We start from the raw sequence: 265244 nt of genomic DNA, 5'->3' as shown, positions 1-265244 counted from the left end.
CCTGCCTTGATCTCTGCCAAATTCTGTCTGACCGTCACCCAACTTAGACGTGTCCTTAGTTTAGTGTCTCACCCGCGCAGAGGTGGGACCTTTGGACATGACCAATTGTTGCAGTTCTTTTGGGTCAACAAATAGAACTTGTCTTTTATTGGCTGAAGAATAGAAAAGGTTTCACGATCAAAGTTTCCTGATGTAACTGCAGGTTGCGAGCAGAGCTTCACGTAAACAGGTGATGCAAGGAACAAATGAGTAAATCTACTGTAACATCTTGCAAATACACATTTCTGGCTCTCTGCCACAGTCATAACCAGTCTACAGAGCGATAAGTACTTCATAAACACTGCTTCATTTTAGGTGACTCTCCAAAACTTTACAGTTTCAACCACACCTCCGAATTTAGTTTGAATCCTTTTGTTTTTATACAGATGCTGATCCAGTGACTGATCTGTTCACTTGTATATTCTCATTTCACACACATACGTATTTTTGATGTATGTCTAATATTTTGCTGTGGAATTGAATATCAGTTTGTCTTTTTCGGTCTGTAGTATGAATGTTCAGTGTTGCACTCCACATGCAGGAAAACAGCCAGTTTCATTTCATTTAAACACTCTGTATGGAAGTTTTTTCCTAACAAAATTAAAATGAAAATTCAAATGCCTAAAAAGATCAAATAATAAATCAAACTCTCAAAATGGCTTCTCAAACGAGAAATCAAATGATCAAACCAACATCACAAAAGGCAAATCAAACGCTCAAATGATAAATTAAACGCTCAAATGATAAATCAAACGCTCAAATTATAAATCAAACGCAAACGGCAAATCGAACGCTCAAATGGAAACCGAAAACGCCCATACAAATGAGGAGTGCCAGTCGGTCTTTGTCAGTCACGTGCGTTTATTATGTGTGACGTCACCGAGGCGCCATTTTGAAGGCATCGTTGCATCGAGCCGTGAACTGAAGGTATACAGAGCCGTAAAGTAAAGACCGTTTAAATCATCATACTGGAGAAACAGAAGCAAACCAAGTAGATATGGGACCGAGATCATCTCAGCAGAAGTTTTAGGAACCCTAACTTATATAATTTGTCATTAACAATTAACACTGATCCATATTAACGTTACCTGACCGCAAAAAGTTGAGTGCTGCCGGTGTTCAACCTAGTTGGAAATATGACGTGCTCTTGTTTACGGTATAAAAACGTATATTATTTACTTACAAATACACTTATATGTTCTGTTTTTGTCTACCATTGATTTGCACATTCCCTTATACCATTAATACCATTAAACTTTACCCTGTTTGTTCAACATTTTCCGCACTTCTTTTGGCTGATAACAAGTACCGATAAGGAGTCAATCAAAAACACATTTATGAAAATGTCATTATACATACTTTATTATAAATACAACACTGTGTTAAAAATCAGCTTAAAAATGCATAACAGAAGATGTGACAAGCATGATGAACATCAACATACTGCTAAGTGGACACAGTGCAAGTACACTGTAAAATCTAATTAGTTGGGCTTACTTAAAAAAAGCATGCAAACCGATTGCCTTAAAAAAACTAAGTAAAGTGAAATAAGAATAGTATGTTGTAGTGACAAATGCTTAGTTAGTATAGTTTACTTACACGGGAGCTCTAGTAACTTAAAAAGAACTGTAGGGGGTACTTGATCATTTACTTTACGCTTACACTTGACTTAGTATAGCTACTCACTGACTCCCAGAGTGCATTGCGGCATGAATAAATTATGCAATTGGTTTGTTTTACTGTTGTTGTTTTTATTTGCTAATTTTATTTACTGACTTGTGTCAGCAGTAACACAACAAAAAGAGAAAATAAAATGATATAATGGTTATTGTCACAATTAATAAAAATAAATAAAACTGAATTGTTACCATCGTTGTGATTCACGTGCTGAATGTTGAAGTTTGTGACTTGAGCACATCATCACAAATATTAAAGTACTGTCTCAACCCAGTGAAGTTTCTCAAGGTGTTTATGAAGAACAATAAAATTGTAAAAGATCATTAATAAATATAAAAAAATACATTAGCTAAAGAATTGGAAAGATTTAGCTAATTGAAATAACAGAACTTGAAGGTTACCTTATAAAAGCAATCTCCTTCTTACTTTTCTTCCCTTGAAATCAAAAATTATGACTTCATGTTGCATTGCTGCATCAATAGGAAAAAAATTATAACAAGAAAAGCAAAGTTCCAAGTGCCCAACCAAACAGAACATTAATCACTATAATGGTAAGTAAAAAAATAAATAAATAATAATAATAAAAAAAATAAATAAAATAAGACACACCAACAACATTTTACGAAAATCAACATCAATTTATGAAGTCAGTTTATGTGATGTTCTCTCAAATATATAGTTGTACTGAAACAACATTCAAGATGACTTTGGGAAATGAGTGAATGTAACTAGTGAAAAATAACTGCAGATTAACAATTGCCACCTCAAAAAAAAATTGCTTTTCTTCTTCTTCTGTTGTTATTTTGCAAATTAGCAACATATTAGTGCACTGCTGCCTCTCACTGGTTAATTAATGTCATTGGTTTCTTTGTGGCTACTTGAATATTTTAAGTAAGCGTCACTCAAAGTAGTAAGTAAACTGTTTTACTCGCCTGAAAGTAGCTGTAACTTAATAAAACCTAGTAAGTATAGCAACTAAGTAAAGATAACTAATTATATCTAAGTAAGGTAAACTATTGGATTTTACAGTGTACTACAAAGAACGTTGAATAATAATAAAATGAAAATAAATAATAATATTAATAATAATGTGATGATGATGATTTGATGCTTCTGCCAAACATTTCTGATGACCCTTTCTACATGGATTCTTAAAAGTGCTAGATGATCTATCAAATACTTAATAGTGCTTGTAGGTAAAACACATTCTGGCACACACTTTTACACTGAATGGTTCTCAAATCTCAAAGCAGTCAATCATCGCTATACTGTGCTATACCACAAACTAATGAGGGATAATTTTGTGCCTGTAACAGTTGTATAAAACGGTGTTTGTGCAGGCAGATCCAATCTGAGGTGCATGAAGTTAACAGAAGTATTTAAAATGAAGTGAGAATTTCCCTTATGTCTGACACGTTTTCTTCTGTGTACACACAAGTTACATTCAGTTTGTGGCATCGAGTGGCGTCGGCCATCTCCTCCAGCCTTCAGTGTGTAGTTGACCATCTCCTCCAGCCTGGTGGGTCATCATCTCAGCTGGCTGCAATGTGTTTTTTTTTTTTTTTTTTCTTACAGTTTAGTCATACCAACCTATATGAAATACAGAAATTCATACAAAATAAAAACATTAAAAATGTATTTTAGTTAGGTGTTCAGTTAAGTATTTAGTTAAGAATTTTAGTAGTGAAATAAAATAAATCTCTACACCCATGCATGAAACGATTGCGTGAGTTCGCATGGTACGTGACGCGTTTCTGCTCCCTGGCTGTCTGGTTAGTGGTGCCCTGGCACCGCTAACTGGTTCATCGGTTTAAAAACCTGCTATTCATTCTTAAGGTATTGTTTTCATTATAATGTACTGACTCAAATTAGTTATCAATAATAATTATTTTACCACTAAGCTGACAGGCTCTTGCATATGAACAGGCCGCATCTGTGGTGGAGGGACGATGCCGGCGCAACCATCAAATATATTTAAAATGAATCCGGCACCATGTTCCTGACTGCATCACTGTCTTTACTGGGTGCTTTTAGGGAATATTTGCATTTATCTACACTTGTCATTACACCGTATACCTGCACTACACCACTGAATAGCATTGATATCCCAAAACAACATGTGGATATAACAAAGGTACTAAAAAAAGAGAAAATAAGCACAAACTAAAAAATCGCTTACTTACCTTTATGAAAATGTCGAGGGCAAATATGATGATTTTGCGTATCACCACTGCTACGCAGGCCATACGACGCTTCTTGGTTATTTCCGTTGCATGTTGTCTACTGTTTCTTTCAAGTGGGAGACCTAAAATGTCTTTCCTCGCGGTTAACCTTTTCTGTCGTGTAATTTACCATCGCTGACTTTAACACAACAAAAATGTACCATTTTGAAGCAAATCAAAAGGATGATTCTGCAACTACAGAACACCTCCGCATTGATACCTTACAAATGGCGGCGATACCCAAAATGCAATTCGATTCTCGTGAGCGTGACGTCACCTGACAAAGACAAACAAACAACTGAACATCTGTGACGGCAGAATTTGTAGTTGTAGAGAATACATGTGTAATAGTAAAATTGAAGTCCCAGACAAAAGTTGCAAACTTGTCGATTTTTTTCTCTCCCACAAACACAACACAACAGTTACACCTTCTCAAATCCTTCACTGCAGGTACACAAATCCTATTCTACGAAGCACACTTCAAGAAACTCATACGCTTGCATGTTTTGCTACTACTGCTGCAGTGAATATGGTGCAAAACTAGGGCTGGGTATCGTTAGAATATTATCAATTCCGATTGTGATTCCGATTCTGCTTATCGATTTCGATTCTTTTCAATTCCCAATTTCGATTCCAATGTGAATAGAAGATGATATCAAGCATACTTGTTCTGTTTCTTTTTTGTCTTAACAATGAATAATATATAATAAAATTTAGTTGCAGCTGAACACCATGAACAAAATGGAAGTTGTGGTTCTCTTAGGATTCTGAAGAAAACAAAACTGCCCCCTTTCGTCATCTACTGGCATAACAACGTAATGGAATGTGAAATTAACTTTCAAAAGGTTCAAATCACACTGGTCTGATCGTTCGCTGCAGGGAAGAAAGGCTGAGGAGTCAAACAGATGAATCACTGTGATTTAGGACAGAATCACGTTGGTATTTGAATCGTGTTTGTTATGGATATAAAATAATGCCATAAAGATTTGCATGTGAAGAGTACGCGTTGTGTAAGTGTAAGACTGTAAGCGTAAATTAAGAAGCTTTGTAAAAGTGTAAATCGCGTTTCAAGCAGAAGAAAAAATATTTGCAGCATTTTACCGTTACCGTAAGCAGTGTTGGGCAAGTTACTCTGAAAAAGTAATTACATTACTGATTACTGATTACTCCTTTTAAAATTAATCAAATTACTGTTCTGATTACTTTATAGTAATTAGTTACATTACTAGTTTACTTTTTTTTATGTACATCCACGAAATTTACGTGAAATAGTAAGTTTGTGTGTTGCCTAACATCCCAGCATAAACGCTCCCGATAAAATATTTGTTATTAAAGCCTCAACATTCACAAACCGCTGTTATTTTTACTAAAAGCAATAGGCTGCTGCGTGTGTGGTTGCAGAATGCACGGCATTTCGAGCGGTGAGTGGATTCTCTGATTGTCCACTGCATTCCAGAAATCAGCATTGTTTAACGCTGCAAACACGTTATAAATAGAAACTCTGCCAATGCTTACACGTGTTAATCATTTTTGTTTTACAGTAGTTGTTCTTGTTGCTTTTGTGCAATACATGAATAGCAATTCATTTTGTTTTAGATATTTTATGTTTAGATATTTCTATTGTGCGGGAGTCCCACAAATCATTTTATTCTATCGCATCCCGCACATCGCATCTCTTCCCGCCCGCAGCCCCGAACCTGCACTCGCCCATCAAGTCTTGTCCCGCGCCGCGCGCCGACGCAACAGAGAGCAGCACTGGACAAGACCTGATGGGCGGGTGCGGGTGCGGGTGCGGGCGCGGGCAGAGACTCATGTGAAGACAATGGAAGTTGGTGCGTTGCTCTCCGCACCCGGTACATTCTCAAGAAGTTTGAATGTGCCGTGCTGCCCTTTCAGGTGTTTTAAAATGGATATAGAGTTTTTCACGGTTGAAAAGGTTCCTCTCTGACAACGCACAATAATGTTCTTTCCTTTGACAGAAATAAACTCAAAACAATGACTGTATTTCCAGCTACAAAACGCGTACTTTCCTCTCCCCATGCTGACTTTGTTTTCATTGGTAGTATCCGCCTCACAGGCGCTCACCAGTCGAAGTAGGTCTCAGGCAGAGGACGTCGCGTGTGCCGCCAACACCCTTTTTACAATCCAGATGATAAAACAGATTCTGTCGGCAATGATGTAACGCAGCAGTAACGCATGCTTGTAACTATATTCTAATTACTCATTTGGAAATTATAACGCGTTAAATTACTCCGTTACTAAAAAAAGAATCAAATTACAGTAACGCGTTACAAAGTAATGCGTTACTGCCCAACACTGCTCGTAAGTGTAATTCATGTATTGTGAAACTGCAGCATCATGCTTTCGCAAAATAAATTCCATTTCTCCGCGCTTACACTTTTGGCACGTTCTTTTCGCTAAAATACGGTCAAAAGCACTGCAAGCCTGTGAACAGTGATTTGCACACGGAAGCAACAGTTTAAAGATCTGCAAAACAGATTGACTGTGTAGGACCAATCTGTATGTGTAAAAAAACAACTGTTGCAAATGTCGAAATGACTTGTTGTGTATGTAGGACACAAAGTTGCCGAAATAATCCGATACGTACAGCTCCGTCTTTCTTTTATCTGCGCTTACACTTTTGGCACAATTCTCTCACTCACTGAGGCTGCGTTCGAAACCGCATACTCAATCAGTAGGTACTTAATTTCAGTAAGTACTTACTTAACGAGCGCTAAAAGAGTACGTACTTTACAGCCAAATCTCCTTGAGTATGAATGTAATTCGGACGTCATCTGCCATGTTTACGTTATCATGTGATCTACGAGCTCTTTTTTTTTTTTATTTTTTTTTTATTGATTGATGCCATAACACTACAGAACAAGTACAAAACCACAACAGTCTCAAAAATGGTAAAGGACAAATACAAAACAAATAATACCAAATAAAAATTAGAATAAAATAAATAAATAATTACAAAAAAACAAGGTTAAACATTGAAAGCAATTTTTGACTTTTGATTGACTTTTTTGTTTTTTATGCCCATCAAGGACAAAGCCTAAGAATTATAGTCAACCAAAAAAAACTGACAGTACTGGGCTCTTACCCAAAAATTTACATTTGTGAATAAAAAACTTGCCAAGTATAATAAAAAGATTAACAATATATTGAATACGAGAGTTAGAATTAAAATAACAGAAAATAATATCAAATGTGTTTATACATATTCTAACATTTGTTTTTTTTGAGAGATAGGTACTTAACTCATTCCAAAAAAAATTAACACAAACACATTCACAAAAAAGATGTTCAGTGGTTTCTTCTAAATCACAGAAAGTACATTTTCAATATTTTGCATATACTTATTAAGTACACTATTACAGGGATAGCATCTATGTAATATTTTAAATGTGACTTCTTTTACTTTGTTTGTTAATAAATATTTGTGTGAAAGAGACCAAACGACATTCCAATTAACACTGTATAATGCCATCCATTTAAAAGAAGACACTGGAATAGATTTTCTATTGATATGATTTCAAACAAAGCAGTTATTGAATTTGTCCTCAACAACCAAAATCCCTTCTACTGAGACAGAATTGTTATATATGGGAACAGGATTAAAGGTCTGCTCTCCTTTCAATAGTATTTTTATACCACTAGGAATGGCATTAAATACAATATTATATTCTTTTAACTAAGCCCCAAAATCAAATTTCCCTGAAAATTCCGGAAAAGAATATAGCTGACCATTGTCATCCATCAACTGATTAACAAAGTATATGTTATTTAAATACCATCTCTCAAAAAAGAATGATTTATTTCTGTAAACAATACTCTGATTATTCCAAATAAAACAATGGTGAGGTGAAAAATTATGTTTGTAAACCAGTAACCACGCTAATAGAGCCTGTTGGTGAAATTTTGCCAATTTAATGGGTAATTTACCAAGTGAGAAGGGGCACTGTAACAAAAATTCAATACCTCCAATTTTTTAAAAAAAATAAAATTAGGAAATGTGTTCCATATAGAATCAGTTTTTTTAACAAATCTTTTCAACCAATTTACTTTTAACGCATGGTTAAAGAGGGTGAAGTCAACAACTTCAAGACCTCCATCACTAATCTTATTTCTTATAACCTCCTTTTTAATTTTGTGTGATTTGTTTTTCCATATAAAATTATATAATAACTTATCCAACGAGGTACATGATGACTTAGGACAATCCAATACAGAGAAGAGATAAGACACTCTTGATAGACCCTCTGCCTTTGACAACAAAACTCGACCAGCAAGAGACAAGTCTCTTGCTAGCCAAGAACTGAACTTCTTTCTAATCAAGTCTTTAACAGGATTGAAATTAAGTTCTGTAAGACCCATATTTGAATTTAAAGATATTTTTACACCCAAATAATTAATTACATCTTTAAGCTGTATCCCACAAATTGCTGTTATATCTACATTTTTTAAAGACAATATCTCACATTTTGAAATATTAAGAGATAGGCCAGATATCTCTGAAAAATCTGTAATGATCTCTAATGCTTTAGGGACTTCTGATTGATCTTTTAAAAACAGTGTGGTGTCATCTGCGTATTGGGAGATTTTTATTTCTTTATCATGGATTCTATTACTTTCAAACACATTGTTTCGGTTTACCATTAAATATAAAATTTGAGTAACTAACAGAAAGAGAAAGGGGGAAACGGGGCAGCCCTGTCTTATTCCTCTGTGGACTGAAAAAGTTTAACACAACTATTTCCTCCTACATACAATGTTTTTACTGCATTGATAAAATAATTATTAAAGTCAAAGTACTGCAAAACACTAAAAATGAAGTTGTGGCTAACAGTATCAAAAGCTTTTTGGAAGTCTAAAAACACAGTCAGAGCAGGATCTGAAACTAAATCACGATAATCAATCAAATCAAGAACTAACCTTAAATTATTTGAAATGTGGCGACCCTTTAGAAACCCAGACTGGCACTCATCAATTAAGTCATCCAGACCATATTTAGGCCGTTCTGCAAGAACAGATGCAAAAATTTTATAGTCGCTGTTTAATAATGTGATTGGGCGCCAATTATCGACCAAAACATTATCTTTTTGGGATTTTGGAACTAAAGTAATAACACCCTCTCACACTGACGGTGGAAGACATCCGTTGATAAATGATTCTTCATAAACTGCCAATAAAAATTTAGATAAGTGGTCACAAAAGGCTTTATATAGTTCTGAAGTCAACCCGTCACTCCCTGGTGATTTATTTTTTAAACTATTTATGGCCTTTTTAACTTCTTCCAACGATATTTTTTTTTGAACAAATCAAATTAAAATCATTACTAACCCTTCTGAAAAGGGTCAATAACATTGGAGTCCATTTTATATAACTTACTAAAAAAAATTGTAATATGGGATGAGATAAGATTTTTATCCTCACAGACAACACCCTCAATTTTCATTTTTCTAATCGCACTGACCTCCATCCTACTTTTTTCAATATTAAAGAAATATTTACTATTTTTTTCTCCCATTTCTAACCATTGTTTTCTTGATCTAATAAAAGCTCCCTTGGCTTTTTCTTCATATATTTTGTTAAGTTTGTTTTGGAGTTCATTCAGAGAGATCTGATCTTCAAAAGTGAGAGTGCCCTTCTCTACTAAATTATTAATTTCAGTTGAAATTTCAAGTAAATCTGCCTTCCTTTTAATAGCTTATCTTTTACCATAGGTTCTAACTTGTAATGAGGACTCGTGGGAAGCGTATAAAATCCAAGTGCGAGCTTTAATAACCAGATCGTAGTCAACAGGCAGGGTCAATATCCAACAAACAGTGTGATGAAGACAAAACAATAGCGTAATCCACAAAACAGGCACAGTCCAATAACCAGAGAGAGCAGTCCGAAAAGTAACAAATAAACAAGACAAGGAACGATGGCAAAGCTAGACAGAACTATGGCGTGAAACAAAAAGCAAACTATGATAATAAAACAAAACCGTGGCAATGACAAAACAGAGCAAAGAAAACAGAGAAAAACACTTGGTAGAGTCCGCAAGAGCGAAACAATACTTTGCAGTTGTCTGTTTGGAAATGGCCTCCCTTTATGGCCACCAAACAGGAAGCAACCAACGAAGCAGCAGAGGGAGCAGCAACAGTCAGTGGGTGAGGGCTCCCTCTGCTGGCGTGGCGTTACAGAATCCCCCCCCCCGCCCCTAGAAGCGACCCCTGGCGCTCAAACAACAACAGTCCAGGAGGGTGGGGGAACAGAGGCAAAACAGGAGGTGGGACGGGCCAGGTCCATGTAGAGGAGGTGGGCCTGGATCGTGGAGCAGTGGCAGACAGTGAAGCACTGGAGGACCTGGGCCGTGGAGCAATGGCAGAGTAGGAAGCCATGGTGGGGCAGGCAGAGCAGGCAGAACAGGGAGCCATTGCAGGACAGGCAGAGCAGGTAGAGTAGACAGGAGCAGAGATATCCACAGTGGAACTAGTGACATCCCTAGCAGAGCGGTGTGTTCACGGATGATTTCCTTGGCCGTAGCATGACAGGCAGAGAGTTCATTATTGGCCTTCTTGATCGTGACATGGTGGTCAGAGAGTCCATGATAGGCCTTCGTGGCTGTGACATGACAGGCAGAGAGTTCATGATTGGCCTTCTGGGTGGTATGATGGGTAGAGTGTTTATGGGAGGACGCCGCCCCCATGGGAGGATCTACAGCATATGCTGACACCTCTGGAGGCATAGGCGCAGATTCTTGGGCAGACGTGGCAGTGAGTTCATAAATGGACGCCACCTCCTCAGGAGAATCTACAGCGTGAGCTGACACCTCAGGAGGTATGGGCACAAACTTGTGGACAGATGAAGCCTCAGGAGCAGATTTGTTGTCAAATGAGGCCTCTGGGGCAGATTCGTGGGCAGACGAGGCCTCTGAACCAGATTCGTGGACAGACGAGGCTTCTGGAGCAGACTTGTGGTCAGATGAGGCCTCTGGGGCAGACTTGCAGTTAGGCAAGGCCTCTGGAGCAGACTCGTGGACAGACGAAGCCTCTGGAGCAGATTCGTGGACAGATGAGGCCTCTAGAGCACAGTGTGCAGCCCACACACTGAAAATGGCGACGGCCATTACAGGCAGCACAGTAGATAGTGGGTGTCTGTTGACCTCAAGGGTGTGGATGCTATGGACTTGTGGCTTGGGAGCGTGGGCTCTGCGTGGCTTGGGAGCGCGGGCTCTGGGGGTTCAGCTGATACGTGATGAGGCTCTTGGTGGTCAGCTGAGACGTGAGGTGGCTTAGGAAGGTCAGAGGGGACCTGGTGAGGTTCTGGTAGGACAGCCGTTTCTTGACTTGATTCATGGAGGCATGCCGTGGCTTGACTTGACTCAGGGAGGCCTGCCGTGACTTGACTTGACTCGTGAAGAACAGCGGTGACTTAACCTGGCTCGTGCAGTCCAGCTGTGACTTGACTTAGCTCAGGGGGATCAGCTCTGGCTTGACTTGGCTCATGAAGGTCAGCTGTGGCTTGACTTGGCTCGGGAATAACCGCAGCGACTTGACTTGGCTCATGAAGATCTGCTGTAACTTGGCTTGGCTCATGAAGATCAACTGTGGTTTGGCTTGGCTTGTGAAGATCGGCAGTGACTTTGCTTGACTCAGGAACAACAGCTGTAACGTGACTTGATTCAGGAACAACAGCTGTGACACGACTTGATTCATGGGGAACAGCTGTATCTTAGCTTGACTCATGGAGAACAACAGCTGTGTCTTGGCTTGGCTCGTCGAGAACAGCTGTATCTTGACTGGACTCGGAAACTTGACTTGACTCAGGAAACAGCTGCAACTTGACTTGGAAACTTGACTTAACTCAGGGAACGCAGCTGCAACTTGACTTGACTTTGAAGCGGTGGACTGTGGACTGGCTCTGGGATGGCGGCCATCTTGTGAGCTGGTTGTAGGAGGGCAGCCATGACAGGTGCAGACTCTGGACAGGCAGGCATGGCGTGAGCAGGCCCTGGAGCGGCAGGCACGGCGTGAGTGAACTGTGACTTGGTAGATGTGACGTGAGCAGACTTTGGCTTGGTGGACGTGACGAGTGCAGGCTTTGACTTGGCAGACATGGCTTGAGCAGGCTTGGCGCGAACAGGTTGTGGTATTACTGCAGGATTGCGGGGTCCCTCATCCGCAATCCCAACAGTAAAAGGTGAGCCAGTTAAACAGAGTGCAAAGTCTATGTATTTTTCAAGTGTCCAGTGAATTTTACCTCCAGGTAGGCAGGACTGAATTGGATCGTCTAATCCGTAGCGGAAAACGTCTTTAAGCGCCAAAATGTCTTTACACCTCGATAATGCAATTTTAAGACTAATAACTTTATGGTCAGTTAGAGCAGCAGGCAGTATAGACGTATCTAGAATGAACTGCTCCAAGTCTGAAGAAATCAGCCAAAGGTCAATGCAGGATTGTAATGAGAAATTTTTGTTGTTCCAAGTAAACTGCTTAGTTGAAAGGTTTTTAACCCTCCAAATATCAATTAAGTCAAGACTGTAACTTAAACGTAAGAGGTCACTAGAATCACTGTTCACTCTAGGAGGAAATCTATCCATGGAACCATTCATAATCAAATTAAAATCACCACCAACAATTAGTTTAGCATCAGGGTTGCTCCTCATGGTAGAGTTGACACAGTTTTCAATTTCACCTAATAACAAAGTATTCGCATCTTTTGAACAGTACCCATACACATTAACAATAATGAATTTACAATCATTCACATCAATCAGTAATATTATCCATTGACCTTTAGAATCCCCTTTGCTCCACACACATTTTCCACGGAAAGTATGAGCCAAAATTGCCACTCCACCTGAGTGACTAGAACAGTGAGCCAGCCACATCTCACCTCCCCACTGGTTTTTCCAAAAATTAAAATCCTCAGGGCATGAATGAGTCTCTTGAATGAAAATTAAGTCACTTTTTAATCCTTTGCAAAAAAGAAAAAAAGCTTTTCTTTTTACCAAGTTCCTCAAACCTCTGGCATTAATAGAACACAACTTTAAAACCATCAAAATGGCAAATTTGAACATATAAAAAAGTACTACTAAGAAGAAAAAAAAAAAAAAAGCTTTTCTCCTTCTAAATTTGAAAATATAGGCAAATAGCCATATAGTCATTGTAAACTAAATAGCAAATAAAGAAGTGCTCATCATTTTTGACTTTGCTTCAAAGTCAGCAGGAATCAAGTAGTATCCATTTTTTCTGGAACGATTTCTCTGCCGTCAGCGTATGCTTTAGAGCCAATGAAGTAAGCCTTTTTCCCTTCGTTGCGTGCTTTTTGTACGTAAGGCCAAAGTAGTGCACGGGATGCCTTTTCTTCTTTTGTCAGGTCTTCTCCAAAGCGTAGTTTGCATTCTTTGAGGTAGTCGCTGTTTTTTGCACTTTTCCAGATAACGTCTCTCACCCAGCGCAGTGCAAAAAGGATTATAATAGCCCCGCTCGACCCGCCATAGGCCTGCCCAATCTGCGAGCTACATCCACTGCCTCACTCATCTTTGCCGTGAGCTCAGGTGCCACTCCCTTGCATATCTCCGTCACCTTGACTTTGACATTTTCATTTTCCACTTCTGGAGCTCCGTATAGTCGTAGACACCACCTCCGTTTGTAGCGCTCTGCCCCAATGGCTCTGTTTTCCAACTGAGATATAGCTTTTGTTTGTTCAGTACCTTTGGCTGTCAGTTCGACTTTGGATTTCTGCAAATCCGCAATTTCTGCGTTGACAAAAAGGAGAGATGATTTCAGCTCTTCACTGGTGTTAAATTTGCTTTAATCATTTGTTCAAGGGAGTCATCCCCGAACATCAAGTTCTTGCGAAGAACCTCTTGTCGTGTTAGATACTGCAGGGTACGAGTGGTCCGAAAGTTTCTGAGGACCTTTCTTTTGCTTTGCACTTGTAACATTCATTTTGGCGTTGTAGCAGTCTCGGCTCTACTGATTCAAATTGTTTTTTTTTTTTTTTTTAAAGCTTTTAAGTCGAAGTTCAGTTAAAGAGTTCAATCATTCCAGCGGATAAGCACTTAAACAAAATAGATAATCCGTCTAGCCACGCATTTTGAAGGAGTAATGGCCAAAGCCTATACAGAGAAATTTACAATACGTCCATTGTCGGCGCCATCTTGTCGCCACCCCTCTACGAGCTCATAACAAGCGCAACAATTTAAAAGCTACGAGCGGCAGGTTTGATCTATCCGTAAATATTTTAGTGTTGATAATTTGCTAATTTTGTGGTCTTGTTAAAAAAACAATTTTACATTTTATTGTGATTGTAGTATAACCAGTTTTTTTTTTTTTTACTTTAAAATATATTGTTAATAACCTGATCCAATTTTATAAGAAAACTTATAAGATGAAATTTTTCTCTTTAATATGTAGTTAATTTCTTCATTTTATGTGTAAAATTGGCTGAAGTGGTTTAAATCTCCGTTGTTTTCTTTTCTTTTTTTCTTGTTGAATTCAACTGTCGTTTCATCCACCAGGCTTCTAAAAAAAAGCACTGTGGTGAATTATTCAGATATTTAACCTTGTCATTATGTTGTTGTTGTTTTTGTCTGTGTATATAATCACATACCATGATTAATGCATGATGTTTGTTTTCTGTTTTTTTTTTTTTTTGTCATTACAGTTGTCCATTGTTAGGTACAACCATATTTTCCAGATCTTATATGTAATTATACGTAGTAATAATAATAATAATAATAATAATAATGAAAAGAGTGACAGGTGCACTAACACCTCATAGCATCAGTAACTCAACAGCCCTACCTACCAAGTACAGTTAAAATACACCTCCACGTTTGCATTGTCTGCACACAGGAGACATCAGGCAGCTGCTGGAACATCTCGCATTTGGAGACTGTTGATTTTACATTTGAAAAATGTAAGTATTGCTACTTAAAAATTAAGATAACACCATAATGAACTGTATTGCTAGCCCACCCCAACATTTACACACAATAATAAAGATACATGCTAACTAATAATTAATTATATAACTTTTTTTTGACACAGCTATGCATGAATATACACTCGACAAATGCACCTGATTTGAATCCATCAATTTTCAGTTGCATTAGTTAATGCATTAGTTAACAAAATATGTATGTTGTTACAAAATATGTAAAATAAATATTTTATTTATTGACAACAATAGGAAACATGAATAAAAGAGTAAAAGAAGAAATAAAAGCATCATAATAAATACATAAATATACAAGTCAACAACAGATGAAACAGAGCTTTATTCAAACTTATTGATCTAACAATCATGTATTTACAGTTGGTGAACCCCACATCCTATTGCCATCTCAATGCAGCTGTGCCAATTCTGCTGCTGTGCTGTGCTTCACAATCTCACTCTTCTCAATGGGGATGTCGTTGAGCCAGAGGATGAGAAAGACCATGAAGACGCACCACTGAACCCCACAACCTTGAGACGAGCAGGAGAACATGTGCGGCACAATCTGGCCATCACCGTGTCTGCTCGACTACCTGTGAAACATTTAAACAGAGTACAACATTTTACAATTCATGTTGTCAGCACTCCATTTCTTGCCAAATTTAATTTCATGTTTACACTTACATGCTAATTTTTGTTGTAGCTCTATTACTTTTGTAGTGGGCTAAACCGCTGAACTGGTAAGCAGAAGGTTGCTGGTTCGCAACTACCTGAGCAAGGCTTTTTTCTCCAGGGGATTGGGGGTCCCTGTAATAAGAGCACTGTAAGTCACTTTGGATAAAAGTTTCATGACTTTATTTGTTGATGCTTTTGGAACGTCTGAAAGTCGGCCTCCATTGACTGATACTGTATAAACAGAAACCGGCAGAACAAAATCACATCCTCAATGTCTTTTAGTCTTTTTCTAGATGCTCTCGCTGGCTCTGAGCTCACTGAGGATGAAGAGGCCACAGCAACATCTGGCCCAGATGAGCCAGTAAGGGCAGGTGGAGTGATGGACGATCTCATCCATGGCACCAGACCATTTCCAGGATGCTGCTGTGGATGTCTGCAGACATTTCAGATCATATAAAGAAGCACAAATATAATACAAAAGCATTCATTTTAACTTGACTGATATGTGACAATGCTCAACAATAGTATCAGAGTGCTATACTTTTTATAAAACCTTTTTACTATAACTATAAAGCTACATAAATCTGAATTTGACAATTTTCCAGACCATGTCTCTGTTTATTGTATTTAACACTTAATTGTACACTTTGACATTTTTGAAGATTTAAAAATATTTTGTAAAATCCCCTTAAATTACAACATGTTAAAGTGAAAAATAAATAAATAAAAACTATATACAGTCGGTACGGAAAGTATTCAGACCCCCTTAAATTTTTCACTCTTTGTTATATTGCAGCCATTTGCTAAAATTATTTAAGTTCGTTTTTTTTTTCCTCATTAACGTACACACAGCACCCCATACTGACAGAAAAACACAGAATTGTTGACATTTTTGCAGATTTATTAAAAAAGAAAAACTGAAATATCACATGGTCCTAAGTATTCAGACCCTTTGTTCAGTATTTAGTAGAAGCACCTTTTGATCTAATACAGCCATGAGTCTTTTCGGGAAAGATGCAACAAGTTTTTCACACCTGGATTTGGGAATCGTCTGCCATTCCTCCTTGCAGATCCTCTCCAGTTCTGTCAGGTTGGATGGTGAACGTTGGTGGACGCCATTTTTAGGTCTCTCCAGAGATGCTCAATTGGGTTTAAGTCAGGGCTCTGGCTCTGGCTCTGGAGTTGTTGTGAAGCCACTCCTTCGTTATTTTAGCTGTGTGCTTAGGGTCATTGTCTTGTTGGAAGGTAAACCTTCGGCCCAGTCTGAGGTCCTGAGCGCTCTGGAGAAGGTTTTCGTCCAGGATATCCCTGTACTTGGCCGCCTTCATCTTTCCCTCGATTGCAACCAGTCGTCCTGTCCCTGCAGCTGAAAAACACCCCCACAGCATGATGCTGCCACCACCATGCTTCACTGTCGGGACTGTACTGGACAGGTGATGAGCAGTGCCTGGTTTTCTCCACACATACCGCTTAGAATTAAGGCCAAAAAGATCTATCTTGGTCTCATCAGACCAGAGAATCTTATTTCTCACCATCTTGGAGTCCTTTGAGGTGTTTTTTAGCAAACTCCATGCGGGCTTTCATGTGTCTTGCACTGAGGAGAGGCTTCCGTCGGGCCCCGACTGGTGGAGGGCTGCAGTGATGGTTGACTTTCTACAACTTTCTCCCATCTCCCGACTGCATCTCTGGAGCTCAGCCACAGTGATCTTCGGGTTCTTCTTTACCTCTCTCACCAAGGCTCTTCTGCCCCAATAGCTCAGTTTGGCCGGACGGCCAGCTCTAGGAAGGGTTCTGGTCGTCCCGAACGTCTTCCATTTAAGGATTATGGAGGCCACTGTGCTCTTAGGAACCTTAAGTGCAGCAGAAATTTTTTGTAACCTTGGCCAGATCTGTGCCTTGCCACAAATCTGTCTCTGAGCTCTTCAGGCAGTTCCTTTGACCTCATGATTCTCATTTGCTCTGACATGCACTGTGAGCTGTAAGGTCTTATATAGACAGGTGTGTGGCTTTCCTAATCAAGTCCAATCAGTATAATCAAACACAGCTGGACTCAAATGAAGGTGTAGAACCATCTCAAGGATGATCAGAAGAAATGGACAGCACCTGAGTTAAATATATTAGTGTCACAGCAAAGGGTCTGAATACTTTGGACCATGTGATATTTCAGTTTTTCTTTTTTAATAAATCTGCAAAAATGTCAACAATTCTGTGTTTTTCTGTCAGTATGGGGTGCTGTGTGTACATTAATGAGGAAAAAAATGAACTTAAATGATTTTAGCAAATGGCTGCAATATAACAAAGAGTGAAAAATTTAAGGGGGTCTGAATACTTTCCGTACCCACTGTACATTCTCTATATTGAACCAAATTTTAGTTAAAAAATTGAGTCATCCCTGATCAGTAGACAGGTGAAAGTATGGATGTTATTATAAATTATAAATTATAAATGATGCTGCTAGTGCAGATACTAGGCCATCTTTAACACTAGAACCGCCAGGGGTCGCTGTACACCTAAAACCTCCAACGGGTAAATTTTACCCAAGCACATGACTACTGTTTTGATATGCCTAAAGAACATTTTATTTCACTGTATTATGCCACTGTTAGTGAAGTGTCTAGAGTCATAAAAAATGATGTATAGTCGTCAACTATGTTTTTCTCCTGTTGTTTTATGTTCAAGGCTGTTTATGCAGCTACAGTCACTTTTCATAACAGTCAATATAAGCTAAACAAGCCTGCACTGACAAAGACAATTAAAAGGAAGTAACAACATATTTGGGTGGTGTAATATTATAATTCAATGTCATTAATCAATATAATAAGATAACTTATGTTATTTAAATAACTGAAATAGCCTATAGACAATAATGTGCGATAATGATTCAACACACTGCATGTTGCCATGATAAATTCAAGCAGTGCTTCACCTAATTAGTTATTAATTTAAATATATTTAATTTAAATTATATAATTTATTATTTAAATAAGAGAACGACACCAAATAAACTTTGGGTAATCAAAAAAAAATGTTTTATTCATTAAACCATAGATCAGAGTTTTTTTGTTTTTTTTGTTTTTTTCAGGAAACGGCAGACACAGTAGCGAACAATAAACAATAGAAATGGCAAAACAAAAATGACATAATTATTTTAAGTTAAAGAAAAATATGAGTAATGTTAGGCTAAAACATCTAAATATGAGATCACAGTCAGATGAGCGTTCAGATGCTGACTCACACTAATGGCATTTAGTGCTTGTAACCTCTTCAGCATCCATAAATCGCCTTCTTTTACTAATTTTGACTTTATTTATGAATCTCAACTGCTAATTCAGTGAGTAAAAGGCGCTGCCTAGCAATGTAGTTACAATTAAAACATAAGTAGCAAGATAATGACAACGCGAAAATATAGGCATAATATAAATGGCACGTTTTTTAATCTTTTTTTATCTGAATAATTTTTTAGGGGATTGTAAATTACACCATTTTAGTAAAAGTCAGTGACTGGGAGACTTGAATGTTTTATTCAAAGTCTGTTATATAGGCTACATTTAAAATATACCCTGTGGCAGTTTTAGTGTTAAGTATCATCAAAATTACAATATTACAGTAAACTATCATATATTGCCTTTTGAGGAGAAAAGGACACAGTGTGTTTTTATTTTATTTTATTTTATTTTTAATGTATGTGTACATTAAAAGTACTATACCACCGGCAGCGAGAACTAAATGGCGTGTGATGTGTTTATTGAACCAATCAGATAAGAGTCCGCGAGAGTCTCATTTGATTGGCTACAAAAAGGTGGTGGCCCCGCCCTCCCCCTCACACTTACAAAACTCAGTGAGTGAGAGAATTGTGCCAAAAGTGTAAGCGCAGATAAAAGAAAGACGGAGCTGTACGTATCGGATTATTTCGGCAACTTTGTGTCCTACATACACAACAAGTCATTTAGACATTTGCAACAGTTGGTTTTTTACACATATCTGTTTTGCACTTCTTTAAACTGTTGTTTTCGTGTGCAAGTCACCGTTCACAGGCTTGCAGTGCTTTTGACCGTATTTTGGCGAAAACAATGTGCCAGAAGTGTAAGCGCGGAGAAATGGAAGTCAGAAGAATGCAGATCGTATTTATTTTGCGAAAACATGAAGCTGCAGTTTCACAATACATGAATTACACTTACGAGTAACAGTAAAATGCTGCAAATCATTTTTTCTTATGCTTGAAACGCGATTTACACTTTTACAAAGCGTCTCTTGCGCATGCAAATTTAATTTACGCTTACAGTTTTATGTACACTCGCACAACGCGTACTCTTCACATGCAAATCTTTATGGCATTATTTTATCTCCATAGTTTGTGATCTTTAACGATGTGTTAAATTAAAATGCTTTGTCATATTGATGGTGACATCTACTGCAACATGTTTAGCTTTTCACAAATATCATACTTTGCTTTTTCAACTTCTGATCGCAAGTGTAGCTATTCTTTGGAGGGCTATATGCTTAGATTAGCGAGCAAGGTCCTGGCAGATCGCTAGGTCAGGTCCTCACAAATGAAAAAAAAACGCATATAGTAATTGATAGGCGGAATCGAAATTTTAATTTCACAAGCAGTATCCGATTCCTGACCTGAAGTATCCAGTTCTGGAATCTGAATCAATTTTTGATACCCAGCCCTATGCAAAACACATTCATACACTTGCATTAAAAATGTGAAGTCACGGGTGAATTTTGTACATCCGCAAATCAGTATGTGAATTCTTGTAATGAGTTTTGCACACTTGTAGAATGTTTTCTTACATATATATTTTTTTTTCTTGGATGCTTTTTCTAGCACAAACAGAAGTGCATTATGACAACGGTGTGAATCTGCTGCTACGAGTCTCAAATGCTGTTTTTCAGTTGCAAATGGCAAGTTACGCGCACTCTCTTGTGAGTCCTCTGCACAATCAGACTTTCTTGCAGCCTAGAATTAAATTGCTGGTTTCGTCTGGCCAGAGGAAAACGACACACTATTTCCCTGTTTAATACTGTAAAGCTGCTTTGACACAATCTGCACTGTAAAAAGCGCGATATAAATAATAGTGACTTGACTTGACATGACTTGGCTCTTCTGTTTGATCTAAAAGAATGCATTATAAGGAATGGCGCTTAAATTATTTTTGATGAATTATCAACTAATTATGCACCTTCCTCGTAGCTGCGTTCAGATAGTACACAGTCGTCAACATTTGAAGTGGATCAAAAAAGTTCATCAAGTTGTCCTAAGGGCGGGTATTGTTTTGGTTTTAGGACAACTAAAACCAGGTTTTGATCCACTTCAAATGTTGACTACTGTATATTGTTTTATTAATCTCAAGGCACCTACAGCACAAAGCCTGACAGCCGGGGCAAATTCTGTAAACACAATTTCAGAATCAGAATCAGAATTAGCTTTATTCACCAGGTGTGCACAAACACACGAGAAACTCGTGGTTTTTGCTTCTGGTCCATACATGCATACATGCATACATACATCTGAAATGAGAACAGAAAACACTTAAATAAAAACTTAAAATAAATAATAATTTGTATGAATCTGGAACAGAAGATTTATGTACACGCTCCCTTTTCGCGTTCCGCTGCGTTCTCAAAACTCTGGCAATTTGATAATACCTAGAATATCAAAATCAACTGCAGGCGGCAGATCATTTTCATATTTAGTGCCCAAACTCTGGAACAATCTACCTAACACTAACACTAACACTGTTTGGGACGCAGACACACTCTGTCAGTTTAAATCTAGATTAAAGACCCGTCTCTTTAACCTGGCTTACACATAACATACTAACACATTTCTATATGTCAAATCCGTTAAAGGATTGTTAGGCTTCTCATAACATACTTTCCATAATACCCGATGTACTTGTTGCATTGTAAGAAGAATGGCAGCTACGCTACTATTAGTCTGTTTCGTTCGTATTCCGAGGTCACCGTAGCCACCAGATCCAGTCTGTATGCAGATCAGATGGTGGATCAGCACCTAGAGACGACCTCTACAGCCCCGAATGTCAACTAGAAGAGCCCCAGAGACGGATCCCCAGTGAAGACCTCGTCACATAGACGGCCATCGGCACAAGACTACGGGAACCAGATGGGTCCTCTGCACAATCTGACTTTCTTGCAGCCTAGAATTAAATTGCTGGTTTCGTCTGGCCAGAGGAGAACGACACACTATTTCCCTGTTTAACATTGTAAAACATTTTTACGGTGCTCCTGGTACATACATACATGCATACATACATACATATCTGACATGAGAACAGAAAACATTTAAATAAAAACTTCAAATAAATAATAATTTGTATGAATCTGGAACAGAAGATTTACGTACAGATTTGTGCATTATTTACTCTATGTACAGCTGTGTAAATAAAAGATGTGCATGTGTATTTACATAATAATACTAGAGAAAGAGGCAATAATTAAAGATGGAATGAATTGCAGAACACAGGTAACGATTCATGTTTTAGCTGTTTAGGCTGGAGATCTTATGGGGAAAAACTGTTTTTAATGCCTAGATGTTCTAGTGCTCAGGGATCTGTAGCGTCTGCCTGAGGGGAGAAGTGCAAACAGGTTGTGTCCGGGGTGAGAAGGGTCTAGGATGATGTTTCCTGCCCGTTTCTTCACTCTGGAGTTGTACAGGTCCTGAAGGTTGGGCAGGTGCACACCAGTGATCCTTTCTGCTGTCCTAACAGTCCGTTGCAGTCTTCTTATATCCGATTTGCTGGCTGCCCCAAACCAGACAGTTATAGAAGAGCACAGAACTGACTCAATGACAGCGGAGTAAAACTGTGTCATCAGTGCCTGTGGTAGATTGAACTTTTTCAGCTGATGAAGGAAGTACAACCTCTGCTGGGCTTTTTTCACAATGGAGTCAGTGTGAATGTCCCACTCCAGGTCCTGGGAGATGTGAGTTCCTAGGAACTTGAATGAATCCACTGCAGCCACAGTGCTGTTCATGATGGTGAGAGGGGTGAGCGCAGGGGGGTTTCTCCTGAAGTCCACCGTCATCTCTACAGTTTTGAGCGTGTTGAGCTCCAGGTTGTTGTGACAGCTGCTCAACCTCCTGTCTGTAAGCAGATTCGTCGCCATCCTGGATGAGACAGGTGACCGTAGTGTCATCTGCAAACTTCAGAGGTTTGACAGAGGGGTCTTAAGAGGTGCAGTCATTTGTGTAGAGGGAGAAGAGCAGTGGGGAGAGAACGCAGCCCTGGGGAGCTCCGGTGCTGATGGTGCGGGTGCCGGATGTGAGTTTTCCCAGCCCCACTAGCTGCTGCCTGTCTGTCAGGAAGCTGGTGATCCACTGACAGATGGAGGTGGGTACAGAGAGCTGTGACCGTTTATTCTGAAGGATATCTGGAATGATGGTGTTGAAAGCAGAGCTGAAGTCCACAAACAAGATCCTTGCATAGGTCCCTGGTTTGTAGTAATAGTGCAATCCCATATTGACTGCATCATCCACAGACCTGTTTGCTCGGTAAGCAAACTGCAGAGGGTCTAGCAAGGGTCCAGTAATGTCCTTCAAGTAGGCCAACGCCAGTCTCTCAAATGACTTCATGACTATAGATGTTAAAGCAACAGGTCTGTAGTCATTAAGTCCTGTGATTTTTGGTTTCTTGGGTACAGGGATGATGGTGGAACATTTGAAGCAGGAAGGGACTATTTAAACAAACATTGTAAACATTGTAAACAATATTTTTTTGCAGGTTCATTCCAAGAATCAACTCTGGTGGCACCAAAAGCCATTGAGATTCACAGATCAATTCTGGAAAGAGGGTGCAAAGAAAAAGCATCAGCCTGAATCATGGTGTTGCTTGTCAGAGAGCTTGTCAACTTTGCCAAAATTACTAAAATTTAACACAACAACACAAACTCATTTTTAATGCATTTTATTTCGGTAAAGCCTGTTTTGCCATGTTACAGATACAAAGTCCCCAGGTGACTTTGGTGATGCCCTTTTTTAGCTAGTGCATGACATGCTAGAGATGAAGATTTGTCATTTGTATTTTTAAAAAGAAAATGTTTAACAATTAAAAAGAATATTTTGAAGACAAATGCTAATGAGTTATTGTGATTTTTATGGAGTTGGGGTTGTAAAAAAAAATATGGTAGACAGTATTGTACCACAATTGGATTGTTTTATAAAAAATAAAAATAACCTAGGAACAGTCCTAATACTGACAATGCAGTAATACTACATTAAATTAAAATACAGTAAATACATCCAGCTACTGTAAAACTTACAGCGATCTCTTTACAGTGTAGTTTAGATGCCTGTCAGTTAGGACCCAAACGAACAATAAAACAATAATATAACAGCTGACAGCAGCAAATAAAAGTACTTTTTTTCTGAAATCACTCACTGTTATACTGTACATTATACTGTATACTGTACTTGTTAATCATTTAAATATATTAACAGATAGATTTAATCATCTTGTATATGACACTCTCCTAGTAAGTTATATTATTAACGGATGAATCAATCTTTTAAAAAGCCTCTTTGTGAGCTGAAGCAGGGATGGGCAAACTTGATGTTTAGCTTTAACCCTAATCAAACACACCTCAACTAGTTTAAACTTTAAGATTACTAGAAGGCTACAGGTAGGGGAGTTTTATCAGGGTTGGAGCTAAACTCGTTTAATATTTAAACTATAAACAAATGAACTGTATAATGGCGAGGTGATTTTAGAAAAATAAAGAAAATGCAACTTTATTGGTTGCAACTCGTTTTTTTTTTCTTCCCAGCTGATAGGCACCCAAACTAGCTTTTCTGATTGGCCAGACTTCTCTGATCTCTGAAGAGTGTCCGCTGTTGCCTCTACAGATGCACAAATCACTTTTGCTCCATATTTCAAATGTTTCAAATATTTCAAATATGTGGTGCAAAAGGGAGAGTGCGCGAAACTTGCCATTTGCAATTGAAAAACAGCGTTTGAGACTCGTAGCAGCAGATTCACACCGTTGTCATAATGCACTTGTGTTTGTGCTAGAAAAAGCATCCAAAAAAAATATACATATATGTAAGAAAACATTCTACAAGTGTACAGATCTCATTACAAGAATTCACATACTGATTTGCGGATGTACAAAATTCATCCATGACTTCAAGTGCATGAATGTGTTTTGCACCATATTCACTGCAGCAGTAGTAGCAAAACATGCAAGCGTATGAGTGTCTTGAAGTGTGCTTCGTAGAATAGGATTTGTGTACCTGCAGTGAAGGATTTGAGAAGGTGTAACTGTTGTGTTGTGTTTGTGGGAGAGAAAAAAAAATCTATAAGTTTGCAACTTTGGTCTGGAACTTCAATTTTACTATTACACATGTATTCTCTACAACTACGAATTCTGCCGTCACAGATGTTCAGTTGTTTTACACCAAAAATACCTTCATATCCCCAGTTCCGCCATTTGCATGGGCATTTTCGGTTTCCATTTGAGCATTTGATTTATCATTAGAGCACTGAATTATCGACTAAATTATGACAGGTTTATACTGGGTTGATCATGAAAATTGAATATCAAATACAAATGATTTTTAATTCGATTTTTGATACAGTTAATGCTTCCCCCGAATGAGGAAATAAAATTGCATTTGAGCATTTGATTTCTCATTTGAGCGGTTGTTTTGAGAGTCTGATTTAGTATTTGATCTTTTTAGGCATGTGAATTTTCATTTTGTTAGGAAAAACCTTCCATAACTCTGTGTTTGTTGATTTTATTTTATTAAAAGTTTGTTTCATCCAAAGTGTCTTTTTGAAACAATTTAAGCCTAGGCACAGAAATGTGTACATTTTCATTTATGTGATTGTAGTAAATTTCTCATTCAGGGTTTCCTTCCTCAGTGTCCAACATCCCCAGGTGAATGCACTAATTTTGTACTTACTATACTAAAACTGATTCTTTAGTACTTCTTAAGATAAACTTAAGAACATCTGAGTGTAGTCAAATGTGCTTTTTTGCTAGTTAACACTTGAATGTACAAGTGTATGAAAGATGGGTTCAAAGTGGTAACTAAATACATTTTTAAATACAAAGAGCGTATGTTAAAAGCACAATTTAGTTCATATTAATGGTGTCCCAAAATAGCACATTTGAGTACACTTACATTATTTATTTATTTGTTTTATTTTATTTTTTTTGTATATTAGGTACAAAATTTGTGAAAATAAAGCACTTTAAGTACATTACGGAAGTGCACTTTTTTCTTCACACGGGTGACTGTTGTAGAACATGCATTTAGATTTATGGATTTAACCAGCACTTTTATCCAAAACAATGCATTCATTGAGAAAGCTGAGCATCGTGAGCTCCTGGAGGCACATGAATTTGTTTCACAAGACATTTCATTAGAAGAGACACTTTAAAATCAGCATTCAGCTGGTCACAGTAAACCAGTGCTAATGTTCTGACACACAGTATTAGCTGTTATTATCAGTATTGCTCTGTTCACTTCGATATGTCTGCGGTGTGCTAATGCAAAAGTTCCCAGAGTATAAATCAAGCATCAGACGCTAGTGTGGATAATTATTTTAAACTCAAAGACAATTACAAAATTTAGCTCTGAAAACTAGAAGTGCCACATAAGCAAAAGAAAAGAATGCCTGACTGTACGCATGATTTAAGGAGTCTTATTGCTTTTATGCAACGCATGAAACTACAGATGAATCACACCAATTGTTGACCAGAAGATATAACTGTGTAAGTCATATCTGACTCCTGAACTCCATTAACGTGGCCTCAGTGAGACTCAAAACGCACTACAGCAACAAAATACTGGAAATTGGGGGGTCGGGGCTAGTTGTGCCGCTTTTGCTGCTGTGAATATTTCTCACAGTGCAGGTTTATGAAAAGTTACTTTCTGGACTATGTAAGTCAAATTTCATTTCATTTGAAGAGATCTGAAGTTGGGTCAGTTTTACCCTCTTTAAAATCTGCAGGGCAGAGTTGAGTATTAATAACAGCACGCATTTTCATGAAGTGACCATTTGAGAAGCTGTCAAACACAAGAAACGGATAAAGATGTTTCCATATTTTAATTTGAAGTGTAAATCGCTTCCGAACTGAACTCAGAGAGAGTGCATGCGAGACCGTCTCGTGTCCGCTCCGGTTGGTGTCATGGCATCGTGTGGCCGCTAGGTGTCGCGCAAAGGCCACGAACGCGCCTCGCTGTTGTGCGGCTTTATTTTCCACTGCGAATCCAGCAGGAACAAACTGTACCGCATACGAATCGCAAAATCAATAATGATATGTGCGCACCGCTCATCCCCTCATATGAACGCGCGCGCGCGTGAGCGGATCAGCGCAGATTTCCAGCAAAGTGGCCCTTTCGGTCGCGTCTGTGTTTTGTCCAAACGTTTTTTCATACTGAACGCTCATTATTGGCTCGTCACACGTTGACGTATCCCGGTCGCAGCATTGCGGGCTTAGCGAAGAAAACGCTGAGATTATAAAACTATACATCTAGCCAGACGTCGTCTCGCGCTGGGTTTTCTAGCCCGAGTTACAAAACACTAAAAAACCGCTTCGTGCTCCAACGGGGGGAAAGGAAAACTGCAGCAGGAATAAAGCGACGAGAGCGCGAGGAAACCGGAGAGGAGGGGCGCGCGCGTTTCCTCTCCGCCGCAAGAATCCATTGAGAGAGCGAGAGGGAGAGAGAGAGAGAAAGAGAGGGAGAAGAAAGGAAAAGCAGCAGCAGCAGCTCCACGCCACTCCTTTGTTTTAGGAAATCGCTTGAATCGCTCGAAGGACTGGAATGATGCATCGCGTTTCTCTCGCGTTTTTCCGCGACGCCTGTTTTTGAAGGCGAACTTGACGATTTTGCGTTTAATTTCGTGGAAGAGCCTTCGAGACCCGAACCCTTCGGACGCATAAAGCGTTTCCTTCGCGTTCGCCCTCCATGCGTTTCGACTCGTGTTTTCCACCGTTTTCCTTCGCACGCCACAGGATCTGCTGATCCGCCGAAGCGTTCCAAAAGCGCGTTGGTTTTTCTGCTCGCGGTTCGAGTCTGTTGTTCGCGTCCAGGCCCGAGAAATTCATTCGCCGCTCTTCAAAGGCCTTTAATGCGGCACACGCGCGTCACTCTGTAACGGGTTTCAACGCGTCAGATGAGCGTCGGTTCTGATCCGTAAAGCGCCGCTGATCCTCTGCCAGAACATCTCGCCTTCGTTGTTCGCTCTTCATACGCCACATCTGCGGCCCACTTCAATGTTAATGTCGACCGACGTCGCATCTGTAATGCTGCCCGTGAGCCGCGGGATCCTGGAGCGCGACAGGGACCTGGACTCGGGTTCGGCGGCGGTTCGGGGCATGAAGCGCGGGGACCCGGAGCCGGAGGGCGCCGCGGCGGCGGGGGATTCGGTCGGGGCTGAGTGCAAACGAGCGCGGATGGACGGAACCGGAGACATCGGACAGGTAAGCGTTAAAATCCCCATTCTGTGTGAAGCGCAACGTCGTGCGTTGTGATGAAAGGCAGACGCGCTTGTGTTTATGCGAGAATAGATGCTGTGTGGTTCTCAGATGTGAAAGCGAGGCAGCCGCAGGCCCGTTACACGACATGAAAACAAGCAGTGATGATCGGGGCACCAAAGGTGAAATTTCACCAATCGGTCACTGAAGGCGCAGGCCGCGTTCCGCACTGAGGGGCTGCTGTGATCCTCTGCGGTGAAGCTCCTGAATCACGGGGCTGATTCTCCAGTGCTGCTCTCATCCGAGGCCTGCAGTCATGTCCTCTCCATCCTGCGGTACTTTTCCATCCTCCACCATGAGCACTTCTGCTCCGTTCTTCACACTCTACGTGTGTAGGCAGACGTGATCTCATCTCTCATTTCAGCATTTCATCCACCTCTCTTCCCCTCTCCCTTTCTCTTTCCGTCGGTTGGTTTTGTTTCTCCGGTAAGTGATCTAAAGTGCTGCATGGACCCTAATGGCTCATTTTCGCAGGCTAATGGCTCACGGTTTCTCTAAACTGCACCATGACGGCTTAAGACCGAGCAGATGTGTGTGAGTGTGTGTGAGTGTGTGTGTGTGTGTGCGTGGACGCTCGCTGGTGTAGCCCAAAAAAGGTATTGATCCTGCTCCGAGTCTGGAAATACGCCTGCAGCAGAGACAGAACTGGAGTGGGGGCTGCAGGAATCAAACCGTTTGGTAACAAGAGACGCACATTTATGAACAGCAGGAGATGCAGGAAGTTAAAGGAATGAGTGTGTGTAAACACATTTACAGTGTCTGAAATGTGAAAAAGTGAAGCAGAACCAGTCAGGAAAATCCTGGGAGAATTGTGATTTCCAGTTTCACAACTGGTTAAAAAGTGCAGGAACACACTGAGTTTCCTTCTGACCCACCGTTCGCTCCACTAGCGTCAGCCGTAGTAAAATCACATCGGTTCACCGCGCCCCCTCTCACACACATGCGCGCCATCAGAAGAGGATTTGCTGTATCGCTGACAGTAAAGAGGCTTTTTGTTGTGCTAAAGAGATCTACACTTGTTTCAGAGTGGCATTAGTCTCTGATCTCCCATTTATCCTGACGCGGGGTGGGGGGGGCTAATACACAAACACACACACACACACACACACACAACACTCTGATTGGAGATTTGCAGATAAGTCTTTGCGTTTCTACATCATGGCCAGAGCCGCGTTTATTGAATATGCTCGGATTGTGTTGTGATGCCGTCGGGTCACTCATGATCCGCTCTGCTGTTTCATCACGGCTGTAACGTGCCCTACTTACCCCACGTCTCCAGTAATTACCCTTATGGGATTGCACACATGTGTTACCATGGCAACTTTGAACTTTGACCCCACCAGCAGAGCAGTAAAATCGGGGTGTGGTGGTGATGGTTATTGCGATAGACAATAGAACAAGCACACGCGGCTTAGATGGTTTGTCTGTGCTCATGGAGTCGAGAGAGTTTGCCTCTGATTAAAGTCCACATGAAATCAGATTTGATGTTATTTACTTTGTTAGCGCACATTGCTAGTCTTGAAGTGAACAGTTAATGTGTGCAAGTTAATCTGTTCTTTAATCAAAATCTGAAAATTAGCTTCCGCTCTGGAATGGCGTTCTTCGTCTGATGGCGTCAGTTTGACGGATTGGGTGTCAGGGATTGGGAGACAGAACGGAGGAGTGCCAAAATAAACCCCGCCCTCTATAGACGTTTTCATCGGACGCACACGCCTGGCCCAAAATTAACTTCTGGTCTGTGCTTGTTTATTGGTCTGGCTAGTTACCGAGGAAGCCGCTTCAAAAGCACCTCCTGCTGGCAGAGAATGAATTCGCATTTTCAGCGATGGATCACCGCTGTGTAAAGAGGGGCTTGGCAGCTTGGCAAGACATAGGTTTAACTTACTAGCTCATGTAACTTACTTGGTATTAGAAATAATCTACTCTAAAGGAACTCTGTTGTTATTGATTCTAAGTCAACTGGAAGTTAAGATTGGGCCACAAAAGCACGCATGCGCAGTAATGTTTATGTTGCTGTTGAAATGGTCTATTCAATGTTCTGGATCACGCAGACTTTAAACCATCTACCAAGTGCAGGAATCGTGGTTTAGTGTCTGTTACATCTGTCAGTCGACGTTATTGGTGTAAAACTGGTCTTTATTTTGGTTTAATGCGGTCAGTGACAAAGTTTACGCAAGTATACAAGCACAACATTAATGTTTGAAATGCTATGTATGAAGCGTGCGGTTTCCGTCAGATGTCCGTTGTTAAACTGGATGTTATTAATCGATTATCTAGATATAAAAATGCTGAAATGGGCCGTAGAAGACATTCACCCCCTAGATTTAGTGTTGAAAATGTTTTTCCACGTATGTGTGTTGAGTTTGTTCCCTTCAGAGCGTTTTTACTGACCTTCTAAAAGAGCTTTATTTTTTTTGAGTGTTGAGCAATGTGTTTTTCATTTTCTTAGCCTTTATTTTTATTTTTTTTCAGTACCTCACTGAGTGAGTGTCTCTCTCTCTCTCTCTCTCTCTCTCTCTCTCTCTCTCTCTCTCTCTCTCTCACACACGACTGATGTCAGGACGCCAGACCTCCATCTTAAATGCGTTCAGCAGTAACACACACACACACACACAGAGGAAGTATAAAGCTACAGTCAGACTCATGGCACTGACAGACACACACGAAGTAACCGAGAGATCTGAAACACTCGTCCTCTCGTTCGCAAATCATCTCGTCTTTCTTCTTCACCTCCGTCCTTCACTGAGCTCCTCCTCCTCCTCCACCACCATCTGTTCACTTTCTTGTCCCTCTCTTGCCTGATCACTCCATTCTGCTGTTCTCCTTTAACAGGAAGTTACAGGTCGGTGAGTTTGAGGGAATCATAGTTTCTACTCTCTCAGAAGATCTGCGAGTTCTTCCAGTGAGACGCTGCTCAGTAAAGAGTGTGTGTGTGTGTGTGTGTGTGTGTGTGTGTGTGTTGGCAGTGAGCTGCTCCTCAGTCCTTAAGGAAATGAGGCACATGACGGGGTGGTGGAGGGGTTCTCTATGACTCATTGTCTCTCTCAGCTCTAGTCGTCTGTTTCACACACATGGACTCCAGATGTTTCTGTCTTTATTCTCTGGACGGCCTTTAGCGCCGATCTGAGCCGATCCTCAAATATCAGCAGAAAAAAACACACCAAGACTTTCAGTCTGAAAGCAGATTCTGGGCTGAATCTCAAGAAAGCTGTCAAGAACACATCCAGCTCGTATTTCAGCCCAAAACCAAGAGACAGAAGCTATATTTTGAACAATCTAAATCTTTTCAAGCCTCTTTAGGACCATGAAGGTTTTTTCCGTTCTGTTTCTCATTTCCATTTGTGCGACGCGAAGAGTTGGATAAAGCATCTGCTAGATTAATAATTGTGAGTAAAAAACTACAGATTGTAACTTCTGGGCTTTGTATTTATTACTGTAATGTACAGTGCGGGGATTGTTTTTTGTGGGGGGGTTTGCGTGGGTTTGAGCAATGAGAGTCACCGTTAAGAATGATGCAGAAATAAGCTCTGAAGTGTTACAGTAATGAGCATTTTGGGTGAAAGTGTGTTCATAAATGACGCAACTTCAGAAACCACCATGCTTCTATAAATAGGCTTGCACACTGTGATTTGTTTCTTCTTTTGGTCGTTGCCGTGCGGTTCGGCCGTGTTTTCATGAGATTGTCTGTGCAAACATCAGCACTGCAGACGATTCCAGCGCGCTTCTGTCGGTCGGGTGCGTGCTGGAGCGGCGCAGTGCGCACTGCTAAGTGTTCCCTCAGGGGACCGTAGGAGGGACATTAGTTCCAGCTGGGAGCTGCGCGGAGCTCAAAGAGGGTGTTTATCACGAGAAGATGAAAAGAGACGCAGCGGCAGAGCAGAAATAACCCGTGATTCTCTGCAAAACTCCATTTACTGTCCTCCTGGCATCAGCGCTGAGAGTGAAACGGTCTCCTCTCGTCCCCGTCCCGTTGATTTCCCGTCAGCCTCGTATCAGCGCGTACGACGTGTTGCGTAAGCGTCCCGATCGGCTCGTCTCATCTGCTATAAATATTAACTACGGCAGATCTTTTGGACTCTAATAAGTAACCGTTAAAGTCCTGTAGTAAAACCTCCGTCGTGATGATCCTCTTGTTTTAATGTGTAAACAATAGACGGGCTTGAACCCTGCCGGAGCAGCGAGGCGCGTGTGGGCCGGCGCTAATCTGATTATACAGCACTATAGACCAATTAAACGTGGAGCCCAATTAGAGGCGGCGTGACGCTGCGCTGCAGATCTCACAGATACGAACGCTGAGAGACGCAGCTCGCACTCATCCTTCTGCGAGGGCCGTCCCATAATGCACTGCTCTAAGAGAAAATGAAACTAGAAATAGTGAATGAGGCAAGAGGACTGTTGAAATATAGGTTTTCAGCATTAAATACTTTGTTTAAATGAAATACTTTCAATTAAAAATCATATTTGCATGGTTTGACACCGTATTGTAGGTGTAAATGATTGTGTAATTTTTTTAATGGACTGTATGGACAACCTATAGTTCTACCGGAAGTGTTTTTTGTAAAAAGGTTTCATCAGCTGAACAATCAGTATGTTGTTAAACCACGCTGTACTTGAGTCCCTCGCAGGCTCGTTTTCATTCCTGTCAGAGATTGAATGCCTTCTACCCTGACTAACATCTATTGGAATCAGTTATTAGTGGAGTCTGATCTTTCCCGTGAGCTGCGTTCTCTGTTTGGCGCTCAGAATCGTTTTCAGCCGTGGCTGCGACGTCTATAGACGTCCTCTGAGGTTAATTAGCGTCCGGGTTATCAGACCGCGTGCGTTCGTTCTCTCAGGTGGAGCTGGTTTAAGCTCCTTCAGCGCCGAGCGCTCCTCGTCTCGTATCTCGGTCCGGTAATTGATGTCACTTTGAGGGGCTTTTGCCCGCAGGTTTAATTAAAGTCTTCATTATTCACAGATCTGGTGCTTAAGTGTTCTCAATTGCGCAGTTGATAACGAATCCAAATGTAAGAGTGAATCTTCATATTGGTGTCACGCGGATGACCGAATGACCGTCCGTCTCTCTGACGCTTGTTACGGGAGGTCAACAGTCAGTCAGTCGCTCTGAAATACAGAATCAGCTGCGTGGCCTCTGATTCACTAGCTGTAAGATTATCAATCACAAATAATGAAAACGTCTTATGCAAGTGTTGTGTATTATGTAATATATTTTTGCACTTTCAGCTTAACTGGGCTTGGATGAACGCTGGTTAGGAAATCCCTTAACGGTGACACTGGTTTTCACTGATACGCTTTCATGTCGCACATTCGTTTTGTAACTCTCTGGCATGGGTAAAATCAAGATTTGCTATTAAATATAATTATTATTAACTATCTCTTTTGCACTCAGAACACACGAGGAGCTTTTTAAAATCACAACTATTTAAAACAAGTGGAAACGCACTGAACTCTGTTAATAGTCTGAGTGTTTTAGATTAGCATTGTAGATTACAGCAGCAGCTGTGTGTGTGTGTGTGCGTGTGTGCGTGTGTGCGTGTGTTTGGATTGTTCAGTTGGTGTAGTTAATCTCACTTTTTATCTTCTTTCTCTCTGTAATCCCTCCATCCGTCTCTTTATCCATTTATCACCAGCCGTTGGACTGTGAGCTTCACATCTGCTCTGTTTTCAGAGGTTTTGAGCACAGCTGAATGTCTTTTAATACCATTATTATTATTATTATTATTATTATTATTATTATTATTATTGTGATATCATATCAGAAACATAATATAGTTTCTTGCCATGCTTAAAAATAAACTTGTGGCCTTTTGAACATCATAGGATTTGAAGATTAAACTGAAGCGATGATGATTTTTAGTACTAAGCGCATGAAATTCCATTTGCTGTGGTTTACGTGTTTTAACTTGTTATATGGAATTGGAATTCTAGTTTAGCTGACTAATCGGTTAACTAACTGAAAACCATTTATTAACCATTTAAGAACACTGTTTTTTTTTTTAACAGGCAGAGAATAGAATTTAGAAAGCATTTTTGAAAATTAAGAAATGGGTTTGTTTGTCTTAAGAAAAAGTGTAGAGAGGGAGGGAGGGAATGAGTGAGTGATATGGGAGGAGAGAGAGAGGGAGAGAGGGAGGAGACACACAGACAGACAGACAGAGAGGAGGGGAATGAGAGAGGGAGATTTTGAATGTGTCAGACTCTGACAGAGATCGTGAGCGCTGACGTCTGAAAGCAGGAAACACTGTCGCTGCCGCCGTCGTGTTGAATAGGATGATGGGAGTCTTTTACCCTCCTGTGCGGCCGGTGAGTTTTTAATCATTCATGTTGCTGCATTTCCTGCCTAGAAACATCGAGCGTGATTCACTCGTGCACGTGTGTGTGTGTGTGTGTGTGTGTGTGTGCGTGCACACGGATGTGTTTATGTAAGTAAAATGCATTATGCTAAATGCATAAATGTTCTATTAGAAATGCAGCTGCAGATGACTCCCTTAGTGTGTGTGTGTGTGTGAGATGGAGGTGAGGAAAGTCTCATGTGTTTCTCCAGCTGTCTGTCTTGACTGAAGGGGCCAGGTGCTCGTGAGCAGTTGTTCCTTCATCTGTCTGTCTGTCTCGACGTGTCTCCACATCTGTCTCGCACGCATGCGGCTTCAGTATTAACGCGCAGCGATACAAATCGGTCTTTTATTAGTTAAAAGCTGTCTGTCGTATACCCTGGAATCCGTCTCTCTCCGTCCCTCCCCCTCTCCTGCCGTTTCCCGAGGGCTCGAGCAGCTGTTATCTCTGTGTTTTCCTTTAAAAGCAGGAATGGGATGGAGGGGGGTGGAGAATGGAAATTGATTTTTAAAGGTGACGCTCAGGGAGATTCGCGGGAGAAGAGCCAGAGTCGACGGACGTGGACGGTAAAGCTCTGCGCTTCTGACTCTGATGAAGGAGAGCTGAAGTATGTTGAAGTATGCTGAACCCCACCCAGCGTTTGCCCCGAAGGGAGGGAGAGACGCTTACCTGTCATCTCATGATCTCACACGCTCGCTTTGGAAAACGAGAACAGCTGCCTTTGTTATGCATAGAAATATAGGTCTATATTCCCCCTAAAACTCTTTTTGTTGATGTTCCAATATTGTTTTGGACATCTGATACACACACACACACACACACACGTCTAAATGAGGACAGACGCATGTTGTTTTTTTATATAAAGCTCACACAAACCCTAAAAGATCTTGCAAAAATGTGCTTGCTTGTTATGTTTGTTTGCATTCCTCGTGGTTCCCAAAAAGATTCTGACAGACTTTTGAGGACAATGTTGTTCCCTAACTGTAGCTCAATAATAAACAAATGTGTTGATAGTAGGGATGAACCAATACTGAAATTACCGATACCAACAGTTGATTATTCAGAACAACGTCTGCCGATGCCATTAGTTTCATTTTATTAAGGAAAAAAGTATCCCAACTAGGGTTGGGTATCAAAAATTGGTTCTGATTCCAGAATCAGATACTTAAGGTCAGGAATCGGATACATCTTGTGAAATTAAAATTTCAATTCTGCCTATATGTGTGCGGTTCTTTTTTTTTTTTTTTTTTCATCTGTGAGGTCCCGACCTAGCGATCTATGGTAGAGATCAAAATAGAGTAAATTGTCCTTTTGAAAGTTAATTTGACATTCCAAATAATGTTAAAGATTTATCGATTACGTTATGTCAGTAGATGGTGAAAGGGGGCTGTTAATTTGATCATTCGTTCAAAAACACTGATTCATCCAGTAAAGAACCAAGTAAATCTTGAGTAAATTACTGAATCATTCTCTTATAACTTACATGTGATTTTTGTTTAGTTTTTTTTTTCTTCAGAATCATAAGAGAACCACAACTTCCATTTAAAAAAAAAAAAAAAAAAAACAACAACCCAGTTCATCCAGAATCAGCTCTATTTTGCAAACAGCTCTTAAGTGAATCTTGTTTTTATGTAGCCTGTTGATTTTTGTTCATGGTGTTCAGCTGCAGCTAAATGTTTAGCCAAAAAAGAAACGCAATAAATATGCTTGATATCATCTTCTATTCACATTGGAATCGAAATTGATAAAATTCTAACGATACCCAACCCTAATCCCAACCTGTGCTGTAATTTATATGGGAACCCTTTCATTTGGTTTGGTAAAATTATCAATAGAGCCAGTCTTTATTTTTTTTCAGATATAATAACACTCTAATATATAAAAAACTGAGATGTTTGTATATAACTCAACTGCACATTAGGTCACTTTCATTCCAACATAAATATTTAATTAACGGTAAATAAGCTCCTCTTGGTGTTTTTATAGCTAACTTACAAACCGTGAACACTGGAAAACTTTCCTGAGGTAAATGTAAAGTATTGTATTGATTACAAGCCGTCTTTCCGCGGTCGAGTTGAAACGAATCAAGTGATAATATTAGATGTGATGCATATTAGGGATGCACAATATTATCAGACCAACATCGGAATCTTAAAAACTTAAAATAACATGTTAAGGTTACTCCTGCATTTTTCTGAGAGAGAGAAAAAAGGCGGTGATTGATCTATAATATATAATAACAAAACTTCAATGTACTGTCATTATAAAATAACTGCATTATTGTTTAAGTCTAGCTGAAATGAAAAACAGTTTGCTTATAATTTCCACACACGAGAGACTTCTGTATCAAATCGGTATCGGCACTGGCTATGAGCCAAATGAGTTGGAAAAATATGGGATATCAGCAAAAATCCAATATCATGCATCCCTAATACATTTCAGTGAGCTGTACTGTATCTTCGAGCACACCTTCTGATGTTCATTCACGTTTAGGACACGGGCCAGTCTGCTGCTTGAACGGAAGCACTACAGCGATCTGTCACGGCACATTTAAAAGCGTCGAAACGGCATTTATTCATTCATTTTTGTGATGAAATGAACATGAATTAAACGCTTTCTTATCAGAAGTTTTAGAGCAATTATTGGATAAGGGGGCACTTCAGTGAGATTCAGAAGATACAAAACATCTCAAATTTCATTTAAAATATCTTCAGTTGTTTCCCGAGGATGAATGAAAGTCTCGGGGGTTTGGAACAACGTGAGGGCGAGTAATTGACTAATTGAGTGTTCTTTTCTGGGTGAAATATCTCTTTAAACAATCTGCTGATGTCCAGTAGTGCCTTTATTGATCTGTATTGATTATTGGTCAATACGTCAGTGAATCCCTAGTAGATGCGTTGCAAACTCAGCTGTCAGCACAACATACTATCAGTTACTACAAGTAGTCATTTATATTAAAAGTCTCACACTTAAAATAGACGTCTGATGTACAACAGACATCATGATTGTACAAACACACATAAAATGTGACGTAACCGTCCATAAATCAGATTTCTTGAATCAGTCTCTGCGTGCAGGACACCAGAAGGTCACTGACCTAGCAAAGATGATTCAGGCCTGTTCCCATTCCTGCCGTTACCGTACATGCGTTTATGCACGTCGCAGACGTGTGCCATACAGCTTTAGCAATTCATGCCGAGGAGACGCAGCACGATATAAAAGTGCAGTAAGACCGCGAGCTGGAACAGAGACGTCGGTCATGAAGCTTGTTTGCTTTTCTTGGGCTGGTCTGTCGGTGTGAGAGTTCAGAGGTGACGCGGCCCTCGAGAGCTCATGTTCTACAACTGGACGAACTCGGGTTCTGCTCGTCTGTGGGTGAAGAGGAGCGTCTGCTGACCGGATGGAGACTAATGAGTTTGTGTGTGTTGTGCAAAGGAGCAGTCCTCTATCCAAACTAGATCAACTAGTTTCCGTAGGTCGCACATGTGCTGAGGGTGGAGTGTGCGAGAGACAAACATTCACGCTCGCACGTGCATGTGTGTTTATCTCAAACGCAAGCGTTCGCAGGCCTTTTTCTGGGCCGTTTTGGACCCACAAACCTTTGGACCCACACTGGGCGCTGCTGAAATCTGATTGGTCAGGGAAGAACGCACAGGCACGCCCTCTGAAGAGAAAGAGAAGCCTGAGCTCAGGTTACAGCCGACCAATCGGCGAGCGGCTGTGGGCGGGTCTAATGCGGTGAAGAGCGTTTGAGCTGCTTCGTGTATCAGGATCCGTGAGAGCTTCAGTTTCTCTCGTCTGAGAGCTGAGAATAAATGCAGGACGGTTTCATCACTGCTTCACGTGCATTTGAGCAATGACAGACGTTTAAAGTCTTTTTAAAGCAGGTCAGTTCACTCTGGATGGCCGGCCATCTTGGTACCGTCTTGGTTTTCTAGTCCTGCAAGGCTAGTGTTATGTACTGTTATTGTATCTATTAATATTTAGAGTGAGCTTTTTACATTTTCAGTTTTTAATTTTAGTTTAAGTTTTTGTATTTTGTATGCTTTTGTCATTTTTATTAGTTTTTGGGATTTACCTTTGTTTTGAGTTCTAGTCATTTACTTTCAGTTACTTGCCAGCATTCTAGTTTATATTCAGTATTTATATTTTAACTTCAGCTTTATTTCAATTAATGAAAACCATTTTGAACAGTTCTAGGTTTATAGTTTTATTTAACAATAACGCTGGCGGGTCTGAAGGGGTAAAAATCTCAAACCGTTGGTCAGGATTACATTTCTGCAATACGATCCAACAAAAGTGGTGTCGTAAAAATGCCGCTTTAGCTCGAATCGGTCTAAAAACAATATTTAAACAGCACTTAGTAAAGCCAAGTATGTTTTAATAAAGACTAAAGCTAGACTACAGCTACTGAGAGCTGATTCCTCGGTCGTCTTTTCTAATGCGCGACGAACACGCGTCGTTCTGAGCGTCTGGTGTTCTGATGACTCTTACGTCGTCTCTCGTCAGGAGCGATTGTGGCAGCTAACGATCAGAACGGCTGTGATCCGTTACAGTAGACGGCCGACCCGTGGCACAGCTGCCATCTATAAGAGCGGCACGTTAGACAGATGCCAGCTGACCCGTAACTAAAGCTGCCAGCGTTTAGAAGGCCTCGCTCGGCTGAACGCACGCGCTCACGGCGACGACGACGGCCTTGAGAAAGACTCTCCTCTCTCTGACTGACGGGTCGTCGTGATACAGATTAATAAAGACCTGAAGGGAATCGTTTTAGAAATAGATGAGCTGCAGAGAAGCTCTTCGATTCTTGTCCGCTGTATGAGAATCAATGCACAACCCCCTTTAATGCTGCTTATTTACAAACAACAACAACATCTGAAACTCAAATGACCTACAATATTAGTGTGTGCATGCAGTGCTTCAGGGCTGATGTTTGAAAAGCAAACAATATTTGGGGAAATAGAATTGACGGGTATTGAGAGGCCATACATGAGTGCTCATGCTGCTGAATTCTGAAATGTAGCTCATTAATGTTTCTGATGGTTGACGGGAAGATCTCAGAGCTATAAATACCGGGACGTGTCTCTCACTGCCTGTCTGTCTCTCCCGCTCGCTCGTGTCTCTCTCTCTCTCCGTTCTCATCCTGCTGCCATGTAGGGAAATGATGCTGGAGGAGGAATGCACACTTGACAGAACAGTGTTTTCCCCTCGCTCGCACTCTCTCTCTCTCTCTCTCTCATGGAAACGCGTTTCTTCGGTCTGTTTGTTTCTCTCTGCAGTGACGTGACGTGTGTTTCTCAGACAGATCATCAGTTCCCAGAGTTTCATCATTGGCTGAATCTCATAAAAACACATTTCACCGCAAAATAAAAACATTTTGTGTTGAGAAACTCTAAGCACATCCTGATCCTTGATTCTGGTACTGTTCTTGTACCCAATTATTGCGCTATTAAAAAAAAAACTCCCTTTCATTACTGTAATGCAAGAATAACAGTAGTATGATATATTGTCTCAATATTAAATGTTATTTTTTTGTATAATACTGTGAGTGCGTAATGGACAAAAAATGGCCATTTTCTTTTTCTCCTTGTGAAATGTAATTTCCACACGTGTTTTTGTGGGATTCACTCAAATGCTGCACGGGAATCGTTGGCCGCAGCAACACCGTTTACGTGAAGGTGGTATGTAACCGTCATCAGGATCATGTTTTGCAGCCGATGTGGGAGTTTTGATCAGAAACTCTTCGCTAGCTTCATCTGCGCGTCACGTGCTGCGTTAGCGTGTGTGTCGGAGGCCGTACGCTAAATTATGCATGAGGGCCTCATTAATATTGAACGGCTGCCTGAATCCGCTTGTCACCAGAAAGAGAGAAATGTAATATCTCTGGCTTTCAGTGGCGTCATCTGTGAGGGGAACGCATTACCGGCGTGCGTCTCTCTCACTTTCCGTTCCGGTTGACTTCGCTTTTACCCTGTTCTCCGCTCTCATGGCCGTCGCTCTTTTAAGTGAGCTGTTTTTCTTTTTTTTTTCGCCGTCTCATTCGCTCGGTGGATCTCGGCCAAACGGTCGATTAACCCTCGTCTGTCTGTCTGTTTCTGATCTCCAGGGTTCACAGGACGCGATGGGAGCTCCGGAGGGCGTCGTGGCTCCGTTCTCCTCCTTCCCTCCCCCTCCGCCTCCTCCCCCTCAGAACGGCCTGGCGCTGGAGTTCGGGGGCGGCAGCATTTACCCCGCAGGGGGGCAAACGGAGGCCCCGGCAGGAGTCAGCAGCACCCCCTCCTCTAACCCCAGCACTCAAGTAAGTGCTAATGCTTCTCGAGCAGATGGTGACGTCTGATCGCTCGCACCATTTGGGCAGCTGGAACAACAAACGTGTCGAACGACTTCCTGTCGCTGGGTCTTTGGTCTTGGTGGTCCCACGTGAATCATCTCAAACGACTGCGATTTGTATGATTATGGGGTTGTAAGGCCTGTCTCTCTCTCTCTGTGTGTCTGTCTCTCAGCTGTCAGACGGCTCTCCTCAGGCAGAAGGTCAGTGTGTTTCTGCCGGCGGTTCGGGCAGTGACGACTCCTCCGAGGCCAAAGGAACCCCGAAACGGCTCCACGTGTCCAACATCCCCTTCCGCTTCAGAGACCCAGACCTGCGGCAGATGTTCGGGGTACTACAGGCTTTTATAGGCTTCAGGGTTTATTCATCAGATGATTTTAGAAACGACACGATGACAAACCGTGACGTGTTTAAGGGCCAATTCTGCCCCCTGGTGACCGAGATCGTAACGACACCTTAAAGTGATTGTTGTAAACGCAGCTCTTCTGTAATGATCGGTTTGTAGGCATTATGCAAACAGCAGTGTGTTTGTTTATGTTGAGCATTCTCTCTGTCTGTGTGTGTGTGTGTGTGTGTCTTTGTCTTTTTAGCAATTTGGAAAGATTCTGGATGTGGAGATCATTTTCAATGAGAGGGGCTCAAAGGTAAGAAACCGTTTTGAAATCATACATTTGAGTTTAATCTGATTAGTTGTTGTTGTTACACTACAGTAACAGTTCACCCCCCAAAATCCGATCATTTAATTACTGTGATTCAGTATGACAGCAGATGTTTAGCAGAATGCTTTGACCATCCCATACAATGATGTCAGATGGTGATTTGTACCACTCACCTCTCAAATGACTTAAAAGCACAGTGAACAGGGATTGTAAAACAATCAATAAACCGTAAAAGCCTGGCATAAGTCGTCCATATGGCTTGTGTGTAGTCACATGCAAACGCTTTCTGCTAAACATCTCCTTTCTTGGAGCATTTTTGGGTGAATCGTTTCTTTAAGATGAATGCGTTTCGGAGGTCACACGCTTCATGTCTGTTCCTCTCTGTCGTGGCGCAGGGTTTTGGTTTTGTGACGTTTGAGTCCAGTGCAGACGCAGAGAAAGCGCGAGAGCGTCTCCACGGGACCATCGTGGAGGGACGAAAGATCGAGGTGAGTCTGACTTTCTCTCTCTTTCTCCTTCTGATGTTCCCATTTCACACCTTAACTGACCAAATGTGTCCTGGAACTGCTTAAGACGCTCAGCTGTGTGTGTGCGTGTTGCATTATGGGAAATGTGTGTGAGCTTAGCAATGCATGGTTGCATCTCTACTGCAGTCCACTTTAGATTCTGTGAGTTTTTCTCCGTTTCTCGGCTGTTTTTTGGATTGGTTGTTGTCTGGCTGAGTGTCGGTTATTAACAGCATGCGGTTGTTTTCCCTTTTTTGAGTTCATCGATCTGTTTTGTACTGAGCATGCTCACACTTAGCCGATCACATGCGTGCGTTTGATGCCGTTTCTGTTTCTCCTGGTTTGAATGGCTTTTTTGTTCATGAAACATTTGCTTGGATTCTTTCGATACACGAGGACTGACGATTCTGAATGCTATTCACAACTTTGGTGTTGTATCTTTATTATGGCATTCGTGTGCATACTGTGAGAAAACGGCTCACTTTCAGATGCTTGTGTACTTGCTGTTTTTAGTGCATTTGTAGATTGTTCTGTGAATCTGGGAGATGAGAAGAAGCCTGTTGCTTGCCGTGTGTGTGTGTGCGTGTGTGTGCGGTCGAGTGCTGCATGGAGCCACGTGTGTTTCCCCTCGTGAGGCCCAGCGTGTTGCAGTGCTGGTTTCTGGGTGTTTTAATAGTTCTTGATCTCCTCCAGGCCTCCTGCATGACCTCTGAGACGCTGCCTGTGTTTGTCTCTCGTAGACGGGGGGGGAAATCGTTTTCATTTTTTTAATCCTTTTTTTGTTTTTTGTCACTTCAGGCTATAATTGAAGTTATTTTTATTTCTAAATTTATCGGGAAGTTTGATTTAGGACTAAAAGTTTAGATCAGGGGTGTCAAACTCATTGTAGGTCAAAGGCTAAATTGCACGAAACACTGAGTCATATGGGCCGAATGTTTTCTGCTTTTAATGACCGTCGTCCAGCGCTGCGTAGTCGTTACTAAAGCTACGTTCTATCTCGCTGCTGTTTCTACTAGTATGATTATAAAAGAATACAATAATTCACATCCATCTTTGACATGGTAAGTGGCTGTTTATTATGGGGATAACATACAGTCAGCTGGCCATTATCATTAAAGCCACTTCAGTGCGACGCAAGACTCTTGATCGCGCTGTAATCTACCGTAATGACTGACTGACTGTACATTATCACCTACTTCATAACCAGTACTGTGGTGAAATAAAAGGGATTTATTCCATTCAGACTCAGAAGCTGTGTTTAAAAACAACCAGCGCTGGGTAAAATATGGACAGACCCAGCAGTTGGGTTAAATATTTAATCCAGCCTTCTGGGTAGTAACCCAGGCTTTGGGTTTGTCCATATTTTCCCAAGCACCGGGTTGTATTTAACCCAGCGTTTTTTAGTGTATTGATGGGGAGTAGAGCGGTGACAGGAAGTGGATCGGGAAAGGTCCATGAGGCGGGACTCGAACTCGGGACATCCGAAGCGCAGTGGCGCTGTATGTCGGCGCGCTGCCCATAATGCCATCAGCGCTTGGTGTATTCGCTCTTTAACTGTAACATTTTTCATTTGTCATCAGACTTAATTGCTGCACACAATTACTCGTGCGACACGACACAAACAAGCGTCTGTAAGTTCTGCTTAATTTAGCACAAAAAGGGGAAAAATTCACCCATATAACCAGTGCTGTATCTGAAGGCGTTTGGCACCCCTGGTGTAGATGCATGATGCCTGCACCGTTGCTCTGTAGCTCCCCCTGGTGTCCGTGGCTGTTTGTGCATGGGAGCGCAGCGGCGAGAGCTTCATTTGGGTTTGCATGAGTCTGAGCGTTTCAGACCGTCAGATTCATTGGAAAGCAGGAAACGGGTTTAATCTGGGCAGAGGCGGCAGCAGCACTTTATAACCGAATCAGTTTAATTTGGATTCATTTGTTTGCTTTATTAAATGTCATTGTTTTCACTGTCAGATTCCTTTGATTTGAATAATTTGAACAGAAGTTGAATTATTTGCCATGATATAATTATGTTGTATGTAATGACACCCTAATGTTTGTTTGTGTTTTCTGGAGAGCAGATCTGTGGAGAGAGCGATGCGCAATCATCAACCTCTTCACTCATCTCTCTCTGTCTCTCTCTCTCTCTCTCTCTCTCTCTCTCTCTCTCTCTCTCTCTCTGGCCAGTCTGTCTGTCCAGCTCTGCACTCACTGTTTCCTGTCCGTTGCATCACTTCCTGTCCCTGTGTCTATTTTCGATGCCTCTGATGTCACTGTCTAGGCCCCTCCCCTGAGTGATGTCATTAGCTCGGCATGTTAGTCTCACTAACTGCTCTCTTAGACGTACGTCCATGTCAACTTGCTTCTATTTTGGCCCGTAGCTCCAGCTTTGACTCAGTCGCAGACTCGCTCTGTGCTGCATTTCCACACCCATGAATTCTACGTGTGTGTGTGTGTGTGTGTGTGTGTGCGCGTGTGTTTGTTGAGTTCCTCTAATCATTCGTCCCTTTCTCCTCCTCCTCTGTGACACAGACGAATGCGGCTGCAGGCTCTTTAGCACTCCTACAGACAGATTTGATCACCTGAAGATTTGTCTTGTCGATGTTTTCGTTGTTGTGTGAATGTCTGCCTCAGAATTTCCCCTACTCTGACTTTGAGTTTTTCACTGGACGTTGCTTTGTTTTCCTTTCCTCTGCTCCTCCTCCTCCTCCTCCTCCTGCGCTCCTCTCCTCTCTGGTGTTCACTCATTCTTTGCATTGTTTTGTTGGTTTCTCTTTGGTTTGTTTTTCTCCTCTTGTTCATTTTCTCCTTTTTCCCTTTCTGTTCCCTTGACGATTTCTGTGTGTTGTTGTTGTTGTTGTTGTTGTTGTCAGTCTCCACGGTAACTGCTCGCGTGTCGTCACGCCGTTTCCTGGCTCATGGTAAGTTTGTGTATGTACGGCTTCATCCCTGATCAATCCCACCAACTCAAACCCCTGAGATCTAAACTCCAGCCCTCCCCAGCTTTACAAACTGTGGTCTTTCGCTCTTTTGCACTGATTAGCTTGTTATTTTCGGAGGGAACAGAGATGCGTTAAAGCCCTCGCCGAGACGACGGCAGCCCTCGTCCTCGTTACGAAGTTTGGCCGAACGCATCCTGCTAGCGGCGTCTGTTCGCGGCTAGCGTAATCGCATCTCCTCCCTGAGGTCTGTTCTGATATACTGTTCATCAGAGGCATGGGGGAATAAGAGCTTTATGAAATCATCATGTCTATTATAGTCGCTAAGGACCACAGATACTGACAGAAATGATATTCCCTCCCCAGCGCTCGCCATTGCTCCTCCTTTTCTCCATCGCTCTCGTGATCATTAACACTTTCCCACGCACTCACATGGCTGATGAGACTGTCACACTAAACCCCTCCATTTCTCTCCTCCACATCATCCATCCATCCGTTCATCTCTCCTGTGGTTCTGATGAGCTCTCGTTAGGGCTGGGCGTTACGACCAGAGTCTCGCGTCACGCTAGTATGCTCATTTCTTTTCATAATAGGGGTTATTTTATCCTGAAAATTCAATGAGATAATGGTGTGTGTTTTAATAAGCATGTGTCAGTGCTTTTTTTGGGGGGAACTTCTGGGACTTGACAGACAAACCAAAAGATCAGATGGGTCATCTGATGGTTGACGCAAAGCCGCTGCACCAGCTGTGCTTAAACACTAAGTTACAACTTGCACACTACTGAATATTTTTCAGTCGCACCATTAAACGGCTAAAACGGACCTTTCCGTAACATCTGGCAAGTAATAATGATTGGAATGAAGCGGCAGATTGATTTGCATTAGTAAGCTCATGTTTAACCTGACAAACTTCAATCCTTAGACCGCAGGTCTTCAAGTCTCCTCGTGGTGATCGACTGTCCTGCAAATTTTATTTGAAACCTGCTTCAGCTCAACTGGCCTGTGATTTTTCAAGTGATCCTGAAGACCTTCATTAGCTGGCTCAGGTGTGTTTGATTTGGGTTGTAAATGAACTCGGCAGGACAGCGGGTGCATGTCAAATCCAGTTTGTATAGTGCTTTTCTTAAGCAGTTGAGATTTTCTATATAAAATAAATATATATATATATATATATATATATATATATATCACTTTACATTGGGGCAGTATCATTTTTTGTTGTTGCTCTTTCTTAATGTCATTTACATCTATTGTTATTTAAAGAAGTCCACTTCCAGAACAAAAATTTACAGATAATGTAGTGTCCCTTGTCATCCAAGATGTTCATGTCTTTTTTTCTTCAGCTGTAAAGAAATTGTTTTTTGAGGAAAACATTTCAGCATTTTTCTCCATATAATGGACTGATATGGTGCCCCGAGTTTGAACTTCCAAAATGCAGTTTAAATGCGGCTTCAAACAATCACAAATGCGGTTGTAAACGATCCCAGCCGAGGAAGAAGGGTCTTGTCTACCGAAACCATCGGTTATTTTCATTCAAAATAATACAATTTCTATACTTTTTATGCTTTTATGTCAAACGCTCGTCTTGTCTCACTGTTTTTGTTGTGGTTCATGTCAGTTAGTGTTTGTCGAAAAACTCCCATCTCATGTTCTCCCTCAACTTCAAAATCGTCCTATATCACTGTTTTACCTTTTTTGTTAAGGGTGTTTGATCTTCTTTGTAAACACTGTGTCTGTTCTTCTGCAGTGATGTAGGATGATTTTGAAATGATTTTTGAAGTTGAGGGAGAAAATGCGATGGGAGTTTTTCCACATACCCTAACTGTCTTGAGCCAGAGTTCAGGGAGAGTAAGACAAAACGAACGTTTTAGATTGAAAAGTATATAAATTGTATGATTTTTACAAAAATAACCAATCGTTTCACTAGATAAGAGCCTTCTTCCTCGGCTGGGATCATTTACAACCACACTTAAACTGCATTTTGGAAGTTCAAAACCATATCAGTCCATTATATGGAGAAAAATCCTGAAATGTTTTCCTCAAAAAACATAATTTCTTTACGACTGAAGAAGGAAAGGTATGAACATCTTGGATGACAAGGGGGTGAGTACATTATCTGTAAATTGTTGTTCTGGAAGTGGACTTCTCCTTCAATGTTGTTCATTTAATGATTACTGACAGTAACGGCGACTGTTCGTTACAGAGAGCCTACAACCCTAGCTACATCATAGCTATGTACACCCAATTAAGTACATAGTTACAAACAAATAAGTACTTACTAAAATTTCGGTACAGTTTAAGAACCTACGACCAGCTGGTGCAGCCTGACCACGAACACCTTCAGGATCAACTGGAGCGTCAGCTACGATCCAAACGTCGGCGTCTGATCTCACTAATGCTCTGAAATCTGAATGGGATCAAATCCTGCATCCATGCTCAAGATCTAGTGGAAGATCTTCCCAAAAGAGTGAAGCTGTTCTAGCAGCAGGAGAACATCAGCGAGGTCAGACACCGAGTGACGTGGTCCAGTTCATCTCGGAGGGTTCGGGTCTGGGCTTTGTGTAAGTCCACGCAGTCCTCTAGAATGTCGTTGTGTGGTCTCACTGGTTGTCATCCTAGAAATTCATTAGCAGGAGCTCATATAGTGTTTATTGATGCTGTTTGGAAAGCAAAGAGAACCCAAAGTTACACCACGGCAGTACACGCTCTATTGGCACGCTCCACGCGGTCATAGCGCCCGGTCCTAACACGCATCTTCCATTTCATTTGTGATTGTTTTAATCACTCCATCATCATCATCGTCATCATCATGCTTCCACCAGTTCAGGCCCAGATATCTGCTGATTATTGCACAGCCTATGAGCCAAAAACGCCCCTAAATATACACACACACACACATCGAAATTGTTCCTCAGACGATATTTCTGCCCTTATATTCATGTGAGGATGAGCGACTCAAGCTTGTTTTGGTCTTTGGTTTTGGACTGTGTGTGTGCGAGTGCGTGTGTGACGGTGTTTGCATATTGGTCTTCAGCGTGTGAGAGAACCGTGTTGATGCCTGCCGGTGTTTTCCGTCTTCATGATTTCATTTATTGTGACATGTAGCATATGCATCTCTCTCTCTCTCTCTCTCCTTTCTCTCTCACCCATAAACTCCGTCACTCCTCACAAGGTCTGACAACAACCAATCACAGGCTTCCTTTCATTTGACGCACTTTGGTGTACTTGTTCATGACAAACTGGATGGCTTTTTGAGTTTGACGTTTCTGATTGGGTGGATTGTTCTCTCTCTCTCTCTCTCTTGTTCTGTCTGTCTGTCTCCCTCTTTTCTTCTCCCGTTTTTGTGGTTTCATTGAATGTCGACTGGCTCTTTTTTCTTTCCTGCATCCCTCTGTTTCTGAACATCCCCCCCTTCTCTCTCGGTATGATGTGTTTTTTTCACGAGGGGGCGGGATTAGGCTGCAGAGTATTTGGATTGGTCCATAGGCTGCATCTGATGCTTGCTGATTGGCTGATATGCTCATTTCTGGTTAATGAACTGTAATTGGCTGAATGTGATTTTGCTAAGAGCTGTGCACAGTGTATTGATTTCGTCATGTGTGATCTCTTTGTTTCTCTCTATTTATCTCTCTCCTCCATTTTAGCAATGGAATGCCCTGTTTTTCATTTGCTTTTACGCATTGATTTCTGGGTTTTTGTGTTGAATGTTTGACAATCAGTGGGAGTTTTATGATGCATGAAGCAATATAAGGGAATATCAATGAGTCCACAATTTCTGCTGTAGCTGTAAATATACTTCAAAGAATTGATTATCGAATGTGTCTAGACGACAGCTTAAAAGTCTTTGAGATTTGGGTGATTTGTGAATTTCGCTACATGTTAATAACGTAATTCTCAGTGATCTTCACATATTTGCAGAATGACGTTTGGATAAGATCAGCTCTAGATTGAATGCGCCAGCGCTTCGTTTTCTTCGTGTCTGATCGGATGCTCCTTCTGTCTCTGATGAACAGGTCAACAACGCCACAGCTCGAGTGATGACCAATAAGAAGTTGGTTAGCCCGTACGCTAACGGAGAAGGTCTCAGCACGCTGCCCTACGGTAAAACCACCTTTTTGTGGTTGTTTCTTCAGTTGCTGGCGACAAGGCCAGGCAGGTCATTGAGGCTTTTCTTTTCTCTCTGTTTGTTTTCAGCTGGGTGGAAACTGAGTCCTATGATGGGCGCCATGTACGGACCGGAGCTCTATGCAGGTGAGACGCTTCTCACATTCCTGTTGAAGAGCATCATTGCTCCGTCTTGATGAACGTTTTGAGATGCGCGCAGCGTAAACAACACTCTAAAGGGCCGTCCGCATCAAGAACGAGGACTGTAATGATGGCTGCAATAACAGTCTGTTTATTCGAAGCTGGCGCGCTGCAGTTTCAAAGGAACTAAAGTGGGTGTAGATGATCCGCTGCTGCTTTTTTGTGTTTCGTGTAAACGGCAAAGGAACAACATGCGGCAGTGAGAATTCACTTTTGTTTCACTTTAAGATTAAACTTTTTTTTTTTTTCAGTCAGTATCGGTTTGTTTTTGCCGTTCTTGTTGAAATGCTGCTTTAACCAGCAGATGTCCTCATTACGCTACGTTTCGAACACATCTGAACAGTGAATCTATGTAATCTATCTAATCTAACAGTGAGTCAGCGTAGTGGAATAAAAACAAAATATTACGTTTTTTGGGGGGGGGGTTTTACTGCAAAGCAGGCTAAACAATGTTTTCAAAACTTGCTCTGGACACCTGAGGTCATTTGATGTTCCACTGTTTGTTGTATTAAATGCGTGAGCCCTTTAAATTCTAATGAATTCCTCTTAACTGTCAGTGTTTTATTGTTCATCAACTGGTAGAAATCATTATGAAAGTGATCCCAACAATATAATTCTACAATTGTTATACAAATAATAATTCTACAAATCCTTATGGTTGTCTGTAATTCTTTTATTTTTTACAGATTTCACTGCAAAAACAGGCTTATCCTACTTGGTACTTTTGTCTTGTTTCTAGTCAAAATTAAGAAGCATTTACTAGATGCAAAAAGATGCAAGATTTTTTTTTACCCCTGGAAACAAGACTAATTGTCTTGACATTTTGCTTATCTAGTAAATGCCCCTGGATTTAGGAATTTGCAGATATATTTACTAGATACAAGACAAAAATAGTCAGATGAGCCTTTTTGCAGTGTTGTAATTATTAGTACATATATGAATCACGAATGATCTGGTCGCTTCCTGTAGTTCCAGGGTTTCCATATCCCACTGCCGCCGCCGCAGCTGCCGCCTCCACAGCTGCGACCTTCAGAGGGGCTCATCACCTGCGGGGTCGCGGGCGGCCCGTCTACGGAGCCGTGCGCGCCGCCGTTCCGCAGCCCGCCATTCCGGCCTACCCAGGGTAACGCGCCTGCGCTCGCATACATTCGTACGCATGTGCACACAGACGCAGCAGATTTGATTTTCTCTAGTTTTCTGCATGCTGCATGACCGTGTGCTGCTTCTGCTCACAAAATGAGACCAGCTGATGTAAATATGCAATCAGAGTCACTCAAATGACACAAAAAAATGCCATTTCCCCCGAACACGTGACCCGTTTAACGGGAAATGTGGTGTAAATCTGTTATGATGTAATGGTTCAGATGCATTTCGATTCTGAAGGGGCTCAAAGTGGCATTTTTTTTTTTTTTTTTCTTTTTTTTTTTTTTCTGTTTTATGACCAAGTGCACTGCATGTGTGTGAATTAATGTTTTCACTTTCTCTTTTTCGTGGTCTTCATCTGTCCTGCCATCTTCTTTTGTTTTGTTTTTCCCTTCGATCGCCACATGGTGGCACCCTGTCCTTTTTATTTTTTTAAATCTTGTGTTCCTTGCTCTTCCATCTTTCTTTCTTTTCTTTTTGCTGTCATTTTGTTTTTCTGTCTCTCAGTGTGGTGTACCAGGATGGGTTTTATGGAGCTACAGAACTGTATGTAAGTATGACACTTCCTGTCTCTCGGTTTCACTTCCTCTCTCTTTCCTTCTCTCTTTCCGAGTGCTTTACCGTGTGAAAACTGTAGCCACGCAGAGCCGTTTCGTTCTGATAAGACACGCTTTAAAATCACTGCACAGACGTGAATCATGTTCATTGTGTTAGTTTGATACAACTGAATCAGAATCAGATGAATCACTTGATTTGTTTATCACCTCGTGCAGATTCAGACGGCTCTGTGTGCGCAAGTGTGTGTGTGTCTCAGTGTACGTGTGTTTGGACGTGTGTGTGCGTGCGTGTGTGTCCAGGTTGACGATAGCTTTTTCTGTTTTCTCTGTAGAATAGTGTTTCAGGACACTCTGGTTAGTAGCAGAATGCCTCAGGTAGGCTCACAGACGGATAGTGTGCATCTCTCCTTCTGATTAATACATTTGTTTGATATTGATCGTGTGAGATTGCTGTCTCTGTTTCCCTACTAACTCACAGTAATCTGACAGGAGTGAGGGCTGGAAGGGGGAGAAAGAAATTCTGCTTGAATTCTGCACATTTCCTCTCTAAACGATTCAGAGCGCATGAAAAATTTGGCAGCAGCATCAAACGTCACAGCGGCGACTCCTACTAGGGAAAATACCAAAAAACAGCGGTCGTAGGGCTGGGCGGTACGGCCACAAACCCGTCTCACTGTACCCGTGATTTTTAGCTGTGTATGTCGTGATTTACTTCTATTTTACTTCAAGGGAATTCGATATAAAACGGTTTATGTGATCACGTGGCAGGTGCTTCATCTCATTTTTCAGATTATTCAGACTCAAAACGTTTGATTTGATGAGCCACCGGCGATAGCAAACACCTGTGACATCCGTTTAATCGCGTATGACAGTTTGTTTGCGTTGCTCATGAAACGCTGAAACGTTTTTTAAATACTTTTTATCCTCCTTGACTTGCTCGTTCAGTTTATTAAAACTGCATTGAGCAAAAACACACCAGCACAGCGTAACAACGGTACGTCTCGATCTCGAGCGCCGTGCCGCCCAGCCCTCAGCGGTAGATTATTTACACTTCTGAGAATGTAAATAATTGTCTGGCGCTGTTTTTCAGCCGAATGACTTCCTGCAGGTCTTTTGTTGTGCATCACTGATATTTGAGACGATAGTTTTAAGGACTCTGGATGTTTTGGGTTTTGTCAGACTGGATCTGATTCTGTCCCCTTCCCAGAGTCCCTGTCTCTCTCTATACGGCATGTTAACTCGATCTGTGTTGGCATGCAATCACACTTAATTCCCTCGTAGATCTCTCTCTCTCTCTGTTATTCTCTCTCTCTTCTCTGCTTACCTTGACTTTCCATCAGTGATTCACTCTACTCCGCTTACCTTCATTTTCAAGTCACCTGCTTCTCTTCCTGTCACCTCAGCCCATCTCTCTCTCTCTCTCTCTCTCTCTCTCTCTCTCTCTGTCTTGCCTCCCTCCGCGGCTGCGCTCTTGCAGGAGTGCGAGGGATCGTGGGAGAGTTTCCTGATTGGCCGTAGGGTAGAATGCTGAGGAGAGAATGGCGGAAATGGCTTGTTATTGTATTGAGTTTGGGGTGCATGCTGTCTGTGTGGTTGTGTGGATGTTCTCCTAATCTCACTATCTGTCTGTCTGTCTGAATACGGCACCAGTAATCGATTGGATCACCCCTGGTTGTGTGTAGCTGTGCGTTCGGGGGTGACGATGACACTGACGCTAATGCACTCACGATCCCCATTTCTGCTTGTGTCTCCCTCTTTGACAAACAAACCACCGATTCTTAATCACTAGAGAAACGACTCCCATTCTACCATGACTGTGCATTGTTTGCCACTGAGGAAGATTCACAGTGCGTAACAGACCTACGTACGGTTCTCCGAATGCGGTTTATGTTTGACTGAACATCAGTGGCAGATTGCTTGTTAATGGACTTTAGGTTTGCTTTCTTGAACGTTTTCATGTCCTTTTTTCCCTGCTAACTCACCACTTCACCTGCCTCTTCGTTCCGGTGCTCTTTTTAAATGCATCTGTTTTTTTGTCTTTGTAGAGCGGCTATACCGCGTACCGCTACACCCAGCCGGCGGCCGTAGCGAGTCCGACAGCGGCGGCGGCGGCGGCGGCCGCCGCCTACAGTGACAGGTTAGTGATTCTGGCCAGAACCGAAGACGTAAACGTGTCTTGGACGCTGTCAGGGACTGTAATGATGTTTTTATTAAAGGGATCGTTCCCCAAAATAAAAATTCCATCATTTGCTCTCCCTCATGTCATTCCAAACCCGAATGACTTTTGGTACTCTTCAAAACACAAATGAAGATATTTTTAATCAAAGCTGAGAGATTTCTGTCCCTCCACTGGAAGCGTTCACCCAAAACTTAAAAAGCTTAAAAACTTTCATAAAAAATGTCAAATAAATCCATGTGAATCCAGTGGTTAAGTCCAAATTTTATGAACCAATGCAAATGCTTTGTGTGACCAAAAAAGTATTTTTTGACAAATATCTTTACTTCTGCAAACATTTGTGACGGAGCCTTAACATGGGAGTCAAAATGGATTACTTTTCATGTCTTTCTGAATATTGTAAATTCACATGGAGGGGCAGAAATCTATCAAGTTTCATTAAAAAAATCTTCTTTTGTTTACCAAAGATAAGTGAACGAGGTGACGTGAGGGTGAGTAATTGATAACTTTTAATTTTTGGGTCAACTGTCCTTTTAGAGAACTAAATGATTGAAATGGATTACAGCAAATACAGGGAAAAAAAAAAACGAGAGTATTTTTTATGTCATCAGTTCTGAGCTATTTACAGACAATATTTTTATTAGCTCTCACATGTGTGCCTAATGTCAAAGTTGGTGTTTCTTGTCTGGTCACATTTTTATAAATTAAATGAATCATATTATTTTTTTACTATGTGACCCTGGACCACAAAACCAGTCATAAGGGCAATTTTAAATAGGCTTTCCATTGATGTATGGTTTGTTAGAATAGGACAATATTTGGCCGAGACACAAATATTTGAAAATCTGGAATCTGAGGATGCAAAAAAAATCAAAATATTGAGAAAATCATCGAACCCTAACCCTAACTGAAGCAATGCATATTACTTATTAAAAATTACGGTTTGATATATGTACGGTAGGAAATTGACCAAATATATTCACGGAGCATGATCTTTAAATTGATGATGTTGACCCAACGATTTTTGACTATTTCTACAAATATAACCGTGCTACTTTCAACTGGTGTTGTGGTCCGGGGTCACATATAAATAGTACATTTTGACAGAGTTGCGTAGTTTGCGTCACTGGATGTCACTGTTGTTTAACATTTCTGTAGTAAAATAGCTGTCAAATACTAAAATGTTGCGTCTCTCACCGTTTAAACTGAAACATTCACATCGCCTTTGATTTGATTGGCGTCTCACTTGTTTAGACATTGACGAGTGCCTACAAGTGTAACTTTTAAAACATCAGAATGGCGCATTGAGAAAATATCAGACGCTGGGGAGGGGACAGATGGCCATTTCTTCTCATTCATGTGCATCTCTGTTTGTGCAGCTACGGCCGCGTGTACGCAGCAGATCCGTACGCGGCTGCGCTAGCGGCTCCCGCGGCGGCGGCGGCGGCGTATGGAGTCGGCGCGATGGTAAGCCCCGCCTCTGTCCGTCCGTCACGCTCTCTGATCCTCGAACGCTTTCTAACGAAACGTCTCTCTCGCAGGCCACTCTGTACAGAGGAGGATACAGCCGGTTTTCGCCATATTAAACACCTTTAACACACTTCCAGATCTTCTGTCTCTCTGATACTTCACCAACAGCTGCTGACCTCGGAGGGAAAAATCGAATCACACTTTTGGACAAAAAAAGAAAAAAAAAAAAAAAAAAAAAAAAAAAGAAGCGAAACGCGTCTGTTACGAACGAACTTTGAGTAAGGAATGCAACTATAAATCAGTACATCGAAGAAGGTGGAATTTTTTTTTTGTTTTTGTTTTTTAAAAGGAAACCTGACAACGTTGAACACTAAATGGTAACAGATCTCTGACTGAAACCGCTTGACTGAGAAGCGCAAATCATTTCTTCCTTTGGCTCGTCTCTCTGCACATATGCATGCAGTAACGGCTCTAGAGCGCCTCTAGTGGCCATCGAACTACATGTGCACAGAGTGTCAGGACTGCAGTGAACAAATTGACGTCACCCTTCACTGTTTCACACTACAATAATTATCGATATTCTTTAAGAAATATAGACGTTCATCCGGACCGCTCTTGTCTCCGTTTTAAGGATCATCTTGAAATTCGTGGATCCCATCAGCTCTGTAGGGGAGGACGATGCTATAATCCCAAATACAGCAACGTGACGAGAGACTACCGTCGCGGTCTCCCTTTCTCCGGAAAGATCACGGATGAAAGGCGACTCCGACAGCTGTTACAGATCACTGAAGTGTGACGCACACCAACGGGACGACGTGTCATAATAATCCGTCTTGCTGAAAGCTTTGTGTTCTTTAATCAGTACCTCCGTTCAGACCATTTTCAAGAGGCGTACCTTTAAAATTAAATAGTCATTATATGCAAGTAAACTAGAATAGACACAAAATTTTACCAAACATTATTATTATTATTATTATTATTATTATTATTATTGTTATTATTAATTATTATTATTATTATCGTCATTAGTTTCTCATGGTTGTGTGTGTTGGCTTTGATGAAGGGCAGGACATCATCCGAACCCACGTTAATACACAGAAAGACGCCAAACGCCGGCATAATGACTATAGCAAGTATTTAAATTATGCTAAGAAAATATTTACAACTTTTTTCCTTCAGATTTCGGGATCGAAGAGCCCTTCTCGCGGAATATCGACAAGCTCTTTTATTAGCGTAGTTTTGTAAAATATGCAACTTTCAGCCCAAATTTCAGAAAAGTGGATCAAAAAAAGTTTGTCGATTTTTAAAGGAGAAATGCATAGTATTTTTTTTTTTTTTTTTTTTTTTTTTTGTCTTTCTTGCAGAGTGTGTCCTCTTTCCCTTCAGTATATTGGTATTTTGCTTTTTTTGAATTTTGGTTCCAAAGAAAAGTCAAGCACATTCTTGATTTGTGTGTAAACGTATTTGTAATTCTGATGTTTGGTTTATTTTTATTCTTTTTTTTTTTTTTTTTTTTGTATCAATAGGTTTTTTTGATATTGTTTGAAGTGGCTCGTTAATTATTTCAAAATGGCTGGACGTGGATTTGCAGCGTCCTCGTACTGCAATCCAAGACGGCAGCCTGGTCACGTGACCGGATTCTTTATCTGTGAAAACACACATGCATTTCATGTTGTTTTTTTTTTTTTGTTTTTTTTTGTTTTGTTTTGTTTTGTTTTGCAGGACATCATGCGTTTCAGTAGATTCTAGGTGTAACTGTATCCTGGTGCAGGACTGAAAACATTTTGCCATTTTAGAGTTTCAGGAGTAATTTCGCCTCGGCTTTTTTGTGTGGATGAGGGGTGTGTTTCATTGACACTAAGAGTGCTGGCCTAATGAAAAACTGACCACAGTCTGAACACTAAACCAGACAGCTTTACTTTTTGTTTTGGGTTTTTTTTTTATTTTGTTTATGTCTAAATGGTACTTGCAGTCTATGCATACACTTTCCACAGTATTATAAGAGATTGAAATATCTCGGTTCCTAAATTCTGAATTTCTGGCTTTTAAAGATGCTCTTGGAAAGGATACGGCAGATTTGCTCGTTTCTCTCTTTCTGTCCTCCGTTCGTTTCTCCCGTAGCGGCCGCGCCGCCGGTGCCGTCGCCGGTAAATGGGAGCTCTTTGCTACGAGGAGACGGATTTCTCGCGTGACGCTCGTCTTCTGATGATGGAGTGAGAAGGTTGAAATCCCTCCATTCGTGCAGTAAAGGATTCAAGATGGCGTCTCTTTTATTCTCCGTTCTCGCACCTTATGAATATGAAACCTGTTCCACATACTCTCCTTTGGTTTACAGTGTAACCGTGTTTTTGAGTTGAACTCTTTCTCTCTACATATTCTGATTCCATTTGTGATGTAATTTGTATCTGAATGTCCATATAAACTGTTTTTTTAAAACAATTACTTGATGGGTCTTTGATTTCAGTCGATCGTGCATTAAAATTTAGGTGAATATTGTTACTTCTTTTTTTTTTTTTTAGCTAGTTTGTGGTCCTTACTTTGGATTTTCTATGAATGAAAGTGGCAGCAGTGACCTCTTTATGTCAAACCGTTAATAACGGCACATTTCTCACGGTTAAATCGTAGCATTTCTACATTAATGCGAACTAAGCTAATGGTTTATTACCTTCAATATGTTAACATCCTCCAGCCGTCGACTGTCCTCTTTTCCGCCGTGTGAGAGACACAAGACTGTCTTCTCCAGTCTCCTTAATTGTGGAAAGAAGAATCGTTAACCGGAATGTTCCAATAATTAGCATTTTTACCTTATTTTTAACATATTTTGATCTAATATTCAGTTGTATTTATTCCTTTCGCCAGTAATGAACTCCAACATCGTTACGCTCGTGTTATTTAGTCGAGTGTTCTTTCAAAATCAATGTTTCTACGTAAAACTTTCTCACCTCAGAAAGCCGCGCCGACCCTTGAGCGCGCGCAGCGCACAGCCTGTTTCCGCGCATGCGCAAAACCCGGGGGTCGCGCCCTGCGTTCAAGACGTGCGTAGAGTTCAAAGAATTAGTCAATAAGATTCGCAGTGATGGTGTTTTACCAATACGTGACGTGTAGTGAGAAAATGTGTATATTCTTATATATAGGCTGAAATTTTAGAAAACGTTGATGCAGGAGCTCCAGCAGGTAATGTTAAATTATGTAAATTAAAGAGAGACACTGCAGGCAAAAACAGTCAAGTTTGAGATTTGGGGTTTCTTAGTTTTTCATAAATTGTTTTTTCAGACCAGGGGAAAGAAAACATCAAAAAGACACTGTTAAGTGTTTTTTGTTTGTTTGTTTGTTTGTTTGTTTTTATAGCACTTCATTTATTTGTGTCAATAGATTTTAATTACAGTACACAATTACAAGAAAGGCTGTTTTGTCAAAATGAGTTTTTTTTTCTCCTACACTGACCCATAAATCTCCACTTCAGCAGCACTTACACACACCAAACGTCACATTTTTATTCCTGTCTATATCCTGAAGGTTTTTACAGAAGAATTTGTTCATATAATTTGCGATTATATACATTTTATTCCCCCAAAATGGTTAAAATATGTTGTTTTCTGTCTGTTCTAAGTATTTTTGAATTATGGAGTGACAAAAATGAGATGCCCAAAATTGCCTAAAATCTTTTTGACTGAATATGGCAAAAAAAAAAAAAATAATAATAATAATAATAAAAAAACAAACAAGAATCTTGAAACTGACTTCATCCAGTGTTTCGATTTTTGTGCTAGAAATATATGCAAATGTTTTATTAAAAAATGCCTCATTTGCATATTTAAACCTAATATTTTAGAAAACTTGTAATACAAAAAATGTTTGCAATTATCAATGTAATCAACCAGCTGGGTACGTAAGGTGATAACTATTAGTTGTTATTGTTGGGGTTTTGTTTGTTTGTTTTTTTCCCCTTATTCACCTGCAGTGTCTCACCTGAAAAACAGCTGTGCTGGTAACTTTTTATATAAAACCATTTAAATTTTTTTTTTTTGGGGAATAATTACCCTGATATTCATATTCCTCAGATTGTATTTTATTAGCACCTGATATGACCAGTGAATGTTTATGAAAAGCCTTCATTTTTGGACATTCCTAAGAGGGTAAACTTTAGGTGAAATCATTTTATAATGGACCCGATTAAAGTTTTTTTAAAGAGAAAATTCCCGTCACACAGATTTATGGGAAAATAAATGTTTATTTTCATGTTCTACTGCCAAATCAATGGTTTTTAATTAAACATGAATTGATTGACACAAACACAATCATATTTACAGTTCAAAAAAATAACGTTGATTTGTCCACAGTTCTCTATTTTGCTACAACATTACGAAAGAAAGACTGAGTGATGTTGTTGTTGATTCCTCCTGCTGAGAGCTCCAGAAGAGCCAGACCTGTGATCTGTCCTTTTTCCTCCGTTTATTTATCACATCCCATCTTCTTTGTGTGTTGGGCTGAGAGCATCTGCTGCTGGATCGGTCTTGGTGTGAATGGACCATTCTGTGAACTAGTGACATTGAATAATTCTGGCTGATCAATGATCTCAGGTTGAGAGCAGGAGGACAGTTGGCCGGACGAGGTGGCTACACGATCCCGTATTTTGCCAGATCGCTAAGCTCCATGTCGCCGAAGGCTTCCCATGGGCAGATCACGGTGATGTCTGTTGAGAAACCACACGAAGGACGCCGTCAGGTTTACTGCTGCATAAATATTCTGAACAGACCAGTAGCTGAAACACTCGTCGCCTGTCATTTACCTGTGCCAAGACCCTCCATTCCGGGGATTTCGTCTCCGAAGCCCTTCTGTCCGGGTTTGGGAGCCTTGCTCTTGAAGGTGCGAGTGGTCCTCTGCTTGAACTTTGGTGGTCCTCTCTTCTCAGCAGGTGCAGGGGCGTCCATTTCTGCCACTTACTAAAACATAAACAGAATGTAGGTTTCCTTAAAAACAGATTCAACTGAATCTGTTACGCTTTCACTGCATTAAATCTTAAATCGTCCCCTCATCTGATCTCGTTCTCACTCTTTACTCGTGTCCTCAACATGTTAGCTGTTAATCCGCTCATTTGGGGATTTTGTTCATCCTAATCTGCTGGTTACACATTGCGTACATTTATTTACCAACATCTGTTTGTCTTGTGATATATACGGACAGCGTAATAATAAGCTCTTTACGTAATCTCGCTAATCTCGTCGAGGAGATGCCCAGTGCTCTAAATCACATTTAGCCTAGCCTACTTGTGCAATCTGGTAGAAACGTGTCAGAGCTTCTGTTTTTAATTGGCCTTGTCTAAATTGGTTTTCACTGTCGAATATTTACTGTACAGCTCAGCTTCATCCAAAGAAATGCAAGTCAGTCAGATTCTCAGTCTGAGGCTGTAATTGCTGCATCTCATCTGTTGAGAGTCTGTTTATTCAGTGTTTCACTGAATGTCATTTTGACCTGTTTATTTCCTCTCCATCACTAAATCTGCTCTTTATCAGTCCACTGAAAGTCTGTCTGTGCTGTTTGCTCTGTGGTTTTCTCTCTGCTCAGAGTTTCCTGCTCTCAGTATATCACGTGTTGTGTATAAACTAATAACACTGAAATACCGTAGTACGTTACCCGACCGTGTGTGTAATGAGAGTTATCTCTCGTGTGTTTCTAGTTTCTCATCGAGGCGAATCTCTTACCGTGTGCTTGAGTTTCTGGTTCTTCTGCCGGTTCTCTTCGCTTCTGTTCTTCGCTGCTTCTCGCTTTCAGCTCGTGTCCAGTGCGTCTGCCGGCCGCTTTTATAGCGCTCATCTAATCTCCTGCTCCTCAAACGCCTCCTCCCCCAGAAACACACAGAAGGATCAGGAGACACCTGGAGTATTTTAAGCTCCTCGGGCTCTGTGTGTCGGTGAGGACACGTGTGTGTGGAAACACTCATAGTTTAGTAACACATCTACTTTATTTGTGTCATTATGATGCACCACATGTGAACACGTGCTGTGCTGAAATGTGCCGAAGGCATGTTTGAATAGGTCGTACAGGCTGTATTTTCATGGTCATTTAGGTTAATGAGTTGATTAACGCATCTTTTTAATTTTTATATGAAATTTTTTCCAAAAAACCACAAGACCAATCAAACAAACAGTAAATACATTTATTCTAATTCTAAAAATAAATCAGAATTATGTTCTGTTTGCGTTTTGTGTCTGTCCAACCTATCCTATGTTCATTGCTTATTGTCAACGAAGCCAATTCCATGAGATGTTTCTGATCTCAGATCAGTGTTTTCAGTCTTTTCTCTGACCCGTGTCCACCGAGAGCGATGACCATTCACCGTTCGCATCTGTTTTTAGATTTGAGCACCTTAAAAAACCCAGCAGCTGATATTCTGAGAAACACACACCTGATCGCCCTGATCCCACACTTACGGTTATAGCTGAACTTTACTAATTAAAGAATAAGCAGCTCTAATCCGCAATCCCGACTGGCTGTCCTGGCAGTCGTTTAGGTGATTGTATAATTAGCTGTCTTCTCATTAACATACAGGAATGTTCTCATGTGTGTTTGTTTATGTGGTGCTGTCTTGTTTTAGCATTGACACGTATTCAAACACATGTGTTTCTGTCTCTCGTGGTCTTCGAATGGATTCACATTCAGATCAGGGGTGTTAAAGCTAATGAAAGTGTGTCTTATGCTGCTGTCACAAGCAGTCGGAAATGTACATCCCAGTTCTGAAGTTGGATTTTGTGAATTTGTTGAGTCAAATGCTTTGATGTCAGAAACATTCAGGATCATGGAGGACGGCAGGTTTGTTCTGGCTTATTTCTTTGGGAAATCTTATTCAGGCGAATTGAAGATACTTAGTCTATATTTAATCATATTTTGATTCAAATGTAGTGTCCCATTTATTGACCAACCATGTAACCTATCCAGAATCTGAAGTTTCAGTCAAATAAATGCTATTTTTGCTGTGTACAATAAAAACAATATGCATCATTTATATATATGTAAATATATTTGAAATAACAACAGCAATGTATAAGTTCCAAGAAAAACAAATCTTCACAACAGTTCTTGTTTGTCCAACCTGGAAACTTGGTTATCAAAAGTAGTTTCCCAATAGTAAACATGATCCGAGAGGCCGTTTGTGTCCAGTTTCTGACATGTTTACAATAATTCTGATAATAATTCTTCATCTTCTGATCTTTGTGGCAACAATGTTCAGCAGGAACGTCTTCATTTTTCCCTTGGCTCCAGAAACTGAAGATGATGCTGTAACCTCTGACCTTTCCTCAGAGCTAATGTTGCATAACTCTATGAGAACAGTTCTTCTAAACTCTGAGCTGAGCATTAGCTCTATTTTAAATCCTGAGTCTTTGAATCTTGCAGTGAGAAGAGACTCGTAATCTATCCTGATGTGAACCGCTTTGACTAGAGCACCGTGTGTTGTAACGCATCAGTTTGACCAAATGAGCGCGTACGCGACCAGCGGCTTCCTGAGGTGATGGCAGAAGTTATACGAACATATAACTAGTTTGACTTAAGCTTGTTAATGAGTGTTAGATGACAGAATATCTGTAGAAACATCACATCTGAGCAGACGGTGAGTCAAACGTCCTTCTGCTGATAGACTGAACAAAACACACGCTGCCTCTTACAGCTCATAGCCTGCTTTATGGATTTATATCTGTTTTGGTTGGTGTAATAGTTTTTTGTGCACATTTTATTCCACAACAAATCGATGAACAGCATTTAAAAGTCACCACATTACTGATGCTCAAACGACAACACTCCCTGATCTCACCTACTACAAATTACTATATGCTGTACTAAATGCTGTCTTCATTTGAATGTCATTTAGAAATCATATCAGAAATGATTTCACCCAAAAAACTGTGGGTCTGTGGTCAGTGCTGGATTTATGATTTAGTGGATTTGGAGATTTGGATTTGTCCTTCTCTCACACCGTCATCACTGCGATTCACCTGTAAGCGTCTCTTCATGTCCTCAGAGCACAAACTACACATGCACGTGTCTCTGGAGTGTTTTATGATAATCCACTTCATAAATATATTTCTTTATATGACAAATGAAGCAGATATCTTCTGATGTCCAACTTTCTTTTATGAGTCTCATTGTAAATCTGGTATTTCGGCAATAATGTGTTAATGATTGTAAAATGAGTTTCACTCCACAACAAAACCAACATGTCTGTGTCGAGTGACACGTAACCTTACAGCGTTTGTCCGGAGCGTGAGCCGCACACCTGCCCGATTCACACACGTCCACCAATCAATGGTGAGCAGCGGACGGACCCTCGACGTACAAGAACGCAACCCGTGGGCTTCTGCTGTCTCTCTTCTCACCGCTTGTTCAGTAGAGTCAGCATGATGTTTCTCCTTGTGTTTTCTTTATTGACTGTGTGTGTGACCGCAGACGATAAAGGTAAGGTGTCCTACGACTTTAAACATCATTAGATGTCAGTATTAGTCTCAGTGTTGGGGTAACGCATTGCAAGTAACACGAGTTGTGTAATCAGCTTACTTCTTTCAGCTAACTAGTAGCGCATTACTTTTACAACTAAATATATGAGTTACTTTTTCAAACAAGTGAATTTATTTTCCCACGTATTGACTGACGTGTCTCCTGTCCCGTGTTGAGACAAATCGGGAGTAAGTGCAGAGACAGAGACTCTACCTTCAGTCATTGGATTATTCTTTTCACTTTTGGTGTAAAAGAGCCTTTACAGCTGCCAAAACTGTAACTTTGAGGGGTTTTTTTGTTTTGTTTTGTTTTTAAGTCCAGCCCAGGTGATAAAAAGTAATGCATTACTTTCCAGTAAGTAACTAACACAGTTAGTTACTTTTAAAGTGTGACACAATATTGTAAAGCATTACTTTTGAAAGTAACTTTCCAACTCTGAGCAGAAATACTACGCTTTACAAAAACCTCTCATGAACTAATGAATGATGCCGTAGGAAGTAATGATGAGCATCTTTACTCAAAGATATTTGTTTTGTTTTGTTTTGTTTGTTATCTTTATCCTGGATATCTTGATTATCATGTCAAGTCAAGTCACTGTTATTTCTATAGAGTTTGTGTCAAAGCAGCTTTACAGGGTTAAACAGGAAAATAGTGTGTCAATAATGCAAGCAAATCCAGTTCTTCTGTAAAGCAGCTCTAATATCTGTGCAATCAACTCAACAATATTGCCAGAAATTAAGTGTCCCCAACTAAGCAAGCTGTTAAGTAAACGATTGTATCAGCAGAAACTTCAAACACCGTTTGTGGTTTGTGAAGTTTCTCCTCCATCACTGCAGTAGCTGTAAACACCTCCGTCACCGTAACCGTCTCCGTTCGTTATGATGTTGATGTTTGTTTGTTTTTTTCAACTTCAGGCGCTCAGAGTGCTCCTACAAAAACGCGAGGCTCCCAGGGCGCATGAACAGCACGCAAAACGCTCAGTGTCAATAGAAAACAATTAAATAGGTGCCTCTTTGATTTCTGAATTTGAATTATAGAATTGTGGTCATGTGTAAGCCAGGTTAAAGAGATGGGTCTTTAATTTAGGGTTAGTGCAGTGTTGACAGAAGCGGGTTAATATGGTCGTACTTCCTGGTTCTAGTAAGAACTCTTGCTGCTGCATTTTGGACCAGCTGGAGTTTGTTCACATTAATGCCCCTGACTCCATATTAGATCTTCTGCCTAGTTCACGTTTGGATTTATACATCACTGCCAGACTAATGTATTTGTGTTGATCTTCAGAGAGCGGCTCCTTCATCAGACTGAATGATGTTCCTGCGGCCGAAGCCTTCATCGATTCAGTAGATGTTGCTGTAATCGGCTTCTTTGAGGTGTGTGTGTGTGTAAAGTTCAGGTATAACCTACATTATGAAGACAAAATGTCCCCACAAAGATGGCAATATCCAAAATCCTTGTCCTTGTGGGGACATTTTTCCCAAAAAGTAAGCCTGTGGTTTTGTGTGAGGGGTAGATGTGGGATTAGGGGATAGAAAATACAGTTTGTACGTTCGAAAAACCATCACACCTATGGAATGAACCCATAATGACAGGAATACCAGTGTGTGCGTGTGTGATCAGCTGCTGTAAAAAATATGTCTGGAAAGTGAGGAGGTGAAATTCCCCGATGAGCGTCCACTGGTGTCAGGAAACAGAATGCCGTGTCCTCTGGCCCAACTCGGCATGCGGAGGAGGAACGGGACAGGAAGTGTGGGGCGTCTCTGGGATTGTGGGATTGGCACCTTCAGCGCTCCATAAACAGACGTGGGCGCAGCCGGCAGAATATGAGCCGCAGTTACAGAACGATCCTGTGTATGAACAGCGTTCATGTCTGTGATGAAGGTCTGTTGTCTTTCCATCAGAGTGAAGCTGCTCGCGGATATAAAGAGTTTCTGGCCGCTGCTAAACAGATCGACAAACTTCCTGTTGCTCTGTGCAGTGAGAAGGAAGTTTGGGCCAAATACGACATCGCCTCTGACACCATCTCCGTCTTCAGGAAGGTAAAACACCTGCCACCTCATCTGACATACGAGTCTGAGATACATGTGGTGAATGTAACCCACCATCATAATATGACGGATGAATGACAACCGTGTGTGTGTGTGTGTGTGTTTTTGTCACATATCAGGACACAAATTCGTTTAATGACATGGGTATGACATAGGTATTACAAGGAGAGGGTGACATTTTTTGTCAAAAGGCTTATAAATCATACAGAATCATACAAGAGTTTTGTTGAGAAAGAAAAATGTGCAGAGTTTCCCGTGAGGGCTAGGTTTAGGTGTAGGGCGATAGAAAATAGGGTTTGTCCAGTATGAAAACCATTACGCCACAGTTCACAAAAACAAACCTGTGTGTGTGTGTGTGTTACAGGCTGATCTTCATCAGGAACACCTGAAGCTCTCAGAGGCCAGGAAAATCGAGACCGATGGACTCACACGCTTCTTGACCATCAATAACATTCAATACGTCACAGAATATAATCAAGCGGTACCGAACATACAAACATACAAACAAACACACTCATCTCTTCTAGCAGCTTCCAGTCTGATTATATATAATTCTATTATATAACTAAAATAATGTGCTATAACTAGTACAATGAGATTAGGGCTAGGAAAGGTATATCTTCACAGAGTAACAAAAAAAACTATAAATGCATCCTTTCATGATTTGTGTTGCCTCATGTTCCACTCTGATCTGCCTTTGTAGTGTAAAAAAGCAAATCAAATGATTCTAACGACACGCTCTTTAGGATAATTAATAATCATGGTGAATACGTCGTCAAAATTCCGAGTCGCTCAGCCTTTTTTCAGATAACAGGTATCGACTTATACTCTAGAAGTGCACAAGAAATGTGTTGTTTTTCACAGGTAGAACAAAGACGTGTTTAGTTTCCACAGAATGCTTTCAAACATGATTTCGTGTCATTTGGTCAGTATAAAACAGTAGAAAAGTCTATGAAAAGTCCCCACAATTCACAGAAACCTAACATGAGTGTGTGTGTGTGTGTGTGTGTGTGTGTCAGAGCGCAGTGGGTCTGTTCCAGTCTGCGGTGAAGACGCATTTGCTGCTGATAACCAAAAGGGGGAGCTCAGATTCGGACCCGCTGCAGCAGCTCTTCAGAGATCTCGCGCCAAAATATGCTGGCAAGGTAGTAAACATGAGTCCATTTCACCTCGTTTAACTGACGAGAAAGTGTTAATTAAGAGGATGACGGGGTGAAGTCTTACTGTTTCATTCTTTAACAGGATTAAGAGCTTTTGGCCTGATTACACAAGCGCTGCGTCCCACTGACCCTAATATACCCACACGTATGCCAGATCCTTCCAGAACCCTTCCAGAAATATTCCAGACTGTATGAGGCTGCTAAAGGTCTCATTTACAGTGACTGACTCTTCGCATACAGTACATTTGAAAACAATTATCAGATGACGTAATTGCAGTTTACAGTCAGATTAATGTTTTCTGGCGCAAAAACAGCATTGCACATAAATTTACTCAAAATAGATAAAACTGCTATAAACTAAAAATATAACTAGTTAAACTGGAAAGCAACAACAACAGAAATCCACATAGAATCCGTAATGGTTGTAATGGTTATAATGGGAATTGTATTGGTTTGAATGGAAACTGCAATGTCCCTGTGGGTGTCTACTGGTAATTTGTTGCCTTCTGTTCTAATCCTAGTGCAAAATGACCCAAAACACACTACGGCACAGGGTTGCCAGGTCTTGTGTGACAAAACCAGCCAATCAGAAACATATGCCACTCCCATACCTATAATACATATTTTACAACCACAATTTCAACTATAAAACCGCCAGTATTAATCATAAACAGTCTGTTTTCATAAAGGAGCTCAGAGGCCTCTCCCTAAAAAACAAACAAAACAAAACATAATCTAGCACAGTTTTGTCCACGCTAGAACGTATAATATATTTGAAAAGTTCAGATGCAAAAGCAGCTAAAAGCCATCTCGGTCAAAAATGAGATAATGATAGTGAGTGAATGCTCCTGACACATATTATACGTCCATCAAATACTTTTACTTCAAAATCACTAAATTCCAGCCTCGGCCCAATCAGAAGTACTAGTACTTACACAGAAACCTGTACAAAGTAGCCAGAAAGAAATGCTCATTTTAAAGAAATACGTCAGATGGATTTACAGGCTTTTGCATCTGAATTCTTCATTTTACTACACGCATTTCAGTCCATTTCTGTTATATGTCAAACCTTTAAACTGTGGAGAAAATATCAACTAACAGCAAACCGTTTACAAGTGCTCTAATTCTGCAGCAAAACCGCAAACTTGGCAACACTGCTACTGAAACCCATTAGGTAATAGCTTTAACGGTTTACAGTTGATTGTCTGTAGTGTTCGTAAAGTGGAAACCATTAGAACTTCTGTGATGCTTTCTGTTGTTTGTTTGTCAGCAGGGATTGTGACGAACAGCATTGTTTAACTAAACATTTTGCTACAAAAAAAAGACAAAATGATAGAAAACGACTCTTTTTTTAATTTAAAACATTTACATAAGATGTCTAAACAAAACCACAACCGCATATAATCATAGCTGTTTTTTAGAGCAGATTCTTAAATGTATTTTGTGAAATGCAGATGTTGTTTGTGCTGGTAAACGGGAAAGAGAAGTCGAACGCCCGCGTGCTGGAATACTTCGGCCTGAAGTCCAGTGACCTGCCGCGGATCAGCATTTACGACAGCGACTCGGACAAGAAGTGGCTCATGCCGGCGGGTAAAATCACTACCGAGCGCGTGCAGAACTTCTGTGACTCTTTCCTGGATGGAGAACTGCAGGTGAGGAACGCTGGATCCGCTCACATGTGATCAACATCGACATACCGACAGTCTGAGTTTATGTTCTTTATATTCTTTCCAACAGAAGCAGAAAGAGGATGAAACACCTGAAGACAAGACTGAACTATAACACCACCCTTTTCCTCAGTAAAAATACTGAACAAAATACAGTGGGTCCTGTTTTTGAGTTCATCATGTAGAGTGTGTGTGTGTGAGTGTGTTTGTTTTAGAGAATTTCAGAGACTGAAACTCCCGTTTCCGCTCAGTTAACGAAACCCGCTCATTATCCACATTTGGGCCGGCTCAAGAATCCCGACGGCTTTCAGCACATTTAGAGCCTCTTTATTCTCAATCATGGAGTTTACGGGCTCTCGGTGCGGCGCGTACATACTATATATGTCACGGCCAGACTCAGTGTGTGTCAAATGTAAATCTGGATCTTATTGTGTTCACCTCGCTTTCCCTACAGCTCTCCACGCTCTGTCCTTCACTGCCGTCTGTGGTTTCAGGTCATTCAGGTACATGGAACAGAAATTACAATACTATTTAAAACAAGCATCTAGTTTTCTTAGGATTTGAGTCATATTGTCAACCACAGTTCTAGAGTCACTAATTGACAACAGCGCACACACACACACACACACAGGTTTGATTTGGGACTTTCCATAGACTTCTATTGTTTTTATACTGTACAAACCATATTTTCTATCGCCCTACGCCAACCCTACACCTAACCCTACCCGTCAAAGGAAACTTTCTGCATTTTTACTTTCTCAAAAGAACTCATTCTGTATAATTTATAAGACTTTTGAATTATGGGGACACTCAGAATGTCCTCATAATGCACCTTTCTCCTTGTAATACCTATGTCATACCCATGTTATTATACAAATTTGTGTCCTAATATGTCACAAACACACACACACACACACACACACACACACACACTTGTGTGGGGACATTCCATAGGTGTAATGGTTTTTATACTGTACAAAGTGTATTTTCTATCGCCCTACACCTAAACCTAGCGACTGTAGTGAGATTCACAGAATAATGTGGACGATGTGTCCTCAGAGTGAGGTTATGAGACAGAGACACACGATGAGGGACAGCAGCTTCTGTTCACACCTGATGATGAGTATTAGTTCTGCTCATATACTGCACTGCTAACACTCGACTTAAAGCCTTTATTTATAATGCATTATAAATGTATTCATAATGCATATTGTAATGCATTGCCTTTTCAAAAATAATTATAACCAAGGTTTAAATGCATTAGAATATTTGAAGGTTTGTCATGTCTTTTAATAAATTCTTTTTTCTAATGGTGTAACAATGAAATGTATTACAGTGTATTATAACTGTGGTGAGAATTATTCATGAGATCACATAAGGTGCATTACAAAGCAACAAACCACATTTATAATGCATTAGGCCGTAAGTGAAGTGTTGCATGAATACAGGACTCATATTGAACAGAAGTCCATCAGCAGTCTGTTCAGAAACCACTGAAGAGTCAGCCGTGTGAGAGACACTGTCATACACACTTATTCCTTACTATTTTCAGTGTTCACAGCATCACAAAACCCAGAGGAAAGTGCTGCCGTTTGTGCCTGGTAGTGCCAATAAAACTAGCTAATAAGTTACAAAGGTACTGAGATGGAAAATCCTACATCATAACCTGCACAGATATGGAGGAGAACAGATTACTGCTGCACTGACCGTTCTTAAACTATTACCCACAATCCTCCATGTGTGCTTACCGCTGTGCAGAACTATAATAATTCAACATCATTTAACGGACTGTTGTGAGTCAATACTGTTAAATTCATCATGTTATGAGGCTGAAGGTCAGAGTGAAATCAAACACTGTTGCATCACGTGATTTTTTCCATTGAAATTCTGTATTTGATGACGCCAGTGCACGAGTAAACATCATGAAATACTGACGAACAGTATCTGATCTCTGATCTGACTTTTATGACGTCAACATAATGAGGTTGAACAGAAAGTTCAGAGATAAACTGCGTTTTTCTGTGCATTTTAGAAAAAAAAAATTAATTTCAATATACAACATATTTCAATTTTTCAGTCCAACAAATGTAGAAGTGATGAATGAGAACATGAACATGTATTATGATTAAAAACTTTTATTAAAAAAAAAAAAAATGTTATACTAATTTTGCATCACACCCTAAACAGAGTAAAATCTATTGTGGATAATATTATAAATGCTTTGGCAATACCTGCTTATGGCAGTCATGCCAGTGAAGCCCATTTGAGCTGTATTGTATTGATAATCGGGGGGAATCAGCTTCGGTTCACAGACTCTGGAGAGCTGAGACTCATTCTGCTAGAAACATTACAAGCTAAAAACAGACAAACACTCACTGTAATTATCGGAAGTTTGCAGACATACGGCTCAGAAATATCCAAACTATCTATACGGCCGCTTTTATATAATACGCACATACACACACACACACTGTGGTCCGATGGGTTTGTTTGTGGTGTCTGCTGTGATGGCGGATACCAGAGCTGAGGCCACATCAGACCGCTGCACTACATGAACTCTGGCTCTCTCTCTCTCTCTACATCTGTCTGTCTCTTTCTCATTGTCTCTCTCTCTCTGAAAGCTGTTCGTGTGCATCTCTGGCATGTTGCTAAAGATACGGGAGTCACACTAAACATCTAAATGCAGCAGGAGCTCAACAGCATCAGATCTCCTTCATCAGTTTGTTACAGACACGTTCTCTTCACTTGCTTTTGGATGAACTTGTTCTGCAGCTTTTGCGCTGGGGAAACTTGGGAAAGAGCTGCAAACATAACATCATCCACACAACACTGAAAATTATAAGGTGGATGGACAGTATTGAACACAACACAGCGCTGCCGTATTTCTCTGAAGAACTTTCCACGGAGACACGTCCGCTAAACTAACCCAACGGACTAAACAAAACCTAGACATGGAAATTACACAGCAGACCGGCCAACACTCATTTCTCTGTGTACGACGCACAAACACACACACAGAGGTTAAGACAGGACAGGTCACATCTCTGTGTGTTTATCATTTCTATGTCTGTGAGAAAACGTTCCTTCACAGAAATAAATACCGAGTGTTACTTATCATCAGCAGATGAATCTGATTGGTCAAACAGGAGTCCTGATACACACTGGGACGGTTTGTGTCGCTCCGCTCATGTGTGTTTGTTCCAGACGGACAGCTTGCCGCGTATTAAAGGATTTTAAGTGCACTCCGCTTCCCGCCGGGCGGTTATTAGCTTCCACATCCTGCATTTAAAATCCTTTAATGCACAACATGCCGCTGATTATTAGGTTGTCACCTTACTTGAGTCATTCAGGAACAATACAAGTGAGTCATTGAATCACTCATTTAACCTATGGTTCGAAAACGTAATTCAGAAACAATGTGAGTGACTGATTCTTTTATTACTTTCTCAAAGAGATAGTTCACCCAAAAATGAAGATTCTGTCATTATTTACTCACCCACAATGTCGTTCCAAACCTACATGAGTTTTTCTTTTCTGTTCAGCATAAAAGAAGTCCCGCTAACAGGACTTCCATAGTATGGAATAAAATACTGTGAAAGTCAGTGGCTACCGTCAGCTGTTTCGTTGCTCACATTCATCAGTATATTTTCTTTCGTGTTTAACAGAAGACAAAAATCATACAGGTCTGGAATGACATAAGGATAAGTAAATGACGAACTGAATTTTTGAGTGGACTGCCCATTAAAAAAACGTTACATCACTGAGGAACGAAACAATAAGTGAATTATTTTGTCAATCTTTCAATTATTCTAAAACGCTGATTCACTGAGGAATAGAAATGTTGCTTTTTGGGGTTCTTCTGTGGCTTCATTTGTAACTGTTTTCATTGGCAGAGCAAAAACAACAAACAATATTGTGTCTAAACTGCATTTTTGTATTACGCTCCCTGGGCGTAAAACTAGATAAATTTGTGTCTGTTGGTGAATTTTAAATGCATCATAAAGCGAGTGTTATTGGAAGCTTGTGATTGTTTTTGTTGAGAGGATGTTTAAATATTGTTGTAATGTGTGTTACTGTACGGCTGCTACCTTGGCCAGGTCTCTCTTGTAGAAGAGATTTTGAGTCTCACTGAGACTTCCTGGTTAAATAAAGGTAAAATAAAATGAACAAATAAAAAAAATTAACTTCTTGAAGCAAAATCGTTCCTCCATCCTTGATAAGCAACATAACAAATCATTAATTGCTTTAATGGCGAGGCTTATCGTTCTGTTTGTTTTCAGGTCTTTTCTTCTTCATTGACAGACGGGGCAGGACGGTGGCAGAGGGGACGTGACGCAGGTGCGACTCAAACCTGGATTCCTGTGATGGTATTCTGTTTGGGATTTCATGCATTTGCACAAACTTTAAGGTATAATTGCCTATAAATGTACACCTGGCCTTTGACTGGGCCTGAGTAAAAATGGGATCTAGTTAGTGGTTTAGGGACAGATTTATTGTGAAATGTCCCCAGATGTCAGCTAAATACGGCTCCATTTGGCCCTCGCTCAAAAAGAAATGTGTCTCATAAATAACGTAAGTATGCGCTTTTGAAGTGTTCGTTTAGAGTTTAGGTTAGCCAATAAAATCAGCTTAAATATAAACAAAACAAGTCTATGGTACACAAACGTATATATATATATATCGGCCCCTGACTGAAGTGGAGCATTATGGGGGACTCCTGTAAACCCTAATGACACGTTTCATGTGTTGTGACCCACATTATCTTTACTCAGCTGATGCATATTTTTAGGCAGAACGGAAGCAAGTCTGTTTTAGGGCAGATGCTGGATGAACCCTGCTGGACCGATGTCCCGTTACATAACAGACGCGCACGGATCTGCTTGTTTTAACGTTTCCCGTGAGATTTTCCTCATACGGTAGTTTCCTGATTCCCAGAGCGCCCATCGGGCCCGGTCCAGGGACATTTGGACCTTGGAACGATCGTCGCTTAGAGTTTGAATGAAAAATATATGTTTTACATTTAGAAGCATCGCCTACATTTCCCACAGATATGGCGAGTGTTTCATTACATTCAGCCAGCGACGGGTCACTCTGTGACGGGCCGTTCCTGGCGTGTTTGTTAGTGGTTTTGGCCCCGTTTCCCACGTTTCGGTGCGTGTGTCCGTATGCCAGCCTGTGGTCGCTGGAACACGCGTGTGTGTGTGTTGTTTTTGGAGTGCAGAAAGGGGCAAGCCCGTTACTCGATTCTCAAACCAATCGCAACGTCCAGCAGCGGTGTGTGTGGGTGACAGTGAGAGTATAAACATACACCGCCGAGGGACGGATGACAGACACGAGAGACCAACATCACCATCGACCGAAGAACAAACCAAGACCTGAAGAGCCATGAAGACTCTGAGCCTCCTGAGCGTCTGCGCTCTGCTGTCTGTCTGCGCATCTATGGGAGGTGAGACACGTTCATTCTGACCTCAGTGTGACTGAGGTGTGCGTTTGAGCTCTTATCAGTGTGCTGTGTGTGTGTCTAGTGTACACGGAGCCGGACGTCGCCGACGAACCTGCGGCCGAGGTGGTTGTTCCTCCCACCGGAGCTCCGTCTGATACCGACTCTTCCTCAGCATCCTCATCTGCCTCAGACTCCGATTCTGCTTCCTCCGAGTCCGACTCCGCATCCGACTCCGCGTCGGATTCTGCCTCAGATTCTGCCTCAGATTCTTCCTCTTCCTCATCTGAGTCAAACTCCGTCAGCGCTGAAGGTGAGAGGCAGCCCGTCTCTTGTGTGTCAGTGCTTTTCACCCACAGACTGATAGTTTGTGATCCTATTAGCTGAACTGAAAGAGTGTTTATGTGTTTTCAGGCACTCCTGCTCCTCACGTGCTGCTGAAGAGAGACGTGGCCGCTTCACTGCTGCGACGCCGGAGAGCCGGAGCTCCTGCAGCTCAACTGACTCCTGTACAGCTGGAGAGGTGAATCACACACACACACACACACACACACGTCAGTTGATGATTGATAACTGACTGCTGCAGAAAGGTGTGTGTTGTGATTCTCATGCTGGTTTTTCTCTTTCTGTTCTTCAGTTTGCGAGAGGTGTGTGAAGTGAACGTGGCCTGCGACGAGATGGCTGACACCGCCGGGATCGTAGCGGCTTATACGGCGTATTACGGACCGATCCCATACTAATGCACGCAAACACACTTTACATTGACATCTGGTGTCTTCATACTGATATACTGACACCCTCAGACAAACTTTACAGTATTTTTTGTTTTTTTGATTTTCAAGACATTTAGTGTGTTTTAATGCCAGAATACTTAATGTAGGTGATTTCAGGTTTTCTTGTCCTTTTACTGGGAGAAATCAGTGAAAAATCCTGATGGTTCATGTTTATACGCCAGTGAATGAGACACTAATAGTGCAATGAGACTCAGATTCCTCAATGTTAGTGAAATGTGTTTAACTCCTCTATATTATGCCTGTGTATAGATATGAAGCATATATTTTAGGTTTAATTAGACACGTTAAATCGATTGTTGAAGTAGTCGATGATTCTTTTCGTTAGTTTTGTGAATCAAAGGTGCTATTTCACACTGACTGAAGGCAGAATTGTTTTTCTGTCGTGTTCTGTATATAAAACACATGAGAAGTTCATTGACACGTTACCTGAAGCTGTTGACATTTTTGTCAGTGTGTTATTTTATTGTGCACATAATACTTGTATAGAGCGTATACTGTAATAAAAATACAAAAGATATGTCATATCGAGAGTGTCTGATTATTTCTTGTGTTCTGATCGGTTTTAAAGGTCAGAAGGTTTGTTCAAACAGCACAGATCAGACGCACGACTCATTCATTACTCACGCGATATTTGACATTCAGATCTGATATCGCTCGATCGATCTCACTTCCTTCGCGTGGGCGCGCGTTCATGGTTCAGTCTGACGTGAGCGCGCACGGCATTCACACACTTCACCTCACAGATGGAGTTTCTCATCGGCAGCCCGTTTTCGTCTCCGGTCGGTCAGCGGATCCGTAAGTGTTTTCCACTAATCACAGTGCGCGTGGTCTGATTGTGCTGCGGTCGCTTTAAAGTAACTTTACAAGGCGCGTCGGAGAAACTCTGAGCGGAGTCTAAGATCTCAGTAGACAGGAGTGAAAGTGATTCTGTGCATTAATCACGAGGTATGAGTGTGATGATGTCCGTATGCTGGTGTTTAATTAGTGTCAGATGAGGCTGTAGTTTGAGGTGTAGGTGAGCACGTCTGTAAACTGGCGTTCGTCATGTCACATAACCAGCGCTCATTTACTGTCACGAACGACCAAAGTTCACTCTGCTCCGGAACTGTGCCAGAAAGCTTGAACAAAACTGTTGAACAAAACAGTCAAACTTCCTCTTTTCACTTTCTCACTGTATGTTTTTACCTTTTCTTTTGCACAAAAATGTAACAAATGCAACTCGAAAAGAATGTGGTCAAAAGCAGCTGACAGTCACATGAAAGAGAGAGAGTGTGTGTGCGCGCGCGTGCGGTCTCAGCTGGGTGAAGCTCGTGTTTGCTTTAATCACGTGGTTTGGATCAACAGACGTAGACGATCTGTGGATTTTGTTAATAAAATGTTGTGCATTGTGACATTATTTTCAGTTTTATTTTTTCAAACCTCATTTTCTGCCTCTCTCGCTCTAATTGTACTGTTTATGTGCTTTGTTTTCCTTATTTTGCAATATACATGTTTTTTGTATTTATGAAGATATTTATTTTCCCCCCTAAGGATAGGTAGATGTACTAAATGTAATTTTTAAATATGCGTATTGCTTTTGATTTTGACATGCTCATATAATTCGTCTTTCCACTTTATTTTGCAACACAGATGTAAGTTATTTTCTGTGAATGTGCGAGACATCCGATTCATTTTTTGCTATTGGAAAAAAACTTGAAGAATAACAGTAAACGCTAAAACAATTTGTGCTACAGACAGGTGTGCTCTTGATTACTATAATAAATGTAAAAAGTATGGTATGAAATACCAGTTTGCAGTATTGAGCAGCTGTGCAGAAAAAATAACTTTACATTACAGTTAGAAATGACCGCCGCTCTTACGTCAGAAAATAAGGTGGATCTGTGTCGTTACTGAAGGTCACGTTTCTCCCGGCATCGCTGAGCTGAAAACACCTTTGACTTTCATTCCTCTGTGAAACGACAGACAGACGGTTTCTCTAATCCATCCCTAAAAACACGACAGCGGTGTGACGTCTCATTGTTCTGTGATGTGTGGAATCATTTCTGCATTTTTCTGGTGATTTTGTTTTTCATGTGAACGAATCGTTTTAATGTTGTTTTGGTTGGTGTTCTGTTGTGTGTCAGAGAACGCCACCAGCGCTGCTCTTCAGGCGGAGGACTGGAGCCTGAATCTGGAGATCTGCGACATCATCAACGAGACGGATGACGGGTGCTGCGTCCCTCACACCTCCGCACTTCCTCCAGATACTCCAGTTCCTGCTTCGTTCTCTCTGACTGAATGCTTGTGTTGTTTTCCAGACCCAAAGATGCGACGAAAGCTTTAAAGAAGAGGATTGTGGGCAACAAGAACTTCAGGGAGGTGATGCTGGCTCTGACCGTGAGTGTCCGCGACATCACTTCCTCCGCAGGAGCGCGTGCGCATCACGCTGCGTTCCGACGGCCGTTGTTGTGTGTTTCAGGTTCTTGAGACGTGCGTGAAGAACTGCGGCCATCGTTTCCACGTGTACGTCTGTTCCAGGGAGTTTGTGGAGGGCGTCCTTGTCAGAGCGATTCTGCCCAAAAACAACCCTCCCATGATCCTCCACGACAGAGTGCTGAGCCTCATTCAGGTGAAGTGTCCCCCCCGCTGCGGTGGTTGACGCGGCGGCGGCGGCGGCCTGACGTTTGGCTCTGTGTTGCAGGCGTGGGCCGATGCCTTCCGGAACACTCCGTCTCTGTCTGGAGTGGTGAGCGTCTATGAGGATCTGAGGCGGAGAGGCCTGGAGTTTCCCATGACGGATCTGGACTCTCTCTCGCCCATCCACACGCCCAACAGGGTAAAGCTCACAGAACACACAGTGTTAGTTAGTGACGGTGATCCGCTAGTTCAGAGGTGCTGAGCGCTCACACGAGCCAGAACGTAAACACTGCTGTGAATCTCTGCTCTTTTGATTTGTGTCTAACATCAGGGAAAAATTTGGCTTGTCAGATCTGGAAAAGTCATGGAAATTAATAAAATCCTAATAAAAAAAAAAAAAAGCCCAGGATGTTCATTGTCCAGAATTTACGCCATGTGGACAAAAATATTGGGACTCCTGACCGTTAAACCAACAAGGACTATTCCAAATACATACACATTAATACAGAGTTGATCCCCCCCTTCCCATAACGGCTTCCGCTCTTATGAGAGGGCTTTACACAAGATTCCGGAGTGTTTCCGTGGGAATTTTTGCCCATTCATTCAGCAGAGCATTTGTGAGGTCAGACACTGATGCTGGATCAGAAGGACTGGTTCTCAATCTCCGTTCCAGTTCATCCCAAAGGTGCTGAATGGGCTTGAGGTGACGACTCTGTTCTTCCACACCAAACTCATCCAACCGTGAAAAAAGGACCTTCCATTGCAGGTTTCCCTTCAGTGGATGTAAGGAGTCTCGCCCAAACCCTGTGAAAAGGCCCCAGAACAGAATCCCTCCTCCAGCAAACTCTGTGGTCGGCACAGTGCGGTCAGGCGGGTAATGTTCTCCAGGACTGAATCATCAGACCGTGTGTTTGGTTGCTCCACAGAACAGGTTTCAATAATACCATTTATAGTTGACCATGGAATATGTAGCAGGGACGAAACTTATTGCAAAGGTTGCATCCTATCACGCTTGAGTTCACTGAGCTCTTCAGAATTACCTGTTTTTTGTTTGTTTGTTTTTTCACAAATGTTCGTAACTGCAGACTGCGTGGCTGGTTGATTTAATACACTTGCGGCAATGCTTGTCCCAATATCTTTGTCCATATAGTGTAAAGTTTTCTAGCACATGTGTTCTAGTGCCGTGCTCTAAAATATTTCATCTGCTAGAAATTGCTCTTGTTTAGAGTAAAACCTACATGTGAGCGGTCCTGATATATGATCGTTCTTTTGAGTTTTTAATGTCTCAGCTTGTCTGTTTTCAGTGACTCATTTGAACTGATTCACAAACCGTTCCGAATCTGAATGATTTTTAAAAAGTGCCGATACAGTGATCAAAAACAACACTTCAAATGTGTGACAGTCATATCTGCAGACGCATCACCTCAGCTAAACAAGACCTTAAAATGGACTCTTTCCCACTATAATTTTCCTTCTCCGCTGGAATTTAATGGATGTTCATACTGCAGTTTTCCACACGATGAAAGTGGAAGGAGACCTGTGCCATCAGTGTTCAAATAGCACCACGAAAGGATCATAACAGAATTGGAAGTTTTTCACTTTCACAATGTGAGAAGAGCAGTGGGAACATTCTGATGAACGTCTTCTGTGTTCTAGTGAAGATATCCTGATGTCAGATGGGTTGGAATGACGTCAGACCGAGCAAATGATGTCAGAAGGCTCATTTTTGTGTGAATTTAACATGTTTTCTCTTCACGCTCTCTCAGAGTATTCCTGAAAACGGAGTGTCCTCCTCATCCGTGTCTCCGTCTCACACTAACTCGTCACCGGCGACTCCACAATCCAGCGGGCAGCTGAACCCTGTGTCACCTGAGGAGGTACGACAGTGATTTATTAAAAACCAGAGAGTTGATAGTCATCACTGGAATGTAGACAGTGCAATTCTTATAAAATGAACAGTAAAAATACAGAAAAATGTCTAAACTGAGTAAACTAAATGAAAGTTTTAACAGTTAACTTACTGGCTATGAATGTATTTACAGAGTTTACAGGCCCCATGAGGTTTTAAGATAAGCTGTCAAACATTTTGAACACATTACAGTCATTTCCATCCCAACGATCTCTATTATTTTTTTATTCCATAACATAAATTTATTAGGCTGCTTAAACAGAATATTGGTAACACAAATCTGTTCTCATGAAATAGCGGTCACAGCGAATATAGAAATTCTCAATTCATGTGGAGGACGGCGACAGCCAGTAAAACTGAAACCTAAACATTAGACCTGAAATTATAACACGCTATTACTCTTACATCACCATTTACTGTCAGCAATGAGAAATGCATCCCGTCTAACCAGAAACAGGAATGAAAAATGAAGCAGGAATATCAGTATCTGAGGCAGTGAAAAGGCAAATCACGCCCTGATGCTCAGTGCTGTCAGGGGTTAAAGGTCAGAGGTTTGGGGTGTCTGTCAGTATTAGTATGTGTGTTCTGACTGCTTTCCTCCAGAAACAGAAGCTGACATCTGAACTGGATCTGGTCAAAGGAAATTTGACCGTCATGACGGAAATGCTGAATAACGTCAAACCTGGAGAAACGTCAGCGTCAGACGCAGAGCTGCTGCAGGTGTGTGTGTGTGTGTGTGTGTTATGGAGCTAGTGTTTTACCAAGGTCATACATGTGTCATCAAGTCACGTGTGTGTGTGTGCACTTGTTTTTTCTACATTTTTGCTACACAAGGATAGTAAAACCTGAAATTTTCCGGCCTGCGGCCCCCACAATGTTAAAAAATGATTAAAAATAGTAAATGATGTTTATCTGAAAGTGTAACGATGCAGACATGTTTTCTGTGAGGGGTAGGTTTAGGGTTAGGGGATAGACAATATCGTTTTGTCAGTATAAAAACTATAGAAATCTATGGAAAGTCCCCACAATTCCCAAAAACAAGCGTGTGTGTGTGTGTGTGTGTGTGTGTGTGTGTGTGTGTGTGAGCAGCAGCTGTATTCAGTGTGTAAGCAGATGCAGCAGAGGGTTGTGGAGTTGATTCCCAATCTATCAGAGGACGAGATGATCGGGGAACTCCTGGTGATCAATGATGATCTCAACAACGCGTTCATCCGCTATGAGAGGTGCGGTGAGCTCCAGCGTGTCGTCGGGGTCGCTGCGCGCAGCTCTACAGTAACACGCCTCTTCTCTGTCTCTGGTTAAAGGTTCGACAGGTTGAACGTGCCGAGATCAAACACAGAGGAGCAGCAGGAGTCGCAGGTACGCCTTCATGTGTTCTCTCTGACTCTTAATGAGCAGCACGCTTCCAGCGAATCGGCCAATCAGAACACGTGTGATGTCGTACAGACTGCATCGGTGCCGCCCACATGTTCAGCAGCGCTGCTTCCCGAAGTATTTTTTTTTCATTTATTTTCCTGCAGGGATTGTTAAAAATGTCTTTGTTAAAAAGTTATAAGCCTTGAAACAAAGCAAGCAGGTATGCGGTGAATCACAACATTACAAACTTTGATTGGAAGCAAAAAATATTTGAAAATATTTGAAAAACAGATAAAAGACTGTTCAATTCAATTCAGTTCAAATTTATTTGTATAGCGCTTTTCACGATACATATCGTTGCAAAGCAGCTTTACACCAAATTGACATTTTTACAATATATGTAGTAGCTTGATGTACATATGGCAGAGATGTGTGGTAAAGATCAATTAACGATGTAATCAAACAGACAAAGAACACTATAAATTAGTAGCAGAATTCGGTAGTGCTGTATGTTTTCAGGGTTGGCATCATCTGAAGTCCTCTGAGGGGTTGGCATCATCTCTTCTTAAGTGTTCTGGATCCACACTGGAGCTTGTGAATTCCTCATTACCACGGGATGTCAATTCCATGACAGAAACAGAGAACAAATAGGAACATAATTAGCGTAGCTGCTGTTCAAACTAAGAAATGGAAGATTTGTTAAACCAGAGCTAAAAGATTAATAATGAACATTTGATCAGATATAACTGCAGGAAAAGTTTATGAGATGCATTATTTGAATGCTTGGCTAAAAAGATGTGTCTTTAATCTAGATTTAAACAGAGAGAGTGTGTCTGAACCCCGAACGTTATCAGGAAGGCTGTTCCAGAGTTTGGGAGCCAAATGTGAAAAAGCTCCACCTCCTTTAGTGGACTTTGCTATCCTAGGAACTACCAACAGTCCAGAGTTTTGTGACCTTAGGGAGCGTGATGGATTGTAGTGTGGTAGAAGACTAGTTAGGTACACAGGAGCTAAACCGTTAAGTGCCTTATAGGTAAGAAGTGCTATTTTATAGCTGATGTGGAACCTAATAGGTAGCCAGTGCAGAGACTTTAAAATTGGGGTAATATGATCATATTTTCTTGACCTGGTAAGGACTCTAGCAGCTGCATTTTGGACTATCTGTAGCTTGTTTAGTGAAGATGCAGGACAAACACCTGTAGTGCATTACAATAGTCCAGTCTAGAGGTCATGAATGCGTGAACTAGCTTTTCTGCGTCAGAAACAGGTCACATGTTTCGCAGCTTGGCAATGTTTCTAAGATGGAAGAATGCTGTTTTTGTAACATGAGAAATATGATTTTCAAAAGACAAGTTGCTGTCTAATATAACACCCAGACTATGACTGTAGTGGAAGTAACAGTACATCCGTCTAATTGTAGATTGTAAGTCAAAAGATTCTGTGTATTGTTTTGTGTATTGACTGTGAACTCAAACATTTTGAATGACATACTATAATCCAGTGCTTTAAGTGGCCCAAAAGAGGTGCCGGTACTCTATTTTTTTTCCGCCTCCCCTGAGGTAACAACAACTATATTGAATGGGTTTTATATACAACAGTCAACAGACAACCTTATACAAAATAATAAATCATTTTATTAGTTTGTGGATTTGCTTGAGCTAGAAAGAGCTACTGAACATAAATAAAATGTGCACAAGGTTATTGAAAAAATACCCTTAGAAAGAGCTACTAGAAAGAGCTACTGAACATAAATAAAATGTGCAAAAAGGTATTGAAATTTTTTTTTTAACAAAATGTACATAAAATAAATTATAAACTAATTTGTATTTTGCTCTCTCTTGAGTCACTGCTGCTATCAGCAGCAGCACTTGTAAAGTGTTTTTTTTACACAAAATGTATATAAAATAAATTATAAAATAATTTGTATTTTGCTCTCTCTCTTGAGTCCCTGCTGGTATCAGCAGCAGCACTTGTAAAGTGTACCTGCAGAGCTTGGTAGTTCTCCCATACTGCTTTCACTGTTCTCTCACTTGAAGCAACCCAACGCACTGATAAAACACGGCCTATCACAAGGAGACGTTGTCCAACATTGTGAGCACTCTCGGTTAACTCCCTTTGGTTTTTTGGTGATGCATGGTAGAGGGAGTAAAGCTGATCTAAAAATATTTTAAAGTGGTTGATTCCTCCTACCTCCTTCAAAACATCACAAACTGCCAGTTCCAGTCTGTGATTGGAACAATGCCAGACAAACAGGTAAGGGAATTTGGAACAAAGCTGCGCAGCAACTCCTGCTTTCCTCCCAAGCATCACTGAGGCTCCATCACAAGCAAATGCCAACAAATGTTCCTGTAGGTAGTGAGGGTCAAAGCCATTATTATGAAGACATCCTAACAGTGCTTCAGTGATGTCCTTTGCTGTGGTCCCCTGCAGCTCAATCAGTTCAAAAATATTGTGTCTGGATTTTCACTGGAAATAGCTGACCGCAGGCACACGACAAGCACAGACTTTCCACTTATTGTAGTGGATTCATCAATGAGCACACACAATTTTCTTTCATTCATCACTATGTCATTGACTACCTTCTTTTTCATTTCAGCTGCAATGTGATCCAGTATATTTGCACATGAGTTATTAGAGTGCAAAACTCTGCCCATCTTGACACCATTTAAGACTTGCAACTGGACATCTATTGGCATGTCTGTAAAGGGACGCCCATGCTTGCCAATCTTATAAGCTGTTCTAAACACATTGCAAGTTGAAGCGTAGTCAGCCTTTCTCATATCTTCAATGTGTTTTTGCATTGTATTTTGTGTTGCCTTCTCTTTTATTTCAACTGCTTTCTTGTGATAAATTGAGTCTCTGTGCTCTTTTATTTTCTTTCGTAGTGAGTTTTGCTGTGCAGCCTTGTCCCTTCCAAAAGACGAGATTAAGCACCCACTCCACTCCTGCGACACTCTCTGCCCTTGCTGCATGTCCACGCGAGCACAAACTTGACTACACACACTACAACCCAACTTTTGATTTCTGCTGATCAGCCACTTGTAATTTGTGGAGAAATACCGGACTTGTGCTTGGGACCAACATTCTGGCCACTCATGCTCGCTAACGCGGCTGTTGTCATCGGTAGAAATGGTGTCATTCTGGTCCTCGTCGCCAAAAGTGCCGTCGTCCGCGGCTGCGGCACTAGTGCAGCTTTCATTAGCTTGCGTCTGACCTGCAGCGATATCATTCTGGCTTGGTGGGGTGTCAGCCAGCGAGTCCTCTGATTCTGACCTTGTTCTTTTACTACTCAGAGTCTGAAGCCAGGAGAGCATATTAAGTGTTCATTGTTTTTGTATTTTAACCGAGCAGCTGTTTGCGCGTTTTACACACCCTCTCCGGACCACGTTGAGTTGTTGACATGACAACGGCAAAAGCGACGCATGCGCTTTTCACTTGTAAAACACATTGGTGTATGGGCAATGTAGTCTCTGCTCTCGGTGGGACGAATTAGGAAGCGTGCTTGTGAAGGGCGCTCTGAAAAGCGGCAGCGCAGCCAAACGATTATAACAGATGTGCAAATGAGAGTACCGGTACGCTAAAAGCACGTTCTGGGCGCATGGAGAGGTGGCGGTACTCTCAAGAGCTATATTTAGAAGTGGCGGTACTGAGTACCGGCGCGTACCGGCCCACTTAAAGCACTGCTATAATCTAATTAAAGACAATGAAGGAATATAAAATTATTTATACTTCTTTTCTATTTATGAAAACAATATATTTTAAGGTCATTGCTAAATATTCATTTGACATTATTTTAAAAATAAGTTGAAATAATGAGCACTGGCTTCAACAAAAGCATAAACTATCGATTAACAACTTTGTAGCCCACAGCAGGCCTGTCTGTAACGCTTTACAAGTTATCATTAAAAATGAATTTCCCTGTGGTGGAAATAAATGTGTTTAATACTGTTGCACTCCATATACATGTACAGCGTGATTTGGACCAATGAGATTTCGCTGTGGGTGGAGCTACTCGGCACACGCGGTGTAAATATCTTGCTGATGCAGTTTTACAATAACATCTGTAAAGACTGTTTTAGAATTGTTCGATTACGTATCTCTGTTTCTGCATGTATCTACACACTCATAGACATTTCTAATGATTTTACTGCATTTCTGTGACCAGACTGAGACAGGAAATCTTATTGACCTCAGCCCCGAGTCTCCATCACCCAATCAGAACACTCTGCCAGCTGTCAATCAACACGAGCCCCGCCCTGCATCCGACCACACAAGCAGCTCAGGTGAGAGAGATCTAGTTCTGCAGTTTGATTCAGTGTAAGAGAGAATTGACTTGGATGTGAACACTGTTGTGTGTGTGTGTCTCAGCACCTGAAGATGAAGAGTTTGACATGTTTGCTCAGACGAGGTGCAGCTCTCTGGCTGAACAGAGGAAGAGGTTTGTGTTTGATGATAATCTAAGCAGATTGTCTTCTCCTAGAGCTCCGGTGAAGTGAGATGCTGATGCTGTGTGTGTGTGTGTGTGTGTGTGTGTGTGTGTGTGTGTGCGTGCGCACAGTGTGCGGTACGAGGATCCTGGGGCAGTGGAGGGTCTGGCTGAAGCTCTGGACACGCGTCTGCAGGTCACGGCAGGGGTCAGTACACACGTGTGCCTCTCATCACACCGTTCACGCGTGTTTGTTACTGTGTTTGACGTGCTGGAGTCTGTTTGTGTGTGTGAAGGGCGCTGAGAGCGACTGGGTCCGTCAGTCTCAGTGGATTTACAGTGAGGATCTGGTGGGTTTCAGCGACGCCATTGGAGTCGCCGCTACACGCCGATTTACTCAGCTCGAATGAGAGAAAAACTGCTGCAAATATCAGAAAAAAAAACAAAATTACAGAACATCTTATGTAAATGTAGAACCTTCTTCACGTGTGATTTAGAATCAAGCTGTGTGTTTATTTGCAGCTGGTGTGGAATGAGGTTTGTGGGGTTGATTTAAAGAAATAGTGCACCCAGAATAACAATGTGCTGTAAATGTGCTCACTCTCAGGCCATTTAAGATCAGGATGAGTTTGTTTGTTCATCAGATTTGTAGAAATGTGTCATTCCATCAGCGTCTCACCAACGGATCCTCTGCAGTGAATGGGTGCCGTCAGAATGAGAGACAAACAGCTGATAAAAACATCACAGTAATCCACAGGTAATCCGCAGCACTCCACTTTTCACAAAAGCTGAAACAAATCCATCATTTTTAACTAAAATCAGAGTCCATAATCCGTAATAACGCTTCCTCCAGTGAAAAAGTGGTCTGGTTTGAATCAGAAGAGAAATCTGCACAGATCAAACACCGTTTACAAGCCAAAACAGCTTTAAATTTGGCTGGATTTTGATGTGAGAGACAACAGGAGATGGACTTTTTCACTGGAGGAAGCGTTATAATGGATTAAAAACTGACGGCACCCATTCACTGCAGAGGATCCATTGGTGAGACAGTGACGGAATGACACATTTCTACAAATCTGATGAACAAACTCATCCTAATCTTAAATGGCCTGAGAGTGAGCACATTTCCAACAAATGTCTATTGTTGAATGAACTGTCTTCAGGTGCTGGTTGAACACTGATGGTCGGATGTTATCCATCAGATGTCGGTCAGATCAGGATGATTTGCATGTGCTGATGAACGAATGGACACTATTTAAATTTGCAGTCAGCTCTAAAATCATGAGTGGATCACAGATGATCAACATGTGACAAATGCAGGAGATCTTGTGTTATTTCGTGTTTGTAAGGATCATCTGTGGTGTTTGTGTCGTGTTAGGCTCCGGCTCCACGCAGCTCAGCCATGGATGAAATCGAGAGGTGGTTGTCTGCAGAGATGGTAAAGAGAGTTTCATTCACCGCATTAACACACTTCACACTGGGTTCAGTTCATGAGAGAGAAACATGAGCAGCAGCGCCATCTGCTGTCACATACTGCCACACTGTACTCACTATTCCTGCAGTGTTTACTGTGCACAGTGCAGTAGATACTGCGTCCTGTAATGCGGTGCAGTGATGAATGAGCCAGTACTGACGTCGCTGTGATTTCTCTCTCTCAACTCATAATTTGCCATAAAAAAAAACTACAAAAAAGGCAAAATAATAATATGATGATAAACAGATCTCGTTCGCATGCAACACATTGAATCGATGCCGTCACATACTGCATACTGTCACATACTGCTGTCTCCAGTAAACTATATTATTCTAGTATTCATTAATGAACACAGCCTGTGTGTATTTCTGTATGCTGCTGGTGTTTCTGATCACATGTTGATGTTTTTCAGCCTGATGTTGATGACAGTGAGGGTGTGACCAGTGAAGGTGGGCGTCTGCTGATGGTTATTACTCATCATATCTGATTCACTCAGTCATTCATTCATCGCTTTTCTGCTCTTTCTTCTGGCTGTCAGAGTTTGATAAGTTTTTAGCAGGAAGAGCTAAAGCTGCAGATCATCTTCCCTCGATGAAGAGCAGCTCGTCCGCCGGCGTCGGCCCCGCGAGCCCTCGACAGGCGGAACAGGAGCAGAACCTCGAGCAGATCTTCAGGCTCTGACATCCACCTCACATCCTCATGAGGAAGAATCCCACAGTAATTCCTCATCTTCATTCCACTTTAGGTTTGTTTCTAACACTGAATTTGGCCCTTCATGTGCGCACAACATTTGACAGCTCATGAGAAAACAACCAATACGCCGTTTGCTGCCTGTAAGTTCATTTGTATTAACGTGTCTTTACTGAGTGTAAAAAGCATTAATTTATGTTGTAAATTAACCACGAAGTTAAGAAGGACTGTCATACCTCTGACTGAATGTCAACATATTAGACACTATAATGTTCATGTTTATCTCTGATTGTCTCTTATCGTGTTGTAGATGTGTTTGATGGATGTGTAGCAGTAATTCATGTGATTTTCTCACAACTCATAAAACGTGAAGAACAGCTCATCTGTAATGCAGTTTTTTGTCTCTGAAATTTGTCTCATCGTTTGCTCAGATTTTAGAGCCGTTCACACCAAGAACGATGACTATAATGTTTGGTTTGTTATTAACGTGCTGCAGTTTTGTCATCTGTCCCTTTAAATGATGGCGCTCGTTGAAGTCGTCTGGATCCTGATTGGCTGTCAGTGGTTTATTGCTCTTCAGCTAGAAAACAAAAACATTTTGAAAGTAATTCCAGCGATATTGTTCCTCTGTGTCGTATCGTTATAGTTGTGTTGTGGACTGTTAGAAGGATTATTAAAATTATAATTATTGTTATCCGTCATCGCTGCAAATGGAACTTTATACTATTACTGGAAATGATTCTTGTGTAGCCAGGTCTTATAATATGGCTGTAAATAAAAAACAATTTAAACAAAGAAAATTAGTGGATAAATAAATCAATTCTTACACTATTATACAGTAATCATGAGAAAGTGCATTAGTCTAAACACGGCAGAATCGTGACTTACATCTGACAGGAAACAATGCAACAATCAGTAACAATGATTCCTTCAACAGGTTTTATTACAAAAATATAGTATTAGTAATACAAAGGCATATATACAAAATGGTTACAAAATGATTTTGACTGTATGGACAATTCAACATTTGAATAATTCTGAACTGATTAATGATAAACATACCTGTTTATTATTAATGAAATGATTGAATAACACATTTATTGTCTACAAAATGTGACGTCATTTTCAAAGTGCTAATAACGAGTGACGACATTAAACCGGTTTAAAAAGCGTAGACCATCCCGACGGCCAGAACCACAAACACGCCGAGCAGCGTCCGCAGGAACCGCGGCATCAGGGACGAGGAGCTCTGGAGCGTTTCAACCGCTTCATCATCTGAGGAGGAACATCAAACACTGAAAACACTGCAGACCTCAGAGAGAATTCATGACTGTGTGTGTGTGTGTGTTTTTACCTGCTGCTGCTGCTGCTGCTGTTGTTGAGTCCTGTGTGTGTTGTGTGTGTCTCTGCCTCATTTCATTGTCTGTTTCTGACGAGCAGCTCAGCGACTCCTGCAGCTCATTAAACACCTGAAAAACACAAAGCGATCAGCGGCGCTCTTCAGTCGCTCGTTAATGAGCGTAAGGAGCCGTCGCGTTCGCTCACCTGGATGTTGAGCTCGAAGGCGGTGACGGCCTCCCGCAGAACGCCGTGCCGCTGCTCCTCCGTCAGCTCGACGCTGTTCATGCGGCTCCTGTACAGCTGCTTGAAGAGGTTTGGGCTGCTGACGCCCGGAAACGAGAAGAACGACAAGCCCTCTCCGTTCTTCAGCCCTAAAGACTTCTGCGTGATGCGGCCCAACACCTGACCGCCCGACAGGTCGCCCAGATAGCGCGTGTACGCGTGAGCCACCAGATACTCCGGGTGATCTCGACCCACCTGAGACACGACAGCAGAGCTTCAGAGCAGAGTCACGGTACACTCAGACGGCAGACGCGCGAACGACTACAACATCCTCATCGTCAAGAGATTCACACTCCACTGATATCACTAACGGCCTTTAGAGGAATAGTTTACACACAAAAAATGAAAATGAGCTGTAAATGTGCTCATTCTCAGGCCGTGCAAGAGAGAAATGTGCCATTCCATCACTGTCTCACCAACGGATCCTCTGCAGTGAATGGGTGCCGTCAGAATGAGCGTCCAAACAGCTGATAAAAACATCACAATTATCCACAGCACTCCAGTCCATCAGTTCACATCTTCAGAAGACAAAAGTGTGTCAGCTGTTTGGACGCTCATTCTGACGGCACCCATTCACTGCAAAGGATCCACTGGTGAGACACTGATGGAATGACACATTTCTACAAATCTGATGAAGAAACAAACTCATCCTGATCTTAGGGTTATTTTCATTTTTTAAGTGAACAGCTTCTTCAAGGGAAGCCAGTGGTTGATGGCTGATGGCATGTTAAAACGAACAATCATGAGTCTCAGTCAGTTTTTGTTCGTGTTCACCTCTCTCAGTCTCTGTGCGTATCTCAGCGTAGCGTCCGGCACCGTCAGCTTCTCCCTCCAGCTCTGGCCGTAGAAATACTCCAGGTCTTTCCCGATGGACTCCAGTCGGGCCAGTTCCTGTGGGAAGTAAATGGGCGCCACGGCTTCGTGGGAGGCGTTTGTGTCCAGCGCGTCCTCCAGCGCCTCGTATATCTTATACAGCGAACACAAGAGCAGCTGAAACACAGAACAGAAGAAACCAGGTCAGATTCGACAGGGAATCAATGTGAGGATTACAAGTGACCGAACGAGCTGAACAGTTAACGGTTAGGCTGGTTAACCGCTAGTTGTTGGTGTGTTGTGATCGGTCAGTCCAGTGATTTACCTGATACTGCCGGAGGGACACGCGTCCTCTCTGGTAGCTCAGCATCAGCTCCGTGTTTTCCGCTCGGACGTGACTGTCTTTAGTCGCGGCTTTGATCTGCTCTGAGAGTTCACTGCCGGAAAACACACTCGTGTTCGGTCAACATGAAACACCATCAGAATAAAGTCTACAGACGGACAGATAGATATATCACCTGTCCATGATTGCTGTCTGTTTCTTCTCAATTGTCTCCATTTCTCCGATGAACAGATGATGTGAATGTGACCGCAGGTTCCGGTTCGGTCACTCTGTTGCTCCTGATTGTGAGCGGCTGAAGATCTCAGTGGTCTGAACTCACAGTGCCGCTCTCGGCTCCTTTATATTCGCTCCTGTGTCTGGGAGAGAGAGAACAGGAAGTCAACAGTTCAGCAGAACTCAAACAAAGACACAGAGGGAGGAGCAGCAGCTAAACATGACGAGACACATTCAGAGGAGCAGGAGGAGAGATGAGGAAACCATGACTGAGGGAGAATTCAGTCACATGATGACCTGAGCTACAGATGTTCACATCAAAGTGCAAATATGTGATTTTCTGCTTTTTACTGATCAAGAATAGCATGAAACGATGTGGGCTTTTCTGCAATGTCTGATCACGATCAGCTCTAAAACATTCCGAGTCAGAGTGAAAGAACATTCTGACAGATCGAGTCTTAAATGTGTCCTGAAAATCGTCTTGCATAAGGGCTGAAGGTTATAAAGCGCGTGATTTACGGGCTGTGATTCGCTGAGCGGCGATAAGGAGCGCGAATCCGAGCGTGACTCAGCCGAGTGTTGAAACCGTGAGTCAGCGGGAACGCGCTAAACATGAGCGAGCACAACACGCGCTAAACATGACTCGACACAATCCAGAACTCTGACCCTGATCAGATCTGATTCGGTGCAGCCTCAGCGTGCAAATACACACGAATAAGCGGATACATACAAACGACCAGATTCCGTTTGTGCGTTTGATCAAGTCACGTGTTTGTAAATCAGTGATTTATCAGAAATCAGTTCGGCGCTGCCGACGCTTTCAGTCAGGGTTGTTTCAGCGGGAATCTTTTCGGCAAAGTAAATCGGTTTGTCACTGAAACCCCATCAGAGGAATCCACAGTACTGTCACATACACGTGTTTTAATGCAGATGTTTAACATTAGTTCAGGAGCGTATTCTTTGTCAGCTAGTTTACCTTTGTGGTCTTTTCAGGATAATGTTCCACGATGGGCCTCGTTCGTGAAACACGAGCTTATAAATCATCCGCAAAATCTTATTCTATCGAACTAACTGTTGCAATTAAGACAAGAAAGAGTTCTTGAACCCATTTCACAGCTCGTCGAGGAGCGGCGCTCATTCCGCCTGTCCGCTGGAGGCGCTCGAGTGCGAGCTGACGTCGCACGCGCGAACAGTCGCGCGAGAAACTGACCGCGCAGAGCAGAGCCAAGATGGCGACAGGAGACGCTTGATATTTGATGAAGGTAAAAGGCGCAAAATGTGTTTGAATGAATGAAGTTAGGTTTTATCGCGGTTGTATGCGTCTTTAATGGTTTGTTTCTCAGTTGAACGCGCTTCAGATTATCTGAAATATACTGTGAATCGCTAATAGTGTTATAAGTTTTGCCGGTTAGCGTGTTAGCATGGATGATAATAACAACAACACAAACACACGTTCACACTCAGTACACAGTAAAACACGCGCACGTTCATACAGATTTATGTTCCCGCTAAAACTCACCAACATGTACATTTAAATACACAAGCACCAGGAACACAATGTGTTTGTATTTACAGTCAGTTGTAAGAAGTTCATGAACCCTTTAAACCGCCCTGTCAATCATCGCTCACTGTCCTCAATAAAAAGAAGTGAAACGTGCAGTCCTTCGTGTGATATTAGTTTAGTCAGATTGTGTTTCTATAATTGTGACTTAAATGAAGTTCAAACCATAGTTTATGAATAATTATTGCAGAAGTCTATGTTCAAAGGGTTCACAAACTTATTCTTGTCACTGTATAACCTGTGTGTGTGTGTGTGTGTGTGTGTGTGTGTACTTGTTTTTTTGCTACATTGTGGGGACCAAATGTCCCCACAAGGATAGTAAAACCTGAAATTTTTGACGGTCCCCACAATATTAAAAAATGATTAAAAATAGTAAATGATGTTTATCTGAAAGTGTAACGATGCAGACATGTTTTCTGTGAGGGCTAGGGTTGGGTGAGGGGATAGACAATATCGTTTGGTCAGTATAAAATCTATAGAAGTCTATGGAAAGTCCCCACAATTCACAAAAACAAACGTGTGTGTGCTTTTGGTTTGTATATCCTGGTGGGGACTTAAACCTGAATACACACATACTAATGGGGACTGGTGTCACGATGGGGACCTAAATTGTGGTCCCCATGGGTACAAAAGCTTATAAATCATACAGAATGAGTTTTTTTGAGAAAGTAAAAATGCAGAAAGTTTTCTGTAAGGGTTAGGTTTAGGGGTAGGGTTAGGGTAAGGGGATAGAAAATACAGTGTGGACAGTATACAAACCATTGCGCCTATGGAGAGTCCCCACAAAGATAATAAACCAGACGTGTGTGTGTGTGTGTAGATGGAGGGTGAGGTGAGTCTGGTCGCCGGCCGCAGTCAGAGAGAAAAGAGAAGATCCTACAAAGATCTCCTGAGAGAAGAAGAGATCATCGACGCAGAGGTGCGCAAGACCTCTAAGAAATGGCTCAAGGTACTTCATCATCATCTTCATCATCATCTTCATCACAGAGATCAGCGCGTGTGTTGTGTAGAAACTGAACTCTGCTCTCCACAGGACACTGATGGCTTTTACACCGGCGGTGAGTTTCAGAAGAAGAAGCACTACGAGGATCACTTCTACAGAGGTGCGTGACTACGCTGATTCTGTACAGTGACTGCCTGCATTTCAGTCCTAGATGCTCTTGTTTTCCATTCATTTTCTCTTGAAAGATTCTGGAAACGTCCTCATAAAAGAGTTCTGAGACCAAACCAGTGCGGGAGGAATTATTAGATTGTTCTATTTGATTCCGACGCGTGTTTGGAAATTAAACAGATAAGACTGCGTTCAACATCTTGTATGAGGGAATGAGCGACTTTTCCTGTGAAGCTTCGTAGATGATGTAGTCACACCAGAGTAGCTAATGTAGTTCTGAGAATGTGGTATATACATTTTTCTAAATGAAGTATCAAAAGCGTCTGTCGTCACCTCAAGGAATCGTGGTGCATCTGTCTTGATCTCTCTCTATAGTGAGCAGTGAGGAGACCTAAAAACTGTGTGAGTGACTGAGTGTTTGTGTTGAGTTGTTCATGTCTGTCTCATGCAGATCATCACAGCAGCTCCGGATCTCATCACAAGAAGAAGAAGCGTCCGTCAGAGAGCCAGCGCTCGCTCCTGACGCTCCCGGACGCCTCGGCCTCCCCTCAGACGGGCGTGACGGCGATGGGTCTCCTGCAGGCCATCACCTCTCCCACCGCGGAGGCGCCGTATCCCGCCCCGTCCCCCTCAAAGGAGCGCAGGAAGGACTCGAGAGACGCCTCCTCCTCCTCCAGGAAGCAGCCGCAGGTGGTGCGCGAGGGGCTGCCGGTGGTGGGCGAGGAGGTGGAGCTGGAAGGTGAGGAGATGCTCACAACATCTGTTCGTAATTGATCTTCTCATGTTGTTCTTCCGGAACCCAAAAGCATTCATTAGAGGTAAAGCTCAACCTCTTACTGTTAATTGAATTGGTAATATTTGTGGAACGACCGTTAACAAAGTTTATGGAGCCGTTCAATCATCTAAGTGTGAAACTGTATGTAGTTTTGTGATTTTGGAGTGAGTGTGTTTCACTGCGGTAAATGTATTATTTTGGTAAATACAGTGGATTGCTGTACAGGTGCATTTGTTGCTGCTGTAAAGCCTGTTTGACAGAATTTTGTGCCGTTCACCAAACTCTCCCAGAACAGACATTAGAGAAGAAACAGAAGCCGTTCATCTTATTAGAAGTCGGTGTACCATCAGAACGATTCTCAAACTGATATTTCAAGATAAAATCTTTAATGGGGTTGCGCAGCTGATTCGTTCTAAACAGCACAGAGCGTCCTAAAATTAAAGAAGCATTGCTTCCTATGAGTGTACACAACGGTTTTGTCCCTAACTACTTATAACAGCTGTATTATTTAACAGAAAACACTAACTTGCAAACTCATCAAGAGCAAGTGCAAAAACCTCAGTTAAACATTTGTTTGACAGTTTCTTTCCAATTGTCAAACTTGATTTGATATGGATTCATTTGGATTTGTATCAGGTACAGTACATGTCAGTTTTCCTTAAAGAAGAAAAATCTCAACTAATGTTGTAAACTACACAAGGAACCCTGTCATTTGGTACTTCAGAGTAATATTAAAGTTTGAAGTTAACATCAGAGTCCAAACTATTAAATTCATCTGCTGTTTATTTTTATATATAATATTCAACACACTGATAAAAGCGGTTTGACTGACGTCTTTCCGTGGTTGCAGCACTGAGTGATTACATTAAACATGGTTCCGTTATATGTTCAGTATGTTTTTTTATTGTTTCATAGCTCAGTTTGAGGCGGTTTTGTTTATCAGCTTAAAAGATCTACATGAACTACAAGATCAGTCTTGGGATTTAAGATTAATATTATTAAAGCTGATTAAATGTGAAAATTGGATCGTGTGAGCCCGGCCCTGTTTGTTTGACAGCTAGTGGAGTTCAGCTGATTCTCCAGTAACGTTAACATACAGTAATAGATGAGGAAAACTAACCGTACCAGGTATGATCCGTCCCAGCGGCAGATCGGCGTTTCTCGTTCAGGTTGTGAACGCTGTAGACTACTAAAACGCTTTGTGTGTTTATGTTGACTACTGTTATTGCTGTTAACATTGTTGTCTTTAATAGTGTCTCCCCACATCACAGTGATTTTACAGATGATTTTACTCTGCTGATGGTGTCGTGTGATGCTCGTCAGGTCATTACGGCGGAGGCCACGACGTGGCCGACAGCAGCGGCTCGTCCTCCGCCGACGACAGCGAATGTGGGAAACTCATGATCCACGAATCCTCGTCACACGGCAGCAAGAAGAAGAAGAAGAGCAAGAAGAGCAAGAAAAAGAAGGAGCGCGAGCGCTCGCGTGAGAAGAAACACAGCAGTAAATCAGCCAAGAGAACGACGGCAGGTACGAACGCAGCTTTTCTCTGCGTCTGAGCGTTCGTGTGCTGCTGTTATGTGACCTCTGACCTGTCTGTCCTCAGCCAATGGCAGCACAGAATGGAGCGGTTACACTACAGGCCATCACAGCCGCGAGGAGAAGAGGAGGAAGAGAGAGGACGGAAGCAAACGCAAGAGCAAAGACAAGGTGAGAAGAACCACTGAGACACACGACTGAAACGCCGGGGCTGTCGCTCACTGTCTGTCTGTGTGTGTGTGTGTGTGTGTGTGTGTGTCTGCAGAAAAAGAAGGTCCTGACGGCCTATCAGATCTTTTATAAGGAGTACAGAAGCAGCATTCTGGAGGAAGAGCCCGGCCTCGGTGCGTTCATCTTCATCATCTTCATCCATCAGCCTGTCATGTAGATGTTTGATTAGAGTTTGTTTTCCTTGAATCATTCAAGGATCTCCTTAAGCATCTCTGTCAAAACTGAATATCTGAATCAGACTTTAGTTTGCTGTTTACAGTGTTTTACAGTATTTACACAATTTGACAATATTTTATGTCTGTGTGTTTATTTGGCCTCAGATTTTGGAGATTTGAGCAAAAGATTGGCGGATGCCTGGAAGCAGCTGCCGGAGGGAGACAAAGAGGTGCTGATTGTCATCATTACCCATCATGCACGCGTGTGAGGTGTGTGTGTGCTGTCACTGCTGACGGATTGATGGTTTTCAGGTGTGGCGAGAGAGATCCGAGTACCTGCAGCGGAAACAGATGAAGTCTGAGAACGCCAAACACGTGAAGCACGTCAAACAGCAGCACGCGTCCCGAGCGCTCAAGGACGGCGGCAGGGTCAAAGGTCAGCAGCAGCTCACAGACGGTCACATGATTCAGTTCACCGGTGTCACTGACGTGTTTGGTGTTGATGTTCAGGGCATCATTCGGGCGCAGCTGTCGCTCCTGCAGGAGGCGCCGTTGCGCTGAAGAGACAGGAAGCGGCGGTCGCTCCCGCACAGAACGGATCGGCACCGCGTCCGGCACACGCAGCCGCGTTCTCCCCCGCTCAGAGACCCGGACGTGGATCCCATCGACGCGGCCGCACACCTGCAGCTGCTGGGAGAATCTCTGAGTCTGATCGGACGCAGACTGCAGGAGACTGAGGTGCACAACACACACACACACACACATAAACACACACTCAAAACTCAAACATATACAACACAGACACACACACACACACATATATATATATATACGTAGCACACAGACAAAATACAGCTATTGCGGTTAAATGTTATTTTATGTTAATTAGAGCTGTCAGTCAATTCAAATTTTTAATCTAACTGATTACATGATGTGTCAATTAATTGATCGAATTAATCGCAAATTTCATTTGGCTGTGAAAATAGCCCTAAAAGAATATTTAAAGCTATTTTTGTGTTAAATGAGAAAGTATTAATTAGACATTACAAACAGTAGCTTTAGAAAGATTTTTTTTTACTTTATTCAACATAAAAATTAACAATTAAACAAACGTTTAGGCTACAATGGCCTAACATGAACTATGGACAAAAAGAAAGTCATTCAGGTTTGAGCAAATGATTTTGGGTGATGTATCCCGTTAAAGCTCCCTCCCCCCTTTTTTCATGAAATAATACTCTGAATAAGAAACTAGAACTGCCAGCAGGGGGCTGCAAATGTCTTTATTCATGCATTCGATGAACAGTTCTGCTGTGGCTTTATAGGTAATATTTTTGTTGGCACATCAGAGCAAAAACAGACAATACTGTGTTTAAAATATAACCCTATATTAACTTCTTATTTACTGAACTGTTGTATAAAATCACATTTGCGCTCATTATATTCGGAACAAACAGCACGTGTGTGATATTGCTCTCCCTGCTCATGTGATATCGTTTATCATATGATATGAACATGAGATAAAAACTTTTTTTTTTGTAGTATTTTTGCCCTATATCTTGAATTGTAGGGCATAACTGCATTTGTGGAGTTGTTGCCCTGCATCATATTTATCAACAGTCAACTGTATGAGATGTAAGATGATGTACAGGTCTGGGGTCAGCGCTTTAACTGCGTGAAAATATTTTAATCTTGTTATGTTTTCATAACTAATTAAGTTACATTAAACTGGCAGCCCTAATATTAATATTATGTTATTATATGGTAATGCTAATTTAACTTAATTTACTTCGGTTTATTGTAATTTAAAAAAATAAAAATAAAAAATACATCACTGTGGTCAATCACAATTGTACTGTTCTTAACCTTCAAACAGTCAAACCCTCAAGCTTTTATTAAGATTGCTGGTGAAATGCTGTGAACTTTAATCCAGCGAGAGGATGGTGAATTATGTGAATGTGTAAATATACTGTTTCCAAATGCACATTAAACTCAGTGCACATGCAGAGATGAAGTTCGCTGTGAACCGAGACGCTCTGAGAATTGTTCTCGATGTGAAACTTTTATGATGAGCAATTATAAAAGCATCCAGACCTGAACGTACTGCACTGTGGCACAGTGCTGGGAAAGAGGCCAATGTTTCATTTCAGAATGTGTTTCTGTAAACACCTGTGTGTTTCAGGGGATGGTGACGGTGTCGGGCTCTCTGTCGGTTCTGCTGGACTCGGTGTTGTGCGCTCTGGGTCCGCTGGCCTGTCTCACCACTCAGGTCCCAGAACTCAACGGCTGCCCACATCACGTGCTGGTACTGACCCTTCATTTAACGCTTAAACATCAATATCATCAATAATGTGAACGTGAGAAATGATGTGACCTCTGTGTGTCTGTTTGCGATCAGTCAAACACTCTGGATAACATCGCCTACGTGATGCCGGGTTTGTGAAGGACTCGGCCGTCCCGACGGCGCCGCGAGCCGCTCCTGCGTCGTCTCCGCCGGCTCCGATCAAACCATCCACAAAAGACTTTAAGACTTGCGCAGATTTGCACTGGATGAACTCACACACACACACTTCGACTTTTAACCTGCTTCTTAAACCTGCGCTCCATTTTTATCTGATCTGATGTTGATTTTGTATTTCTGTTGTTTTTCCTCTCAATAAAATCCATTTTAGTATGTTCTTTTAACTCTGGAGTGGGCTGTTTTTGATTTTGATTTGCTTTGTTTGTGTTTGGAATATTTTCCGTTTGACAATATAAAGTCTGCGTTCTCAGCGTTACGGCAGACGTTAGCGTGAATGTCTTCTGTAGTCCTTGTCCTGATGCAGAGAATCTCACCAAACAAGTCAATTTAAAGTTAAGCCTAACTCCACCTGAATGAAAACACATCCGGTTTAGTGTCACAGATGTTCAAAAGAGAAACAGTATTTTAATTTGAAGCATCAAAGCCGCAGGTCTCTTCAGACTGATCAAATGAGAGCTTGAGGTTTGACAGTCTGTTCTCATTAGATTGGGTGTTTCTGCACCCAAAAACTAGATAAAACTGCACTCTTGTGATGTCTAGATGTGAATGAAGAAGTTCAGCTTTTTAGAAACCGCAAGGCCTCCCATCCTGCCGAAAACCCTTCCGGTCAGCCCGGCCTCTACGCAGGTTTTGAGCACTTTTCAGCTGGTCAGGGTGGGAGACCAGTTAGATGAACATTAACAGTTGAACACCAACAAACCAGTTTAGGCTGGGTTCAGATTCCTGACTTCCAGCACATCCCGTGTGAACCACTCCAGCAGATATTGCCAGTCGAGCGGCTGATGTCTCCTGTCAGCTCAAGTAGAAACCGAAGCGGTTGGTTTGGTTGGTCTGGGTGCGGCTGCATCTCTGTGATTCACACACATGGAGCGCGATCCTTCCTCCACCCACTGCTGCAGGTGAGAAGACGAGGGGTGTGGCGCGTCTCTGACAGACATGAGAGGAGACGCACGGAGACACTTCACACTGAGATCAGGAGAGACGGACGGACACACACATGGATTTCTCTAATCAGGGTAAGGCTGTAAAATCACCACGTTCATACTCATAATCTTCATGTTCTCCTGCAGCAGAGCAAAGGCTCGTAATTGAATTGAAATGTCAAATTTTATTAAATTAGTCATGTTATTAAACAGCATGTTCATGACAGTGAGCAGAAACAATGCTCGTTATTTAGTCTGCTGAAGTTCTCATTTCTGTTAGTGATGTGTGAGTGAGGTCTGCTGAATGTGGTGGAACTGGACTGACGGGTGTTTCATACATAGGAATGTTTGAGGACAAAGAGTCAACATAAGATATTGATCACATGAAACTGAGTTTCAGAGTCTGAAACTATTTTAAAAGTCTAAAAACGTGGAAAGTATGTTTTTCCTTTTTCAACAAATGTTCAGTAGATGAGGTGCTAAAACTTCAGGAATGCACCACTGTAGTTCCAGATGTTCTGTCTCATGTTTCTCAGTGTCCGATTGTTTCTTAAAGTGCGTTACGCTCTCTAAAAAATGTCAAATTTCTGTTGTCTGTCACATCACTACTGAAGCTCTGACACTCTTGTGACATCAAAGTCAATCAGCGCTGGCAGGACGTCACTCTTTCAGCAGCTTCAGTGTTGTTAGTTGCACGACGTCTACGCCACAAGCGAGGTAGCCAGGATTCATAGCAAATACGGCAGCGTGCAGCTCACGCGTGTGATGGGATCCTGGGTGGGACGAATGAGAATGCAAACAGATCGACTTTAAGTGTTTCCAGTGTCTGATTATCGTTCCGTCTGTGTTTCAGTCTCTGCGGAGCGGGGAGCGGGTTCTCGCGGTTCCCTCTCTGAGCTGTGTCTGGTTTTGGTGGGCAGCATCGGCTGTGGAAAGACCATGACGGCGGACACCCTGCTGGGTCAGACTTCCGCTCCGGGACCTTCGGCCTCTTCCCGTGTGAGTCAGATACGGCGGGGACTGTCGGAGGGCCGGCGGCTGAGCGTCGTGGAAACCCCTCGCTGGTACTGGCGGGGCAAGGAGGTGGAGGTCGACATCCAGGAGGAGACCCGGCGGTTCCTCAGCTCCAGCGTTTCCGGGCCCTTCGTCTTTCTCATCCTCGTTCCCATCGGGGAGTTCACGGAGATGGAGGGGCGCATCCCGGATCAGCTGGAGCGCATGTTTGGGCCGTCGGTGCTGGGTCACACGCTGGTGCTGCTCACCTGTGGAGAATACCTGATGGGCCGCAGTCTGGACGAGTACCTCAGGAAGGAGGTGGGGCTGCAGGAGGTGGTGAGGAGGTGTCACGGCCGCTGCCACGTGATCAGTAACCGCAAACCTGAAGACAAACAGCAGGTCGTCGCTCTACTAGAGAAGGTGAGCCACGTACAGCGACTGAAATCTATTCCAGTCCTGCTCCTAGAGGAACTCCTTCCAGCAGGGTTTAGTTCTAGCCATAAATAAGCACATCCGAACCAGCTAACCAAAGTCTTCAGGATCACTGGAAACTTACAGGTAGGTTTGTTGAAGCCAAAGTGGCCCTCGGGGAGCAAAACTGGACACCCCGCTCTGTGTGTCTCAGAAGCATCATAAGTTTAGATCTTAGAAACCACTGACACCAATGGGGTTTGCAACTTGTACAACAGTGCTTTTGGGAAGTGCAGCTCCCGCCTGTTCTGATTCGGCGTTCGGGTCTGATCTTCACGACCGACTGACCACACCATCCTTTCACCAGAGCTCAGACCAGATCCATTTGCTCAGGCCATATAATCATACCGAAACCATCAAATCAGGTTGCGGACAGAATACATGTTTATCACGTTACCACAACCAGTTCGTTCTGGTTTGACAGTGTAAATATGTTTTCTTTTGGGCCGAATGAAGTCTAGTTTTGCATCAGTGTCTCACAAACCTCTCAGTGTGCTCCAGTCCACAGACACGACAGCACGGAGCGGATCATACGCACAAGCTGCCACAGAATAAACGTATTTGCAGCACTCAAGACAAGATTCTCCAGGTCTGAATCAAGACCTGGGCCCGTATTCTTAAAGTGTTCTTCTAATTTAGCTTAAAAATTCTACTAGAAGTCTTAACTTAAGAGTGATTCAGGACCTAAGAGCCTGTTTCTCTTTTGATCTAAGAGCAACTCTGAGTGAGAAAAAGACACTGGTTGGTCGTCCAAGAAGGAAATAAAAGAGCACTTTTGAGTGTAAGCTTTCACTTTGCAATTATAGGCATACGCACACACATTATATATATGTATACTCTTGTATGAAGCCCGTTGATCAGGCGTGTCTCAGTCGTACTCTTGTATATATGTACTCTTTTTTTTTTTTTTTACAATGCTGTTGAAGTCGTATTTAATGTATTTGATAGGAAATGAACAGCGACACAATAAGGTAATTGTTTGTGTGATCGCTTTGCTTACAGAAATTTGTGACAGAACGAAATCATCACTGCTGCATAGTTGCTTTTTTCCTGCTGCCAAATATGTTCATGTAGTTAATGTGGTGATTACGTTCGTTTCTGCGCTATGTCAGACATGTCACTAATAAGATCCTTGCACAATCTAATGTGTAGCGTCTTGTTAACTCACTGTGTAAGACGTTTCTTCTCCCACTTCAGGTTTTTTCAAAGAAACTCTTAAGCCTCTTAAAAATCCTCGTCTGTACTCCTAACAACTTTGAACCTTAAGTCTTATGTCTTTTAACAGTTAAGATGCTTTCTGAATTACTTTTTTCTTTACTAGGATCTTTAAATGTAAGAGGAAACATTCCTAAGAATTTTCTTGGAATGTTATCAGCAGGAGCAACTTTTCATGAATACGGGCCCAGATCCAAATAATCCATGACAAACCATGAAAAGTCGCTCTCAGACTCTGACTGCACAAAAACGCACGGCCTGTGCTGCATCTTGGTGTTTTCTCATGAGACACCACGAGTGACGTATTGAACAGATTTATATCAAGACATTTACGTGTTTGGTGCTGAAATAACTTTTGATCTTACGATTGCAGTGGATGGGATAATTACGCTTGACAAAGTACAGTTTCGCAGAAATGTATGATTTTGAGAAATGTTTTCCCTTGTCTCAGGTGGAGCAGATGATACAGAGGAACGGAGGATTTCAGCTGCTCAGGGACGAGGAGACGCACAGGAGAGACGTCAGAGAGGAGCAGAAAACAGAGATGAAGCTCAGCGCAACCAGAGACACGATGTGGAACGGAGGCATCGGAGGAAAACAAACACAAATCAACACGTTTGACAAACGCACAGAAGAAACAGGAAGCGATGAAACGATTGAGACACGCCTGATCAACGGGCTTCAGTCACGGCAGCACGAGGGCGAGGAAACGCACGGCCGACACGCGCCGCCGGAGAAAAGCCTGAGCTTCAAACTCAACAAAGGTGCTGAAATAAACCAGACGACTGAACAAACACATGAAAGTCATTCGACTAATCCAGAAGTGTCCAATCCTGTTCCTGGAGGGCTTCCTTCCAGCAGAGTTTAAACACACCTGAACCAGCTCATCAAGATCTTTAGGATCACTGGAACCTTCCGGTAGTCTGAGCCACGTTCTGCAGGAAGGTGGCCCTCGAGGAGCAGGACTGGACATGCCCGATCTAATCAAACTAATCGTGCAAATACTAATGCTGAGAAGAGGAGAGAACGCCATGATTCTTATTTATGAGGTGTTATATTTGTTTGTAACTCTAGAGGGAGCTCTTCTCAGTCAGATGATGGAGGTGCCAGAGGTCCAGTACAACCAGAGCTTCATCAACACCAGTAGGTTTATGTAATATTCATATAGGTGCAGCAGAGGAAAATGGTGCACCTGATCATTTTAGGAATCATTCATGTCACTGAAAGGAGACGTTCACTTCCAAAACAAGGATTCACAGATAATGTAGTCACCCCCTTGTCATCCAAGATGTTCATGTCTTTCTTTCTTCAGTTGTAAAGAAAAGATGTTTTTTGAGGGAAACATTTCAGCATTTTTTTCCATATAATGGACGTCTATGGTGCCCCGAGTTAGAACTTCCAAAATGCAGTTTAAATGCGGCTTCAGAAGCTCTAAACGATCCCAGCCGAGGAAGAAGGGTCTTATCTAGCGAAACAGTTTTTCGACATACCCTAACTGTCTTGAGCCAGAATACACAGAGTTCAGGGAGACAAAGACAAGACGAGCATTTGAGATTGAAAAGTATATAAATAGTATTTTTTTAGTGAAAATAACCGATCGTTTCGCTAGATAAGACCCAGCTGGGATCGTTTGAAGCCGCATTTAAACTGCATTTTGGAAGTTCAAAATCGGGGCACCATATCAGTCCATTATATGGAGAAAAATGCTGAAATGTTTCCCTCAAAAAAACAATTTCTTAATGACTGAAGAAAGAAGGACATGAACATCTTGGATGACAAGGGGGTGAGTACATTAAATGTGAATCTTTGTTTTGGAAGTGGACTTCTCCTTGAAGGATGTCATGCACACCAGTACACAATAATCCAGGGGTGTCCAAACCTGTTGAGTTTACCAAGGTCTTCAGGTTTACTAGAACGCTCGAGGCAAGTGTGTTTGAACTGGCTGGAGCTAGAATCCACAGGACGATGGCCCTGCGGAGCAGGATTGGACACCCTCACATTAATATGTTTGTGAAAACTGCTGAGTGTGTGGTAAACACTGATACATATGCTTGTTTCTCATTCTAGTCCATCACAGTATTAAAAAGGTTTCGGATGACAGTAAACCCGTCTCTCCTTTATCATCACATTCCTCATCTTCCTCCTCCAATCTTCTGGACGACTCTTCTCTGCCCGAGCTGAGGTTGGTTCTGCTGGGTCGCCGTGGTTCTGGGAAGAGCGCGGCCGGGAACGTCATTCTGGGTTGTGAGATGTTTGACGTACACAGAGATGATGTCTCGGCGGCCTCTCAGCGGTGTGTGAAGGCCAAAGCGCTCCTGGACGACACGCGGGTCAGTATCACACAGTTCTCCAACTTTACTTCTGAATCTGAGCGGCTGTGTGTTTTTTAAGGACGTACGTGACCAAACCTCTTTTCCGTCTCCTTCAGGTGTCAGTGGTTGATACGCCGGACTGGTTTCAGTCGGAGAGATCTCCTGAGGAGGTGAAAGGTCAGATCTCCTCGTGTCTGGCCCTGTTGGCCCCGGGCCCTCACGCGTTCCTGCTCTGTATCCCCGTCGACCGACCCGCTCGTTCCGAGCTACCGGCCCTGAGCGCGCTGGAGGGCGCCTTCGGACCCGACGCCGTTCGCCGGCACACGATTGTCCTCTTCACGCGCTCGGACCTGCTGCCGGAAGGAGCGGGCGGCGTGGAGCAGGTGGAGGCGTACATCGCCTCCCGACGGCCGGAGATGCTGGAGCTGGTGCAGAAATGCGGCGATCGCTACCACGTCTTGCGGCGCGGGAACACGGACGGACGGCAGAGCGGCGGCGTGAAGGAGCTGCTGGAGAAGGTGCAGCAGACGGTGAAGGAGAGCGGAGGAGATTTCTACAGCTGCTCGCCCTTCCGGCAGAACCAGGAGGAGATCGCGACCGTCAGGAGAGACAGACAGCGCGACAGAGACAGACAGAACCCGTCTCACTCTCTGGACGCTCTGAAGGAGGAGGAGGAGGAAGTGACGTCCACGGTGAAGGGCGACCGTCTGGACTCGGCTGCGCCGGCTCCGTCGCCGCTCCGCTCCGCGTGGGAGACGACGAGCTCGTGTGCGGGACGGGTGCCGAAGCTGCTGGCGGTGGGAGCTCTGGCGGGAGCGGCGCTGGGCGTGTTCCTCGCAGGAGCCGTAGGAGGCGCTGTAGGAGCGGTGCTGGGCTCTGCCGTCACTGAGGTCGGGAGACGGAGATACAATAAACAGAAAACAGAGTAATAGACCGTGTGATCTGCTCTGGAGAATCACTGTGAACTGTACAGTAATTCCCTCGGCTGTTGTTTGTGGCACGGTGTCAGTCTGAAAAACTCAAAGTTATATGTGCCAGACAGTTCGTTCACATTTTGGGTCTCGAGTTTAAATGTTTCCAGATCGCTCTGAATCCGGCTGATTCTTCACCAACAGTTTCATGAACGCAAGAACAAATCATTGAGTCTGTTAACTGTATTTTCAATTGTGTAACCACACATTAATGTGCACCAAAAAAAAAATCTATTTTCTGTTCATGAAAGGAATAAAGGGCCACAGTTTGTAATTTATCACTAAACATGTTCCAGACTGATTGGGCAATATTTATATGTTCATAAAACCGTTCATGTAAACACTCCATATAGAGATTAAAATCTATGATAAAACAGTGTCCTGTGGATCAGCGATTAGCGGCGCTGTTTCCTCACCGCAAGAAGGTCCCGGGTTCGAGTCCCGGCTGTAACCTTTGTGTGTCTGTCTGACTTTGCCCCACAATCCAAAGATTACATTAAACTGACTGTAGCTCTGAATGAGTGTGAGAGTCTGTGATGGACTGACCATTCTCATCCTGAAGATCAGCACCACAGAGATCTTAAAATCGCTTATCTTTATGCAAAACACCAGAAAAACAAGACAACTACTGTGTTTAATACATAAAAATAGCTGCATATGCAAAATGTTTTCAAGGCGTACTGCGGTGACAAATCAACAGATGAAGCTGAAATATAGTTTGTAGTAAGTTAGCGGGGGTCTAAAAGACACTTAAGTAGTCTTAAGTAATATATCAATACGACCGCATTGAGTTAGGATGGACGACGACTCCGTTGTCTTCTCTAGAGCTGCTTTACAGCTGATTTGCACTGGCAATAAACTGAATTGAATCAACATTAGTATTAGGAGATCCAGAACTTGCTCACTCTCAGTGATCCTCTAAGATCGTAAGTGTGTGAAGCTTTCAATAAAAAATATTGAAATTTTGAAATGAAAAAACATTGAAATTTCAAAACATCACATGTTGGTAATGTTATCGTGATGAAATGCTACATAAAAAAAAAACGTTTGGTTGCATTTTTTATTTCACAGTGCGTGTACTTCCTAGAAATGTCCTCGCAGTTACGTGTGATAAGATCAGAGGTACGTCGAGTATCCAAAAACTGTACTCAAGTAAAAGTACAAGCAATTCAAGTATAACTAAAAGTAATAATCTTAATATTTACTCAAGTAGCGAGTTACTAGTTACTTTAGATCATACATATTATCAGTATCAGAAATAAACTTTTTTTATTAAAAGGTCAATTTTTAAAACGAACAGAAGCTGCATCCGACATGGCATTCATGTTTATTTACACAGACTGTTTCATGCTGCTCATGTACACATATTTACACAAAAATTGCTTAAATAGCTCATAAAAACAGCAATTCATTAGATGGTGAAGCAGCAATGTCATATATCAATATCATATCAAAATTATTTATTTTTTGCGATTATTGCTCTTGGGATGAACCGTTTATGAATTCCCATATGAAAATCTGATATATGGCAATATATGTAAAACACATATATAATATATATGTCCATTACAAAGATATTACAAAAATGGCCGCTTTCATATTTTCCCAAATACATACATATATGGAACATATATGTCTTTATAATACATGTTCATATATTGGCAACAATGTATATGTCCATTAAATATATGTTAAATATAAGTTACAAAAATGTAATGGCAAAATATAAATGGCAAAAACACAATAAGGGTAATGTTTCAAAAACTTTTAATTAACTGATCATTGCAGCTACAAAACAATAATATTAACACGTTTATTTTAAAGTTATTTAAAATGTATTTAAAAGGATAGTTCCCCAAAAATGAAAATGATGTAATTATTTACCTACCATCATGTTGGTCCAAACCTGAATGAGCTTCTTTCTTCTGCTGACAAACGATGATGTTCTGAAGAATGTTTGTAACCAGTTTTGGGGCTCCACTCACTTCCTTAGTATTTTCCTACCATGGAAGTAAGTGGACAGCAATTGTTTACAAACATTCTTCACAATACCTTTTTTTTGTGTTTTCTTCAGCAGAAGAAAGAAGCTCATTCAGGTTTGGATCAACTTGATGGCGAATTTTTGGCTGAAGTAACAGTAAACGATCAAGTGGCAACTACTTTAATTCTGAACTTTTTATTTGTTTATTTTTGCTGATGCAGTTCGGAGCTCTGCCATTTTGCAGTTCAAGGCTGTACCAATTTGGCCAGAAGTGGTTCGGGGATGTTTCATCATCACAGCGTTTTTAAAAAGGAAAATGCAGAAAAGCACATTCATCCTAAAAAGGGCAAGACGATGAAGAGAAATAAGAAAATGAATTCACTACTATTTTCCATCTTTTTAGGACACAAATAATACAATTTCATGATTTTTTTTTAAACATGACTTTTATTAAAAGCGACCTCCAGGTCAGCACTGCATAGAAATTCAGATCTGTGAGAAACCTTTAGGTTTGTTTAGGCACGCACTGCGTAACGTTGTCGTCATAAAGTAATATTATCTTATAAAACATATCGCAACTGAGGTCAAACACTTACTGTCGGTGTTTCCTTGATAAAACCAGCTGTCCTGTCGAGTGGGAAAAAGTGTCTTTGAGAAAAGTTTAGCGGCATACAGCACATTAATATCGTTATAAAACGATATGATATTACAAAACACATTTTGTGCGTAAGCTGAAACACTTTATTTCGTTGTTTCCCGTCCTCATATGCTCCGCATCGCGAGGGAAGAAAATGGCGTCTGTGAAAAATATTTCAAATGGGTGAGGCGCGCGCACCAGCAAATGTCCCGGATGTGACTAATAAGGATATTAGGCCGTATTTACACCGGTCAGAGGGCGCCGTTTACACTAGCGAGTGTCAATCCTCTCAAATTCAACACCCCATGTTTAAATCTTTACTCTAAAAGTCCTTAACGCCAGGATTTTAACACTGCGATTTTGCTAATGATCCATTCATAGACTCTTAAGTATTTGCCCATTAAAATCCAAACAGCGACCTTTTTTTTTTTCTTTTTTGGCCGGGCCGTGTACTTAAAAAAAAATGTTATTCAAGACATGGTCAGTGTACCTTCAAGAAGTATTAAAAAATAAATAAATAACAATGAGCTGTGTATTGACAATAAAAATATAGGCTTTTTTAACTGCTTTCATATGATCAAATAGTTTCATCACTCTGTAAAAAAAGTCATCCACATGTATGTACATGTTCTTTATCATATATGGCTCACTCAAACAGTGTTATTTCAAATATGTACATATATGTTCACATATATTAACTATCGTTTTATACATATGTTAATATATGGCCGTATATCACATTTCTATATGGGTTGCTTTTTCATGGATTAGGCAATCAAGACACTGGTTATTTCAGTATAATAATAATTTAAAAAAAAATACGGTTAATAAGTTACATCAAAAAGAAGTGGTCCATGACTTATGTGAGTTATGGACTTTCGCAAAAACTCCCGTTACAATCACTGAAGCTGCTGTTTACACCACAGATACAAGACCGCAAATCAGCCTCTTTTCTGCAGTTTGTTTGTTTATGCTGATTCACAAAATGAATCACTGACGGTTACGAATCAGAGCGACTCGAACTGGATTTCGCATTCAGAAACGGTTATAATGCTCGACGCCTTTAATTCATTTCACCTCATCGTGACGTAACGGATCTAGGACGTTCGCAGGCAAACAGTAAAATTTGAGCAGAACTTCAACAGAATCGACTCAAAAGAGTGAATCATTCGCGAATGGAGCGTCGCAGAGCCTGATGAACAAACTAAACCACCGACACGTGTCCGGAGCACTGCACAGAGGAGGCCCAGCAGGAAGGCAGTTTCAACCCCGTGACCCTCAGGTTTTTGAGCCAACTGGATTTTAAACGCAGCTTCCAAAAAATAAAAAATAGCCGAACAATATTTTTTATATTTGCTATAGTCACATCGGCTTGATCAGAAGGTTCAGCACATCACCAGCTGATAGGGATGGGCGGATCGATCCTGAAATATCGATACTTTCGATACTGACGTTGTATCGAAAGGATCGATCCTCACATAAAAATATCGATTCTAAGTGCATTTTTAACCATTAATTTTATTTATTTAACAAGAAGTTTGGTGCATAAAATAAGCCTCTAAGAGGAACAACAGACTATTAAAGAAGTATTGTGTAGGATAGAACTATTTCTCCTGCTCATCGGAACACACGCAAATGCTGAAAGTCAGAACCAACCAATCACAGATAGTGTTCGCTGCTGACGCTTCATTCAACATTGATAATAATCGGAAATTATGTTTCTTCCTCTTGTTCTCATGGCATTGAAATAATAAAGCATTATTTAAAAAAAAAAAGTTTCTTGAGTAGCAAAGTATATTAGAATGATTTCTGAAGGATCATGTGAAACCGAAGACTGGAGTAATGATGTTGAAAATTCAGCTTTGGTCACAGATGCTTTTTAAATTACATTTTTCAAAGTATATTAAAACAGAAAATAGTTATTTTAATTGTTAATTTTCCCAATCTTGCTGTTTTTACTGTTAGTTTGTGTAAGTAAATTTATTTAAACTGCTTGTTAAAAGTTCAGATTGGTTATTATATCCTGTAATCGCTGTCTGTAAGAAACAACTTGTGCTAAAGTTTGACCTGGCAGCTTTTTACACACACACACGCGCACACACACACACACACACACACAAACAGTTTTGCTACAGTAACCACAGTATTTGTAGTAAAACTGCAGTAACAAAAAATTTACCATGGTTAACACTCTCTCTTTTGGCTTGCTTCCTTTTACCATGGTTAACACTACAGGAACATTATTTCAAGCATAATATTTGTAGCAAAAACCATGGTAATAATAATTAATAATACTACTAATAATAATACTACTACTAATTATTATTATTATTATACATTTTAGTACTTATGTAACACCATGGTTGTTTTTCATCAAGTACCCTCCAAGGTACACCTTTGTACCTTATCTACCCTTAATATGTGTGTACTTGTATGGTACTAGTATGCTCCCTGGCTTTTAGGGGTAAAGAAAGGTGCACCTTTGAGGTTACTGCCCAGTAAAGAGCTAAAATACAAAATTTTAGTACATTTTATTTCTGACAGTGTTATCAAAAAAAAAAAAAGGGAAAAAAAAAACACTTATGAAATGTTTAAAACACATGACTTTCAAATATAATGTTAAGTAAGTATAATTACTGATTTTATTCTTTTAATAATCTAAAAGATCAGTTTAGTTTAGAGGTATCGGTATCGGTATTGATATCGACGATACTTGGCTTGAAAATATCGGTATCGGATCGAAAATAAAATATGAGGTATCGCCCATCCCTACCAGCTGATACAGTCAAATGTCAAATGTGTCACCGGCACTGAAAACACTGCACATTATTATAACCAATCACACACGATTCTGTTCAGTTTAGGAATGAATTGGCCAATCGAACGCTGAATCGCCGGTGATTCGTTCACTGCAGTCGCTGATTGGATTCTGGACAATTCTCTCATCAGAAACAACAAATTCAAGATGTGCACGTGAATGTAAGTCAGATATTCATTTTATAATGGAAACAGCTACAGTGATGAGATGGCAGTTATAACGAGAGCGATTAAACGAAAGTCACTCATAATGTTCTTCGCTCTGTCTTTCTGTACCATGAAAGGGTTTTATTAAATTCACCTTAAATACAAAGACAGTTTTAAAATAGTCTGACATGGCCCATATCTGGTACAAGTAAAAAAATGCATTTTATTGGTAGTCCAAGTGTATTAGTTAATACACTTGGAATAAACGATAAGTTTTTTTAACATGTATTGCATTAAAATCAAATGGCGGGAGGAAAGTCTGACACCATAGTAAAGTAAAAGTACTGTTTTTTAGATAGAAATGCCCTTACGAAAATTAACCATGTTTTTATTATCGTAAAAGTGTAAAGGTTTTTGTTTGTTGTTGATTACCATTTGTATAACCACCGTTTTATAAACACCGGTTAAACTATTCAGCAAAACCACAGGTAATTTGTGTTGGTTTAACCTTTAAACATGGTTTAACCATAGTTACCATTTTATCATTATTATTATTATTATTATCATTAGTATTATTATATACGCACACACACACACACACATGTACTTACACAAAAAAAATTACTCGAGTAAATGTAAAGGAGAAAATGTACTAAGTAATCACCTCTGGTTAGGGTTAGGGAAGCAGGTTTTTTACAGTACATGTACTTACAGTGTACCTACCTAAGAAAGTTCTGGGAATATAAGGTAACTACATGGGGAACAGGACTGTAAAATAAAGTGCTACCAAACTTTATATTTGAGCTTGAATATTCTCTCAAATTCATGAGGTGCATCCTGGACCTGGATTTCAGTGTTATTGATGTTTGCACATCTCAGTGTTTATAAATTCATTTTTTAATGAAATTCGTAAGCACGATGATTTGCATTTATCTCCAAAACTAACGTGCAGCACTGAGTTACACATTCAGTCTAAGTGTCCAAACTTCACTAAGACACTGGTGTAAATTTACACAAAAACTCACTGTTTGGGTAATCCTGAGTACTGTATGTGTGTGACCTTGGCCAGAGGAAGTGCTCAGTGTCATCAGGGATGTCGTAACCGCGGCAACCACTGCTGGCATGATGAAACCGTGCAGGTGGCCGAGCGCAGTGCCAGCGCAGAGGGTGTGGTACCCATAATGCCCTGCTCCGGGGGCATCAGGGGGGTTTATCTCGGTGTCTCACACCAGCCATTGCCCCCCCAGAGGCCTCGGTATCAGAGCGCAGAGAGACGGGAAACGCGCGCTGCACAGCCCTCGCGTATCCCTGAACTACGTGAGCGCGTCCCGAGGCCCACGCGGGCGTTTGCGGCGTGTCATTCGAGCCTGAATTACAGCGTTACGCAAGTTTCCCTTCCTGCCATGCGGTTTGCAGGAGTGTGTGTGTGTGTGACAGATGGGCTGAAATGGAGAGGATGATTTTCACTTTTTCTTTCTTCCCACCTTTTCATAACTGCGCGGCCACCAGTGGTCCGTGTCAGGAAGTCGGTTGGCTGGCGATGAGACAGCACCAACTGTAGGAGCTTCCTGGACACCTGATACGACGAGAGACACGAGAAGCAGTCAAACCCACAGTTGACCTCTGACCCCTGACCCCCCGCACACACACACACACACACACACACTCCTGCTGCCACAGCTGCAGTGGGAAAAACAGCTCGGCCAGCACGGCTGAACAGCGTCACAGCTTTTCCATCCCGCTCGCATTCTCACGGTTCTGTCATGGATAAACTGCATCCGGCTACAGGACGGGCCTTTTTTTAAACAGAATTATTTTCCTGTCCCGGCACTCTATGATGAAAAATCTTGGAAAATCCTCATCACACAAGGGCCGGAGGACGTCCCATCTGTTCCGGACGACTGGCCGAGGGACACAATAAGTGCAGAAGACACGTCTACCCTGGAGAACGACACGACCCGCTGACCCTGAAAACAGTTTTACAGCATCAGCTGGGTTAGTGAGCATGTCGCTGGTTGAAGCATCTTCCTTTACCCCCCAATAATGGACTGCACTAGTAAAAAGACATTGACGATAACATAGCATGTTTTTCATGACATGCCTAATAATAAAAAAATTAACATTCACCTTTGACAACCAGTCTACTTCATACGATTTCAATGCTTTTTATGTGGAGAATGAAACCAGGCTGGTGTTTGTGTACGATAAAGTATGGCAGTCGCCAAAGGCTGGCATTTCCTGCCGGACCCTTGTTCTTCGTTGCCGTACCGTAGACGATCACATCCTGGAACACGAATTTCAACTGAGACGACCGATCGGTCTGAATCTGTACAAAGTTCTTTGTGTTTGCATTGATGAAGAACAGCAGAGCAGCTAAAGCACTCATTCAGCCAGTTCTTTAAAACTTCAAAACTACACTTCCCATCATTCTCTGTGGATCACACTTAACGCTTTACGCACTTAACACTCATCCTTTGTTCTTCATTATGTTACACTAGTGCTAAAAGCTTCCTGAGTTTATTAGGAAGTGAAAATGAAAGAGAAAATCTGAAAACTATCATGTTTAATTTATTTAAACCAAAATCACTTTAATGCAAGCCACATAATTACAGCTTCCAAACACCTTTGCATCCACCTTCACATCATCCAAACATTTGCTAGTTCAGACGGAGCTAAGGAAGATCATCTTGAACAGACTGTGATCAGAGCTTGACGCGAGCTGCCCTCAGAACATCATCTCGTCCTGATTCTCCTGAAGACGCTGCAGGTCTTCAGAAGACAGAGGACACTGAAGCAGCACGTCCTGAGCCGTTGTCCATTTGCCTCCATTTAGCAGGAAAAAATCTGAGACCGCTCTCTCTCAAAAGACCAACACATCACTCAATAATCCAGTCAGAATGCTTCAGACAGTCGCAGATGTGAAGTTTGAGGTACTTACGATCACACGAGGAACCCACACGCTCTATTTATTCCCTGCCCGAGCCGCACGTACAGCTCCTTGAAATATCAGCGAGAGGAAATTGAATGGAGAAGTGGCGGACACGAAGGATCACGTGACACGGCTAACTCAACACACGCAACGTGGATCAGGAACACAAGCCAGAGATTTAACCTGATCCAAAAATGTACTAAAATCACACGAGGTCTTCATATGCCTCGAGGGCTGAAAATCCGTCCCGCGTCTCCAGCGTGTCCGTTTGAGGGCGGTTAGTGCCGGTCACCGCTGGTAGCCGCTCGCTGTGACCGTCAGTATCTGTTCCTGAACCTTCTCTGTGATCCCGCTGCCGGCGTGTTTCGTCTCGACGCCGCAGGTCCGCGGCCCCGTGCTCTCCTCGCTGTCCGTGTCGCCGTAACAGCTGGAGCCCGACGACGCCGTCAGCACCGCCACGGAGTCCGTGGAGTCTCTGTTTTTACGGGACGCGGAGCTTCCGTTTCCCAGAGCTTCGCTGCCATCCGTCTTCCTGTCCTCTTCTCGTTCCTCCGACGCGCCTTTACACGCCTGATCGCTCGTCTGGTCGTTCAGCAGCTGGACGAGGAAGTTGATGTACTTCATGGCAAGGCGCAGGATCTCGTTCTTGCTGAGCTTCTTGTCGGGCGGGTGGGTCGGGATGAGTTTGCGGAGCTCAGAGAAAGCGCCGTTTACGTTCTGCTGCCGCCAGCGTTCGCGGCTGTTAGTGAAGACGCGCCGAGCCAACTTCTGAGGAGGACCTGGAGGAAAACCACACGTACAGAGATACAGCTGAGCATCATCATGCCAAATTCATCTGATTTCATGAAAATGCTGAACCATAGGTTCAGAAGAGTGAAAACTCGTTTTAAACAACATGCGTCTTCTGACAATCAGTTTTCACGAAACATCCACGCATTCAGTGACGTACCTTCATTTAGGTCCAGTTCGAAGTGCGCGGACGGGCGTCTCTTCATACGAGCGTTACCGAAGATGCCGAAGCTTCCAGATGGTCCGAGGAACGAGCTGAGAGAAAGAGAGAAAACACTGCAACATTAAGAGACTAAAAGAAATCTATAAAAGCAATCCTGAGTGTTTGATGACCGTCTGTCACTGATTGGACAAACGTGACGGTCGCCGCTCTGTCCTCATTACAGCCACGCAGCTCAGACAGATCTGACTTCATTCTGTCCGCGGCGCTTTGAGACGAAACTGAGAGTAGAGGAGATGAAAGACCATTTGTTAACCATTGCCAGTGTGAAAGTGCCGAAAAAACACTGCTCAAAAAAAGTTGCCCCGTGTATCATCACCCCAACGCTGCACAGCAACACCCTCACAACCACCCTGAGAACATCAGCATCAGATGACGAGTCATTTCTCCCAACAAACACACAAATGAAGTGGCTCTTTCTTGATCACCTATGAAGGAATATAACAGCGGTAATAAGTGTGGATTTGAGCTGCCTCACCTGCCGATGAAGGGGTGCGTCTGCAGGAAGGGCGGAGGCAGGAGGGCCGCGGCGGGTCCGGCGCCAGACAGCGAGGAAAGTTGCGCCAGTCGCAGCTCCGCGGGGCCGTGCGGGAGGTGCGGCGCGGGGTGCAGGGCGGTCAGCGGGGCCGCCAACATGGAGAGGGGAGGCAGGGGAGGTTTGCTGTGAGCCAGGCTGATGACGGGGATGTTGGGCGGGAGGGACGTCGAGGGGGGCGAGGACACGCGCTCGCCGCCTGAGTCCGTGGACGTGACCGGGGGGCTCTGTCGAGGTGTCGTCGCCGGATCCATCTCTGCTCCGGTGACCTCTGGTTTGGCTGCGCCGGGCGTCGCGTCCGTACGGCTGTCTGCGTCCCGAGACGCATTATTGTCGGGGGAACTCACGCGAGCAGGACTGACGTGCTGGAGGACAGATGGAGACGGTGAGGAGGGTGAGACGGGCGGCTCGTTCTTCTCCATCATGACCTGAGACTGATGAGTTCTCCTGATGTTCTCAGCTTTTTCTCATCGCACCTCATGGGGAGCTCTGCAGATTTAGTCGCTTCTGTTTGGTCCTGAGAGAAGAAAACAGTTTTGATTTGAGTTTGATTTTACACAGACAGGAGCTTCTGAAATGTAATTATGATCATAAACAGCTCAAAGATTAAACTGGTGTGATCGTTTCAAACAAAAATAGGCCGGAACGAACATTTTTCTGGAAAGTTCAGTTTGACAAGCCCTTTTGAACTCTTAAAACAAAGTCCCAAAAACCCGGAGGAATTGGTTTCAGGAGTTCAGGCTCGCCAATCAAGAAAAGAACACTCCAGCTTGTAAACACCTTTGAACTACCATTGGTCTGTAGCCAGGATGTAACATGTAGGTGTGCTGTGGAGATGCCGTCACTCTGCCGTGAGTATACGGGGGCCTTAAGATTTGTGTTCACACTGCAGGTGAATCCGGTGTCACTCCACTTCTGAGCATTTCGTCTAGTTCAATTCACACTTTTCAGTGACCAACACAACAGCGTTTTTACTGTTAAAAGACTCACTGAATCAGTGTGAACAGAAGAATGTAGTGGCCATGACAGCTCATCTGAGAAGCAAGAAATAACTCAAACAGGTCCCAACTAAACAAACGTTATTATGGGATCAGGACTGGATGATGATTGTCTTTCTGCATTTGCTACTAATGTCGGCCAAAACAACTAACGTTAGTATTTGCCTTTCTGACTTCATCAGGAACAGCTGTTATCAGTGTTCGCTTGCATTAGTTGTTACTTGTACTATGCGCATATCATCCGTCAGTCGTCCTGCTGTCTAACGATCAGTTCTGACATCAGTCTCTGACTGATCAATGAGTCGATGGCTATGACAGACATGATCAATGAACCTCCTCATACAGACACAAAGAGCGACTCAACACACGCTTCTGCAAATGCTTTCCTTCACGTTTCCCTCTTTTATACGACGACTGTTATTCCTCATATTTGGTTCCTCTTTCTGTCCAATTTCACAAACTTTATTTTTCATAACGACCAGTCCGATCCTTAACAAAACACACACCTGATATTCTAGAAGCTCCACGTGTTTTCAGATGGTCACTCACAGGAAACGTCACATTTTATGGGTCACAATCGTTCCTCCGACGTGTCTCTCTCTGTCCAAGTCTTTGTTTCTGTCTTTTAATGTCCACGTCAGTTTACAAGAACTTTCTCGTTCTGTAATGAGTTTGTTCTCATTTCATATGCATGATGTGTCAGTAGTGCTGAATACACGCATGAAGTTATTCAGTGTCAGCACTGCTTCTGAATCAAATCACCGGCGGTTAGACGAACGGAAAGCGTCTGTCGCGGTGACGCGTACGAGATCTCGTTGGTCACTCACCGTGTTTGTGGTCACTTTCTCTGTCGTCTTCATTCACGCCGTCTGTGACGCGATCGCACCCTCGCTCTCCTCCACGCGTCTCCTCGCGCTTCCTTCCCGTTCCTGAGTGCTGTTCTCCACGAGTTTCTCCAGCGCTCAGCGAAGATCAGAGACTCAAAGCGATGACCTCACTGCAGGAATGACGGACCACTGGAACATGCGCTGAAGTAGAAGAGATGCACGTGTGCCCATGCGCCCGTCTCTCTCTCTCCATCAGCCCCCCCATCACCAGCAGACATGGTGCTGTAGTTGGACACCAGTTGAGCTGAACTAGTATTGGACGAGAGAGAGAGAGAGAGAGAGAGAGAGTTTTCCGCTCTCTGCTGGACAGGAGGATGTACTTGTACAATATGTTGATGCTGATAAGAGTAAAAAAAAGTGCCTGCAGTCCTGAGATAAGAGCCCCCCCCACCCGTCTCTCTCTCTCTCTCACTGTCTCTCTCTCTCTCTGGTCAGCCTCTGACACTGAAGGTTCTTGGATCTCGACCAAAAGGAAGCAAAACTTACATCACAATTGAATAACATTGTAAAAGTTCTCTCTCACAGTCAAACTGAAGCAAGCAATCGAAAGTGAAGTGGCATTTATTCTGTTCTGCTGGAGTTTGAGTGGAAAAATTCAGACAGAAACAATGATGTTCAAACTCTTCATCATCACATCTTTATCTCAGACCTCACTGCGCAGCTCCACGGACACTGCGTCTCATTCACTAACCAGCAAAAACATGTTGTGTTTCCATGTTTTATGGGGACATTCCATAGGCGTAATGGTTTTTATACTGCACAAACCCTATTTTCTATCGCCCTACACCTAAACCTAGCCCTCACAGGAGACTGTGCACACTTTTACTTTCTCAAAAAAACTCATTCTGCACGATTTATAAGCCTGTTTCCTCATGGGGACCTCACAAATGTCCCCACTAGGTCAAAATTTACTGGTATTACTGTCCTTGTGGGGACGTTATAACGTGATAAATACCAGGTGCACACACACACACACTCACGCATATCTGAGCATTCAAACTACTGACATTTTCACACAGAAATCATGATTCATCAGCAAGTTAACACTAAAATTTATTTTAAATTTACTGTAAAAACAAGAACCAATTGAAACCACGTGTATGCAGAGATCACATACAGTGTTCTTGCAAGTCACCTTTAAAAAAAATAAAATAAAAAAATAAGTAAGTGACATGACAACACAACTCAGCTGTCAGCGGGGGCTCAAAGCATGATGATGAAAAGCATATTCTGATTTACCTGAAGATCTTATTAAAACATGAACAAAACCACGCAAGAGCTTCAGTACAGCCTCGCTGACGCTCTGAAGGTGAAGAAAGGTGAGGATGTACAGAAAGACTGTTTATGGACATCGTTTGGGCGACTTTATGCAAATAACTTGGCATTTAGAATAATCTGGATTCATTATCATTAGAACACAAGTAAGAACAAATGTACACGTTCACGCACCTGTTGTTTCGTTACGCTCTGGCAGAGATTTTGTGGTTTTACTGGGCACATAAACACTCAAAACTGCATGAAATTATTAATGAATGAGACTCAGTGTGTTTTATAAAATAATGAAAACTATTTAAATTGCATTTAAAGAACCACTTTAGAATCACGCAAAGAATCAGTGTCCAGGGTCACAGATACGGTCTCACCTCATCAGTGTGTGTGTGAGACCTGGTATTTATCACGTTATGGGGACTAAATGTCCCCACAAGGACAGTAATACTAGTAAATTCTGGCCTTGTGGGGACATTTTTTAGGTCCCCATGAGGAAACAGGCTTATAAATCATGCAGAATTTTTTTGAGAAAGTAAAAGTGTGCACAGTCTCCTGTGAGGGCTAGGTTTAGGTGTAGGGCGATAGAAAATACGGTTTGTACAGTATAAAAACCATTACGCCTATGGAATGTCCCCATAAAACACGGAAACACAACGTGTGTGTGTGTGTGTAGCAGCTGTGTTACGGTCGGTCGACTGCAGTTTGCCGTCACGTCTGTGGAGATTTGCCTCAGTGTTAAATTAAGACGATGAGTTTTAACCACACTGAGAAATGCTTCTCTCCATTTCCAAAAATACATACGAGCATCTTCAGCGTTCAGTCAGACACACGACAGAGCTTCAAGAGTCAGTTTGGCTGTTTATTAGTATTTATATGCATTCTCAATGTCTTATGCTGCATGATCATATTTTAAGTCTTCTAATCCACACCATACATAAACTTAACAACTACGTTACTATTTATTGAGTTTATTGAGGCAAAGTCATTGTTATTAGTTAACAGTGAGATCTGTTCCCCAAACTAAAGTGTGACTGATCGTTTGTATCATATCACAGAAATCGACTCTAATGAACAAAAGTGCGTGAGCTGGAGGTCTGTGTTATTCCAGCACACATCCAGTCCTGTCAGTGGTGTAATAGAAGCAGTTTTACCCTGTATGGATCCGGCTGAATCAGCCCGATCAGTAACTCAGAACTTTGGCCTACTAGTGCTTCATCCAGCAGACTTATTTTAAGACATTCACTGTGAATGTGAAAATAAACCACCGTGACAACTAGCCCCAGTCCACATGTAAACAACAGACAGATCATAAACAATTTCACATCATCACAAAAACATGAAGATTGAGCAGATAAATGTCGGTAAATCAGCCGTCGTGATGAGCCGTCTCATCGGGTCAGAGACTCGTTTGGCTCTTTGTGTGAAAGTCAAACTGATGGTAATAATAGCAGCGAGTGTTTCCTCACGAGGGAAGAAATCGCAGCAATTGTTTGAATCAGAAGTCGCCCGTATTGTCCGACTGTCTAAACACACGCAACAACAAAGCAGCAATAAATGACTCTGTGTGTGTGTGTGTGTGTGTGTGTGTGTGTGTGTTTTTATGTTTTGTGGATAATCACTTTTCATCTGTGTAAATGATCTGACTAGCAGACGGAGGGTTATGAAGAGGACAAGAGAGAGAATTACATCAAACACACACACACACTTCATGTGCAATATGCAAACATCTCTTGCAAACTCACACTTATGTTTGAGACACATTTCCTCCATTCACGTAAACACTATTGTGTGTCAGCGATACAGATCAGTGAGGCTTAATTGTTTAGAGCAATAAGTGTGTGTGTGTGTCAGCAGTGCTCAGATGTGGCAGTCAGTTCCTCTAAAGTAGTGCTGTTACAGAGTCACTCATTACTTGTACTAGAGCTGCTCGTGATGAAAGCTTCAGCACTAAAGTCTGAAACACTACAGATATTACAACACTAGTGGTCACACACTTCTGACACTGTAAATGGTTACAAAGAAAATCTGGCACACTAACACACTTTCACAACAAACTCATAAAGGAATCGAACTTCTGCAGACAAACTTTCACCAACGAGCACTGCCGCATCCAGATTGTCAGGGCAAGAATCTGTGCCAAAGTGTATTCCAGCACTGAGCGCTAAAGCGACTGTGTGTTTGTGCTCCAGTGAATGATTCCTCAGTGCGGCAACAGACCAGTTACACTAGCAACACCCTAGAAACCACTCAGAACACCTCAGTCACCCCACTGCGACACCCAAACACTGAGACTGGCACAAACACAACTCTCACGTTTGCTTCAGAAAAAACAAAGACATCTAGTTGAACGCAGGGGTGTGCGATGTTGACAAAAATAATATCTGTATATTTTCTGGGATTTTATCGGTAACAATAATTAGACTATATTTTGCTGAGTGCGTTATTGTGCTGGGATCTTAAGGACTACCGTGGACAGCTGACCAGCTGCGCTGTCAAGTTAGCAACACTGGAAGCCTGGAACTGATATGTTTTGCGTTTTGCGATTTTTCCTCATACCAGAAAAATCAACAAAAAAAAAAATCAACAAATAGGACGTGGCTTTCTGCCATTTGAGTTTCCTTTCCGTCACAAAACTGAACTGGAACTCAGCAAATATAGGCTACGTTACGCGTCGCACACTTTTTCCCCCCTTGTCTATCAGCTAACTAAATTAAATATATTTCTAGTATTTATTCCTTGTATGTATATATGCACTGCAGATTTTGTAGCCTATATATGACATTAATTTGATATAATATGTAGTATTTTCACATGTAGGTGGAAAAACATTGTCATTTGTACTACTGTCTGTTTAAAATAAATGAAAAGAAACCTAGCATGGTAGATTTTTTTTTTTTCTGTTGTACCGAAATCACATCGAACCGTGACCCTCGAACCGAGGTACGTACCGAACCGTGACATCTGTGTACCGTTACACCCCTACTCATCAGACTAATGTGAAGAGAATCACTACAACGAATCACGTGAAACTGAACACATGAATCTGACTTTATGTCACAGTTTGTGAACTAACCGGTCACACAACATGCAGTTTGATAAGATGCAGAAACCATTGCGCTGCTCACACCTGTGTGTGATTAAATATATCCGTCACGCGCGGCCGCTCTCATGTGAAACGCAGAGAGAATCAGACGCGACTGAACGCCCGATCCGCCACAGATTCACCAGAGCATCTGAACACAATCATCACAGATCGCTCAGCGCCCAATGAACACGAACGACGCTCACAGATAGAGCGCGTCGAGTACCCAGGATGCACCTGGAGCAGCAGAGGGAGGATGTCAGGGACAGCTGTTTCCTGTCCACACTTCCTGTTGGAGCGCTGGAGGGCGGGAGGCTTGATGTCGAGCGCTTCGGCGAGAGCGTCGGCCATTTTCCAAACAGGATATATGCGCCGCGGTCGCAGGTGTGAGCGCGCGAACGCTCATTATTCATAACTCATTTCTTAATGCGCTGCGAAGGGGCCGCCGGGCTTCCGATTGACAGGGCGGGGCCGACGGGACGGGGTCAAACTCACTTCGGCATCGCTCAGAAGGACAGCAGGAGTCCAGAACTACAGCATGCACTGATAAACACATTACACTGAATGATTTACAGCGCTCAAAATCACGAGCAATCAGACTGTTCTCGATCGCCCGAGATGATCGATTCACTGAACTATGAAACATACTGCAAATGTCAAAGATAAAAATTTATTTCTCAGGTCATAAAGAGCATTTATTGCAACTGAACAGTAAATATGACTTTCTAAAATCATGCTTATAAACATAAAGGTTTGTTTCTGACAAAAGAGTCAGTATAAATCAAAGACGACTGATATTTATACACGAGTGGACATTAGAGATTCAGTATTTGACTGAATGTTTGCTCAAGCTGTACACTCGCATTTTATTATTTGTGATCTTGACGGACACAGTCGCGACCCGTCAGGAAGAACACACTCCTGTTCCTCTATAAACTCATCTCTAAACTGACGGGTGACATGATGGAGACGAAACGTCCTGCTGGAGTTTAAGGGGAGACCTGCACCTCCACACGTCTCCAGTTACTCAATTTCAGCAACAGCAGACGGGTGATGATGTGAGAACAGTCTCTCTCACGCACAAACACACTGAATCTGCTGACACAGGAATAAAGTTTTATATCTGTAGATCATCACTCTTTTCCTGCTTTTCATTGTCTCGTGTGTTTGTCCTTCAGGTTTCAGGCCTCGTCCAGCAGAGGACGCCGGTGAGCCGGAAACATCACAACAAACTCAATCGCAGCAGTTCTGCTTCTAACCTACTCGTAACAAACAACAAACAAGACACACGATCATCAGATTCTGATCCACACGCATAATAAACCAACAGAGACAAAATTAACAAACGAGTAACAACTGAGTCGCTGTTGAACCAGCACACACCAGAACCTGCAGTGAACAAAATAAAGCAACCGATGAAGCAAATGAACGAAAAGTTTCACTTCCATTAAATTTATAGTCAAGTATTGTCACATTTACACACGTCACAGTCACAAACCCTGAATCTGAACCAGAAACTGAAGCCTGTTCACTGACGTACAGCTGATCTGAGATCTGCACTCACATAACACACACCAATTCGACCATTAGAGAGGAAACATTCACTTTAACCTGCGTATATATGACCGATATAATATATATATATATATAAAAATCTGCTGACTCAGATCAACACAGACTCAATTATCAGATCATACAGCACGTGTGTAATAATGCTTAAGGAATCACTGACGACAGAGGACTATAAATACAATTTAATATTTCATTCCAGCACAGAAAACCTCTGAACACAAACACAGCCAGTGGAAACACAAATCAGAGAGATGACTGTGACCAAAGAAAATACACAAAATAATAAATATATTCAGCAATAAATATGTTAACAAAACAAGAAATGTGTCAATTAAATAATTGAGTAGTCATATACAGCACTGACCGAACAGCTTTCATTCGTCCGTTCACAATAACAAACCCTGAGAATGATTCGGTTGTTAGACTTTCACGAATCTCTGTCTGTTCAGAGACATGTTCATCTCAGCAGACACCAGAGATTCAGATCCGAGCGCTTCAGCAGACGTGAGGAGCTTATGAATGTCCTACCAGCTGCTGCACTTCAGCTTCAGGACGTCGCCGCATTTCAGACACTTGGAGTTTGTGTTTGCTTCCTTCTTCGGGATGTTCCAGCACTGCTGACAGCGCACGCGATATTTCTTATACCTGCAAAAACCAAGAGGACACGATAACTACGTCAGGCCTTAGTAGAAGAATACATACACTATTTATAAAAGTAAATAAAGTGCTTTCTATAAACTTTTAACTAATAAACATGAACAACGTTGGAAAGTTCAGTCACATCAGACACTGGTTTTCACAAGCTATTTTACTTCTGTAATGTGAAACAAACATTGTTAAAAAAAAAAATTATATTCAGGATGAACTGACGGGACGGTGAAAGTGACTCTAAAATGATTCTGATTAATAAAAAACCTGAGACTGTGGCGGAGCGAGTCACTGCATTCTGATCAAGGAATGTGAACACAAACATTTATTACTTCAGAAACACATTCGCATTAAGAGCAGGGACACGCCGGCGCACCTGATCCCACAGGCGTTACAGAGGGGCGTCCCGTCTTCAGCGTCTCTCCAGAGAGGAGTCTTCCTCGTGCGGCAGGACGCGCAGATCTTACTTCCTGAGGAACAGACACGATATCAGAACGACGACTGCTTTCACTATAATCACTGTGCTGAGAGACAAAACACACGCCCAGTGTGACTCTACAAACTCTAAGACGACAACCTGAAGAAGCACTTACAACTAAATAAAACTTGATCTGGTGAAAAGAATAAAGGCAATGTGATGAACTGAAGTCAATGTAGACTAAAACATTAAAGGGAAAGTTCACTCAAAAATGAAAGCAGTCATCATTTACTCATCCTCAAGCTGTTCCAAACCTGTAAGAGTTTGATTCTTCTGCTGACCATTTTGAATAATGTGTAAAACAGTCGTCAGTGGCAAACGGTTGATGGTACCCAATGACTGTATAGGGAAAACAAAACAAAACGCTTATTACTACCGAAGTCAATGGCTACCGTCAGCAGTTCGGTCACCAGCATTATTCAAAATATCTTCTTTTATGTTCAGCAGAAATAAGAATCTCACACAGGTCTTCAGGGTGAGTGACTGATCACAGAATTTTTCTTTATGGGTGGACTATATCTATTTATTGTCAACCTCTGACTTACGAATGCAAGCTTGTTTAGATATTATGTCATGAATTACAGAAGACTACATTGCAATGCTGTTTACTTAATCAAATTGTGTAATCATTGCTGCAGGGACATGATAAATCCAGTGTGTCGCCTACTGTATCTATAAACGAAGGCTTGACATGAAATGAAATTGAGATCAAAGTGCATCAGAAATGTAAAATAGGGGATTTTTGCTTGTCAAAATCAGTCTTATTTCCTTGGGAATCACAAACGCTGCGCTTAAACTCAACTTTAACAATTAGTGCTGGAGGATGCTAGTGGGGTGCTACTGATGAGTGAGTTGACCAGCACTAACTAGTGTGTGTGTGTGTGATGAGCGCCCTCTGGCGCTTGTGTCCGGTACTGACGGGACGGAGCGCAGGAGTCGCTCTCCTCTTCTGAGCTGCTGGTCCTCTGAGGCCGACACCTGCTGCTCCTGCTTCTCCTCAAGCGCCGGATCTCCTCGCTGAGCAGAGGAGAAGACAACATCAATTCCATTTTACAGAAATACACCATACTCATTCCCTCTGAGGTTCTGGAAACGAGCAGCTCCACCTGTAGTTGGAGGTGATGATCAGTCTGCTCCGATCCGCGTCCAGCTCCGGGTACATGCTGAACGTCACGCCCTGCACGTCGGGGTCCTGCGGGTCAGGGCTGCGGGCGGGACGAGGCTGCTTCCTCTGCGCCCGTCTGCCGGCGTCCCACGTCCCCGTTTGGACGTCCTGCCGATCCTGGAGCTCCTTATTCACGCTCTCTACGAGATTATTGTTGAGGTCGGCCGGTTGTGAGGAACACCGTGTGTTTTCAGAGGCGTTTAAAGGGAGCCACACGCTGTCAGCGTCTCGCTCAGACACCAGACGGGAAGTGAAGTCAAGAGGACTGACGGGCGGACAGTCACTTCCTGTGGACGGGACAACAGGCTCGTCCTGATCAGAAGGGCCCAGGTCTCTGGACTCGTCGTGCAGCACAGACGTGTTTTCAGTTTTCTCGCTGGCGCCGACGTGATCCGCTGTGTGCGTCTTTATGAGCTCAGCGAGATCATCGGGTTCTTTGATTTCCTCCACATCTGTGAGCTCGTTTGTGGGCTCAGAGTTGTAGATGAAGGAGAAACATGCGTCAGATGGGACGCTGCCACAGGAAACGGCGGGACGCTCGGGCTCAAACCGAGGTCTGGACATCACCGCGGTCTCTGTGACGTCTGAGGAGTCCACATCGACCTGAGCTCCGTCCTCGCAGCCGGACCGCAGCAGCCGCTCGCACTGCTGGTTGATCAGACGCATCACTTCCCACGCGCTGCTGCCGCGCTCAGACTCGCGCATCACAGAGAAAGAACCGGTGAACTGTGAGTCTTTACGGCCGGAGAGAACGAGTGACCCGACGTCTTGACTCTCAGCACGTGACGGTCCAGAACTCAAGCGCTCGTCGGCCGCTGGTGGAGCGAGTTTCGTGGCCTCCTGAAGCAGGAGGAGGATGGTGGACTGGGTCACCTGCTGGTGCTGCACATCTTCTGCAAGCTCACGTGGAGAAGAGCTCATGTTCCCTCATCGGTTTACTGAAAAAGAGAGGAACGTAAACTGAGATACTCCGAAGCCACTCAAATATGGAATAAATTTAAACACCCAGAGTGTTCACACTACAACACCCAGACGTTTGGGTTTGTTTCTAGCAGAAGTCTCTTCTGCTCAACAAGGCTGCATTTATTTGATCAAACATAAGGTAAAAACAGTGAAATATTATTACAATTTAAAATGGCCGTTTTTTGTGTGAATATCCGTTAAAACGTAATTAATTGCTGTGATCAAAGCTGAATTTTCAGCATCATTACTCTTCAGTGTCACACGATCCTTCAGAAATCATTCTAATATGCTGCTCAAAAAATGTCTGATTATTAGCCATGTCGAAAACAGTTGTACTGCCCAATATTTCTGCAGAAACCATCATACATTTTGTTTTTTAGGATTCACAGATAAATAGAAAGTTCAAAAGAACAGCATTTATTTGTAACATTACAAAGTTTGAACTGTCACTTTTTATTAATTTAACTCACCCTTGATTTAAAAAAGAAAAAGCTAAACAAATAATTATTGACCCCAATCTTTTGCACAAGTAGCACAAATACTACAAAGTAGTACAGAGTGATATTTGAGAGTTACACATCTGTTCACTGCAGTATAGAGCGTTGTATAGCGTAGATCTCATCATCATAAAAGGCCAAACACACAATGACATAGAGAGGACAGACAGAATTATTGATAATGTCGTTTGGATATGACAAAGAAAACATATCTTGCAAAGATTCACTGTAGTGGCAATCTTAAATAACGTACATCTGAACTGACGGAAACAAAATAAACTTGATGAGAAATTCGCTTGGCAGTAAGTCGAAGTTTAGTTCTGCTCTAGAATATTTCAGACGCCGCTCATAATCGCTCTTGTATGTCAGAACTCACAATGTAACAGATCGACGAATTTCCTCTCAGCAGCCGCTACAAAGTAACAGTAAATCTCCCGCGCGCGGCAAGCGCATCACAGCATCCACACACGCTTCGGTTGCTGCAGCGTTTTGACCGGAGGATGATGAGTTTGTGTTTGTGTGATTATAAACACGTGTCAATAAACTCACCGCATGAGACGGAGCCGCTGAGACACTGGAGCAGACGAGCGATGAACGGAATCCTTCACATGTAGTAGCGACGGTCACGTGACGTGATGAGCAGGTGTTCTGGATCTCACCTGTGCTACGGAGGCTCACCAGTGATTTTCACTAAAGAAAACTGAACGAGTGAGGTGGATCTTGGGTTCATTTACTGTAATGAATTAATGATGACCTACAAACACATTCATTACGACACGTGACTGTTTATTTCATACATCAGAATCAAGCAAGACATTTTAATACTGTACAAACCTTCCAACAGATTTGCGACTTCTACATATTTACGAATAATTTGTGCGCACCATGACAAAGACAGGAGAAATGTGCGTTTGACAGGTTTGTGTGTTTATTACGAATGAAGCTACTGACCGCCACTTACTGAAAAACACATGAATGTGCAGAGAACCTACATCTGCTGGATCAGGCGCTGACGGAGGCTCTCAGATGCATGAACTGAGCCATCAAACAGCAGAGCAGATGTGTAGCGTTACTCTTTCCGTCAGTAACTGCTGTTTTCACACAGAAAGAGTCTGAACACGTAAACATTTCTAAAAGCCAGAAATGATTTGTAAAGCGGAATGTTTCTTTTTGGTGAATCTCACGAAACGAGTCGAGATCACGTCCAGCTCATACTTCATCACAAAAACAACTAAGAAACAAGAAACTTGCATGAAGAAAATGAAGCCTGCTTACGCATCACAGTAGTATGTGTTGCTCATTCTGTCATTTTTACTTTCATCAGTGAGATTTTGTACTACAGTAATGTTCTCCCGCAGTGCAGTAAGTCTCCGAGGATAATGGGAACTTTATCAAAACTATGAACGTCATAAAACATCCACATTACAGTCACAGGAAACAAGGAGCAAACGTGTCTAATTGTCATAAAAACCTTGAAGGTCCTAAAAGAGGCTTCATTTTATTCATGTAGAAGAAAGGAAACAGAGAAAAAACAGATCTTGTATTTTGACGTTTGACGTACATTTACGCTATCGCTAATGTTGTGATTATATGAAGGATAATGCAGCACCACGCCGGCGTCCTTCAGACCAAATTCATCTGGAGCTCAAGAGTTCAGCGCCACTCAGCTCACCGGAGCCGTTCGAAGAGCCCGTTAAAGCTGCGAGCGCTCACCCAAGAGCCTCGTCTAGCGTCGGTATCCCACGGTGCTTTGCGATCCGCAACGCCGGCTCTCGCGTGAACCCTCCGTTCGCTCTCCCGCCGCTCAGTGAGGTTTGGGCACGTGACCGTCCACGTAGAAGTTCCGCGTGACCTTGGGCAGCGTCAGCTCGATGCCGTCCAGCTCCGGCGTCAGGATGATCTGGCAACCCAGACGCGAGTTCTCCTGCAGCATCGGCGCCATGTCCAGCATGTCGTCCTCCCTGCAGAGACACACGACGCTCGTGAAACGACTCGCGGCGAACACCGCCCTGAGCTGAGCTGAGCTGAGCTCTCCTTACCTTTCTTCAGGTTCAGGAAGTTTATCGTAGTATTCGCTGCTGACGTACACGTGACAGGTGGAGCAGGCTAGAGACGCTTCGCAGGCGCCTGAAGAACAGAAACACGAGCTGATGAAGACGAACCTCAAACACACGGAGATGAGGAGACGCTTGAACTCACCCTCCAGATCAATGCCATGCTTGTGCGCCAGGTAAAGAACGTTGTCGCCCACTCTCGCCTTGACTGGAATCCTCTGTCCGGAGCGGTCGACGTACACCACGTTAACCCTAGAGCACAGCAGCAGATCAACCCATCAGATTCAGCGGCGCTCGTCAGCAGGCCATCTGTCTAGCTTCGCTTTTCATTTTAAAATATCATGTCCATCTACACACATTCGTCCTCCTTTTAAGGCCACATTTTATACTTTATCTAATAACTGTATATAACAAATCAATAAATAGAATAAAAAATAGGCTAAGCTTAAGATGACACTTTCTTTTTTAGCTCCAAAATTGTTCCAGAGTCACAACAGAACATTTGTGTCTCTGATCAACACAGCAGTGTTTCGTTCTCAAACAATTTAGCAAGCGATTCAGTGACTGATTCACAAATGAATTAGCTGAATGAATGAATCACTCATTAAGAATATTTAGTTTCATAACGGAAGGGTAGTTCCATAATTGACATAGAATTGTTTCCAACGTTTTATTTCTCCATTTTCAATATATTTTGTATTTTAAACATTAATCCTACAATATTATGACATGCATAAACAGTCTGTGTAAATCCATGCCACTTCTGCAGTGCAAAGGTCATTTTGTCTGATTTCATTTGATTGGTGTCAGCCCTGTTGTGTTTCATTATTCTAACTGCATTTATGAATAAATTTAAATGCTTCATTAAAGGGGACACATACATTTAACACAGGTTAGAAAAGTTGCCGTTATAAAGGTCAAAAATGACCCTGTAAATCGATTTAAATGTCACTTCTTGCTAGAAGAGTTTCTGTCACAGTTTCTAGGTTTGAGGTTATTTTTTTATCCTGGTTTCATGTTGTAATGTTGTAAATTGTCCTCATTGTTGGTGTTCGGTGAACCGGTCACCAAAGTTCGATCTGACCCGAAAACTTACACTTGCTCGTCCTCCTCCGGTGAGGTGCTGTCTTCACTCTGACACACACCTGACAGACACAAACACGGGATCACAGTTACGCAAACTCTTAATGCCTGTTACCAAACTACTAATTATCCGTCAGTGTGTGCGCGCCCGCGCGCGCGTGTGTGTGTGTGTATGTGTGGAGGACGAACCGATGCTGGTCCGCAGGCATCTGTTAGGAGCTGAAAACCCGTCGACAGCGCGTCCGACCGCGGCTCCCGTGCACACGTTCAGCCGGTACAGCGGACAGATGCTGCAGTCCGGCGAAACTCGGACGAACCGCTGAGAGAAACTCACAGCCGCCCGGACCGCCGCGGACGCCGCCATGACACTGTTTTGATCACGTGACCCGCGCTGGCCACTAGCAGCCAAGACGTGATGACGACACTAAAGAAGCCTCACAGATTCGTTATTTGTTGTATTGTTAAATCGCAATGGTTATTGTTCTTTTCCGATGGTTTTTATTTTATTTTTATTTTTTACTTATTATTTTTCAATGTTATTTGAATGTTAGAGTTAATAAATACACAAATAAACATTTTAATGTATCGTTGTTTTAATGTATCAGTGTTGTCATTGTAAACATTTTAATGTATCAAAAAGGACAATGAATCCTATACAATTGTAGCCACACTGTTTCGAGATTTCCTGATATTCACGAAACATAAAGGACAGTGATACATTAAAGGAGAAGTTCACTTCCAGAACAACAATTCACAGTTAATGTAGTCACCCCCTTGTCATCCAGGATGTTCATGTCTTTCTGTCTTCAGTCGTAAAGAAATTATGGTTTTTGAGGAAAACATTTCAGGATTTTTCTTCATGTAATGGACTTCAATTGTGCCCCCGATTTTGAACTTCCAAAATGTAGCTTAAATGCAGCTTTGAAGGATCTAAACGATCCCAGATGAGGAAGAAGGGTCTTATCTAGCGAAACGATCCGTCATTTTTTTAGAAAAATTAATTTTTTTGTACTTTTTAAGCACAAAAGCTTGTGTGGCACAGGCTCTGGGATGCGCGTTCTTGAATGTTTCGTTCATTTTTAATCGGATCTTTAATGTGACTCGGGAAGAACGAGTCGTCTCGGGGAGTGATTCGTTCAGTCGCGCATGCGCAACATCCTGTTAGGTTCTGTACTGGAATTAGTTCACCTGTTTCGAGTCTTTGGGTTTTTGAGTTGTTCGTTCATCTTATGGGGCGTCACGTGATGAACGAACGACTCAAACCCGAAAACTTGTCAGATAAGAGGTGAGGTGAGCTAATCATAGACTAAAGACCCAGGTAAACAATGAATGAATCTTTTCTGTTTCTTGTTTGTAGTGTGATCAACGTTTGTGTAAGCAGTAGATGTGTTAGAAAAAAGATTTTTTCATTTTGCTGAACGACACTCAAAGGTCTGAGTCTGTAAAATGATACGAACTTCCCATCACTACTACGAATCACGTCTAAGTTCATCGTCTGTGTTCTGAGTGTGGTGAAAAACTCCATCTTGTTTTCTCCTACAACTTCAGAATCGTCCGACATCGTTGTACCTTTTTGTTTGTAAACAGCGTTTGACTTTCTTTATTTTTGAGTGTTTGCTTTGTAAACACTGGGTCTGTAGTTCCGTGACCTTTCGACGTGACTCAGTAGTACGTAGTGTCATGAACGCGCATCCCAGAGCCTGTGCTACACCAGCTTTTGTGCTTAGAAAGTATACAAATTTTTATTTTCCAGAAAAAATGACCAATTGTTTCTCTAGATAAGACCCTTCTTCCTCGGCTGGGATCGTTTAGAGCCTTTGAAGCCGCATTTAAACTACATTTTGGAAGAACCATATCAGTCCATCATATGGAGAAAAATGCTGAAATGTTTCCCTCAAAAAACACAATTTCTTTACGACTGAAGACAGAAAGACATGAACATCTTGGATGACAAGGGGGTGACTACATTAACTCTACATTGTTGTTCTGGAAGTGGACTTCTCCTTGAAGATACATTATGAGTCAATGATACATTTATTTTGCACAGACGAGCCAGAAACTACAGATAATTTAAAACAGAAGTAATAGAAATTATTGCTTAATATTTTATTGTCCTGGTTATATTAGCTGAAAAAAAAGTATTTAGACTAATATTTTATTATTGTACTGATCATGTATTATTTAATATGCATAAAATAAGATCCGGTCAATCTCTTAATAATTTTGAAAGTAAATGGAGAAGTATAAATGCGTTTTTAAAGAAATTAGTTCTCACTCTTTGTACTTTTCTCCCTTAGCAATACACCAATCTATTCTTTTGCAAATGCACTATAACTCATGAGGTTTATTTCAAATGGCTTATGACGTTGTTTCTCATTTCTAAGGCCTTGGATAAAAGCGTCTGCTAACGAATAAATCTAAAATGAATCGATGTTTTTCTTTCTCAGTAACACGCCATACGGGTGTTGATGGATCTAGTGTCAGTATCCTCCGCCAGGGGGCGACAAACACCGAACAGCCTGAGCGCAGATATTCATCCGCAGCGATATGAACTCATGCAAAAATGGAGAAGAGTGAAACAGGAGGCTTCGACAGGGTTTAGTGTTGTTGTACTGTTACTGCATCTTATGATCAGTCGCTGTTGCTCGAAGAAAGGATCTGCTGATGAATAAATGTAAATGTGGATGATTAACACATGAACAAAACCACACTCTCCATGTTGAGCAAATGTTGTTCTGTGACATCCAAACTCATCCAACACCTGAAACAAACACGAGACGCCATCACAGGTACTCCCTGAAGTCATGCTAATACTTTCATTAAAGTGCCCCTATTATGCGTTTTCAAATATGATCTTTCATGTAGTGTGTCATGTAGCTGTATGTGAACATAAACTATCTGCAAAGTTGTGAAGCCGACAGTGCACGATACATAAAGTTATTGTCTATCAAAAAAAAGAGTCGACTCACATTTGCCTAAACGAGTCGTCAGGATTTCGAATCTTTTTCTGTTACGGTCACACGTCACGAAGTAACACATTTGCATAATGTCCGCCCACGTTCTACGTCGCGAACAACTTGTCCGCCCACACATTTCCATGGGGTTTAGGTCACATGGAAATTTACACGTACATTATACGGAAGACGCTGTATCATACGCTGTGAGTAAAACTGTTTTATATTCACTTCCAAAAGATGATGAATCTACAAATATTGTATTTTCTAGCGATCGTTCAAAATACGTAGTTGTGTACGTTATGTTGTGTAATAACCCTGCACATGTCATGCTAACAGGCTAAATCACGCTTCTGTAGTTCTGTTGTTCAGCTGTGGACCCACTGTAGTCTGACAATTTGTGATTGCTGCAGCTTGACTGTCTCATTAGTTGGAGTAATGATAAAGGATGGCGCACGAAGCGGCTTTCACACCGAATGCGGAAAGCGCTGTGCTATGAAACCCATTCGTTCCAATTGCTTCCGCCCTGCGTGGACGGCTTGTTTCGGCCTCGACTAAAGCGCACGCGCAGCCGAGCAAAGTTCAAATGAGTTGTTCAAATGAACTTTTGTCGCTGTGCTCCGAAGGGCTGCACTGAACTCAGCGGCAGCGCAGCGCTTTCCGCGTTCGGTGTGAAAGCCGCCTTAATACATTATACATTGCTGAAGTTTACACCATAGAGGTGTGCCCGGTTCGGTTATAAAAGCAAATTGTGAGCACTTTCCAGACCGTGCTAACTTGTGGATCAGCCGCTTCAGCCGTTTCATCATCAGACTCTGGCTGGAATCGATGCCATCTTTTCTATGTATTGACAAGTCTCCAGGGCCGTCAGTCAGTTATGGCAATGGGCGTTTCGTTCTCCGACACGCCGTACGCGGTAGACCAATCATAAAGGACTGCGCCATCTGACCAATCACAGCAGTGAGGGCTCACGGAAAGGAGGGGTTTAGAGAGACTGATTCTTCGAACTGCTTCGCACGAGTCGTTTAGGAATCATTTAGAAATGGGGTAAAATTAAATCTATTTTTGGAGAAAACTAAAGTGTTTTTTGACCTTGCATACATGTAAACCTGTTTTGGGAGTCTATTAAAACAATATTAGCAACCCTTAAAATGGCATAATAGGGGCACTTTAAGACAACTTAGAATTCCCATGATGAGCTGGGTGTGAGTTTTGGTTGGGGTTGTTTTGTGAAAGAAAGAAAGAGTTTTGTCTTACATGTGGACACGTGTAATAGTTAAGCGTTCTGACTAACTTGAACGGAACGGAGTTCAAGAAATCAACAGATGTGGCGACACAGCTCAACGCTACAATGCGTCGCTGTTATCCTACAGTTCTGTTAGCACAGATTCAGTCGAGGGGCTCTTGTTCTCGTCCGAGGATGCCGCGTGAGATAATGGACGTGTGGCGTGAGAACAGCACGAGTCTCGTGTTGAATATGTGAGAGTTGGCAGCTGTGCGATATCACTTTCAGCTTTTCTAAGCACACATTCGCGTAATAAATAAACACTGAACTTTACACATTCGGCTGACCTTGTGGCTTGGTTCCACAGAATGGCCGCGGCTCGCACCCGTGACGCCTGATGGAGTCGATTTAAAGCAAATGTGTAAAACCAAGTGTAATTTCAGGCGTCTGTCACTGCAAACATTCACAGACATCACAGTGAATTCTGACAGAAAACAGCAGCGATTCGACTCGTTCGGGTTACGCAGAAAAATCCCAAAGACATTCCAGACCTGTCCGGACAGATCCTCCTCCAGCTGATCCGCTACTGTGGGAAAACCACTATATAAACCATCACAAGACACTAAACTAATTCATTAACTGGTGTTAGTAAAAGTGTGTGTGTGTGAGAGAGAGACAGAAAGAGTTCCTGTGGTTCCTGTGGGAATGATTCATTCAGGATAGTCAGTCTGCGCTGATTTGTTGGCATTGTTGAGGTTCTGGCGTTCGGTGTAGACGTACGACCGTTTGTGAGGTGCTGTTGCGTTTATCGGACTGAAGCTGTCACAGGACTGCTGACCTTTGACCCCTGATAGTAACTCCTACCAAAAAAAGTCAAACACCATGAAACTAGAGAACAAAAAAACACAAGAGCAGTAATGAGACCGTGTGTGTGTGTGTGTGTGTGTGTGTGTGTGTGACCCTACAGCCATTAATTCATGTCTATTAATGTCTTTGGTCATGTTCATAGTAAATAGGTGTCTCGTATAATGTTTCATATTAAACTGTGTTTAATATATTACTGAACATATTAATATGAGGTGTTGTTGTGTAGGATGTGATGTTGATATTGACACACACACAGCAGGACACTGAAACACAAACACAGACGGGTCGGCCTGTCAGGCGTCTGTGAGCTGCGTTAGCGTGACGGTCTGAAACTCAAGCTCTGGAGGTTCGTCTGCAGGGGCCCCTGAGAGGCTCCTGAGGGCCGCGGTGCCGCTGGAACGCATTGATGAATGACACGAGGCTGATGAAAGACATTTATGAGCTTTAAATGAAAACAATCCTCTGTTTTTCACTAAAAACAACTTGAAAAGACTTTTATTTCCTATCACGTGCACAGTTGGGACAAACGCCACATCATTTGATATTTCACATTTACAGGATCTTCATGGAGAAGCGTCTGAACACAAAGTTAAACCGACATTAAGGTCTGAAGCAGCTTCACGCGTTTGACCTGCTCGGTTTATCCCTTGATATTCCTGTGATATTCCCCTCCAGAACAGAGACGTGTCAGTCTGAGGGGTGTTTCTGTCATTTCTTTCCTAAAAGGTGGCCAGAAAGAAAGGCATAGCTGATGATCATATGAAGGCAGATCTTCACTGATGTCTCGTGTTAAACTCGCTCCACACGCTGCTCTCCCGCCTGTACTTCTGCTGCCAGTAATAGGCTCAAGGTTTAACTGGTTAGCGTGGGTTAGTTCATCTCTTCACACAATAGCAATAAATGATTTATAATTTATTGATTCTCCCTAATTCTTCTTTTTCGTCTTTTAATTTTCCCCTTAAAATAGCCTACTCCTTTTACATTCAGAAATTCCTCTGGGTTTGTGCACATTCATTTCAGTTTTAAGAAGTGTTTTCAGTCCTGCATCAACTACTGACGAACACACTCATTTTTACTCGGGTTGTCATTCAGTTATTTAACCACGTATTACTATGTCTCGGGAAGGATTTTGACATTCAAACACATTAAAAATGCACAAATTCACATACACATCATGCAGGGACTCCTAAACTGTTGTTGAACCTCTTTCACATAATGTAGTTACTCAAAGTCTCTCTGAGATTTTTAGATAATAAATGAATAATTAAGTAACATATTTGCATATTAATGGCTCTCTGACATTGGCTTATGGTCATGACATGCAAACAAATAAAATATGTGATATTTTTAGTAAGAGTTTTATTTTGGTTGTTGTTATTTTACAATGATTTAGTTTAATTTTAATTTTATATTTTTGTGATTTATTACATTATTAGCTTTTCTTTAAACTCACAAACCCCCTGCAGTTCCTTCACAAACCCCAGTTTGGGAAACCTCTACGTCATGTAATGTTTAATGCACTTCAAATCTTCATACTTCCACAACAACATCAACAATGCTTCAGACACACGTAACCTCTTCAAAACATTCAGTTCGCTCCTCTGCCCTCCCACACCACCTCCCACCACTTCTATAACAGCCGATGATTTCGCCACATTCTTTGCCGACAAAACGAACTATCAGCAGCCGGTTCTCAGATCCACACGTACAGGAACTAATACCGACAACATCCACCGCAAACACCCCACTCTTCTCCTTCTGTCCCCTTTCTGAGGCAGAAGAATCCAAACTTCTCCTCCCCAATCTATACTCCAATCTACCAATCTACACTCCCTCCAGAACTCTGAGATCCACCAGTGAGCGACGCTTCGTTGTACCATCACAAAGAGGCACAAAATCACTTTCCAGAACATTCTCTTACACCGTTCCTGGCTGCTGGAATGATCTTCCCACGCTATCCGGAATGCCGACTCCCTGACAACTTTCCAGCGACTGCTGAAAACTCATCTCTTTCGATACTATTTGAAAAAACACTTTTTGTTCTACTCTTTACCTGTTTTTCCCTTTTTAGCTTGTACTTATCTGAACAATGCCTGTTACATGGTATTACGAGCACTTCCTAAGTCGTTTTGCCTCTTTGGGATGAATCGCTTGATGTATTCCCTCGCTTTGGATAAAAGCGCCTGCTAAATGAATAAATGTAAATGTAAATGTCATGGTGTTAATAACATGAATTAAATATATTTTCTTGCATTTTTATATCAATGGTACACTATTACCCTATTTAAATTAATGTGATAAACAAGTTACAAGTCAAAAGTAATCTAAAAATAATTAAACATTAGTCAGATTATATGACCTAAAATGTGCAGTGTAATGTATTGTGTTATGGATTAAAAACTAAAATTTTTGTTATGTAATTTGGAATCAGTAACAGACCACAGTTTACAAGAAATCTACCCAGCAATGTGTGTGCGTGTGTGTGTGTGTGTGTGTGTGTGTGTGTGTGTGTGTGTGTGTGTGTGTGTGTGTGTGTGTGCACCATATCAGCAACACGCTGCTTGATTGCTTGCAGGGGCGTCATTGCTTGATGCCAACAGAGACAACAACAGGGTCTGTCATCAGCGTCACAGACTGATGAACAACCACAGCACACGCACACACACACACACATGCACACACACCACAATAACGCTGCATTATGGAAGGGAAATCACTCACTCTGTTTGATTTTGTTCCAGGAAGGTACAGAAATGTGTCAGGGTAAATGAGGTCAAAATCTGATGCCATTTCACTCTCACATTGTATGGACCGGAGATAGACGTGTTTCTGTGACTCTGTTAGTGAGCAGCGAGTCTCTCAGAGTTCTGTTGTTTTATTATCAGGTTAATTATGTTTTCTGTGTCTTTAAACAAATGCTCACAAAACCAGTGCCATATTTAAACGGAAACACGATTCAGCCGATTTATAAGATTAGGCTCACTAGTCGTGTTCAACAGATTTCACTATATTACTAGACTCCTCAGACCATAAATGTGAGAATAACACTCATTATCCTAATTCTGTCACTTTATCCTTTTACATTTTTCTGTCAGACTGAAACTAAATACATGTGTAAAAAGGCTCATGAATTCATAAAATAATAAGTTGGTTGTTTGTGAACAAACAATTGTTAGACTCATTAGTTCACACTATAAATCTCTATCATTTGTTCTAGTGTTTTGTTTGATCTGGTTTACTTCTGAAAATATGACTGCTCATCTACAAAGGTTTGGGTGTTTTTTTAGTTGTAAATCACTTTAGATGGAAGCATCTGCTAAATGAGTAAACGTGAAAGACGTGAGTGTTTCCTTTCAGCTGAACCCTAAATCAATGTAGCGTTCCTTCATACAGACGCCATCATTAGTGGGACAAAGACTTCATTCTGCTGTGCTGGAGGTTTTCCAGCTCTTCGCGGACCTGCAGCTCCCGGCGGCTTTAAAACGCTTCAGGAATAGAGATTAAACCGGAGGAATTCTGGAGTGAGTATCGCAGCATAATGCGTTTACCAGCTCTCAAACCATCATCTGAAAGTGCATGTGTGTGACATACGTGAGCTCAGGATCAGTCACATCAGAGCGTGTGATATGTGTTTATTCAAATAGCTCAGTAAATGAGTGTGCGTGTGTGTGTGTGTGAAGGAAACGGTTGCTGTATGTGTGTGTTATCAGAGCATCCGTGAGGATCCGTTCAACGGCCCGTGTGTGGTGAGAGCGACGGCTGATATCAGCGTCTGACACACTCACCGCCTGTCACTATAGCACAAGAAATATAGGGAAGGCTTCCTGTTAAAACACACACACACACACACGGCCTGATCATAACAATACAACATACACGTGTAGCAAAAAATAGTTAATAGTTCATTTATTTTTTAAGTGATTTTGAGTGTTTCGTTACATAAAATACCATGTAAATGTAATCTTTATTTATTTGGACATTATTAAATAAAGTTTATTGATTTAATTATATTTTCTTGTCTTTTTTCCTTGGGTCTTTCTGCAACTATAGGCACTTTTATAAAGTAAACTGCTTTCGAACACACTTCCACGCTCACACTAGTGTGTGTCATTTGTCCAGCGGGATTAGGAACATATTCTTCATCTTACATGATGTATTGTGTTTGAACATTCTATAAATTTGGAATAAACTCTTTTGATCATACTAACTGACTGCTCATCTCTGTGATCACGCTTATGGACCCCACGCGTTAACGTTCAAGATTCAGTATGACAATATAAAGAGTAGAAAAAGAGATTTCCTCCGCTCACTTACGGGACAGTCGGTCCTGCACACGCGTGTGTGATTGCAGACGCCGATGTCACGCTGCGTTCACACATTCATGGTGCTTTATGAGTGTGATTCACACGCACATAATTACAGGCTGAATGTCTGTCTGATTACGTGTGTGTCTGATTGTCAAACTCACGCTTGTTTGTCTGCGGATCACAAAACAGCCCAAAGAGAGAAAGAATGGGTGCAGGGATTTTCTGTTAAGAGTAAACATTCATATAAATTGAAGTGTCATCATGGGGCAGCTGTGGCCTAATGGTTAGAGAGTCAGACTCGTAACACAAAGGGTTTGAGTCTCGGTAACGGCAGGATTGGTTGGTGGGGGAGTGACTGACCAGCGCTCTCTTCCACCCTCAGTACCACGAGTGAGGAGCCCGTGAGTAAAACAACGAACCCCCAACTGTGTGTGTGTGTGTGTGTGTGTGTGTGCGCGCGCACTTGGATGGGTTAAATGCGGAGCACAAATTCCGAGTATGGGATATTACCATATTGGCCACACACCACATCATTTGAGGTGAAACATTAAGCTGACTTTTATCTTAAAATGTTGGAAATGTGTATGTCACTGTTCCGCTGATTGGTGGTGGTTTTTTACAGTACGTTCTGCTTAGAGAACAAGTGAATCAGCACCTGCCACTATTACCGTGACTCGTGGAAAGTGAGCGATCTTTCTGAGAACGGCAGGCCAGCGCAGTTACAGAAAAACCCACAAAGCCTGACATTCAGCCCGACTCGACCCGCGGCGAAGCTCCGTCATCTCGTCTCGTCTCCGAAAGCACCGAGATGATAATCATGAAAACATCCACACACAACGGCAGTTTGTCTTCACGATGCAGTTCATGATGTTTTTAGCTGCTGTACTTATATATTGCTGTTATTTATTTTATACAGGACACCATGCATGTGATCTTTGCTTTACTGTTACAATCAGACCTGTTAATAAAACACTTTGACATGAGTGTAAATGAACTGATTCAAACTGACTGACAGTCCTAATTTTATTTAATTATTTTAAAACGACTACATTTACGTGAAAATGAGTAACACTGTAAAAACACTATGAAAACCTATGAATATATCATCAGCAATGTGTGTGTGAGTGTGTGTCTATGTGTGTGTGTGTGTGTGTGTGTATGTGTGCTTGTTTTGCTTGTGTTCAGCGGACGACAGTCAGCCAGTGGGTTTGTTTAGTCTCATAAAGCTTTAAAGAGACTAAGCAGACAGAAAGAGGAGAGATGTTCAGATACTGCAGTCACAGTCAGACAGATAAGCGGAGGCGCGTGTGAGTGTGACGCGTCTCTCTGCTCGTGTGTCTTTTATGTTTTCAGGTCTCTTACTGGTTTTGTACACAGACACAGGAGCAGAAACACTTTGTTTTGGTTTGGGTTTTCAGACGCTCCCTGAGCCCCAACACCGTACATTAATCACACGTCTGTCTGTCAGACACACCCAGCTGTGACCCACCAGCATCACTGCCATTCAGAGCTCCTCTCCCGTGGCCTCATGGGATAGCACAGCATCCGCTGGACGAGCACTGCAGAACGGGTGGAAGCAGTGAGTCATCCGGTACTTTTTGGCTACTAATTTTCAAATACTATGAATTCAGACATACTATTCCTTTGTCGTACTGTTTTTCATATGCCGATGAGGCTCGGGCCCTTTTTAGCGTTTTGCTCGTTGTCTTCTGTTGGATCGTGCGAATTTATGTTTGAACCGTTCATTCTAAAATCTTCCAGTTATGACAGGCTCTTTACAGTGCTCATGATAACTTTCGTTAACTCTACAACAGCAACAGCAATAACGGAAGTTCAAAGACAGAACCCTAAAAATGCAGGAATGGAGCGCGCGCAGTGCCGATGAGCTGCGGGGTTGGAGTTTAGACACACAAATGAAACTCTGAACTAAAGCAGGTCAAAATTCACACACCAAACCAGCGGATGATCTCATGCACAGATGATGTGTTCACACAGGATGGGTTAAATACAGCAGTGAACCCCGTGAAGCCTTGGTTTACAGTGAATGTAGAGCAGATGAAGGACACTGATGTGGAACTAAAACCCCCTTGGCTGTTCTAAATTGACTGTAAACCACAGCTATACAGCGCTTACTGTTTATATAAAATGGCTCAATGCAGATATTACAGGCAAAATATATGTATTGATATGTTACTTTTTTCAAGCTAAATCATCAAATGCATCTTCTGCTAGTCACTCACAGTGACAGCAATAAAACCTTACTGTGATCTGATGGAGCTCACATCAAAACGGAGACTGAAAGCCTGTTTCCACCACTGAATAAAAAAATAAAGTAATCGTGACATTTTTTCTCACAGTTCTGATCGTTTTTCTCAGAACTGCAAGATATAATTCACAATTGTAAGAAAACAGACTCTTTTTTCCCTCAGAATTAGACTTTATAATTTGCAGTTGCAAGTTTATGCCACGCAATACTGAGGAAAAAGTCCGAATTGCGAGATGTAAAGTCACAATAACCCTGTTTTATTTTATACACAAGAGGAGTTTGCTCTCAGAATTTAAGCTGAATGAAGCAGACCTGACGCACATACTGCAGTCAGTTTGGTTTAAACTTCATCATCTCACCGAAGAAGACTAGAGACGAGACAGATGATGAGATTAACACGCTGAGTCTCCATCGTTAACCGACTTAACTAACCAATCACTCGCATAAACCAGCACGCTGTTCTTCAGAAATGAGCTGGGTTCTTGAGAACAGACTGAGGAACCCGAGCAACACGGGTCGACTGAGAACTTAGGGCTGAAATCCTGCTCTACGTTTGTTCTTCTTGAATATCAGATTTCACTCTGAAATACAAGCGATGAGACAAGCGCACACATGTCATGTTGACTTTAACCAGCATCCATGAGTAACAGAGAGAGACGTTTCGTATGTGTTTTTATCTCCTGCAGCTCGTCCGTGTGTTCGTGAGTGAATGTATTCGCTGGAGTCTGGACTATGTTTAGCTGACGGTACTACAGATTTCTTTTTACATCATCTGAATGCGTAAGACGCTCTGACTCTGAAACAAGCAGGTCAACATACAACGTGGCAACGACTGCAGAAAGACAGGAAACAAGCTCGTCGCTCTCACCGCAATATTAATAAAGCCCTGCGACCGCAGCAGAGCCGCGACATGAGCGACAAACAGCCTCTTCTGACACCTGCCAATCTCATCGCATTTCTCTCACGAAAAATACACAAGACCCTTTGTTTTGCTGCTGTTTTCCTTTTGCGCTGGTGCTGCAGCGATGTCATATTTCAACAATATATTCATAATGGACCGCCATTAAAAAATAGCAAAATACTGCAAAACTCATGTTGAGGATCACGTGTAGGACTACGGCGTGTGCCCGTACAGAACATTTTCAGAGAGAAATAAAAGGAATGCAAAACCGAAAAACCGCAATTCGCAAGTGCGTATTGAACCGTGGATGTCGTACCTTTTACTTACTTCTATAAGTGAAATTATATATCATTATGTAATATTTACTTAATTGCTCTTATGAACGTTAAATTCGATGGTACGTAGATTGTACAGAGCGGTAGCAGTAAAGTTTACTTGTGTTAAAATGTGTCAGTGGAAATTGTTACAAAGGTTTTTTTTTTAAGCAAATCCAACAAGTTATTTTTTTTTTCAGTGTATTTTAATTTATTTTTTTTCACATCCAAAACTTTATTTTAAGTTCAAAATTGTAATATATTTAGGCTGTTGTGCTACTATTTATTTTTATTTTTTTAATGAAGTTGTAAAGCTCTTTTGAAACAATCTGTATGGTACAAAGCACAATATTAACAAAGCTGATGTCTGGACTGGAATGTTGATGCATGCAAATAGTAATGCAGAGAAGGACGTTGCGGCCCATTTTGTTCTCATTTCAGAGAGACTAGGAAGGATAAATGTGACCTCAAAGGTCAAGCTGGACGACCCGTCTGACCTCTGACCTCTTTATCAGACGGCAGAACAGCATCTAACGGACGGTTACACAGACGACTGCCAGACAGAGCTCGTTCAAGTCGAATATTCATGCTAAAAACTACGCCAATAAACAAACGCGCTCTCGCGTTTCATTCCCAGATAAAGCGGAGAACCAGTTTTACTGCAGATGCTCTGCAGGATCTGCCCAGAGTTAAGCCGGATCAGATTTTCTGTGTCAACTGTTTGATCTGTAACGTCTGTCAGCTGAACCGATGCTCAGTGTTTGTTTTACTCCAGCGTTTCTCGTGTCGGCAGCGTCTGACGCGTCACGGGAGCTTCCAGCGGCGCACACTCACGCGGTTCAAAGTCAGTCAGTAGGTGCGCAGGTGTGTGAACAGGAAGCTCAGACATGCGGTCGGGCAGGTCGGTGGGCAGTAACAGTAACTCTGATACCTGAGGCAGAACATGAGAAGACAAGTCTGAGCTCGAATCTGATCCAACGACAGATTTAAGCTCATCTCGTTTGATTGAACCTGCATTCGGTTCAGTCACACGCGCTGACGTCACCAAAACCGCAGAGAGCCTCGCCGCGCTCTGGAACGGTATTCGCACTGCTGGATGTTTACAGATCATCCACTGTGCTGTGTGAACTAATTACCAGTGAACAATAATGTGACTTCTATGGAAAGAGCCATACTGCAATCATATTATGGCCCACTAAAACCAACAAACATGCAAGTGTTAAAACCTCAACCACTGCAGGTCTGGAGGAGAGAGAGCTAGTGAGTGAGCGAGTGAGTGAGCGAGAGAGAGTTTAAAAAAAGAGAGAGAGAGCGAGTGGGCGAGCGAGCGAGTTCTCTGTAAGCGCGTCTCCATTCGTGTGCAGCTCCTCTGTAGTTTCATGTTGAGTCGTGTTTGTTTCTTCCACTGAAGTTTTCATGCCACAGCAGAAGATCACTGACACACAAAACTAGAAACGGTAAGAGATTTCTAACCCTTCTGAAACATAATTACTCATGTTAAATTGTTATGAATAATGAGGCGCTCTACAGGCTCAGATTCTATAGAGGAGATCAATGTGTGTGTGTGTGTGTTTGCTTCTGTCTTTACTCATTCCAGTTTGAGCTGAATGTTTTATTTTATTGTTTAATTAAACCAGGACGATACAGATGCTCTATATATGCTTCTAGCTAAGTGTAATTCTAACGTGTGTCTCTGGTTAAGATTTAACCAAGAACCAAAGACCAGTTTAGAACGCAGTAAATTAAACACACACAGAAAATAACCATGAGCCCAATTTAGTAGTATTTGTCTGATTTTAGCGACGCTTTATGAAGTTTCTTAAGCATGTGAAAATGTGAACGAATCAAAGGTCAATAAGGCTTCACTTAACACGACTTATTAGTTAACATAAACTTACAATGAAAATACTTCTAAAGCATTTATTAATCTTAGTTAATGCTATTTTCAACTAACATTAACAAAGGTTAATAAATACTGTAATAAATGTATTGCTCATTGTTAGTTAGGGTTAATGTTAATGTTAACGGCTAAGACATTATTATGCATATTTCAATGAATTGATTATGTCTAAATTAATGCATTTTCTAAGCATCATTGTACAAATGCAAATCTACAGAATTTGCTAGAGCGCTTTCATTTACTGGAAGAAGGTCTGATCGGCTGAGCTCCAAACAGACATCAATCTTCCACATACACGCTCCTCTAATGTAACACGATACAGTTAAATGTTAACATGTGTCTGAATAGAGCCCCAGAATTCCTTGGTTCGACATCATTGACGTGTGTCTGAAAGTGAAAAAGTATGAAAAACTAAAGATTTCTGCTCATGAAATGAATCAGACTGACTGAATTTCACTAAATGTGATCAAATTCAAAGAGCAGCGGTTGACGAATGTAAAGTGACTCAGACGACAAGGGACAGTTCACCCAAAAATGAAAATTTGCTGCTAATTTACTCACTCTCAGGCCATCCAAGTTTGTTTCTTCAGCAGAACAGTAAAGAAGAATATTATCCGACACTTTGAGAGTCAAAAAAGCACATCAGGGAACACAGAATGAACAGCCGTGGCTCACGGCGACGTATCGAGGTCTTATGAAGCCGAGCGATTGATCTGTGCAACGAACTGAACGTTATTTACAACGTTACTGCCTGTAATCCATACGCTCGGTTCGCTTCACAAGACCTCAATATGTCGTCAGGAGCCACGGCTGTTCATTCTGTGTTGCCTGATATGCTTTTTTTGACTCTCAGAGTGTCTTATTTATTATTCTACTCAGTAAAAAAGTCATGGCCTGAGAGTGAGTAAATTACCAGCAAATTTTCATTTTTGAGTCACGAACCCTTTGACATAGGTGGCATGAAAAACAGTGGCTGCTAGTCAAAGTGAAAGTTCAGATGTCCGCACAGCAGCAGGAGAAAGTGAAGTTTGGTTGGTTCGCTGACCTGATGATGCTCTTGTGTTCTCAGGACTGAAGCGATGGGCCCAAACGAAGCCGTTCTGCCACCCAGTGTCCGCTCAACCTTCAATGGCACGATCAGCCCGTACAAAGCAACTCTCGTTCCGCTTTTTGACGCCCGTGTTCTCGCCGCTGAGGAAGACTGAGAGCAAAAAGACATTTTTTCTGGTGAACCAGGGTGGCGCTTCACTGCGGTCTGGCCGTGACCACCAGCGCAGGGATGGCCAACGCGTCCTCGGTCGCCCTCACGAGCGCCTACGAGGACTACCACTGCAACGAAATCCTTCAGCTGCACTATAACTACACTGGCAAACTGGAGCAGGACCGATACAAAGACAGACTGAAACCGGAAGCCGTCGTCTTCCTCTTCATCTGCCTCCTGATCGTCGTGGAGAACTCCATCGTCCTCATGACCATCTGGAGGAACAAGAAGTTCCACATGCCCATGTACTACCTGCTGGGCAACCTGACGCTCTCGGACCTGCTGGCCGGTTTCACCTACATGCTGAACATCGCGCTGTCGGGCCCGTACACGCTGAAGCTGACGCCGCTGCTGTGGTTTCTGAGGGAAGGCGGCGTGTTCATCACGCTGGCGGCGTCCGTCATCAGCCTGCTGGCCATCGCCATCGAGCGCTACTTCACCATGCTCAACACCAAGCCGTACCACCGCGCCAAACGCAACCGCATGTTCGCTCTGATCGCGGCCAGCTGGGCGCTGTCGCTGTTGCTGGGCGCCCTGCCCGTTATGGGATGGAACTGTGTGCATGACCTGCCCAACTGCTCCACCGTGCTGCCGCTCTACGCCAAGAGCTACATCTTCTTCTGCGTGTTCGTGTTCATGGCCGTCCTGCTGGCCATCGTCCTGCTGTACGGACGCATCTTTCACTTCGTCAAGTCCAACACGCAGAACCCGGTGTGCGTGCAGCGCAAACCCTACGGCCTTCGCTCGCGGAAGTACATGGCGCTGCTGAAGACGGTCACCATCGTGCTGGGGGTGTTCATCCTGTGCTGGATGCCGCTGTTCGTGCTCCTGCTGATGGACTTCATGTGTCCCGTGAAGGAGTGTCCCATCCTCTTCAAGGCCGATTACTTCCTGGGCGTGGCCATGATCAATTCTTTCATCAACCCCGTCATTTACACGCTGACGAGCAGAGACATGCGCCGGGGCTTCCTGAAGCTGCTCTGCTGCCCCTGCCTGATGACCAAGGACGGGCGCATCAAGAAGATCGGCATTCGCATCAGCCTCACGAAGACGGACGCGACCCGGCACGGACTGGAGACGACCATCTCGTCGGGCAACGGCACCACCTTACCCGTCAAATCCATCTATCCCAAACTCAAGCTGTCCGTCGTCGCGTAAGCCCTCTCCTGACCGTACGCGTTCGGCGCGTGACCCCGAACGCATTTAAGACTCTTTCGCGCGGACCGAAAGAGAAACGTGAAATTTCAAATGTGACAGTCGCTTTATGGCAAAGTTCGCTACACGGACCTGAATACTTGCTGTCCTGGGCAGAAAGACTTTTTCAGCATTTTAACGTTCAGTCCTTTACATATGAACTGAGTTAAACACTCAGAATGACAGAGACTCAGATATCGGTTCATCAGTCGCTATCGGTTTGAGATCTGAATGCATGCAAAGGCTTCAAACAAACATGTCGTACGCTGCACCGAACAGCAGACGGCCTGTTACAGCGACCTTGAGCTCGGAAAAGGCGCTTAACAAATAAAACTGTTATTGTTATTATATATGACAATATACTCCTGTCATTTCTGCTACTGCTAAATGCACACCAAACCTCCACAGATAAAAGAAGCAACATGAAGAACATCGCTGTAGATATTCCACTCCTGTGCTCTTATCGAATGTTAAACTGTGAGCATCTCTTCACACAGAAGCATATTTAAGGTGTCTGTAGTAAATGCTTGACATGCATTTTTACAAGCTTTTGTAAAAACTGATTGATATTAAATTATTTTCTTACATGATATTAAATATTTTTGAAGATAACTGAGACACAGTGCAGTCTGTCATTCTGTCCCGACATTGAGTCACACGATTGAGGGCGACAGCGAAACTGATTTGGTGAGAGTTTAGGGATAGAAAACAGCATCAGTTCACTTCAACGATAATAAAACATAAACGTGTGTGTGTAGGGATGAATATGGAACCTCCATTCCATAAAGGTTTCTTTATACTGAAAAAAAGTTCTTTTGCTGCCGTCAGTGTGAGAGGGCTGTTAAAACCACGTTCTTCGTGAACTTAACGGGTTTAAATCATTCTAGAGGTATTCACACTGAAGATGCTTTAGGGTCACGCCGTCATTTCGTGCGTAGCGTGTCCGGCGTGCTGGCAGTGCCGAGATGTGACCGCGCTGGATTGACGCCGCTGGCGGTGCTGCATGTAGGCAGGCTGCGGTTCACATCTGTGGGAGTTTGCAGAGGGGCTGCTCTACTTGCACACTAACATGGAAACACTGTTCAGCTCAGCTTTCCCCTGTTTACCGTAAACACACACTGCCATCACGTGCACACACACACACACACACACCACATGCTTCAGAGAGCCGTATACACCAAACCACAAGCCCTGGGTGCTGCTCACTAAGCCATTGCCATGAAACAGACGTGTGTATCACACACACACACACACACACACACACACACACTGTCTCACTTCTGCCACCATTTGCCAGAATTGAAGCTTTAGACCATTATTAATAGAAGTGAAACTATGATTATCAGGGCGATTGGTTAAATGTGACTCAGAGGTTTTTTAAGTTTAAAGTTGTCAAGATTACTGGAGATACTGCGAACGTCCTGTTTCCACCGTTGCCCATTTTAATGTCTGGTTTAGGTTCAAGGCTTCACTCATTATTCTGATCAAAATAGGCTCATAAATGTCTATGTCCACTGGGGGAATAATAGATAGACTGGTTGAAAATTAAAGATAGATAAACAATAGACATTTACTGTAGTAAACTGCAGTAACAGCAGTTCTAAAAAACGAAACAGCACGTGCCAGTCAATTTCTGCCAAGAGTCACAGCATGAAAACCCGCTGCACTAACAGAAGATGTGTAAGAGTGTGGGAATTAGCAACTACTGACAAATCACTCCGTTTACAAATAACCGGTATATACACAAAAGAACAGTCTGACAGTTTGATGACAAACGGATTTTCTTACCGCGGTGTTTTATTGACGTGTAGCGACACCTGCTGCCCGCGCTCTGAACTGCTGCATCACACACACATACACACATATACACACACACACATACACATACACACACATATACACACACACACACACACACACACATACACATACACACACACACACACACACACACACACACACACACACACACACACACACACATACACACACACACACACACACACACACATACACACATACACACATACACACACACACACACACACACACACACATATACACACACACATACACACACACACACATACACATATACACACACACACACACACACACACACACACACACACATATACACACACACATACACACACACACACACATATACACACACACATACACACACACACACACACACACATATACACACACACACACACACACACACACACACACACATATACACACACACACACACACACACACACGAATTCTGCCTTGCTGCTTAATGTCCTGAAACAGTTAAATATGTTTTTAAATCACAATGCATTTAAATGAAATCTTCGCCTACTGATATATTTGTACCGGGTTTTCTCCCAACGCATAAACGAATATAGGGTACGTTGTTCAAACACAAAAGCAATATACATCCAACAACCTAACCTAGCTGGAGATTTGACTAACTAAATCACGTTTACCCCTCTCATCATTTATTTATTTATTTATTTATTTTATTTCATTTTTTCTAGAAAAGCTGACCTTTTTACTTATCGAAGATAAGTTCTGTTGCGTACCATTTCCAAATTATAGCAGAACGAAGTGAAGAGAGGTGAATGCGGATATTAGTGCACCTGAAATACGTGCACAGGTCGTGCAAGAGTAAAATCTAGAATAAATGCATTTGATTTGTGAACCAAATTCAAAAGTGACGTTTTAATCTCTAATGGTAATGCATGGAAAAGCTCCTAATAGCGCTAATATGTGGGGGGCGTGGCGGGACAGCCAGTCAATCTACTCCACAGCCAATCACGGCCTCCTCCTTGATCGGGCCCGGGGCTTCGGCCCCGCCTAGCCCAATGGTTAATGCGGCCCTGACCGTCAGCCCTGAGTCTGCCCCATGATGATGATGATGATGATGATGTTTAAAAATCAGACACTGACACTGACAGACTCTGTCTGTGTTTCAGTTTCTTCTAAAATATACATAACATTCTTCATCCCTATAATTAGAGTTAATACACTGGTCTTCTTCAAGAGGTGAAAGAAGCAAGAAGACTCGATCCTGCGCAGACGAGCGCTAATTATGATCGATCCATCGATCCACTGGCGTCTGAGCGGTGTTTGCGCGTGCACGGGGGTTCGGGAGCGCGCGTGTCTCTGCTGTGCTTAGTCACGCTGAGTTTCTGCTTTCTGTGAGTATGAAACACACACACACACACACACAGATAAGTAGATAAGTACACACACACACACACACACACACACACACACCGTGAGCCGCTGCGATGATCTGTAAGTGTTTTCATAAGCGACTTTGTTTACTGTGTTTGTACTGTGATTGAAACCGTTTTATTTCAGGTCACTTTTACAGCTTCTGGTTTATTGAGTTGCTGAAGGACAGTGATGGTGTTTATGATGATGATGATGATGATGATGATGATGATGATGGCGATGATGGCGTGTTTCGTTATAAATGAGGATCAGATCGTTGTGAATTTAGGTCATACTGAGAGATATTATCAGTGTATCGCAGCCTGCTGTAAATGCATCTTGAGCAGGAATAATAACAGTAATAACACACTTTTACACTACAGTCGTCTTCGCATACTCCGCATGTTTACAAGTGCTGAGGTTTGTGACCGTGTGGAAACGACAGTGTATTTGATTAATAATTGAAACACAAGGGGGGTTTGGAACGGAACGGTTTAAACATCGACTGCAGCTTCAGTCAGAGTTCATTTCGGCGCTCTACATTCGCTCCTCGCGCCGCGGCGCCGCTCTGTGTGCGACCGCCTTTGATCTGCCGGAGGCCGGATAGAGTTTAAACTCCAGCCCGGGGATTTCAGGCCTCTCAGACCTCAAACATGTAAATATTCCAGACTTATACTTGCACTTTGTGATTTTAGTATTATTTTGTATACTGAAAATATGTAAGAGGGATTATAAACAACACATGAATTTAGAGCCTTTATTAAACCGTTATTTAACCTTTATTAAACCGATCGTGACATTTCCGATTAAATGTATTGATTTTGGGTTAGAAATGTCACACTAAACAATTTCACGCGCTAAATAATCGTAAACTTTAGTTTAAGTCTGTCCTGATCTCTGAACGTTCTCTGCAGTTCTGTAAAGTTTGTCATTTATGCAGCTGCTGTTTACCTGCACACACACACACACACACACACACACACACACACACACACACACACACACACACACACACACACACAGGACACTGACTGATCTTCAGTGAATCTAGTGAGTCTGTTCTAATTGGTCAAACAGTAAAAAGGTCATTGTTAATATATGAACATTAACTTTTGATCAGGAGCAAAAACCCTTCCAGTATCTGTAGTTGTTCATGTCAAAGGCCGTGAGTCCGATAAAACCGCAGGTTATGTGACGCCCTCATTCACACTTTAATCTTTTATTCTGTTTATTTTAGTAGGGGACTAGTGTGTGCCGTGCTGGTCTGAGCGCACGGGATCGGTCTCGGTCTCGGCAATCAGTGAGCCGAATCAGTCGTTTGTTGTTTTGTTCGCAGGACATTGAGATGAGTTTGTTTTGCTGCTGTAGTTGTGATTACGATTGCTGTGTTTCATTTCATTTGGTTAAAATGTCTCTGTGTTTTTTTTCTCAGGACTCAGACTTAAACTGCTGAGACGAGACCGAAGGACGCGCGTGGTTCCTGCCGTACCGCCGTCTGACCGGCCTCTCGTGGGTCTCTATCTGACACTGAAAGATACTTCACAAACAAGAGACGTCCAACCTTCGGGTTCAGATGCTGGTTTGAGACTGGTGTATCTTCCCAGTGAAGCCAACCCTGCTGAGAAAGACAGTGTCGCTTCACATGTTAAATGCTCTAGAAGTTTCTCCTCCCCTTGAGGAAGAGACACAAATATGTGAAGACAGACCGGTTGGATTTTTCTCAGCTGACGGGAGTGTTTGTCTCTGCGCTCTTCCTGGTTCGTGAATAAACTGGTGATGGTGAAGCGTCTTAGCGGATTCCCCTGTCGACTGAAACCCATCGCGTACGAAATGGAGAAGGCTGACGCGCGTGGAGGGCTGTGATCGGCAAACGGGCGACCATGAGTTCTGGGCGCGTCGCTTTATAACAGCACGTCTGAGCCGAAAGAGCCGCAGGTGGAAGAGCGTCCCGTCACACAGCGCCAAACTCAGCCGTCTCCCTCGGACGGCGTTCTCCCGCGCTGGCGAGCGAGGATGCGTGCGCCGAGCCGCGGCCGGTGAGCATGTACGCGGCGTCCGGTATGACGGAATGTAAGGCCGAGGTCACGCCGTCGGCGCGGAACGGCCACCGCGTGTTCAGCTACACGCTGGAGAGCCACACGGCGGCCGCCTTCACCATCATGAACGAGCTGCGTCTGGAGCGACAGCTGTGCGACGTCACGCTGAGGGTCAAATACAACGAGCTGGAGGCCGTGGACTTCGTGGCTCACAAGGTGGTGTTGGCGTCGTCCTCGCCCGTGTTTCGCGCCATGTTCACCAACGGCCTGAAGGAGTGCGGGATGGAGGTGGTGCCCATCGAGGGGATCCACCCCAAGGTAGGAGGGTCTCGGGGTCAGAGTTCAGGAGGTGTCAGCGACGGCTCTTTCTGATGCTGTGTCTGTTTGTTCTCAGGTCATGGGGCGGCTCATCGAGTTCGCGTACACCGCCAGCATCTCCGTGGGCGAGAAGTGCGTGATTCACGTGATGAACGGGGCCGTCATGTACCAGATCGACAGCGTGGTCAAGGCCTGCTGCGACTTCCTCGTGCAGCAGCTCGACCCGAGCAACGCCATCGGCATCGCCAACTTCGCCGAGCAGATCGGCTGCACGGAGCTTCATCAGAAGGCCAGAGAATACATCTACATGAACTTCAGTCAGGTCAGTCACACGCGTCTTCCTGTTCGCCGGACGGCTGTCGATCGCCCGCACCAAAACCCAGAGCTACTGCACGATTCATCGAAATAAAACTGAAATTTGACTTAGTGTGACTATCGTAAATAAATAATACACGTGCTGCGTGTTTCAGAGTCAAGCGCGTCGCTGTGCGCGTCTGCACGGCAGCGGCTGACGATCGGGTGTTTTCAGCAAATGATCAACACGCTTTAATATGAGCGAAAGGTGCACTAACCAAACTAAAAACAGCTTTACTGACTCTCTGCAGTCTTCCACCAAAATAAACGTTGATAGTTTAACATTTGAAAATGAAGAAATTAAGACAGTCTTAAAGGATTACTCCACTTCCAAAATAAACATTTCCTGATCATTTATTCACCCCCATTGTCATCCAAGATGTTCATGTCTTTCTTTCTTCAACTGCAAAGAAATTACGTTTTTCGAGGAAAACATTCCAGGATTTTTCTCCATATAGTGAACATCAATGGTGCTCAACAAATTGAAGGTTAAAAATGCAGCTTCAAAGCGCTCTACACGATCCCAGCTGAGGAAAAAGGGATTTATCATTAAAAAAAAAAAATAATAGTGCACTCCTGTTCAAGACAGTTAGGGTATGTCGAAAAACTCCCATCTTATTTTCTCAGTCCAACTTCAAAATCATCCTACATCGACATACCGTAACTGTCTTGAACAGGAGTGCACAGAGTACGCATGCGCATCGACGAGCATTTGAGGTTAAGAAGTGTACGAATACAATTCTTTTTTTTAAATAAAATGACAGATCGTTTCGCTAGAGAAGACCCTTTTTCCTCGGCTTGAAACTGCATTTTTAACCTTCAGTACCTTCAAGCACCACTGACGTTCACTATATGGAGAAAAATCCTGGAACGTTTGTCCAAAAAACGCGATTTCTTTGCGCTGAAGAAAGAACAACATGAACATCTTGGATGATGTACATTATCAGGAAATTTTTATTCTGGAAGTGCAGCAATCCTTTAATTTAAAACAAAACTATTGTTGTCATTACATCATTGTTCTTGAATACCTGATTTGACCCATTCACTGTGAAATATTACAATAGTAATCATTTTAATAATTTCTTATGTAGTCATTATTTTATATCCGTATTAATACATATGGCATTTTTTGCTCGATTGTGCAGCACGGCAAACCCGTTTTGTTTTGTTTAAATGGCAGAAATGAGTAAATCAGTGCTGTGTCCGATTCTCCAGTAGATCAACATGATCCTCAGGTCAATAGGACGCCGACCGTTATTAGTCTCATCGCTTCCACAGGAAACAGATCCCGCCAATCTTTAATGGGGTCACATACGTTTAGTCATCGTATTCATCGTATCCTGACGTTTGTTGTGTGCACCGTCATTAAGTGTTTTGATGCCGAATCTGTCTGTCTCTCAGGTGGCCACGCAGGAGGAGTTCTTCAACCTGTCTCACTGCCAGCTGGTGACGCTGATCAGCCGCGACGAGCTGAACGTGCGCTGCGAGTCCGAGGTGTTTCACGCGTGCGTGGCGTGGGTTCAGTACGACCGCGAGAACCGCCGGCCCTACGTCCAGGCGCTGCTGCAGGCCGTCCGCTGCCACTCGCTCACGCCGCATTTCCTGCAGCGGCAGCTCGAGCACTTCGAGTGGGACGCCCAGAGCAAAGACTACCTGTCCCAGATCTTCCAGGACCTCACGCTGCACAAGCCCACCAAAGTCATTCCCTGCCGGACGCCCAAAGTGCCGCAGCTCATCTACACGGCCGGCGGCTATTTCCGCCAGTCGCTCAGCTACCTGGAGGCGTTCAACCCCTGCACGGGCGCGTGGCTGCGGCTGGCCGATCTGCAGGTGCCCCGCAGCGGGCTGGCGGCCTGCGTCATCAGCGGCCTGCTGTACGCGGTGGGCGGCAGGAACAACGCTCCGGACGGAAACATGGACTCCAACATGCTGGACTGTTACAACCCCATGAACAACTGCTGGCTGCCCTGCGCGCCCATGAGCGTCCCGCGCAACCGCATCGGCGTGGGCGTCATCGACTGCATGATCTACGCGGTGGGCGGCTCGCACGGCTGCGTCCATCACAACAGCGTGGAGAGGTGAGGCGAAGCCCATTTCACACGCATCATCGTTGATGTTTGATGATGTGTTTTATAACCGGCGTCACTTTGCAGCAGGTAGATCGCAGCTGATTATCATCCCCAACGATTATCTAGACTGCAGTGAACGCTACTTTTCCGTGCCACTGTTTTATAATGAGCTGAAAATATTCAGAGCTCATAATAACAAAAAGAATCTCTAACACTGTGTTTTGCTCCATTGCTTTGGAAAAGCATCTGCCCAATCAAACTAAAATCGAAACTAGCATGGATTTGTGTGCTTATCGAATCAAAAGACTGATTTAATGAAATATATAGTCTGATGTTCTGCATGTTTAAGCATAGCTCTGATTATTTACACACGTACGGCTCGCGATCCGGCGATTAATGTGCATTTGGGAAAAATTCAGAAAGCATGTACTCTTCGTTTGAAACCAATCAGGCGGCACGCACACGTGCTGATGATAACGTGCACGCGAACCCAATTCGCTCGTTTAGTCTGACGTCACGCGCCACCGCTTCCGTGTCCGAACGCTCTGTCGGACGCCAGGAGGAAACAACGAACAGTGCTAATATGGGCTTGTTGAGTGACGACGTAATGCGTCCATTGAGCGCACCAAGGATTATAATTCTTTGTTTAGTATTATATCGCATCGTGAGTGTATAATTAGTATCATTTGTTGTTTTTTCATTTCATCTGACAGAGCGTTAGGACCTGGAAGTCACGGTAGAGGTGACGCTTGACGTCAGACTTAAGAAGCGAATACACTCACAATGTGATATAATACGACCAAGAAAAGAGAGCCAGACAAGGAAAATATACATAAAAAATATTTGTGTTTGGAATGCTGTGAGCACAGAGACTGTAGTGTACACCCATAACGTTCAGCCTAAATGTTTCATACGAATAAACAGTGCTCATAAACGGCTGGACTCGGAAACAGCGTTCGCTGGGACGCATTGCGTCATCGCTTAACAAGAGAATCGCAGTAAGCGCAGCACATTTTGGGCTTAAATGATCAGACGCATCATTTTCACCTGATTTTCATGTCATGATGTTCTTTTCATGCCAGACACTGGAAAACACCTAAAAGCTTTTGCGAGCGTACAGCACTGATCTCTGTGACGTTTATGGAGATTAGTGATGAATAACAGATGACAAAAAATATTCTGAGCAGGAAGTGGAAAGCGCTATTAATAACACATAAACACTGAACTTTGGAGTGAGTCACTGGAGTTATGACGACTCGTCCGTCCGTCGGTCGGGTGAGTTTCAGGTAAATCAGTGACGGCTCTGTTGTGGCGGTGCGTGATGATGCGGTTGTGATGTGTGTTCAGGTATGATCCGGAGAGGGACTGCTGGCAGCTGGTGGCGCCCATGCTGACGCGGCGTATCGGGGTGGGCGTGGCCGTGATCAACCGGCTGCTGTACGCGGTGGGCGGCTTCGACGGGACGCACCGGCTGAGCTCCGCCGAATGCTACAACCCCGAGAGAGACGAGTGGAGGAGCATAGCGTCCATGAACACGGTCCGCAGCGGCGCAGGTCAGGTCGCACGCCACACCGTAAAGAAATAATTCATGTAAAAATCTCAATCCTTTACTTTCCTCACGTCGCTCCAAACCGGTGTGACGTTCATTCTTCCTTGAGAGCAGCGAATAAGAGCATGAACACTTCAGTCTGATCTGTTCCTCGGAGCTCTCCAGGTGTTGCTGCTGTTTCTGAAGAACATTCTTGGTTTTTCTGACACTAGGTTAAACATTAATGATCAGATGTAGATCATTAATCACATCTGTTTGTTCTATGATGTTCCAACAGCAGGAAGTAGCAGGATCAAAGGTGTCTGTTCTTTGATTTGTTGATGTGTCACGCTGTAAAGCTGAGCATCATGTGATGTGTGTTCAGGCGTGTGCGCTCTGGGGAACTACATCTACGTGATGGGCGGATACGACGGCACCAACCAGCTGAACAGCGTGGAGCGATACGACGTGGAAACGGACAGCTGGAGTTTCATCGCGTCCATGAGGCACCGACGCAGCGCGCTGGGAGTGACGACGCACCACGGACGCATTTACGTGCTGGGTACGACCTCGCATTTCACAGTCGGAACGGACCCCGTTTATGGAATGGCTGTAATCAGGGTTATGATATGATACATTTATGATACAATCAGGGTTATGATACAACACCTTTTAGAATGCGTAATGCAGTAAAACACATGACAGACCTTCACACATTATACTGAATTTTAGTTGTGGTTACAGTTATTTATTTATTTATTTATTTTTACCTTTATTTATATACCGCCTTTAACAATACAGAATTGTGACAAGGCGGCTGTACAGTATTCAATAGGAAATAGTACATCAACAATGCAAAGGGCAACAGTAAACACTCAATTTTCGGGTAAAGGTAGTTAATCAAATACAACAAAATAAAATACAATATTGTGTGAAGATAAAGTGTAGATAAAGTGTCCCTGATTCTGAAAAGATTTAATGCATTACAACGTGTATTAAGAATTTTTTTTTTGTGATCAACATTTTATTGTCTTTAGATTAACAGAAGAACATCCATTCGAACAAACAAACAAACAGGGAAAAGGGGAGCAACAGACATATCAGTAATTTTACAACCTGAAAGAAAAAAAACCTTTATATGGTCATTCCTTTATATAGTCTAAAATGTTGGACGAAAAACATTGCCATGCATCAATGGTACTAGGTTTAGCCTTGTTAATTCGTGCTGTTGTACATTCACAAGTCACTATTTTAAGGAGGCTATGAATCCAAAATGTTTTTGCACACATGTGCGGAGTAAACCAGTTTTGTGTGATTGCATTCTTTGCAGCTGTAAAACCAGCAAACAACATTTTGTTCTTTAGTGTACTTATACAGTACAGAGTTAGAATCGTCATTGAGAAGACATAGACCAGGATTAGACACATAATCAACTATTTTTTTTGATGCAATATACATTAAGGTTTTAATTCAGGTGCTACTGAAATGCTCATGACTGAACCAGTGATGATTATTAAAGCAAAGTATTCAGAGACATCGCTTGGTTTGTTTGTCTGTCTGTCTGTAGGCGGGTATGATGGGACCACGTTCCTGGACAGCGTGGAGTGTTATGACCCGGAAACGGACACGTGGACCGAGGTCACCAACATGACGTCGGGCCGCAGCGGCGTCGGAGTGGCGGTGACCATGGAGCCGTGCCAAAAAGGCATAAGCCCGTGTCAGAAACGCTAGAAACACGCCTCCGTCTGTCTGTCTGTCTGTCTGTCTGTCTGTCTGTGCTCATTACAGATCTGTGCGTCTCTCTCTCACAGCTGGTGTCATTAGCGCACAATAAATCTGTTGTCCTGATGATCGTCAGTCTCAGTGCACGTGAGGACAGGAGCGCTCTGAATCTCCTGCCTCCTTTTGTTTGTATTTTTGTCTCGTGGGGTCGAGCCGAGTGAAGGTTAACAATCGAGCAGCAGAACTTCTGTCAGCCGCGTCCACACGGGATGTCCGGAAAAAGCCGACGGTCGCGTGGACGTCTACCTCCCTCCTGAGCCCAATAAAGTGCCATGACCCGCCGCGTCAGTACGTCTGCCGGACTCGATCCGCAGCCCGATCGCTCGCCGCACGGACCGAGACGGCCGAAGCCCGAACGAACAGACGCGTCCTCTCCAAACCACTGTTCGGTGTAGTTTGGCTCCGATTAAGCTGTTCTGATGATTTTGTATTTTTACGCGAGATGTCGATCAAACTGATGGAGCTGATTTTGTTTGAAAAGAACTAAAGATCCGCCTCTGAGCTTCTGGAGATGTACAGACGTACAAGATCATTTTTACTAACGAAATGAGATGTGAAGCCTTTCCAGATTTATCTAACCGTATTCCAGCCTACAAAGGCATTTGATGCCAACTCTGTTTTTGCTCAAATGAAAGATGATTTTCACAGGCTGATGAAATGATGTATTTGTAAAACCAATTTAAGCTGCTTTTCCAGGGATTTTGTACATTGGTATTGCATGAAGTCTGTTTTTTCTTTTATTTATTTGAAAAATTGTCCCTTTGCTCCTGTTGATTGTCAGTGGACTCGGGCTGGTTTTTACAAATTAAGCTTTTGTTTGAAAAGGGATGCGTTTTTCCTTTTAATCATTCGAAATTAAGCATAAAGGGTTATTTAAAGTCTGCTTTGTAAATTTTACAGCAACGAATACATTGTACAAACGTTGTATATTAAAGGAATATGTTTCTTGCAGTAGTTTGTGTTGATTTGTGAGGAGATTCGCGCGGTGGCGCCAAAACACAGCAAAAACAGATGTAAAAACATAATATTAGCACTAATAATAGATGAGTCAATCTTAGGTTACAAACAACACCCAGCGATTCAACCTCAAGAGTTTGAGTAGAGGAAAGCGAGTCTGTGATGTGTCCGATGAAGAACTAATAAGGAGGATAAAATGTTCACATAAGTGATATTTCACTATATTAGAGATGTGGCGCTCAGAACAGTTTATACTGTGTGTGTGTGTATACTAGTTTTTGCTACATTGTGGGGACCAAATGTCCCCACAAGGATAGTAAAACCTGAAATTTTTGACGGCCCCCACAATGTTAAAAAATGATTAAAAATAGTAAATGGTGTTTATCTGAAAGTGTAACGATGCAGACATGTTTTCTGTGAGGGCTAGGTTTAGGGTTAGGGTTGGGTTAGGGGACAGACAATATCGTTTGGTCAGTATAAAATCTATAGAAGTCTATGGAAAGTCCCCACAACTCACAAAAACAAACGCGTGTGTGTTTGAATTGTTTATTTAATCTGACGGCTGTTCGCGCGCGCACTAAACATTTCACAACGGAATGTCAATCCGGCGAAAAGTGACAGTGAAATATGGATCTGATGCAGGGCTGTTTAATTGCCTTCAGATGAAGTTTATAGTGATTGTTACCGTTGACGGCTCGTCTCATCTCTGACTCACTCAGTTCTCATGAACAAACTTGTTCTGGGAGGCGCTTGAACGGCCGCCCTCAAACTGTTGCTGTCCGAAGGGTTTGAGTCGCCGGACAGAGTCTGATTTCAGCTCCGAACCGGTGCAGATGCGAACGCGCTCGTGAATGTGCCGAGAAACGGACGCGCAGGTGAGTTAAACTTGACCTCAATTCAGTCGAACTCGATTCGGCGGCTTTCCTTGCACAGTTACGACTTGGTTTTATATCGATTTCACATACAAGTCTGTAAATTACCAGCAGTACTGGAATATGAACACATGTATCCACGGTTTTATGATGGTGAACGTCGTTATTGTCAGTCTCACATTGAGATGGTGAAGTCAACACTGAGAAACAACCACTAATGCGCCTGTTTTCATTCTGATAGTTACAGTGTTGCAGAAACTCATGAAAGTGTCACATGGTCCTGAGTTCAGTAATAACGCAGATGAATAAAACCAGTGTCATACAAATAATGTTCATTACACATGGCTGATCAGGTTCATAATGTCAACATTAGGCAAAGCATTAGAAGTACTCTGCTTTTTGACAGTTTCCTAATATTTTAGACTGAATCGGTCCTTCTCCTCTGGCAGGTGCGAAGATGATTCCTGTGAACGAGTTCCGGAACATTACGTCCGAGCAGAACCCGCAGTTCCGGGTCCTGAAGCCCTGGTGGGACGTCCTGTCTGAGTATCTGGGCATCGCTATGCTGATGATCGGAGTGTTTGGCTGCACGCTTCAGGTGGGACATCGGACCGATCCAGACACGGGAGCTTTATGGGTCATCGTGATATAACGGCACTTACATCAGATTGACCGAGACCTCAGATATGAGTCAATACAAAACCTTGTGTACGGAGACTGTTAATCAGTGACTGAAAAATGATTCACGTCAAAATGAAAATTGTGTCATCATTTACTCAGCTTTATGTCATTTTCTGTACGATTTTCTTCCTCTCCTTAAATACAAGAGGAAACGTTTTGAAAAACCGCTGAGCTGCGTTTTACCATTCAATGAAAGTAGACAGTGATTTTTACTGCCACACTCCACAACAAACACCATCAAAGTATCATAAAGGCATAAAAACCGCCGTCCATATGACTCACACGCTCTGTGCGAGGAACGGGTTGAAATTATTTAGGTTTTCATATAAATTCTTTCCCTTTACTGCAGCTTTCAGTCTTCACTAACACCGCGTGCAGACGTAAATGACATGAGGGGGAGAACTGTCATTTTTGTCTGAACCATTCTTTGAAAAGGACATATTTTGTGTGTTGCTGTTGTGGACAGTCATTGCGTTCGCCAGTGTGTTTTTGGCACTGATTCACATATCAGAAAACATCTCCTTCCACTATCAGTCCTGCCTGGTGCAGATGCACATACATGTACATGTAAAACATATACATGTAAAAACTGCAGTGGGGTTGTGCTGGCGAATCAATCTTTAGTCAAATTTTCAAAGGACAGAAAAATTCCCTAACCCTAATCCAAATCCACTCGGCTCAGCGCTCTGCGGCGGCACGTGAACGGGCATGAGCTTCCGATCAGGAATGTGTGCAATAAAGAGACGTGATGAGGCAAGAGCCATAGAGCTGATTAGATAGCGCGTCTCTGCGGCGTGTTTGCCATCAGGCTCCCGTTGCGATCTGCCTCCGATCTCCCTTTCATTTGCCGCCGGCTACGACCCGTCGCCACCGCCAGAAACACGCGGTTGTTTGTAGTGTAAATGTTCATTAGAGGATTGTGATGTTTCATGTGTCATCATCATCACTGATGCTTAGACAATCTCCATCTCTCCTCAGCTGACTCAGGACAAGATATCCTGCCTGCCAAACCGATTCACGGATCTCTCCGGCGGAGACAGAGACTGCAGTCACCTGCGGCAGAACAGGGACAACGAGAGTCTGTGGGAGTTCGCCATCACCAAACATCTCGGTCCAAACATCGTGGAGGTGTTCGGCAGGAAGAACGGCCTCGACATCCACCAGTACGAGTTTGTCAACCACTTCTGCTACGAACGGGCCGTGCACTGGTACGGCAAGTACTTCCCCTACCTGGTGGTCATCCACAGCATGATCTTCATGGTGGCCAGCAGCTTCTGGTTCAAGTTCCCGGGGACGTCGTCCAAGATCGAGCTGTTCGTCATCATACTGGGGAAATGCTTCGACTCTCCCTGGACCACGAGAGCCATCAGCGAAGTGTACGAAGAAAGACGAGAGGAGAGAATGGTCATCTGGAGAAAGAATACGATGACCAAATCGGCCGCGGACCGCGCAGACGCCGACGCCGACGCCGCGTCTCCGGTCCGATCTTCCATAAAGTCCGGCTCGGACCAGAAATCGGCAGAACCGCAGCCGTCGCTCTTGGATAAAAAAGAGGGCGAGCAGGCCAAGGCCCTGTTCGAGAAAGTCAAGAAGTTTCGGACACACGTCGAGGAGGCGGATCTGCTCTACTTCATGTACGTGCTGCAGACGGTGCTGAAAGTCTTCAAGTTCGCTCTCATCACCGTCTACAGCATCGTGCTGGTCCCAAACATTCAGATCGTGGTGATGTGCTCGGTGCCTCCGGATCTGACGGGCTTCAGCGCGTTCTGCTGCAACTACAATAAAGCGCATCTGTTCTCCAAACTGGCGTATTGTTACATATGCTTCGTCGGGGTGTACGGACTGCTGTGCATCTATTCGCTGTACTGGCTGTTTCATCGACCGCTCAAAGAGTACTCCTTTGAGGCGGTTCGCTTGGAGACGGGAATAAACGACATCCCGGATGTCAAGAACGATTTCGCGTTTCTCCTGCACCTCAGCGACCAGTACGACGCCCTGTACTCCAAGCGCTTCGCCGTCTTCCTGTCCGAGGTGAGCGAGGGCCGCTTACGGCAGCTGAACCTCAACCACGAGTGGACGAGCGATAAGCTTCGGGCTCGCCTGGCGCGCAACGCCAGCGAGAGGCTGGAGCTCCACCTGTTCATGCTGCCGGGGCTGCCGGACACCGTCTTCGAGATTTCCGAGGTCGAATCGCTGAAACTGGAACTGATAAGTAACGTCACGGTCCCCGGAACCGTAACGCAGCTCACGGCCTTACAGGAGATCGTGCTGATCCACAGTCCGGCCAAGCTGCAGCTGGCGGCCCTCAATCATCTGCGCGAGAACCTGAAAGTCCTGCGTCTGGCCTTCGAGAGCCCGGACCAGGTGCCGCTGTGGATGTACACCCTGCAGAGCCTGGAGGAGCTTCACCTGAGCGGCCCTCTGAGCGGCGAGCTCTCCCGCGCCACGTCCCTGGACACTTTACGCGAGCTGAAGAACCTGCGCGTGCTGACGTTGCGCAGCAGGCTGACCAAGATCCCGCCCGGCGTGGTGGACGTTTCCGGTCAGCTCCTGCGGCTTTGCGTCCACAACGAGGGGACCAGGCTTCAGGTGTTCAGCAGCCTGAAGAAGCTGGTCAACCTGGCCGCGCTGGAGCTGACGGGCTGCGGCCTCGAGCGGATCCCCAGCGCCGTCTTCAGCCTCTCCCACCTGCAGGAGCTGGACCTTCGAGAGAACCGGCTCACCACCGTCGAAGAAATCTTGAGTCTGCAGCACTGTCGCCGTCTGACCACCCTCAAACTCTGGCACAACGGCATCTCCTACATCCCCGAGCACATCAGCAAACTCCGCGCCCTGGAGACGCTGGACGGCAGCTGGAACAAGATCCGCAGGCTTCCGCCTCGCCTCTGTTACTGCACCAAACTCCGACACCTGGACCTCTCGCACAACCAGCTGGCGTCTCTGCCCTCGGAGATCGGCATCCTTCAGTGTCTGCAGTTCCTCTCGGTGGCCTTCAATTCGCTGGAGAGTCTCCCTGAGGAGCTGTTCTCCTGTAAGAGGCTGAAGGTCCTGGCGCTGGGGAATAACAGCATTTCCACGCTGTCCCCGCGGGTCGGGAATCTGGCTCAGCTGGTTCGGCTGGAGCTGAAGGGAAACCGGCTGGAGTCTCTGCCCGCCGAGATCGCCGACTGTCCCTCGCTCAAACTGGCCGCTCTGATCGTGGAGGACAGTCTGACGGACCTTCTGCCTCCGGACGTCAAAGACAGAATGAAGCACAGATAATCACAGCACTCTCACGGTCTTATTTTTAATAGAGTATGCTTTGGACAAATCGTAGCTGATTTACTGAATGAGATCGATAATATCAGCGCAATAACGTAGACTGATTACAGGAATTATAATTGTCAGTTACACAAGCACAATCCACACACGAGGTGGGTCCCGTGACGCCTGTTGCGTTTATGGTGTGAACTTTCACCCGACAGACTTGATAGACCAGATCACCGTCTGAGACGGGGTGGCCGGTCCGGTTCCTGGACAGACACCTTCAGTTCCAACAACTGTCAAGTGTTCCTGAAGATTTTAATTAGGTGCTTCAGGTGTGTGCAGAAAGACAGATCTCCAGGATTGAGCACCACAGAATTGATTATGATGTTCACGTGCAGACGCAATATGTTAACACGCAGCAGTCGGATTCTCCGGGTAAATCGCATTTTCTTCATAGGGGATTCATTTTTCACAGTAACTTAGCCCCGGTAAAGACAGCTCTACTGTGATTGATGGTTTATGCTTTGGTTAAAGCCATCAGCACTTCATATTTTGTCAGTAATTGTGTTTAACAGGGGAATTCCTGATCTACAAATGATTCTGCAAAGAAATCTTCACCAATCGGTGAATCATGTGAAGCAATAGAGCCTTTTAACTCCACCCACTCCCACGAAGCACTGCGAATGACGTAATAGTGTCTCTACGCCCTTCGTACATATATACGCTTATTTTGCAATAAACAAAATACGTTGCTTATACATGTGTGATAATATCTTGAAATCAGTAGTTGTGTAATAGTGTTTAAATTGTCATTCACAGTGGTTCATGGGATTGTAGTTCTTTCCCTCATTAAAGTCATTAAATACACAGTTTTGATCCTTTTTTGTACTCATTAGTTTCAAATCAAGGTTTGTCATGTTGTGATTCACCTCGTAGCTGGTTGGTTTAGTTGACGACTAGACTCTTTGATGAAGACTTTTTAAAAATCCCTGTGGGAAAAACTGATGGGAGCAGCACTTCCAAACCCGAAGCCGCTGTAAAGTGAGCCGGCACTAACACACGCCGAACTGAAACTGACGTGAGAACAGATGAGCTGAGGCCGTGTCTCTTTAACAACTGTTTCTGTAGTATTTTTTTCTCAGTAGCATTTAGACTCAGATGTTTATCTGCTCAAGTAAATTCACTCAGATGTTTAATCAGTAACACTTGAGTAAATCTGATTAGAAATGAATGCAGCTTTTCTCCACAACGACAGCAGACAGAACTCTCAAAGAAACGCAGTGCTTTACAATGAAGCTTCTGTGTGTTGTTTCATGACGATGGGTGCGGCTGAGCAAGTGGAAATTTCCACAGGTGTGTGTGTGTGTGTGTGTGGAGCTTTACCTTTATACCTGTTAACATTCCTTTTCATCTGTTGAAGCACACAATTAGAAAACTTTGCTCGTGGATGTTCAGTTCGACCAACCACCTGAGCTGTGAATGTCATGTGACCACTGACTCTTGAGCTGCAGGAAATGATGTCATGACAACACCGATTGGCTGACGGCAACAACACACACACACACACACACACACAGTCCCAAAGCCTTCACTAGTGATGATCCTGAGCTGTGACGTCACATTCACATCTACCAGAATGTAATGAAGTAGTTGTGTCTGAATGTTATAAGCAAAGATAATACTTGTTAGAATATTCATACCACTTTTAGATATTTTAAATCATTTTAAATTAAATGTCTACCAGCAGAAGCTAACTTGACTAACTAGCGACTCCCTCTGCTGGCAGATCAGCCGAATCACTGTGTGGGCTTTGATGGATAACCGCTCTGACCTTCACCTGCCTGATGTTCTTTGCATGTTCTTGGTGAAACAGAGAGAATTAGCAGAAGTCTCTATAGGTAACTCACGTGTTTTCGAAACTCACAGGCAGCGTTAGATCTGCATCTGTGAACTAAACCGTGGATTGTTTTGACTTCATTCAATGATTATATTTAGCAAAATTCATGAAGTCAGTAAAATAATTTCACCACTGAAAGGCTGCATTACTTTTCTTAGTAGCAAGACTGTGGATGTCTTGACATTTCTGCTGAAGATGGTTGGAAATGGGCATACGGTATGATGCAAATGAGAAATTAAATGAAGAAGACAGAGTTGAGTAGCACTGATATATTCCCACATTTGTGCTGGTCTGTCAGTATGTTTACAGATGAATTTGTTCCATGGATGCGTAGACACTAGTTTTTATTATACAGTATTACTTCGCAAGTTTCTCCAGTAACAAGAAATCATTCTTTTTTCAATAATACTTCAAAATAAATAAATGACACAAAAAAATCAGGCCTCCACAACACACCTTCAACACGGGACTGACTAGAACCGAGTGTTTGTGAAACTAGATTGAGAGTAGATTAAGAGTCTGCTCCATTTAAACTTCAGTCTGAGGATGATTCACTCGCTGAACTGAACGTGGACTTTGTCCAGCGATCTCAAACTCTGTTATACTAGTTGGCACGATTTAACGTGTAACAGGCGTTTGATTGATCCTGTATCGGTGCAGAGGAGTCCGAATTCAGGAAGCAACTGATGGCATTACAGACAAACTGGCCCAAAACCCTCGACTGCATGCGGCAGATACACGAACGCCCTGCTGCAGGACGAAAGAGGGATCCTGAGAGTTTGGCCTGAATGCAGTGAGCGAACAAAACCACCATTGTGTCTGCGTCCTCTCTGAGTTGTAAAACCCCTTTAGAAAAGCAGAGTTTCTGTTCAAAGCGAAGCTCTGTGACAGCACAATGTTTGCCTTGTACAGTCGCACACATTCCTGTCGGGTAATCGAGCCGTTCAGGGTCACCTTGAGCTCATACGGACACTGGCGCATCTCCCGGAAGAACGTGGTCTATTCAGTGTCAAATTTGACTGTATGTTTGTAGTTAGTGGTAATGTTTGTTTGTTCGTTCACAAATGCTGTGTAAATGCAAGTAGTTTGTTCTTAAACTGTTCAGAGGAGTCACATCAGAAATAAAATCTGAAAGAAAAGATGCCTGCCTAATGTTTTATTTGTTTTGATATTACATGTGTTTATTTTTGCCTTTCTTAGGACAGTATTCAGACAGGTGATGGGGGGGGGCTGTGAAAGGAAAGGTCTGTGAGCCGGGACTCAAACTCGGGACGTCCAAAGCGAACAGCAAGGCTACTGGTGCCCACATATGGCTCTGTTCGTTCGTGATTTTGATTAGGGAATTATCTGCTGGAAAATACGATCTTCAACACGGTTAATTCAGACAAACTGATTTTTCAGTTTATTAAACACCTTAATAAATAACATCTGAAATACCACAGTAAACATAAACGTTAATATACAATTATTTTTCAATAAATAAGTCAAATAAATTCATAAAAGGTTATTTACAGACGATAATCCGCAAATGTACACACAAAGCGAGAATTCATCAGTGCATGGATGGCAAGAAATCATTTCACAAGAATAAAAATGTTAACAGTTCAAGTTTCTGCACAGAAATGTTTTGTAAAATACCAAAGAAAGACTTATTTACACGTGTGCCTGGCAAACCCGCACGTGACCGAAGGAGAGCCGCTCTCTCGGACCCGGCGCGGGGATTTGCTCTGTGCAAAACCGGCGCTACATATTCCAGCTAATATTATTATGAGTTCAACTAGCAACTATCGAAACATACATCTCAACATCCAACATATTAACATAAATACAACCCGCTGACGAGCACCGAGGGCTCCCAAGCGCGCGAATCGAACCGTACAGTTCTTCAATTCGAACCGGTGGCCATCAGCCGCTCTAAAAGCTCCACCATCTCCAGAGCGCACGCGTCCCGGGCCGCGTCCAGCGCGCTGGCCCCTCGGCCGTCCTGGTGCCCCAGGTTCGAGAGGGGGGCCAGGTACTCCACCACGTCCCAGTGGCCCTCGCGGATGGCGATGTGGATGGGCAGGGCCCCGCTGTGGTCGGGGACGTTGACGGAGGCGCCGTAGTCCACCAGAACTCGCAACGTGTCCAGGAACCCGGTGCGGGCCGCGTCGTGCGCGGGGGTCACGCCGCAGCGGTCCTGGACGTTGGGGTCAGCGCCGTGCTCCAGCAACACACGCGCCACGCTGGTGCAGCCCATCATCATCACCTACAGCACAGCAGACACACACGCAACACACTCGTGAAGCCTCGGGTCTGTAAACCGGGCGAATGCCAGATCGAGTAACATGCAGACAGCGAGTGACAGCGACGGTCGTGATGACATCATCGCGGCCGGAAGGGAAAGCGAAACAAACAGCGCATTTACGTGTTGAAACAGAGCCTCTCACCTGCAGCGCGGTTTTCCCGAACTCGTTGAGCGTGTCCGGCTCGACCCGGTGATCCTGCAGGATCCGCCGAACCGCCTCCACGTTCCCCTGCGCCGCCGCCGCGCTGAGACTCTTCCCGCAGCCGAACCCGTCCAGAACCATCATCTGAAACAGCCGGACGGACGTGAACCGATCACCGAAGATCCGATCTGAGAAAACAATTGAGCGAGGCGCAACATGAACGCGAAGCCCTCTGACGAGCCGCTTCAACGGACAGCAGCGGGAACGCGCGCGAAGAGCATTTAAAGCGCTTAACTTACCGCTTTCTCTCTCCGCCGCGGTCCGTGGGTGAGCGACCGTTGGCTGTTTTGCTGCTTACCGTCACAGCCGTCACAACAATCACCAATATACGCGCTGAGCCGAGCGCCTTTGCGCCTTTACATCGCGCGCTTGACAGACAACAGCGCTGCATGACGAACACACGTCCACCAATCAGCGCTCACACACGCCAACGCGCCTGCCATAATTGGACAAAAGGGAGGAGCGCTGATAGGCGTTGCTACAGTATCGCCGTGGCAACTGCGCCAGCGACCAATGAGAACGCAGAGCGCAGAAGGCGGGCGATTTGAGAAGGTTTATTTGTAAACTGTTGCGTTCATTCACTGCCTGAGAGAGCGAGTGTAGAAAAGAGCGGGCACACGCACTCATGTGTCATCAGCAATAACACACATTTTCACTCATTTCAGGACAAACGTATTCGATTTATTGCAATATTGAACAGAACATATTCCACGATTTGGTGCAAAAAGCACATGGTGATTGAAATGCTGAGTGTGTTTACATTCAACGTCAACAATTTATACAATATCATCTTTTCTAATAAAATTCTGGCAGGATCAAATCGATTAATAACACAGACACAGAAACATTTCATAAACTCCTTCCAAAACACTGCTGTGCGGTTCTCAGTCTCATTAGCTGTTTGTCCTCAGCTGGTAATCTGAAAAAACACAAGCACATATAAATACATGGAAATTAATGCCAATTATCCTCTTGACATCCTCTGATCTGCTACACTTTTTTATAAAAACCTGCTCTGTAAGAGGACAGACATTGACTGTTCTAAGTTTTTTTTTTTGCAGGAAAGGAAAAAAAATATTGCACCAAAGCAACAGTGAGAGAGACACGAGCAGCCCTTTCTTCCTTGTGTATATATTTTTATTTTTATTCATTACATTTTTTTGTGATCTCAGGTGATTGGCCATATGCAAGTTTTACATTTAGTAGAAAGCCTAACAAAAAATAAATCCTAAAAAAGCCTGCCCCGTTTAAATGACGCAAGCCGAGCGCTCACCTCCGCTCTGTGTGATGTAGCGGACCCACGGCAGCGCCTGATAGCCGCTCTTCTCAATGATCTTCATGTACCGTACCTTCCGAACACAAACAAACTTTAGATTTGCTGAGACATGAGTTGCAGGGCGGATCATACATTTATCGCTTTCGATCTTAAACAGAACGTCAACGCTGTGACACGAGAGCAAGAGAAGCGATAGCGAATGCGAATGCGAACACAGGCAAACGCACATGCAAAGTCTCACTCGCACCTGTATGCCCGACACTGTGAAATACGGGATCTCAAACTTGACGGTGATCGGAGGCTTTCCCTCCATCTCGTCAGTCTCCACACTCGGCAGGCCGAAGTGAGCGCGCATCAGAAACTCCTTTCCACCCTGCCGACGGACACAACGACACGAGACTCAAAGACCAAACTCAGAACATCAATGACAAAGGTCTTCATAAAACACAACATCTAGGGCAGATGCTTTCTCCAAGCACTGCTGGGCATCTGTCTCTTACTGGGAAGGATTTAATGCTCCACACCACCAGGTTCTTCTCAGGAACGTATTTAGCGTGACCCGTGCTGGTTTTGAACTTGGGAGAGTCGGCGTCACTCGGCACAGGCACGCGGATCTCCACGTTATTGGCTACAGACTGTTTTTTAAACTGTCCTTTGGCCTGAAATACAGCGAGAGAGGAAATCAGTCTATACCTACCGAACAATGCTGAAAATACGGCTCTAGCTCTGTAGGGTTAGACTTCAAACGGTCCTTAGTGTCTTAGTCTTGCCGACAAACCTTCACCATGATCTCCACCCGACTGTGAGAGAACTTCTCGATAACCGACTCGATCCAAATGAGCGGCTTCACCTGCAGACCACAGACGGTGAACAGAGACGCTTTAACACAATATATACACACACATCAGCTGCGTCAGATGTTCTCCAGAAGTTGCATTGTTTATTTTTGGAACAAGATCTAAAACAACAATTATTGTCAGGACTAAATTTGCTTTTTGTTCATACACCATATAGCAGGGGTGTCAAACTCAGCTCCTGGAGGGCCGCAGTCCTGCGGAGTTTAGATGCAACCCTAATTAAACACACCTGATCCAACTAATCAAGTTCTTCAGGCTTGACTGAAAATTGCATAGTATGTGCGTTGGAACAAAACTCTGCAGGGCTGCGGCTCCAGGAACTGAGTTTGACACCCCTGCCATATAGTAACAGACAACAGCACTGAGCGACTCAAATATAAGCCTCATAAGATTGGTCTGTAACGTCACTGAGACGGCACAAACTCTCACTTCATGTCAAACAGAAAAAAACAGGTCAACTGTGTGACTGCAGAGGAACATAAAACAGGTATTTGAGAGACAGAAGCTCAAAAAAAAAAAGAAAGAAACCCTAAGAGGTTGAAAGCAGCAACAATGTCCCAAAATGCTGCACAATATAAAAATTAATTTTCACTGTGGTCACAGGCATTACTCTTGAGTAACTAGAAAATAAAAAGCCAGTTAGTCGAGACACAGGCTGTTAGCCGCGGACGGGCCGGCGCTTACGTGTGTGTTGATACGGTACGACATGAGCTCAGACTCTCCATCAGGCGGGATGAAGGAGATGGTTCTGTCGCTCTCGAAACGTGACAGACGAACACACTGATGAAACTTCACGTCCTCCATGGCCACAGTCTTCCCTTTGTCTCCTGCGCGCACACACACACACACACACACATTAGCAGGACTGACAGTCATCCTGCACAACCCTCATCTGTTCATCAAGTCAAGTCAAGTCAAGTCACCTTTATTTATATACCGCCTTTAACAATACAGAATTGTGACAAGGCGGCTGTACAGTATTAAATAGGAAACAGTACATCAACAATGCCAAAGGCAACATTAAACACTCACATTATAGGTAAAGGTAGTTAATCAAAAACAATAAAATAAAATGCAATAGTGTCCCCAACTAAGCAAGCCAGAGGCGACAGCGGCAAGGAACCAAAACTCCATCGGTGACAAATGGAGAAAAAAACCTTGGGAGAAACCAGGCTCAGTCGGGGGGCCAGTTCTCCTCTGGCCAAAGGGGTTTCACACAAACAGCTTTAATACGGTCGGGTTCTTACGGCCGGTGAGGGCGAACAGCACACGGTCGTTGAGACCCAACCTGAGCTCTGGCATCCCTGAGAGCATCGTCTTGAGTTTGATGCAGCCCACGATGTCGCTGCTCATCACGCTGCCGTTAGCGTTCACCTGCGAACACACACACACATCATCAATCACACACACACACACACACACACACAGGAGCCACAAAACAGCTGCTGAAAGAGACGCTGCCCCGCACCAGCACGTTAATGGACTCGATCACGTCGATGAAAACCTCGTTCTTCTTGTATTTGATGCCCTCTGATCTCCAGGACACGGCGTTGGTGACGGTGGTGGGCACTTTGGTTTTGGCCACCTCCAGTTTGTTCCCCTGCTGCGTGATGTACCTGAGAGAGAGAAACACACGTGAGGAGACGAGCTTCTCTACGACGATCGCGTGAAACGAACGAGTCTTACTCCTGAAGGATCTTGCTGTCCGTCGTCTGCGGGAAACCGAAGTCCATGAGCTCGTCCAGCAGCTCGTACACGACCACAAAGTTATCCTGAATGCTCTCCTCCTCCAGCTCCTTGAAATACTCCGTGAACACCTGAACGCACACGGGACGGGAGAAGACCGTTTGTTTCTTAGCACGACATTCAACACGTTCAGTTAAACTATAACCCTCGCCGGAAGAATTAACCACGGCCGGTTAACGAGCAACCGCGAGTCATCTCGGTCTCACCTCCACCAGCTTGTACAGGAAGGCGTAGACCAAAGACGCATTGGAGTTCTTGTTGGTGGTGGCCACCACTGATGTCATCGGCAGGTTAAGCGCAACAACGCGTGTTTACCGAACGAGTCGGCTCTCTTGATGATCATTGACACAATTCCACATGATCTAATTTGCACCGGTTACTCACAATAATCTTTTACAATCAGATCGTGAAGTGCGTGATGCAAAGGATACAGTACAGATTGCTGTGCTTGATCCACAGGAAGTGGACGTTGCCATGTGACATCACGGGGCAGAGAAGCCCCTCCTCTTCCTGCTGCATTAGCAGGGTGAAGAAGTGGTCGATCTCCGACATGTCAACGTCGCCTTTGTAGTTGCGACATATCAGCACCTGACGGGAAGACGTGCACATTTGAGTCAAAGTACGACTGACAGATTTCATTTGGTACATGAGCTGATAATAAGATAATCATAAATAAGCGTTGACTCTTTTAATAGGGTCATCTGTAATAATACTCCTTCCTGTCCGGAGAGGAAATGACATCTGCTCGTGTAAAAAAAAAGAAACTCCTCATTCTCTGTTTCTAAAGCAGTTCCAGTAGAAAAGAAATGAAACACTACCACATGACATTCAATAACTGATCACTGTTTCTCCATTAAACGCTGCTTTTGTTATAGTGGTGTGAAGCAGACAGCTGTAGAAATTATGAAACATGATTATATGCCATTATTATTAATATTATATGTGAATAAAGGTGATTACAAACAGCGGCTCGCGGGTGTTTCACGCTTAATTAAATCAGGTGAATTTAATCTACTGACATCCCCCATAAAGTCGCCCATTAAGAGTCAAAACTACCTTCCCCTTCAGATCCAGCACGAACACGGCTGACGCAGACATACTCCAACGCGTATAAATCACCCGGATCCGTGTTAAACAAGGTCAAACCAGTTTAAAGTAGGTTTAGTAACATTCCTGTATTTAGCGGAGAGTGATGAACTCGCCAGTTCCTTTTCCTGCACCGTGCGCGATGACGTCACGCAGCGCCAGGTAAACGATTGCCAGAGATCACGTGACTGCGGAGGAGCCCGCCGGTAGAGGGCGACATCGAACCACATTCAGCAGAGAGCGACGTTCTCAACGAGGAGCTCTGAAAGACTTGTACCGGAACCGGGACAGTTTAAATAAGCGGACAAATGCTGTTTTTATGTACAAGAAATGTATTATTGTTGTTGTTCGTGACTTACCGTTATTGCCCTCTCTAACCATATTATTTATAATTATTCATAAGGGCCTGCAAAACGACACTGATCACCCCTTACAATATAATCCTGTTTGTTACGCTGTGAGAAAATTGAACACGGTCATTTATGTGAGTCTGTAGAGGGATTTGTTTTTTTTTTAATAAATGAGGTTTTGAGCTGGCTCGCAGTGTGTGTGTGTGTGTGTGTGTGTGTGTGTGTGTGTGTGTGCTTCTACACAACATCGCGTTTCTGAGAGACTTCAGCTGCCTTTGGGAATCTGATCTGCTCTCATGGGATTCAGTAACAGCTCATGAATTGTCTTCTTTGTTTCGTGTCCAACAGCAACTCATCATGAACAGAAACATTCATCACTGATCATCTCACACCTTCAGATCATCAGCAGCTTCTGAATCTCCACGACCATAGTTTTAATTCGATGACCAGTCCAGTTTTATATGTATTATCTGATTAAAACACTGTATTTCATACAAAACTGGTCAAGAATGGCATATTAAACAACACTGGATCACAGTAAGAAAAAAGCATTTCAATAACGTAACACAGTTTAGTTTTGTTGCATTTGTGTTACTTCACTCAGGCAAAGAGCTGCATTAAAATCTCAAACCCAGTCACTCTATACACGAATCATAAGATCGTATTAAGCAGAAATTACAGAACATAAAAATTCTAAGTCTGAATGGAATTACGTCTCAGTTTATCATCGTCATGACAACACACAAGACACGCCCTCCTGCTGCATCACTGTCGTGGTGTGACATTAAAGCTCCGCCCACCGCGTTGGATCTGACCAATGAGATCATCAGAGTGAGAATATTCTAAAACTCTGAGCTGCTGATTGGGCGGCGTCATTATTCACCTGTGCGCTGAGATCCTCAACAGAACATAAACGATGACTGAGTGCTGCACGATTCAACATGGATGTGAATCGATTAGTCAGTTGGCAGATCATTTTAATAAGCAGACGAGGTGTTGTGCTAGTTCTTAATTACTGGACAGACCGTGATGGTTGATTAGAATCTGATTTTCTAATCTAAACTCACACCTAACCCTAACCCTAACCGCATGAGGAATCAGGGGAGTCAGAAAACACACACACACACACAAATGTTGTGTTTCCGTGTTTTATGGGGACATTCCATAGGCGTAATGGTTTTTATACTGTATAAAGCGTATTTTCCATCGCCCTACACCTAAACCTAGACAGGTCACACACATACACAAGGGGGGGAAGTTATTTTTATTTATGGCTCTATAAATAAAACCCATAAATACGTTTGGTTCTATAGATAATCATGGTTCTATAAATAAAAGGCTGTAAGTGAAGGGCACTCCTAATTTAGATGAAGAGCATCACAGATGGACGTCTGTTTCTGTGGGATAATCATCGCTGTCGTCTCTTTCTCCTCGTGTCCGGTTGAACAACATGCCAGACATTACTGCAGATCCGAACATGACATCCTCATGATGACCTCATATTATCCATCATCACCTGGATTCGACCCAGAGCTCGTCTGATTCGTGAAAAAAGCGTCTGAAGACGATGGAACAGATGATTAAATACTGTAAAATGGGAGTAAAGTTCAGTCACGTGATGTCGATGAGCTCATGAAATATGCAAAGATGAGTGAATGTGAACAAACGTGATTAATAATGAACGAACGGAGGCTGTAGACCGGATCTAGAAACTAATCATCAGCGGGATGTTCCTGATAGACACGCTGAACTCCAGCAGTAGGTTTGCGGGGCCCTAAGCGAGATCTTGAAAATGGGCCCCAATAGTGTAAAAAAAAGTCACAGAAATTTGACTAGTGAAGATGAAGCACATGGAATGCTTTTTCCAATATTTAAGTGTGAATGTGTATTAATTGTAACACATTCAACAAACATATGTAATATATATATATATATATATTTAAGCAAATAAAATTGAAAAATAGGAGTCCAAATGAGATTAACTAAACAGAATAAACAAAATAAACATAGGCCTTAATATTCATAAATGCAGGCTATTCTGCTTGTTTTCAAGGATTGCTTGGTGATCACATGAAAAAAATAAAAACTTGACTGAATTACATTGGATCTGGGTCTTTATTATTTAACATAACATCTGTCTGTGATCATAGGCATCATTGCATGTAAAAAAGTAAAAAAAAAAAACAAAAAAAAAACTGCAGTAATAAATATTATGTATATAGCAGTCAAAAAAAAAATCCTTTTTTCCAGCCCCAGAAAGATATTGTTTGGATTCCATTTCTAACTTCACTTTAATCTCATGTCAAATACTTTAAAAACAGCATTAATTTCGAGAGACTATTCTGAGAGGCAATATTAAGTGATTTCCAAAATCTAAATTGTAACAACAAAATCTGAACTGTAACAAGAAAAGTTTTCAAAAAATGATAAAGAACATTGAGTTTGTTGTGGCTGTGTGTAGGGCTGCACAATTTGGCCAAAATGATGTTTTTATCAATATGACTAATTCTGATTATTCTTATTACTAAATAAAAACATTAAACAAAACAATAATTATCGTTAATGATTATCAATATATTTTACAGAAAATTGCAGCATGACCTGGTAACATACAGAAGGTCTAATTATAAATGTTTAGAAAGGTATAAGAATTTATTATAAAATTAATTTAATGATTATTTAAATAAATTACTTAAATAATTATTAATTTAAAATCTCTGACCAAAAAAAAATCTTAACTTTTTGTCAGAAAATCTTGTGCATTTCTTGTGCAAAACCTTGTGCAGAGAGGGGACAAAACTCCTACACTGGAGAAAAAACTTTACAGAGAAGTATTATTGTTGCTATTTTTCCCCAAAATAAAGGCGTTAATTAATATATGTAATACACGCAATAGAATGTTTGATTCATACAGGAAATCCCTAACCTGGACAAAGGTGTACGCTTTCACGTAGTTGAATAAAACTCAGACAGAGACATTTTAACTCTCAAAACACGGAGACATATCTGTACGATGACGACTAAATGGATTATCTGTGTTCTTCGAGCCATATCGGGCATTTTTTTATGAATATGCATTGCAATGCTAATCAACAGTCTTTATCACTTTATAGAATATTTTATAAATAACGATTTTGCCTCATTCTGTGATGGGAAACCACGTCAGATCAAAAAAGGAAGTTATTTCAAAAACTCGACTGATGTTATTAAATGAATTTGGAGCAAAATCAAGTCATTAAAACGTTCTCAATAGACGACAGGTTTGTAAACAGACTTAAATCCAACGCACAGACCGATTTTTTTTATATACGTTCCACACTGAACAGCACTACCCTGGTGAAAAAAACAGCACATGCTGGTAGGCATGTTTTGATCCTGGTTTATGCTGGTTTTTGCTGGTTAAGGACCAGCATCCCAGCATCAAAACATGCCTACCAGCATATGCTGGCTTTTTCACCAGGGTGGTGCGCGTTCCCTTAGTCATGGACACACCGATCGGTGGATGACATTAAAGTACCGCAAGAGCGAGTTGAAAGCACGCAGAGCTGTCTGCGCTCTATAGTTCTTGTGGAAGGTTTAAAAACGGAACGCACCTAAAAATCCAAACGACAACCTCGAGGCCGCGGGGCCCCAAACGAGCGCCCGTATCACCTGATGGACGGATCAAAGTGAATCTCAGACAAACACTTGGATCGAAAACAGAACAGCAGCATCAAGAAATCAACTCAAACACACACCGATTTCTTGTTTCAAAATGTGCATTTATTTAAAAACAACGTTCAAGACAGTTGAGCTGCTTCTTTGGGTGCGATTTGTTTCTCTAAACCTGTAGAACATTCAGATCGCTGGACCATCGGTCCTGAGAAAGAGAAACGGGTTCACAAGAGTAAAAGTGACCTCAAGTGACCCATCAACAGTAACAGAACGAGAATCCGTTCAAGACTTCACTCATCACCACAAACAGCCTTACTTCACATTTGCGTTTCATCCTTCATAAACGTATAAAAGTCCCTGAATGTCGCGCAGGTCGTTCCCTCTGTAGTGCACTTAGATTTCTGGATGGCGTTTCAGTATCGCATGTGATAAATAATATGTTTAAAAGAAAAAAGCAGGAAACTCAACAAAAACACACATATACACAATAAATAGGAGTGTTCTTCGTACAAAGTCTTGGGTTTAGACGGTGCGACAAAGGCGAGTGCGTACAGAGACCAACCTGCAGATGTTTGAGGAGCGTTTGTGATCCTTCATTTGTCTGGTAACAGCGAAAACGCTCCGACCCTTCAGAAAACCTGCCGCATGAGCCTCGTCATAAGCAAAGCGAGCGGAGCGACGACAGAACGTAAGCGCGCGACTCTTCTAAAGGACAGCTGAGGTCAGAGGTCACCTGAATCTCAGCGCACACGCGCGACCCTGAGCACCGGGAATATTCACGCGTTCGAACGTTGCGACACGTCACAGGCACGATCAGGTTTAAGGCCCAGAATTTAATCTACAGGCGTGAACTTCACACGCGGCGGTAACGGAACGAATCCGCTCAGTAACTATAACGAACGATAACGAATCGCTCGCTATTACTAAAGTAGCGCCGTGCATTCTTAAATACAAGCACTTCGTTCAAACAAAGTCAAACAGATTGTTCAAGTGTGTCTGAAGGAGAAATATAAATAAAGTCTGTGACAGTCCACACAGATAGTGCAAAAAGAGAGACACCTGTCTGCCCTCCACACAATCATAAATATCTACAAGGATCATTGCAAATATTATAACATGGTAATACCTTCAGTAGGAGGACCTTAAAAGCTCACAAATCACAAATGAAAACAGCGGCGTGTTTGCAGCAGAGCCACGGGATCGACAGACTCCTGAAGAGTCTCCGCTTGACATCTTGACTGTCAGAGTATGTGTGTGTGTGTGTGTGTGTGTGTGTCTTCATTCCTTATATGATACAGGCATTTTAAAAATCAGGCTTGATCCTGGGGTCGTTTTCGTAGATGAGGACGAGATTCCTTCAGCTCGCTGTTAAAGTTTCAGAGCAGCATTAAAGTGACCTTGAGCTTCTGGAGGAGTGTCTGGAGGAGCGTCAAGCGGCGTCTTCTTCCATACTGATCATCTGACACTGAAACACACACACACACACACATTAAACACACTTCTGTCTGAGGTCGTTCATGGCTCAATCTAAACACACCGGCCCTCATGAGCGTTTTAAACAACTCTGTGATTCTTCTGTTCTAGTCAAATCGATCAGTGACTGTGTATCACAACGCTGTTCATGTTTCTGCCTCATCAGGACGAATCACGTGTGATTCCTGAATTTCTGAATATGTGAGTAAATTAAACAGCGTGTGTGTGTGTGTGTGTGTGTGACTGAGAACTGGTGAACGTCAGTCTGACGCGTCTGTCGTCGTACCGATGGATGCGAGTATCCTTCCAGACTGGGGCTCCTGAAGATGTGAACCGTGTCGTCTGTTTTCTTCTGGTACACTGGGTTGGTGAAGTGGATGGTGTTGGTGTTCTTCAGCCGCCAGTGTCTCCACAGCAACACGCCGCCAACGGCCAGCAGACACACGGCGACTGAGAGACAGACAGACAGACAGACAGACAGACAGACAGACGGGTCATTCGCGCTGGCGATCAGTCAGTGAGCGACTCGTGTGTATCGTGAGCATGACGCTTTACTGACCGATTGGAAGGATGATGTACAGGACCGTGGGATGCTGGGAAGGGCTGGAAACCGGCTCATGTTCTTCGTTAATTCCTGTAAAGAGGCAGACGGACAGTGAGCGCGTGATCAGAATCGACTAACCCACATCAGACAGGAAGAGGAACTGACCCCTCCGAGAGCCCGCCTGTGCGGCGTCCGTCTCCCGCTGCCGATGGTCGGCCGTCTGAGCGGAGCGTCCGGTCGCGGTTCTGCCCGGCACCTGCGGCGACGCCGTGGAGTTCACACCTGCGTGCAAAATGGCGGTCGGTGAGCGTCGTGACGAAACCTTCTGGAGAGAATACAGATCGGGTCTGAACGCACCTGACACACACGTCCTCATGTCCGCGCCCAGGGTCATGTGATCAGGACACGCGCACGTGTATTTGGGAGAACGCGTGTTAATCCGCGGCGCCGGCAGACACAGAAACTCACAGCCGCCGTTTTGTTGAGCCGCTTCTCTGCACCAGTCCCGTCCTGCCGGAACAACATCAGACCAACACACAGATCACTGACCGAGACACACACGTGAACAGCAATACTGGCATCAGACACTCGCTAAACACGGCGGGCTCGTGTCACGTTCTCACCGGACGGCTGTTTCAGACTGTGATACAGCACGATGTCTTCAGGAGACTGCAGGCGTTCGGCCACGGCGGCGACGTCTCGCCCCGTCACGCGGTTGGCGCTCCAGATGGCGTTATTGGACACGTCGGTCCAGAAGACTTTCTCCTGTGGACAGACAGACAGACACACGTAAGCGCCCGACCGACCCGCCACACGGCCTCACGTCACACGGCCGACGGCACGAACCTCGAACACGGCCAGCGCCAGCGGGTGCGGCAGCTTCTGCTCGTCACGGATCAGCGTGTGTCGCCCGTCTCCGTTCACGCCGATGCTGGACAGCGTGTGCAGCTTTGAGTCGACCCAGTACAGACGGCCGCTCGACGCATCTGAACACAAAACGTCACACGTCAGCACGCGCCTCACGCGGCGGTCTGCGGTTCATGGCGCCGTCTGCGCGACTCACCGAACGTGATGCCGTTGGGCCAGGCGATGTCGTCCGTCACGAGGGCCGTCCGGTCGGCCCCGTTCAGTCCGCTCTTCTCGATCCGTGCCGGCTCGCCCCAGTCTGTCCAGAACATGAAACTGTGGGGCGTGAAACAACACACCAATGATCAGTACAAACGGTTTCACCCGCGCTTCGTCCCGCCGGCCGATCCGCAAACACTCACTTGCTCTGCGGGTCGACGACGATCGCCCGCGGATTCTGCAACCCCTCGGCGACGAGCGTCTTGCGCTTGCTGCCGTCCGCGGTCGCCACGGAGACGGTTCGCAGCTCGCCGTCCGTCCAGTAGATGTTTCCGTGGATCCAGTCCACGGCCAGGCCCTCGGGGCGGGAGATCTGGCTGTCAATCACGGTGCTGTGGTGGGTGGAGTCGGCGGCCGCGGCGCTGCGGAACACAAACGCGCGAGAGACGTCGGGTCAGATTCAGCATTACGTCAGTAAACAGAGCAGAAATACAGATTCAAATGAAGGAAATCACTGAGACGGCCATCAGTGAAACAGTTCATCTGAGCAACATCAGTAATCAGGGTTGGGGAAAGTTACTCAGGTCCTTTCTTCTAAATTTAAATGTAATGCATAATTTTACCAGTATCTAATTACAACTCGCGTTTCCCCCAGAGCCGTCAGTGATCAGTGAGTCACCGTCACCGTCTCTCACCTGTAGATCTTCTTCAGGCTCACGTCAGACCAGAAGATCCTCTCGTTGCGAACGTCCACGTCTAACGCCACCACGTTCTTCTGCCGGCGGATCAGCGCCGTGTACGTGCGGCTGCCCAGCGCCATCTTCCTCACCTCGTGACGCGTGCTGAAGAGGAGGAACGCGTCGGATCCTGGAGGACGACAGATGCTTTGATCATCTCGTTCTCACAGCTGTTACCCATAATTTGTTCCTGTTCAATCACGTACCTGTTACCGCTTTGCAGTCTTTGGTCATTTGATCCAGCTCAAATCCATCTTTACAGTCACATCTGAAGCTGCCCGGCAGGTTTATGCAGATCTGAGTGCATCTGTCTGCGTCCGCGCACTCATCCACGTCTAGAAACACACGCACACACGTGATGAAACCAAACACACCGACGGACCATCGTGCACTGCGCTCATCGGGACGGGGGCTCACCTTCACATTGCGTGCGGTTGATCAGGTGAAATCCGTCCGGACACACACACTCGTATCCCATCTTCAGGTCGCTGCACGTGTGGGAGCAGCCGCCGTTGTTAGCGAGGCACTCGTTAGTATCTGCAGGAAACACACACGTCACATGATCCTCTCTACTGTCACATGATCATCTTAGACTTCTGTTTTTTTAACAGAAGTTCAGCAGCCAATCACATCAGTCAGGACGGAGGAGTCACGCACTGCGACGCAGCATCAGCTGACCAATGCTGGTAACCAAACGCTTTCACATAGTATTTTAAGTCACTGGCTACCGTCAGCTGTTTGGTTACCAGCATTCTTCAGAATATCTTATTTTGCCTTCAGCAGAAGAAACTCTCACTTGGAACGACATGAGTGAACGATGAGATGCGTTACAGGAACAGCGAGAGTGGAACTCACTGCATTCTTTGAGAGGCTCATCTGACCCGTCGCGGCAGTCCCTCCGGCCGTCACACACGCCGTCTGCGCCGACGCACTCGCCGCTGCCACACTTAAACCTGCGCGGCCCATCGCACGCGTTCTCTGCAGACAGACAGACAGACAGACAGACAGACAGACGGTTACAGACAGACAGACGGTTACAGACAGACAGCAGCTTTGACACATTCACGCGTGACGGGCGCACGTGCGACTCTCACCGGTGACGCAGTCCATCTCGTCGCTGCGGTCCGGGCAGTCGGGATTCCCGTCGCACTGGTGCATTCCCGGGACGCAGCTGCCGTCTTTACACGTGAACTCATCCGGACGGCAGGTGGGCGCAGCTGCGACAGACACAGAAGGTAAGCGTACGATCTCTCGGACACACCGCGCTTTACTCAACGTCAAACACGCGTGCACTCACTGCAGTTGTCCTCGTCTGACCGGTCGCCGCAGTCGGCGCCTCCGTCGCACCTCCAGCTGCCGTGGACGCACTCGCCGCTGCCGCACAGGAACTCGTGATCGCGGCAGACCGACGGCGGCTTCTGACCCGTCCCGGCCGGGCAATTCTGCGGCCACTCGTCAGAGCCGTCCGCGCAGTCGGCGTCGCCGTCGCAGGCCCAGTTCTGCGGCACGCACACCGAGTTGTTGCACTGGAAAGAGCCGGGGCCGCAGGTGGGCGGGGGACAGGACGCCTCGTCGCTGCCGTCGTCGCAGTCGGGATCCTCGTCGCACGCGAACGACAGCGACACGCACTGACCGCTGCGGCAGCGGAACTCCTCGTCCGTGCAGTTCTTCAGAGCTAAAACAACACAAGCACAAAAGGGGCGTTAACACGGCTCAACGTGTGACGTGTCATCTAGTAGGCGCCACCTAGAGATCGTTATATTTACCGCAGCCCTGCTCGTCTGCGCCGTTTTCGCAGTCAGACTTCCCGTCGCAGCGCCACCTGGAGGACACGCACTGATTCAGACGCCCGCCGCAGCTGAACTGACTCGGCAAACACTTCTTCTGGCCTGTGGCGGAGTTTGAGCGTTAGCATACTGAGACCTTAATGAGCTAACGATCGCTCATCAGTCATCGTGCGGCAGCAACATTAATGAATGTAAACAAATCATTTTTAGCAGGCGTAACTGACTGCAGCGCTTCGCCGGCGTCAGTAATCAGGAGCGTGTTGAACTCACTGCAGGACTGGGGCAGCTCATCGCTTCCATCGCCGCAGTCGTCCGCCTCGTCACAAACCCAGCGACCGGTGATGCATTTCCCGTTTGCACACCTGAACTGCTCCTGACTGCAGACGGCTGCACCTGACAAACACACACACACACACACACACACATGAGACTCTACACACTCATCTCCGCCGTAACATAAACACATCTGATGTTTGACGTATTCTGGCTTATCTGTGCTGAAAACTCAAGCGTTAACTTGTGCAATTAGTAAAATAAAACATCGGACAAAACCATAAAGGTGAATGTTTAACCTGTGTCAGCAGAGAGAGACAGAGAGGGAGAGGGAGCTGATCTTTGCACAAAGCATTTGTTGATTATAAACATTCAGTCTCTTTGACGGATGACGGGTGTGTAATCTTTTAAGACAATGGCAGAGGCGGAGTTAATAATCACACCACTAGTTGCTCACTGGTCTCTATGGAAACATTTGCATAATCAAGATACAGTAGAGATGAAGGAGGTGGAGCTTGATGGAAATGATCCAGAATGATGTTTGGAGGAGAAACTGATTGTTTTTACTCTGCAGTATTTATGAATCACAACGACAGTGAAATAATATAGTTGTGCTCAGTATAAACCACATTAACTAGCACATCTGAACTAACTCAACTGGTTTCCTCCATGAACCAGAAAATTCCCCAAATAGTCACAGGATGTGACACAAGCCCATTGTGTGTGTGTGTGTGTGTGTGAGAGAGAGAGAGAGTTTCACTCCCTGAAACAGCGAATCTCTCTCTCTCCTGTTCTAGTAAATGTGTGTGTTTTCTGCAGCAGTGAGTGACTCTCCAAACACTCAGAGAAGGAGAAGCAGATGTTCTAGTGTTTCTACAGCAAAACATCATCGCATCAGTGAATATTCAGACACACGAATATAAACAGAATCACGAAGCTGCTTTGATTTTTTCCTCAATCTCGGCGCTTGTGTGTTTTACTGACGTTTAACAAACTCTTGAGAACAACAGTGACTGATGTGGAGTGACTGTGTTGGGCGTGTCTGGATCCGGTGTGCGTGTGACAGCCGACGATCTGTCAAGAACTGGACGAACCACTTCCTGCGAAACTTCCTGTGGCGTTCCTGAAACCAGCGTTTCTACAACAAAAACTCCATGAGCCTGATCCATTGGATGGTCACTGTCGAGTGCGTTTATGACCTGCATCGGGACAATCTCCGATCACTGCGATTGATTCTAGACCGACTGTCATCCTGCCGAAACCAACCAATCAGCGACAGCAGCGCGCATGTGCTTCGGCGGCGGCCAATCAGGAAACGCGTTTATTCGGCGAGAGGAATTACGGTAATGAGACACGCGCGATACAGCAATAAAACACCGACACCGGATCCAATAAACATGTATATACACCGCAGAACAGACCCTGAGATAAAAAAAAAAAACCCAAACGGCGTCAGATGTTTAATTACAGAACAAAAACAGGAAGAGTTTGAACAACATCGGAAAAGAAAGAAAAACAAAGATCGGAAGAAATCGTTCAGTTGTGAAACAGGGCCGATCACACCTACGGAAGCAGATCTTCAGACCTCCAAACGGACACTTACGGCTTCCGTGGACAAAGTGAAGCAGAAGAACCGAGCAGATGAAGCCGAGCCGAATCTCCATCACCTGCGCCGCGGATTCTGGCCAATCACAGATAACGTTACCGACACGCGCCGTTCCGTTTCACCGTTTCCTTGAATAGTTGAATATTAACAGAGGTCAGTGGATCACTATGATGCTTGTCCGGACCGGTACCACACTCCCGTGAACAGTGACTGGGCAGTTCTTCCCTCCCGTGGGCAAATCCCATCCATTTGAATGAAGCCCGCGGGGGGCGGGGCTATACCAGTGGTGTGATATTTGAAATGAGGGACGTCAGCGCTGTGGGCGGAGCCTCGCTGTCCGCTCTCTTATCGTCGTCGTGTCAGTTTACACACAAGGCGCTTCCTCACGTTGATAAGAGAATGAATGAGACGCAGAAGTGTCTGAGCATCTGTCTATGAAAAGCGGGTGCTGTGTGTTACACACGTGTTGAAAATGCACATGCATGTCAAGCACACACCGTGCTGCTCCTTCATCGGGGTTTTAAAGCTCAGATATCTAACGTGGAGAGTTGGCTAATTTCGTTTACACGAGGCCGGGGCAGATGTAAGTGCCCGTATATAAATCCAGGAGAACAAATGGCACCTGAAACCCCGAGTCTGCCCCACACTGCCCTTACTGTGACACCAGCTCACAGATACCCAGAATGCCCCTGTTCAAAACAAGAGAAAAATCTGAAGGTCGCGCTTTAAAATGACAAACTGAAAACAAAAATACTTCCCAGAAATGAGGATCACACATGAAGGATCTCGAGCTGAATCATACTGCGTAGAATATAAAGCCTCAGGTCATCTGCTGTTTATAATATCAGCAATAAAACATGAAATCCTAGAATATAAAACCGAAACAGTGTCACAGATCTAAACACACCGTGCAGCTCGAGCGGACGGAACAGGATTTGCATCGTATTTGTAGATGCAGGGAAATGATGTTTCCGAGGGCCTCCATTAACAGATGAAGTTACTCGCTGAATTTCAGGAGCTCAGACCGAAGGCCACAAGCGGGACACGTGCATTATTTTGCATATTTGAAATCACTGTTCAGCACAGAGGAAAACGAGCTTGCAAATTTGATATCCTAAAAGTTAAAAGCAATGCACCTTATCCTGAACAGAAACGCAATGTTCAATACGGTTAAACTACAGAGGAATCCGAGAGTCTGATGAGGGTCAGACAGACACAGGTGTGAGAGAGAGAGAGACGGACCATGACAGACACTCGGAACTATGAGTGGAATGTTGAAATGTGTGTTGGATGACATCAGGAATGAGCAAACCTCGCCTCAGAAGATCTTCCCTCACAAAGAGCGTTTGTGAATCGGACTCGCCCGACGACTCTGTTAATGATTACAGCGGAAACGACAAACTTCTCTAGTTCAGCAGGAACTCGTGAGGGACACTTCAGCTTGACCTCAGTCTACACCTGGGGTGGCAAACTCCAACCCTAATAAAAGTCACCTGCCTGTAGCTTCCTAGCTTCCCTTAAGACCGTGTTCAGGTGTGTTTGATCAGGGCTGAAGCAAAACTCTTCAGGACCGACGTTCGCCACCCCTGATTTACACAAGCGAGACTCATGAAGAATGTGACTGTGTTTGCAGAAGAAGATCCTGAATACAAACCCCCTTCAGAATATGCCAAATGATCATAATTTTAACAAAATAAAAGGGATCGTGAAAACATGGTGTTATTTTTTATTTAGCACTGTCCTGAATAAGCTGTTTCACGAAACAGGTGTTTACATACACTCCACAAAACAAATTCATTTCTAAAAATGATCTGTTCAGAAGTTGACACACCCTTCGACTGTAATACCGTGCGTCGTTACCCGGACTGTACGATTTTGAGATCTCTTCATACTGAGGACAACTGAGTGACTCAATTAATACAAAAGATGAAAACTTTTACTGGATACTCAAGAAGGAAGAACAATGCATTGAGAAACTAATGCGCAGAACTCTAAGCTCTTCCAGTATTACATCATGCCGAGTCAAAAACACAGAATCGGTTTATGGTGAAATCACACTCAGTGTGTATGAAAATGAGCCAGTGCGTTTGACGTTGAGAGATACACACAGACTCATCATCAGTGTTGGGGAAAGTTACTTTTTAAATGCAGTAATGCATTACAATTTGCGTTACTCCCTGAAAAAGTAACTAATTACGTTGCTTAGTTACTTTTTATGGAAAGTAATGCATTACTTTACTTTTGTGTTACTTTTTAAATCTGGGCAGGGCTTGCTTCGTTTTGAAATGAATTCACCTCAGGCTGAAAGAAAAGTACATTTATGCAGGAGGTCAGTCTTTAGCTATAAAAAAATGAAGCACAAATGTTAGTTTATCTAAAGTCATTTTTGCTTATTAGTATGGTTCAACTGCATCATCAAAGGTCAGCAGCAAAGACACTGGTTAATAAAATGGGATTAAACGCATAAAGGATATTTGTTTTATTTAACATATTTAATTATTGCATGGTGGCATTATATTCTGAGTTTGCATTTCACTGTTTGTATTCATTTAGAGGGATACTGAATCTGTTTTTTTGTGAGTGAGATGAATTAATGCATGTTCACATTTAGTCTAAAATACAGTAACATCATGTTTACTCTCAATTTCCCGACAGGAGACTTGTCAATCAATAAAGGGGGAAAAAGCAACTCAGATATTTTCTTAGAAATTCAAAAGTAATGCATTACTTTACAAGTTACTTGAACAAAGTAATATTATTACGTAACTCACATTACTTGTAATACATTACCCCCAACACTGGTCATCATCATCATCATCATCATCATCATCTCTTCAGAGTGGTAGTGCCATGAGCTGCAGCAGTGATAGTAACTTAATTGGGCTATAATTAGAGGATTGAGGATTTCCTCAAGTGTTTTATCTTCAGTGTTTTTGTGAGAGCAACATGATTATCACACTCACTGTTTGTTTCAGATGTAATCAGACTCCTAACCTTCTCACTTTTCCTCGAAATCCGCAGAAAACTGTTCATGGACATTAATGCCATCTAGTGGTTATTATGCCATATTACACACAAAAGCACCATTGCCTGGTGCTTACTCTCAAAAGTGTTGTGTGTGTTTGCTTTAGAAATTCCTCCAAGGTCAAAATTTTGTTCTAAACGGTAACATTCTAGAGGATTCTGTGCTGTGTGTGTCTGCTCCAGCATGACAGATACCCACTTAGATTTTTTTTTTTGACTTTTTAGATGATAGAACAGTGGAGACAGTTGGGTGGAGAGCAGGGGAACAAGATCAGCAAAGGACCCTGGGTCGGGATTCGAACCCAGGTCGCCCAGAGGCCCAGTAGCACTATATGACAGTACTGACAGAAGTCATTGATTGAGTCTGGCTGGCATTGTGTTATTCTAAGATATATTATGCTATTTTACTCAATATGGTATTACTTTACTTAAACATATGATGTATGGTCATAAAAGTAATCACAGACTGATCAATATGCTGATTATTACAATACTGGATGACTCAATACAGTCCTAGGTGTCACCTGTTGGGCAGCACCGGTGATTTCACTGGACTGTACCAGTGGACTTAAGTCAACCAATGAACCTTGGGTGATATCCAACATATGACAGGTACACGTAAACAAGTTTGATTTATGTCTCATGTGACCACCTCCAACCAACAGGAGGCGGCGGAATAAAAATGGCTGATCTGATTGCACCAAGTGGACAGGCGTAACCAATAAAAAAAAAAACGGACCTACCGAATTTGGTTAGCGTAGGACAGGTATAAGAATGGATGCCCGGACATCAGATGCGGTTCTCGGCTTTGTTGCTTTGTTCAATAAATTCTTACTTTGACATCTGGAGCTCTGCTTCTCGAGCTTCATTGACTTCACTGAGAAATTCGGCAATTGCTCCGCGACACTGGCTCCCACAAAATCAAAATCCCACCTTCGGGATCAGGTGGAAAGATCCAGACGAGATCCAGACGTTTCATACTGAATGTCAGAAAAAACAACAGAACCCTACAAACACACACAGGAGGTTGTGATGTTTATTGGGTTTCATCTAGTGAGTGAAAATCTACACGCACAAACATACATTCACTACAGTAAGTGCACATGCCATTAAAGAGCCGCTAGAAAGTTCAGGAATAATAGGATTCATCTACAGTAACGGAGCAGATCGGCCATCAAAACACCAGAAACAGAGTTAAAATATGATGATGAGCAGCAGCTGAAGGTCTTTATCACGGGCTTCGGCTCTGGCCCTTCAGATCCACTGTAGTTACAACTTTGGTCAAACTCACCTGACTTCAAGTGTCTAGTAGTAATCCTCAAGACCTTGATTAGATTGTTCAGGTGTGTTTGATTAGTTAAGGTTAGCTGAATTCTGCGAGAATGTGCATCTCGAGGGCCAGAGCAGACAAAACCTGCTTTAACATGAATAAACAGAAACGCATCAAACACCACCTCATCTACACAAACGGGCCGTTCACACAGACAGAGATTCGGTCTCTCCACCGACCGTTCACTAACGTTCACCAGCTGCCGGTCGGGATCTGTGTCGCGTCGCCAACGGTCGCCGTCCGTACACGCAGAAATCGTTCCGCAGTTACAAATCAACGGACGTCAGCCATTTTCAACCAGAGCTGGCGATTTCCAGCGATTCGAGCGACAGAGTTCAGGACATTTCAGCGCTACGCAAACGATTTGGTGACGACCGACGAGAGCAGACCAGCGCAGGTTACTGCGAGAAAGCTTTGTTTCCGTGCGTTTGCAACGTCCTTCCTAACGTTCAGTCAGTAAGCAGCTTCCCGCGCATCTGTCGGTTAAATCAGTGCACGCGCAACTCTTCAATAACCTGTAAGAGCACGAGCACGAGCCGCGTCCTCCTGCACAGATCGGGTGAGTTCACATTTACATGATGTTCCAGAGCGCTTCTGTCTGCAAAAAAAACCTCCAAACCGTTTTACTCAAGTGCACGCAAGCGTGAACGTCAGGTCAGTGTGTGAACGGCCTTTAAACTGGTCTTACATCGCACACACACACACACACACACCGCTTGTAGAGCAAAACAACGATCATATGAGCATATAATAACAGGCTGCTTCTAATCTATTACATCTACTGTACATGCTAATGTTCTGCTAAATGACACACTAGTGCAATTAACTGACAGGTTACTGGGTTTATACTAGATCATTTGACAGACGATCACAAATGTGCCCTTCTAAAACAGCAACGTCTAATAATCAGTGTCACAGAAACATGACGACGTCTAAACAGCATCTCGTCCACGTCTGAAGACTCAGCATCACAACAGCCACAACATCTCAGTACAGACAGAGACTCCTTCTTTCTTCACAAGCTAATGATGAATGTGTGAACGCACGATTATTCTGGGTGCGGATCATGGGATGATCGGTTCTTCTACTGTATGGTGTGTTTGTATCTTTAACGCTTTGACGTGGATCTTCATCCCTGCTCTTCCTCACTGGCGCTGTTGGATCGATCCTGAACAAACACGAGAGTCACACACACACACACGTGTGACTTAAACAACACACGGATCATTATTGTAGTTTGATGTGACTCAGTGTTTTGTCTGTGTGTGTGTGTGTGTGTGTGTGTGTGTGTGTGTGTTCATCACCTCCTCCTGCTCCTCGTCTGTGTCGTCATCACTAACGACAGGTTTCGCTCTCGTTCTCGCGGTTCTCCTGCGTCCTCTGCCGCGCTCTGCGCTTCTGTCCTTACGGCTCAGTTTGATCTTCACCTTCACGGATCGAGCTGCGCACACACACACACACACACACACACACAGATGGGTCAATAGTTCCTCTCTACAGGTGGCATCCAGCTCACGGTTAGTTCACACATTTTCATTATGCATATGCATTTTTATATTTATTTGACTGACTTTCTGAATCAGAGCCTTCATCCTCTTCATCTTCCTCACTCTCCTCTCCATCACTCTCTTCCTCTCTCTCGATCTTCTGACGCAGGCTGGTGAACACCGACTGCAGCACGATAGAGTCTTCGTAGATCTGACACACACACACACACACACACACACACACACAGACGAGAGAGTAAATGCATCTGTAGATGTGTGTGTTTTCAGTGTAAGTTTGCTGAGGATCGTCTGCAGCATTGTGTGTGTGTGTGTGTCTCACCAGTGATCCCTCCAGGTTGAAGGTTTGAGCATTCTGACACAGCAGCATCACGTCTCGCTCCAGATCGTTGAGGCTGCGGTAGCGATGGCTCCGAATGCGCTCCTGCTCACACACAAACAACACCTGAATAAAACCTGAGCTCACACACGGCCGACTGTGTTCAAGGATCAGTGGCGTTGCATGGACACGCTCACCTTGATCTTCCTGAAGTCCACCGGTTTGCGGATCAGCTCGTAGTATTCGGGCAGTTCCTTGCGTGACGGCAGCTGGATAAACACCTCGCTCAGCTGACGGCCGTTACTGCAACATTCAGAACATCACGAGACGAACGGACATCAGTCACGGACGTTTAAGGAGGAATAATTCACACTCTCCAGCTAACCTACGACCCGCCCTTCTTCACTGAAGGACCAGAGCCTCCAGACACAACCAGACACTGAGAAAACATCTGCTCTAACAGACCTGCAGCATCACAACCACGTTCACGAGAAACATCTGAAGACGCAAGAACCCGTCCCAGAGATCCAGAGCCATCAGCACGTCCTGCTTTTTACCTGTACTTTTCTCAACTGCTATTGGAAACGACTTTGACACTCACTTCTCCTTATATTTGATAACGGCGTCCACAATCTTCTTCATCTTCTTGGTGAGCGACGGAGGGTTCGGCGAAAGCTTCTCGGATGGTGGACGGCCTCGTTTTTTCTGTCTTTTGCTGTCGTCGTCTCTCTCTCTTCCTCCACGAGCGCCCGAAGTGGACGGGATGGCGTCCGGATCCCGATCGCGCCTCCTCTTCCGAGCCGTTTTCTTGTGTCGCACCTCCTCCTCGATCTCCTCCAGGGTCCCGTCCTCGATGGCCTGACAAAAGAGGGATCGATCAGAAACGTCCGGCAGAGGACGAGAAGCTCGCGCGTGAGAAAGCGAAGCGTACGTCTGACCTTCAGCCACTGTTTCTCTGTGAGCGAGTCGCTGTAGTCCACCTCTTTCCTCTGACGGGAGCCACGGCCGAACATCTTCTCCTCTTCTTCCTCACAGGTGAGTCTTTCCACCTCGGCGTCGTCTTTCATGATCCACGTGGGCAGCTCGTCCTCCTCCATGAGACGAGGCTTTCGCTTCGGATTGCGGGCTTCCTCGCGGCGTCTGTCCAAGTCCATACGCTACGCAGAAACAAAGAGACAACGGAAGTTCATTCGGATTCGATCTGGATGTAATGATCAGCAAACACAAGCGAGAGAACGTGAAATGCGACCATGAACTGGTCAAACTCGTCTTCGCTCCTGGCGATCATCTGGTTGACGGTCTCGTCGTCCGGCACCTCGTCTTCTTCCTGAGACAGAAACGGACGCAGACAAAAACAGCAAGCAATCAGAAGAGCTTTAGAACAACAGAAAAGAGAGAAAACATTCATGACCACACAGAAACTAAGGTTTTGGTGCTTCACAGCTACCGGGGTATTACAGGGTATACCTGTAGACGTGCTAATCGGCACGTTCTGAAAAAACAACAATCTCACGGAATATTCTCGTTCGCGTAAATGTGGTCGAGACCGGATGAAGCTCTTGACCTCGTCCTGCTCCTCGTGCTCCAGAATGGCCTGCAGAAACGCTCGGCGCTCGTGACTCGACGACTTCTGGTCGAACATGCCGGCCTGGATCACCTTCTGGTCCACGTTCAGCTTGTATTTAGCGGCCGCCAGGATCTTCTCCTCTACGCTGTTGACGGTACAGAGCCGCAGAACCCGCACCTCGTTCTGCTGTCCGATGCGGTGAGCTCGATCCTGCGCCTGGAGGTCCTGCAGACAGAGAACATCAGAAGACTCAGAACGGCATCGAACGGCTCAAATGACACGCGTCGTCCAAGACGACGACGACCAGGTACCTGATGAGGGTTCCAGTCGCTGTCGAATATGATGACCGTATCGGCGCTCTGTAGATTGAGGCCCAGGCCGCCCGCCCTGGTGCTCAGCAGGAATATGAAGTACTGAGAGGCCGGATCATTGAAGGTCTTCAGCAGCATCCCACGATCCTCCGCTTTAGTCGTTCCTAAAACACAAAAACACACGCTCAGGCACGTACAGCTGCTCTGAGGTCTGAGGAAAATGTAACTGCTGCTAGCCATGATGTCTTCCCATGTCTTTAACATATTCTTGAGTCAATGGAGTCCGGGCACACGTCTCATGATATCCTGGTGTCAGGACGTCTGGAGCTCTAAACATTCCTTTTGCGTGGATTTCTTCACCAGATGAAAGTAGTGTGTGATCACTTTGTGAAGCAGCCTCAACCTCTCCTCAGCAACACACACGAATGATCTGAGGAATCACTGAGACGCTGCAGGTCGAGTTACCCTCGGGTTTGCCCAGATCATCGTGAGCAGCAATACTAACGATCACGCTCGATTTCGCAAACACCACCAACTAAAGAAAAAGAGAAAGACGAGCTCACCGTCCAGACGCAGGTATTTAAAGTTGCGGTAAGCGAAATAATCCTCCATTATGGTCATCAGAGACGTCATTTGGCAGAAGAGCAGCACTTTGTGATTGGTCGCCCGTAATTTGGGCAAAATACGATCCAGCACCTCAAACTTCCCCGAGGCTCGGTATAAGTCAGGCCTGCAGATCAGACGTGAAATGAAGGTTTAGCGCTGGTGACGTCTAACGGACGTGTGTCACAGATGATTCTACAGCATTTCTACTGCTCACCCCTGAACGATCCCGCCCGAGAAACCCAGATGCTCGGAAAACGACTCCTGCAAAAGCAGCACATCACGTTCAGCGGCACGATAAATCAAACACGTTCACCAGATGATCGACACCAGGACAGACACGCTAACACACCTCGATCTGCTGGAACATGTAGGGGTGATTACAGATCTTCCTCAGCTGCATGATGGTGTTCATCAGAGTCTTAGTGCCGCCTTTACCCTGAAACACACACACACACACACACACACACACGTCTGGTTTATTATCTTTGTGGGGACTCTCCATAGGTGCAATGGTTTGTATACTGTCCACACTGTATTTTCTATCCCCTTACCCTAACCCTACCCCTAACCCTAACCCTTACAGAAAACCTTCTGCATTTTTACTTTCTCAAAAAAACTCATTCTGTATGATTTATAAGCTTTTGTACCCACAATGTCAAAAATTTCAGGTTTTACTATCCTTTTGGGGACATTTGGTCTCCACAATGTAGCAAAAACAAGTACACACACACACACACACACACACACACACACACCTTTACCTTGAAACACACAATCTGCATCTAGACATTTGTCCAAAATGATGTCATGATCTTCAGCACAGAATCACAACACATACTCTTCCTCACCTTCTTGTCCTTCTCGGATCCGTCGGTCAGCAGCACTCCTTTGGCCTGCATGTGTCGGTACAGGACCCTCTGAAGGGCTGACATGTCACACTTTATCACGTATTCCACCTGCACGTGGACATAAAACCGCACAAATGCTTCGTCTGTCTGAGGCAGTGCATTCCACAAAAATTCACGAAAAGAAGAGTTAGATCTACGGCTTTCTAAGGCTGCACAAATATTAAAATCATTTAAAAATCATAATACATCTCAGTGCTCTTCCAAATTCACAAAGGCAGCGGTTCATATGCATGGGTTTAAAAGCAGGGTAGGTAACACGGTTCAAAAACATTTTTGTTATAAAGGTTGAAAGTGTCTTTACATCCCGATGGCAATCGATGAGTTAATTGGTCTAGATGTATTTATATCATCAGTGGACCATAAAACGTTCGACCAATCAGATTATTCGGTCCCAACATTATGACAGGGTGTCCTGCCTGCCTGGCAACATATATATTTATATATATACACTACCGTTCAAAAGTTTGGGGTCAGTACATTTTTATTGTTTCTTTTTTTTTTTTTTTTTAAGAAATTAATACTTTTATTCACCAAGGATGTATTAAGTTAATAATTAAAAGTTTATTAAAAGTTAATAATAAATAATTTACATTGTTATAAAATATTTATATTTTGAATAAACACTGTACTTTTTAAACTTGTTATTCATGAAAGAATCCTGAAAAAAAAAATCACAGGTTCCAAAAAATATTTGGCAGCACAACTGTTGATGTTATCCAACACTGATCATTCTAATAATAAATCCACATATTAGAATGATTTCTGAAGGATCATGTGACACTTAAGACTGGAGTAACAGCTGATAAAAATTCAGCTTTTCATCACAGGAATAAATTCTATTTTAAAGTATGTTAAAATAAAAAACATTATTTAATATTGTAAAAACATTTTGCAATATTACTGTTTTTTTTCTATATTTTTAATCAAATAAATGCAGGCTTGATGAGCATAAGAGACTTCTTTAAAGACTATTACAAGTCTTACTGACCCCAAACTTTTGAACGGTAGTGTATATATATATTTGCATATCACAGAGCGCTCTGTTCGCACGGACGTTCCATTACGCTTTTGAAGGAGGCGTGGCTTTGCCGCGTGATTGTGCAGGGAAGGTGGGGTCTTGCTTTCAAAGCTAGCTTGCTATTGCTCAGCTTTCCAAAATGGCCTAACGTTACCCTCACCTTAAATGTGTGCTTTATTTCTATGCATGTGTAGGTTACGTGCATCTCAGTGCGGCTCCGTTCCCAGTAAATGCTGTTCCACGCAAACAGTTATCATTTACGTGGGTGGACCGTCTCAAACTCCACATTTATTTTGCTTATAACATTATCTAAATCATTTATAAACCTACGTGACCACAGGATTCATCATTCTCTTTCTAAATATGCTAACTGTTCTTTGCGATTTCCCTGACTTTGCATGTTTTGATGTCTACAAGTTTTTATTCAAGAAATTGTTCACTTCTATCATAAAGAAGTGGCCAAATATTAAAGGAACACTCCACTTTTTTTGAAAATGGGTTCATTTTCCAACTCCCCAGTTGAGTTTTACCGTTTTCGAATCCATTCATCCAATCTCCGGGTCTGGCGGTAGCAGTTTTAGTTTTAGCTTAGCATAGATCATTGAGCCCGATTAGACTGTTAGATTAGTCTCCCTGTGCAAGCAGGTGGTCAGGTTGGTTATGTTGACGGAAGTTAGCTTATTTTCAGGCATTGCGTAATATCACTGCGCCTGCTGCGCCCATGGTACGGCAGCAAAGTTCCTTGATTATTACGCCGGAACGAGAGTATAGTTCCTAGCCGCTTCGGCCTAGAAAATCGCAACTTTTCATTTTCTGTCGGTCTCAGTACATGATGTAACTACAGAACAGTCAAGTTTTAAATAAGAAAAATATCGAAACTCTTTGGTCATTTTTGAGCGAGATGCTAACGGTCTAATTGCCTCAGTGCATATATATGTCATTCAAGTCATTTTAAAATGTTCACTTAGGCCTATTTTTATTACCACAAAAAATGATCCAATTACTAAATTATTCATCAGAATAATCAACCAATTCCTTGATTACCAAAATAATCATTAGTGCCCGCCCTAGACACGAACACTGACTGAAGTCAAACTCACCTTCTCAGGCAGCTGCGCCTCCACTTCCTTCTTCAGCCTGCGCAACAGGAAGGGGCGGAGCACCTTATGCAGGCGGCGGATGATCAGGATGGTCTCCTCCTCATTCAGATCCACCTGAGAGAGACATCAGCGCTGCGTCATCAAAGCTAGTCACGCCTGCTACTACTCGTCATTTTCCCATCATGTCTTGACACGAACAATGGAATATTTAAGGCTGAAGATGGAATCACACTTGTTCATTCTATCACAATGACGTGAACATAGTGGTACATTTAAATTCATTTCACTGGTTTGCTTTGAATGGTTACTTCAAGTTTCATGTCGTGAAGTGTAGCACTAGCAACACCACGATCATGGGTTTCGATTACAAGGAAATGCATGAATTGATAAAAATGTATAATCTGAATGCAGTGTAAGTTGTTTTGATTATGACCGTCTGCCAAATGTGTGCATGTAAATGAAATGATAACTACATCGTTGTTGTTGAAGTTTCAATAATGCCTCTACTTACATGCGAATAGCAATGCCCACCCTTAAAACAATAAAAAAAAATTTTTCTGATGAGTGATAAAAACTGGAAATCACAGATGCAAACAATGTTGTTTTTGTTTGATAGGCTTTAGTTGTTTAACCGGCAAGGCTTTAAAGCAGATGCAAACAATGTTGTTTTGTGATCGGCAATAAGTGCGGTGTCCCGTGAGTGCAACCCTGACGCTGAGTTAAATTTCAGTGCGAACGTATGTGGCGTTGTACAGTATGTTGAGACGGAGGCCGAATGTGCGCTGTGGTGCGCTACTGTGACATTTCTTCAAAAGCAGATCGTGGAGACAATTTAATCGGAGGCTACTTAACTTATGTTCACATTTCTTTCATTCATGTGTTGAGCGCCACCTTGAGGAGCCTTGAAGTAGTGACGCTGGGAGCAAGCAAATCTATTCAGAGCACCTTATTTTATTCCTAAAAAAATATCATTTGGCGCCAGCGTATTGATTCCCGTATCGCATGGAGAAGGACAACGATATATTGCATTATCGATATTTTGTCCCACCCTAATAAAAACACTGAGCTCCTGAGCAATGGCTGCCTATGGCTTTTCTCTGATCATTTTCTTGATAGAAAAAAGTTACAGTGATTAAAATGTTTGGGTTAGGGCATTTGAGCATGTCCGATTCATGCTTTCATAGAAAACACACTACCACAAGCAGCATTAACGTTCGTGTCCATAATCAGTCAAGGCCGAACCCGAGACGGGTGACGGTGTTTTCGGTACGAATTAAACGGTAACACCCTGAGCGTTAAACGGACCTTCTCTCCGGTCATGGCGAAAGGCGCGTTGAACCACTGCTCAAACGTGCTGCAGCTCTTGAAGATGGTGGGCAGCAGGAAGTTGAGCAGCGCCCAGAGCTCCGGCAGCTTGTTCTGCAGCGGCGTCCCGGTCAGCAGCACGCGCCGCGGCGCCAGGTAATGCGTGTTCAGCACCTGCGTCAGCTTACAGTGATGGTTCTTCATGCGATGGCCTTCGTCCACGATCATGTACTTCCAGCGAATCTGTATCAGGTGACATGATCTCATCAGCGGGTCTGATCAAGGTCAAAGGTCGCATGAACCGGAACGCACACACACACACACGTTGTACCCACAAAGGTTTAAAATTGACTTGCATTACTATTCTTTTGGGGACATTTGGTCCCCCTAAACACTAGGTACACACACACGTCGCTCACGGCTGCTGGGAATCACAGAGTGAAACACTGCACAGATGCACACGCACCGAACACACGTTACCTTGGCCAGCACGTGCTTGTCTTTGATGATGTACTCGTACGTCGTGAGCAGCACGTTGAACTTTCCGCTCCGCAGCTGCGGGACGAAGGCTCTTCTAGCGGCAGGAGATCCCTGAACACACACGATCACATGATCAGACGGGCCACGGGAGAAAACGGGTGCCTGGGTTTACGGGAGGGTACGAGATCAGGCACGATATAAACTAATGACACTACTTCAGTCTTCGGTGGAGCTGCTTTACATCATTAACACTTTTTTTTTTAATGTTTATTTCTGTGAAGCCGCTTTAAAACAATCTGTTGACATGATAAGATGGATCATCACCCGCTTGCGCTGATTCACATTCACTCCATTACAGTGCATCAGATCATCCGTCTCCGTGCGTCACTCACCTTGTACGAGACTTTGACGACAGACGGCGCCCATTTGTCAAACTCGTAGACCCAGTTAGACAGAGTCCTGTCAGAGAAACACAGCGTTCATCAAAACAGACACTCTGTGTGAACACGTACAAGTACGAAAGCTGATGTAAAAGCAGGCCGAGCGACTGACGAGAGCGGCACGATGATGAGGTAGGGTCCGTTCAGACGCTTGTACTCCATGAGGTACGTGATGAGCGCGATGGTTTGGATGGTTTTGCCCAAACCCATCTCATCCGCCAGGATCCCGTTCAGATTATTGTTATAGAGAGACACCAGCCACTCCAGACCCTTGATCTGCAGAGAAACGGTCAAAACATCAACACGTTGCTGTTGCGTTTTGTTTCGTCTGTCTGAAGTCTCTTCAATGGGCTTGTTTTATATCATTTCGGTCAGTTTTCCGTTTGCGATCGCTAGAGCTCTCTTTCTTTTCGACTCTTTCTTTGTTGTGTTTTGTGCGTACCGATCGCCCGTTCTCAGACACGGGCGACTTAAAAATCACTTGGCCGCTAATGTTGAAAGTGTTGATGTTAAATATCTGGTAAGAGTCCAGAATGACCTGGTATTGCTTGAGTTGGCCGTTGACTAGCAAAGACGACTGCTTGTCCACCCGCTCAGTAACCGCATGAGCCACGGCGTAATACGACTGTAATCCACGAGCAAACACAGCGCTACCGTACTCATCGTCCACGTCCTGTTTAGCATGCCTGCAAAACACACACACACACACACACACACACAGGTTCAGACTGCAGCACTGAGAGTGAATCAGGAGCCTGCAGACGCTGGCGATCGCTGCAGCTGCGACAGATGGGTGTCAGACGTGAGAGTTCGTCCTACTCTATAATGTGACGGGCGTCCACTTCAGACACGTCCTCACTGTCCGGGTCGGGAATCTTCTTCTTATCTTCTGCGGGAGTTTGTGAAGGCAGCAGCTGAGGAGGTTCCTCTTCCTCTTCCTGTCAGGAAACAGTCATAGAAGGTCTTTAATAAATCTCATACTGTCAGTTTAATCTCATACTGTCAGAAAGCAGATGAAGGAACCTCGTCCTCCTCGGACCCAGAATCCTCGCTGTCCGACCGCGGGGCGACCTCGTAACTGAAGAGAGACATGAGAGTCGTCAGCGGAGGAGATCGAATCGTCACGTCGGACAGCAGAAGCACAAGTGATCGATTGTCATCTTACCCAGGGTTCATCTCCAGCCACGTGTCCAGCTGTCCAGCTTTAGGAGCGTCCACTCCGGTCAGAATCTTCCCACTGTCCACGTGGATCACCTTGACTGGAAGATCACTCATCTGACTCGTCTCATCCAGGGGCTGTAAGTATCATCATCAACATCATCATTATCATCAAAGCTTCCTTTAGATCGGTGATGCACAGACTTTTCAGACATTCACTACTTTCCAAAAACAGAAGAAAGAAAGTTTTACGGGTTTGAACGACATGAGGGCAAAAATGGTGACAGATTGGTTATGTTTGAGAAATATGTGGGACTGATGGAGAAGAACTGTAACAGGACTGTGTCCAGATGTCCTGAATGTTATCAGCCTGATTGAATAATCAGAGTTGATTGTCAGTTTGAGCGCACTGCATTGTGGGATACAGTGTTGAGAGTGAGCTCATCTATATATTGTGACGCTTTACATCCTGAGCCCACTAACCCACCTCTCCATCGGGCCCCAGAGCCCCCGTCTGGCCCTCCGCGTTCTCCAGCTTCTTCTTCTTCCTCTTCTTCTTCTTCTTCTCCTTCAGGGCCTGCACAGCTTTATGAGCACGGACGAGTTCCGTCAGATTGGCCACGTACTCGTCGGTCTGCTGGAGCAGATACGCCAGACGCTTGTCCTTCTTCTGGTCGATGAGCTTCCGGTACCCCTCCTCATCCTCAGCCTGCAGGACAAACACACAATACACACGAGCTACACCTGACCTCAAGTTAGTGCGTGTGACCCTGGGGAACAAATGTCCCCACAAGGACAGTAATACCAGTCAATTTTGACCTTGTGGGGACATTTGTGAGGTCCCCATGAGGAAACAGGCTTATAAATCGTGCAGAATGAGTTTTTTTTAGAAAGTAAAAGTGTGCACAGTCTCCTGTGAGGGCTAGGTTTAGGTGTAGGGCGATAGAAAATACGGTTTATACAGTATAAAAACCATTACGCCTATGGAATGTCCCCATAAAACACGGAAACACAACGTGTGTGTGGACGCACCATCAGACGTCTCATTCGCTCCTTCTCGATGCGCTCGTTCTCTTTCTTCTGCTCGCGTTCTGTGTTGGCGTGGTACGTGGCCACGGCTTTGGTCAGTTTCTGGATCTTTGCTGTGATGGACCGATGGTATTCCTTGAAGTCTTTGGCGTGTTGTAGGATGCTGTTGAGATATTCCTGCACCAGAGCAATGAATCATGGGAATTAACGCAGTGAGCGACTAAAGTCTGAGAATACTTGTGGACATGTTTATTTTAAATTCTACTGTAATTTAATACCAAATCTTTCATTACTACTCATATAATCAGCATCACAATATAAGCGAACTGAAAAGGAAGATGGATGTGAGAATCGGCAGCACTGCAGCGTCACCAACTAAACCTGATCATTATGTTCTCCAGCAGCACCTCAGATGATCCGCAGAACATCTTGAGCTTCACCGGAAGAACAACTGGTTCAGTGATCACTGATCGGCTGATTGTTCACTTAGAAATAGAGCTCAATCTGAAATATTTGTGTTTCTTTTACATCATAACTTATTCTACAAAATCATAAAACGCTCTGTTTATCTAAGTTTTGATTAGATGTTAAATCGCAGATTTCCAGTGCGGTCTCAGACATTTAAAGACGCTTGCCTGGTGTTTCTGCCTGCGTTTGCGTTCCTGTTCGATCTTCTGCTGTTTCTCCAGTTTCTCTGTGATTCGAGCCTCACGTAACGACTGTCTCTTGTTGCGCTTGTAGGCCTTTGCGTCCAGTGAGGTTTCCAAGGCCGTGTCACGTCTCATGCAAACCACCACCTCCTGACGCAGCTGCGAAAGCAAACACACGAACCGTCAGAGCGCTTTAGCGGAGGATGTTCAACAGTTGCGCTGATGCAGTGGAACAGGTCAGTAGATCACAACGTTTGAGCCAATGTGCCGTCAGTCCAGGTCCATCACCTGTCTCTGGAAGTTGAGCAGCCTGAGCGCTTTGAGCTCAATAGTGGCTTTGGTGCGCAGATCTCCAGCCAGAGACCCTGGAAGATTCTCCAGCTCCTGAATACGGTGAGCGATACGAGCTTCGAGCCTGCAGAGACATAAAACATCAGACAAAGCCCTGGAACCACTCGGCCGTACAACGGAGCTACAAACGAGCCGATTTGTGCCTGAAAAACTTTGTCTGTTGGATCATTTTTTAAAGCCATTTAACAGCTGAGCTTCAGGCTCAAATGACCAGGGCTGATTCTTGAACTATTACCGACAATCCTGAATACGTGCAGTCAGCCTTTCCAGTTAAACAGTACATATTTCAATTCTACCACAGTGATGTGGAATCCACGCACCTGTATTCAGAACAGAGATTGGAGCAAATCACTTCAGTGCAGATTGAACCGCAGCCTCTAAAGGTCCCATTTCATTTGGTTTGGAGGAGGCTGATCTAAGCGGTCGTTTGTTTTCTCGGGACCGTCAGACTGCCTGCGGGTCTGTGGCGGCTCACCTGTACTCTCTCTCCTGCAGTATCTCGACCGGGTCTAGACCACAGGGCTTCTGAACGGGCGTGATGCGGTTCTGCTTCTGGTGTAGCGGCACCATGGTGGTGGGCTGAGACGGGTGGGCCAGGTGTCCCGGAGATTGGGTTTGCGGCGGCATGACCGGAGAGGCGGCCGGCGGCACGGACGGAGGCGCGGGAGAGGGACGTCCGGTGGGCTGCGGCGGCATCAGCTTCTGAGGAGCGTTCGAGGGGGTCGCCGCATTGACCATGGGACCTGTCATACGGACAAACATCATCACAGGCTGCTTTTCTGTTCGGAAGAGCGTTACCAGACGTAGTTCAGCCGTCACACGCTCTCACCTTCAGGCCACGGTTTAGGGGGCCCGTTGTGGTTCTGGCCCTGAACACCAGCCGGGACTCCAGAAGGTCCAGGAGGAGGCATGTTGGGTCCCACCATTCCTGCGGAGCAACCGGCACAAACTAACCCTTTACTAAAGTCACCACAGACGAGTGGAGCGCAGCTGAATGTTCAACGCGTCTCCACTCCTTCAGGGCTGAGCATCATTCAGAAGAGAACCGAGAACCTCGGCCTGAATTAGGATTGTTAATTGAGGGACCAGTCGTGTTAAAATTCTTTGAACTGCACGTCAGTCAGCTCATCTTCCAGTCATTTTAGTTCAATGTCCCGTGGGTCCAATTTAATTTAATACAAGTGAAATCAAATAACTAAACTCTGAATGTAGCCCAACCCCGCACTTCGTAGCCAGCGAAGCATTGCTTTAGTACATTTCGTTAGAACGGTACATACCTTGTCATCGGTCCGTCGTGATGGATTATCTACTATCACGAGAACTACGAACAGCTCAGAAACATGCGTGGTCGATTAAGTGTGTCAGATCTTTGCTCACCATGTCCTCGGCTGAAGCCGGCGCCCCCTCCACCGCCGGGCGGCAGGCTGGTCAGGGACGGTCCTTGCGGCATGCCTGGCATGGGCCGCTTGCCCTGCACTGCCATCTGCAGGTGGTCCGGGAGAGGCTGCCCGCGCGCCAGCATCTTATACGCCATGATCTGCGCCCGCAGCTGGTGCAGCTGACTCTGGTTGAAGGGCGTCGGGGTGGCGGAGGAGCCCGAGGCGCTGCTGCCGGAGCCCGAGGCGGCGCTTTGGTTTCCCGGACGGTTCTGCTGCGTGAGGGTTTGGCCGTCCGCACCCTCCAACGAGGCAGAACTGGAGCCGGAGGTGGACAGGAGGGCACCGGACGGAGGCCCGCTGGCGGACACGGGACTGGACACGTGCTCTGAAGCGCCCAGCGGAGACGGGTATCCTGCGGGAGGAGACAGAAACGACGCAGGTCAGTCAAACGGTAAAACATCGCCCCGTTACGTGACGTAACAGAGCAGCGCTTCTCAGCCGCCGTGTCTCACATCACAGAGTAAAGCAACGCTGAATACACAAAATAAAATGGCAGCAGACCTCTTTACTTACTGACATCGGTCAGACACTACTAGTTAAACGGCTCTTTGGCTGCTGCTGGTGAAGGGCGTGAAGTGCTTTACCTTGCGAGTGCTGGTCCATCGGGCTCCCTGGACGGGTCATCCCGCTGTGACCGGCCCTCATCGGAACCACCTTCATCTGACTGAAGCGAGCGTCTTCTGAAAGGTTGTCCTCCACAGGCTTTAGGACAAACAGAGACATTACCCTCGGCAGAACAGAAACACGACCTCTGCTATTTTGGCATTTAGATTGATTTAGATCCCTACCTTGTGCATCTGGTGCAGACTCTCCTGGCTGTATCCCGCAGACGCTTGCTGCGGAAAGGAGTGTCCTGTGGAAGTGGCCGGTCCGGGACTGGGGCCCATCATGCTGTGTGAGGATCCGGGGGACAATCCGGACCCCAGCACGGCCCCGGGAGACGGGCCCGGCCCGGGCGAAGGCCCCGGACAGGGCGTCCCTCCTAACGGGGGCTCTGGGGTGGACATGCCGCCGACTCACCCTGCGTTTGAAGTTTCAGAAAAGGATGTTTGTTCACATTAAAATGTGACTCATGCATTATTAAAATGTGTATCATAATGTCTGCCCTCTCTCAAGTACACTTTGAAATTACTTCTTTTCTTAAGAGACTTTATTTTTTTCTCTTATGTGGCTTCCGAAACAATGCTGCTGTTTTGAATCTAAATTGCTCCCTGTGGGACGAATGACGCTTCATAACATGATCTGCCTGAAGAAGCGGAAAAAAAAATCACACCTTGATAGAAGTTCCTGCATCTTTGACCATATAATTTACTTTTTTTTTTTTCCAAATCTTTTTATAGAGAATGAACATTTTCTAGCCCATGTAATATTTGAGAGTTGAGGTCTATTTTACACATTTCCTTTTTTTTAAAAAACATTGTTTTAGTTCATGACTATTCCAGGCCTGAGAACCACCATTTCTAAACTGTATTGTCCAGGTCTTCTGTGATACATGATGATACTAATGATGATGAGGCAGGAGGAATAAGGCTTTATTAGGGTCAGATGATTCTGCAGGATCAACTCATTCCTGCCTCTGCAAACATCAAACAGCGGCTCGTCGTGGGAAAAGAAGCCAAGCCTGAACATCTGACAGGAAAATAAAATGTCGTCCAGCTCGAGCCGCTGCAATGGTCCTCCGCCGAACATCTGCACATCCGCCGCCGCCGCGACACCGACCATCATCCGCCGCCTTTGAACTCGCATCAAATCCTGAGTCACATCGATACGGTGCGATAGAAATCATGACGTATGAAGCGGCCAGACAGACCGATGCGCTCGTGTTCACGCCACTACAGAGATCGATACGATAATAATTCCGCGCGTATTTGATTAGACTTACCCTCAGTATAATAAATGAGGCGGACGCGCTCGAGCTGATGACGGAGCCCACGGTGCGTTTAATTACCGAGCAGCGCCGCCCGACATCCGCTCCGTTCATTCGGTCGATGCTCATGTACGGAGCGCCGCTGCGGACACGGAGATCCAAACGCTCGAGAGACAGGCAGAGAGAACGCGAAGGAGGTTGCAAAAAAAAAAAAATTATTTCAAGCAAATGTTGTCTTTTGATGTGCTTCTTTAATTACGTAGGCTGGAGTTGTAACAACTTACGTTTATTCCGATCAGAATAAACACTTCATCTGCCTACCCACAAAATAGATCTCCAGAACCCAACAAATATAATTAATATTTTCCATTCTGTAGTTTGACAGATACACTGACACTTTGTTTCCCGTGGATGATTTCAATGCACTTCTATGTGTATCAGTATTTCTGTGACCTAATGCTCTTAATCATGTTCACAATAGAGGCAGATTGACATCGTCCATCAGTTCGATGCTGAGCCGAGTCTGACAGGCCGGGAGACAAACTAAAAGCGCTGGGTTTGGGTTGTTTTTAGCCCAGCTGATTCTGGGTAAATATAAGACAGAACACATGTTGCGCTAACCCTTACCCAGCTGTCCGTCTCATTTTATAACAGGGTTTCAGGCGGATGGTGACAATTAAACATGAATGAGCCGGGAAAACTATACTCGCTTTACTCGTTGTGGTTTTGATATTTGCTTTCAGCGTTTTCTTTATATGCAGCAAAACAGAAAATCATTTGCTAGTACAAATGACTTTTCATGCCGATAAAACACATCAAAACTGAACCAGAGAGAGCAACACACGACTGAGAACGGCCTGAGCTCAGAATCCGAATCCGGCTCTCCCATCCTCAGAGGATGAATGGCACAAACACTGAACTAAAGAACTGAAACTCACAATAAGACAAGTGACGCACTTAATGATACTGAAGCACAAAATGTACTGCAGTGAACATCATAAATCTTGTTTTGTAAAGACTTTCTTTTGCAAAAAATCTCGTGAAGCTGCCAGAATGTAGTATTTTGAAGGTCAACTTTGTGTCATGAATGATAAAGTGTTTTTGATGAATGAACGTCTGTCATGTTAGGGTAGAATGAGATGATTTTGAGACAGTTCAGTTTAGGACAGACATGAACTGATGTGTGACAGAGTTTAAAAGAAGTGAACTCGGTCACTATCAAAAATGAATCAAAAGGACCGACAATCAGATGTTACATTTTTGTGACAGCATCTAAACACAAGCATATAATGGAATACATCTCTGTCATGCGGCTCTGAATCACATCCAATCGTCAGCACACGCACTACAGCTCAAACTAAAGCCCGTGGAGGATGTTTTCAGCTCACAGTGACATTCTGGGGAGAGCGGCGTGTTTCGACCAGTGTGCGTGTGCGTGTTCGTCCTCCGCTGCTGCAGGTGGCGCTGCTGTTTTCTCGTGCTCGTGAGAAGCAGGAGCGAGTTCCGGTGAATATCAAATTTCTGCTTGTTCTCCTGCTCACCGATGAATTTCGTTGATAATTTGCACAAATGGACGAGTAGGATGGATCTGGTGAGTGTTCGGTGGTTGTAATAGTTCACCCTGCTCGATTAACGGCAGTGAAGGCGCTTTAAGAGCTGCTGAATGCGCTGTTTGTGTCGCGTTTGCTTGAATGAATTTAATCAGACGAAGGAGCGTGTCGTTTGTTCGCACTCTTGTTTGTTTGTGGCATATTTTGTGCTGTCGGTCCCGGTTGACGCGGCCGCGGTGTGTGTGATGTTATTCACTCTGTTTTAGGACTTCGGGAACAAACTGCCCCAGGCTCTGTCGTCAAACACTAAACTGCCCCAGTCTCTCTCCTCTAGCGCGAAATTTCTGCCCTCAGGCCCGTTTGAGCACTACGGGCACCCGGTGGGAGTCAAAGTCAAAGAGGAAGACGAGAGTGTGGAGGATTTCTTTCATTTCGGTGAGTGTCGACGCGCGCGCACACACACACACACACACACACACACACACACACACACACACACACACACACACACACACACACACACACACACACTATCACACTCATTCTGCATCTCATGTTTTTTCAAAAACTAGTTTTTCAATTGTCTTGTGGTAATGACACAGTCGTTGTTTTTCTGCTTGCAGACACTTGAACCTGAGTGTGTGTTAACATACTTTTTTTTTCAGAAATGCAAAAAAATGGCATTCTTTCAGTTGTGTGTTTTTTATGAAAGTAAGGATGTTTTATCGATATAGTCAAAGGTATAGTTCAGCTGTCATTTCACTGTTCTGTTCCACAGAGGAAAGTCAGTAAATCTGTTTGGATGAATGTCCCTTTAATCCAGTGGTTCCCGACACTGCATGTTTTCCATGTCTCTGCACATTTTGCATGTCTCCCTTTTTGAACACACCTGATTGAAATCATCATCAGCTCATTAGTTCAGAAACAGAATTAGCTTTATTCGCCAAGTGAGCGTAAACACAAGGAATTTGTTGTGGTTTTTTAAGGTGCTCCTGCTACATACATGCATACATACATATCCGACATGAGAACAGAGAAAACATTTAAATAAAAACTTCAAATAAATAATAATGTGTATGAATCTAGAACATAAGATTTATGTACAGATTTGTGCATTATTTACTCTATAAAGAGGCAATAATTAAAGATGGAATGAATTGTAGAACACAGGTAACGATTCATGTTTTAGCTGTTTAGGCTGGAGATCTTATGGGGAAAAACTGTTTTTATGCCTAGATGTTCTAGTGCTCAGGGATCTGTAGCGTCTGCCTGAGGGGAGAAGTGCAAACAGGTTGTGTCCGGGGTGAGAAGGGTCTAGGATGATGTTTCCTGCCCGTTTCTTCACTCTGGAGTTGTACAGGTCCTGAAGGTTGGGCAGGTGCACACCAGTGATCCTTTCTGCTGTCCTAACAGTCCGTTGCAGTTCAGTTCATGGATCTCTCTTCTAATGCGTTCATCTCAATCAGATGTGTTAAATAAGGGAGACATGCAAAATGTGCAGAGCAGTGGACCCCCGGGACCAGGATTGAGAACCACTGAACTAAAGAAGATCATTTTGTCGTCACCAATGATGTGGCAGTGAATGTGATGTTTTGACTTTGAAATGTATTCTATGTAGGGGTGTAAGGATACATGTATTCGTAGCGAGGCATCACGGTACGGGCGTCTCGGTTCAGTGCATGAGGCCTTACAACGAATACAGGCAATTCACCCTCACTCCAGAAGGGGGCGCCCGCAGTAACGAAACGCTGTTTTATAACCGCCGGCAGAAGAACAGCTAATGCCAGGAGTTGCGCACTTAAAACAAAGACCACTAGACAGTGACCATGTGCTGATTCTGAACACGTCTCTCGCTGACAAAGGAGTATAACGTTACTTTAAAGGCTTTCAACTGTTTGCGAAATGGAGCTTTGTGCTCTTGTGTCCTACCTCTCTCATTCGGCACAAATCCAAATATTCCATAACATTTCCATATTCATGACGCATCCAAATGCTAAACTGTTATTTATGTAAATGACAGACTTTGTACTTCAGTCGCATTCTATCAGTTAACTAAATTAAATATATTTCAAGTATTTATTCCTTGTATGTATGTATATATATGTACTGCAAATTTTACAGCCTATATATGACATTAATCATAATTGATCATAATATTTAGTATTTTCCCACGTAGGTGGAAAAACATTGTAATTTGTACTACTGTCTGTTTAAAATAAATGAAAAGAAACCTAGCATAGTAGATTTTTTTTTTTTTTTTTTTTTTTTCCTGTTGTACCAAAATTGTATCGAACCGTGAACCCGAGGTACGTACCGAACCGTGACGTCTGTGTACCGTTACACCCCTGTTACATGATACTTGCATGTCTGAAAGTGGAGCGGACTGTGGCTAATTCTGTGTCGTTCTCTCCTGACCAGCTCAGCATCTGCAGCAGCAGACCGGAGAGTGTCTCACGGCTTGTTGCGGCGGACCGAACCCTAAAAGCCTGTCTCTCACGGATCCGGCCAAGACCAACAGTCGTCCCTCGGCGGACCGGCCGTACCACTGCCAGGAGTGCGGCAAGTACTTCCGAATCAACGACATCAAGAGGCATCAGCGGATACACAGCGGCGAGCGGCCCTTCCCGTGCTTCCAGTGCGGTAAAAACTTCCCCACGTCCGGGGACCTGAAGAGGCACGAGAGGATCCACACGGGCGAGCGGCCCTACCACTGCCTGCAGTGCGGCAAGAACTTCTCCGATTCGGGCCACCTCAAGCAGCACGAGAGGATGCACACGGGCGAGAGGCCGTACCAGTGTCCGCAGTGCGCCAAGCGCTTCTACCGCTCGGGCGACCTCAAACGCCACCTGAGGATCCACAGCGGCGAGCGGCCGTACAAATGCCTGCAGTGCGGCAAAACCTTCTCCGACTCCGGACACTTGAGGGGCCACCAGCGCATTCACACGGGGGAGCGGCCCCACCGCTGCACGCTGTGCGAGAAAAGCTTCTTCAGATCGGGCGACCTCAAGAGGCATCACAGAACACACACGGGCGAGCGGCCCTACCAGTGCTTCCAGTGCGGCAAGAGCTTTTCCGAGTCGGGACACCTGAAGGAGCACCGGAGGATCCACACCGGAGAGAAGCCGTACCACTGCAACCAGTGCGACAAGAGCTTCTCCAGGCTGGAGCGTCTCAAGGGTCACCAGAGCATCCACACGGGCGAGAGGCCCTTCCACTGCACGCAGTGCGGCAAGAACTTCTTCCGCTCGGGAGAACTGAAGCGGCATCAGAGGATCCACAACGGGGACCGAGCGTGAGCCGGCGTCCGCCGACGATCGGCCGCGGACGTGCTCTCGTCCTCCTCGTTCGCCCTTCGCCGAAGAGCGCGTGACGGCCTTCCCGCACGAGCGGAAGACGCCGCTCTGCTGACCCTGCGATACTGTAGAGCGCAGCTGATCGCTGACTTCCCCTCTTCATTCCCCTTAGAAATCAGCATACGCTGCGTGTCGTTATAAATGTGTGCAGCCAGTCACGTTCGTCGTCGTAGACCGTTATGAAGCGCTACCTCTGCACGCCTCCAAAGCTCCAGCTGTCGCTCCGATTTCACCGACCGACTGACGTTCGTCACGCCGTCTGTATGTTGTTGAGAAATATATGGTCAAGTGACTCATTGGAACTGTATATTGTACAGGAGGATATTATTATGGTGTATGCTCACATTCCCTGTATTTAATGAATCCCTCTCAAACTGTGTCTGTTTGTTTTTTTGTTTTTAATATAAACTGAACTGTTTTACCGTCAACAGGAGACGACGCCACTGAAGCGTTTCTGAATCGTCTCTCGTTTCGATGCGAGCGCTTGGTTTGTCTCTGGCTGTGTGTTTTACTAGCTGCTGTAAATCACGTACGTGAAACACCGAATAACACAGTTACCGTTTAACTGTACACTTTAATATTAACTGTTATGAAAGAAGTTACAAAGTATAGACGTGCTCCATTTCAACAGCTGTTTGTGGTCAGTTTTTGAGCACCAGGTGATTAATGTAGTAAACTGAGCTCATAAATCATATTAGATTTAACTTTTAGCTCTTTACATTCATTATTATTATTATTATTATTGTTTTGAACTGTTCTCTATTTTTTACTTTCTCTATATATACGTGTGTGTATTTAACCATCTGTAGTTTGTGTGTTCCGTTTGGGAGGCTTTAATGCCATCAGAAAGGCTGTTTACAGTAGTAAGAGCTGCGTGTGGAGGATTGAATTCTAATTGTTTGGGTTCTTCATGTGCATGAATGTTTTCCTTATATGTGTGTGTGTCATCATCCTTAATAAACACTTCACCTGTAATTACAGCCGCGCACATGAACACTCCGTTTCTTGGTCTTCTGTAACACTACAGACTGCCTCATGACATCATCAATAAACAATGTGATGTGAGACGAATCGACTGATTAACGATTGTTTCGCGGAGTGAGTTCTGCGCCTCACACGACATATTTTTATAAGTGACCGTTTTTCTTGTTTGCACGTAAGCTTTTTAAATATATTGCGTATGTTTTAATATATGCTGAAGTAAACACTGCGAACCACTTCCGCTCTTGTGGAAACAACGGTCGCTTTACGACATCCGCGTTGGATTTACGGCGCCGATCCGTCGGAAGTCTGGTAACCGGGGAGACGCCTGGAGGCACTGCGGCCGGCGCGAGACGGTGAGCTGCATTTCCTTCCAAATTTCTCATTAAAGGCGTTCGATTTTCAGTTGAGTTCGTCACAGATGATTACCTCGCGTCTGATCATGTGTCCACGAAACCGTAAACGGCGACTGGCGGGCAGCGCGCGGAACACGGCTGATGTGCGAACAAAAACAAACTGGTGTAAACAGCGGCGTGTGACAGAATCTGTGGATCCGAGTCTCATGTGAGCGTCATTAGCTTTAATTTGACTGATTGGCGGCCGGTCGCGTCTGTTTGCCGTCATTCGAATGGCCTCGCTGATGTGTTTGAGTCGGCTGTCGAGCACATTCGCACTGATCAGCGGTCAGTCATCTGTGCTGCTTGTCCCGCAGGTGCTGATGGCGGACAGCTGGGACGTTCAGGTGTTGTGACGCTTCTGTAAACGCGACGACTGCTTGCACTCACAGGTGAGGGTTTACGCGTCTTGTCGTTTCTGTTGGTAACTCGTAGAAGCGCGGTGCAGTGGGGAGGTGTCTCGAACCCTCGAGTGATGTGCAAGTTCATCAGTGTTTCTGTTTGTGTTCAGTGCCACGCGGAGCGTCCTCTCAAGGCTTCTGTGTTTGTGTTTTCTCCAGAGCGATTCCATGGAGGTCCGTAAGCCGGTCCTGGAGCTGAAGGACGTTCCTCCTCCCCCCCTCCACGGCGCCGGCGCCGGCGCGCGCCCGTCTCTCGGGCCGCCGCGGACGCAGCCGGGCGGCCTCAGCGTAAGCGTGTGTTCCCGCTGCGAAGCCAGCATCCACCTGCAGCAGAGCTCTAGCGACGGCACGGGTGGAGGCTTTCCTCTGTTTCTCTCTCAGACCGACACCCGCACCGCTCCTCACCCCCCGTCTCTGGCTCAGAGCGGTCCCGGAGCGACGCTGCGGACCCCCGCGAGCTTCGGGACGCCCTCCGCTGCGGCGGGGCACTGCCACGCGCCCTGCTGCGCCAGTCTGAGGCAGCTGCACGTCTGCTCTCTGTGTAAACTGGCCCCGTCGGGCGTCTGTCACTGCCGCGGAGCGCAGCAGCACCCTTTCTCTCACGGTGGCCCGTCCTCACCCTCTCACCTCTGCTCTAACTCGCTGCACCTCGCCGTCGGGCACGCGCCGCCCTGCGCGAAGGGCGCTCGCTGTTTGCAGGACTGCTGGCGACAGGTTGGTGGATCGCACCGCCGCTCGTGCCCTCTTGTGTTTTTGGGAGCACGTCCTTCGTTCCACAGTACAATACAGCCTCGGCCGAAATGTGGTAAATGCTCTTTAAGGCTCTGTGTGGACCCTGCGGTGAAATCTGACGTCAGTCTCTTCTGCTTTCAGAGTTTACAGGTCGACTCGGAGAAGGTTTGGCCCAACATTCCCCCGCCCGTCCCAGTCCCCGTCCCCGTGGCCGTGTGCAACGGCTGCGGCGTGACGGGCGCGTCGTCCGACGGTCTGCTGGGTGTCCGCCTCGGCAAAACCGCACAGAAATACGGTCCGTACGCACGTTTTGACTTTTGTGAGCCGTGCCTGTGGTGCGTTTTCTGGAGGTGTCTGTGTCTGTGTCCGCAGGTCCTCCGGAGAGCGAAGCGCCGCCTCCCATCGGGGTGTTCTGGGACATCGAGAACTGCGCGGTTCCCAGCGGCCGCTCGGCGGCGACGGTGGTGCAGAGACTCCGAGAGCGCTTCTTTCAGGGCCACCGCGAGGCCGAGTTCATCTGCGTGTGCGACATCAACAAAGAGAACAAAGCCGTCATTCAGGAGCTCAACAACTGCCAGGTGCGTGTGCGATCGCGTGTTGCGTCTGTCTCTTCGGGGGAGCGTGTTTATTCATGGCTTGATTTGTTCCCGCTCAGGTGACCGTCGCCCACATTAACGCCACCGCCAAAAACGCAGCGGATGACAAACTGCGTCAGAGCCTCCGGCGATTTGCGGAGACGCACGCCGCGCCCGCCACGGTCATCGTCGTTTCGTGTAGGTGTCTGCAAGCGTCAAACTCTGGCTTCAGAATAAATGATGAGTCAGATCTTCTGCTGATCTTTCTGGATGACAGTGCTTGATGTAATAGAGGAAAAAAAATCAGCATGACTTTGTTTGGCAAAACTGAACATTTCATGAAAACTGAAACTGCGGAAGGGGGCTGTGATGTACTGCTTTCACGTGTGACTAGCTGTAGAAGTAGCCCATCTTTATAATAAACGTTAGAGACAACATTACGACCCGTCATGTGAAAAACCAAGTTGAACCCATTGTAACGGCAACTTTCCGTCTGTTCTTCACGCAGCGGATGTCAACTTCGCCAGCGAGCTGAGCGACCTGCGCCATCGTCACGGTTTCCAGGTGATTCTGGTCCACAAGAGCCAGGCCTCGTCTGCTCTGCTGCAGCACGCGCACCTGCGCGTCCCTTTCGAGGAGTTCGTCTCGGACCTTCCGCCCGGGATGGTCGTCAGATCGCAGGTCAGCCGCCACACCTCACTCCCTCAATATCCTACATGTGAACGCTGATTTGATGAACGCAGAAACCGGCTGTCTGGCTTTTCTGTTGGGCAACAGAGCGGCGTTTTCAGACACCGCTGCTGTTGTAATCGTGTGATCGTAAAGCCGTTGACTGTGTGACTTCACGCTCTGAGATTTTAATAGAGAGTTAGAGGCCCGTCATTTAAAGCTGTCGGTGGCGGGCTAGAAGCTGAACTCCAGCACCATCTCAGATCTCCCAGAGTGCTGTTTGTGTGTCTGCTCCTCAGCCCAGTTTCAGCCTTCTGTTTGTGCACCACCTCCCCACGCACCGTGACGCTAAAGCTGTGGCCAACCGGCTGCAGCGCCTCTCCAATAACTGTGGAGGGAAGGTGCTGGGCGTGTCGGGGGGCTGTGCCGTGCTCCGGTTTGCCAGCGCCGAAGCGGCCGAGCGCGCCCGCAAGCGCATGGAGAACGAAGATGTCCTGGGTCACCGCATCGTGGTGTCCTTCTCTCCCGACGGCCCGGAGGAGGAAGAGGAGCGCGGGCCTCCTGCCGCCGCTGCCGCCGCCTCCTCATCCTCCTCTTCGGTCTTCCTGCCGGTGGAGAAGCCGCGCTCGCCCCGTCGCCTGCGGCGGGCGTCTCGCTCATGCCAGGGGGGAAGCCTCGCCCCCGAGCGCCCGTATAGCCCCAGGAGAGCAGGCCACGCCTCCTCGTGCAGCCCTGTGATGAAACCCCTCCCCCAGGTCAGCTGTGTACCCGCCTCTGCCCGCCTCCTCCCCGTCATCCTCCAATCGCACGCTTCCTCTTGTCATGCCATTCTCATTGTGCTGCCGCTTGTCCCTGCTTGCGCTGCTCGACCCCTGCCGCCGTCCCGCTGCCGTCTGTGGCGTGTGCCTGCTGAGATCTTCCTCTGTCTTCGTCTGTCCTCCCTGCCACATTCCTGTCTTTCGCCTCATTGGGAATCAGCCGTGTGCTTGCATGTGTTGAAGTTACAGCTGTGTGTGTGTGTGTGTGTGTGTGTGTGTGTTTGCAGGCTGTGAGTGCTGCGACCCGTCCAGCGACTGCCTCACCTCAGAGTCCCACTGTCCTGCCTGCAGCAGGCAAATCAGCAGAGCTGTCGCAGCGCAGCCGCAGGTAACACACACACACACACACACACACACACACACACACACACACACTCACTCACACACTCACACTCACTCACACTCACTCTAAACCAAGCTCACAATGTGACAAGCCAAAACGTTTGATTGCTTTATATAAACAACTCTCAACATCGCTCTGTATAAACAAATGGGAGTCAAACGAAATGATCAAATCATGTTCCAAGTATATTTTCTTAAAGTTGTTTTCCATTATTTTACGTAGCCATAGTCTTAGGTTTTAATTAATTATTTTTTTTTTAATTTATTACTGTTATTATGCGAGTTCTGAGACTGTGAAGGGTTTGTTTGCTGACTCTGTGTGTGTGTGTGTGTGTGTGTGTGTGTGTGTGTGTGTGTGAAGGCGAGACTCTCCTGGGCAGCCGTTTCAGGTCAGCACTCCTTCAGCGTTCAGTAAACTAAGTTTGCATCAGAGCTTCAGTCCCATGATGCTCTCTCAGAGCTCATGGTCATCACGGTAAGTAAATCACATGATTTTTTTTTTTTTATAAGGCTTTGTGAAGCTCACTTGCGTTCTCGTCACGTGTTAGTCTGTCTCTGTTCTCTTCAGGAGCGCGTCCCCCTGCCTATCGAACCGCTCATCTCCTCTGAGCGCCCCGTCCCCCAGCAGCTGCGCGGACGGCCCGGCCGAGCCCTTCTCTGACGGAGTGGACGTTCAGGTCACTAATCTGGACTACAGGATGTCACGCAAGGACCTGCAGCAAATACTGCGAGATGCTTTTGCTAAACACGGCAGAGTGAGTTGCATTTCACAGAAATTCAAAACCTGAGCGTGTAGAAGGAGAGCTTCATTATGGTGTGTGTGTGCGTGTGCGCGCGCAGGTGAAGAGCGTTGATCTGAGTCCTCACACTGACTATCAGCTGAAGGCGCGGGTGCACATGAGTTCACTTCAGCAGGCCATCGGCGCCGTCAGTCTGCTGCACCGCTATAAAATCGGCAGCAAGAGGATCCACGTGTCGCTCGTCACCGGAGCCGGTAACAAATCTCTCACCAGCCTCAGGTATCGCACTCGCTCCGCTTCTCCTTCCTGTTTTCCTGTGCTTTGTCTCTTCCTGTCGTAGATGTGATTGTATTTGTTTCTCAGCTCTGAGATCGTCAGCATCCTGCAGGACGCTCCAGCCAACTGCCTACCTCTCTACAAGTTCACCGAGACCTACGAGAGGAAGTAAGTGTCGAGCACAGACGGACACGTGCGCCACGTGCTTGACTCGAGTCCTGATTGTTGTGTCTGTTCTGCAGGTTCGGTCATAAGCTGGTGGTCAGCGATCTGTACCGCCTGCCGGAGGTGGTGTGTGTGCGCGAGCAGGGCGGCGGGCGGCTCGTGTGTCTGCTGTCCAGCACTCGGGCCCGGCAGAGCCCGCTAGGATCCGCGCACTCTCACGACAGCTCCAACACCGCCAGTCCAGTTCTGTTTGAGGAGCTGGAGTACCACGAGCCCGTCTGCAAACGACATTGCACTCAACAGGATTTCAGGTGAATCTGGACGCTCATAGGTGACAATTGACTCTTGAGTTGGGAGGGGGCAAGAAAAAAAAAAGTAAGATACGGATAAGTATCAGAACAATGCCTTATCGTATTGCAACACACCAAAGCAGTTAATACAGCGCAATCTATATATATATAACTGCCCCCTCTGTAACCCCCCCCCTCTGTTGCCCATGTGGACGCTCATATCTGTGCAGACATCGTAATTCAAGTAAAAGCTGTTTTTGGGCTGGAGAGGAAGTTTTGCGCTTATGATGTTTCTCTTCTGGTTTCAGTGAATCTGATTTTGATCCGGATTCCTACATGATCCCATTTGTGCTGGTGTCTCTGAAAGTTTTGGCTGCTCATGTCCACAGTTTACTGCAGAGTCACGAGGGAACGGTGCCGCTGCTCAGGTCAAACACACACACACAGTTATTTCATTGGTCAAGTCAATTTTATTTCTACAATACTTTATACAATAGCAATTGTGTCAAAGCAGCTTTACAGTGTTAAACAGGAAAACAGTGTTTTAGTAATGCAAACTAAATTCTGTTCTGCTGAGAGGAGCAAAAAAGAGTACAGTAGTAAATGGACAGTTTTTCAGTTAAAGTCAGTTCTTTGTTGATTCAGTCAAGTTTAATAACTAGGTAATATTCATTAATTACGGAACGGTTCAGTTCATCTGTAAAGCAGCTCAATGATGTCATTGTCATTTCAGCTCACCACAGTGCTCTTCTAATTATGTCTGTACAATCAAGTAGGGCTGTGACAGTGGCAGATTTTTTCCACCGTGGTGGTAATGGACCAATTACCGTCGGTGACGCGGTGTTGATGTATAATTTTGAAACATGGCAAACGTGCGTGTTCATTTCAGCCTACAAAACACTAAAATAAATATCAAAGACATTACACATTTATATAAGAGAGTAGCCAGTATAAGAACGGTAAATATTAAACAAACATTTGTTGCATAAATTCGTAACAACCTCACCCAACACTTGTCCGACGGCTCATCAAAATGACCGGCCCGAGTCTTTTCTCTCTCTGTCCCATTACACTGTTGCATCCATTAAAATAGCTCAGTTTTGCTTTTAATAGGAACGTGATTATATTTCTTTTCATTTCTTTATAAAGTTAATTTAGAAATGTGTTTGGAGCATTTTGTTTGTTAAATTAAGATTTTTGCCCTAACGAAATTAGGATTGTAACGTAACGACCAAGTGGCCAGAGGCAACAGTGAGTTGATCACAGCCTATGTTTGATCAATTTTGCCTTCTCAAATCATCTCGACTTGCCTAAAAAAAAAAACCTTCAAGCATATCAGAATGTTATTTTAAACGTTTAACTTAGATAAATGCACGCTATTATGCGCATACAGTCTTTTGTTGGAGAGGGGAAGCTAAATGCGCTTTGCAGGACATGGAGGCGTCAGCGCAATCACCTTCAAAAAAATTTAGATGGGCCGTAATCTTTGCTCATAAACGTACGCGTGATATATCATCCGGAACTGTAAAGGGTGTAATATTATTTGCGTGCGCTCACAATGGTAACAAAATGTTGTGCTTTTATAAAAATAAAGAAAACAAACCAGATGCGCTTTCTGATATCTCCGTGTTGAACAAGAGCGCTGCACAAGAATGAAACGAAACTCAGCGAATACTTTCCTTACAGATAAGTATATCTATAGAAGCATTAAATTATCACTATACTACTTTAAAAGTAAAAAATTCAAATCGAAAACAAAAACTCTTTCATTATAAAATCCGTAGAGATGCATTTCTCTCTAAAGGCGCGTCCAACAAGCAGATGGCGAGTCGAGATCGTCATCTTAGCGACACTGGCTCAGAAAACGCTAGTTTATTAATAATTCATTCAGGTATGTCCTTATTTCCCTCCGACAGTAATTACTTTTGCTGGAGTTTTGCAAGCTTTAGCCTATTGTGTGCGTGTGAACGTGGATCTCTTCCTGCAGCTGCAAAGGCACTTGCGCTCGCTGCTGTTGCCGGCTGGGACACTAAACACTGCCACGGCAGAATAATTGTTTTAGAAACACTGTATTTTATTCTTGTTATAGATTGTGTGACATCACATGCAGTACCACCGGTGGCAGCCGTCGAATGCAGTGGCGTGGTTGTCATTGCAACCGTCACAGCCCTACAATCAAGTTCATTTGGTCTGTTCATCCCTCTTACACATGTGACCGTTTTCTTTCTGTACACAGTTTCCCAGAATGCTATGCAGCAGAATTCAGTCCTTTAACCGTTGCAGAGGAAGGGAAGCTGGAGGGAAGCGTCCCGTTAGAGCACCTCATCACCTGCATCCCTGGAGTAACTGTCGTTACGGCCCAGAATGGCTTCAAGGTCATCAAGTGGATTCACAACAAACCCCCACTGCCCAACGCAGGTGTGTGTGAGTTTGTGTGTTTTCTCTCACCATCATGACTGCATAAGTGAAAAATCCCATTTTTGTTTGTCAGATCCGTGGCTGCAGCGCAGTAAGAGTCCGGTTGGGAACCCACAGCTGATCCAGTTCAGCCGGGAGATGGTGGATCTGATGAAGAACCAGCCGTCCTGTTTGATGCCCATCACAAAGTTCATTCCAGCGTATCACCACCATTTTGCCAAGCAGTGCCGTGTGTCAGACTACGGATACTCCAAACTGCTGGAGCTGCTGGAGGCTGTTCCTCACGTGCTGCAGGTCTGAAAGCCCCTGTGAACACAAGCATGCGTTTTCATTCAGTTGCCAGTTTTAACATCTGTTTGACATGCTCTGTGATTCTTTGGTCAGTTTAATATGGCTGTGTGTGTGTGTGTGCGCTTGTGTGCGTGCAGATCCTGGGTTTAGGCTCCAAACGCTTGTTGACACTGACTCATCGTGCTCAGATCAAACGCTTCACTCAAGACCTGCTGAAGCTGCTGAAGTTTCAGGCCAGTAAACAGGTGGTGATCAGGGATTTCACGCAGGCGTATCACTGGTGAGGTTCTCAGAACAGCCATCTCTCTGTGCTCCTGGACCATGAGGCATAGCTACTTCATCCTGATTGTGTGTGTGTGTGTGTGTGTGTGTGTGTGTGTGTGTGTGTGTGTGTGTCAGGTGTTTCTCCAGGAACTGGCAGGTGGTGGATTACGGGATGTGTGATCTGATGGACCTGTTGGCTGAGATTCCGGACACGACGATCACAGTCTCTCAGCAGGACGAAGACACGCTTATTTCTGTTCCCAAGAGAGGTGATGCGCTGCTGAAATAGTGTGAATGCCTGACCGCGACACCGTGGCTTAACCAGGCGCGACACAGCATGACATGAGCAGTTCGTCTGTTCACCCGAACGTGAAAAAGTGGCCTTGCGCAACAATCACAGACACTTTTTCTTTGTTTGTATGCTGTGTCACAATTACAACATGTTGTATCATAAAACTCAGGCTGGAATACGCTACACGACATCGAATGTCTACGGACGAATAGCGTGTGGCACAGACTTTCACAACGAACTCGTGTAGAAACGTGTGCCTCGTTGCTAAGAGACATGAGAAAATGAAAATGATGTGATCTAGAATCGACTCAAAATCAGTCAGTCAATCTGATATTGTTCCACAGAATGAAATCAGAATGTGTCCATCATGCTCTTCATGATTTTCTCGGTCAAATCCGCCTGCCCAAAATCTGCAAGCTGACTTTCCCCAGCTGGTGTCAGACTGCAGATTGGGGGAAAAATCTGTGCAAAAGTCATTGGGTGCGTTCCAGCCTCTGAGCTGTGTGATGCTTCACCAGAGGACCTCTCTTTATGGTTTTCCGTGTGTGTCCCGAGGGAATCATTCTACAGTAACTAATTCTAAACTTCTGTGATGTGTTTCTTCATCTGTCTTTGAGCAGTAATTTGGTCCAATGAGATTTCGGTGTGGGCGGGGCTAGCCGACAAGCACCACAAAAATAACCAATCATCTGAGAAAACTAGAAGTAGAGCACGTCGCGGTCGCGACCGGTCAGGCCACGGTGTAACTGTGACGCGTGGGAACCGCACTTGCTGAACGCATCTGTCTCCCCTCAGAGCGGACGGCGGAGGAAGTGGAACGCACGCGGCAGTTTGGCAAGGAGGTCGTAGATCTTCTGAGACACCAGCCTCACTTCCGGATGCCCTTCAGCAAATTCATCCCCACGTATCACCACCACTTCGGACGCCAGTGCAAACTCTCCTACTACGGCTTCACCAAGCTCATGGAGCTTTTTGAGGCCATTCCGGACGTTCTTCTGGTCGGTACACGTGCGCAGATGTAAAGGTGCTAGAGCGTTCGGCGGGAGTCTCTGAGACGTTGTGTTTCTTTCTCTCAGGTGCTGGAGTGCGGAGAGGAGCGTGTGCTGGCGCTGACGGAGGTGGAGCGTGTCAAAGCTTTAGCGGCTCAGCTGGTGAAGTTGCTCCGAGCACAGAGAGACTCAGGACTTCCTGTCAGTCAACTGCTGAGCGAATACAACAAGACGTTTGGCTACAGCCTCCGTCTGCAGGACTACGACGCCGCCACGCTGCCCGCCCTGCTCAACAAACTCTGCCACGTCGTGAAGGTGACCGTCACTTCCTCTCAGAAGGTTTTATGGGATGCGGCAGCACTGTCCAAGGCTCCTTGGATGACATTTGCCACGTTTCTCTCTCTCTCTCTCTCTCTCTAGGTGACAGACGCTTCCGAAGGGAAGGAGGTACAGCTGATTAACAGGAAGTCGCTGCGTGCCTTGACGTCTCAGCTGCTGGCGCTGATGATGTCCCTTCCTGAGGATCGTGATCATCTCGGAGTGGAAGAGCTGAGGAAGCAGTACGAGCTCACCTACGCCGCGCCGCTCAACCCGTGCGAGTACGGCTTCATCTCTCTGACCGAGCTGCTGAAGAGTCTGCCTTACCTGTTGCAGGTACGAGCTACAAACGCGTCCGGCGCTCCGGTCTGTCCCGACGCTGACGTGCGTGTCTCTCTTCCTCTGCAGCTCTCTGAAGACGAGCGGGACGACGGTGGCGCAGAGGAGCGCGTGAGGCTGACCAGACTCTACCGGTTTGCCCGCGGTGTCCGAGCGCTGCTGCACACGTATCATTATAACCAGATCTTCCTGTCCGAGTTCTGCGGCGCCTTCAGCAAATACACCGGCCTAGAGTTTCAGCCGCAGACGTACGGCTATAAGACGCTGGAGGAGCTGCTGGCCGCCATTCCGCAGGTGCCGCTAACACGCACGCTAGCTTCGGTTCGGTGCGGGGCACTCGCACGAATGCCTCGGGATGAATGCGTTCTGTTTTCTGTATTTTGAACAGGTGGTCTGGATTAAAGGTCACGGTCACAAAAAGATCATCGTCCTGAAGAACGATATGAGAGGTAGCGGAATACTTGATTTTAATGTTGTTGTTGTTGTTGTTGTTGTTGTTGTTGTTGTTGTGTGTGTGTGTGTGTGTGTGTGTGTGTGTGTGTGTGTGTGTGTTTTTTTTTGGTGGTTTTTTTTTTTTTTGTTGCCCTCGTGTCTCTGTAGCTCCGGGGCGTCAGACTCGCTTGGTGCCGAACCTGCAGGATCTGAGCTTGACGCCCCTGATGTCACTCGTATGTCTGAATCACGAGTTTAGGTTTTCCAGAGCTGACGACATTAAAGGGTCATGAAACCCCCCTGTTTCAGCACTGGTTAGTTTTGAAAAATGCTGCAAAAGTGGGCGTGGTGCGCTGCGGAGCGGGGGGGAAAGAGGGGAGAGAGTGAACTTCAGGTTCAGACTGGGCAGTTTAGTTTTGCTCCCATCGAGTTAACAACACAAATAAATGCACAGGCATTTGCACTCTGCATCGAAAACATATATATGAACGTGCTGTTGCACCTCTATTAACTTTTCAGGCTTATTTTGCGCCGTTTATAATCCTTTTTGATGAGTTGCGTCAAGGAGCTGTAAAAACCCCGATTACACTCACTAACGTTATGTGAATGAATCGCGTTTGTGCCGAACTCTTAAGAAGCATTCTCTCTCGATCCGTTTCTCTGTTAATATACACGGTCTCACTATCTGAAGCGTCTGTCATAGCAAATCAACACAGGCTGTCGTGAATAATTAGGCGAAGCGTCTTCTCATAGGATAAGAACACGCAGCCTCATGAATAATTATGAGACACCGACGCGTCATCAATGTACCATAGTCCATTGCCACGTCACAAACTGTGACGTCAGCACAATGTAAATTTTAAACCCGGAAGATGAAAATAGCGCAAAAAAGCTCAAAATTAACCAGTTTTGTCATTTAACAGACAAATGAACAGACGCTAACGTTGTCATCTATGATGGGCAACACAAACACCTCTGCTCAAATCTCAGAAAAAGTAGTCCAGGGTTTCATGAACCTTCAAGTGTGTAGGATTCTGGTGGTTTCACATAAATTTTTTTTTTTTTTTTTTTTTTTTTTTTTTTTTTTTTTCCTAAATAGGCCTTTCTGTGAACCCTAGTGCATGAAACGGGAACCACTGCATTTTAATTACAAAGATGCAACATGTAACGAGCAGTTTTTGGTGTAAATTGTTATATGACTTGACAATTTTGAGGAAAAACCAAATGGTCTGACTTTAGCATTGTGAAATTATGCTAAATGAAACATCTGTAACAAATCAAAAGAAGCAGATGGGCTGAATGAACATGCAATTTTATTCTCTGACAGCAGTGGCGCTTATGGAACCGCGGCGATAAAGCCTTTTCATTGGTTACCACTGTAAACAAAGCAGCGTGGCACTTACAAGCACAGCTTTAATATGTATTATACAGAGGTAAGATGAGAAGAAAATACCATCTAAACTTTTTTTCTGAAGGCGGTCACTTCCCCTTCCAGAAACATTCAAGTAAACTCCCAGTTCAGTATTGAGGATTTTCATCTAATATTGGTAAACAGCATTTTCTCTTCTTTGCGTTGCGACCTCTGTTGGCTATGAGACATTATCTTCATTATTCATTTGGTTTTATTTAGCCATTATTCTGCCGTTTTGATCCCCGCATACCTTTACCCGTCTAGTGTAGGTTCGTCATCGGAAGAGACGGGGTGGGTTATGCACGCGTATTAAGATTGACGTATGAGCAGCGACTGAGCACCGTTTCACGAAATGGGAAACGCAGACAGACCATGCTAGAAGCAGCTAATGCTAAAAAGGTCACATAATTCAGTGGAAAATTAAGAGAAATAAATGAACGTGTACAGATATCAGCGTTTCCTCCAATATGCACTTTTTTTTTTTTCGACTGTAAGCCCTCATGGCAGCTGTTCAGTGAAGCTCCGTGAACACAAACTGCAGCAAACGTGACTGAATATTAATGCCTGTTGTTCTATTCCAAAATATCATTACCAATTCATTATTTAGCCCTCCTGACATAAATGAAGAAACGGCAAACGTTTTATCATAAACTGTGGTCAAATATCGAGGCTGGAGTCTTAAATCTAATGATACACAGTCTGTCCAGATCAAGTAAGAGTGTGATGTTTTAAAGTGCTGTGAAACAACCATCTTAAGCTAAACCATATTTATTTGAACTAAATTTTTTTAAAAGGTTTATTTTTTGGGTGTTTTGCCTTTATTTAGATAGGACAGTGTAATGACAGGAAGCGAAGTGGCAGGATTAGGAAAGGTGCACAAGGCGGGACTCCAGCTCAACGGCGCTGTATGTCGTCACGCGGCTAACGGCGCCGACGTTGCAGGTGACGTTAACGAGGGATCCCCTTTCAATTCTGAGCCAAATCCAGTGATTGTTAGAAGTGTATGTTCTCTAGTCTGACTGCAGTGGAAACCACGAATACATTAGATTTGCAGTGAACGCATTACTAGAGATGTTTGTGTTGAAAATCAGGCACTCTGTGTGTGTGTGTGTGTGTGTGTGTGTGTGTGTGTGTGTGTGTGTGTGTGTGTGTCTCCAGCTCGTGGCAGTCCTGCGCTCTCAGACAGTCCTGCGGTCGCTGCAGACGAGCCCCGATCCGCCGACAGCCCCGCCAGCGGTAAAGACCCAAGACCCCGCCGAACGCGTGCCGTGAGTCTGCTCGTCCGCCGTCGGCGTGAGTTAACGAGTCTGTGTCTGTCCCGCAGGTGAGATGGAGCTGCTGTGTCTGGGTTCCGGTTCTCCGGTGGATCTGCTGTGCGCTCCGGTCCCGTCGTGCCTCCCGTCTCCTCAGCTGCGGCCCGACCCGGTACGGCTGCAGCCCAGGGATCTGATCCGCTTCGAGCCGCATCCGCACGGCCCGTCCGAACGAGAGCCGGTTCTCGATCGGCAGCCTCGGTCGGCCAACGGTCGCCTCGCGCCTTTGGCTTCTGGGAACGCGCCGGAGCCCTCGAGCGAGAAAACTTGTGTCGCAGACAGTCCCAGCCGGCGAACGGCACGCAACAAAGTTAAACTAGCAGCTAATTTCTCCTTCGCATCCACCCTGTCAGTCTAAAGCTGTGCACGTCACGTGACCTCTGATACCATGAGGAATGTCTGAAGCGTGTCGGTTGGCGGCTGCAGAGGCTAGCGGACGTTCTGTGTGGTGAATTTCGTGGCCGTGTTCTGTTTGTCTGGAATGCAGCAGATCTCGTGTTCTTCGTTCGTGTCTCTCTCACTATGAGGAGAAGACCGACCTACCGCTCCTCCATGTGCGGTGTGTGTTACTTTGTTTGTTTGTTTGTTTGTTTGTTTGTTTTCTTTACTACAGCTGCTAGTTAACATTGGTTAGGTTAAGGCCTGAAGCGTGCAGACCGCAGCTGATTGGTGGAGGTCGCTCTGAGCTACTGTGAACAGGAACTGAATCGTGACGCTCTCGTCCAAACCTGTATTGCGGTGAATCTTTCCTCCTCTTGCGTCCGCTGAGACGTGCTGTCGCGCCTTTGTTTGAGACGTTATTTGTGTTGTTTGAAGCACATGGGCTCCGTCTGAAAAAATGGGAGAATGAGTTTGCCAGAAGGCGGAATTCACTTTGTTTTCCGTAGCGCTCGCCGGCGCTTTTGGGTTAAGTCCGTTTCGGAGCCGGAGCGTGATATCGAAGGGCCTTCCTCCTTTTTAACCGATCGAGGAGTCAAAACCGGCCGTCTCGAATCACTTAAGTTCATATTGTGAAATGAAGTCTGTGTTTATTGAAACTCTTACAGGAGTGTTTAGTTTAAAATCGTCTCAGCTGCTTATCGGAGGATGTTCACACTCGTCTGTCTCCAGATGAATTATGGGAGTCTGCGTGATCGAGTTCAGCGGGCCAAAGAGAAACACCCTGATCTTCCGCGGGCCGAGGCAGTTTGTCGTTTTACGGATGGTATTTTGGTCCGGAAGTTGCTTTGAAAGTTCTATGCACATGGTGCATAAACCCTTGTTTGAAAGCGGTCGTTTATGAGTCGCCGCAGCCTTTTACTGCCTTTCTTTTATGCGTTTTGGCAAAATCGTGCTAATTAGATGATGTTAATCGGTGTAGCTGTTCCTCTGGAAATGCCAAGGTTGTTTACTTGAACCTTGAGTTGGGGAGTTCGGTTGCGGTTCGCTCTCCCCGATGGCTTTTACAATGGCTTGTATCAGCCCTGGCGCTACGAGAGCGCGAGACGCCGGCGTGGGACTCCGCTTCCGCTAACGGCTTTGGGTCACGGTAAGGTTGATTTGTGTACACGTGTCTTTTGTTTTGTGTATGTTTCAGCTCGCGGCGTCAGGAAGAGCTCGGACGTTAGCGGTCTGTGACAGTCCGGCGTCCGAACGCTCTTGTGCGGCTGTCAAACGCGTCGGTTTGTTTCTTTTAAGGGTTTCTCTCTTTGGCCCTCTCTTTGGTCTCTGTTGACATAGTTTTTGGAAGCCTTCAGAATGGTACCAGCTAAAACTCTGAGCTGAAGTACGTGAGTCTGTGTGATTTTATGCATGTTTGCATAACGTTTGCCTCATGCTGTTGATGGATATATTTGATTTATGCAGAGCGTCTATTGCCCAGCAGAAATGTGTTGACGTATGTTTGTGTCTCATCTTCGTCAGTTCGTCTAGTGCACTTTTAGCGTGTGTTTGCTCTCTCACTTCTATCAGACGACCACAGTGAACCCAGAAGTCTCTCCGATTGTGACGTCAGCTGAACTCATGTGAAATAACGTGGACGTTCAGCCTCAAGACGCTGGAGGTCTTGTATGATTTTAGTCTCCACCAGAAAGTCCTGTTAGGAGTTTTTTTTTTATTTCTATGTAATGACCAAATTTCTGTCATGTATAATAAATATCACAAGCATCATTTGGTGTCCTGCTTTTAGTTGTGTTCCTCTTGTTGAGCTTCGATTGCCTTTTTGGTGGTTTTCTCAATGTTAATAGTCCACTACGAGCTGTTTGGGAACACACTTGAACGGATAATTTAGGGAAGAACTTTTGTCTCAAACATTTGACACACTTTAGTCTTTACCTGCATCATCTGCAACGCAGAACTTGATTCGGATTATATTGAACTAGATGTTCACGAAGGCGAAGTGTGATTCGTGTAACGGTGAGGGCGTACATGCTAACATATACACAACATTCTCAAACGCTAGACGTACTGTTGAATGTCCCTGAAATCTCTGACCTGTTTGAGTTTGTGCTCGTTTCATGGTCCGTTAAAACCCTCTGATAAAGATCTTATTTTGGACGAGAGTCTTCTGTAAAACACACAAGATATTTTGAGAAATGTCACAGTATTTTGTCGATACAGTTGGAAAGTCAGTAGGCAGCAAAACTCCTGCCAACATCTTCACAAGATCTTTTGTGTTTTGTGTAAGAAAATAAATCGTGCAGATTTGGAACGACACAAGGAAGAAAGGTACTACGGTTTAACAGTGCGATAACGGTCGTTTCAGGAACGACATTTCTTCTGAATGCGTTTTTATACAATTGGGGTTAACGTCAGTAACAAAGTGGGGAAAAAAGATAATTAGTTTAAATAATAATAAGCCTTTATTTAGTTCCAGAGCCCTGTTAAGAACTAATTACTAGAAAGTGTAAAAAAAAAAAAAAAAAAAAAAAAAAAAAAAACAGTGCTCAGATGCCTTATAAAATATACATAATGAATCCAATTTTTGTAATATTATTCCACTCCAGAGTCTGTAAAGACACCCTTCGTTCCAGTAAGGAGAAGAAAACAATGGTCAGTTCTTATACGGGTCCCGTACTATATTCGCACTTCTTATGAAATCATTTTACTGCAGTGTTTTTGAGATGTGACATTACTACACTTCAGAGCGTTACAAAGACCTCATTTCTGTTAAGCAGAAGACGTGAATGGCCAGACGACATTTCAGATCATATGTACACTTCATATGGAACCATTTTACTGTGGGATTTTAAAGAAATATGCCATTATTTCACTTCAGAGGCTTATTGAGAGGTGCAATCTAGTATGTAAAAAATTAAATAAATAAAATAAAAAATCAACTCCTGTCTACTGTGGAGTAGCATGCATCCAAATTCAAGAAAACACTCAAGAAGTCACTATATTTCTCCAGTCTTGTGGCCTATAGACATGTTATTTAAAATAAGTAGAAAAAAAAATTATGGCCATTTATGTCTTCTACGGAAATGAGGTCTTTACAGCCCTCTAAAGTATAATATTGTCATGTCATGTTATCTGAAATGCTGCAGTAAAATGTACAGTATAGGATACCCACCACAACAATTGACCCTTGTTTTTATAATTATTAGTAATTTTCTTTTTTTTTATCTTTTTTTCCTGCTTATTTTGTAGTTGGTGTTAAACCTCACTGTATAAAAATGCATTCAAGAGTCACTGTTTTTTTAGGTCAGTATAAACAAATGGAAAAGCAATCCAGGATTAGAGGTATATTTATAGATTTTGGAGCATTTCTAGAGTGTTTTGTATGTACTCCGTTTTCTACAAACCCTGCTGAATCTAAATGATCTGAAATGTGATTTTAAAGAAAATATAGAAACACAACCATCAAAGACACCCAGAAGTAATACAGATAATAAAGCAGAAGAACAAAAAAATCTCCAAAAAATGTCATATTATATCATCTCTTAATTCAGGGCTACCAAATGGATTGCGGCGGGGTTTTGTTGTGTTTTTGGCACTTACGTTACGGTAGGACAGTAAAGTCAAGGTAGTTCATATTAACTAATGCAGTTAACTATTGTCAACAAATGGAACCTTATTGTGAAGTGTTTTCAAAGAAAGTTGTGTGTTAAAATAAAACAGACGTTTTATCCGTTCGGTGCATTCATAGGTTTTGGGTGAAGAACTGATGACATTCAGTGTGTAAAAAAGCAAAGATACAGAAAAAAGCAAACACTTTCACAGCACAACAAAGCTTAAATATCAGAACAGCAGCTTTCAAAACAGGAGCGACAAGACTGCAGGAAGAAACTTTATTAGCAGAATATTCACAAGCTGATGAACTGCTTCATTCAGTTTATGTCTAATGATTTCTGATTATCGGGCCTGTTTAAATACCACCACATTTCAAAAGGCAAAGAAATGCTAAAACTCCAAACATAGATTTCATGTTTATACGTATTTATCACTGACACGGTTGTGTTGATCCACTTCTGTGTTCATGAACATGTTCCTGTTTGAAGAAGCAGAGTAACAAAACCCTAAACGTCAGAATCACTTTAATGTTTGGTGAGTCGTCCATGAAATGGGATGAATTCAGTCGTCATAAGTGAGTGATTGTTGTTTTTAACAGGGGTTCCTAATGTCTAAGATGAAGTGTTTGCAAACTGTCAGATGAGCATCTAATACACACCGCTTATGAACTCTGATCAGTGTTATTTAACGTTTCTTAACTAAGTTTCTGTTTGACGGTGATTCTGTTGTGCTTGTGAGCGATTCTTCGTGACTCGAATCGTTATGGTGAAGAATGAACAAATGCTTCTCTTTGAGCTGAGTTTTGTGTTTCGTGCTCCTCGTGCTCCTCCGCTCCTCCCGACGGAGTCGTCGACATGCTGCAGAATCACAGAGGGGCTGAACGTCTTTCTAATGCTCCGGTCAACAAACTTATATTCATCAAATCGCTTCACGTCGTTTGGGGAATCTCAGCGATCTTCACATGATGACGCACTGAGTGGCTCCGCAGCAGTCCTTAATGAGGGCCGCGCCGCTCCTGCTGATGGAGGGTTTGTTGGCTGGAGGTTCAGCCGTTCTGGGCTTCGGAGCTCCTGCGGCGAGAAACAGAGCCGATCGGCAAGTGTCACACGACCTGGCGTTTCGTAACACAAAATCGTTTCAGCTTTAAGCCGTTTGCCGCTGACCTCTCCAACAACAACAACAAAAAAAGGTCTAATCGGTGTCAGGAAACCAATCGTATGATGTGCCGCTATGTGAACGTGCCAGTACGAACGACAAAATGAGGCTGTAGAGTTATATTGGTGATTGCGTGACGTTTTTCTGTTCTGAGCTCAAACGTGTTTTGTTTCAACACTGTTTACCGCGTGCGCTTCATGCTCGTCACCTAGCAACAGCCTAACGTGACGCTGCGAGCGCCAGATGCCGGCGTGAGTCGAGTGACAGAAACGTCACGGATCGTGAATGTGAGAGACTCTTACTCTGTATAACGCTGAGCTTCTGTCGGAGGAACTCGGCCATCTCTTTATCTTCCTCCTGCTCCCTGTTAGACAGAGACCAACCTCAGAGCAGAGAAATCTTTCAGAGAGTCAAATGTCCCCAATAAAACACGTGACTTGTGGTCTCTCACCTCAGACGCTCGACCTCGGCGTCATCCACCAGGAAATCTCTCTTCTGCACCAGCTGATGAATCTCCTGGATTAATTTCTCTTCTCTCTGACGATGTTTCTTAGTCTTCTCTGCGTCTGTGTGAAAGATGAAAAGACACACATGAATGCAGTCTGGGACACGGCAGCGTCATATAAACGTCACTTCGGCCGCTCGCCGTTCACTCGCCTCTCATTTGCTGGGATTCCACTGAACTACTTCGATTCAAAGGAATATGTGCCTAATTACTGAATGGAAACATTTGTTGAATTTGTCTTGACTATTAAACCTGTGTGTGTGTGTGTGTGTGCACCTGGTATTTATCACATTATGGGACCAAATGTCCCCACAAGGACAGTAATACCAGTCAATTTTGACCTTGTGGGGACATTTGTGAGGTCCCCATGAGGAAACAGGCTTATAAATCATGCAGAATTTTTTTGAGAAAGTAAAAGTGTGCACAGTCTCCTGTGAGGGCTAGGTTTAGGTGTAGGGCGATAGAAAATACGGTTTGTACAGTATAAAAACCATTACGCCTATGGAATGTCCCCAAAAAACATGGAAACAACATGTGTGTGTGTGTGTGTGTCAGTCACCTGGCACTGCCACTATCTTCCTCAGCTCCTGCTTCAGCTTCATTATGTCTTTGCAGAGCTGAATATCATCCATCCTGAGAAGAACATAAAAGAAAACCAGTCTCGGCTCAGATTCCGTCATTCCAGAAAATTCAGGAGAAAAATCAGTGTTTCGTTCCGTCGTGCTGTCGTGGTTGGGGACACGTCATTTCCAGTGATGTCGTCGAAAGATACTATTTGAACTGAACTGAGTTGGAGAATGGTGTCACTGCATTCAGTTTACTGTTGTCCTTTTGCATTATTGACACACTATTTTCCTAATACTGTAAAGCTGCTTTGACACAGTCTGATTTGTTAAAAGCACTATATAAATAAAGGTGACTTGACTTGAACATGCAGTAAATGCAGAAGCTACTCACATGAAGCGCAGTTCAGACTCGCGTCTCACCAGCACCTCCCGCAGGCGCTGAATCCGAGCCATTTCCGCCTCGATCTCGTCTGCAGACATGGAGCGTTCAGCCATGGACACGTCCATCTGGCCTTGGGTACAAACAGACGGCGAGTGAGTGAGTGTGTGTGCGCATTATGTAGCCGTTTTCTCTGGCACCGTCAGATACAGATATGTGTTCTTCGTCACTGCTGTGTCACTTTTCTTCATCGAGTCTCAGTGTGTGCGAATCAGTCTTTTAGGGATTTTTAATTTCTTATGTCATTTCTGCTCAGGTTCACCCAGGTGGACACATTTAGTGATTCAGTTCATCTTTCTTGTGGTTATTATAAAGCTGTTTATGACCTTACAGAGGTCAGAGGTCATGGACAGAGGATTAGGAATTCTAAACAGTCAGTCACTTCCTCTGTTTTGGGATCGTTTTCATTCAGACAGCGATATGATATTCTACAGTTCAGTACTGCATTCCGTCACACAGAAACATTCGTCTGCCCTTTTTTTTGTGAGAAAATAATAATGAAGTGGAATAAAATAGAAAAGTTCCATTTGGTAAACAGGGTTTGTCATGACAGTATGTCGATACTGTAGAAACAATATTCTTACTGTTTGCATAATAACATCAGTTGTGTCCACTTAGGGGTAATATAGAGATAAAATGATTGTGTTAAATAGTTTTCTAAAAAAAAATGGACGGCCAATCTCTGATTGGTCAGACACACAGTGGGCGTTTCTTCAGCTTCATTTTTGTTATAAAAAGGTCACTATTACATCCTCTGTTTGTTTGGACTTTTATGTTATAGTTTTTGTTTCTTGGTTTCCTCTGTTGGGTTTAGTAGTCCTTTTGTAGTTTTATTAGTGATTTGGTCACCACTATTGTGTTCCCTGTTATCTCGTTCGTCTGTCTGTATGAACAGGCTTTACTTCGCTGTCATACGTCGTTCGGTCTGCGCACCTCGAACGAGCCTAATACCTCTTGTGTTTAGACGTACGTGCTCCGGTTCCCTGTTTCACCTGTTCCTTGTTCTGGTTTTGCTCTTTTTATTAAAAATCTCCTACTGCCATCCTTTGCTTCCCATGTTACAGAGCAACTGCCTTACGTAGGAACAGGCCTCATCTTTCTCCGCCGGGGTGACCGTTTCCTCGAGGACCACAGTTGTGAGTCTCTGGAGTTTCTCCTGTCCCACACACACACACACACCTCCTGGACCATTCTCTTATCGCTCTTTATTGCGCTGATCTCAGTGACCCAGTTCAAGCTCAATTTTGCACTGATGGTCCTCGAGGGAATGAGCTCTACAGCAAAGCCGATCCGCTCCGCTTTGGAAGAGGATGGATCCCGGTCCTCAGACCGCACGTCCGGGGCCGGTCCAGAACACTGTGCTCTCCTGATCGTGCTGGTCTGCCTTGGTCTCCCAGCTCACGGGTCTGGCCCTTTATCCTCCTCTGCTCCATCACCCGCCTGGACGTGTTTGTTTATTAAGCATCTGAGGCTCTGTCACATGTTCTCTGTTTGTTTGGACTTTCAGTCACATTAAAACTTTCTTGGACACTTTCAAGATCTTCCTGATTACTAGAAAGTTGAAGTCAGGTGAGTGTGATTAGGGTTGGAACTAAACTCTGTAGGAAAGTGGATCTGGAGCACCAGCTGAGAAGCCCTGCGCTACAATGATGATTTATTGCGAAATGTTTTTAGTCCCCACAAAAATTTGAATGTAATGCCGCCATCGATGCCACTAAAAGTTCTTAGCAACAACAGAGCGACTGAAGTACCTGAGGTGAAATGTGAGACACAGGATGTTTGGAGAAGCACATGAAGCGCTAGCTACAACATCAGCTTCGGCTAAACAAAGGAGGCTGCTGTTTTATTACAATAAAGTTTCACGAGCGGATCTGCTCCTATAACTCTTGGGTGTAATAAATGTCAGTCGATTTGGCCTGCTGTCCAGGCAGACAGCTCAAGCTTGACTAATTACTAAAAAAAAAGGACTAAAATTAGTAATAAAGCAGTAGAAATATTATTTGATGGAGGAACCACTGAGGTAAGGAGCTGGTTCTATACTTACGCGTTACGACTGACAGGATAAGACTCCATATGACATGTCATTTCCACCACCACAGGATGCCATTACACACAACACATCATTCGTGTAATAAAAATGGTATATGTTGTATAATAATAATAATAATAATAACAATAATAATATTTAATACAAATAAATAAAATCTTGCTGTGTCCACAGCTGGACAAATGAAATACAGCACTGAACGTGTGAAGAGAAACACATGCCTGTTTCTAAATGAAAGAATCACGTCAAAAAATACACTGGTGACCCTCAAAGACACGGGAGGGGATCAGAGTTGATGAAAACTGAATTATTCAGTTACATTTGTTGAAATAATGAATAAGACTGAGATGATATCTGATAACAACACGGCAATCGTGTCTAAGAAGCCTAACTTCGCATTGACAGAAACACTGTTATCATGTCTGATAATAACGCAGATCACATCTGATAGAGACACTAATATCACGTCTGATGACAACAGCGAAACCACATCCGATCCTAAGGCTAATATGATATCTGATAACAAGATGAAAATCTGTGTGACTGTCACCTTTGTCTCTGCTCCGGTTTGTCTCTTGCAGCGCTCCGTATGTTTTCATCGTCCCTTCGCTTTCGGAAATGGCTTTCTTTAACTCCATGGTCAGTGCTGATGTCGCTGATCTCGGATTTCGTTGGTTTTGTCGCTTTCTCGTAGCCGTAATCACGCTGATCTGCGCTCATTAGCGAAACCGAACATCTTGACGGAATGAAGCTCCGTGACGTCACCGTGATGAGGGATGCAGAGCGCATGCGCACAAAGGATGACGGACGAACAGCAGAACACAACGTTTAGTCTTTTTATTGAATGTGTGATTCGTTGATCGTATATACTTATCAGTCACGAACCTTACAGTAAATAATAATTACTCTCTAACAGTAATAATTACACTGTACAAATGAATTAACAGAGAAAAAAGTGTTGTGCTCAATTTAGCTCATGACAGCTGCGTGTCATACCCAAACCATTACACCTGTTAAGTCAGGGCTGCTCAACCTCCAGCCAAGTTCAGCTCCAGCCCTGATCAAACACACCTGAACCAGCCAGTTAGGATCTGAAGGAGCACTTGATCATTACAGACAGGTGTGTTTGATCAGGGTTGGAACTGAACTCTGCAGGAAGGTCGATCTCCAGGAACAGGGTTGGGCACCCCTGTGCAGGGGCGGATCTACCGGGGTGGCACGGGGTGGCAACTGCCACCCCAGAATTATCACAGAATAAAATATAAATGTAAGCAGTGTTTCATTGGCTACCTTTCAGCCGCAGCGATGACCGCGTAACGCAAAATAATGGAAAAAACACGTCTTTCAATAAAAATGTGCACGATGGTTGCACGCGCACGCGGAGCGCCCAGTGTAGACGGCTTCATTAGCAAATGACTGTTATGATGATCCGGTTCTTTTTGAGACAAAAACACAAAGCGCGGCCCAGTTCACTAACGAATTGTTTTACATTTGTTCGTGAAGATAATTACTGCTCAGAAGTCCCCTGAGAAATCTAATCCCGTCCGAATATGTCTGAGATTTACCGCGTAATTGTTTGGTGATCCGATTCTCGCTCCACTTTCATCATGGATATAGGACTTTTTGCCATATCCGACGAAACAATAATAGCATGAAATCAGTAAGAAGATGCCGATCACGGAAACTAATAGCAGAGTTAGGTAAGCATCTGGTCGTATTGCAGTTTTCTCTATTTCTCTATTAACAAAATGTAACTGATTTTAGTTGGCTCCTTTCCCAAACCATTCATTCAGTGCTCAAAACAAAGACACATTTCTCAAAAAGTTTAACACTAAGTAAGTTAAACATTAAAGGGGTCATCGGATGCCCATTTTCCACAAGTTGATATGATTCTTTAGGGTCTTAATGAAAAGTCTATAATATACTTTGGGTAAAAATTCTCAATGGTTGTGTAAAACAACACCCTTTTTACCTTGACAAAATCAACTCTACAAAAATCATCTCATTCTGGTCGAGGCTGCTTTAAGTGCAAATGAGCTCTGCTCGCCCCGCCCCTCTCTTGTCCCTGTGGAGTGACGCGCCTGTTTACTTTAGCCACATTTAGCTGCGTTTAGCCGCTAAACTTGCTAACTAGCACATTATTAGGAAAGGCGATCGCAAAGATTCATTAAAAAACCCTTATACTCACTTCTGCTGTAAGTGAAGCTGGATCACGAATGATTCGCGTGAACATAGACGGATATATGTAGATCGGGAGGTTCATTCCCTTCACAAACAAACGTAATCCACTGCATCTTCAGCGGCTCAGATGTCTGGAGTAAATGACGACCACTATGTTCATTATTACATCCAGCAACACAACACCTCAATCGCTCAATCGGAGATATTCTTGTCTAACTTACATCCCTGCTCCGGCAGCGAAACATGGAAAGTTACTGGACTGTTACAGCTGATCTGAGGTAAGACGTTCATGTCAATCAACTATTGTGGGTGTGGCCTCTGTCTGTGTGACGCCACAACAACAGGCATCTGAGAACGGCTCGATCTGAAAAAGGGAATATTATTTTTACAGATTAATTAAAAACCACTGCATAGATTTTTATCATTATAGGGTGGATTTGTACAAGCACTGCCAACACACATTCAGACAACATGTAAAAGTGAACTTAGCATCCGATGACCCCTTCAAGTAGCAAAACTGATGACACACCAATCAAAACATCTGCATCCAACAAAGGAGAGAGGAGAGAAGTTAACGAATCTTTTACATGGGTATTATACTTACAAATACAGTATAATTACATAGTACAATACCAGTATATTAGATGATGGACTTTAACTATTCTGTATGTACAGTAAATTGTAGCACATGTTGTACACCTTCAAAAGTGTGATTGTCAAATTTTATTTATAACCATTTTTTTAATGTGTAGCCTACTGCATTTTTGCAGAACTGAGAAATGACTACCTAGAGATATAGTCTTGTGTCAGGAGTAAAAATTATTTTTTAAATTATTGTAAGCATTTAAGAATACCTGCAATAATTAGATTAAAACGTTTGAAAGACAAATGTATGCTGGCTTGTCTTAAAGTCTTGTTTAAAAACATAAATAGTTTGCTCAGTTAGATGTTGTAGATGTTTGCTAAAGTGTTGCTAGTTGGTTGCTAGGATATTCTGGGTGGTTGCTAGGCTCTTGCTATGCAGTTGCTGAGGTGTTGCTAGATTTTATGGTTGATAGTGTGTTCTGGGTGATTACAGACATTCCCACCTCTGTTAATAACAGAAAATCAAACATTGTTTCCAAAACTGATCCAGTTTCAGTGCTTTGATATTATAATATTTCTTTCTAATGTTAGGAAATTAACATGAAATCATTGGCATAACATCTTAAACTTGCACTAAAATGTGATTTGTACCATCTAAGTAGTAATTTAATAGAACCGCATGTCTACTTTAGTGATACCAGCTCAGAAACATTTACTGTAAAACCTGTTGAAGTTTTTTTTTTTTTTTTTTCATTGTTTATTGACTTGGTGCCATGATGGACACTGAAATGTTGTTATTTATTTTTTCATTTTAAACAGTATAGGTGATTACTTAATGGCAATGCAATATTTGTGAACGCAACTGTGTATGTCAGACTATAAATCTACAAAAACTATGCATGGGGGCTTGCTTTGGTGTTGCCACCCCTCATAGACCCCATGCCACCCCTTTGCCACCCTAAAAATAATTTTCTAGATCCGCCCCTGCCCCTGTGTTAAATAATCCAAAACAACAAATGTCTAAAAGTTAGTTCTGACGTGGTTTTATTCTGTTAGCATATCATTTACAGTAAATACAGAATACACAGGACAGTAATATTTCTCCCCCCGATGATTCATTCATTTGAATAATAAAGAAAAGAAGATGAAGATATTCAAGATATTTATGGTTCGCTAAACAATAAGCACTGACCTATTAAATACATTTTAAATAAATTCATTACACTGGAGTTGCTGTAGTGTGCAAATACTTTAAAAAATGGATGAAAATAAAATACTGAAAGTAACGTAAAGGAAAATGCACGTTTTAATTAAGATTTAGCGGCTTCGTACACAAATACACAGAAAATACAAGCATTTAAACAGGTTTCCATAACGTTTTAGCTCATATTATCATATTATATATTAAGGTATCTTGCAGGCAAAACCAACAGCATCAAACACAGAGTCAAAGAGCTGACAGAAATACAGCACGTGACCTGATGTCAGCAGCCGGTTGCAGCAAAACCCTTCAGTTAAAAAGACCCCTTCGTGATCAGTCATTTGTAATTGTGAAGGCTAAACCTGGCATATTTCCAGAGAGATAAATAATACTAAATAAACCCCTTCCAAACACACATACAATACATGCACAAATAAAAACATACATTTATTAGCACAGTCACTACACTTACGTCCCAGGAACTATGGGAATGACACAGAAACAAACATGAAACAAAAAACATAGACAAAACAGGAAGAATTAAATAAAATGTATGTCTTTAAAAATTAAATAATTTTTAGTCTTTTAAAAAAGCCAGCCTAAAAAATAAAAAGAAAGAAATAAAATTGGATCTGCAGCAAGTACAGACTAGTCAAATGAATGAATCTCTGCATGTTTTGCAGTGTTTAAAACAACAACAACAAACAGAAACAGACTGCCGGCGCAGAGTACAAACATGAAGGAGCATCTCAAGTCCTTCACTTTCCCCCTGAGCATCATTCAGGCCTGTCCTTTCCAGACATCCGTTCCTCTCGTTTGTGCTCTACGTCACGAATCCAGTCCAGAGCTGCCGTGATGGTCCCGTCTCCGCTTTGGTGGGAAAAGCAGAGGAACGTGGCCCAGACGAAGCCGCAGCAGCCGGTGAAAGCAGTGCGGATCAGCGGAGGAACCAGAGCGAAGTTCAGGAACTGTGTGTCATGAAAAGCATTAAAGGAGAAGTCCACTTCCAGAACCAAAAAAATCACATATAATGTACTCACCCCCTTGTCATCCAAGATGTCTTTCTTTCTTCAGTCATAAAGAAATGATGTTTTTTGAGGGAAACATTTCAGCATTTTTCTCCATATAATGGACTGATATGGTGCCCCGAGTTTGAACTTCCAAAATGTAGTTTAAATGCGGCTTCAAACGATCCCAGCCGAGGAAGAAGGGTCTTATCTAGCGAAACCATTGGTTATTTTCATTACAAAAATACTATTTATATACATTTTAATGTCAAATGCTCGTTTTGTCTTACTCTGCCTGGACTGTTTTTGTTCTGGTTCATGACAGTTAGTGTGTGTCGAAAAACTCACGTTCTCCCTCAACTTCAAAATCGTCCTATATCGCTGTTTTACCTTTTTTGTTAACGGTGTTTGATCTTCTTTGCAAACACTGTGTCTGTTCTTCTGCAGCGATGTAGGATGATTCTGAAATGATTTTTGAAGTTGAGGAAGAAAATGCGATTGGAGTTTTTCCACATACCCTAACTGTCTTGAGCCAGAACACACAGAGTTCAGGGAGAGAAAGACAAGACGAGCGTTTGAGATTAAAAAATATATAAATAGTATTTTTTGTAATGAAAATAACCGACCGTTTTACTAGATAAGACCCTTCTTCCTCGGCTGGGATCGTTTACAACCGCATTCGTTTGAATTTAAACTGCATTTTGGAAGTTCAAACTGAAATGTTTACATTTCTTTAGGACTGAAGACAGAAAGACATGAACATCTTGGATGACAAGGGGGTGAGTACATTATCTGTAAACTGTTACTCTGGAAGTGGACTTCTCCTTTAACGTGTGAGAACAAACATCCCTCATTCAGATCACAGACAACAGCCCGCGTGTGCTGCTGCAGAAATGTGTGAGAGTGGCGTGACCGTGATTTACCTGCATGAAGGGCCAGTAGGTCAGTCCCGTCTGCACAAAGAAACAAACACAAGAATGAACTCCGATGAATGTGACGCTGTCCTGCTGCCTCGTAATTCTGCCATTCTCCGGTCTCCTCCATAATGCTGCACAGATCCGCATCTGGATTCGTCGAGTCCCTAAACTTACCTTGTACGTGTTGAGGAATTTCTCCTTCCAGTCCTGCAGAATCTCATCTCTGCCCTCCACGAGGCTCACACCTGCCCAATGACAGCACGACACACCTGAGCTCTACCTGCGCGCATCTCAGCACCTCAGTCGGACCGAAAGTCAGCTGAGCTCACCTGTGTAGAAGGCGCTGATGGCGAGCGGCGCGGCGACCGTCTGGTCCAGCAGCAGTTTCCGCAGCACCGTCCGCAGCGCGTTACCGGGGAAGCGTCGCTCCAGAAAGCGCATCCAAAAGAAATTGAAGTTGCCATGAAAACTGAACGCGACTACGGCGACATTTCTGGTGTGAGTCCAGTCCACTCGTTCCTTACCCGAGAAGCACTGGTGAACGAAATCTCCGCCCGCGAACAGGCAGCCGTACAGCGCTACATTGGTCGCCCACGGGAAGCGTCTGACGGGCGCTAACAGCGCGTCGCGCATCTCAGCTGCGTCGCTTCGGGCACTTCATGAGCGACTGCCAATCACGACGACGATCCGCGAACAGCTCAGATGAAATATGGACTGATCTATCTAGTGCTAAATACACTGGCTAGCGCGTCTCCCGATCACCGTTCTGTCGGTCAGAGCGAACTGCTGTTTGACAGACTTCAGAAAGGTAACCGTGAGCGCGAGACGCGCATGTGCAGAACCTCCCAATCGCCCCGCCCACTGAACAGAAGGGTCCGAGCATTCTTCCTCCTCACGGAGCCTCTCATCTGAATGAGGACTTCAACAAAGAAAGACTGAACGCACAGACGAGTAAACGCGCAGAAAGCGTGGAATTTATCATAAGCCACTGGTTTCTCAGCACGAGATCAGAACATATTTTTAACGTAATAATTCAAACGCTACGTCTACAGCTGTTTACGCCCCCCCTAACGTTTTTATGTTCAACGGAATAAGTAGAAAGCATGCACATGGGTTTGTTTTTCTGTGTTTTTGAGTCTAGTCGCTAGTTTAAACGAGGTCTTTCCCCGAGGAGCCCTTCTCACCCTAATAAAGGTGTAATAACGTGATAATGCCGAATTTTTAAAAGAGCATCGAATGCCATTCATTCTTGTTCCTGCAGTCATTACAGTACAATCACTAACGCACTTTCGTTTATTTGCAGTTTACCGTGTGTGGTTCCGTACACATTTTATCCTGTGTGGAATATAAATGAAATCACACCGACAGCGCCGAGCGCACAGTTCTTGCTGTTTGGCGACGTTTTCACATAAACCTCGTTTCTGTCTTAACGTGCGCCGTTTGGTGTTTCGTGCTGACAAACATTTGCGCGTATGAATCGCGTTCTGGTGAAACATTGTTTCATAAACACCCTCTGTAGGCTACATGGCCGAACTCATTCGTGTGTCCCGTCATGCCCCGGTGCATTGTGGTTGCTGTCAGGGGCGCATGCGCACAGCGGAGCTCCATCTTTCCATCCCGAGCGCAGAAGAGCAGCGGATGTGTTGATGCTTTTGGCCGTTTTGTTTTTATTTTTAAACGGCGAGAGTCGATGTGAAACAACCCCGAGCGGACTCCTCCTCCGTTATTATCGTCCCGGGAGCTTCCAGCCGACAGAAATGCGGCGTGTGGCGGGTGTTATGAGGTAGATTGAGCCGCTGCTGCTGCGCTTCGGCCGCGGCGACACATTTGAGTGTAAATCCGCTGCAAGAGTGTTTCCGGCCCGCACGCGAGCAGGTACGTGCGTGCGGCGCGTGAGTTTTTGTGCGTGCGATTGTGTGTTTGTTGCGCGTGTGTTGTTTCGGTTAGCAGTTAGCTCTCTCTCTCTCTCTCTCTCTCTCTGTGTGTGTGTGTGTGTGTGTGTGTGTGTGTGTGTGTGTGTGTGTGTCTCTGTCTGTATGTATGTGTACGTACGTACGTACGTATGTATGTGTGTGTGTGTGTGTGTGTGTGTGTGTGTGTGTGTGTGTGCACGCGCGCGTGTGCGTGCGTGCGCTCGGATTCACCCGCAGCCATAATGAGCCCAGAGCTTCATCCCGAACCGAGCCGAGCCGAAGCGACTAATCTGAACCGCGACTCGCTCCCGTGTGCGGCTCTGATGCGCTTCATCTTCATCTGTGGCTAGCTTTAGCTTTAGCAGTGGCCCAGCAGCTCATTTATCTGCACTGGGTTTGTGTTGGCAGTATTACATGCAGAAATGAGTGACTGTGAACGTGATAGAGCTGATGTTTGTCACCGTACTCACGAACACACACGAGTGTGAGCAGCACGTGTATCTGACGCTTACTGTTTGACCAGTTTGATCAATCATCTTCTGCAGTGAATCCATCTGATCAGATCCGAAACTCACGTTATTTTCCAGTCGGTTTGACTGTCACTCATAAATCAGTCAGAATTCACCTCTCAGCAGCTTAACACAGCCTTTATAGCTGTCAGTTGGTGGAAGAATGTGACAGGCATTATGGGAAACACCTTATGAAGAGACACATTCATCCTGTCATGATATTGACAGGTGGGGAGCACCTGGAGTGTGTCAAACACACACACACACACACACACACACACACACTGACCTGATGGGCCTCATACGACACTCGTGTAACGATCAAGACGTTCTGTCCGTCTGATGTCGCGTGTCCTGCTGTCGTTCCGCTTGTGAATAGTTGCGGTGGTTTGTGAGCTGATGGTCGTGTTGATGTTGTCGTATCAGTCAGTACACACTGCAGTCTGTGACCTCTGACCTCTTTAAGGTCACGGCGGAACAGCTGGACTCTGTGTGTGCGATCACACTGTAATGTCTCCGGTGTTTTATCATTCATTTGCTCTGTGTGTGTGTGTGTGTATGTGTGTGTGTGTGTGTGCGCTGCTCATTCAGTCCTGTAGTGAGTCAGCAGCACAGTGACACAGTGATCTCGGCTTTGCTGGTCGTCTTGTAGTCCGGCTTTCTCTCTGTCGGTCCAGCTGTGAGTGTTGCTTGATCTGGACTCGCACTTGTTCACACTGCTGGCGCTCAGGAGTGAATTCAGATCTCATATGCTCACCTATCCCAGAATGCCTAGCGTGATACACGTCTCGGTTCTTGATGTTTGTGTTTCAGAATAGAGGAGCCCTTATTGAGATCACTGAAATTCTTCCATGATGTTTCTTGTAATAATGCTAAAATTAAGAGCGCGCCTCGAACCTGTGCTGACGCCTTCACGTTATAAAGGTCTGCTGTGTAGCATCTGCATGTTTCTGATTTCATCTTTCAGCTGTCAGTCACAGTGCTGACCAATTAGGGCTCACCTGTGTGTTGTTTAGGGGATACATACACACACACACATATACATATATATATGCAGGTCACTGTACATTGATCGACTGAAGAGCGTTTGATGATTTACCTTTAGTGGATAAAGTACATCAAAACAATATGATAAAACGCTTCATAAAGTAAATAAGCATGACACAAGACATTTATTGTAACATCTACCTTTTATTTACAAGTAATTTAATGAGAAATCAGAATTATCAGGTGATATTTTGATAAAAGTGGTGCTTGTGCGTGAGAGAATCTCTACTCGAGGCAGGAGTTTAAGAAATGTGTCCTTGTATTCTCTTTGCGAATGATTTGATGACGACTGATTGACCCCATGACCAGTGAGAGTATGAACACGTCTACTAAAGTAATTCTGCAGGCTAATTTGATTTGCTATTTTTCATTTGACATTGTAATTAAAAGTTTGTTGCATTTTTAATTTTAACATTTGACTAAAGGACACTGTGTTCCTGTTTCGGTTTGAAGTTTTAGGGGTGTGATCAGTGTTCAACTAGCAGCAGCATTTGGGTGAAATCTTCCATTTACAGAACGTTACGGCATTTATTACATTATTTGTCGAGTAGCCACGCATCGCAGGTGTTGTATAATAAAGGTTTGCCGTGAACGACGCGCTATTGTGTCGGGCCGACTGTAAAGGATCAGGACAGCGATTGTGGACGACAGCTCTGATCTCGACTCTGTGAGTGTTCACGTCTCTCAAACGTCCAGAAGTGTTGGGATTATAACGTTCTCTTTCTCTCTTTAGGAACCATGAGTTTGCGAGAGCTGCCGCTAAACGGTCCACGATGAGCAGAACATCTGAAGATCGTGGCACGCGCTGTCCGCTGTAAAGACGCGACGCCTGACCCGGACCCGCGGGTCCCTCCGCCTGCTGGGAGCTGCAACTCCTTCCATGTGTCCAGTCATTTGAGGTGCTTTTATGTCCAGATCAGAAGCGCTTTCGGACTTCTTTCTCATGGCTTTGATTGGTCAGACGCTAGCAGCGGAGTTCCTGTCTGCGTTGAGTGGCAAAGTAATGAGGCCCTTTCTCTGGGCTGCGCTGTGAGCCCGTCTCGCCGCGGTCCGGCCCGCAGATCCTCTCCGCTTTCAGGAAAGTTGTGCTCCGTCTTCCCTCTTCTGAGCGTCAGAATGAGACATTGTGTCGGGACAGAGAAGAGCGCGTGATCTCTCGCGAGGAGTTTTGAACCGGTCCATAAAAATGAATGGAGGAAAAGAACGGGAGGGCTTCGAGGGCAGAGGTCAGCTCGCCCAGGTGCCCATCGGCTGGCAGCGCAAGGTGGAGGCCACGGGTGTCCTTTATATCAGGTATGGACGTTCTCCGTCTGAACACGCGTCGCCAGGGTCCGGATTAGTTCTCGCCTCGCCCGCTAAAATGAACGTCTGTAAATATTTCTTAACAGCCTTGAATCACTTTTCTGCATGATTTGTGTTAAAAATGTTTTCGTCGACGATTATTTAGCCGTTTCTCCGTATCGGTGACAAACAGCACTCGCTGCAGCCGGCACAAAAACACAGAGACGCGCTGCGATTCGGTCCCGTTCTCGTACTGATGGTTTAATCTGAGGAGAGTTTCAGTGTGCGCTTTGCTGCAAAAAGTAGGGAGAAAAACTGCGTTGTAGATCAACATCAGATGTTCAGCGCGTCGCTCGCATCACTTACGTCAGGGAGACGCAGCGGCTTCTGATAAGTTACCAGCCCCAACCCAACTGCTCTCGTCGGGAGTGTTCCGGTGTGCGGCATGTCGTTTCATGTAGCTGTCCGGACCCAGGCAACTATTTGTAACATTATTTTTGTAGACTGATGTCTTTATTGTAAATGTGATTATTTGGGGTGTGTGTGTTTGTAGTCCGAGTGGATCAGTGCTGTCCTGCCTTGAGCAGGTGAAGTCGTACCTGCTGACCGACGGCACCTGTAAATGTGGTCTGGAGTGTCCTCTCATCCTCCCCAAGGTCAGTACTCGCACTTTATGCTGCCTGTTTCATAAACAGTACAATCTGGACATCTTTACAAACTTCACATTGTACATTGTCAGTGATAATAGTGGAGAATAAATCACTGTGCTGTATGTGGAGTGAGATCATCATAATCGTTGTAAGAGATCATTCTGCGCGTCCTGACCATTTCATGTGTTCGTTCAGAGGATCACACCTCTCCAACTGACCTATAAAACAACGTTGTGCCTGCGAATTCGTCAGTATACATTTTTGTCACTTGCTTAAATCAGAACTGGCGATTGCAGTGAATCACTCTTTTGAATCCTTTTTTGTTTGTTTGTTTTGGAAAATGAACTGAATCAATTTGAAATTCAGTTCATTCAGATGCTCTCTTAAGGAATCATTTGGCGTTTAGTGATTTTAAAAAAAGAAAAAAGTAGAGACAGGATTTTAAATATGTTTAATGAGAGATGTTATTTTTTTAATAATCAACTCTTTGAACTAGTTTATGATTAGGCATGGGTCAGCAACCTTTTGGGCATGAAGTGCCATTTCTAATTTTTCTGGTTAACCACTGTAACAACGCAACACCCCTCTCTTTTTTTTAAATGTATGCTGTACTAGGTTTTTTTTAAATGTTCAGATAAAAATCTATATTGTCATGCAAGTAGTTTCTGAAGCATTTTTTCCTAAATTGTTTTTAACTTTTCAAAAGTTTCTTTAATTTAATGTTTAAATTAGACTTTGAATAAAAGATTTGCAGTGTGACCCTACTGAACATCACTCTATGTGTGTGACAAGGCCAGTTGTGCATTTAAAACCACCGTTCAGCTTAATGACCGATCTGTGTTAATGCGCTGCTTTAATTGACACACACACACACACACACACACACACACATCAGTCACACACAGAAACATTCAGGAGCACAGAAACTTGTTTTCAAACACTGCCCTGTGACTTCTTTTAATTGATACTGAATCACTACATTATATCCACACACCGCTGTAATCTCACTCTCTCTCTTAAAATGGCCATATATGAGAAAAAGAGTAGAGTAGTTTCCATCACTGGATATAGCTGTCAGTCAATTAACATTTCTGTCATAAAACAGTTGACTAATATTAAATGATTTGCAGCTTCCATCCTCGCTTTATTTCAATGTTAAGCTCATGCTCCGTTCTGTAATTATTTTGGCATTGACGAGCACCGTATTTAATTTGAAAGTGGGACCCGAACCCGTGCAGACCTGAGAAGTGCCTTAAATTGACTACCCGGAACCGACACGGACCCGACCGTTACTCGTAAATTGGACCCGAACCCAGCTGGGAAGACACAGATCCGACTGCGCCCGGTCGGCACATATCGCACAGCAAACTGCTGTTAACAAGTCAATGAACAAGTTGCGTAAAAAAAACCTTTTTGACTTACCTACTGTTAGTAGCTCTGATTGCGATCGATCCTCCTTGACACATTTCTGTCCATGTTAGGCTGTTCCTCTCTCTTGCCGAGCAAAAGAACCTTCTTAATCTATTCATTATTCCAGCTCAGAGCAATTTTTTTTTTTTTTTTGTTAAATGCACAGAACAAGATGTGTGTTACACTTTACTGCGTGCGCAGTGGTGTCTGGAGAAGTGGGTATACTCGTCATTTATTTAAGGTATTGCTGTCGTTATAATGTACTGATTCAAATTAGTAATCAGTAGGGATGTGACGAGATACGATGTGTCTCGCGAGACCTCGTGACGATATACTCCCAGAACATTTTGCAGTGTTTACATTAGAGCTGCACGATTAATCCTTAAATATCAAGATCTCGATTCAAACACCCACACGATCTTATTCCTAATGACAACGATTTAGCTATGACTACTAGGACTGTTTCACATCGCGAGTGTCAGAGGAGCGTGAGAAGCAGGTTTTGTCGCCGTCCATGTTAATGAATCAGAGGGTCGGGGTAAATGTGAACGCAGAAAGAGCAACACAAACAGTGTTTTCAACCTCATTATAATCATTATTTCTGTGTTACAGACATTTAAATAACAGAAGTACTGGGATAAAAGTTTATAGTTTGGGTATAAGCACTTATTGTCTACAGTAAGTAAAACGAAAGTATCTTAACACTTGTATGTATTGTAACTTAGAGCTTATCCTCTTCCTCCAGGAGGTGGCGACAAGTGCCAGTTTAAAAAAAGTATGTCATTGAATCATTTATTCAGGAGATTTTAATAGTCAAGCAAGTCTGAATGAAGGGAGACACTGACTCCTTCATTGAATGTTTTTTTATTTATTTATTTATTTATTTTGTTTAAATGAATATATGTTTTTAAAAGACTTAAGCAATGAACAGTTTGTCAGAACCACTAGTAAATTACATTATTCTGTTTAGTTTTCTAATCTTTTTTTTCTCCAGAATCGTGAGAGAATCATGGTCTCCAGCTGATTAAAAACAACTGGGATTCTCAATTTATCCAGAATCCTGAAGCTCTTGTTTAAATGTTGTTTGTTGCTGCATATAATTCATTAAAATGGAAGTTTAATTTCATAAAGTTCAAAATGCACCTAATTTTTTTTATTTTTGCATTTTGTCTTTTTCAGTTGAATAAATGACTATTTTCCCTATATTTTTCATCACTGAGGATTTCTTAAGAAAAGTTTAAAAATCGTCTCGTCTCGTCACACCCCTAGTAATCAACAATTAATCATCATGTTACCCATTCTGCGCGCCTCCCCCCGACATGCTCTCGCGCACGCAGGCGGCATTTCTTTCACAAAGCAGGACGAAGCGGGTGCAGGCTCAGTCATATTTCAAAGGAAGCTAGTCTTGCTTTTATGGAGCATTTGCGTTTATTCATGTGCAGTTGGATTAGATATCATGTGGTGGACTGTCATGATTTTGGCTAATGCAAGACACTACTGAGCGATGCGCATCAGAGTGGATTCAGAAGTGGGTATACACAAAGCCGACTGAAGCGGGTATGCCGCATACCTGCGTATATCCTGCGCTGCACCATCGTGCGTGTTTAATTGATCGATTCGGGTATTACACACAAATGTTAAACAGACCCGGGACCCGAGGCAATAGATTGGGACCCGACCCGGACCCGGCTGACCATTTAAAATATAGACCCAAACCCGTACGGGTCCCGGGTCCTTTGTGAAGACCTCGACTCCTCAGTCTGATAACAATAAGAACGAGGGTTCCAGAGACACAAAGGCTGCGTTTACACTGCAAGTCTGAATGCACACATGCGATCTCTTCGCCCTATCCGATTTTTATTTTTATTTATTTATTTTTTTTTGTTTTGGCCCGCCTGTTTACGTTCACTTTAGACACGCCTCGTATCCGATGTCTGTGTTTACACTAATCTCCAGCATAAAATCATTCCACTGGCTTTCACGATCATGAGCGCAACGACTGACCCTCGAATTCTGGATGGACTTTTGCTTATTCATATTTTCCAAAGTCTGCAAAAGTACCCGACAGCAAATAAATAAATAAAGCGAAAGCGGCTTTTTAATGCTGCCGTCATAAGGACGGCGTTAATGCTTTCTACATCGGTTTCTCCAGCGCGACTGGCTGCACGAGCTTTGATGACGACAGCTAATTCACCATTTACCAGACTCAATCACTGTATTTCATCCCGTGCTTTAATAGGGTTACAAGCTCTTTTTTTATGTTAATGCTATAGGGTACTGTGTCATGTTTATAAAAATCGTCTCCCCTCTTTGCTGTACGTGTTCGTTCTAAAGTGAAAGTAAAATTGGAAATAATAGCGCACATACGATAGCCAGGCAGGACAGGCAGGAGTGGTGAAACCAAGTCGACTCCTTTTTGACGAGAAGGAAATGGTACAACATTTTGCGTAAACAAGACTAGCTTTGAGTGTCTACGCGAGCGCTTTCGCTTTCTTTGTTTAATCATTTGTTATTCGGTATACTTTTGCCGAGGCGTGTCTCGCAAACGCAGATTATGACGTTCAACGCGATCCGTCGTGGAACAAATGACTTAACTGACACAGAGAATCGGATATGCGTGTTTAGACGTAGGTCGGATGTCCAGATATCGGATATGTATCTGATTTAAAACCACATTTGAAAACGGCTCAGATCGGATGCCGAAAAATCAGTGATGAGTTCTCGACTCACCCGGGGTACGGCTGCAGTCGTGAATGCAGTGACGGACAGTTGTCTTTCCTCAGTCGACTGCTGTTAGGGTTTCATGTGATTTCTCATTGTGGTGGTGATATTATGATAACTCAGTTTCAATGTTTCATTTGATCAAAGTAATTCCTAACTTTGCGGAGCAGATGACAACATTCTGTGATCAAATACAATCAACTTGCTAACACGCTCCAGAGCGCCACCAAGAGGGTTTAGTTAAAACTGACTTTTAGTTTGCGTGCTTAGGATTTATCATGGATTCCCAGCATTTACGGCCAGCAAAGCCACACATGGTAAAATTTGAACAGTGTTTTTATTTTTCAAATAATAATTACAGATATTTAAATATTCGGCTATTCGTGCACATCAGTGTTTGTTTAAACAGTGTTTTGCTGTGTTTTATATATTTTTTAAAATTTTATTCTGCAATGCAGTTTATAGACTATTAACAGGGTTCACACAAGGTCCTTGTAGTGCATAAATTCAGAAATTAAAAAGGAATACATGCCTGCAGTTTGCACAAACAAATGTATATTTGGATAAAGTATGAAAAATCTTTAATGATATTCGTTACCTTCCCTACACTGAACTGGATTTGATGGATATGATGACTAAAACAAAGGCTTGAAAGATGGATTCATTGTTGTTGTTAATGAAAGGAACAATAAAACAGTAGGGTACAATGACAAAATAGCTTATATAATCTAAAATGTATGTTTATTAACAAAATCGAATAAGACGAGGCATGTCATACACCACGTGCTGTATTGTATATTGACTAATAAAATACAGAAAGTTCAGCAAACACAGTGGAATCAAATAAGTAAAAAAAAATTAAAAGAAAGCCTCTATGAGGTGAACAGCAAAGATAACAGGCTTTTCAAAATAAACAAAAAGAAAAGTAAAATTAAATTGGCTGTCGGTGCTTATTGGTTGTCTTGGGGAAAAAACAACATGGTCACCTTCTCTGGTTTAAGAAGCAGCAGTTTTACTTCACTTTTACATTTCGTTTGAAAACCAAATCGTCCGCCATTGTTTCTTCAGTATTCGTGTCATTCTTTGTCAATCGTGCTGACTCGGCGAGTATAACCAGGCTTTATAACCGAAGAGCTCGCTGAAAGCGTCTCTCAGTCTCATCACGTGATCAGAGAAATGTGACTTCTATTGCGGCTCTGCAGAGCGCGCCGTATGGAGCGGAGCAGACCAGACCGTGCGCTCGCACGAATGCGACCGTGTCAAATTTGATCTCGCACATTTCAGAGCTCTGGAACACAGCATGAATGATTCAGATCCAATCATAGTGTGCCATGAATTGCACAGTGTAAATGATTATTTTAGGTCCGAGCTTCAGGGCTCATGCTCTGGTCAGTGTTATGTATCCGCATGAAAAATCAATTCTGAAAGGAGATAAATGCATAAATATATATGAATATGTGTACGTGTATATATATGAGTCTCTGCGTTGTTTTTAAGTATCCAGCAACTAAGAATTCTCATTGTGAATATATTGTAGTTATGCGTCATGCCAAAAGTGTCAAAAACACAAGAAATTAATAACGGTCTCTGAAGGAAAGATTTACCACAAGGAGACTTTGATCAGTCGGTTTCATTACAGTCGCTCAGGGCTGATGCCGACAGTCTGTACTTATTTAATTTATGTAATAGGAATTAGTGTAAATGTTTAAGTTAAACAGTTGAAAGACATCCTGACACCTGTTCGTTTGGCTCTGGTGTATTTTGGACATGCCATGTTGGCATTATAATGTGACCTGTAATGTTAACGTTCCCTGCCGTATAGGATGGTTCTCCGTGAGCTCATGTGATAGTGAAGTGTTCACAGGCTTCATGGTTCAAAATTTCAGCAGGAACTGTAGGCCATCTGGGTATTTTATGTCTGCTGTTTCATAAATGCTGCTTATTTCGACATATAGCTCGTGTCATAGGCAAAGTACCGGTTTGGATGTGAGGTTAACTTCCTGTGTGGTGTCTTTGAGATGTACTCACCCCTAAATATCACGTCAAATAAACAACGCTAACGGTGACTTAATGCCGATGCTCGGGTCTTGGTCTGAAATTTCTGTTTTCTCAGGTTTTCAATTTTGATCCTGGTGCGGTGGTGAAGCAGAGGACTGCGGAGGATGTGAAGGCCGACGAGGATGTTACGAAGCTTTGCATCCACAAGAGAAAGCTGATCGCAGTGGCGACGCTGCATAAGAGCATGGAGCTGCCGCCTCCTTCCCTGACGCTCACCAGTCCCGGTGGAGGCACAAGTATGGCCCCTTATCTGACGACAGAAGAGCATTTCTCTGAACGTTTATGGAGAAGTGATGAATCATTGATCTCTCCTCCTTTTTAAACTTGTGCATGTGTTACCAACCCCCCATTATTTGATGAATGTAAATGAAGTAATGTCAACCTGTTGATAAATATAACAAATGCCACAGCATGACTTTTTATGGCAAATAACTGACCAGTGACCAGCTCAGGAACCCAGGGCGATTCTAGCACGAACCTTTAGAGCCTCGTATGCACTCGTTAAGAAAACCCTGCACTAAACTTGCGGTAGTGTCCCTTTCTGCACCCAAAATGACTGACAGCAGCTCTCTCTCTTCCTGTAGGTGTGACCTCCGTGACCCCTACCGCACAGCCTCGAGCAATAAGGAATAAGACCCACGAGGGCCAGCCAGAATGTAAGAACCCGTTCAAGGCGATGATGGCGGCGGGGCAGCGGCACTTCTCTCCGGATCTGTGCGGCCCGCAGCAGCAGGACGTTTTCCCTGCGTACTCACGGCAGAGGCTGGCCAGCGGTGAGCCGGGGCCCAAGTCCCCGTACCGCGGCGGGCACGGAGGCATGCTGAGCCCTCCCTCGCAAGCTTTCGGGGACGGGTCTCTGTCCCCACGAACAGACGCTATCGGCAGTCCCGACGGCTTTGTGCGCAACAACCCCTGCGGCTTCCAGGGGACCGGCAGTCCCGGCGCCATGCACGGCAACAGCCGTATCCCTTTGTCTTCTCCTGGGGTCATGATGCACGGCTCGCCCGCCGCCCAGTCGTCCTGCGTCATGGCTGGAAGGACTAACATGCCTCTGTCCCCCCCAGTCCCCAACAAGAGCCCCATCATGAAAAAGCCCCTGTGCAACTACCCGCCCAGCATGGACTCGAGCAGGACCGTGTTTCACCACAAGGCCCCGTCGGCTCCCGCCCCGCCGCTGCCGCCTCCCTGCGCGCTGCAGAATAAGCAGCTGAGCTCCGAGAAAGACCCTCTTGGCATCCTGGATCCGATTCCCAGTAAACCCAACCCCTCCGCTTTCCAGCCCAGCGCCCACTCTCAGGTACCAATGATGAATGTAAACATCCCTCCCGCCATCGTCCCGCTGCCGAGCAACCTGCCTTTGCCCACGGTGAAGCCGGGGCCGGTGGGTCACATGCAGAGGACTCAGCACGGTGCGGCTGCCTCCATCTCCCCGTCGCCCGTCACCTCTCCCGTGCACATGTCTGGGCCCGCCTTGGGCCGCATGGAGGTGTCTCCGCAACGCTCCCGCTCCTCGTCCACCTCCTCCGAACAGGGGAGCTTTGCCGTTCCGCCGTGCGGCAGTATGAAGGTGCCGCCGCGCTCGCCCAGGTCCTCCATGAGTTCGCCCCGACCCGCTTTGCCTTCCAGCCCGTCTGGCAAAGCGGACGGTCTTCACCAGTACAAAGAAATGCCCAGCCAGCTGCTGGCCGGGATGAGCGGTCAGCACAACCCCATGTATCCGCCCGCCTCGGGCGGCGCCGCCCCGCAGAAGGAGCACCCGGGCCTGTTGGGAATGCCACTGAACCAGATCCTTAACCAACACAACGCTGCCTCTTTCCCTGCCAGCAGTCTCCTCTCAGCGGCCGCCAAAGCACAGCTAGCAAATCAAAACAAGCTTGGGGGCGGCGGCGCTTGCGCGGGAGGGGTGGGGGCGAGCGCGGGGGCGCCTGCCGGGGGGCTCTCTTGCCCGGATGCCGGCAGGCCTGTCGAAGGCCACAATACTCTAAATCCCATGTTGCCACCCAACCCTGCCATGATGATGCCCGGCGGCGAGGGCCAGAGCGGACGTGCGGCTCTTCGGGACAAGCTCATGGCGCAGCAGCGCGACCCTCTCCGCAAGCGCAAGCATCCTCCAAACGCTGCCAACCACGACAACGCTTTCTTCAACATGACCGGCATGAGGACGCCCTGTCCTTCCGCCGAGCAAATGAGAAAAACCTCCCGACTGCCCTCCAATACGTCGATGGCTCAGTTGCTCCAGTCTCTGAGCAACCACAGCTCCCACATGGCCCGGGGCAGAAACCCAAGCCTCGCGAGTCCTGGCCGCGCGCACTTTGGCGACGGGGGCATGGCGTCCGGGGCGGGGCCTCCGAACGCGCAGGTCCAGCAGCGGCTGCACGGCCAGACCGAGGCCATGCTCTGCCCCAGCGCGGAGTCTACGGCACACGCGGCCCAGGGCCAGTACCCGGGCATGATGAACCAGATGCAGGCGACAGTGATGGGAAACTGCGGACCCGTAAACCAAAGCGGGCCGCTTCCTCTCGGAAACCACGTGATGGGACGCGCGAGCGCTCGCTTTCAGCAGCGCGTCCAGCCGAACGTCAACTGCATGCTGCCCGGCGGCGCCGATGCCGGCTGCTCGCAGCCCATGACTGACACAGGTGAGGAGAACATCGAGCACTTGTGTCTCTGTTGGCACTTGTTAGACCTAATGTTAATCCAAAATCTAACAAATATTGGTATTGAGAATTGTGACATTTCACTGCCATTTAAGATGCTGGCATTGTGACATCCTTATTCCAAACATAATTTTACTATCATTATACTGAAATAAACATACTCGTATGGTAATGTATGTTTTTTTTTTTTGTTTGTTTTTTTTGTGGTATCGCCCACCCCAGCTCACATGATTTTAAGTTTCTCTTGGCTTGTTGGACATTTGAAAAGAGTGTTCAATCTCAGTCATTAAGTCAATCTATCCAAACTAATTACATTGGAGAGAAGATTACCTGCTGTCAGTTCATCGTAAATGTGTCATAATAATAATGACTGTTGTCATAATCACACTTACAATCCAAATTCGATAATTTGTTATACTGTAAGAAAAAAAGGGGAAAAAAAGGCCTGTGTGCATGTGTACATTTTTTTTTTTGATGCAGGGTTAGCATGATGCAGGGTTAGCATGTTTTGCTTCGAGCCTGTTTCCATTTTCTTGGCTAGAGCAATTGCACTCACACGCTTAAAAACCTGTGTGTTATACCCTGTGCACACACATCATCTTCCCTGACCTGTTCAATCGTGTGTGTGTGTGTGTGTGAATCATACCTTGAAAAGCACTACCAGTCATCGCACTGCTGTCTCCATGGCAACCTCCCCAGAAGCCGCTGGCAACAGTAGATCACACACACTGTCCGCACAGGCCGTCATTCTGTGACACACACAGCGTTCATTATGCAACACGACACGACTGCTATCGCACATGCGTCTCATTTCGGTGGATGTGCTGGAGTTCAGTGTGTAGTTTAAGCTTGATTAAACCTTTAAACGCAGCACACAAACACACAACGTGTGTAAACGTTCTTTGTGCCGCACACACCGTTTATCATCCAGCACCGGATTTGACACACTGATCTGCAGTCCAGCAAACGACACATTCTCACAATAAACATGCTGAGTTTAATAAACTTCAGCTACTCGTCTCGGCTCTGGCCCTCGACGTCCAGCCTGATCAGACTCGCCAGTCGTTTCCTGATGATCCTGGAGAGCGAGATCATGTTTGTCGGGTGTGTTTGATCTCACACTTTTAGGACTATTCAGAAAAGGATGTAATGAAATGTCTGCAATGTACGTGTTGCTTACATGTGGCTGCTTTTTTTTTTTTTTTTTTTTTTTTTTTTTTCCCCGTCTTTATTAGCATGACGTGTAAATTTTGACAATTAATGTTAGAAGATTAGTAGTTGATTCGTTCACACTAGTCTTATGCTAACACTATAATATTGTTTTGCATCCCGTGGTTATAGTTTTTAAACAATGCATTTTTTTTTTTTTTTGCCATAAAAAAAAAAAGTAATCCTGCTCTCTAAAATGAGGGTAAATTTGGTAATAAGGGAATTTTTCAACAATCTGATTAATTTTTTTTCCCCAACAAATTATTTTTGGCATTTTTGCCTTTATTATGATACGACAGTGGAGAGGTGACAGGAAGCGAAGTGGGAGAGAGAGGGGCGGGATCGGGAAAAGTCCTTGGGCTGGGATTCGAACTCGGGACGACCGCAGCACAACGGCGCCGTATGTCGGTGCGCTGCCCACAAGGTTGTTGGTGCTAACAACAATCGCAACAATTCCAGTTTTAATCCTCTGGACGGAGCGGGTCGTAGTGGAGTGCTGGGGTTTTGACACATACTGTTTGTAGGAGCACACTGAAAATGCAGAGCTGAATATGACAGAATAAGTCATTTCTTTAGTTTGACATTTCTTCTGATTAAGGTATTTTAGTTTTTTGCATTCTTTTGTATGTTTTACGTCCTATGTGCTAACCAGTCCAGACGGTATAGTCATATTTGGGGACGCGACCGGTGACGCCGTTGTGCTCTTGCTAACAGGTGATGCGGCGTCGCTGAGCTGCAGCATCGGCAACACTCCTCAGATGGGCGGCGTGATGGCGGCCGCAGGGCACGTGTACCACCATCATCATCATCACCACCACCAGCAGCAGCAGCTGCACCCGGCTCTGCAGGGCATGCACGGGGTCTCCGCTTATCCGAGCCAGGGACATTCCTTTGCAACGGCTCCTTTTACAGACAGTAACGTTCCCAACTCCAACAGCTTGCCTTGCCTGTACCAGGATTATCAGGTGACTCACTCAGTCCAGTAGAACGAGTCCTTTCTTTGACTGTAGCTAACCTGCTCTAAATGACATACTTTTGTTTGTGTGTTTTCTGCTGTTTGTTCAGGGCTGCATGCCTGACGGCGGCCAGCCTGCTATGACCTCTCATTCTGGAGACGCAGGCCTGTACCGAGAGGCTCCGCAGAAGCTGCAGGGGCAGGGTGAGGTTTCCATGGCGGGAGCGTCCGGAGGCCAGAGTTCGGTGGAGTCGGTGGATGCGATCTACAGAGCGGTGGTGGACGCCGCCGGCAAAGGCGTGCACGTAACCATTACCGCCGGCGCGAGCGGCAGCACGCAGGCGAGCCCCGTCCCCGCGCTCAGCGCCATGAGTGCCTTCACCGCCTCCATCGGCCAGCCGCTCAGCCTACCTCACGCCGTCAACGCGGTCATTCACGCCCCGCGCGGCTCCGAGGGGACGGAGCCCCCGTCGCAGCCCCTGCGTGTCCGACCGCCACCCAACCGCACGCGCAGAAGCTCCGAGCACGGCAAGAACACGCCCGACGGCGCGGACGCGCACGAGTATTTCCGCTCGCCTAGCGCCGCCACGCCGCGCCCGCAATGGGACGAGCCCAACCACGCTCACTGGAGAGGCGAGGAGTTTCTGGAGTGCTCCACCCAGGTGCACAGCAGTCCGTGCAGTAGCAAAGGAGAGAGAAAAACCGCCATGGAGTGTCCGCCGGAGACGCATACCCACGAGCCCTCCGACGCACAGACGGACGACAACAACGCTAGCCTGCGGTTTAACCATCGCGTGAGAGAGCGGCTGGAGCCGACGGAGCGCTGCGCTCAGCTCAACGGCACGCTGCCTCGCGGCGGCTACGGGGAGCCGCTCATTGGAGACGACCAGTCGCCCGGCTCCTCCACCAGCTTGGAAGGGCCGCTGCTCAAAGACTACACTCACTTCAACGGGCACTTTAACGGACACTGTGCGCCCAGCCCTTCGGACACCAAGAGTCTCAGCAGCGAGGAGGAGTTGCGGCACCCCGACTCTCCCTCGGCCGAGCTGCTGCACTACAGACCCAGGGCCTTCAATGTGGGCGAACTGGTCTGGCCCATCAAAGGTTTCCCTCCCTGGCCGAACAAACTGATGGGAGAAGAGCATGGGCACAATCCCGGCATGCAACTGTCAGAACAGGCCAAGGTAAGAGACGTCCCGTCTGTACGCCCTTGAAGGTGCCCAACGCAAAAGTCAGTCTCTTACTATTTAGCGTGAAAATGTGTTGCGGAAGCTTCGTATGTCATTTTGCCGCAGAGCAGATTTGTCTCGGTGGTTTCGGTGGGGCGAGTGTTAACCTGTGAACTCAAACTTGTCAGTGATTGTCTGGATTATCAGGGCTTTGAGCTCGAAGATTTAAGTCAAAGTAGTAAATATTGCAGATGATCCCGCCGTACCTGCTGTTGTGGTAACAGACCTGCTGTTTGAACTGTTTTTAGGTGGAACCAGAGCAGCTGAAAACACTAACACAGGATCTTCAGGTGCTGGACAGAGCCAGCAAAAAAAACAGGAAGTAAGTTTCTCTGTAACACAAGAAACCTGAAACACTCACACACTGGGTTAGATGCTCAAACCAGCTGGAGGGGAATCAAAACTCATCCCAAATGAAGAAAAGGTGCAACACGCAGTCTAGAACCAAAGTGAAAATGGTGTGTTTTTACATGCTGTTTAAGTAAGGGATAATGTACGTCTTATCGCAGACGCTAAGCGTAGGGGTCCTGTAGGGTTTATTCTGTCAACAACCACCTGGATGTACATTATCCCCCTTATTACACAGCTACTGTCACATAAGGAAATAATTAGACACAAAATATTGATTTGAGTTGAAATATTAGAACGCAAAGCTTCTGTGAAGAAAGCAGTTGCTAACAAGTGTTAGGTTAAAACTAGATGGACGTTTAAGGGATACGGTACAGTCATACCACTTATTGTATGGCAACTTACTGCATAAGTAATGATGCCAATAAAAGATATTGATTTAGGATTAAACTGTTTTAAAATCTTACCAGTTTGTTAGTTGGGTTATATTCTATTACAGTGCATTCGTATAAAACGAGAGAGCGAGTCCAGCGTACCAGGATGACATCATTAAATACATGTACACACAATACTGATTTGAGTGTTAACATTTTACTAGCTAACCAAACGTAAAGTTTCCACAAAGAAAAATTGATCCTAGCAAGCGTATAGCACCGACTTCAGGTCCCCGGATGAGCCGGTGTTATCACCTTTTAGCGGTTTGATATGGAGGAATATCATGACTGACCAAACAGATTCCAGTGTTCCACAGAGCCGTGCTTTTAGGGCAGGTAAAGTAGTAAGTCGACGTTCTCGTGATAACAGACCTGTTCAGACAGTACAGCCGATCTGAGATCTGCGTCCTCGCACAAGCTCATCTTTGTAATGCTTCCACATTTCTTAATTCTCTCTTCAGTAAACACAGAAAATGGATAAGAAGATTTATTCACGTTTAATCGCATAGTGATTTTCACAATACATGTCGTTTCAAAACAGCTTTTCAGAAAATGCTCGTTTCGTTGCTGCAAGGTTATTTGACCAGGCAGAAACGTTTTTAGTCAAAGTACTCAATGGATGTTTTTAAAAATGCTTAGTCAGAAATAATGTTACATTTGTCAAATACTGAAATGAAAAATCTTATATAATGTTTGTTAGTTGGTTGTCACTTTTTTTTTTTTTTTTTTCATTACTACTGTTTGTTTGTTTCTTTTAATACACTTTGATCGATGAAAATAGCCACAGATGCTGTTATGGCAATACAAATAAACAAATATCCTTCGGTCAGGGACCTGGGGGCTGTACCGTGAAACCGGATTAGCTGGCTAGCCAGGTAAGTTTCAGTTTAGATTGCATCAATGCTGGAGTACTTTAGGTACCATGAAAGTGGCTTGGCTTTTAGCTGCGTTCATTGTCATAGTAACTTACACTCTACGGCTAACCTGCTCCGGGACAGGTTATGTTCTGGTTTAGAGATCTCAAACTGAAACGGCACCAATCAGATGTGAGCAAAATGACACGTGTCTGACGCAAAAAAAGTCACTTCCCCAGTTTCTCTTGTTTAAAATTAAAGGTCACTAGTACTAAAAAAGAAAAGGTCTGGGTTTTATGACAATTACATAGTTATTTTATATGATGTATATAATTGTATGATTTTTATTTCAGTATTAATCCATTACACACAAGCAATTTTAGTTTAACAGTTATTATAAATCATTTGTTAATTAATGTTAATATATGCAGATCGTATGTAATATAAATACGCTGTAGAATCAATAGATACTCCTTTAAAAATCACTACATGTGACATACGTTTGAATCTCTATAGCTGTATATTTCCAACTATATAAACTAAAGTTTCACTTGTGACTGCACTGATCGAGCAAGATAAATTCTTTTATTTGTCTTCTTTCATGAACAAGTACTTTTTTCATTGTAAATGCGTTTAAATTCATTATATTCTTAGATCTCTTAACCTTTAGCCAAACCTTTAAACTTTACCCTTTAACCAAAGCTTGTGATTGGCTGTTCGCCAGTCACACATTCACGTGCACGCGCGCCGCAAACTCAGGATCGAAGCCTGAGTTGACAAAGAAAGCTGATGATCAGCATTGTGGTACCATCAAAGCCAGATTGGAGTGGTGTGGTTTTGTCAACTCGAAACTAATCCTGTAACTCTGAACTGGTTCAACTACCATCATGGTACAGGCCCCAGGAAGTCTTGCATTAAATCTAGGAATCTCGTTGAAATCTCTTTGATCCCCAGTCAATGAAAAACTGCATGGGTGGTGAGATGTTGAGAGGAACCAGACTCATCTAGCAGCACAATAATACATGGGTTAAGACAGTACAAGTCGTTAATGTCTCGCTCTTTCATGTTTTTTTCTGAGCGCTCGTGTTATTGTGCAGCAGTTTGGCTCGACGTCTGTTGTGTCTACAGGTGCGTTATTAATGCGTCTCGTGTCTCTCTCTCGCAGGGCGGGAAAGCTGAATCATCATCTAGAAGCTGCGATTCATGAGGCCATGAGTGAGTTGGACAAGATGTCTGGAACTGTGAGTTTCTCTCACACACACACACACACACACACACACACACACAGGCCTCATGGAGCTCCTCACGCACGTTCTGATTGGATGAAGGGATGATACAGTGAAGCTGTTGTCTGTCGATCTGCAGGTTCACCAGGATCGTCAAGTCAAACTGCCCAAACCCAAGAGGAGGAAGATCTCCAGATAACAGCAGCGTCAGGCATCAGTGTCTCTTTCTTTCCTCCTCTCTCTCTGATCGTGGTGCTACACTCTAGCAGACGGCTCATCGTGGCCCCGCCCTCATCCAGTGACTGACAGGTGCTGGATCAGCCAATTAGAAAAGGCAGCAAATACAACTTGCTGAAGAACTATTTTTTTCTAGTGTACAAGGAAAAATATCAAAAAAGAAAGAAAGAAAAAAAACGGAAGAAATTACTGCATTTAAGAACACAGACAGTCCAAATATTTCTGATATGTTTTCAATGTGTATATAGACAATACAGAAATTTCATGGTAAAAACATGGGAAGAAGTGTAAATACTGTAGGATAATGACATGTACAAGCCAACTCAATGCACACTTTATCTTCAGCTGTACAAAACACAAAGCAGAAATGTCTCGTCGGCCCATAAGGCCCTGTGACATTACAATGAATAAGAGTCAATCTGAGACTTTTCTGAGCTTCAGTTTGAGTTGTATTTTGAGTGTGTGTGTGTGTGTGTGTGTGTGTGTGTGTGGGTCAGAGTGGACTTCACCAGCTGAATGGGTCAGATGCGGGTTTGACTCGAGCTTGTGGGCTTCTATGTATAGTTCAGGTCTTCCAGCACTAAACACTACTACATGAATATGTTTCTAATTGTCCCTTGTCATTTTGTTGTGTTTTCTGTCTTTATACGGTTAAATTGGTCTCTCCTTTGTGGTTTTGTGGTATTTAAGTTAGACAGCACTGGTATGTGAGGCTTCATACTGTAATGGCCAACAAAGAGGAAAACTAGGGGCCTTATAATGTTTGTTATAAATGATGTTTGGACTCCCTGTTTACTTGACGTTCAGTAAAACTTGGCAATAATAATACGGCCCTGCGCACATACTCGCTAAAGCCTTATACTCGTGTACACACACACCCTTCAGTATTATTCCGTTAAAACACAGTGTTTCTTTGCCTTTGGAGTTGCACTCAGTATTTTCTCTCTTTTAACGATTTACTCGTCAAGAAATTAACAGTACTGTTGGAAATCTTCATTCCGTTGTCCACTTAATGATGGAAGTTCAAGTCAAATCAGTAATGTCATAAAATTAGACTTGCTCTCATGAAGAGCATCAGGAGCTCATGAGATCACGTGACCGGCCGAACACCAATCACTTTATCTCAGTAACATGGGAAAGGGAAAATGCTGTCAGTAACCGCAAACTTTGTCTTTTGGCGCTGCATCCACACGTCAGGAGTCAGGATCGGTCCGAGAGCAGGAACATATCAGCCAGCCTAGGTCAAAAAGCACCGAGCGCATCGCAGCGTGTTAATAATGTGTCGTTGCGTTTGAGTGCTGCATTATGGGAAGACACAGATGAGCTGTAGATTTGTTGAATCTCATACAGACTCAGGAAAGTCCTGCTATCATTCAGATTTAAATTCTAAGAGGAGTTTGTGGCAAATGTCACTGCGGTGAGAGGAGTTTGAGTTTGTTTTTGTCTCCGTGTCCGTTATACTTTCATGAACATGCGATCAGAAGGGTAAGAAAACGGCTGTAGGACTGAGGGGAAAGTTTAGGGGTCGTAGGAACAGGTCAGAGGTCAGCGTCAGGCTCGGGGCAGGTTGTACAGAATCACTGGAGCACGGTGCAAATCTGCCAGTAACACTAACTCAATGTGAAGAGCTGATCGAATTATTTCCGTGTGTAAACTCTATAGATACGTGTGGGATTTTACAGCACATTGCTGTGTGAAACACGCTCTCATCAGTTTGCATCTGTTTGAAACTCTAAACTTGGGCAGATTAAATAGCAGCTATTGGCTGTTTTCTCTCCCTGTTACCGATCTTTACAGAAATTTCACTACAAATTGAAGTGCAATATTTCCATTCAGCGGAACTGAGAACTATATCAGCGCAAATATTGTTGGCAGTGGCGTTCCAGAGGTGAAATTGTTCAAGTCCCGTGAACAGACTCAGTCGGACGGACGGCTCGTGCGTCTCTGCTGGTGAAGTCGGCTCTGTTGTCAGTGCAATGCTGCGGCTCTGTGTTCAAAGTCTTACTGTTCAAGGTCAAAATCATTTTGTGTTCATGTGCTCAGTGTTGCCCGAAACATTTTCCATTTCAATTCTTGAGTCCTTTTCTTTCATTTCCTGTGTGTGCGCGTGTGCGCGTGTGTGTGCGTGTGTACGTTTTTATTTTATTCTCTTTGCTTGCTATTTTATGATTGGTATCTGACTGGTATTACAAACCTTTCTGATGTCAGTTTTTTTTTCAATACGTATCTGAGTATATATTTTCTCACCAGTATGTACTTTACAGCAGTCGACTTTGTAAAGTATGTTGTGCACTTGATTATGTTTGTTTCTGATAGCTTTGATGTGGCTGTTAGGCTTAGTTTGTTAAAGTCCATAATTTCTTATTGTTTCATTTGATTTTTTTTTAAGATGTCCTAAACAGCAGTTTTGTAAATATTGTGAACATTACAGGTCATGCTGTGATGTGACATTGAAATGATGTTGCACCAATGTTTCAATTAAAACCTGGTCACTAAACTGGTGTTTTTACTGTAGCTTTATATGAGTCGTCGTCAGAAATTATTGAAAGTATATTTGTTGTTATATTTGTTTGTCACATTTTAATACAACTTTAAAATTTACTGTAGATTTTTATTTAGTTTATTTTAGGTGTGGTTTTTTTTTTTCGTGGACAGATTTATTCATGAATTTTAAATGGTTTCAGTTTTAGAAATAAGAGAACATCACGATTTATCAGTTTATATGAAGTCTTTTGCATTTAAAGTTGCCCTCATGCAAAGGGGTGACCAATAAAATGATTTACTATAAGCAGGTAATCAAGTCCAAAACTAACTTCCTCTTCTGCCTGCCGAAATCCAACAATTTATATTTTTTTCTCTTGAAAAGGCCTTAGGTTTTGTGTGAAAAGTGTCAGTATGCTTCAGACAGATGGAACAAAACAATAGACCTCAGTCCTGTTAATGTGTGGTGTAATTTGAATGATTCATTGATGGACGTCATGTAGAACAGGGGTGCCCAAACGCAGTCCTAGAGGGCCGGTGTCCTGCAGAGTTGAGCTCCAACCCCAATTAGACACACCTGAAGCAGCTATTAGAGCTCTTAATAGGCATACTAGAAACTCCCCAGCAGGTGTGTTGAGGCAAGTTGGAGCTAAACTCTGCAGAACACCGGCGCTCCAGGACCAAGTTTGGGCACCTCTGATGTTCAGGGTTTGACCAAAATGCTGTATTAGTCTGGACTGCACTTCCCAAAGCTTAAGTTGGGAGGAAAATGTATCTGATCAGTAGCCAAAAAAGTTTTAAATGTGGCTCTACTAGTTACAAAGTTCACATTGGTTTTATAGTAACGATTAATCATAGAGATGCATCACGTGATTGCGTTGGAGCTAACAACATCAATAGTCTACAGTGTTTAGTTCCACGAATGCGCCACACGAAGCCAGAGCAGAAACATGAAGTGAGGAAGGGTACGTATACGTGTGGGGAAAAACGGCGCTGAATTGGTTTGCGTAGTGATTATATTTGATATTATATCAATCATACTATGATTGATATGTGGTGATGTGACACCATTTGCATGTTACAAATATTACAATCAAGAAGCCATTGGTGACTGTTCAGAAAAAAAAAATCAGTAATGAGGTATTGGACAAAAACCTTGTGCCTCATGGAGTGTGTCTGAGCCCCGAACATCATCAGGAAGGCTGTTCTAGCATTTAGGAGCCAAATGAGAGAAAGCTTTATCTTCTTTAGTTGACTTTTGATGGCTTCTTTGTATTTAACTGATCTTCTATTTCACGACAACCCATCACACTTTATAATGTCACTAAATTCTGGACTATTGCTAGTAATGAGGAAGTACCATCAATAGTCCAGAATTTAGTGACATTATAGAGTGTGATGGGATGTACTGCAATAGAAGATCAGTTAAATACAAAGAAGCCAGACCATTTAGGGCCTATAGTAGTCAATATTTGAAGTGGATCAAAACCTTTCATCAAAGTTGCCCTAAAACTAAAACAATATCTGTTCTTGTCTTGGGACAACTTTGATGAACTGTTTTTGATCCACTTCAAATGTTGATTATTATATACCTAGAAATATTATTTATCATCAACATAGAACTTAACAGGTGGCATTAGGGTGATAAGATCATATTTTCCTGACCCGGTAAAATGCGAATTTATTTATTTTTATTTTTTTTTGAGGATGCAGGAAAACCACCTAATAGTGCATTACAGCAATCCAGTAATACAGTAACCGAGGTCCTGAATGCATGAACTAGGTTTTCTGCATCAGAAACAGGGAACATGTTCCACAGATGGAGGAAGGCTGTTAGGACTCTCAAGCAATCCAAACAGTTGGCAATGAGGTGGTTGCCAGATTGGGAATCAAACTATACCTGCAGGGCTGCTCACTTCTGAAACTAATGGTTGTCATCCAGGTTGATCTGTGACACAAAATCGTAAAGTTCAGAAAAATGTCAGAGAAAGACTGAATGATTAAAACATTAAAAATATTTGCCAGTGTATTTGTTCAGATCACACTTTAGCATCATCATGCACAAACTACAGGCGTCATAAACGTGTTCGCACGTGGCCATTTTTTAAAAGATTTATAATTAACTTTGTTCTTAAGAAGAACAGCCAGTGTTGGGAGGGTTACTTTGGGAATGTAATAGGTTACAGATGACAAGTTGTGTAATTTTTCAGTTACTTTATTAAAGTAATGTAGTTTATTACATTTGATTACTTTTTGATTACTTTTCTAAATTTCTAATATTTTCAACTGTTAATCATTTCTAAACATTTAAATAAGTCCACTTCCAAAAAAAAGATTCACAGATAGTGTACTCACCGCATTGTCATCCAAGATGTTCACGTCTTTCTTTCTTCAGTCATACAGAAATGTTTTTTGAGGAAAACATTTCAGGATTTTTCTCCATATAATGGACTGATATGGTGCCCCGAGTTTGAACTTCCAAAATGCATTTAAATGCGGCTTCAAACGATCACAAATGCGGTTGTAAACGATCCCAGCTGAGGAAGAAGGGTCTTATCTAGCGAAACGATCAGCTATTTTCATTACAAAAATACAATTTAAATATTGTTTAATCTCAAACGCTTGTCTTGTCTGCGCTTCCTGAACTCTGTGTGTTCTGGCTCAAGACAGTTAGGGTATGTCAAAAAACTCCAGTTGTATTTTCTCCTTCAACTTCAAAAATCATTTCAAAATCATCCTACATCGCTGCAGAAGTATCGACACAGTGAACATGCAAACAAGATCAAACACCCTTAACAAAAAAGGTAAAACAGTGATATAGGACGATTTTGAAGTTGAGGGAGAACATGAGATGGGAGTTTTTCTACATACAATAACTCATGAACCGGAACAAAAACAGTCCAGACAGAGTAAGACAAGATGAGCGTTTGACATTAAAGAGTTTATAAATTGTATTATTTTTATGAAAATAACCGATGGTTTTGCTAGATAAGACCCTTCTTCCTCGGCTGGGATCGTTTGAAGCCGCATTTAAACTACATTTTGGAAGTTCAAAATCAGGGCACCATATCAGTCCATTATATGGAGAAAAATGCAGAAATGTTTCCCTCAAAAAACAATTTCTTTACGACTGAAGAAAGAAAGACATGAACATCTTGGATGACAAGGGGGTGACTACATTATATGTGAATCTTTGGTTTGGAAGTGAACTTCTCTATTATATCTATTATCTATTATAATAAGTAAGGGATAATATACATCTTTATTTTGCGATAACATCTGGCTGGATGTACATTATCCTACTTATTACACAGCTGCTTGCCACAAATGTAAATAGACACGAAACACTGACCTGAATTGAAATATTTGAATGCAAAGTTTCCATGAAGAAATCAGTTGTTAGACAGACATTTAAGGGATACAGTGCAGTCATACCACTTTTATTACACAGCATTTCACCACAATATTATAAGATAACTAACAAACTACTAGTTTGTTAGTTATCTTATAATCCATTACAGTGTACAAAAACAA

General features: G+C 43.8%; 22 protein-coding genes and 1 pseudogene across 39 annotated transcripts; 12 read left to right on the top strand and 11 right to left on the bottom strand.

Annotated features, from left to right (window-relative positions):
- Positions 1–26639: 26639 nt before the first annotated feature.
- Positions 26640–54714, top strand: rbfox2 (RNA binding fox-1 homolog 2). Of its 6 annotated transcripts, none has more exons than XM_051111616.1 (12): positions 26640–28004; positions 40498–40689; positions 40895–41050; positions 41310–41363; positions 41774–41866; positions 48830–48917; positions 49011–49067; positions 50091–50244; positions 51154–51196; positions 52867–52958; positions 54377–54464; positions 54539–54714. In XM_051111616.1, the coding sequence occupies exons 1-12, from the start codon at positions 27798–27800 to the stop codon at positions 54581–54583; spliced, it is 1269 nt and encodes a 422-aa protein (XP_050967573.1). In that variant the 5' UTR covers positions 26640–27797; the 3' UTR covers positions 54584–54714. The 6 variants fall into 6 exon arrangements, 4 of the variants coding, with proteins under 4 accessions (XP_050967573.1, XP_050967572.1, XP_050967574.1 ...); XM_051111615.1 differs by lacking the exon at positions 51154–51196 and adding an exon at positions 50772–50814 and having other exon boundaries at positions 26642–28004; XR_007827901.1 differs by lacking the exon at positions 54539–54714 and adding an exon at positions 50772–50814 and having other exon boundaries at positions 26664–28004; positions 51154–52958; positions 54377–54416.
- Positions 54715–58678: 3964 nt separating this feature from the next.
- Positions 58679–60321, bottom strand: LOC127166402 (retinal cone rhodopsin-sensitive cGMP 3',5'-cyclic phosphodiesterase subunit gamma-like). Its single transcript, XM_051111621.1, has 3 exons — positions 60170–60321; positions 59257–59410; positions 58679–59160 (listed from the first exon to the last, which is right to left on the bottom strand). Exons 2-3 carry the CDS (start codon positions 59396–59398, stop codon positions 59084–59086), a joined length of 219 nt encoding a protein of 72 aa, XP_050967578.1. The 5' UTR covers positions 59399–59410; positions 60170–60321; the 3' UTR covers positions 58679–59083.
- A 2433-nt stretch (positions 60322–62754) lies between these two features.
- On the top strand, positions 62755–67979 carry LOC127166401 (endoplasmic reticulum resident protein 27). The gene is made up of 7 exons (XM_051111620.1): positions 62755–62915; positions 64236–64324; positions 64853–64990; positions 65364–65480; positions 66019–66144; positions 67614–67811; positions 67897–67979. The coding sequence occupies exons 1-7, from the start codon at positions 62858–62860 to the stop codon at positions 67939–67941; spliced, it is 771 nt and encodes a 256-aa protein (XP_050967577.1). The 5' UTR covers positions 62755–62857; the 3' UTR covers positions 67942–67979.
- Positions 67980–73124: 5145 nt separating this feature from the next.
- On the top strand, positions 73125–74582 carry bglapl (bone gamma-carboxyglutamate (gla) protein, like). Its single transcript, XM_051111731.1, has 4 exons — positions 73125–73272; positions 73352–73579; positions 73681–73789; positions 73904–74582. Exons 1-4 carry the CDS (start codon positions 73212–73214, stop codon positions 74004–74006), a joined length of 501 nt encoding a protein of 166 aa, XP_050967688.1. The 5' UTR covers positions 73125–73211; the 3' UTR covers positions 74007–74582.
- A 112-nt stretch (positions 74583–74694) lies between these two features.
- On the top strand, positions 74695–87230 carry LOC127166606 (target of Myb protein 1). Of its 2 annotated transcripts, XM_051112013.1 has the most exons (16): positions 74695–74855; positions 76184–76268; positions 76358–76436; positions 76519–76668; positions 76741–76875; positions 78443–78553; positions 79189–79305; positions 79675–79808; positions 79890–79944; positions 84107–84224; positions 84310–84379; positions 84500–84575; positions 84664–84717; positions 85746–85805; positions 86254–86290; positions 86380–87230. In XM_051112013.1, exons 1-16 carry the CDS (start codon positions 74804–74806, stop codon positions 86520–86522), a joined length of 1476 nt encoding a protein of 491 aa, XP_050967970.1. In that variant the 5' UTR covers positions 74695–74803; the 3' UTR covers positions 86523–87230. The 2 variants fall into 2 exon arrangements, with proteins under 2 accessions (XP_050967970.1, XP_050967971.1); XM_051112014.1 differs by lacking the exon at positions 84664–84717.
- Positions 87231–87456: 226 nt separating this feature from the next.
- On the bottom strand, positions 87457–89661 carry LOC127166608 (heme oxygenase). Its single transcript, XM_051112016.1, has 6 exons — positions 89486–89661; positions 89293–89404; positions 88929–89144; positions 88077–88349; positions 87886–88000; positions 87457–87806 (listed from the first exon to the last, which is right to left on the bottom strand). Exons 1-6 carry the CDS (start codon positions 89524–89526, stop codon positions 87694–87696), a joined length of 870 nt encoding a protein of 289 aa, XP_050967973.1. The 5' UTR covers positions 89527–89661; the 3' UTR covers positions 87457–87693.
- Positions 89662–90171: 510 nt separating this feature from the next.
- On the top strand, positions 90172–97577 carry LOC127166607 (HMG box-containing protein 4-like; annotated as a pseudogene).
- Positions 97578–98285: 708 nt separating this feature from the next.
- Positions 98286–105087, top strand: LOC127166438 (GTPase IMAP family member 8). Its single transcript, XM_051111703.1, has 6 exons — positions 98286–98429; positions 99190–99752; positions 101470–101782; positions 102093–102161; positions 103086–103348; positions 103447–105087. The coding sequence occupies exons 1-6, from the start codon at positions 98411–98413 to the stop codon at positions 104257–104259; spliced, it is 2040 nt and encodes a 679-aa protein (XP_050967660.1). The 5' UTR covers positions 98286–98410; the 3' UTR covers positions 104260–105087.
- A 7344-nt stretch (positions 105088–112431) lies between these two features.
- Positions 112432–116330, bottom strand: lyl1 (LYL1 basic helix-loop-helix family member). 2 transcript variants are annotated; one of them, XM_051112374.1, is made up of 4 exons: positions 116182–116330; positions 114300–114873; positions 113762–113856; positions 112432–113591 (listed from the first exon to the last, which is right to left on the bottom strand). In XM_051112374.1, the coding sequence occupies exons 2-4, from the start codon at positions 114779–114781 to the stop codon at positions 113101–113103; spliced, it is 1068 nt and encodes a 355-aa protein (XP_050968331.1). In that variant the 5' UTR covers positions 114782–114873; positions 116182–116330; the 3' UTR covers positions 112432–113100. The 2 variants fall into 2 exon arrangements, with proteins under 2 accessions (XP_050968331.1, XP_050968332.1); XM_051112375.1 differs by lacking the exon at positions 116182–116330 and adding an exon at positions 115861–116174.
- Positions 116331–116343: 13 nt separating this feature from the next.
- Positions 116344–126606, bottom strand: zglp1 (zinc finger GATA like protein 1). 3 transcript variants are annotated; one of them, XM_051112372.1, is made up of 6 exons: positions 126465–126606; positions 124397–125393; positions 124210–124307; positions 123189–123282; positions 122693–122809; positions 116344–116490 (listed from the first exon to the last, which is right to left on the bottom strand). In XM_051112372.1, exons 2-6 carry the CDS (start codon positions 125374–125376, stop codon positions 116349–116351), a joined length of 1431 nt encoding a protein of 476 aa, XP_050968329.1. In that variant the 5' UTR covers positions 125377–125393; positions 126465–126606; the 3' UTR covers positions 116344–116348. The 3 variants fall into 3 exon arrangements, with proteins under 3 accessions (XP_050968329.1, XP_050968328.1, XP_050968330.1); XM_051112371.1 differs by lacking the exon at positions 126465–126606 and adding an exon at positions 126292–126458; XM_051112373.1 differs by lacking the exons at positions 116344–116490; positions 126465–126606 and adding an exon at positions 126292–126458 and having other exon boundaries at positions 122332–122809.
- A 774-nt stretch (positions 126607–127380) lies between these two features.
- fdx2 (ferredoxin 2) lies at positions 127381–129460 on the bottom strand. Its single transcript, XM_051112377.1, has 5 exons — positions 129242–129460; positions 129066–129114; positions 128115–128221; positions 127955–128042; positions 127381–127876 (listed from the first exon to the last, which is right to left on the bottom strand). The coding sequence occupies exons 1-5, from the start codon at positions 129414–129416 to the stop codon at positions 127720–127722; spliced, it is 576 nt and encodes a 191-aa protein (XP_050968334.1). The 5' UTR covers positions 129417–129460; the 3' UTR covers positions 127381–127719.
- Positions 129461–142996: 13536 nt separating this feature from the next.
- On the top strand, positions 142997–146815 carry s1pr5b (sphingosine-1-phosphate receptor 5b). Its single transcript, XM_051111688.1, has 2 exons — positions 142997–143343; positions 144856–146815. The coding sequence occupies exon 2, from the start codon at positions 145066–145068 to the stop codon at positions 146203–146205; it is 1140 nt and encodes a 379-aa protein (XP_050967645.1). The 5' UTR covers positions 142997–143343; positions 144856–145065; the 3' UTR covers positions 146206–146815.
- A 2343-nt stretch (positions 146816–149158) lies between these two features.
- Positions 149159–158495, top strand: keap1b (kelch-like ECH-associated protein 1b). Of its 3 annotated transcripts, none has more exons than XM_051112399.1 (7): positions 149159–149435; positions 150887–151808; positions 151885–152130; positions 153564–154240; positions 155579–155784; positions 156145–156321; positions 157327–158495. In XM_051112399.1, exons 2-7 carry the CDS (start codon positions 151497–151499, stop codon positions 157488–157490), a joined length of 1782 nt encoding a protein of 593 aa, XP_050968356.1. In that variant the 5' UTR covers positions 149159–149435; positions 150887–151496; the 3' UTR covers positions 157491–158495. The 3 variants fall into 3 exon arrangements, with proteins under 3 accessions (XP_050968356.1, XP_050968357.1, XP_050968358.1); XM_051112400.1 differs by lacking the exon at positions 149159–149435 and adding an exon at positions 149483–149535; XM_051112401.1 differs by lacking the exon at positions 149159–149435 and adding an exon at positions 149572–150109.
- A 637-nt stretch (positions 158496–159132) lies between these two features.
- Positions 159133–164441, top strand: si:zfos-323e3.4 (volume-regulated anion channel subunit LRRC8E). Its single transcript, XM_051112398.1, has 3 exons — positions 159133–159373; positions 159820–159968; positions 161030–164441. The coding sequence occupies exons 2-3, from the start codon at positions 159828–159830 to the stop codon at positions 163310–163312; spliced, it is 2424 nt and encodes an 807-aa protein (XP_050968355.1). The 5' UTR covers positions 159133–159373; positions 159820–159827; the 3' UTR covers positions 163313–164441.
- A 1984-nt stretch (positions 164442–166425) lies between these two features.
- On the bottom strand, positions 166426–168084 carry cdkn2d (cyclin-dependent kinase inhibitor 2D (p19, inhibits CDK4)). The gene is made up of 3 exons (XM_051112848.1): positions 167923–168084; positions 167624–167811; positions 166426–167442 (listed from the first exon to the last, which is right to left on the bottom strand). Exons 2-3 carry the CDS (start codon positions 167765–167767, stop codon positions 167080–167082), a joined length of 507 nt encoding a protein of 168 aa, XP_050968805.1. The 5' UTR covers positions 167768–167811; positions 167923–168084; the 3' UTR covers positions 166426–167079.
- A 248-nt stretch (positions 168085–168332) lies between these two features.
- Positions 168333–172873, bottom strand: ap1m2 (adaptor related protein complex 1 subunit mu 2). Its single transcript, XM_051113545.1, has 12 exons — positions 172619–172873; positions 171994–172150; positions 171769–171836; positions 171503–171633; positions 171285–171432; positions 171064–171190; positions 170501–170643; positions 169738–169809; positions 169460–169618; positions 169207–169332; positions 168957–169032; positions 168333–168602 (listed from the first exon to the last, which is right to left on the bottom strand). Exons 1-12 carry the CDS (start codon positions 172658–172660, stop codon positions 168577–168579), a joined length of 1275 nt encoding a protein of 424 aa, XP_050969502.1. The 5' UTR covers positions 172661–172873; the 3' UTR covers positions 168333–168576.
- Positions 172874–176738: 3865 nt separating this feature from the next.
- ldlrb (low density lipoprotein receptor b) lies at positions 176739–184468 on the bottom strand. The gene is made up of 18 exons (XM_051112624.1): positions 184135–184468; positions 182529–182651; positions 182238–182360; positions 181769–182146; positions 181566–181688; positions 181327–181449; positions 180889–181008; positions 180678–180806; positions 180430–180601; positions 179938–180156; positions 179733–179851; positions 179516–179655; positions 179293–179434; positions 179027–179179; positions 178835–178951; positions 178685–178759; positions 178412–178575; positions 176739–178117 (listed from the first exon to the last, which is right to left on the bottom strand). Exons 1-18 carry the CDS (start codon positions 184193–184195, stop codon positions 178082–178084), a joined length of 2517 nt encoding a protein of 838 aa, XP_050968581.1. The 5' UTR covers positions 184196–184468; the 3' UTR covers positions 176739–178081.
- A 3711-nt stretch (positions 184469–188179) lies between these two features.
- On the bottom strand, positions 188180–204717 carry LOC127166433 (transcription activator BRG1). Of its 3 annotated transcripts, none has more exons than XM_051111690.1 (33): positions 204560–204717; positions 203466–203698; positions 203262–203379; positions 202616–203029; positions 202068–202166; positions 201714–201981; positions 201176–201302; positions 200873–201046; positions 200241–200414; positions 199696–199917; positions 199216–199346; positions 199074–199128; positions 198870–198988; positions 198589–198736; positions 198163–198326; positions 198003–198069; positions 197611–197721; positions 197131–197373; positions 195826–195939; positions 193648–193755; positions 193149–193235; positions 193014–193060; positions 192757–192923; positions 192194–192357; positions 191783–192107; positions 191565–191689; positions 191254–191472; positions 190917–191173; positions 190513–190618; positions 190319–190420; positions 190063–190189; positions 189796–189932; positions 188180–189659 (listed from the first exon to the last, which is right to left on the bottom strand). In XM_051111690.1, the coding sequence occupies exons 2-33, from the start codon at positions 203682–203684 to the stop codon at positions 189621–189623; spliced, it is 4977 nt and encodes a 1658-aa protein (XP_050967647.1). In that variant the 5' UTR covers positions 203685–203698; positions 204560–204717; the 3' UTR covers positions 188180–189620. The 3 variants fall into 3 exon arrangements, with proteins under 3 accessions (XP_050967647.1, XP_050967648.1, XP_050967649.1); XM_051111691.1 differs by having other exon boundaries at positions 191565–191642; positions 191829–192107; XM_051111692.1 differs by having other exon boundaries at positions 191565–191642; positions 191880–192107; positions 204560–204716.
- Positions 204718–205852: 1135 nt separating this feature from the next.
- Positions 205853–210314, top strand: LOC127166435 (zinc finger protein 239). The gene is made up of 3 exons (XM_051111696.1): positions 205853–206135; positions 206361–206529; positions 208513–210314. The coding sequence occupies exons 1-3, from the start codon at positions 206088–206090 to the stop codon at positions 209388–209390; spliced, it is 1095 nt and encodes a 364-aa protein (XP_050967653.1). The 5' UTR covers positions 205853–206087; the 3' UTR covers positions 209391–210314.
- Positions 210315–210578: 264 nt separating this feature from the next.
- On the top strand, positions 210579–226046 carry LOC127166434 (meiosis regulator and mRNA stability factor 1). Of its 3 annotated transcripts, none has more exons than XM_051111693.1 (26): positions 210579–210784; positions 211141–211215; positions 211384–211938; positions 212098–212251; positions 212329–212534; positions 212612–212729; positions 213040–213212; positions 213500–213955; positions 214246–214346; positions 214722–214835; positions 214929–215115; positions 215201–215379; positions 215464–215544; positions 215619–215852; positions 216140–216259; positions 218068–218249; positions 218323–218543; positions 218678–218820; positions 218940–219073; positions 219892–220094; positions 220173–220400; positions 220506–220739; positions 220812–221036; positions 221131–221191; positions 223744–223821; positions 223910–226046. In XM_051111693.1, the coding sequence occupies exons 3-26, from the start codon at positions 211393–211395 to the stop codon at positions 224254–224256; spliced, it is 4725 nt and encodes a 1574-aa protein (XP_050967650.1). In that variant the 5' UTR covers positions 210579–210784; positions 211141–211215; positions 211384–211392; the 3' UTR covers positions 224257–226046. The 3 variants fall into 3 exon arrangements, with proteins under 3 accessions (XP_050967650.1, XP_050967651.1, XP_050967652.1); XM_051111694.1 differs by having other exon boundaries at positions 210579–210992; XM_051111695.1 differs by lacking the exon at positions 213500–213955 and having other exon boundaries at positions 210579–211215.
- A 2642-nt stretch (positions 226047–228688) lies between these two features.
- On the bottom strand, positions 228689–233379 carry bmerb1 (bMERB domain containing 1). Its single transcript, XM_051113464.1, has 6 exons — positions 233151–233379; positions 230506–230626; positions 230108–230181; positions 229495–229609; positions 229346–229407; positions 228689–228958 (listed from the first exon to the last, which is right to left on the bottom strand). Exons 1-6 carry the CDS (start codon positions 233236–233238, stop codon positions 228846–228848), a joined length of 573 nt encoding a protein of 190 aa, XP_050969421.1. The 5' UTR covers positions 233239–233379; the 3' UTR covers positions 228689–228845.
- Positions 233380–236387: 3008 nt separating this feature from the next.
- On the bottom strand, positions 236388–240022 carry LOC127166649 (mpv17-like protein). Of its 2 annotated transcripts, XM_051112089.1 has the most exons (4): positions 238821–240013; positions 238666–238736; positions 238498–238527; positions 236388–237535 (listed from the first exon to the last, which is right to left on the bottom strand). In XM_051112089.1, the coding sequence occupies exons 1-4, from the start codon at positions 239122–239124 to the stop codon at positions 237344–237346; spliced, it is 597 nt and encodes a 198-aa protein (XP_050968046.1). In that variant the 5' UTR covers positions 239125–240013; the 3' UTR covers positions 236388–237343. The 2 variants fall into 2 exon arrangements, with proteins under 2 accessions (XP_050968046.1, XP_050968045.1); XM_051112088.1 differs by having other exon boundaries at positions 238498–238736; positions 238821–240022.
- A 61-nt stretch (positions 240023–240083) lies between these two features.
- Positions 240084–261726, top strand: LOC127166647 (methyl-CpG-binding domain protein 5-like). Of its 2 annotated transcripts, none has more exons than XM_051112087.1 (10): positions 240084–240274; positions 242694–243253; positions 243795–243897; positions 250136–250316; positions 250665–252719; positions 254661–254911; positions 255012–256085; positions 256379–256452; positions 258932–259007; positions 259132–261726. In XM_051112087.1, exons 2-10 carry the CDS (start codon positions 243147–243149, stop codon positions 259189–259191), a joined length of 3981 nt encoding a protein of 1326 aa, XP_050968044.1. In that variant the 5' UTR covers positions 240084–240274; positions 242694–243146; the 3' UTR covers positions 259192–261726. The 2 variants fall into 2 exon arrangements, with proteins under 2 accessions (XP_050968044.1, XP_050968043.1); XM_051112086.1 differs by having other exon boundaries at positions 240084–240366.
- Positions 261727–265244: the final 3518 nt, after the last annotated feature.

This window comes from Labeo rohita, chromosome 6 (assembly GCF_022985175.1).
Source record: "Labeo rohita strain BAU-BD-2019 chromosome 6, IGBB_LRoh.1.0, whole genome shotgun sequence".
Taxonomy (NCBI): domain Eukaryota; kingdom Metazoa; phylum Chordata; class Actinopteri; order Cypriniformes; family Cyprinidae; genus Labeo; species Labeo rohita.
The sequence above is the reverse complement of the archived record's forward strand: the minus strand, read 5'-3'. Positions and strand labels throughout refer to the sequence as shown.

Excerpts from the sequence above, each read along its gene's own strand:
- cdkn2d (XM_051112848.1), bottom strand. The coding sequence starts at position 167,767 with ATGATGGTTCTGGACGGGTTCGGCTGCGGGAAGAGTCTCAGCGCGGCG. Across the intron at positions 167,443-167,623 it reads TCGGGAAAACCGCGCTGCAG|GTGATGATGATGGGCTGCAC; the intron begins GTGAGAGGCTCT and ends GCTGTGCTGTAG.
- LOC127166401 (XM_051111620.1), top strand. The coding sequence starts at position 62,858 with ATGATGTTTCTCCTTGTGTTTTCTTTATTGACTGTGTGTGTGACCGCA. Across the intron at positions 62,916-64,235 it reads TGTGACCGCAGACGATAAAG|AGAGCGGCTCCTTCATCAGA; the intron begins GTAAGGTGTCCT and ends GTTGATCTTCAG. Across the intron at positions 67,812-67,896 it reads TCCTGGATGGAGAACTGCAG|AAGCAGAAAGAGGATGAAAC; the intron begins GTGAGGAACGCT and ends TCTTTCCAACAG.
- s1pr5b (XM_051111688.1), top strand. The coding sequence starts at position 145,066 with ATGGCCAACGCGTCCTCGGTCGCCCTCACGAGCGCCTACGAGGACTAC.
- ldlrb (XM_051112624.1), bottom strand. The coding sequence starts at position 184,195 with ATGGAGATTCGGCTCGGCTTCATCTGCTCGGTTCTTCTGCTTCACTTT. Across the intron at positions 179,852-179,937 it reads GTCGTCGACCCGCAGAGCAA|TTTCATGTTCTGGACAGACT; the intron begins GTGAGTGTTTGC and ends CACGCCCCACAG. Across the intron at positions 178,760-178,834 it reads ACAGGCGGGCTCTCGGAGGG|GAATTAACGAAGAACATGAG; the intron begins GTCAGTTCCTCT and ends GCCTCTTTACAG.
- LOC127166649 (XM_051112088.1), bottom strand. The coding sequence starts at position 239,124 with ATGCGCGACGCGCTGTTAGCGCCCGTCAGACGCTTCCCGTGGGCGACC. Across the intron at positions 238,737-238,820 it reads CATCAGCGCCTTCTACACAG|GTGTGAGCCTCGTGGAGGGC; the intron begins GTGAGCTCAGCT and ends GTCATTGGGCAG. Across the intron at positions 237,536-238,497 it reads CCTACTGGCCCTTCATGCAG|TTCCTGAACTTCGCTCTGGT; the intron begins GTAAATCACGGT and ends CATGACACACAG.
- bglapl (XM_051111731.1), top strand. The coding sequence starts at position 73,212 with ATGAAGACTCTGAGCCTCCTGAGCGTCTGCGCTCTGCTGTCTGTCTGC. Across the intron at positions 73,273-73,351 it reads TGTCTGCGCATCTATGGGAG|TGTACACGGAGCCGGACGTC; the intron begins GTGAGACACGTT and ends GTGTGTGTCTAG. Across the intron at positions 73,580-73,680 it reads AAACTCCGTCAGCGCTGAAG|GCACTCCTGCTCCTCACGTG; the intron begins GTGAGAGGCAGC and ends ATGTGTTTTCAG.
- LOC127166435 (XM_051111696.1), top strand. The coding sequence starts at position 206,088 with ATGAATTTCGTTGATAATTTGCACAAATGGACGAGTAGGATGGATCTG. Across the intron at positions 206,136-206,360 it reads GGACGAGTAGGATGGATCTG|GACTTCGGGAACAAACTGCC; the intron begins GTGAGTGTTCGG and ends ACTCTGTTTTAG. Across the intron at positions 206,530-208,512 it reads GGAGGATTTCTTTCATTTCG|CTCAGCATCTGCAGCAGCAG; the intron begins GTGAGTGTCGAC and ends TCTCCTGACCAG.
- LOC127166608 (XM_051112016.1), bottom strand. The coding sequence starts at position 89,526 with ATGGAGACAATTGAGAAGAAACAGACAGCAATCATGGACAG. Across the intron at positions 89,405-89,485 it reads CAGACAGCAATCATGGACAG|TGAACTCTCAGAGCAGATCA; the intron begins GTGATATATCTA and ends GTTTTCCGGCAG. Across the intron at positions 89,145-89,292 it reads TGTCCCTCCGGCAGTATCAG|CTGCTCTTGTGTTCGCTGTA; the intron begins GTAAATCACTGG and ends TCTGTGTTTCAG.
- bmerb1 (XM_051113464.1), bottom strand. The coding sequence starts at position 233,238 with ATGGAGTTAAAGAAAGCCATTTCCGAAAGCGAAGGGACGATGAAAACA. Across the intron at positions 230,627-233,150 it reads AAACCGGAGCAGAGACAAAG|GCCAGATGGACGTGTCCATG; the intron begins GTGACAGTCACA and ends TTTGTACCCAAG. Across the intron at positions 228,959-229,345 it reads GAAGCTCAGCGTTATACAGA|GAGCTCCGAAGCCCAGAACG; the intron begins GTAAGAGTCTCT and ends TTCTCGCCGCAG.
- keap1b (XM_051112399.1), top strand. The coding sequence starts at position 151,497 with ATGTACGCGGCGTCCGGTATGACGGAATGTAAGGCCGAGGTCACGCCG. Across the intron at positions 155,785-156,144 it reads CACGGTCCGCAGCGGCGCAG|GCGTGTGCGCTCTGGGGAAC; the intron begins GTCAGGTCGCAC and ends ATGTGTGTTCAG. Across the intron at positions 156,322-157,326 it reads CGGACGCATTTACGTGCTGG|GCGGGTATGATGGGACCACG; the intron begins GTACGACCTCGC and ends GTCTGTCTGTAG.
- rbfox2 (XM_051111616.1), top strand. The coding sequence starts at position 27,798 with ATGTTAATGTCGACCGACGTCGCATCTGTAATGCTGCCCGTGAGCCGC. Across the intron at positions 41,364-41,773 it reads TCAATGAGAGGGGCTCAAAG|GGTTTTGGTTTTGTGACGTT; the intron begins GTAAGAAACCGT and ends GTCGTGGCGCAG. Across the intron at positions 52,959-54,376 it reads GCCGCCGCCTACAGTGACAG|CTACGGCCGCGTGTACGCAG; the intron begins GTTAGTGATTCT and ends CTGTTTGTGCAG.
- LOC127166438 (XM_051111703.1), top strand. Across the intron at positions 102,162-103,085 it reads CCAGAGCTTCATCAACACCA|TCCATCACAGTATTAAAAAG; the intron begins GTAGGTTTATGT and ends TTCTCATTCTAG. Across the intron at positions 103,349-103,446 it reads CGCTCCTGGACGACACGCGG|GTGTCAGTGGTTGATACGCC; the intron begins GTCAGTATCACA and ends CGTCTCCTTCAG.
- lyl1 (XM_051112374.1), bottom strand. The coding sequence starts at position 114,781 with ATGATGGAGAAGAACGAGCCGCCCGTCTCACCCTCCTCACCGTCTCCA. Across the intron at positions 113,857-114,299 it reads ACGCACCCCTTCATCGGCAG|CTCGTTCCTCGGACCATCTG; the intron begins GTGAGGCAGCTC and ends TCTTTCTCTCAG. Across the intron at positions 113,592-113,761 it reads CGAACTGGACCTAAATGAAG|GTCCTCCTCAGAAGTTGGCT; the intron begins GTACGTCACTGA and ends GTTTTCCTCCAG.
- LOC127166434 (XM_051111693.1), top strand. The coding sequence starts at position 211,393 with ATGGAGGTCCGTAAGCCGGTCCTGGAGCTGAAGGACGTTCCTCCTCCC. Across the intron at positions 215,116-215,200 it reads CTTTTGCTAAACACGGCAGA|GTGAAGAGCGTTGATCTGAG; the intron begins GTGAGTTGCATT and ends GTGCGCGCGCAG. Across the intron at positions 221,037-221,130 it reads TGCTGGCCGCCATTCCGCAG|GTGGTCTGGATTAAAGGTCA; the intron begins GTGCCGCTAACA and ends TATTTTGAACAG.
- si:zfos-323e3.4 (XM_051112398.1), top strand. The coding sequence starts at position 159,828 with ATGATTCCTGTGAACGAGTTCCGGAACATTACGTCCGAGCAGAACCCG. Across the intron at positions 159,969-161,029 it reads TGTTTGGCTGCACGCTTCAG|CTGACTCAGGACAAGATATC; the intron begins GTGGGACATCGG and ends ATCTCTCCTCAG.
- LOC127166402 (XM_051111621.1), bottom strand. The coding sequence starts at position 59,398 with ATGGACGCCCCTGCACCTGCTGAGAAGAGAGGACCACCAAAGTTCAAG. Across the intron at positions 59,161-59,256 it reads AATGGAGGGTCTTGGCACAG|ACATCACCGTGATCTGCCCA; the intron begins GTAAATGACAGG and ends GTTTCTCAACAG.
- LOC127166433 (XM_051111690.1), bottom strand. The coding sequence starts at position 203,684 with ATGTCCACCCCAGAGCCCCCGTTAGGAGGGACGCCCTGTCCGGGGCCT. Across the intron at positions 200,415-200,872 it reads AACGCAGGCAGAAACACCAG|GAATATCTCAACAGCATCCT; the intron begins GCAAGCGTCTTT and ends GCTCTGGTGCAG. Across the intron at positions 199,129-199,215 it reads TGGCTGGAGATGAACCCTGG|TTACGAGGTCGCCCCGCGGT; the intron begins GTAAGATGACAA and ends GTCTCTCTTCAG.
- fdx2 (XM_051112377.1), bottom strand. The coding sequence starts at position 129,416 with ATGGCGGCGTCCGCGGCGGTCCGGGCGGCTGTGAGTTTCTCTCAGCGG. Across the intron at positions 128,222-129,065 it reads CCGGAGGAGGACGAGCAAGT|GGTTAACGTGGTGTACGTCG; the intron begins GTAAGTTTTCGG and ends GCTGTGCTCTAG. Across the intron at positions 128,043-128,114 it reads GCATGGCATTGATCTGGAGG|GCGCCTGCGAAGCGTCTCTA; the intron begins GTGAGTTCAAGC and ends TCTGTTCTTCAG.
- ap1m2 (XM_051113545.1), bottom strand. The coding sequence starts at position 172,660 with ATGTCTGCGTCAGCCGTGTTCGTGCTGGATCTGAAGGGGAAG. Across the intron at positions 172,151-172,618 it reads TGCTGGATCTGAAGGGGAAG|GTGCTGATATGTCGCAACTA; the intron begins GTAGTTTTGACT and ends TCTTCCCGTCAG. Across the intron at positions 168,603-168,956 it reads CTACATCACACAGAGCGGAG|ATTACCAGCTGAGGACAAAC; the intron begins GTGAGCGCTCGG and ends GTGTTTTTTCAG.
- zglp1 (XM_051112372.1), bottom strand. The coding sequence starts at position 125,376 with ATGAGCTCTTCTCCACGTGAGCTTGCAGAAGATGTGCAGCACCAGCAG. Across the intron at positions 122,810-123,188 it reads TGTAACGCCTGTGGGATCAG|GTATAAGAAATATCGCGTGC; the intron begins GTGCGCCGGCGT and ends TGGTTTTTGCAG. Across the intron at positions 116,491-122,692 it reads AAGCTGAAGTGCAGCAGCTG|TTCAGCTCAACTGGTGTCCA; the intron begins GTAGGACATTCA and ends GTCCAATACTAG.
- LOC127166606 (XM_051112013.1), top strand. The coding sequence starts at position 74,804 with ATGGAGTTTCTCATCGGCAGCCCGTTTTCGTCTCCGGTCGGTCAGCGG. Across the intron at positions 79,809-79,889 it reads GCGTTCATCCGCTATGAGAG|GTTCGACAGGTTGAACGTGC; the intron begins GTGCGGTGAGCT and ends CTCTGGTTAAAG. Across the intron at positions 86,291-86,379 it reads TGAGGGTGTGACCAGTGAAG|AGTTTGATAAGTTTTTAGCA; the intron begins GTGGGCGTCTGC and ends TCTGGCTGTCAG.
- LOC127166647 (XM_051112087.1), top strand. The coding sequence starts at position 243,147 with ATGAATGGAGGAAAAGAACGGGAGGGCTTCGAGGGCAGAGGTCAGCTC. Across the intron at positions 243,254-243,794 it reads ACGGGTGTCCTTTATATCAG|TCCGAGTGGATCAGTGCTGT; the intron begins GTATGGACGTTC and ends GTGTGTTTGTAG. Across the intron at positions 252,720-254,660 it reads GCAGCCCATGACTGACACAG|GTGATGCGGCGTCGCTGAGC; the intron begins GTGAGGAGAACA and ends TCTTGCTAACAG.